Here is a 280,425-nt window from a genome sequence, read left to right on the forward strand (position 1 = left end):
AGCAGCTGCTGGGGCTGATGCCAGAGGGCACAGGGCAAGGGGACAGCTGGTAATCCTGGAAGGAGGGGACCGGTGCCTGAAGGCTTCCTCTGAGGTGTTGGGCTCAGGGATTTCCTCGATCTGGTGGGATGGCCCAGGAAGGAGTAGAGCTCGGAGAATGGGGTGGGCAAATGTGCTTTCCAGAAAAGAGCACCCTGGCAGCTGCGTGGAAGCCCCGAGGCAAGGAAGGCCAGTGGCTGGTGTCCCAGAGCTGTACGTGCGGGGTGGGCTCAGCGTGGGGCTGGGAGGGAGATGTCAGGGGTGGGACTGACCAGTGTTCTCTTTGAAAAACAGCGACTGGGTCTGTCATCGATATCCTTAGAGGGTTGTGACGACTCTGGTGCTTAAACTACTTATAAAGCATTGAAGAAATTGTTTTAATTAACCACACATATTACTTGGGTAACATTTCTGAAATTATTTTTAGAATGCAATTCAAGGGCGTTCTAAGTTGATACACAGAAAATCCTCCTGCAGAGCAACCCCTCCCCCACTGGATTTAATGGGATTATGAACACACCTCCCATCCCCCTCCCTCAGCAGGAACTAATTAGAACTAGGAAGAAACAGATCTCACTTCTCACCACCACCATGCTCCTCCTCCTCTGGGTCATGCCTCTGATGTTTGCCTTTTATTTGTCCAAGTTCTGTTTTCACCACAGCACTTTTCTTCCAGGTGCCACCACTGATGGTGGCTGAGGGCATTACCTCTCTCCCCTGAGCAGCCTGCAGTGGGCTGCTTGCTGGGGAGCTGTGCCCTTCCTTGTAGTAGGCATGGCACAATTTGGGGTGGGGGGAAGGAGCTTCTCTGAGCAGGCCCTGAGTTGCCCCTTGCCCCTGGAGGGTTTTGTCTTTTTAAGAATTTCCCAGTCTAGAATCACCCTATTTCCCTTTTGTCCCATTCATAAGTTTATTATTACTATTAAGATCTCTTGGCGTCCAAAATTTTAAAACTCCTGTGAACCGAACCCTATTTCAAATATGCCTGGGGAGGGGGGCTGTGAGGAGAGAGGGGCACAGCCAAGTCCTGGGTAGAATGAGGATCCTTTAAAAGTCCGAAGCACGTGATCATTTCTTTGTTTTGTTTACATAGGTTTCCAAGTCTGGGGTTGTCTTTAAGAGGCAGTGAAAGCTCCCATTTACTGAGGGCTTACCACGTGCCAGGTATTTTTATATTTTGTCTCTAATCCTCCGGGATCTTCCCCTGCCAAGAAATCTCTTCTCCACTCTCCTCTTTGGCTCCCCTCTCACCCCCAGGCCTCACTCTGCGCCCACATGTGCTGGGGCTCCGGGCAGGTCTGCAGAGAGTGTTGACCCTCCTCATTACAAAGGAGGAAACCGCAACTCGGGTTATGGGCTCCGCTTCATGACTCCTGTGTACACTGAATACGTACTTAGTTTATTTATTATGATTATTTATTTGGGGCTGTGCTGGGTCTTCATTGCTACAGGTGGGCTTTCCTCTAGTTGTAGAGAGCAGGGGGCTACTCTCTACGTGCGGGGCTCCGGCTCCTCATTGCAGTGGCTTCTCTTGTTGCGGAGCACGGGCTCTAGGTGCTCGGGCTTTAGTAATTGTGGCTCCCGGGCTTATTTGCGCCACAGCAGAGGGGTCTTCCCAACCAAGGGTCGAACCCATGCCCTCTGCACTGGCAGGTGGATTCTTAACCACTGAACCACTAGGGAAGCCTGATCCGTCCTTAATTTAAACAGAGCAGTTAAGGGAGGCCTGTCTGAGAAGGGGGCGCTTGAGCTGAAGGGTGGGAAGGAGCCACGGCAGAAGGAACAGAGGAGCTGCCAGGCACGGGCTGTCCTGAGGAGGCCCACTCTGCCAGCTTCGTACCCAGAAGCTTGTCCTCACTCTTTGATGATCTAAACACATTACTGACTAGTCTTTCTACTCCCTGAGCCTGAAAATATTTCACCTGTAGAAAAGGGTTCTTTTGATCACACGGCACCTCTCTGCCCTCCACTCCGCTGTGAACAGTCATGAGTGTCTGCTGGGAAGTGCCAGCTGCTCAGACCACAGTTTTGGCCACCTGTGATGTGACGTTCCACCGCCTCAGTGGAATGTAGAAATCTTTGCACCATATGGTTTTCTCTACTCTCCCCCAGTTGGGCCCCACTGGAGCTCAGAGAACAACTATTGATCCGACTATGAATGTGCTTTGCATTAAACCTCTTGAAGTGGAAGATGAATGGGTAGGACTTCTAGTTAGGCCTGGAGGCGAGAGCGTGTGCATTTATTTTCATCTCTTCCTGAACCCAAGTGAAATGACTGTACTAGGGGATTTTAAAAGTAAAACCCCACGAGGATGAAGATAATAGAAGAGGAAACAATGGCAGGTCAAAAGATGTCCAGGAATCTGGACTTGGAAACACCTAGCACCGAGGGGTGGGCTGGTGACGGTTTGGTGATCAAGTGAAAGCCTGGCTCTGAACAATGAGGAGCCTGGCGTTCGTTCCTCTTAGGTCTCAGAATATCGGCACTACTATCTAACCTAGGCAAGAGACAGGATTATTCATTTCCAGGGAAATTAATCATCTCAAGAGAAAGGACCTAATGAAACTGACAGTGAAAGCCTTCCAATGAAAGGTCCCAGTCCCCACTTCATCCTTCTACAGGAAGTCCTCCAATCACGAGCTCTTCCCACACAGCAGTTTCCTGGACTTGGCAGTGCTTTATCCTTAAATATAAACAGAAAGTCAAGGATAATCTCACAGGAAGTCTAACTCAAAAGTAGATACCACAATAAAACAAACAGGAGACAGGAGAGAGAAGAAAGTCCAGGCATCAGAAAAGAGAGAAAGAAATCCTATAATTAACAATATCTCAGAGAGATGAGAGGCAAATGCACTCTTGAAATCTTATTTAAAAATGAATATTCCAAAAAACCATAACCTCTGGGTAATTAAAAATAAAATGTGTGTGGGGGGATCAGTAGGTGAGTTGGAAGATAAACTTGAGGAAATTTCTCAGGAGCTAGAGCAAAAAGACAGACGAAAAATAGAAAAGAATGGTAGAACGAATCAGAAATTAAAAAACAAGAAACAGAGCCAAAAGAACTCCAGGGAGAACAGAGAAAAATGGAAGGGAGGAAAATGGCAAAGAAATAACACAGGAAAGTTTCCACCCCTGAAGCACAGGAGTTTCTAGATGGAACATCTGCTGTGTGCCCAGCACACAGTTGCTAAGAATAAGCAACACAGTGTAGTTGCTAAGACTCTTTAAGGAGTCAGAGATCTCAGGTTTGTCCAGGGATTTTCAGTGTGTTTGTTAATCAGAGGTTTCCACTATTAAGAGGCAGAAGAAAAGTAGTTTCTCTCTCCCTGAATAAATATTCCTCCTTCAAAAATTTCCCATTACAAACAAGAGTGAATCACTGGAAATCCTTTGAATCTTAGCATTATGCTGTGACGAACATCAAACACTCATCCTAAGCACCTTTATTCAACATCTCTTCTAGAAGCAGTGGGTTTATGTTCTTCCCTTCCCAAAAAACAGGATGCTAGCACTGTAGTTTAAAAGACTACACTGACTTCCAGATTCTTGGGGAAGCTCCACTGTGCACCAAATAAGCACTTGACTAAGTTGCTGATATTTAGTTGCCAAGTCGTGTCAGACTCTCTTGTGACCCCATAGACTGCAGCCCTCCAGGCTCCTGGGTCAGTGCTTTAAGATAATTCTCTCAGGATCAGCCAAGTAAATGCTTTCACAGGTGCACACAGTGATTGATCTCAATTGATTTGGTATGTGTAAATTCTATTGTTATTATCTACAAGGTAATTCATCACAATTAAACTGGTCTTTCGGGAATAAATTAATGCATGAAAACTGGGTATCTGATGTGCTTATTTACAACTTACCCTTTCTACCAAGATCACCCATTACAGAAACTGCTATGATTAAGTGTCTTCAGTTGGCTAACAGGTTTTGCTTCCAACAAACAGTGCGGCCCAATTTCTGATAATGGAGCTCCAGGTACATAACCCTCTAAATCTTCTTGCTAACCTCTCTGCTAATCCCTTGTACCACCTGATCACTCAGTACTATTATTGTCCGCTTATTATGTGTGTGTTCAGTCGTAAGTCATGTCCTACTCTTTGCAACCCCATGGACTGTAGCCCGCCAGGCTCCTCTGTCCATGGGATTTTCCAGGCAAGAATACTGGAGTGAGTTGCCATTTCCTTCTCCAGGGGATTTTCCCGTCCCAGGGATCGAACCTGAGTCTCCTGCATTGCAGGTAGATTATTCTTTACTGCTGAGCCACCAAGGGAAGCCCTTGTCTGCTATAAAAAGCCCTTAAAAAGTGGGTTACTGATCATTACATCTAAGGGGAGAATACTATTCAGATTCTAGAGTTAGTGCTTCAATGAAGGGAGAAAAAGTTGAGATTAAATCATCATAGAAACATTCTCGAAAAGCTTAATTTTATGTGATTATTTTCCGTGTTGAAAACAAAACAAAGTTTAAGGTCACTGCTTCCAGGGAATCTAAATTCTTGAGTTTTTCTTCTTTATAGAAACACCTTGAAAAAGTATGTAAACCTCTGCAGTTTTTCTTTAAGGCTGGCTGAAGGTGTCACAGGTAGAGAGTGCTAAGCTGCGATAAGCCTTTGTTAAACACACTATGTGGTCATTCCTTGGGCTTCTGTTTAGAGACGCTTTAGTGGTCGGTATGCAGAACTGAAAATGAGATTCGGGAGGCATCTTAATGCTGGTCCTGAATTTCAGCTCTCTGTGTGGTCCTCCTTCCCAGTTAAATCACGCCTGTTCATCTTCAGCTTCATGCTAAAGAAAACAATGACTAAATAACAATCACTCCGAGACACCTCTTACTTCCCAAGGGCATCATAATAACCCATGAACACCCATGTGGATAAAATGAGCTTATAGCTTTAGTAGACGCCTTTAAACACAAGGCTATTTCAGGATGTTCTATATAAAATAATGATGATACAGCTTTAGCTTCAGATTTATTTTTTAATTAACAACAAAGATGCCCCAATTATAATTTTTCAGAGTATTTAAAAATTGTTTCTTAAAGGACTCATCTAGCATCGGGACTTATTGAAAAGGAGAGTATGCACTCTTAAATAATAAGATGATGAAAAAGAATCTTCCCTTTTTCACCCACACCATTTGCAAACCCCCTTACAGGACTCACCTCCCCTGATTATAATAAAAATTGGGCAGCCCTGTGTGTACTTGACTTGCATGGACTCCATCTGCAGTCACAAAGGAAACCAAACTCCTTATTATTGGCCTTTTCTATATTTTGTTCATAAAAGAGTTACTGACCCCAGGTCATAGTCGAGCTCCCAAAATCCAAACAAGTAGAAAGTTTCTCAAAACCCAATACCTGGTGTTTGATTGAGGAAGGAAATTGGACCTGTTGGAATGGAACGCATGTGGACGGAGGTGCAGCTCTGAACCAGTCATGGAAGTGACAGTTCTAATCTGCTTTTCTTGTTAACACCCAGCCGGAGAGGGAAAGAGAGGAGGGAGGACAGGCTGTGACCAGATTCATGAAAGAGCCGGGGCCAAGGATGGACTGAATTTGTACTTGTGTAGGGGGAGTGGTGCCATCCTCTCTCAGCCTGAGTGGCAGGTGTCCCAGCAGAACTCGGCAGGCCAGCATCTGCAGAGAGGCTGCGTCTCTTAACATCACTCTTAGTCCTTCGCTTTCTTCAGCAATCGATATCTTTACTTAGAAAGCTGAGTGCCTCGAAGAGTCCACCACCAGATTGGAGACCGCTGGGAGGCCACAGGTAGGGAAAGAGGCTTCCTACAGCTCTGCCTGCTTGTCTCTGCCTGATTTTGGGGTCATGGTGTTCTCAGAGCAGCTGAGGACCCAGTGGGTGGAGGTCTTCCACTACCCAGCCCTTAGAGGTCAAGGGCCTGCCCTCTCTGTTGGGGTAGGGGTGGGCGCAGGTTTATGAGTGGCTATGGGAGGGGCCTGCATGGTCTTTCTCCCTGATTTCCTCTTCCCATCTCATCTCCCCAAGGGGCAGGAAAGTCCGAAATATTTCCTCTCTTCTCTTTCTCATCTTTGGCAGAAATTCTGTGCTTTGCAGGGCCTCCCCTTCATTTCACAAATCTTTACTGAGCTCCTTCCACGTGCCAGCCTCAGTCCAACTGCCCAAGATATGCTAGCAAATAGAGAAAGAGCTTCATCTGGTAGGACTTTGTCTCTCAGAGCAGCGGTCCCCAACCTTTTTGGCACCAGGGACTGGTTTCGTGGAAGATGATTTTATACAGACTAGGGGTGGGAAATGGTTTCGGGATGATTCAAGAGCATTACGTTTATTGCGCCCTTTATTTCTATTATTATCACATCAGCTCCACCTCGGATCATCAGGCATTAGATCCCAGAGGCTGGGGACCCCCGTCACAGAGGAAAATATGAGCAACAGGCACAGTACAGAAGTGCATCATTTAGTGGGTCGGGAGTGTTAAGTGCTAGGAAGGAACAAAGGAAAACCAGAGCACATAAGGGATGGCAGGAGAGCTGGGGGCAGAGGTGGAAGACGAGGGACAAGCTGGCACCTTCACTAAGGGCAGGGTGAGCCTCCTTGGGGAGAAGACATCTGAGAATATGGGAAAGCAGGGAGGGAGGAAGCTAGGTGGATAATTTCCATGGGGAAAGAGTATCAGGCAGAGGAAAAGTATCAGGCTTGTGCAAAGGCCCTGGGGGTGCCTGGTAGATTTCAGGAGCAGGTTGGAGGACTGGGGAGTAGTGAGGACTTGGAGCAGAGAGGTCTTGCTTTTCCTTGGAGCATTATGAGAGCCACTGAAGACCCTGAACAGGAGATGATGAGATTCAACTTTAATTTTAACATGGTCAATAGCCCTGCTGTTGAGTTGAGGAGTGGCAATAACAGGTTAAGGGCTGGAGCTGGGAGACCAATCAGAACCTTACAGGAGCTCAGACAGAGGTGGTGGGCGCAGTAGAGGTTGGGAGAAATGGTCAGGTTCTGGATGATATTTGAAGGTGGGACTGCCAGGAGCTGTAACTGAGAGGCTATGGGTGTGAAAGAGAGTGAAAGTCCAGGACGCCTGCAGTTTCCACTTGGGTCCCTGGAAGGTGATTGTTCTTAGCTGGGCTGGGAAGGCTGGGGAATGAAGCAGGATTTTGGAAAGATGAAAACTAAGGTTCACTTCTGGACATCCTGAGTTCTCACTTGAATGTTGGGAGCCTAATTTACTTTATTTTTGCTCCCCCTGCTCTAGAATTCTAAGTCTTTTCAAGACTGAATGGACCTCAGAGGAGATGCGCTGGGTAGAAAACAACAAGTGATATTTTAAGACCTCTGCTTACAGCCTGGGTCTTCCCCCTGGAAGCTGAAGATCCTGTCCTCAAAGTCTTTTAATTGCTTGACTGAAGACTGAACGCCTACCTTGTTTCACACCAAAGCCACTGCCTGGCAGAACATTCCAGGACACAGGCTCTTGCATTTTCCAGTCTGGAAGGTTCTGCTTTCACGGCCTGACAGAGTGAGCCAGACCAGGGCCATCATGTTCATGGTTCCAGCCCTACTAAGACTGGGCTCCAACAGCTGGGCCCTGCAGAGAGGACGATGGGAGAGAGACCCTAGCACAGGCCAGAAGAAGGCCCCTGGCTGTCACGGGGGCCACTGGCCTGGCCCTTGCACTTCCAAAGGAGCTGTTCTTGCCAAACTCCAAGCCCCCTCCCTAGGAGGCATGCTGGCAATAGTGGGCCATGGCTTACAGGTAAGGAGCTGAGGGACCAGACCTTGCCCAGGGACTCACATTGCTTTTAGATAAAGGAAATAACATTCTCCAAAAGTGGAATATATAGATGTTTTCCTGCAAGTCCTGCAAACATGTCTGACAGTGGACAGATTTAGACATTTCTAGTATCTTCTATATTCTCAGAAGTTCTAGTAGTGGATCAGATCTAACCCATGGAGTGCTAGGTTTTCTTTGTCTGAGTTCAGTAACCCAGTTCCATCACTTCCTGGTCATGGGACCTTGAACAAGCCACTTAATAGCTCTGGCCTCAGTTTTCTCATCTGTAAAGTGGGGCAATAATACATAGTAATGAGGTAATGCATGCAAAGGGCATCACCCAGGGCCCAGTGGGCAGTAAATGCTCAGTATGTGGTATTCACATTCCATCTCTACTATAGTTGGATCTCTTTCAAGTAGTTTAGAATTAGCTGAAGATTCTTTTATTTAAGGCATCTCAATTTGCCTGTGAGATAATTAGCCTTTGAAATTCTCACAATTCCATGCACACAGTAGATGCTGCGTGATACTTAGAGGAATTTGAGTACCATTGTGTGACCTGGTGATAGGATGCTGATTCTGCCCCATACTAGCTGAGTGACCTTGGACAAGTCACAAAACATCCCTTAAACCTCAGTTTTTGGACTCACTAAGGTGGGAATAATGGGCTATCCATCTCTCACTGGGTTGTCATGAGGATTAAAAAAAAATGGTAGGGTGAAGGAATTCAATAAAGGTTCACATTTTTAGTATTGTTGAACTGTCTTATGGAATTGAATTATGAAATGGAATTGCTGAATTATTGTTGAACTGTTTTACTGTTTATTGCTATTGCTGTTTGTTCTTGTTGCTGATAAAATGGCAGAGTCTGAGATGAGGGTTGATTTGTTTTGGGTGATTCTTGATTTGCTGCCCTGAATCACGTTAATTATTTACAAGTTCGTTATCTAGCTTGACTTGACTGATTGATTTCTTCACTCGATAAATATGTATTGAATGTTTGCTCAGTACCAGGGCCCATTCCAGGCCGTAAACAGGCTGACCCGATTCTCTGTCTTGGAGCTGGCATTATTGGTAAGGGGAGGCAGACAGGAAACAAGATGATTTCAGACATCGATAAGAACCATGATGAGAATAAGAGCAAGAGGGTGAGTGGTGGGGGGCTGGGGGTGGTCAGAGAAGGCCTCTTGGAGGAAGTGTCATCCTTAAGACCTAAGGATGGACAGAAACCAGTCTTGAGAGAAGGAGAAAGGGGAATGAAGTATGTGTGGAGTGGTGGATGGGGTGTCCCAGACAGGGGAACACCCAGAGGAAAGACCCTGAAATAGGGAAGCAGCTGGCTGGCCTGGTGACAGATCTGGGAGGTGGTGGCTGAAGAACAGAGGGCAGGACTTCCTTTGTGGTCTGGTGGTAAAGAATCTGCCTGCCAATGCAGGGGACAGGGGTTTGATCTCTGGTCTGGGAGGATTCCACATGCCATGGGGCAACTAAGCCCATGTACCACAACTATTGAGCCCATTCTGCACAACAAGAGGAGCCGCTGCAGTGCGAAGTCTGCAGAGTAGACGACGCTGTCTGCCACTAGAGAAAAGTCTGTGCACGGCAACAAAGATCCAGCACAGCCAAAAGTAAATAAATTTCTAAGGGGCTGGGGCTCTATTTTGGTGTAATAGGGAACCCTTGAAGGGTTGTAACTCTTCTCCCAGGTGTGGTACAGATGGCTCTCCCGCCTCCTTCTGGTCTCATATTCCCCTTTCAGTGAGGTTTCCCTGACCACCCTGTGTAAAATTGCAACCCTCTGTTTAAAGGACTGGAATGAATTCAGCCAGTCACCACACTCTATGTCCTCCCACCCCGTTGTTATTTTTTGTCCACAGCTCTAACATTCTCTAACACGCTCTATGTTCCCCTCTTTATTTTTGTCGGTTATCCTCTTCTTGATGAGGATGCAATGTCTAGCAAGGTTTAGAAAGTGCTAGAACAGTGCTGACCCAGAGTGAGTGTGCAGATGTTTGTTAAATACAAGACTGGATAAAGTGAATGCTGTAGGTTCTGCTTTTACTAGGTCCCTCTGACTGCCTCGTGGAGGGGGATATGGAGAGCCTGGTGAGATGGCATTCTTGGCCCCCAGACGAGGGTATGGGAGGTGGTTTGACATTGCCTTTCGTGTAGGGCCCACTGGACTTGCTAATGGCTGGAGTAGGGTTTGAAGAATGAAAGGACTCACTTTAGGATTTTGACTGGAGCAACTGGGGCCATTTACTGGGACAGGTAGCGGGGGGGGGGGGGCGGGGGGGGACAGGAAAGGAGAGGGGACAATTATTTGGAAGAGTCAACTTGAGAAGTCTGTTAGACAGCAGAGTGGCATTGTCAATGGCAAAAAGACGGTGATTAAAAAAATAGTGCTTAAAATAGTGGAGAAATTGTCAAACTGACCAATATGTGTTGCTCAAGTATTTTGGAATTTTAGATCCAGAAAAAAAAAAATCCAAAACCTAGATCTAAATTTGGGTAAATAAACCTGATGCTTTGATTACATTCAAGCACAAAGCATCAGATAATAATATTAGCCAGGAACTTCTCCGGCGGTCCAGTGGTTATAGGACTCCATGCTTCCACTGCAGGGGGCACCAGTTTGATCCCTGGTTAGGGACTGCAGGGGGCACCAGTTTGATCCCTGGTTAGGGAATTAAGATCCTACATGTTGTGAGTGCAGCCACTGATAGCAATAAAGATAATATTATTAGCCAAAATGCCTATACTTTAAGTCACAAGAAGTGCTTAAAAATAAATTTCAATGGAATTTAAAATGCAGTGAAGAGAATTACCATGGGGGAGGTCTCCAATATATATATAGGATTTCTATTTAGCCTTTCAATTTCAGAGACAATTAAAAATAATCTTTAACCAAGTCACCATTCCACCTAGAGTTTAATGCATCTCCTGCAGTGGTGCCTTTCTGTCGTTTGGTTTTCACACACAGAGATGCAAAACTTGTGGTCACTATAAGATGCAGGAGTGGGACTTCCCTGGAGGTCCAGTAGTTAAGACTCTGAGCTCCCAAAGCCAGGGACAGGAATTCAACCCCCCACCCCCACCCCTGGTTGAGAACTAAGATCCTGCATGCCGCAGAGTGGAGGCAAAAAAAAAAAAAAAAAATCAGGAGCGGTTCAGGAAGCCAACGTGACAATACAAAACCTGGGAAGAAATGGATTAAGCGAAGCTATGCTACGGTACAACCTTGATGGGCTTCTTGAAAGCATTTTGCTTTCTGAAAAATGGAAGCTCTAGCGCATAGCAATTTCAGCTGTTTCTTTCCTCTCGGGGAAATCATAAAAGCAGTATTTTCCACCCAAAGACTTTCCTGCCCCTGCCAAATGATGGGCTGACGGCTCATATTTTCCCACGTGGCGTGGTGCTTTCGGAGCACCGTCTTGTCTATGGGTACTTGGTAACAAACACGCATGAAGCTTCGCCTTTCAGAGAAATTGCTGCAGACAAGCTGGCGCAGGGCTGTAACCAGGTGGCTGCATCGGGACTCAGGGTGTGTTTAGTATTCTGTACGCGTCGGAGCTTCGAGGACCCAGCCAGGGCTGCCTCTAGGATTGCTGTGCCTCTTGCAAAGCACGGGAGTTCAGAATCTCAAGGCTGCTTGGAGGAGGTTTGTTGCTAAAACATAGGCTGTTCTTCCAGGTACCTCAGAGTTTAATTCCATCCTCGATCGCTGAGCTTGGGGATGCTGCCGCCCCCATCCCCACCCCCCATTTCTCTGTTCTTTGTCCTCTGGAGGCAGATTCGCTGGCCATGCATGGCTTAGTGCAGAAAACTACTGCTCTTTGAGAAAAGATGACCGCGCTCTGTGGGTGGATTTAAGTTGTGCTGTGCTGCCGCCTTGCCTCATTCTGCATCACCACCCCCCTTCCTACTTGACCCTGGTTCAGCAAGCCAGTATGGAATGGCCACCGAGAGTCAGTGGACCTGTGTGTGAGCCGGGCTCTGCCATGGCCGCTCTGAATGACCCTCAGCCTGAGCCCCGTTGTCCCATCTTGCAGTGATGAAGTTTGGGAACATCATCATCTCCACCGCTGTTACACAGTAATGATGCTGTGCGTGGTGTGGATACTCTGTGCACTGACTGTCCAAGACCCCCACTCCAGTGGCCTTAGCTGGGGGGCAGTACCCTTCCCCAGTTGTGAACACTGACAGTGGCAAATGGGCTCACCCTCCTCCTCATACATCCCTGAGCACACGTATCTGCCCACACCTGCCCAGAACAAATGCTGGGAAAATGAAAATGTCAATTAAACGGTTGCTATGGCAACCCGATCTCATGTTTGCAGCTACATTTGCAGCATTGTGATTATTTTTCTCCCATTGGGTTGATTGAATTCCTCAGTTGTTGCCTCTTTCCCCATCTCTGTCACCCTGTCAACACACCACACACTCATGCTCACACACTCACAAGTACTCACACACTGTTCACAATGGTTTGTAACAGAGCAGATGATGCATTTTAAAGGGCTGAGATAAAAGCCAGGAAAATTATCTTGGAGCAAGCGGGCACATTCCTGTGTTCTTTTTGTGACTTTTGGGGGTAGCTCAAAGAGATAGAATTTCCAGTCTGACACCAGAAAGACTCTCCTGTTAAAATTTCCTTTTTGACCTTGTATGAGCTCTTCAACTCCTTGACCAGGGGGTTTTAGCTCTTGATCAAGAGAACTTAATGCTCTTAGCCCTACGAGGGGAGGGGAGAGGAGGGCAGCCTCATAAAGACTAATAAGAAAATGCCTGCAACCTTTGTACTCCCCTGAAGAGTGACCTGCATGCTGGTCATGGCTCAGCTTCACTGTGGAGTCCGGCTCAGCCTGGAGGAGGAGCAAGGGCCTGGAGACAGATGCCTGGATTGGATCAAGTTTTATTAGCTACCAAACTCTGAGTTGGTTGCTTAATCCCTCTGTTAGTCTATGAAACGGGGCTGACAAAAGGAGTGCTACCTCATGGGGCTGTTCTGATAATTAAATGAAATGCCATAGAAATTGTTGGCATGGAGTAAGGACTCAATGGGCTTCCCTGGTGGCTCAGTGGTAAAGAATCTGCCTGCCAATGCAGGAGACATGGGTTTGATCCCTGGGTCCAGAATATCCCCTGGAGAAGAGAATGGCCACCCACTCCAGTATTCTTGCCTGGAGAATCCCGTGGACAGAGGATCCTGGTGGGTTACAGGCCAGGGGGTCGCAAAAGAGTCAGACATGACTGAGGGACTAAACAACCAACAAGGACCCGCTAAGTTATGCCCATATTCTATTCATGCCGGTCACTTCCAGAAATCCACAGAGGAAAAAGTGCACGGTCCAGTTGTCATCATTGGAAGATGTGTGCTTATAAACTTTCCATATGTGTGTCTTTGCTGTTTTTTAGAATACATTCCAGCTTCTTTCAGAGCCAGTTGGGATGCAGTAAGCATTCATTTTTTTTCTCCCTCTTGATAAATGATTTGATTTAGTAATTTTAAAATTTTGTTTTTGAAAGGTTTATTTTTTCTCTGATGCCAAAACTTCCTGATGATGAAATCTCCTGTCACCAACTCAAATATCTCAAGGGCTGAAGTGCCTTGTGGGGTATAGGCAGTCTTTCTCCCATGACCGTGCCTGGAAAAAAAGAGGGAATGAATCTCTGGTCTTACTCAGAGGGTGGAGAGGCCTGCAGGAATCCAGTCTTGGCAAAGAGGAAAGCCAAAGAAGAAAGTTTCTGGTGGTTGCTTTTTTTTTAACCTTCCTGAACTTCACTATCAGAGGCAGGTCTACCACCGTTTCCTAGATCTATTTCCTTGGGGAAGGACTGGGCTGCAGGGAGAGAGAAAGCTTGAGCATCGCTAATTAACTGCTGCTTCTGCCGAAGGGAGTAGAGACACCAAAAGATGCCATCGCAGGTATTTTTCTTTTACAGAAGTTTCAAAATTTGAACACTTAAAAGAAAAATATTCAAGGTGAATATTTTACTGAATAATAAATGAACTGTAGAATGTGTATAACCTTTGCAATGTTTTTTTCTTTTTAATTGCTTAAAAAATGAAAGGGAGCACAGTTTACTTGGGAACGAACTGATGTTCCCTAGGCCTGGAAGAGTTGAAATGAGGAGAGCTCCGCTAAGAAACAGCACTAAGATTATTTTAGCAGATGGTAACCTTTAGGGATTTTTAATCAATGTATTTGATCATGTGTGCCTAAACCACCATACGTGTATTACTTTAAAAGTAAAATGGTAAATGCTTTCCTAAATACTGAATATCATTAAACTAAGTATATGCAGTGGGTATGCACTGCTTTAAAACTTGTTATTGATGTGCTCTGGTGCTATTTCCAGGCTCCCCTGGGGAGCAGGGAGGTGGCCTCAAATTCCTTTTCAATGATGTTAAGGCCTCTTCTCCTCCCAGGTGTCATCATAGAGGTGAACTCAACCAAAGGTGGGGGCAGAGCCCCTGCCCATTGATGTTCTGGTCTCTGATGCTGACACCAGGGGTCTCCTGGTCTTTGGGTCCTAAAGAAGGTCCCTGGGGGCCATTTCCAGGTGGAACAAGCTTGGAGCCAGGAGCCCAGGACATTGCTGGAAGCTCCTCTTTGAGGCTAACCCTGCATGGTTGCCTCAGTGGTTGCTCAGTCCAGCACCCCAGTGCCAGGCTTGTCCCCACGGGTGAGAAAGGCCCAGGGTGCTTGGATCCTCATCCCCAGAGTGCCATGGCTAAGTGTCTATGTTCAAGAGTTAGGGGAGGGGGTCCTGGTGGAGCTGATGGGGAGGCTGACAACCCCCAAGCTTCCCTATTCCTGCTACCACATCTCACGAAAGATGGGAAGAGGGAGCCACAGTCCCCTCCCCTATCATGGGTCCTTGGGCTGATATTTTTATAAAAGAAAAAAGACAGTCCAAGGTGATTCTGCAAAAATCTTTTCTGTAAAGATAAGCAGGGGAGTTCTAAGCAGTGAGGAGTTAGGAGAAGGGGTCATGGCAGAGGATTCAGCTTTATTGGAGCCTTCTGTTTATAAAAGGAAAACATCATATGGCTGCAATTAGCTGTCCTTTAAAATCCCAGTGGCAAGAGAGCACAAGGTCTTGCTACCTGCCCGAAAATGTAGTGGTATGCTGGGAGAAAAGAAAATTAGTTTTTCACAAATTATGCTGCCACAGATGCTTACATTTAATTCATTTTGTACCCCATCCCCCCCATAAAGAAATTGTGAGGGATCTCACTTATGGTAATGCTACTGGCTCTTTGAATCCCAAGTTCTGGAGTGCGAACTGTGCAGGGCCCTGGTCTACCTGGTGAAGGGCAAGCCTCAGGTGTCAATGGGACCAGAGGAATGACTAGGTCCTCATCCTAGCAATTGCATCAGCATCACCTAGGAGCTTGTCAGAGATGCAGGATCTGAAGCCCCACAGAATCTTAATGGATGCATGTGTGTGTGCTCAGTCACGTTTCTTTGCCACCCCATGGACTGTTTGCCCGCCAGACTCCTCTGTCCAAGGGATTCTCCAGGCAAAAATACTGGAGTGGGTTGCCATGCCTTCCTCCAGGGGATCTTCCCAACCCAGGGATCGAACCTGCATCTCCTGCACCTCCTGGCAGATTTACTACTACTGAGCCACCACTGAGTCTTAAGCTGCATCTTAACATCCCAGGTGATTCATGTTTGAGAAGTACTGCTCTGTGGGAGGGGGCTGCCTCCTGCCAAGGGTTTCTGGAACCTTGAGAAACTCCGTGTTGGATTAGCAGGGTTCAGCCTCCCTGCCGTGAACAGCTGTGGTTCTAACTATAGCCCTGAGCCTCCGTGTAAGACAGGCTCACCTGCTAGGCAACAGCGCTGCTCACCTGGAGGGAACCCTGGGTCTGCTCATTACTCATGCCTCTGTTCTAATTTCACGGTTTCTGCCTGTGGTTGTGTAATCCTGGGCTTGCGAGGCTCAAATGTGGCGAAAGTCACCAGGCTGATGAATTTCCCACTCCGGTGACGCCTTCATTGGAGGTGACACTCCCCTTTCATGGGTCAGGTTATCGCCTCCCGTCTAAACTGGCCCCTCAGAAGACTCGGAGGGACGAGGAGGCTTACGGTGGTTTCGGCAGCTTATCCAAATTGATCCCATCTCGGGCAAGTGTACGGCACCGCAATTACCCAAGACCCCAGGGATGTTGGGATGAATTTTTTTTTTCTTTCCCAAACAAATGAGTATTCTCCTGTCTTTTACTAGTTGAAATGTCTATTTTTTTAATTTTTTTTTATTAGTTGGAGGCTAATTACTTCACAATATTGTAGTGCTTTTTGTCATACATTGACATGAATCAGCCATGGATATACATGTGTTCCCCATCCCAATCCCCCCTCCCACCTCCCTCTCCACCCGATCCCTCTATGTCTTCCCAGTGCACCAGGTCCGAGCACTTGTCTCATGCATCCAACCTGGGCTGGTGATCTGTTTCACCCTAGATAGTATACATGTTTTGATGCTGTTCTCTTGAAACATCCCACCCTTGCTTTCTCCCACAGAGTCCAAAAGTCTGTTCTATACATCTGTGTCTCTTTTTCTGTTTTGCATATAGGGTTATCGTTACCATCTTTCTATATTCCATATATATATATATATGTGTGTGTTAGTATACTGTAATGGTCTTTATCTTTCTGGCTTACTTCATTCTGTATAATGGGCTCCAGTTTCATCCATCTCATTAGAACTGATTCGAATGAATTCTTTTTAATGGCTGAGTAATATTCCATAGTGTATATGTACCACAGCTTCCTCATCCATTCATCTGCTGATGGGCATCTAGGTTGCTTCCATGTCCTGGCTATGATAAACAGTGCTGCGATGAACATTGGGGTGCACATGTCTCTTTCAGATCTGGTTTCCTCGGTGTGTATGCCCAGAAGTGGGATTGCTGGGTCATATGGCAGTTCTATTTCCAGTTTTTTAATGAATTTCCACACTGTTCTCCATAGTGGCTGTACTAGTTTGCGTTTCCACCAACAGTGTAAGAAATGTCTATTTAATAGAAAGCCTTTTATTTCCACCAATTCTCACAGCAATCCTATTGGAGGGGTATGTCCAGTGGAAGGGGTGTTGTTATTATTTCACTTTTAGGAAGGAAAAACAAAATCAGAGAAGTGAAGTAACTTTCTTAAGGTCACACAGTAAATTAAATGACAGACTGTGGACCCAAATCCAGGCATGGGTGACTCCACCAGACTTTCTGTCCACCTGGGCTATAGTGAGTCTATCAAACACAGAATCCCTACAGTCCAGGGTATCTATCTATCCTTTTCTTCAGGTGAGGAGGAAAGCTGGAGTGTTTCTCTGAATGATCTTTGTCACTCTTCTCCTGCTTCTCCCAGGCAGGCACCTCTAGGGGCTCACAGTTTCCCTTAGTTTCTCCCCATGAGTGACTCGGCCTCTGAAACATGACTGCGCTGCTCCAGTGGCTTCTTGGAGGCAGGAATAAAGCCCGGGTGTCCTGCACATCAGCAGTAGCGGCAGGTAGGGTAAGCACCATGGCTGAGTGGCTGTTCTGTTCTCAGGGACGGGGGCATACTGCAGTTCCTGGGAAGACCCTGGCGCTGTTCCTTTTTTTTTTTTTTTTTTGACTACACCAGGATCTTAATTCCCTGACCGGGGATCGAACCCCGGGCCCTGGCAGTGAAAGGGTCAGTCCTAACCATTGGACTGCCAGGGAATTCCTGGGCGGTGCTGTTCCTTTGACACCAGGGGAGAGGCCAGGCAGTTCTTTGACAGCTCTGACCTTCAGGGGGGATGGATCTAGGTTCAAGTTTCAGCATGACAAGTTTCAGAAGTCCTCTCAGCACTTTTGCCTTTGGGGAGCCCTTTCTCTTTTTCTTTAAAAAGAAAACTCTAAAAATATATTTACCACAATGTTGGCATTAAAGATAAATATTTTGTTATGTGTAAAACCATTTTCTTCATCCTGAATTTTTTTCCTTCTGCTTTTAAGTGATATTAAAATATTTTCATGGACCCTCCCCCACCAAATCCTATAGACCTTGGGCATTGCGTTTACTGTACCTATTGGCTTTTCTAAGCCTCAGTTTCCTCATCTGTAAAATGGGTGTAGTGACAGCATCTGCTCTGGTCCATAGCAATCAGCTTGTGTAGAGGTGGCCTCCAGCCCCTGGCATCTAGTTAGTGCTCAGCTGGAAAGGCTGCTGTCACTGCCCTCTGCTGGGGGGCGATGGGCTTGCTGTTAGGGGGGACTGAGTAGCTCCCCTGGGGGTGGGCTGCTTCCGAGGCACATATTCAAAGGCCCGTATGGGTGAGGGTTTATGCCATCAGCTCTGCTTCCCACTCCTGCCTCACAAAGCATCATGGCCAGAAGGGTGAGCAGAGCCCGCCCCCTGCCCAGGCCTGTGGAGAAGTTGGATCTGTCAGGGCAGAGATGGGATGAGAAACCCAGGCTCGGACCCCAGCCCAGAGCCATCAGGCCCCACGCCAGGCTGTCTCCTCAGGGAGACAATCACAAGCGCATCTAGGCAAAGACACAGACCAGACTTTGCTGCAAACATTGCTCCTGCCGCCCACGTTGCAAAGGCTTCACCCCCTGCCACCCCCCATCCCCCGCTGCCGCTCCATTTCCTCAAGGCCACATCCCCCATGTGGGCCGCAACATGCAGCGCCCAGTGAGGGCCTGACCTTTGACGGCCCAGCCTGGGGCCGAACCCCGGCTCTGCCACTGAGTGACTGGGCAGGTTGCTTCCCATCGGCTTGCTTACTTGAGAAAGGGATGTAAACACACGTCTTACCTCATGGGGCAATTGCAAAGGTGACACAGGTGACAGCGCACACACACACACACACGCACTCACGCGCGCGCACACACATGCTCACACACACTCACACACACTCACATACACTCACACACACTCACACTCACACTCACACACACATGCTCACACACACACTTACACTCACACATACACTCACACACACTCTCACACACACACACACACTCTCACACACACACACACACCTACACCCACACAGTCACACACACACACACTCGCTCACTCACACACACACACACACTCGCGCACACACACTCACACACTCACACACACACACACATTCACACACACCCACACCCACACCCTCACATGCACACACACACACTCACACAACACACACACACGGGGCTCCATCCTGAGGAGGAGGAGGGCCTGGAGCTGCTCTCTCCTCCCATCTCCTCAGGAAGCCGCCCAGGGAAAGCCCACGCCTGGGGGTGGGGTGCAGCCCGGGGTAGAGCCGCTTGGGCTACAGATCCAAGTGGAATAATCCTGGAATTCACATCAAGGGGCTGCTGGAGGGATAAAAGTGAACACATTTGAAAACGCTTACAATGCTACCTGGTCTGCAGTGACTGCTCAGTGGATGTTGGGTAATTTTTTTCTCAGTACACAAGCCACAGATGGCAATGGGCTTCCCAGGTGGCACAGTTGGTAAAGAAGCCACCTGCAATGCGGGAAACACAAGAGACATGGGTTCAATCCCTAGGTTGGGGAGATTCCTTGGAGAAGGAAATGGCAACTCATTCCAACTGGGAAATTCCATGGACAGATGAATGTGGCAAGCTACAGTCCACGGGGGTCACAAAAAATCAGACACTACTAAGCGTGCTCACACACCCACACACAAGCCACAGATGGCAAGGTGGCTATAGCTTCCAGGACAGAACCTGCTAGAACTTATGTGGGCTTCCAGAAGTGAGAGTCCTCGGTTCTTTCCTCTCCAAACTGCCCACTGGAAGGTTTGTCGCTCACTGAGTGTTGGGGAGTTTCCCCTAAATCCATGGCCTCTTGGTTGCTGAGACTCAAGAAGTTGACTTCTCGGCTTCAGGAAATGACCATGTGCCGGAGCCGGGGGTCGGGGGCTGTCACCCTGATAGTAACCGCAGTGGGTTGCGTGGGCAGCAGCAGGGTCTGGAGAGAGTTTGAGCTCCAGGAACTTTGAAGGAAAGGGAGAAGAAGGGGAGGGACAACAGGTCCTGAGTGCCTCCTCAGAGCCAGGTTCCAGGTGGCTCTCGGGCTCTGCTCTGGATTTGTGGAAACAGTCTTGCATGAAGCTCTGTCAGGGGAGTGGCCTAGGAGAGTCAGTCAAGGCCCTTGGCTCTGGCTTCAGCACTTGCTCTGTCCTCACTGTGGGCAGGGCTCTCAGTCTCAGGACCAGCTGGACACTGGAATATGGCCATATGGCCCAAGGGGAGCTCCTGGCTTCGGAGGGCCCCAGACTCAGACCCTGAACTCACTGGTGCCAGACTCTAACCAGCCACGGGCTGCTCCCAGCTCTGTTTCCTTTCAGCTTTTCTCTAGTGGATTCCCTTTCTTTTCTTTTTCTTTGTTATTGCTGTTGGCTGCATATCCCACCACGTGGGATCCTAGTTCCCTGACCAGGGATCAAACCTGCACCCTCTGCGGTGGAAGGATGGAGCCTTAGCCACTGGACCACCAGGGCAGCCCCTCTTTAGTCCAGCGTGAATCCTGACTGTGAGATGGCCAAGTCTGTACTCTCCCTGGACAGCGTTTTCCTGGAGAGGCTGTTGTTAACCCGAGTGCTCATTGTCTGCCGGAATAAAATATTAATACCTAAGTGAGTATGCGAGCTCTGGAGCCTTCCAGGGGCAGGGTCTGGTTTCACATCCCAAGGCGAGACGACAGCTGCAGGCAGGGTCTGAGGGGCCTGGAGGCCCTGCGCCTGCTGAGAGGCGCAGCCCTGGCCCAGCGCACCTGCTCCACGGCCAGGTTCCAGGGAGCCAAGGTCAAGAAGCACGACAGCCATGAGAGGTATGTACCCTGGTGAGCGAAGTGTGAGAAGGAATCTGACTCCTGGAATCTGAACTGAACTTTGCTGGCTGTTTCTGCGACTGTCAGTGCAACAAACTGGTTTCTTCCTATATCGCGGTGAAATCTATATACATAGACACACAGAGAAGTGATAGTCAGATGCAATTTTCTTACATATGTTCTGTTCCCCTATGCAATGACTTCTTAATATGGTATCTGTGAGTCTCCCTTCAGAAATCTGAATTTCTGTAAAATCATTGCCTAGCGTTTTTTTTTTTTTCTGGAGAGGAGGATTTTTTTTTTTTTATTTTGCAGTAGATTCTCAAAGGAGTTGGTGGTCCTTACCCCAAAATTAAAAATGATAATGCTAACCATTCTACTTTTTGGGACTATCTACAACTACTTATAAGTGACTGCAAAGATCCAGGCACTGAAACATTTCTGGAAGCATTGTTTGTGGTTGCAAAAGACTAGAAATAACTCAATTATCAGCCAACAGAGGTGGTTAATCATTTGGGTGTGTTTACCCTTTATACAACGGTAGGGGGCAAGTCTCTCTGTGTGATCTGGAGGGCTGTCTGGGAAGGTGAAGTAAGAAAAGAAGGTTCTGGACAGAGTGTTTGCTGAGCTGACACTCACCGGTGAGCCGGGCATTTCCTGTATGTGGGGACTATCTCTCAGAAGGATCCACCGGCCACTGGCCACAGTGATCGTCTCGGAGGAAGTGAATTCTGGGACAGAGTTCAGGCATGAGAGGGAGGCTTGCTTTCATCAGAGTCTGTACTGTTTGAACTCGTCTGGTGTCAAAACAGTCCAACCAGAGAACAACGCCACAGGGCAATGTGCCGACTTGACTTTCAAGAGGACCTGAGAGAAGAGGCCTGTGAATGGCGGAACTGGGGACTGAGCAAGGAGCGGCTAATTTGGGTGGGCAGCTGCTACTCTTCTAAATTAAGAAGGTGGCCAAGGTCAAAGGCTGACTCACAGCTGGCCCCACAGCGGCCAAGGGAGCTCAGTGGAGGGGCGCCCTCCTTGCAGGGGCTCTGACAGCCTGCCACATGCAAGCTGGTATCCTCGTCATATTCATGATACCTAGGGCTTTTGTGGGTGGGGCTCAAAGCACATATGTAAACCCCATTTACTCTCCTTGGAGCCCTTCGAGGCTTGGGGGGGCTATAGCACAGACCCTCGACGTCTGTTTGGGAGGGAGGGGACTGGGCCATGATTCATGACGTCCAGCAGGGGTGCCTTTGCTCCACCTCACCCAGGAAGGGAGTCCCCCCAGGAGGTCATGAGCAGCCTGGACTGCCCACAGGCCCGCCCCAGGTGGCTGCCAACCTGCCAGGCGGGCCAGGCTGTGTGAGCTGTAGGTCACATTCCTCGGCCATGAAGCACCGGGTGGACAGGGCCAGAGGCCGGGTGTCCATCCGTCCTTCACACAAACTTCCCGTCACAGAGCTGAGTAGGCCTCACATGGCGGTTAACTATTTGCCTGAGGCAGAGTGAGCAACTGGTCAAGAGGTGTCAGTGGGGTGGGACTGGCTTCACCAAGCTGCCTCATTCCACTCTTGGGGCCTCACAGCACAGAGCTTTGAAATCTTGTTCTCTGAGGAGAGCACTTCACTCGCCTGTCAATCTCTGGCTTGGCTCTTGTTGGGTGGGATGAGATGTCCAGCCTACACTCTGCCCACTCATGGCAAATCTGTCCCCCCACTGAAGAGACAACCCAGGGGGTCTCCACCAGGGCAGGGAGACTCACTGGACCCACAGAGGCCCACAGTATTCATCCTTACAGTTCCCCTGGAAGTGGGTGGCCCACTATTCCAGTTCACACAAGACTGAGGGATTTCCCAGGATGGGTGACTTTCAGCGCTAAAACCAGGACAGTCCCGAGCAAACCCAGATAGCTGATCACTGTCCCTGGAAGTCTGCCACCAGAGGGACATGCCAGGGCTCTCTGCATCCTTTCAAGGCCAGGGATTATGCATTCCTTTCTTTTTTTCCCTTCTATAATTACAGACTTTGGACTACCCTGGTCGTTCCATGGTAAAGAAACCACCTGCTAGGGTAGGAGACATGGGTTTGATCCCTGGGTCAGGAAGATCCCCTGGAGAAGGAAATGGCAACCCACTCCAATATTCTTGCCTGGGAAATCCCATGGACAAAAAAGTCTGGTGGGCTATATAGTCCAAGGGGTTGCAAAGAGTCAGACAGGAGTTAGCCACTAAACAACAATTTGCAACAGTGCCGGGGTCTGTTCTTTGTATTTCATGATGTTGATGTTTTTGAAGAGGACAGGCCAGGTATCTTGTAGATTTCAGGGCCCTCCAGCATGCCTGGTGTGTAACTGGCTGCGTATAACTGCTACCATGTTTTGAGTGCCCACCATGTACCAAGATCATCCCATGCGTTATCTCCTTCATCTCTTCAACCACCCTTGGAAGGACAAGTGATATGATTATGCTCATTGTGCACTCAAGGAAAATAGACTCAGGGAGGTTAAAGCTCTTCCCTGAAGTGGTTCAGCCAGAGAGAAGTAGGCCTGGATTTTAAACTCTGGAGTCAAACCTCCTAACTGCTGGGCCTTTGTGTCCTGGAGAGTTTTCTTGTTTTATCAGCAAGTGTTGTTTCTTTTAACTTCTGAAACTCTAACGTCAGCAAATTGTGGTCAAGGTCACCAGCCGTCCCCTACCCAGAACTGTTCCCTATATACTGATTGAGATAAGGTGGCTGACCTCTGGACTTTCCCTCGTAAGAAAAGAGGGGGCAATTAACCATGAGAGCCTTGAGGTTGTGAGCAGATGGGTGCAGAGGGTCATGGGGTGAAAGTTCGCCTCTGAGTCTAAAAACCCCTGCCTTCTGATCTGAGTCCCTATTCTTGGTTCTGATCTGAGTCCATGATATGAGTTCCTATTCTGGGTTCTGATCTGAGTCCCTGTTATGGGTTGGAACAGGATATGAACCAAGGAACCCTCTCTGGTCTGGTCTCTCTGGCTGTGGCTGGAGCTGAAGTGGCAAAGAGTCACCTGGCTCCACTTACTGCTTTTGCCTTTGCCCAGTGCTGCAGCCTGGGGTAGAGCATCTTCTCACAGGGTTGGGTCACCCTCCTCCAGGAAGTCTTCCAGGCTGAAGGCCCAGCAACCCCAGGTAACCCCTATGTCCTTTACTCTGATCCCATCCCTGACTCTGCCCCCTCCAGAACAGCCTTCCTCATTCACTGCACATGGTAAATATTCAGTACCTATGAATGAATGAATGGATGGATGTAGGATGCCTTGGGACCTACCTTTTGTTGTCACTCTGACAAATCACCCTTAAGTTCTCACTAGCCTTTCCACTGTTGCATGTGCCAGTTGGTTGGCATGAGTTCTGTCTGCACTGCTCTTAAGAAAACTACCTCTTTTCTGTGCGTTTCTGCCCTTGTTTGTGGCCAAGCTGGCCCCTGTGGCTCACACTTCTCTCTTTTCCCAGGATTTCCCCAGCAGCTTAGACTTGGGCCTTGCTCTTGGACTGCTCTTCTCATCCCATCACAACTGCCAGCCCAATCTGTTCCCAGGTCTTTCTCTGGGTGATCCATCTATGACTCCATATTTCTAGTGAATTTATTCATTCAACAAATATCCACTGGGCACCTACTATGGGTGAAGCACTGTACTAGGTGCTAAGGTCAGCAGGGAAAAGGATAAAGCCCTTGGCTTCATGGGAGTAAGATTAAAGGGCAAACAATCAACAAAGAGCAATTGCAGGATGTAGTATGTGCTAAGAAGGAAAGAAAACAGGGCAGTTACTTGGAGAATAATGGGGGGCTACTGACTCTGGACTGGCAACCACGGAAAACCACTCTGAAGAGGGGACAGCTGAGATGAGAATCTAAGGACGAGGAGCCAGCACGCAGGGTTCAGGGAACAGCATTCTAGGCAGAGGGAACAGCCAGTACTAAGGCCCAGTGTCATGCTTGGAAAACAAGAAGGAAGCCTGTGCAGCCACAGCAGGACTGAGCTGTGGGATGCCACGGGGTTAGGGTCATCAACCACAATAAGGAGTTTAGGTTCTGTTGTATGCTTCACAGGAAGCCACTGGTACTTTCATTTTTTTTTTTTTTTTTGATGTTGACCATTTTTAAAGTCTTTATTGACTTTGTTATAACATTGCTTCTGTTTTATGTTTTGGCTGTGAGGCACAGGGGATCTTAATTCCCTGATCAGGGATTGAACCTGTACCCCCTGCATTGGAAGGTGAAGTCTTAACCACTGGATCACCAGAGACGTCCCACCGATGGTGCTTTTAAAGTCAGAAGGTGATGTGGTCTCCTTTCCATGTTAAACCTCTCCGGCTATTGCAGCGGATCAGAGGGAGGTCCCTCAGGTTCCTACCCTCCTGCTTGTCCCTGTTTGCATCCCCTCACATCCTCTTTGCCCTGTTTGGCTCCAGAGCACACTGGCTTGCTAGGCATTCTGGTCCTCAGGCCTGGCCTCCCTCTCTCAAAACGCCCTCTGGCCCCACTCTGTCCCGTGCATGTTCTGAGGTGCTTCTATCACAGAGATCACTCTTACAGGCTCCAAGCCTCTGTGGATGTCCCTCCTCAGAGACCAAGACTGGGGCTCTGGACTCAAGCAGACCTGTGACCCAGTCCTGGCGTAGCCACTCCGCAGCAGAGAGTGCACTTCTTCCGAGCCTGTTTCCTCCTCTGGAAAAATAGGGGTACCAATGGCACCTACTTCATGGGTACTTGGCTTTCTAGGTGGTGCTAGTGACAGAGAATATGCCTGCCAATGCAGGAGACACAAGAGACGCAGCTTCAGTCCCTGGGTCGGGAAGATTCCCTGGAGGAGGGCATGGCAATCCACTCCAGTATTCTTGCCTGGAGAATTCCATGGATAGAGGAGTCTGGCGGGCTACAGTCCATAGGGTTGCACAGAGTTGGACACAACCGAAGCGACTTAGCATGCACATATGCATGGGTACTTGTGTGGTTTAGTGGAAGAAAGCTGGATGGTGCTTGGAGTCATGCCTGGCACTGGGTTAATGGGCCTGTGTCTGAGTCTTGCCCTTCTGGGCCAGGAGTGACTGGACAAATGGTACCTGTTGGATCTTTTGCTGCGGCTCAAATGTCAGCTGTGGGAGTCTCGTGGATTCTTGACCTGGTTTTTCTCTGCTTTGTAACCACTCAAACAGCTGGCCTTGCTGCTGGCAGAGAACAGTCCTGGACGACAGGCTGAAACCTGAGGAGGTGAATTTAAGCCGCAGATTTACAATACCTTCTATGAGCCTGGCAGGTGTAGCTGAAGTTGGTATTATCAGTAAACACAGCGCAGTCATTGATCACACTGGGGAAATAGCCTTGACTGACTTGACAAAGCCCTGAAGTGTTCCCATTAATTCCCCATTTGGAGTCTACATTGTGGACAGTGCTGGACCTCGGTTTGAGAGACTGCCACTTTTTTAGCTATGTGACCTTTGTGTTGCTATTTAGTCGTTAAGTCGTGTCTGACTGTTTGCGAACCCAAGGACTGTATCCCACCAGGCTCCTCTGTTCATGGGATTTCCCAGGCAAGAATACTGGAGTGGATTGCCATTTCCTTCACTCTTTCCAGATCAGGGATGGAACCTGCGTCTTCTGCATGGACAGGCGGATTTTTTACTGTTGAGCAACCAGGGAAACCTTGGCCAGGTTAATTAATGGAGTCTCTGTTTCCTTTGTAAACTGAAAACAGGGTTCTTTGAGGTTGTGATGGCAGGAAGATGTAACAATGGCCAGGAAAAGCCCTGTGAACATTGAACCATTGGGCCCCAGAGAAGGTGGTGATGAGCGTGATGCTTGGGATAACATAGTGTGGGTTCTAGAATCAGTAAAACAGGGTTCTGGTCTCCCAGCTGGGTGACCTCAGGCAAGTTGCTTAACCTCTCTGAACCTCAATTGTGTTATCTGTAAGATGGGGATAAGAGCAGTGCCAGGGTTGTTGGGAGGATTATATCTGATACAGTAGGTAGAATAGTGTCTCATACAGACTCATGTCCATTTGGCACCTGAGAGCATGACCTTGTTTGGAAATAGGGTCTTTGCAGAGGCGGTCAAGTTAAGATGAGGTCATCCTGGATTAGAATGGGCCCAAATCCAATACAACTGATGTCCTTACAAGAGGAGGAAACTTTGAATAGACACACAGAAAGGAAAGCATGATGTGGAGACAGAGACTGGAAGAATTTATCTACAAACCAAGGAACACCAAGGACTGCCAGCAACCACTAAAAGCTGGAAGAGGCAAAGGTTTCTTTCCTGGAGCCTGCAAAGGGAGTGTGGCTCTGTTGCACCTTGAATTCTGACCCCTAACCTCCAGAACTGGGTGACAGTAAACTTATGTTGTTTAAGCCAGGGAACCCCAACCCCCAGGTCACAGACTGGTACCCATCGCTCACACGACTGCCTGAGTTCCCCACCCCCACCCTATCCCCTGTCCACAGAAAAGTTGTCTTCCACGAAACCAGTCCCTGATGCCTAAAAGGTTGGGGACCACTGATTTAAGCTGTCCAGTCTGTGGTCATTTGTTACAACAGCCACAGGAAACTAATACATTTGAAGATCCAGAAAAAGTGCCCAGCGTGATCCCTGGCATGGCGTAAGTGCTTTGGAAAAGTTAGCCACTGTTATCATGCCTGTGTGTGCGTGCTCAGTCACTTCAATCGTGCCTGACTCTTTATGACCCTATGCACTGTAGGCTGCCAGGCTTCTCTGTCCATGGAATTTTCCAGGCAAGAGTACTGGAGTGGGTTACCATTTCCTTCTCCAGGGAATCTTTCCGACCCAGGGATTGAACCCACATCTCCTGCATCTCCTGCACTGCAGGCAGATTCTTCACCACTGAGCCACTGGAGAAGCCCATTATTCCTGGAATTATCTTTATTAATGATTCATGGTAGGTTGTCATGGCTACAGACTTGGTTGGAGGAAAGCCTTGTAGCCTTCCTACCTCAGGCCTTGCTGGGAGTGAGGTGGGGTGGGATGGCTGCCCCAGCTCTGGTCTCCATGAGCCCTGCCTGTCTCCATGAGCCCTGCCTGGACAGGGTGGCTGCCTCTGGGGGCGATGACTGGCCCCCATGGGTCTAGAGGGGTTCTATCCAGGTTTGCGGTGAGTCTCTAGGGACCCTTGTTGTGAGAAGGGTGGCAGCTGCCCCTGTGGCCTTGGCCTCCCAGGAGCCACCTGGCGTGGCAAAAGCCCAGGCCTGGTTTCTGGAGCCCGTCTTGGCAGACGCCTCGTCAACCTGTCTGGCAACAACATTCCTCCGACACTTGGGCAGCTGGCTGTCACTCTTCAGCTCGTTGTGGTTTTTTAACTTGTAGACGAGGAGCATCAGCTGCAATTCACTGGGCAGTTCCGAGCCCAGCATTTCCCCCGTGGCGCTCGGATCCCTCGCCTTCCGCCTGGCTTCTGTTCAGCCCCTGGAGGCAGGTCTTCCGAGGTCCTCCCTCGGCAGGCAGGCAGGGACGCGCGGGCTTCTGGAGTCCTTCCAACACCCCAGGACAGACTGACTTCATCTCTTGCCTCCTCAGGGGCCTGTCATGGCTTCCGGGTTTGGGGTAAGCAGTGTCAATGTGTGGGTTCCAGATAAGAGTGAGCAGTGGAGAGAAGTAGCCATGGAATGCCTGGTTCTGGCACTTTCCTTGGACAGGCCACTTGATCTTTTAGAACTTCCGTTTTCACTCCTGTAAATGGAGAAGTTGCAAGGGTTTGAGAAATAATCAGAAGAGGAGGTCCCCTCCCTCAAGCGGGTCCCACGGTGAATGACTGTGAGTAGCAAGTCGCATGGTGGGAGGGTTTGAATGTGGTGTTTCCTGCTTCTTGTTCAGTCACCTGGTTGTGTCCGACTCTTTGTGACCCCATGGACTGCAGCAAGCCAGGCCTCCTGGTACCTCACCATCTCCTGAAATTTGTCCAAGTTCATGTCCATTGCATCGATGATGCCATCCAACCATCTCACACTCTGACACCCTCTTCTCCTTCTGCTTATGTCCACAAGTTTATATTAAGGCCAAGGAGGCCTCAAGGGGAAAGGGGACAGGACTGCCCCAGCTGAAGGTCAAGGCTGTCAAAGCCTGTCTGTTGGGCAGAGGGCAGCCCAGCTGGGTCCATTGTATGAATGGATGCTGGGTCCCCTGGAGCAGAGCTTACCACAGAGGACAGACTTAATTGAGGCACCAAGGACTGCGTGTGTGTCCAGGTGGAGCAGTGACCAGGAGAGGAGTCTTGTGTCTTGGAGGTGCTGGTGGTGAGTTAGGAGGACTCTGTGATGCCACGAACCCAGTCATCTTTGCCATGGGATGAACATTAGTTAGTGTTAGTTGCTTGGTTGTGTCAGACTCTTTGCAATCCCATGGATTGTACCTCACTAGGCTCCTCTGTCCATGGGATTCTCCAGGCAAGAATACTGGAGTGGGTTGCTATTCCCTTTCTCAGGAGATCTTCCCAACGTAGGGACCTAACCTGCGTCTCTCACACTGTGGACAGATTCTTTACTGGCTGAGCCTAATCAAGACAGCAGATATTTCTCCCTGAGTGGAATGTTTCTCAGCAGTTTGCCCCTCACTTTCTCTGAGTCTATGTTTCCAGCACGAGATGCAGCCTCCTGGGTGCTGGGGGGTCAGGGATCCGCGTTGGTCGTGGAGAGCATCCTGGTTGCACAGCTAGGCCAGATGCTGATATGGTCCTTGATCAACCAGTGGGAGTGATGGGCAGAGACCTTGTAAGCAACCCTTGAGGCTTTCAGGAAATGTTTGGAGTCGGAAGAGGGGTCCTAGAAAACACTGCCGCATCTGGAGCTTGGAGCATGGACACACCGGGCCCTCTGCACCTTTGGCTTTGAGCTTGGCAAAGTCAACTCTGAAGCTATTCTAGTTATGAATATGCACAAATCCTACCCTCAGTCAACCACCCGGAACCCCCAGAGCCTCAGTCACCATTTACCTAGGAGGCTTGTTTGCTGTGGGGGGATGGGCGGGGGCTTCCTAGGTGGCTCAGTGGTAAAGAATCCACCTGCATTGCAAGACATGGCAGGTTTGATCCTGGGGTGGGGAAGATCCCCTGGAGAAGAAAATGACAACCCACTGCAGTATTCTTGCCTGGGAAATCCCATGGTCAGAGGAGCCTGGTGGGCTACAGTCCATGGGCTCACAAAGAGTTGGACACGACTTAGCAACTAAACAACAACAAAAATGCCCTGTTAACTGTGGGGCTCTGAGCACTGCAGCGCTGGTGTGGGCAGAGTCTGTTTCTATAGTAAAGCTAGGACTGATGGGAGAATCCAAAGTGGGCCACCCAGTCTCCACTGGGTCTCCATTGTCTGCCAGCATCAGGCTCCAGAGATGGTATCATTCCAGCCAGGACAAGGTTAGACCTCAACATTCTGGAGCGTGTGCACGGCCATGTTTCTGGAACTCTTTCCCTATCTGAGTCCCCTTCTATTTTTAACCACACTTGACTTTAACAAACAGGATTTGACTATCTGCTGCATGTTAAGCTTTGCGACAGAAGAAAGAATAGCAACTGTGATAAAGGCAGTCATCCTAACAGAAGTGATCTTTTCTTTATCTTTAACAAGGGATAATAATAACATCCACCTCCTAGGGTGCTGTGAGGATTCAGTGAGATCTTGCCCATAAGGTACTTAGCACATAGTAAGTGCACAGTAAATATTACCCATAAGAATAATAGCTATTATAATTAGGACAGCCATTTATGAGGGCATGGAGGCTCAGAGAGGTTGAGTGCCTTGCTCAAGATCACACAGCATAGGGGCCTGAATCAGGGAGCTCCAAGGTAATGGGAGAGGGTGATTAGTTCTCCAGAAGCTCCAATTCAGAGTCATGAGTGAGCTAAGGGAAGGGCAGATGGTCCTGGGGGCACTCTGACTAGGCAATACCAGGAAGGTCCCACGAGGAGGTGATATTTCTCTGGGGCCTCACTAGGTGAATGGGTGTCATCACGGAAAGAACAGCATGTGCGCATGCAGGGAGGCGCGGACACACAGTAAACTCAGAACAGGAGAGTGGCTTGGGTGTAGCTCTGAGAGAGAGCGCTGGGCAGGGAGGCTGCAGGCAGATGGCAAAGAACCTTGAATGCACGCAGAGGACGGACACGGGGCAACAAGGACCCCACCTACTGTACCCTGGAGAGGCTGTATGGTACAATGGTTTAAGACCAGGCCTCTGGCATTTTGCTGGTGATCCAGTGGCGAGGACTCTGTGCTCCCAATGCAGGAAGCTTGGGTTCAGTCTCTGGTCAGGGAACTAGATCCCACATACCACAACTATAGAGCCCGCATGCCACAATGAAGATCGGAGCTCCCATGTGCCACTACTAAGACCTAGTGCAGCCAAATAAATAAATAAGTGACTCCCTTGGTGGTCCAGTGGTTAAGAATCCACCTGCCGATGCAGGGGACACAGGTTTGATCCCTGATCTCGGAAGATCCCACATGCCTGTGTGCCACAACTCCTGAGCCCATGCACTGCAATGGAGACCCAGTGCAGCCATAAAAACAAAACAAAACAAAAAAGAACCTGGCCCCTGGAGCCAGTCTGCCTGGGGTCACCTCAACAGAACAGGGCCAATAGCAGCATGTGTACTCCAGGGCTGGAGGAATAAGCCAGGAGCCCCTAGCCTCGGGGTATGTCCCCTCAGCCTTTGCCAGCCTGGGTGCCAGGCACATGGGTTTGACCCCAGCGCTAAGACTCTCAGAGGCTGTTACAGTCTCCAAGATAGAGCTTCCTTTGTTCCCTTATGGCCGGACTGTCCACGGCCAGTTGCCTAAAGAGGTGGGTGCAAGAGGATGTGCCTTCGTGGACAGGGGAGGTTTGTCTGGGGGAAGGTGCTTTCTGGATCGTCTGCCCTTGGAAATCCAGACAGGAAAGCTGTGCCTCTAAGACCCTCCGGGAGTCTCCTCTTGCAGCAGTTAAGTTGCCCGAACAGCAGAAGTGGAATGAGTTCCTGACTCCTATTGGTCAATTTTGCCTTTATTTTGGGCCCCCCGCGCCTGCACAGCTGACTTGGGATCAAGTCTGGGTCCATGTTGCCTCTAGAGTGGCTGCATCTGTCCGGGACCCCACTAGTGCCAGACTGCACCAGTGTGAGGGGCCCTCAGCTGTAGAAGGTACTTTCTATGCTCACTGTCTGGGATGCCGCGATGTTTTCAGGCCACCGAGACAGACCCTGGCCAGCCCAGGCTCTCTGTTTCCTGGGCCTTCCCATCAGAGCCACACCTCTGTCGCTCAGGGTCTCCTCCTAGCCACTCGCCCTGCCTTGGCCTCCATCCGTCTTCCTGCCATCCCCGCCCCTCCCCCATCCCTCCAGGCCCACACCTGCTCTTTGATTCATGGGCTCCTTCTGCTTCCGAGGAGGTCAGAGGCTCCCATCACTACTGGTTGGAATCTGGAACCATCACCTGCCACTTGGGTGTCTTGGTACATACATTTCCCAGGCTGGGGGTGCTTGCAGGAGGGGGTGACTTGGGGGGAGCTGGGTGTGAGGGCCCCACTCCCAGGAGGCAAATCTCAGAGGGAGCTCTGGCCCAACCTCTGTGTGGTCTCCTTCCCTCCCTCTCCCTCCCTTCCTACCTTCTTTTCTTCTTTCCTTTCTCTCTTAAACAGCTTTATTGAAATGTAATTAACATAGCATAAAATTTAAAGTATACAATTCAGTGGTTTTTAGTATGTTTGCAGAACTATGGAACCATTCCCCATAACCTAATTTGAGAACATTTCATCACCCCCTCAAAGAAGCCCCATTAGCAGTCACTCCCCATTTTCCCCTCCCTTCCCAGCCCTTGGCAACCACTCATCTCCTTTCTTCTCCTGGCGTTCATTTGTCAAGCAACTGTCAACAGTGAGGCCAGAGCCCCAGGTTCGCAGCTGGAATTACCCCTCCCTCGGACCAGGCAGCAGTACCTCGGAATCACAGTCATCCTTTCCAAATTGCCTACTCACTCCCTTGTGGTTTTACTTCACCTGCTCATCCTCCTCATTTATCCAGGGAGGTGACAGGAGACCCAGAGAAGGGAAGAAACCTGCCCAGAGTCATGCAGAGGTTGGGAACACAACTCCTGGCCCGGAGTACCCCTCTTTCTCAGCTTTCGAGCTGCCTTCCCCCAGCTGCCCCCTACACATTCCTGGGCCCAACCACTCTTATAACATTGTACCCCAGTTTTTCCATCTGTAAAATGAGAATTATAATACCTACTGCACATATCATTGTGAGGATTAAATGAAATCTAAAGCAATCCTGTATGTAGAGTTTAGCCCAGCGCTTGGCACATAGCGATCCCTCGGCAGAAGCAAGCTAAATGGCATCAAAGTCCCACCCTAGCATTCCAGGCCCTGCACACTCTGGTTGTTTGGGATGGGTGGCGGTCCTCCCCCACCCCGTGAAGATGACGATGGGAGCCACTGAAACTGCCCAGATCCTAGTCACTGGTGATGTCGGCAGGCCTGGCGGAAGGTTGAGACTTGTCGTGATGACTAACAACCCAGAGCTGTGGGCGTCTGGTTAATCAGCAGCGTCAAAACTTCCCGTGGCTGTTTGCAAACAAGGGCCACCCCCAGAGGAGGAGGACCAGAGGCAGGGGAGAGGCCACGGGGCTGCTGAAGAAGCTGGGTGAGCCACGCTGGCAGCCCCAAGAGGCTGGCAGGTGGTCAGGGGCCGGGGTTGTGGTTGTCCGGAAAACATAGCTTCCCTCACCTGGCTGCTGCCTCTGTGTACCCACTCCTGCCCCCTGAGAAATGAAAAGCTGATTGCAGATACCAGCGTCTCTTGAGGGATTTACTTTCCAGGAGTGACGGATAGGTGCTTCCCAAGTGGCGCAGCGGTAAAGAATCTGCCTGCCAATGCAGGAGATGCAGGAGACGTGGGTTGGATCCCTGGGTTGGGAAGATCCCCTGAAGTAGGAAATGACAACCCATTCCAGTATCCTTGCCTGGGAAATCCCATGAACAGGGGAGCCTGGAGGGCTGCAGTCCACGGGGTCGCAAGAGAGTTGGACATGACTGAGCACATGAGTGGCTGATTTGGACTTCTTGCAAGAACACAGGATGCGGTTGCTAGCTGGTGTCAGAGCAGGGATAGTCTTAGTGATGCTGATGGCCACCTGAGCAGTCTTCCAAGGTTGTGGGATGTTCCAGGACCCACCTGGGAAGGTGTCTGGGGGCTTGAAGAGCAGATAAGGAGGGGGTGCGCTGACTCAGCTCTCTCGGCCGGGCCTGAGCCAGCCCAGCAGACAGAAACCCAGCAAAGGAACCAGACACTCCCCTCCCTGACAGCCATCGCTCAGACGTTTTATGTGCCTCATGCCTCACAGGGGAACTAGCCCAGGCGAGAATTCCAGATCCAAGAGAAAAACTGTAAATTAGTACAAAAAGTAGCTCTCGTCTAAAATGCTGCCAGCGACAGCGTAAAGTGTAAATTTGGTACAGCCCATCTGATGGCAATCTGGCAACATGTTTAGAAAGTGTAAAAAAAAAAATGATCAGACTCTTTATTCAGATTTTATGAAGTTAACAACCCCACTCCCGCTGCCTGTCTCCTACCCTGTCCTCAGGGAATGCACAGGCTGTGTGTAAGGAGATGTCACAGCAATGCTGTTTATAAATGTGTAAAAATGGGAGCCACTCACATATCTGATCCCATGGAATGGCCAGTTGAGTGGTGGCAGAGCCGTTCAGAGGTATATTATGCAGCCATTTAAAATGTATATTCTTTTTAGTCATTTTTACAGGGTGCTAGGTGTACCCCACGCCATGCAAGCCCAAGGCTGAATGGGCCCTGGGCCTCATCCTCCGTCTTGGTTCTGCAGTGCAGAAAAGGGCAGACCTTAGTAGGAAAAAGTCACTTGGAAAATCCCTTGTTCTATGATGTAACACGAGAAAAAGGCAGAGTAGAAAATTGTATCCACGGTCTGCCTCCCACTATAACCACAGCTGGTGCACCAGATGCCGGGCTCTGGGTGTAACGTGTTTGCTCTTATTTACTTCTCACACCAGCCCAATGAGTTAGTTACCTTGTCATAGGAGGAAACTGAGGCACCGACGGAGTGACAGAGCCAGGGTTCAGACCCCCGACCACCTGACCCTCAAACCTAGTTTTAACCGTTGCTCTCACTGTCTCTTTCCCCTTACTACAGAAATAATGTCTTTTGAAAGTTAACAGTGTTCTGAGCTTCCCTGGTGGCTCAGATGATTAAGAATCTACCTGCAATGTCGGAGACCCAGGTTCGACTCCTGGATCAGGAAGATCCCCTGGAGAAGGGAATGTCTACCCACTCCAGTATTCTTCTTGCCTGGATAGAAGAACCTGGAGGGCTATGGTCCACAGGGTCGTATAGAGTCAGACACGACTGAGTGTCTAACACTGTCACACTTTCACCAGAAAGAAAATCTGGGCCAATGACAATAAGTGAAGAGCGGTGGGAATTGGGGGCACAGGTGATTTGTCCTCTCTTGATTTCTACTACATTTGTGCAGGAAAAAATAAAAATTGACATTAAAAAACAACCCCCCACCCCAGCAATCTAGAATTTGCAGCAGATGGGGAAAAATGAATGGGGAAGTTGAAAAAAAGAGGGGATGATGTGAATAATGCATGTCTTGGCTTAGAAAAAGGAGAGAGAACGATTTAGGAGCAAGAAGAGAGCCAGGGAGGGAGCTTTTTGGGAGAGGAAGCCCAGGGCTTCTGGATGATCCCAGGGAAGGGCTGACTCAGAGGGAAGCCGTGGGGGCAGGGCTCATCTCCCTCTGTCATCCTTCCTCCATCTCTTTATTACCTGGTATACTTAAGTACATATCTCCTTAGTGTCTGCATTCCTCTCATTTTTTAGACTACAGGAAATGATAAGGGGAAAAAAACCCTCTGTTTTCTTTCTGCCCTGGAATGCTAGGAGGGGGCTATCTGCCAAATTCTTCCCCAAGGTCATCGAGAAGCTTCAGGTTCCCCTCACCTGAGAGCTGGGAAGCACCGCTGAGCCCAACTTCCCTGGCAAATGCAGCAGGTCAGTCACTGTCTAACTATTTTAGAGCAAGGTGGTCTGGGGGAAGGTTGCCTTGATTCCCAGCAGAGACCTTTGGAAGTGGGAGCAAGATTTTCCTCGTTAATACAGCTTTTGGAAAGAGGGAGGGCACAGAAGGAGCACGAAGGGGAGAGGGGAGAGGCTGGGACCATTTGTTCAAACACCTGATGGGCACTGAGGGCTCCCAGGAGCTGAACCTGTAACAGAGGAGAGTCAGGATTAACCATCCAGCCCCGGGGTCATCTAAGACCCCACCCCTTCACGTCCACTGAGAAGCGTGACTTCCTCAGAGCTGGGAGGTAGGAATCAAAGTCCAGCAGCCCCCGACCCCCCGCAAAGGGCCAGTCCCCAAGTATGCACAGAGATTGAAGGCTTGAGTCCTGCTGCTGGTGAGGAGTCGAACTTGTGCTTGCAGGGCTGGGTGCAGAGCCCTGCCCGCGCCCTCCCGGGATCCTCCAAGCTCTTTCTGCACTGTCCATGACAGGCTGTATCAGGGCTCCTGGAATGGCTTCAAAACAGCAGCTAATTGAGTCAGAATTACTAACTGTGTGACTCAGCTCCAGGAGGTACCCTCTGACTTCAAGAAGCTGTTTGTTACAGGAACATGTACCGACCTCACTTTTCACAGGGGCAGGGGGCTCCTAACCGACCACAATGGAATGATTCCCTAAGGATCCTTTCACTTGCTTCCTTTTTTCTTTAAACTTTTTCTCCTGTATTGGGGTATAGTCAATTAACAAGTAGTGTTGTGACAGTTTCAGGTGAACATGAAGGGACCCAGCCATACATATCCATTCTCCCCCAAACCCCTCTCTCATCCAGGCTGCCACATAACATTGAGCAGAGTTGCCTATGCTATACAGTAAGTCCTTGGTTGTTGTTGCTCAATCACCAAGTCATGTTCGACTCTTCAAGACCCCATGGACTGCAGCATGCCAGGTTCCCTGTCCGTCACCACCTCCTGGAGTCTGCTCAAACTGATGTCCATTGAATCGCTGATGCCATCCAACTATCTCATCCTCTATCATCCTTTTCTCCTTCTGCCTTCAATCTTTTGATCACTCTTGTTGGTTATCCACTTTTAATATAGCAGTGTACGTCTCATTAAGTCTTTTATGTTATTTACATGGGAAGAAAGTCTGTTCATACATGTTTAGTGCACCCTGTTCTTCCCCTCTGTGATCCCTGTGTGATCTAGTTCTTTATTTACCTGATGTGATGCCAGGCACCTACTGCCTGTTGGAGCAGAGTCTGTAGCAGAGGCCTTCCCTGTAATCAACTTAGGAAAGAGTCCTGAGCTCAAGGAGATGATGGTGTAGACAGGAGAGACCTTTACAATCCAGCATGGGGGTTGCCGCAGAGGAGAGAGCAGTCAGGGGACTGTGGTGCCTGGTAGGGTCAAGGAAGGTGACCTCTAAGCCTGAAGGAGAAACAGGAGCTGCCCAGGTGAAGGTGGGTGGAGGCTGGTAGGAATGAGGTGAGAAGAGAGGCCTCTAGAGAACAGCACTGCAAAGGCCTGAAGGTGATTGAGTCTCAACTTAAGTCATTAGAACTGGAAAATCGTGTAAATCTTAGGTGTGCTTTACTCTGATCACTACAAGAATCAGATCAAACAGAACTGGCTTATATCACCCCCTCTTTGCTGCCCTCTATGCAGAAGAACCCCTTTAAGCCCTTGACTACCTCTCAGATGGGTGCCTGAGAGTTAAGGGCTTTCAGACTCTTTGAACAACAATGGTGTTGGCCCCTCTTTCCTGGAGGATGGGACAATGTGGATATGAGCCTGCAGTGTTCCATTGTTCAGGCACTCAGTCGTGTCCAACTTTTTGTGACCCCAAGGACTGCAGCATGCCAGGCTTCCCTGTCCTTCACCGTCTCCTGGAGTTTGCTCAACCTCATGTCCCATTGAGTTGGTGATGCCATGCAACCATCTCATCCTCTGCTGCTCCCTTTTCCTTTTGCCTTAAATCATTCCCAGCATCAGGGTCTTTTCCAAAGAGTCGGCTCTTCGCATCAGGTGGCCAAAGTATCGGAGCTTCAGCTTCTGGCCACTGCATTCTTGTGGCTCTCCCAGGGACATCTATGCCTCTGCCAGGAGGCAGGTAGGCTGAACCCAAGAGTCCTCATTCATGGGCTCAGGACCTCAGCATCGGGGTGGCCAAGTTTCACTTTCCGTGTGGCTGGGGAGAATTGGCAGCCTCCATATCAAACCATCAGTGAAGTTTCTGATGGGATAAAATATACCCCGAAGTCACTGATATGCAGTTTCTGACATTGTGTAACCTTAAACTAAATTCCAGCAATCAGAAAGCAATTTGGCTTTGCATTTCAAGTCAGAGTTTTACTGGAATTTGGCAAATGCTTCCTCAACCATCTCAGTTTTCTTCTTCCTTCACTGGTGCTTTGAACTTAGTAGACTCCAGCACCTATATACATATAGTTGTACTATACATTTGTGTATATGTATATATACACAGGCTTTCCTGGTGGTTCAGTGGTAAAGAATCCACCTGCCAATGCAGGAGACATGGGTTCAATCCCTGGGTCAGGAAGATCTCCTGGAGAAGGAAATGGCAACCCACTCCAGTATTCTTGCCTGGAGAATCCCATGGACAGAGGACCCTGGAAGGCTGAAGTCCTTGGGGTTGCAAAGAGTGAAACACAGCTTGGCAACCGAACAACAACAACAAAACAACATGTACACACACACACACACACACACACACACACACACACACCTATTGGGCTCATATCTCCCCAGTAGCATACACCGGGTTTGTCAATGAACCTTAGGAGGCTCAGTTTCCCCTCCTGAAAATGGGGGCTATGATGGTACCTACCTCATAGGGTGTTTGGGGTTAAACGAGATCTTGTTTTTAAAGAGCTCAGCGCAGTGCCTGGCACAGTGATAACTGTGATAAATGGTAGCTATTATGTGCATAAAGGAAAAAAACTGTACTAAAATGTTGGCAGCACTTATCTCTAGTGGGTGGGATTATGGTTACAATGAACATCTATTACTTTTGTAATCAGAGGAAACGAACAATAAATGTTATTATTAATTTAAAAATCTGGCTTTGGCTTTGTCAGAAGGAACCTGCAGTTAATGTCAATGTGCCGGCTGTAAGTAAGACAAGGCCTCTGGTTCTGTATCAGGACTTGGAAAGACAGACACTCCCACCCCATCCCTCTCCCCAGTCAAACATTAGGGAAAGGAGATACTTGATCAAGGATCTAGAGAAAATTTGTCCTCATCTGACCTTACTGTCCCTCTGACCACTGTTGTCTGCGGGGCAGCCAGAGAGAAAGTGCCTCTCAAATTATGACCTGCTTTCCCATTGGGAGGGTTATCTGGGCTTCTTAGCTAGAAATCTAACTCTCTAGGAAACCATTCCAGAAGAGCGCCTCGGGACCTCCCTCGTGGTCCAGTGGTTAAGACTCTGCACTGCCAGTGCAGGGGAAGCAGGTTTGATCCTAGGTCTGGAAACTAGAATCCCCCATGCCTTGTGGCTTGGACAAAAATATAAAAACAAAGACCGGAAGAGTGACAGGCACCCTTTACTGGGCCTGCACTGGGACATCTCAGTGAGAAGATAAAACACATGAACCCATTTTCAGTAGGGGGGTTGTGAGTGTCCTGGTCTGGCATCCAGGACCATCTGAGGATCACGGCTCTGCCTCTGGTTGAGATTCTTGACCGCCAGCCCAGCGCCTGCTCAGCAACACGAGACAGAACCCACCTGGAGCTGCACGTCCCCCTCCAGTCGGGTCATCCTCCCTCCTGTTAAACAGGAAGAGGCAGAGCACCCACCCTCCTGGCATTATCTGCGGGAACCATCAGCCTGCACTGGGCTGGCTCCTGAATTTCTTTGCTCTCTCCTCCTTCCGCACCCTGGAGGGGGAATATTGCTGCTGACTCTGGAATAAAATGCCGCCTCTGTTTGGGAGACAAAGAACAGAGTGGCTCCTCCGGGTCAGCTGGCTCTCCTTGGCTGGCAGGCTCCCTGCCTCCCCCAGGCTCCTTCTGGGACATCCTTTGAGGAAGGCCGTCTGGGTCTACACCAGGACCTGCTGTCTGCTCTGAGCCGGCATTCTGAATGCGTTTTTACTGGGGATTAAAGGAGTATTTTACTTTAAAAAATCCCAAACAACTTCCCTGCTCTGCAAGATGTTTATCTCTCGAGGGGGGTATGAGAGGGGAACAGGGTCAGGGAAGCGCAGGGGGCCGCAGGTGGTGCCCTGGCTAGGGAGGCAACCTGGACTGTGTACTCCTACTAGAGCTGGGGAGAATGTATGTGTGAAAACGCGTGTGCTGATGTGTGACAGTGCATGCATGTGCACATGTGCTCACTAAAGCGTGTGTTGCTGATTCGTTGCTAAGTCAAGTCCAACTCTTCTGCAACCCCATGGAGTGTAGCCCGCCAGGCTCCTCTGTCCATGGGGTTTCCCAGGCAAGAATGCTGGAGTGGGTTGCCATTTCCTCCTCCAGGGGCTCTTCCTGGCCCAGGGATCGAACCCAAGTCTCCTGCATTGGCAGGTGGACTCTTCACCCACTGAGCCACCTGGGAAGCCCATGAAAGTCTGTACTGGGGTTAGCAAAATAGGAAGGTTGCTATGTGGAATGCGAGGAAGAGTTCAAGAGTATGTGGAGAGGCATGTGCAGCATTTGTGGGAAAGCAAGGGTGAAAGTGTGAACTCCATACAGGAATGTGAGTGCCCATTGGAAGTGTGTGAGAATGTGCAAGTGTGCGGCTAGAGTGTGTGTGTTAGAAAGTTAAAAGTGTGCTACAGTTTGTGAGAAACTGTGAAGGGTGGCAAGGGAGCATTTGTGAGAATTGTGTGTTAGTAGTAGTAACTAGTGCGTGCACAAGTTTTGTACTAGGGTTTGAGGAGGTGTGGATGAGAATGTCAGTTTAAGTGCAAAAGCATGCAAGTCGGAACGAACGTGGGGATGTGTGTGAGAACTGTAAATGTGTTCATGTGGACTCATTAGAGCGTGTGTGCAAACCTGTGAGAGCCGCGTGTATTATATGTGAGCACGTAGGACGGCGCGTGTGCGTCTGGGGTGAGCGCGCACGTGTGCACGGGCGTGTGCGGAGCGCCGGGAGACCCAGAAGAAAGGTCTGAGCGGAGCGGGCGGCCCCGCGTGAGAGTGAGTCTCTGTGTGTTTGCACGCGGGAGCGCGCGCGCGCGCGTGCCACCGCCCCCCGCCGGGGTCTGAGCCGGTTGCCATGGGAACGCGCCGCGGCCCGAGTTAATCATTTCCTGTGGAAAGTGTGCGGGAGGGGCCGGAGCGGGGCGGGCCAAGGAGGCGGTGGCGTGGAGCTGCCTCCCGCCGGCGGACCGGGCCGGGCCGAGCCCCAGGCGCTGCGGCGACGCCGGGATCCTGCCTCCGCCAGGCCGGTGAGTCCGGGGCTCGGGCGGGAAGAGAGAGGACTGGGCGCTCGGGTTCCGCCCAGCCCGTCGTTCGGGGTGTCGCGTCCGGGATCCCCCTGCCCAGTCCCGAGGTGGGGAGCGGGGAGGGCCGGGCCCGGGAGACCCAGCCCTGCGCTATCCCGCCCCCACTCCCGCCCCCCGCGCTGTCCAGCCGGAGCCGATCAGCGCATGGGGGCGACATGTCCCCTGGAATGCAAGCAGCCTCGGGACCCCCTTTCCGATTTCAGTGGTCCGGGAAAGCCGGAGATTGCCGGGGAACCGCGTGCCGGTCAGCGCCGCCCCCTCCCCGGGCCGAGGTCCCCGGGTCCGCAAGGCTCCCTTGAACGCTGCAGTTTCGTGCCCTCCCACCGCGTAGGTCCCCTGGGCAGTTGACTTTCCCCTTCGCAGGGCCGGGTTGGGGTGGGCTAGCCGCAGGTTAGGAAGGAGGGCCTGGGCCGGCGTCCCCCTTGGCAGTGGGGAAATTGAGCCTTTGACAGCTGCAGCCCGGTGGGGAGGGGTTCCCAGCTGGGAGGGCCAGCCCAAAGCCACCTCCGTCAGCCCCCTGTTGTGAGTTAGAGCGGAACTCTGGCGCAGTGAAGGGCCTGGTCCTGGCAGATTTTAAAGAGGAAGCTGTATTTAAATTCTCAAGTACCATTTGTCACCAGCACCCCCCCCCCCAACACACACACATTTGTCTCAAGGTTGGGGGTACTGGCCACACCTGGCCTTTCACCTTCTCTGACTTTCTGTCCGCCTGAGGCTGAGCGAGCAACTCTGCTGGCCCAGGCTGTTCCCCATGCCCTTGATAAAAGTAGCCGTCTCCTTGGCCAGAGAGTCATTTGCGAGGAATGCAGTCTGAGAATGGGGCCCTGTATTTGCAGTGACTGGACTTGAGGGATGTGGGGGTAATGAGTTCTGCTTTCCTTCTGGGCACCAAGGAACAGAGGCTTTGAAATCTGGGTTGACCTGTGAAACCCAGGATGTGTGACTGTGCGCAGGAGAGGTCCAGACCCTGTCCACCCTCCCAGACCTTCTGCCCCCTCTCCCAGGGAGACGGAGACTATGTTTCCTGGGCAGTGGTCTCTGGGCAGTTGTCAAGTCTGTCCCCCAGTCATTGCAGCAACCCTGGTCTGGGGGAAGGGGGCTGCACCTCTGCAACCCTGGCCTAAACCTGGAGAAGCTGATGGGGCTCCCCTGTAGCCCACCCCCTGCATTCACCCACTGCTGGATATAGGTCACTGAAAAATAAAATTTGGCAGGGGTAGGGGGGTAGGGTTCTTTGTATATGTCAGTATTGTTCTTAATGTTGTGCGTATGTATTGTCCAAACTTTACACCAACCCTATTAAGGTAGAGTTCTCCCATTTCAAAGATGGGAATACTGAGGCTTAGAGACAAAGTCATTCTCCCAGGGTTGCACATCTACTAGGTGGCGCAGCCAGGCTCTGAACTAGCTTTTGGTCATAACCACGCTGTGCCCCCATCACCCGGTCCTATGACCTAGGTTTTTGAGTCTCCAGTCTTGGGCTGTTTGAAAGTCCTTGATGCTTTTGACTCTCACATCCCACAGGCTGCTAAATTCAGCTACTTTTTCCTCTTCAGGATGTTGCACACACCCTTCCTCTTTCTTCCTGATATCTTCCTGCCTCCCAACTTCCCTTCCTGAAAGCCAGGAAATAATGTGTCCTTCTGTCCCTGCCCCGCAGGCTTAGCTGATCTCCTTAAAAGTCTTCTTGGGGCTTCCCTGATGGCTCAGCACATATAGAATCTGCCTGCAATGCAGGAGACACAGGAGACGCAGGTTCGATCCCTGGGTTGGAATGATCCGTGGGTAGGGATGATCCCCTGGAGAAGGAAATGGTTACCCACTCCAGTATTCTTGCCTGGACAATTCCCATGGACAGAGGAGCCTGGTGGGCTATAATCCAAAGGGTCACAAAGAGTGCAACACAGCTAAGCACAGAGGTGCATGAACGTCTTCTCCCTCAACCATGGAATCGACCTTCAGTGCCCTTTGCCATCTCATCTCCCAGCAGCTCAGCATGCAGGTGGAGCCCGTCTTGCTCCCTCCTTCTTTACCCATTGGGCAGCTGATCCTCAGGGCGGAATGTGTGCCCAGCTTTGTGCTGAGTAGCCTGGAGAAGGGGACATCTGGCTACATCTCCCAGTTCCCTCCACTCCCCACTGGACCATCTCCATTTCCTCAGCAGAGCTGCCCACAGGATTAACGTCCATTCTGCCCTTTGGCCCGCAGTCCTGACCCCTGCCAGGGAGAGGGCACCCAGGAGACTCCTCCTCCAAGGTGTCTTCCTTAATCAAGGAAGGCAGAGAGCAGGACTCCCTAGCCTGGCATTCTTCCAGGGCTCAGCTCTGCGAACCTCAGGCCACTCATCCTTGGGCTCTTCCTTCTCTTGCCTCTTGATGCTTCAGTCGTTTCTGTTCCTCTGTAGACCCAGCATGTGCAGATCTCTCCTGTTCTAAATTCCGCATCCTCACCTTCCCATCCTAGCCAACTCCTCCAAAGAGAAGGAAGTGGCAGCTTCCTCTAGCCACCCCCACCCCACCTTAGACCTTCCCAGGTCTGCCCTCTGCTCTGCTCCATTGAACTTCCTTCCAATTTGATCTCTCTGTGACCTGGTTCCCTGGTAATTGACCATCCTCTCCTTCTCACTCGCTCCCGGTCACCTCTGAGAACTCTGCACCTGTCTGTTGCTTCTGCCACCTCTGACCTTCCTTCTCCATCTTTCCTTCCCACTCGGAATCACCTCTGTCCTCCTTGGTTGCCTTTCATCTTGCACTACCTTTGACGACTGGATCCTCACCTGTGGCACAGTGACCCCCATCAGCCTCGCAATTCAGTGATTCCATCTCTAGCCCTGCTGTCTTCCAAGCTTCAGTTCAGGCTTTCGTGTGCATTCCTATCAAGGCGTTCACCCAAGCCTTCGCCAGTTGTTTGGTGTGGATGTAGCTGCTGCTCCAGGCTGGGTGTGTGGGACTCACCCTGGGGAACTGTAGAGGGTCAGGGGGGATGGACACTGTTTAAATAGTTTTACTGCCTGGTAGAAAGCAATCAGTGCAGTGAGGGGTGGGGAGAGTGGTTTCTAGCCAGGTGGCATCATTAGGAAATCCTTGGGTGCCTCCAACTCCATTTTAAACCCAAAGCAAATTCCACATTACCTCTCCGAGCTGACTTGGCTTCTTTCAAACATGGCATCACTTATTGTCTGAATCTGGGACTGTAGCTTGGTATCACCTTAAATGCCTTCAGAGTCGCTTTGCACGCAATAGGTGCTCCATAAAGACTTGTAAAGTAAATGAAGTCTGTCCTGTTCATTTGCTCAGTGCATAAGGGCCCTATGGGGCTTTCTACCCAGACCAGTGTTCCCCACCCCCACCCCCATTCTCCATACCACCTGGAGCCTCCTTCCCTCCTGTTCTGATTGTGGTTTGTTGAAGTGTTTGCCTCCCTCCTGACAGGGAGCTTTGAGGCCATGTCTCTGCTGATCAAAGAGGACCCCAGGCAGGTGCCTGGCACACCGCAGGTACAGGGTAGATAATTACTAAATGAAGAATGAATGAATCTTTGTATTTTCGAGTCCTGGCAGGGTGTCTGCCAGTTGTAGTACAGCGTGAGGGCTAGTTGAATACATGAATGAGCTGATTTAAAGAGAATCTTGATGCATATAAGCCTGACTTGTCAGGGCCACAGTCAGGGTGCCTTCGTAATAGATGCATGGAGATGCTGTTGCAGGCCCTGGTGGTGCCTCCGTGTGGGGCTGTGCCCGGTCTGTGTGCTGCCAGGCTCCGAGGGGAGGGGCTGCGATGTGGGGGTCTCCCCACTGTGCTGCAGATGCTCCTGGTGTGGGCTCCTTGCCCACCTCTGAGCCTCCCTTCTCCTTAATGAGAACCCTGAAATGGTGCTAGGCCCTGTTTCATCGCGTGAGCCCAGGGGGTCCTTGGGGGACATTGGAATTGGGGCTTTGGGTTAACAGGTGACCCAGCCCCTGGGCCCTTGCAGATGGCAGGCTCCCATCTGCTTGGGGTTGAGGCAGGGGGAAGGTGCCGGCCAGCGGGCTTCAATCTCGCTTTTCTTGCTCTCTCCGCAGGCTGCCCGGCGCCCGGAGGCTACTAAGCCCCGCCGGGCCATGGTCCCGTCTCGCAGGACGTGGAACCTGGGAGCCACGCCCTCGCTGCGCGGCCTGTGGCGAGTGGGCCGGGCCGGGGAGCCCGAGCCGGGGATGGCTCGCCCCGCCCCAGCCAGCCCGGCCGCCCGCCCTTTCCCACACACCGGCCCAGGGAGGTTGAGAACTGGTGAGTCCGCATTTTTAAAATGCCTCTTTATTTCCCTTCCTTCCTCCAGATACCAGCCATGAGACCGGGGTTTCTCGCAAGTTCCTAGACTCAGTCAGAGCTGTCAGGTAATTACAGGGTACCGGCAGCCCGCGAGCCGGGCGTGGAGTCGGGGCGTCAATTTCGCTGGGCGCTCCTGCCCCGCGCCCGCCCGTCTGTAAAGACCGGCCCGGGACGCCGAGTAGTTAAACGTTAACGCAGTTTGTAGCGCAGAGCGGGGAAGGCGGCGGACAGCCACGCGCTCCCCGGCCGGCCGGGTCGCTGTGGCTCTGTGATCCGCCCGTCCTCGGCCGAGCACTCGTGGTCTCGCCCCGGTTTCTGCCCGCGGCTGGTAAACAAGGTAGGTGCAGAGCTGCCCGGCGCCCTGCGCGGTGCCGACACTTGATCCCGCCGGGGCTCGCCGGCGGATGGCGCGGAGTGGACGAAAGGCTGCTCCGGAGCGTGGCCTGGCAGAGGGTGGGTGCCATGCGCTCCTTTTAGGTGCCATCCAAGGTGGCCCCGACAGCAGGTGGGTAGTGAGGGAGTCCCCGAGCCTGGGCCCTCCCTCCCCCTGAGGGAGCTGTCAACACCGGCTCTCCTTTCTGGGTCATGTCCCCTGGCGCTGCCAACATCAAGAAGTGGGCGGCTTCTGTGATTCCCGGTGGGGGCTAGATCATCAGGCCTGCCCCGTAGGTGTCTGCCAGCCTTGGCTTGGGCAGGTCGTCCTGGAAGCGTGGGGGCAGGGGGTGTGTCTTTAGGCAGGGGGCCTTCAGGAGTTTGCTGTCTGACTGCTCCTGACCTACTGGGAGAGGGCTGTAGAAGGCCACCCTGTCTGAGTTAGCAGAGCCCTTCTGGGACATAAGGCCAAGCCCCTCCATGTACAGAAGGGAGAACCGAGGCCCAGAGAGGGTACATAGCAAGCTCCAGTTCCCTCTCTCCCAGCTCACTTGTACCATCAGTGGCAGCCAAAGTGCTGCCCTCCACGGTCTCTTCTTCAGGGACAGTGAGGCTGGGGTTGACCCTGGAGTCCTTCTGGGAAAGCCTTCTCTTGAATCAGGTGGCCCCAGTTGTCTGGAAGGAGCTGAAGATGGTTTCTACCCTGCAAGATTGTCCAAAGGATTAAGACTGTGATATGAATGAATAGTATTGCTTTTCTGGTTTAACAAAAAGAAAGCAAGAATTGAAAAACAAAAACATGTTATTTTTGAAAACTTAAAAAAAAAAACAAACACAAAACCACAGAAAGGTATAAAAAAGAAGACTCACCTAGAAGCTTGTCACTAAACATTTTATATAGTTCCTTCCAGTCCTGCATGTGCATATTGCTCTCTTAAATTAGTATGATGAAGCCATACAGACTTTTATCCACTTTTAAAATTTAAGACAAAGGTCCAATGAAATCCTGTGTGTGAAATGCCAAGCATGGTGCCTGCCACTGGGTAGAGTTTCAGCCAGTATGGGTGTCCCTAGACCCCTCTACCCGCACCCCGCCCCCCACACTTACCGCCACTTTGAGAAGCAAAAGCAAGCAGAAGGTGGGTTAGCACACGGGATTGGAACACTGGCTTCATGTGACCCTGGGCATATTATTAACCCTTCTGGGCCTCCGGTTCACACCTCTCTGGGTTGTTGTAAGGAGCTATTGGTCTGCATTGGTGACTACCTTCTGTGTGAGCACTTTACATGTATCACCCCATTTAATCCTCATCGCATGACTGAAGTTGGTTAATGCCCATTGTATTGACAAGGAAACTGAGGATCAGGAAGGGAAGTAAGGCCTGGAGAGCACTTGGTCCAGTGCTGGCAGTCAGGATGTGATAGCTCCCCAGGGTGGGGGCTCTGCAGTTTACCCCTTGAGGCGAGTCCCCTCTCCCATCCCGTCCAGCCCCACAAACTGTACTGGAGGGCTGAAGATTAGCGGTGAATGGGGTATTGAAGCCACAGTCAGCCCTTTCCCGCCATCTGGTGAGGGAGGCGACATGTTAGACTCGAGAGGATGTGCTTTAACTGGTCCTGGATGCGCTTTTGAAGGCTGCGGGGACCAGGCCACCCAGTGTGGGGTTGGTCTTTATGAAGGCAGGGGAGAAATTGCCACCTAGAGGCGGCCTTGGTAATGAGGTCACGGCCCCGGGGTGCACCTCCTGTGAGGATTAGCACAGTCGGGGTGGCGTTGGCTTCCTTCTGCTGCCCTCCGTAGAGGGTTGCTTGTGGGCACGTGCCAACCCTAGGGCCACTGTGGAGGGAGGGGAAGCCCCCACCTCCGGGGGGGTTGGTCTTGGGCGACCTCCTGCAGAGGATCCCCAGGCGGTTTGTGGTGAAGAAAGAGCTCAGCCCCTGCTCAGCGCCAGGCCTTTTTTGTGCCGGGCAGGCATGTGAGGGCGTGTGAGTCCCTCCTGGCGGCTGAGCTGCCCTGAGTATGTGAAAGGAGAGCTAAGCCTCAGCCCTGGCCACTGATCCCTGGCCAGCAGCCTCCAACCAGCATCCGGCATCTCACCTGTCTCTTCTGTCCTGGGACAGGGCGTGGAAAAGACAGCTCGGCCGGCGGTGACGAGGACTCGGGCGCCCGAAGTGCAGCTCGCCCGGCCCTGGCTCAGTGCCGAGCCCTCAGCGTGGACTGGGCTGGCCCCGGGAGCCCCCACAGGCTCTACCTGACCCTGCAGGTAAGTCTGGGGGCTGTCAGAAACTCTGGGTGTCTAGCCGGGCAGGTGTGCCGTGGCCCTTTGAATACCGGCTGCTGGGCTCCTCCGGGGAAGGAGGCCGCAAAGGGGACGGGTCTCACGCCTCCTGCCAAGCTCCTTCATAGCACACCCACCCTGAGCCTGCCTGTGTGGGGCAATTTGCTTTATTAGGTTATCTGGCGGGAAATCTCACAGGAGATGACAGGAGCTTCTCAGCCACGCCCTGACTGAAGTGTTAAAGTGGGAAATGTGGGGCCTTCAGTGAGAAGCTATTAGGAAGATGGGCAGGCTTTTAGGGGAGCTGTTTATTCCCAGTGGGGCATATGAGTCCATGGGGGCAATACTTAAATTTCCTCATTTAAAGTGAGGACTTTACCAAAACTTGATTTCTTTTCTCTTGCAGTCATCACTGCAAGTCAGTTAGCATGGGACTTTCAAAAGACTGACTTTACATTTATATATATAGTATTTGGTTGTAGAATGAAGACATCCTGATAGCAATAATAATATTTACTGAACGCTGGCTTTATACCAGGCATTGTGGTATATGTTATATGTCTCACATCAGTCCAAGACACAGTTACTGTTTTATGGATGAAGTAAAGGAGGCTCAGAGAGGTTAAGTGACTTGCTACTGGTCACACAGCAAGCTGGGGTCTGAACATGATGAATTTTAAAAGTGGTATAAAGAACTCACACATGTGGCATGTAATATCTAGAAACTGAATATCTCCTGTGGTCCTGTGTCTTTGAGAAATCCACTATTAATTTATTTGTCTTTTCTATACAACTACTTGATTGCATTTATACAGTTTTTATTCTTTATTTTTGCCTTCTATTCTGTGACTAGCTCTTTCCCTCAACAGTAAGTCTTGGTGATTTCTTCTTGCCTGTCAATATATAGAGAACTACCTCATTCTTTTAAACTGCCGCATAATATTCTACTTCAGGGTTTAGCTCACTGATCTTCTGTATTGTTTCTGATTGCAAAGAGCTCCTTAAACAAATACCGATGCATTCATGCACCTAAAACTTTTAGCAATTTCAGGACAGCACAGGCTCTGCAGTTTTATTTTTGCTGCATCACACAGCATGTTGGATCTTAGTTCCCTGACCAGGGATTGAACCTGAGGCCTTTGCATTGGGAGTGCAGAGTCTTAACCACTGGACTGCCAGGGAAGCCCTTGTAATTTTTTAAATGGATGCAGCTGTTAACAGATATTTTTGCAAGCGCCTACTCTGTAAGAAGACTATGCTGGCACAGAGTCAAGAAGAGAAATAGACCTGGCAGTCTAGCAGAGAGGCCAGGATGGGCAAACATTGACATAATGGCTGAGGATGAAGGATCAGAGTTATCTGGAGGCGTTGCCAAGGCCCCTACCCATAAGAAAGATTGTGCGTGACAGGGGCTACCTTGAAGGGACCCAGGCAGATGGAGGGTAGGGTGGGTGCAGGAGATAGGTGCCATTTGAGTGTGTGGCTTCAAGTCCTGATCTGTACATGAACCCCTTGCTTGTTGCATCAGAGACAGTCTTGGGCTTCCTGGTTTTTCTCATCCCCTCTGGTGTGGTTCATCTGAAGATGGAACCGAATGGTCTTTTTTTTTTTTTTTTTTTAACCTATAAGTTCCTGCTAGAAATGCAGGTCTGGTGCAGGAACAGTTAAACAAAAAAATAGAGAACCATTTTTTTTTTTTTAAATCGGACTCAAGCCATTGGTATTTAAATCGGGAGGTGGTCAGAAATGGGCAGCCTTGAGTTGGGTGGAGGCTCTGTTCTTGAATTTTGATTATGGGCTGTTGGGTTGTGGTTGCTGCTGAGTCCTGGGGTCAGCAGATCTACTGAGGATGTGAGACGCTGCCGCCAGCCACCAGTTTCCACATACGTGTTCTTCTGAGCTGGTGAAGCTTTATTATGTTTATAGGAGCTTCGAGAAGGGGGTTGTGAGGCTCAAACAGGGACCCAGACCCAGTGAAGTGACCTGGTGGCCTGGTGATCTCCTCCACAAGCTTCTCAAGCAGTTAAAACCCGAGTCGCTCCCTTTGGAGGCTGCAGAAATTCCCAACCCCCAGGGGCCTGTCTGCCCTTCCTGTGGCTTGGCCAGCGGGCCAGAAATAGTGTAACCTTTGCTCTGGACGGCAGATGGAAACTTCCAGCTGCTGCCCTTGCCTCCGCCAGTGACAAGGCTGCTCATGCTGGTGTGGCAGTTGGTCAGAGGGTGGGGATAAAATTAAGTCGGCGGGAATTTTCCTAAATACGAGACATGCTCACCACTGTTCCTTCTGGAGTAGAAAGCAGAGTTTCTGTTTTAAGAATGGGACGATGAAGCTTCAGGGAGGGTTAAGTAACTTGCCCACGGTCACACAGCTTACCTGAGTCAGGCTTCACACCAAGGCCTTTCTGACTCTAGACTTGGAATATTTTTTAAACATTGCAGTTGTCTTTTTGTTTTGAATAAGGCTGGCACAAAGACACACCAAAAAGTGCCTGTAATCTTCCATTCTGGATAGCTTCTGTTATCAAAGATAACAAAGCAGAACACCACAGATGCTTACAAGGTTAAAAATGCAAAGGCCAGAAAGGTTCAGAATGAAACTTTATAAAGCCTTTCCTTTCTCCCCACTTTCTCTTGCAACAAGTTTCTTTTGATTTCCCCAAAGTTTGCATGTGTGCTCAGTTGCTCAGTCATATCTGACTCTTTGCTGCCAGGCTCCTCTCTCCACGGGATTCTCCAGGCAAGAATACTGGAGTGGGTTGCCATTTCCTCCTCCAGGGGATCTTCCTGACTCAGGGATTGAGCCCGCATCTCTTACATTAGCAGCTGGATTCTTTACCACTGAGCCGCCAAGAAAGCCCATCCCTCAAATTTAAATGATGCCCCGATACCATCACCAAACCTCCAGAGGAAACCAGTGTTTATTTTCCCCAGATTTGGGAGAGGGAGGGGAAGGCCTCTTTTATTTCCATTATCCTTAAATGGGATTGCACCTTACCTGTGGTTCTGCTGTTCACACCTTACCTGTCATCCTGTGTGAGTTGCATGTGATTTTCTCTGGTTGAAAGGCTCTTTCTGCCTCTCCCCTCATCTCCCCGCCAGTTCACTGATCTCTTCTCCTCCCGCCTTCTTTGCCTTGATTCCTCCTTAACCTGGAGACAAGGTCTCATGGTCCTGGATAGCCATGCGTACACGTGGACCATGGCCTTGCCCTGCCCGTGTGGACCCGTGTGCCTCCTCCTTGGCAGTTCCAGGCTGGGTGCCGTCTGAAGGGGGATGGAGGCAGCTGACGTCACGGGTGGGCGTTGTTGCCCTGAGACTGCCGTGTGCCTGGTGGGGCTGGACAGGCTTGTGAGTGGTGGGACGAGGGTGCACCTGAAGCAAGCAGGCCACTGCACTGGTGACTCAGGGCTCACAGGTCAGCCAGGTGAACTTCACCTGAGGATTTCTAGGTGCCCAGGAACCTTGTTTGCTGGTCCTGAGGGCCGGCTGCCGATGAGGGCCAGGAGAACGCCTGCTCCCTCTCGCTGTGAGATCTGGGCGCGTTTTCTTCCGGACTCTGGGCCTCCTTGTTCCCACCCACCCACACAGTGAGGGGTGGACCAGCAGGGTCTGGGGTCCTCACCAGCTCCAGGAGCATGCGCCATCCTCAGGCTCCACGGGGGTCCCCTCCCCACTGCGATCCCCCCTCTTCATGTGAGGATTCTGATTGTGTCTTGGCAGCAGGCCCTGCGGGACAAGGGGTGCGAGAGCAAGAGTCAGGGGACGAAAGAAGAGAAGGCCCTGAAGAGGCAGGCGCCGGCCCCCAGGAGGGACCGGGAGGCCCAGGAAGCTGGTGGCGCCATGAATGTAGAGAAAACAGGTAAAGGAAGTCTGCCCACTCACCTGGCACAGCCCTGGCTAACGCTGGTGTCGGAGGGGAGGCTCTTGTCCCCAGCCACTGTCCTTCTGGCCTGGAGTGGCCGCCTTGACATGGAACTCGGAGACCCCAGCCTGCCCATCCTGACTCCAGGGACGCCCTCCTCCTGGTGCCGCTGGGCACCAGCCGGTGATAAGCAGCTTTGGCCAGCACACACTGGGGTTGAATTTCCCTGCTTTTTTGTCTTTTCCCCAGCACCTGTCAAAAGCAGGACGAGGATGGCAGCCGCAAAGACGCCACCGCCTGCAGAGGCTTGATCCCCTCCACTTGTGTATCCGCGGGTCTGTCAGGGACCCAGAGGCCCTGGGACAGGGATTCGCTCTGCTGTGTCAAGGCTGGGAAAGAGGAGCTGGTGGCTCCCGTCTTTTCCGGCGAGGCTGACAGTTCTAGAAGATTCTGTGGGCCCTCTTTGTGGGGTTCCCCAGCAGGAACCCAGAGCCCAGCAGCTGTCGGGGAAGGGCATTCTCAAGAAACCTGAGGGGAAGAAACCCAAGAGTGAGTGGGGAAAGGAGCTGGCCTTTCTCTTGTTTGCCTCCTCCTGTCACCAGAGATTGTTTTGTGTCTGAACTTGAAAGGTGGAAGGAGCCACCCCTTCTCTGAGGTTGATCCAGGGCCTCCTTCACCTGTCTGGGCCCGGCACTCATTTGGGGCCAGGTGTTGGGGTCTGGCCGGGCTATGGAAGCGGGGGCATTGTCCAGCCATTCCGGAGGTCTGACTCTTGTTAGTGGGCCTGGGGCTGAGCTTCCCCGAGCCTGGCTGCCCTTGAGGGGCAGTGTCCAGGCAGGGTCTCAGAGAAGGAAACTGTCTTCTGAGAATGTGGACAGACAGCTGAGCTCCTATGATGATGCAGTGCTCCCTCATCCCCCTTTTAAGTTCTCCTTTAATCGCATCTCTCCCTCCTCTGCTGTTCTCTCTTAGCTTCCTCAAGGTCTTTTCCTCCATAGTAAATGTTCTCCAGGCCCCTTGTGGCTCCCCTGGCACGTGGGCCATGCCAAGGTTAAGATGAAGCCCCCCAGCTGTGGGCTGAGAGTGAGATAAGCCGCATCCCAGCAAGGAGGGCTATTCCAGTCCTGCTGGGCAACACACCTGTGCGCCCCTCATGGGTTCCAGGTGCCTGCCCAAGATTGCCTCTTTGGACAAGGACCATCGTCCCCGTTTCACAAGGGAAGCCCCAGTGGGATCCATCCATAGGGCTCTGAAGTGGCAGTGCCAGCTCTTGGACCTAGAGTCGAGAGCGTTTCCTGCCACCCCACGGCAGTCTGCAGAGGGCACAGGGCCGTGCTGGTCACATGCTGTCTATGGCAGCTCCGGGTGCTGGCCTGGAAGCATCCATCTGACCTCGCGCTCTCTAGAACAGAGAGCAGAAGCCTGGCCAGCTGTGTGTGACATGCATACAGTGTCACATGCAGGCCGCACGGCCAGAGCCCCCTGGCCAACCAGTGTGGCCCCTGTTCCAGCTCTCCAGAAGGCCTTGAGTTGGAGCCAACCCTTGGGGTTGGGAGGAAGGGAAAGGCAGTCTGTGTGTGCAGGGCCTGCTCCTTCGAGAGTGGATGGCTTCTCACTGTCCACCCCTCATGGGCCCAGTGCTGAGCTGTTCCGTCCAGCCTGGAACCAAGGCCATCTGTGCTGCACCTTCCCGCTTAGTCCAAGAGCTAGGCTGCCATTTCGGCTTCTCTGCCGTCTCATTGAACACACCTGTCACCTTCCTGTGGGTTTAAGATGGACTGTGTGACTTCAGGCGCAGATGGCTTTATTTCCAGAGTCTGGGGTCTCCCCCACCCACGCCATCCTGCCCACACAGGACTGCAGCTTCTGGGACCTGGCGTGGGGGATCCCAGATGCCCTGGTGCTCTGCCAGGGTGGAGGCTTGCAGCAACTCTTCACGCCTCACTCTTGGACACTTTGTCCTGCCTCACGGACTTTGGCCAGGACCTGGATTAGGCTGCCCAAGACGGGAGGCAGATCTCTGCCCTTCCAGCCTCTCCTCTGTCTGCTGCCCCACCCCCTTGCCAGCTCCCCACCTGCAGAGACAGTGGTCATTCTTGGTGCCATCAAAGCAGGCTGTGACGGGCATGCCAGACCCCATTAGCAGGTCCCAGGCCTTGATTCTGTGTCTCTGTCCTTCTGTCCATCTGTCTGTGTCTCTTCTGCTCCTGGTGACAGGATGGTGGAAGGCAGAGACCCCTGCCCACCCCAGGATTTCTCCCTCCCTTTTGCTTGTGTGGTCCCTGTATTCAGTCCCACAGGAGTCCGCCTGGGAGCATGCTTGGTGATGCTTCTGCTTGCGTGCTGCTGCATTTGTCCCGTGTCCTGGTCTGTCTGTCCCTTGTGCACGCACACCTCCGCTTGCTCTCTCTCTCTCTGCGGTGATCACTCCCTGTGGAGGGCAGGGGCCAGGCTGGTGAGCCCCCTGCTCTCTTCTCTACCCTGGAGAAGGTTTGGGGTGTAAAGAAATCACATTCCACCAAGGATAGTGTTTTCCAGGGAGACAACAGCGGTTGCCAGAGGCACGTCTTTCTCAACTGCAGGTCCCTGCAGGCTGGCCATGGAGAGGATGTTGCCCATCAAACCTAGAGCATGGGCTGTGGGGAAGTAATGAGTGGAAGTTGCTTTCCTGACTCCTGGCCCAGGCAGTTCTACCCACCAGAAGCTTCATGCTAAAGCGGCTTCCTCCAAGACAGGCTCTGGAGGCCCCCCCACTAACCCACCGGCACCCTCTCAAGCCTGCTGCTGCTCCAGCCCTTCTGCTTGCATCCACTCCCCGCCCCCGTGGTCCATCCTGCCATGACAGGCCCCCTGTCCTCGGCCAGGCTGGGGCCTCTGCTGCCCCGCTGATCGGCCGCTACTTTGCTCATAGGTGGGCGGCCCTTTGGCAGCGGGAGGTGCTCGAGCCTGTCGGGGTCGCCCGGTGCCGCCCCCGTGGTACATAGGATGGTGGAGGCCATGTCCCAGCTGCGGGAGGAGAAAGCCCAGCTGCAGGAGGAGCTGGTGGCCCTGCGGGAGAGGCTGGCTGTCCGCGACAGTGAGCAGCAAGCCACGTCCACGCAGCTGCAGAACCAGGTATCTGGGGAGGGTGGGACGGGCTGAGGCCACTGCCCACTGTGGAACAGGTCAGAGGACGTTGCCCAGGGTACCTGGGACCCTCCAGACCACCTGCATAATGGACAGATGGAGTCTCCTCCCCTGGCTTGGGAACACATGGAGGCCTGGGCCTCCCATCCTGGTCCTCCACGTGCCATTCCTCGAGGTTACCAGGGGGCCAGATCTGCCTCTCCACGAGTGACAGGCAGTATGTGTAGACATGGGCGGAGCAGGAAGGCACAGGGATGTTCCTGCTCTGAGGCTGGTGCTGAGTCCTCTCCATCTTCCGAGGTGCTCTGGCTCGGGGAGCCACATGGACCAAACTCATCGCAGAGGTTGCCCCATGGAAAACTGGCAGGAGATGAGAGACTGGGAGTGTGTACCAGGGAGAGAAGGGAGCTCTCAAACCTCTGGGAGCCAGAGAAGGTGAAGGTTCATGCTGGCCAGTGTTGTCTCCTGCATTAGCTGGCCAGGAGGATGCTGGGGATGCCACAGGCCCTGTGGGCTGACCCCTGGCCTTCCCTCAAGTGCCTGGTTAATTCACCCCTTCCCACCATCATGTGGGCCCCGAGGCCCCTTTCCTGGGGCTCAGCTCCCCACTCTTATCATCAGTGTCTATCTCTCAGGCCTGAGTCTGACCTTTCCCACTTCCCCAAGGTCCCCATCCCTATCTGCACACCATCTCCATGTTGGAGCCTGTGCCTGTGCTCCTGGGCCTGGCTCTCTGTAGAACGCCCTGCCTTCAGGTGGACCAGCTTCTTTCTCTATGATTGCCCAGCCTGTGGATCTTCTGTTCCTCATTACTGGATGCTGTGACTTGTTCTCAGTTCCGGGGGCAGCAGATTATTTTCATGCACTTTTATTTATTTTTTTATTTTCGGCTGCGCTAGGTCTTCGTTGCTGCATGTGGGCTTTCTCTAGTTGTGGCCAATGGGGGCTGTTCTTCGTTGCGTGTGCAGGCTTCTCATTGCAGTGGTTTCTCTCACGGCGGAGCACAGGCTGTAGGTATGCTGGGGTTCAGTAGTTGGGGCCCACAGTCTTAGTCACTCCGCAGCATTATGGGATCTTTCCCAGGCCAGGGATCGAACCCATGTCCCCTGCATTGGCAGGTGGATTCTTACCCACCTTGCCACCAGGGAAGTCCTCATGCACTTTTCAGATGCAGCGTTTTTCAGCTTACAAGTGAGTCCTCAGGCTCTCTCTGTCCTGACCACCCATCCTTTGCTGAGTTGGGTGGGCCTCCCTGGTGCCCAGTCTGTCTGTCTCCTCGTACATTGACCCCCACTGTTTGCTGCCCCTGGTCTGGTCTGTCCCAGTCGTGGGAGCTCTTCACGGCAGGTGTAACACACCAACTTTGTATCACTGTTGCCTCCTGCTTTCCTGCCTCAGATGGCTGCTGAGTGCCTGGTCTGTAGGGGCACCCAGCTGAGCAGTGGGGGTGCCCAGGTGGACAGGCACGCCCTGGCCTGTGACAGCTGCAGTCTAGGGGAGGACAGACATTTGTCACTTGCATTTATGTACAATTGGGAGAGTAACAAAGTCTCTGCTGGCGGGCGCAGAGGGCATGAGGGCTTCTACCAGATGCCTTTGTCAGGGAGATCAGGACCTGCAGTGGGGAGAGCTCTTCCTTCCCCGACATCCCTTGGTTTAGTTTGTCCAGGCACTTCACTTTTGAAACAAATTTTGTTTTGTTTTTTTTAAAGAAGTTTACTGAGATAGAATTCACATTCCATAGAACTCATCCATTTAAGGTATACAATGTATGGTCTTTAGTATATTAAGGTGATGATGCAGCCGTCACCACTGTCTAACTTTAGAACATTTTTGTCACCCTTCAAAGACCTATTAAGTCACTCCCCATGTCCCCTTTCCCCCAACCCCTGGCAACCACTGCCCAGCTTTCTGGGTTTTTAAAAAAATCTTTTGGCCTCACCGCATGGCTTGTGGGATCTTAGTTCTCTGACCAGGGATCAAACCTGTCCCCTGCATTGGCAACATGGAACCTTAACCACTGGACCATCAGAGAAGTCCTGTGCCCTGCTCTCTGTTTATATGGATTTATCTTTTCTGAACATTTCATATAAATGAAATAATATGTGGCCTATTGTGACTTTAAACAAATGTTTGTGTGCGTGCATGCTAGTCTTTCTGTTGTGTCTGATTCTTTGTGACCCCCATGGACTGTAACCCATCAGACTCCTCTGTCCTTGAAATTCTCCAGGCAAGAATACTAGAATGGGTTGCCGTGCCCTTCTCCAGGAGATCTTCCCAACCCCCATCTCCTGTGGCTCCTGCATTGCAAGCAGATTCTTTACCACTGAGCTACCAGGGAAGCCCCTAAACAAATGTTTAAGAAACATTTTTTTTTTCCTTGAATTAGCAAAATTGACTTACTTTTTAGACGGGAAGTTGAGGGTCAAGCATCTCAGTCTTTTTGGTCTTTGAGCCGCAGCTCTCCAGGCAGTCCTGACCCCTTCTCTCATCCCAACCCTCACTCCTCTGGATGATCTGGAGAATTCCGAATGGTTCCCAGTCCTGGCTCATGCTTATTCCTGCAAACTCTTGTCTGAAAAAGTATATCAGGAGATGCACCTGAAAGTCCAGGTCTCTGAACCACTCTTGGGAGGCTCTGACCCTGTGGAGCTGAGGGCCTGGAGCCCCATCCACATCCCGACTGGCACTACTCATCAGCTGTGTGACCTTGGGTTAATTACCACTCTGCACCTCAGTTTCGTCATCTGTAAAATGGACATAATAACAGTATCTGGTGAGATGACCAGTATTATTGGTGTCACCGCCATCACCACCCTCATCGTTACTGGGAGGAGTGTTGGAGTTGGAATCACATGCGCAGGGTTTGAGCACTTTCTGTGCCGCTGTAGTAAGTCACTTCCTCTGAGCCTTCATTTACCCATCTCTAAACTGGGTCTAATAGATGTTGCTTCACGGTTCCTGAGCAGCTCAGTTATGAAACTGGACAGAAAAGTGGATCATAAACTGGAAAATGTTGTGCCTTGTGAGGTATCACGTCTGTGTGCTCTGGTTTCCTGTCAGCCTCACTGTGGTTTGACACAGATTGACCTTCTTGGTTTTTCTATATGTTGCTTCTCTAAGAAGAGCCCACCATGGGGTACCCTCCACCTTGTTCTCAGGAGGCCTCCTGGTTCCCATTCTTGTCCAGACTTATCTTTGAACTCAACTGGCTTTGTCATGTTGCTCTTCCTGAAAAGCCACATGGCCTAGTGGTTAAGACTGAAGGCTCTGCAGGGGTTCCAATTCTAGTGCCAGCAGTTAATACTCAAGTGACCTTGAGCAAGATTAACCAAGGCTTAATCTCTTGGGACCTCAGTTTTTCCTAGTGTAAAATGGAGATAATAATAGCATGTACCTCACAGGATTGGGGGGTTCACAGTAATGATCGAATCAAGAAATCATTGCCAAATCTAATGTCATGAAGCTTTTCCCTTGTTTTCTTCTAAGAGTTTTATATATAGTTTTAGCTTTTGTATTTAGATCTTTGATCCATTTTGAGTCCATTTTTGTATATGGTGTTAGTAAGTGTCCAACTTCATTCTTTTGCATGTGGATATCATTTTCCCAGCACTACTTGTTCAAAAGACTATCCTTTCCTCATTAAAAATCTTAGCACCCTTGTCAAAAATCAGTTGACCAGATACATGAAGTTTTATTTCTAGGCTATCCTACTCCGTTGGTCTATATATCTGTCTTTATGCCAATTCCACACTTTTTGGTTTACTGGAGCTTCGTTGTAAGTTTTGAAATTAAGAAGTATGGGTCCTCCAACCTTACACTTCTTCAAAATTGTTTTGGCTATTTGGGATCTTCTGAGATTTCATGTGAATTTTGGGATGGACTTTTCTATTTCTGCAAAAAATGTCATTGGGATTTAAATAGAGATTGCATTGAATCTATAGATTGCTCTGGGTAGTGTTGACGTGTTAGCAATATTGTTTCCAAACTATGAATGCAGGATATGTTTCCATTACCATTATCATCTTTAATTTCTTCCAGCAATATTTTATAGTTTTTAGTGAACAAGGTTTTGCCTCCATAGTTGCTCTATTCCTACATATTTTATTCTTTCTGATGTTATTGTAAATGAAATTGCTTTCTTAATTTCCTTTTTTATTGTCCAGTATTAGTGCATAGAAACACAACTGATTTTTAGTGTGTTGTATCCTGTAACTTGGCTGAATTTATTAGTTCCAGTTGGCCTGAGTTTTTAATGCTCGTTAGTTGCCACCATTTAAATCTTAGTTAAGTTCATATAAAAATCTCAGCTTCTATTTTTTGTCATAAAATATTGGAAGATGTGGCACCTCTGGGCTGACATTCCCACTGCCTGGAGCCCAGTAGCCACTGCTGCCTTTGGTGGAAGGGAGCATCCTGCAGTGAGCCCCAGCCCGCACCACGTTTGCTGCCTCATGACCTGCCTTACAGCTCACTCACTCAGGCGTTCAACACTCTTTCTGTATGTGTTTACTGAGCACCTACTATATACCAGGTGCCATTCTAGACACTTGGAGTACAGCGCTGACACAATAGACAGATATTTCTGCCTATCTGAACTTTCATTCTATTAATAGAACTCCTTACGGTGCTGGGCACTGTCCTAAGCACTTTGCATATGTTATCTCTTGTAATCTCACTTAATCCTCCAGACCTCCTCAGTAAGGTAGCCTCAGTAAGGTATCCTACAGCTAAGGATATGGAGAAAGGCATGGTGGACCTGAGACACGTCCAAGGTTGTCCGGCACATAGGGCAATGTCTGTATTGCTGGGCAAGTCCGGCCTGAGAGTCCGTGATCCCAGTGACCCTTGGTGGCAGAGAACTCACATGTGAAAACCCAGCAGTAGAGTCAGGGTGGACGGACGCAGCCAGACAGGTCTGGTCATTGGTCACATATGTAGGCAGCCCGGAGTCAGGTCTCCTGGGATGGGGAGTGTGTTGGGGGCAAGACAGAGTGCTTCCCAGGGCTGTCCCTTGGGCCTCTAGACTATGTTTCCTTTGGGCCGTCTGGATCCCAGGCCCTCTCATTTTCCCAGTTCAGGAGCCCCTTGATCTCGCCACTGGGACAGCCCTTCGTTCCTCAGAAGACAGCTGATGATGGAGGGCCAGGCTTGGTGGGAGGTCGAGGGTGGGTAATCAGTAGGTTGTCTGCATTGAGAGAAGCAGACAACTGGGAAAACGCAGACCAGCCCGGGCAGCCCCACCCTCTGCTGAGCCTGCTTCTGCTGGGAGATGTAACTATGGGTTGGTGTCAGGTCAGCAGACAGGCCCCATCTCCCAGGTCTCCCCCGAGGCTGCCCTGCACCAGGCCTGTGACTCAGTTTCTCTCCGATGACAAGGAGTCTGAGCTCAGGGAGTGCGTGTATGTTAAGTTGCTTCAATCGTGTTCGACTCTGCTACTCACGGACTGTAGCCTACCAGGTTCCTCTGGGATTCTCCAGGCACGAATACCGGAATGGGTTGCCATACCCTCCTCCAGGGGATCTTCCCAACCCAGGGATCAAACCTGTGTCTTTTATGTCTCCTGCATTGGCAGGCAGGTTCTTTACCACTGGTGCTACCTGGGAAGCCCCAGGGAAAGTGTTGCACAAACTCAGCCTGGTCGCTTCTCAGCGCTGGGGTTGACCGCGTTTGAACCCTCTTGGTGTACAGATGCAGGTATGGTCGCTGACTCAGAGCTGTGCTGGGTGTGCAAAGGGGGTGCCTGTGGGGCCCCCCTCCCCCCGAAAGCTCTGCCCTCTGGTCAGGTTCACCCTCAGCTCCCCGTCTCTATGCTGAGCCTGCCCCCCGTCGTGGTTCTGTCTCTGTCTCCGTTGCCCACTGTTTTCCCTGACCCCGAGGGACTCACCTGTTCCCCTCCCAGGCTGGGAGAAAGCTACCATCTTCCCCGCGGCCCCCCGAAGCTGAGCCCTTTGTGTGGGGGGCAGATGTCCTGCGCCTGGGCAGCGCGTGTTCTTCCTTCCCAGCCCCTAATGGAGCTGGCCGGCCGGGGCATAGCCACCGCACACCACGGGGTGGTTTGTGCCTGAGCAGCCGTCCTGCGGTGCTAGTGTGTCCCCCCACTGCCCGAGACAAGCCGGGAGAGAACGAGGGTCTGACATCTCTGACAAGAGGGGTCTTTTACAGCCTCTTCCTCATGCCCCACCTCACCCCTAGCCTGCCCCCCAGGGCAGCCTCTGCCTTTTGGGGTGCCCCTCTGAAATTCCAGACAGAGGCTTGGCACTCCCACAGTTCCGATTGTGATGTAAGAAGAGAGTAGGAACTGGGCTGCAGGCAGGTGGCAGGTAAGCATCCTGACTACCTCCCCCCCCAGATAAACACTGGAAACCCCATTTTCACTGCATTGGATCTGAGTGCCACTGGTGCTGGGGCCACACAAGGTCTGAGTACCCCCAGCCTGGTGCTGAGGAAGCAGTCTGTCGGGGCACTGACTCCGTGCAAGTGGATCTTACTGGGTGGTTTCTGAGGAAGGGTAGGGAGGTGGGGGCCCCCAACCTTTCAAAACGAGGTGGACTCCACCTGTTTCAGGGTGGAAGGAGTGCAAGAGAAATATATATTCTTTGAGACTTAAAAATTACTGCAAAGTGTTAAACATTTGTCAAACATAATCCTGCTATCCAGCGCCCTCTACGTTTTTGTATTGCAAATACAATTTTGATTTTGGATTTTTCTTTTACTTAATACATTGAGGAGCGATTCCCTACATCATTTAAAATTCACGATAAGCATATAAGTAACAGTTACACAGTAGTGTATTAGTGCATTTACCGTGACCTACCTAACCATTCCCCTAATGCTGGGCACTCAGGTTATTGCCCGTTTCATGACTAAGGAATGAAAGGCTGCTTTATTCAAACTCCCCTCTAGGGCAAAGGGACTGAGCACTCTGTGTCCGGCTCTTAACAGAAGGGGGTGTTGGAGTGGGCAGAGAAGTAGCATAGGCTTTGCTGCCTGCCTTGGTCCATGTACAGTGCATTGCTAGGAAGGAATGTGCTGGTGGAGCAGGTGACAGAGGTGACCTTCTCGGGTGCCCGCCCTTAAGTCACCTGCTTGTCCACCAGCAGGCTTTGGGCAGCCAGGTTGGTCCTCCCAGCCCCTCTCTTGGTCTTGTGTCTTGTACTCCACCTCCTCAACTATGAGTGCGCAGCTCGCTGGTATCACTGGTCTTTTCCTCAGAGGTGGGGTCACGCCTGTGACCCAGTTCCTCCCCCAACCTGCTCAGAGAAGCAGAGGCTCACTTGTGGTTCAGCCGCTTTCTCCAGCCCCAGGAGATGGTTGGTTCTGAGCTCATGCTCAACTGATTGTTGATGACATTTCAGCTATATGTAGTGGGGAGATTTAATATGCACAACCTGAAAATCTCAATGTCTGGCTCGCTCGAAAGGTCAGAAGTTTGGCAACGCTGGGCCTGTATCCCCCCTGCCCCCCCCCCTTTCTTCAGGTGGATCTTGGGCATCTAGTCCTGCACTGCCTTCCACCTGCCTTACCTGGCTGGTGGACTCTGTAGGCAGTAGGCTTTGTCTCCTGGTGTCTAGTAATAGCCAGCCCAAGGCTTTGTGGCCTGCTTGTGTAAACTGCACCTCCTTATCTCCGTGGAGGGAGCCTTACTCTCTCGTGGTACCTTTCCCAAGGTTCCCTGTGGTCATCACAGAATGTTCTGCAGGGAAATCCCTAAACATGCCCTGATGAATGCTGGTGCCAAAGTCTTCATCTGCATTTTGGGTTATTTCCGAGGGGAGAGTTCCTGAGGGGGGGCTGCCAGGGTCTAGGCCTACGTGGAGAGCAGGCGGCCCCCCGGGATTCTGCTCTCTGGGGGCTGGTTTCTCCTCCTTGGGCTCTGGCTGAGTCAGGTCATCCTCGCCTCCTGATTGGAGTGCACACCCCATGGATCTCTGGCAAGGCAGACTGGAAGCCAGGATGATCTCAGATCCTATAGATGTGCTGGTCACTGGCCGGCTGGTGTCTCCACAGACAGACTCCCCAGGAACCACTCAGGGTGGAAAATTCTAGGGGCAAGTCAAGGACCAATCCACGTTTTGTAGTGCCTGGAGTTTATACAATTTGAAGGCCTATTAAGAAAAAAGGATAGAGAGTTACAATTACAAAAGTAGGTACAGGCCTGGGAAGGGGTCTAGGCAAGGCAGGTGTCCTGAGGGTGAGCCCCTTGAGTCCCCCATCGAGCTGTCCCTGGAGTGGGCCCAGGGGTCCCCTCTCCATTTTCGCTTCCTGGACTCTCCTGAGAGCCCAGGCTGGCCGGTCCTGTGATGGGAGAAGGTGCTGAGAGCTGTCAGGATCAGGTCAGGTGCATCGCACCTGGATTTTAGGTGTGGTCTGATGTATGAACACAGGGAGGGCTGGGGCCATGGGGTTGGGCGAGAGGCCTGGGAGTGAGGAACCAGGCTTACCACCCCGGCTTTCTACTGGCAGGTGGAACATCTGAAGGAGAAACTCATAAGCCAAGCCCAGGAAGTGAGCCACCTTCGATCTGAGCTGGTGAGATCCTAACGCCATCCTAACGGGGCTGAGGGGTGGGGAGAAGCTTCCAGGGTACTTATCACCATGAGGTTGCGTGACCCATAATGGGAGGGAGGTTAATTCTTGTTTGCTGATGTAAAGCAGGAGTGTGATCTCTGTGTATATAAATACGACTTTCCTTGTTACTTTCACAGTCAGGAAAATAGAATGAGAGGGCTGGGGTGCAGCCGGGAGCCATTCCTATCTCACCACCCTCCTCAATCTCTCCTCTCCTCTGACCTCATCTTTGTCTTTATCTTCTCTGGAGCCCCTTCTCTCTTCTCTCCATCCATCACCGGCCTTTCTTTCTCTTTTCTCCTTCTCTCTTCCTCCCCATCTTGGCCCTCTGCCCACCCCACCCTGTACTGTCTCTGCCTCCCCACCGCCCCGTCCTTCTCCCCACCTGCCCTGACCACATGCCCCCTCTCGACTCTGCAGGGAGGCACTGACTTGGAGAAGCACCGGGACCTGCTGATGGTGGAGAATGAGCGACTGAGGCAGGAGATGCGGCGCTGCGAGGCGGAGCTGCAGGAGCTGAGGGCCAAGCCGGCAGCCCCCTGTACGGGCTGCGAGCACAGCCAGGTGGGCCCAGGACCAGTGTGGTCCCATGGTCGGGGGAGCCAGGGGCTCGATTCCCGGCAGTCACCCCAGCTCCTCACGCTGACTCTTGCCTGCTGGTCTCACACCTGACCCGTCCCCACCTCCCGTGCCTCTGTGGCTGTCCATCTGCAGGAGAGCGCCCAGCTCCGTGACAGGCTGTCCCAGCTGCAGCTGGAGGTGGCGGAGAACAAAGGCCTGCTGTCAGAGCTGAACCTGGAGGTGCAGCAGAAGACCGACCGGCTGGCCGAGGTGGAGCTGCGGCTCAAGGACTGCCTGGCCGAGAAGGCGCAGGAGGAGGAGAGGCTCAGCCGGCGCCTGCGAGACAGCCACGAGACTATCGCCAGTCTGCGCGCCCAGTCACCGCCCATCAAGGTGAGCCGGGGCCAGGTGGCTGCCTGCTGTATGCACCTGGACTGTGCCTCGGCCCTAGTCCCTGGAGCCCAGGACAGGCCGGATGTAGAAAAGGCTTGTCTTGGTGAATAAGTAGGTGCAAGGAGTTGAAGGAATCCTTCCAGGTATGCACTCAGCCTGGTCCCTTTCCCCTCCTGCTGTCCAGGGTCAGGCCATGTAGGCATCCAGCAACCGAGGTTTGGGGTGCCTGCTGTGAGCCAGGCATGGTTGCGATGCTTCACTACATTCTGCCCTCATCTTTGCCCTCCTTGTCTGTTCTGTGTCCAGTCTTGGGCCATAGCCAGGCTCCTCTGGGGCTCATTTTCACGAGCCCAGGAGGCCCCTGCAGCATTCTGGAAAGCCAAGACCTCAGGGCGCCTCTCGTTTTTTTCTGCGGGCTGTGAGTGGGATGCTCCTGAGGGGTCCCCTCAGGGTCCCAGGGTGAGGGCAAGGCACCCACACGCCTCTGTGTTGCCCACCCCTCCGCCCCGCCCTTGCAGTATGTCATCAAGACCGTGGAGGTGGAGTCGTCCAAGACCAAGCAGGCCCTCAGCGAGTCGCAGGCCCGGAACCAGCACCTGCAGGAGCAGGTGGCCATGCAGAGGCAGGTGCTGAAAGAGATGGAGCAGCAGCTGCAGAGTTCGCACCAGCTGACGGCACAGCTCCGGGCGCAGGTGCGCGGGTCAGCACGTGGCTGTCGGGGCGGCGTGTGCATGCCGGGGTCGCCCTGTGGCACAGGGCAGAGGCGGAGCACTGGGGGTCCCACAGACCCGTGTTCCGGTCCCCCTCTCCCTGCTGGCCGTCATGACCAAGGGCAAGTTTCTGCTCATCTGTAACATGGTCTGATCGCAGAACCCAGCTCCCAATGGGGCTTGACCTCATCGCAAGATTGACTCAGGGCCCGTCACACACGCTCTTGGAAGGGTACCCTGGTCTGTATCATAACTGACAAGAGATCCTCTCCCCTGCTTCCCAGGGCCTATGGGACCCTGGATGGTGCTGGGCTGATGCTGGGAAGTAGCTGCACGGAGCTGGCAGCCCTCTCGGGGAGAGAGATGGCCATCCTATCCCTCCCTTGTGCATGTGTGTGTGTGAGGAGTGGGGCATCTTGCCTTACCATGGGGCGTTGCACTGAGCTCCTGACCCTGGCTTCAGATCGCCATGTACGAGTCGGAGCTGGAGAGGGCCCACGGGCAGATGCTGGAAGAGATGCAGTCCCTGGAGGAGGACAAGAACCGGGCCATCGAGGAGGCCTTCGCCAGAGCCCAGGTGGAAATGAAGGCGGTACACGAGAACCTGGCAGGTGAGCCGGCCGGCTGAGCCCTAGCCTGTTCCCCACACCATGGCCCTTCACCCCGTCTGCCTCTCACCCCTTTGTGTCCCCACAGGCGTCCGGACCAACCTGCTGACGCTGCAGCCAGCACTGCGGACCCTGACCAACGACTACAATGGGCTCAAGCGTCAGGTGCGCGGCTTCCCGCTGCTGCTGCAGGAGGCCCTCAAGAGCGTCAAGGCCGAGGTGAGTGCAGGCCCTGGGTGGAGGGGCTGGGAGAGGCTCTGGAGCCCCTGGGTGGACACAGCATCCCCCACCACGCCCTTCCCAAACTCAGACAAACCCCCAGACGTCAGCTCTCTTCCCTACCACACACATGGCTGTCCTCAGACCGTTGGAAAAACAGTCTGATCAGGGGTAGGTATTTGGATATTTGTCTTGTTATGAGTCTGTAAAGCAAACACGTCACATATATCTTTATATCCCATATGGGCTACGCATATCTTTATATCTCAAACATGCTGCACATATCTTTACATCTGTTGGGTTTAATTTAATTTTTTCAAGCTGTACTTGGGCAGTATGAGAATAACCAACGTCTGTAAAGTGCCTCCTACATGCCAAGCCTTTTATAGCCGTCGGCTCCTTGAGTCTGTGTGACAGCTCTGCAGGATAGACATATATTTGGGAAATCGAAAATAGTTCTTCTCCTTTAATAAAAAAAATCATGTCAATAATACGTGGACATGTTGAAAGTACACACTTCACAGATGGGCATCAGATGAAAAAGAAAGGCCTCTCTCTGCCACCCAGCCTGCTCCCCAAAAGAAACCTCTCCCAGCATGTCCCCTAAAGGGTGTCCTGAGCATGTTGAAAACTATTGACATGTATGTGCATGTACACCTACTTCCCTTTCTCCCAACAAAGGAGAACAGGTGTGAGTGTGGCCTGCATCTTGTTTCTTTTCCCTATGAATGGAATTTGAAATCTTTATCACCAGCTCCTATGAATTCCCATTTTACAGATGAGGAAATTGAGGCTCAAAGACATCAAGCCAGTTGCTTCTGGTCTCCCAGCTCCTCAGAATAGAGCTGAGATTTGGGTCCAGCTGAATCCTGTAGTCATGGGCTGAGTCCCAGCTCTTTGCTCATCAGCAGGGCAACGTTGAGATTGGCTTGGCCTCTCTGGGGCTCAGTTTCTTGCTCTGTAAAATGGGTCTGGTCACAATACCTACCCAGAGGGTTATTGGGAAAATCTGACGTGTGACAGCTCAGCTCAGGTGCCCAGTCCAGGGCAGGCAGCGATGAGCAGGCTGTCAGTGGGGGGAGCAGTAGCCAGGCATGTGAGGTGGGTGGAACTGGCTCACTGACAGCGCTGCCCTTCTCCCACCAGATCGGCCAGGCCATCGAAGAGGTCAACAGCAACAACCAGGAGCTGCTGCGCAAGTACCGGCGGGAGCTGCAGCTGCGTAAAAAGTGCCACAACGAGCTCGTGAGGCTGAAAGGTGACTGCTGGGTGGGTTGGGGGGTGCCCAGCAGACGAGGCCCTGACCTGCCTCGGGGGTGCTCCTGCCCTTCCCTTTGGCCCCAGTTCCAGTCCTTGGAGCTGTACCCTGTCATTTTGAGGCACTGTTGTGATCCCCTCTTTGTAAATAAGGGTATGGAGGCACAGAAATGTCACAGGAAATTTGCTCAAAACTGCATGGTGTGTAAATGAACGGTCCACCTTGGATCTGTCCAACTCTGAAGCCTTTCCTAGTGCCCATGGCAGCCTATCAGGTGTTGGAGGAGCGGGGCATTGAAGTACTGGGTGGTGGGTGGCTAGAATATCACTTATTCTGATGTAGGGCTTGGTCAAGCTTGAGAGACCACTTGTTCACTGCCCAGTAGTCCAGAGAGCACCTGCTCTGAGGTGCTGAGGATGTCTGTGGACCCCACAGAACCCGTCCTTGCCCTCATGGTGCTTCCTTCAGTGGCAGTAGGGGGGAGCAGACAGTGATCATTAATCACCCTGAGAACTCCATCAGTGCCCCTTTACCTGGGCTGGGGAGGGGTTCTCAGAGCTCCTAAATATCTGACAGTTGAAGGTGTCAGGGGGCTTCTTGAAGGAGGTGGAACCAGGGCTGAGACCTGGACTATGAGCTGGAGTGGACAGGTGAAGGGAGGTGGGGCCATGCTACATGTGATGGCGAGTTTTCTCTTCATTCTCTTCATTCAAGCCTCTGGGATCCCCTCTAAGGGCTTGAAGCAAGGGGGGTGGCATGATCGAATCTATGCCCCAGTCAACCCTGGGGCTGCCCTGTTGCCCATGCCTATCTTCTGCCTGGTCCCGTCAGCCCATCTGATTCCCAGACTCTGTCCTGTTCATAGTACCCTTCTAGAATGAGAGAACAAGCTCCTTGGCTTAGTGGGACCCAAGCCCCTCATTGTGTGTGGGAGGAAACTGAAGTCCAGATGTGTCACGAGTTGTCCATTTTGGTATCCCACCCAAACTGGGTGCAAGGTGCAAAGTCTGAACTCTGAAATCTGACCTTTCCTCTATGTCCCCAAGGTGAGGCTGCCACCCTCAGTTGGTTTGCTTAGCAAAAAAGGTATTGATACAGGAATTTATAGTATAGTGTGAATGACTAAGAACAGCTTTGTGGGCCACCTTGCCTTTGGGGGCCTTACTAAGAAGGTAGGGACCCCTTGAGCTACTGGCCTGCTCCGGACACCAGTGTGGAGTAGTCTGGTCTTGACCTGGCCTGTACCCGTCTCTCCTGCCCCATCCAATCTAGGGAACATCCGGGTGATTGCCCGTGTCCGGCCAGTCACCAAAGAGGATGGGGAAGGACCGGAGGCGACCAATGCTGTGACCTTTGATCCAGACGACGACTCCATCATCCACTTGCAGCACAAAGGAAAACCTGTCTCCTTCGAGCTGGACAAGGTCTTCTCCTCACAGGCCTCACAGCAGGACGTGAGTGTGGCCCCTGCCGGGAGAGGGACAGAGAGACACACTCACCTCACATGAAGGGGGAGAGATGGGTGAGGGCTGGACAGAAATAAACCTAAGGGAGGGGAGACAGGATGGAGAAGCCCAGCGCTACATGGTCCCTCTCTTTACCTCTGGAGGAGAGGAGGGTGGGAAGGCAAAAAAGGACTTCGGAAGGGCAGATCCATGCATAAGCTAGGGCAAAACCCCCCGTGGCTCCGCCCATCTCAGCCACACCCACTCTTAGGCCCACCCTACTCCGTGATTCCCTCCTATCCTTATAGCCACACCCATCCTCATAGCCCCTCCCACCCACACCGTCCCCTCCCATAATCAACCACACCCTCCCACTCACATGGCCCCTCCCACTCACATGGCCCCGCCCACCCGCTGGACCCCGGCTTGTGTGGAGGCAGGCCTCTCCATCCAGGAGCACGATCTTTATGGGCTCCACGGGCCTTTCTAGGGACTCCCATGCTGCTCGCGCAGACCTCAGGGAGGAGCCTGCAGCCTGTGTGAGCCAGGTGTTTTCAGCATCTGCTCTTCCCTCATTTCTGCCAGGGCTAACCTGAGAGGCCTGTTTTGCTTGTGCCCAGGCTAGGCTTTTGTCTTTGCCCCTGTCCTTTGTCAATGGCTGGCAGGCAAGCCAGTGGAGGTGCCAGGCACATGCTGTCTCTGCCTTGAGAGAGGGAAAAGGCTGGGCAGCTCCTGGCCCAGGCTGCCCCTTCCTCAGGTGCCAGTGGGCAGTAATTACTACCCTGACTTCCTTTCAGTCTTTTGGCAATGAGGTTGCCCACTGACGCCTCGTGTAAATGACTCATTAGTCACAAATTCCTCCGCAGTGAGCTGGTTGCCCAGGATAACATGTGCCATATTGTTGCTGAAGGAGGGGAGAGGTCAGGAGGAGGTGGCTGGGGTGGGGGGCTGCCAGCAGCCTTGGCAGCTCCACATCCTCCAGCCTGTGTCTTCTCTGCAGGTGTTCCAGGAGGTGCAGGCCCTCATCACCTCCTGCATTGATGGCTTCAATGTCTGCATCTTCGCCTATGGCCAGACGGGTGCTGGCAAGACATACACAATGGAGGTGGGTACACACTGGATGGAGCAGGGGTTCAGAGTGAAGACTGCCCCCTTGCTGCCATTGATGGGGGTGCCTCTCATTGGTCTCAAGGTTCTATGTGAAGCATGTTTTGCCTCACTCGGTCTTCACAGTCTTAGAGCCGAGCCCATAATTATTTGCATTAACCCTAAGGCACCAGGCCTGAAGAGGGGGTGCCCTGCCCAAGCACACCTGTGTGGTCCCAGTAGGTACGGGGAGGGGAAGGTGTGCTGACAACAGCCTCTGGCCCCAAAGGGGTCTCAGCCTGGGCTAAGAGTCCAGGGCAGATTGCTGTGACGTATCTCAGGATTGCCCTCATTTCAACCACACACATGTATTGGGCTTCTGTTGTATGGCTGCTCATGCTGGGCCCTGGGGGTTTGGGATGAATGAGGGGGTATCTAGGCCCTCAAGGAGATCCTTGGGTAGCGGGAGAGACTGGCCAGTGGAGGCTGTCATGGGGTACCCAGCTCTTACTTGCAGCTCTCAGGCCTCATCTCCTTGCCTGTGCCACCCTCCCCCCACCCCACGTCCCACACCTCCATGGGCAGTGGCCTGGAATAGGGTTGTTGAGAGGAGGAAGAATCTTGACTGTAGACAAAAATGGAAAGCTGGTCCCAGGGCATATCTTTGGTTTGTTAGCATTTCCCTGGCTCTTGAGGGTTGCTGCAGGATTTTCCAGGTAGGTGAGGAGGGCAGGTGACTTGGTGTCCCAACAAGGGTCGTGAGAGGGCCCTGCTGGCCCAGGCTGTTAGATACCCTTTGGAAAGGCTCCCGTGGTGGGCCTTTCTTCCCCAACCTGGACCTTCTTTTCCCTCAAGAAGGGATTGATTAGACTGTTTAGTGAGAGGCAGGCCAAAGGAAGATGGGAAGGGGAAGGGGGTGGTTGGGGGGAGTGTGTGCAACACCACCCAGGCTCCCAGCTCTGTCTGGGGTGCCCAGAGTTGAGGTGACACCAGGGGCACCCATCCTCCAACTCAACCAGTTGAGGCTCCATGTGCGTCTGGAACCCTGCCTAGGGCTCAGCCATGACCAGAGTGCCTGCCCCGCGGAGCTGGCCCACCCGTGGGGAGATGGCAGTGCTTGCGGCAAGTCATCATGTGTCCTTTGGTCAGGTGCTAGGGAGGAAAATTCAGCCAGGAACGAGGAATCAACAGTGAGGGAGGGATCCGGCGTTTGGAGGGAAAGGAAGCTTCCCTGAGGAGGTGACATTGGTGCAGACATCGGAGCCAGTCACAGAGAGGAGTGTGGGGCAGAGGGGACAGTGGGGCAGAGGCCATGGGGCTGGAGGGTGTGGGAGGATACTGAGGCCCCAGTGGCAGAAGTGGAAGTGGAGGTGGAAGGTGCCATCCAAAGGGAGGCCCAGGTGAGGACTCCAGATTTGTTTCTAGAAAGGCTAGCCAGCCCATCCGGCCCCAGTTCACTCGCCAGCTCTCCCGCAGAACCTGGCTCACCACGGCCCACCTAACATTGAGCCCGCAGAGTGGGACCTCTGGGCAGCAGCAGGGAAGTCACACATTCCCAGTGGCTCCTCCCAGGGGGCCCAGCACGGTCAGGTATCCATCAGCAGCCCCTGTGTGCATGCCCCGGGCCAAGTTCCACCTGGTGCTCTGCTTTAAGTCTCAGGCCCAATCCTGGCAGGGCTGTTTTAAAGGTGAGAAAACTGAGGCCCAAGGAGGTGGAGCGGCTTGTAGCTGGTGGAGGGTGTTTCGGGGGCAGGCCGGCATGTGGGAGCTTAAGTTGGGGAGGCTGGCCTGGGAGGGGTAGCCAGAGCAGGTGGGGAGCATCTGCACAGGTCAGCCTTTGTGGGGAGAGGGGAGAGGCCTGGCTCACTGGGGCCTTGATTTTACCCCCAGGGGACCCCTGAGAACCCAGGCATCAACCAGCGGGCCCTGCGGCTGCTCTTCTCTGAGGTGCAGGAGAAAGCGTCCGACTGGGAGTACACCATCACCGTCAGTGCCGCGGAGATCTACAATGAGGTCCTCAGGTGAGTGGCCCTCAGGTGAAGGGCCCTCAGATGGGGGCCTCAGGTGGGAGTTGAATGTCGTGACTAGGCCCAGAGGATTCACTGTGTCCAGGCGCCTCCCCTGCCCTAGCAGGTGGGAGGGAGGAGGGCCCACTGAGCCCAGCTGGGACACCCAGACCAAGGCCCTCCTTTCCCTCTCAGAGTGCGCTCACCCTGCCTGCAGGCTGCACTGGGTGGTGAAAAGTGAGAGTGGGGTCTTGGGGAACCCTGCCTCCAGGGGTTCAGTGCAGCATGGCTGGAGTCAACACCACCCCAGGACTTTTGGGGAACATTCCTGCCTCTGCCATTTAGCAAACTGAGTGCCCAAGAGGAGCTGGGGCTGCGAAGGGAGAGGGTCTGAGCACCTTCGTGTCCAGGAAGGCATCCTGAAGTGTGATGGGGGAACGTTCCAGGCTGGGGGCGGGTGCAACTGTAAGCAGAATGCAGACTGGGAGGAGGGCGTGACTGTCCTTCCTGCCCTCAGGGACCTGCTGGGACAGGAGCCCCAGGAGAAACTGGAAATCCGGCTGTGCCCAGACGGCAGCGGGCAGCTATACGTGCCGGGGCTGACCGAATTCCAGGTGCAGAGCGTGGAGGACATCAACAAGGTGAGGAGCTGGGCGGGCCAACGCGGGGCGGCTCCGCCCACAGCGGGGGCGGGCCAACGCGGGGCGGCTCCGCCCACAGCGGGGGCGGCTCCGCCCACAGCGGGGCGGCTCCGCCGGGAGGGATGTGGCTCGGGGTCCGGCTTTGCCTGGTTTGCAGGCCTCTGGGAACCTGCTTCCTCCCCCGGAGGAGGTAGCGGGTGACGCCCCCTCATAGGGGTGCTCCAGGACTGGGGATTCCGAAGACCCCACTCCAAAGCCGGTGCGTCGGCCTTCCCGCCTCCAGGTGTTCGAGTTCGGCCACACCAACCGCACCACGGAGTTCACCAACCTGAACGAGCACAGCTCGCGCTCGCACGCCCTGCTCATCGTGACGGTGCGCGGCGTGGACTGCAGCACCGGCCTCCGCACCACGGGTGAGCCAGGGCCCCCAGCGCCCGGCCCGAGCACCCCACCTCTGCCCCTCCTGGGGCGGCCCTGACCCGCCCGCGCCCTCCCCGCAGGGAAGCTGAACCTGGTGGACCTGGCCGGCTCGGAGCGCGTGGGCAAGTCGGGGGCGGAGGGCAGCCGCCTGCGGGAGGCGCAGCACATCAACAAGTCGCTGTCGGCCCTGGGCGACGTCATCGCGGCCCTGCGCTCGCGTCAGGGCCACGTGCCCTTCCGCAACTCCAAGCTCACCTACCTGCTGCAGGACTCGCTCAGCGGGGACAGCAAGACCCTCATGGTGGTGCAGGTGAGGGTCTCAGGTTGGCCTGACAGGGTGGCCATCAGCGTGTATGGACTTGGCCAGTTCCAAGAACAGGGGTTCCCACCCACCTCCTTCCCCTGCAGCCCGGATACCCCACAGGCTGTGCAGAGAACAGCGTCTTGTCTTCAGCAGCTTTGGAGTCAGTGACATGTGCCCCCCACCCCGATCCCATAGCCTTCCCAACAGACCTGGCTTTGCTTGCAGCTTTCTCCACTTCAGGCACCTTGGTGAAGTTGCCCACTACGTCCGCCCCCCAATCCCAGCTCCCTTCCCTCTTCTCCAGGGAGCCTTCTAGAACCCCCTGGTTGTGAGCTCCCTCTGATGCCCCTTCCAGTTCTGTGAGGACAGCCGGCCAGCCAGGTGGAGAGTGAGCTCTTGTGTGCCCCGTAGGTGTCCCCTGTGGAGAAGAACACCAGTGAGACGCTCTACTCCCTCAAGTTTGCTGAGAGGGTGCGCTCTGTGGAGCTGGGCCCTGGGTCCCGCAGGACAGAGCTCGGGTCGTGGTCCAGCCAGGAGCACCTAGAGGTACTGGGACCCCCACAGGCCTGCGTCCGGCCAGCGCTGGATCAAAGATTCCAGTCATGGGCAGGAGGGAGGGTGTGGCGGGGAGGACGGCCTGGAGTGGGGAAGAGAGGAAGACACCAGAGGGGTTGGAGCCAGAACTTGAACCCAAACCCATTAAGTCTCTTCAGTCCAGGTGTTTTTGTGGACCTCAGAGGTACCTAGGGGTCATCAGCTGGTTGGAGGTTGGGCAGGGAGGTGCAGGCTGGCACACAGATGCTCAGTGGTAACTAGTTTGCTTCTTTATTAATTCCCACCTTCTTTCCATGGTTATTGTACATCATGATGTCCATCTTGCAGATGAAACAGTTTCAGGTGGCTGGGGAGGGGAAACATGTGGGCGGGGGTAGACCCAGGGCAGCAGACCCCGCTCACCTGCCCTTCTCTGCCCACAGTGGGAGCCAGCTTGCCAGACGCCACAGCCCTCAGCGCGAGCCCATTCGGCCCCTGGCTCTGGGACCACTAGCCGCCCAGGCTCCATCAGGAGGAAGCTGCAGCCCTCAGGTGAGTCTTCAGGGAGGGAGCCAGGGTGGGAAGCCTCCCCCATTGGCTGATCACAGCTATGGGCTGCCCTTATCAGAGTGGGCTTTAAATTTATGGAACTTCTCCAGACCAGTTTCAGTTTCACAACCTTCCTTGGCCCTGGGAAGTAGTCAGGGCAGACAGTGCTGGGTCCATTTTACTGATGGGAAACTGAAGGCCCCTTGGAGATGGAGTGTCAGGAGGCGGCCAGCCCTCCTGACTCCTAGCTGGGCCACTGATGTGAGGCCCAGGACGCAATTCTCTGAGGCTTTCATGAAAGACATGCCTTCCCAAGTAGGCCATGGATGGGTGATTAGAATCCTGGGCTCCAGCCCCCAGCTTGGCCCACTCACAGAAGGGCCTGGCAAATGTTTGAGTCTAAAGGGGCTGTGGGCAGCAGGGTCCTGGGGGGTGGGTCCCAGCCCAAGGCCAAGACTACCAGTGAGACACCTGTTGCTTTGATTTCAGCCTGACGGCTGGGGCTGCAGAGTCTCCAGGTGAGTGTGGGGGCCAGCAGCCCAGGGCTGCCCGCCCACCCGCCTGCCTGGCCGCCTCGGGTTGCAGGGCTGTGCCGGGAAGTTGGCTGGGTCTGGGGCTCGCTGCCTGCTATCTGTGTGCTTCTGCCCGGGTGCCTCCTGCTCTGGGACAGAGGCTGACTGTCCTGGTGCTGACAAAACCTACCCCCTCCCATAGGGAAGTCCAGGCCGTTGCCCATGTGATGGACATGCCCACCCTGCCGGACCAGGGACCAGTGACTGGGTCTCCATGCATGGCTGACCTGCCCCTGCTGCAGCATCTGGAGCCCACGAAGCAGAGGCCAGAGTGGAGGCGCCTCTTTGACCCCATCTCCCCTGAGAAACATGTTCAGAAGGAAACCCTGTCTCTTGGCTGTGGCTCTGGGTGCAGGTGGCACAGGCTGGAAGGGTGGGCCCAGGCCATCAGTGTGGGCCCTTGTGGGGAGGGCAAGTGTGTTGTGTGGGAGGGTGGGCCCTCGCCCGGGCTGGCCCAACCCTCCCCAGCCCGCAGGGCCCCTCCAGAAGGTACAGGAACTGTGGGAGCTGGGCGGTTGGTGGGCAGCCCTGTCCTGCTCTTCTCTGGGAGTAGAGCATCTCGCCAGGTGTGTATATAGTGTTCCTAGGTGTACACAGGAGGCCTGCTCCTGCCGCGGGTCGGGCTTTATTTATGGCTGGCAGGAGGCCAGTGAGTGGGGATCTTGCTGCTCCCCTCTTCTGCCTGGCACCAGGCTGTCTCCCTGCTCACTAGCCTCTTGACATTTTCCTCCCTCTGAAATCCTATTTAAGAACTTTTGGAAGCTTAGCCATTTTTACTTATTAAAATAACCTTTTTACACAAGCACTGTCTGGAAGAGTTGGTCTTGTGAGCCCCTGATCAGACGCAGGGAGCAGGGTGTTGGCATGTTGTGGGTGGTTCCCCAGTGCTGGCTTGTCACCCACTAAGTCAGGATCAAGTGACCTCCTACCCTCATCCTTACCATGACTGACCCATGCAAGTACTGGCACCTTCACCTAATAAATGGGAAACTCAAGCTCTCCAAAGCCTTGCCAAAAACCTAGCCACAGTGGTCCCTACTCCACTTCTGCCCTCTGCCCTGGCCTCGCCCCCTTACATGAATGGCCATAGGTAAGTGCCACCCCCCCTCCTCCCTCTGCCCAAAGCGCCCCAACCATGGGTGCCATGCCCACCAGGCTCCCCACCATGGAAGTGGTGCTGGCCTGCACTTGGTTCCAGCCTTGGGGAAACGTGTGCAGGGCTCTGTGGGGTCCTCCCACCAAATGGGCTGAAGCTGCCTCAGGAGGAGAAGCGGGGTGACCTCTGGGTCAGGGGAGCTGTTCTGGCCAGCCAGCACTGGGGGCTCCTGCAGGGAGGAGCAGCTGTTCAGAGCATGGGGTGGCTGCCTTTCCGATCCCATCCCTGGAGGCCTCCGGGGGTGGGGGGAGGGGGGTGAGCTCTGGATCAGCCACTGCAGTAAGTGGCCCCACTGCAAGGCTGGGGTCCCAGCCCCCTGCAGGGTACAGCTGCCAACTGGCCTCAGAGGCATCCACTGGACAGGTGGGAGTGTGGCTGAGACAGAGGGGCTGGGCTGGAGAGCCTGAGCCCACCCCTCACCTGTTTCTTCTAGCCATGAAAGGGGGAGTTGCTGGGCCCGCTTTCCCCCAGAATAAGTCTGAACTTACCCTTTCCGGCCGGCCCATCACTCTGCTGCTCCCTGCTGGCCACCCAGCGTGGAGCACCACCTCTAGGTCTTGGAGAAGAAGTGGTCTCCTCTCTGAAGAGGCCATCAGGGACCCAGGAGAGCCTTGTGACCCAGAGGATGCAACTCCCAGCAAGGAAAGCAAGGAATAGTTACAAATTTAATAAAATTCACCTTATAAATTACAGCAGCAGCCCCAGGGTTCAGTTCACTGCCCCAGGAAGCAGGAGTTGGGCAAAGCTGGGCAGCTGTTGCTGCAGAGAAGTTGTCAGAGGTCAGGGCTGAGGAGTGGCCAGTGGGCCAGCGCTGCCGCCTCCAGGATGGCCACAGGGCAGCAGTGGGGGCCGGGCAGAGGCTCATGGGCTGGTGGGCGCACAGGGAACAGGCGTGGGGGCCGAGGCCAGGCCTGAAGGTGCCCCCACTCTCTGGGCTCCTCAGTCCAAGCTGGCCATAAGCAGGTGCAGCTCGCGGAAGGCACTGCCGTGGCGGCCGCTCAAGCCTGACTTGCTCTTGACGAGGCTGCTGATGCTCTTGAGCTGCTTGTAGCAGAGCCGGCACTTGTGCAGCCTGTGGGCAGAGGGTCAGCACTGGAGGTGGCCAGCCGGCACAGTCCCGTGACTCCTGCCCAAACGCAGGGCCTTTCCTGTACTGACCACACCGGCCCTCCTCCCAGGGGAAGGCTGAGACCCAAAGAGCAGGGCCCAGGCCAGAGCCAGGCCATGGAGGAACCCAGGCTCTGGTAACCCCACCCCGTGCCCTGCGCCACTGTCCCAGGCACAGTGACCACCTCTATTGGCTGTTTGACCAGGGCCATCAACAAGCAGGCCTATGTGCTCTTGCCTGACATGGCACGCGCGCACACACACACACACACACACAGACACACACAAACACAGACAAGCACACCACACACCCCCCACCACAGCCCGGGTTCCTCACCTCTCCTCCCGGCTGATGTCCACACCCACTGAAGGCGGGGCCGCCAGGATGTCTGTGATGAGGGGCAGAAACCGCTGCAGGATCAGCTTCAGAGAGGTGCAGCCTGTCTGGACATAGCTGCAAGGGCAGAGGGATGGATAGAATCACTAAACAGAGTGCACGGCTCACGGAGACAAAGCGGGGCAGAGACGGGGCCAGAGGCAGCATGGACTTGTGGTCACTCTGGCCTTCTAACTTCGAAGAGGATAGCAGTGTGGTGCAGCCACCCCACAAGTGCACCAGCCCTGGGGGTCTTTCCCGCGGTCCACCCCCACCCCGCCCTGCTGTGAGGCAGGTGTGGCTTCCCCATGAGTACCTCTCATACTTGCTCTGCAGAAGCTTCTCGATCTGCGGCAGAACCGTGGTGCACAGATCCAGCTTCCACAGGGAGCTGGGGAGAGGGCCAGGGATACGTGCCCTCAGCACCTGGCCCTGCCCACGGCCCCCCACCTCCCATCCCCTGTCACAGCCACTCACGCCTTCTGGTTGACAATGTTAAGGAGGTCTACGACCACAGACAGGTCATTGATGGCCACGGCCGAGTCCACCGACGTCTGTGCAAACAGAGCACCCGTCAGTGGGGACCAGGGACACAGTGGCCCTGCCTGGGTCTGATGTGATCACAGGCTTTATTGGGGGGGTACATAAAACTGCAAGGTGTGGTGATTGGAGCTGCCTACCACCCCTTCAACTCCACCCCAGGAAGCTCTATTCTCAGCTCAGCTCTAAACACAGGCAGGGGTGGCACTTGCCTTGATATCACCTGTGGTCCACACACCCCGCACAGTGTCCAGGTTCTTGTGGCGGCTGGTGAGCACGACGCACATGGTGTCATGGCCTTTGCGGATCTGGGACATGGCATCCTCGTCGACCAGCTCTGCCTGCTGGGGGATCTTCACAGCCTGCGTGGAATGGGTGCCTGGATGCTGGCAGCCAAGTTCTGCCCTTGCCCCATGGGCCTCCACCCGCTCTCAGCCTGGGCCCCCCACTCACGGGCAGGAAGTTGGAGGCCTTCAGTCCGATGGGCTCATTGCGGGTGGCAGGAAAGATGGCAGGCTCGGCCTTGGGTGCAGGGGTGGAAGTGATGACCGGGGGCCGGGACAGGACCTCAAGCTGGAAGGGTCTGGAGTTAGCAGGCAGCCAGCCCAAAGCTTCCCCCTCTGCCCCTCTCTCTGGCAAGGGTCACCCCAGCCCTGATTCAGGGCACCAGGCCCTCTCCAAGCCTCGTACCGTGCCTGCTCCACCTGGACATACGTTTGGCACCGAGAACTGTGCGTCTGTGGCTGGGCTGGGCTTTGCTGCCTCCTTGGCTGTGGCCATGTCTGGTGATAGAAGGGAAAGATCCCTGGGTCAGGTCAGGTCGGGAGATGGGACAGGCGGGAAGGCAGGGCTCGGGCTGGGACTCTGGGTGGCGCCTTGCCTCTTACAGGGGAGGCCTGGTGAAGAGGGCGGGGCCTGTCCCCTCCCTTTCCACCTACTCAACCACAGGTCTGGCAGAAAGCAGGAACTGAGCACCACATGTGGATGGGACCCAGGGAGTGGTGGCCCCAACACCTCACTAGGAATGGAGTGTGTTTTTCACGGGGGGGTTGGTGCCGAGCGGATGGTGAATAGGAGTGTAGGAGACAGAGGTGCTTCAGGAACCCAGCTTTAGGGGCACAGGAAGATGGCCCCTTGAGGAGAAAGCTGGTGGTGGGGAGAGGTGGGGAGGCGGAGGTTGGGCTGGAAGATGAGGGTGCCCCATCCCACCTTTTCCAATCATAAAGCAGATCAGATTTTTCTCCCTTCTTAAATTCTTCAGCAGCAAAATCAAACAGCAAAAACCAGCAGCAAAAATCCTCCAGCAGCAAAACCCAACCCCCAGGGCCTGGGGACCTGGCCCCCCCAAACCCCTGCCCTCCTCTTAGCTTCCTCTCACCTGAGGCTATTCCCTCCCCATATCCTCACCTGGCCCCCAGGCCTGCCTGATGCACCGCCTCTGCAGAGCCTCACAGCCCCCATGTACACAGGCCCCAGTGCCTCTTACCACCCGGGCTCCTCCTCCCACGTGGCTGCCTACCATCCGCCTTCCTCACTGGGTGTGGGCACCTGCCTGCTTTGTCATGCTCAGTTAGCAGGGCCGAGTCCCACGCCTGGCACACAGTAGGTGCTTTTTGGGCGAATGGTGGGAAAAGACCCAGGGGGAGAGAGGCTGGGAACTGTCCTGTGGTGGGGGGGGGGGCAGCCTGGAAGAGGAAGACTGGGGAGCCTGGGAGGCCAGGCTCTGCCCCCTGACTCACCATCTTCTGGGGGTGCAGGGAAGGGTTCACTTCTTCGGGGTGGCGTCCGACCTGCAGAGGTGAAGGGGGCTGGGGACTCACATGGGCCAGCCCAGGGCTGCTGTCAGAGCCCTCAGGGCCTAGTCAGCCAGGACCCCAGGGCCCCACAGGATGCAGGAGATGGGTAAGTGGTTCCAGGGTGCACATACTGTTGTAGACCGTGATCCCTAGGGCCTGAACCCTCAGGCTTGCCACTACTCATGCCCTTGCCCCTGGCAGGCCAAGCACTGAGGGGCTGCTGGGCTTCTGCTGGGGCCTAGAGGACCTGGGGACAGAGTCGGGCCCAGATGTAGGTGAGGAATTAGGCTAAGGGGGCGCAGCAACATGGACACCATCCTGGAAAGGACCATCTGCCTTTGCGTCCCAGAGTGGGATGGTGGGGCTAGGCAGGGATGGGAAGGGAGGGGAGGGGAGGGCCTCACTGATGCTGTTCTTGGGCTGGAAGATCTCATTGTAGTCCTCCGCGTTCTGGATCTCGGCCCGAGACTCCCGCTCGTCCCGGTCGTCCTCACTGCTGGGGCTGCGGCGCTCGCTCTCCGAGTTCTGCTTCACCCTGGGGGGCCGGCCGAGCAAAGGGAGGTGGGGGGGGTGCAGGTGGTGAGGCCGGGGGGCCCACCTCCTGCACCCCCCAGTGCCCTCTGAGGCCCCGAGCACCCCACCTCTGAGGCTTGCTGCAGGCGGTGCTGGGCCGCTCGTAGATGCGGCGAAGGGGGGCGCTGGGGTGGGGCGGCTGCTGCGCCGGAGGCCGGCTGTCCTGCACTGGGTCCCGGGCCACCGTGCCTGTCCTGGTGACCCGCGTCAGGTCCACCACGTAAGAGGAGACGTTGCTCTGAGAGAAGGCCACGCCTATCTGCAGGAAATGGAGGAGCTGGGGCGGGACCCTTCGTGGGGCCCTGAGGGTAGGGTCCCCACAGGGCCAGGAGGGAGTTGGGGGCCTGCGGGGAAGGAGGCCGGCAGCCTGGCGCAAAGGTGCAAGGTGGGCGGTGGCTCTCTCACCAGCTGGTCGTTGCAGATGGCCAGGTCGGCCACCTTGCCCCAGTGGACGAGGACCACATCAAAACAGCGCTCTGGCTCCCAGCCGTAGACACGCAGCGAGTCCTGGCAGCCACTGTACAGGCAGCAGCCATCGGGGTTGAAGAGGATGCTCCTGGGCCAGGTGAGAGGAGGCCGTGGGTCAGAAGCCTCCGGAGAGGCTGCGGCAAGTCCAGGACCAGAGCGGAAGTGGAGACGAAAGGGCCACCGTGGCCACGCCCCATGGCCCGGAGGAGGCCCCGCCCAACGCCCTGCAGCCGCCTACCTGACAGGCCCCGGCTCCCCTTCGATACAGCTCACCACCTGGAATTTCTCCAGATCCCAGAAACGGATGGTCCTGCAGAGAGTCAGGCCCCATGCCTGGTTTCTACGCAGGCCAGTGGCTGGGAAGACGCGCTTTTTTGCAGACACTTGCCCACCCACCCCCAGGTCAGGGCTACTCTTGAGCACATGGGAGGTGGACACTGGCCTTGGATCCAGACAAGCCAGGAAGGCCCAGGACACTGGGGCCGGGGAACTGGAGTCAGGAGAGAGATGTGACCTGGGTGCCAGGCTGGCTTGGCTGGCAGTCAGTTCAGTCCAGATAGAATGTGACACCCCGGGACCGAGAGGCAGACTGGGGCAGATACACACCCAGAGCACAGAGGTGTGGCAGTCACAGGTCATGGGCCCTGTTCCTCCTCCTCACCTGTCAGAGCTGCCGGAAGCCAGGAGGTACTCGTTGGGGTGGAACTCCACCACGTTGACAGGCCCCGTGTGGCCAGGGAACTCGGACATCATCTTGCCAGCAGTCAGATCCCAGAGCTGAGGCAGGGTGGGCTGGAGGTCAGGACCAGCCTGGCCCTCAGCCTCCGGATGACCCTCTCATCCAGTCCGCGCTCTTTATCCACAAACCGCCTCCCACTCTGGACAGTCTTGGGGCGGGCGAGCCGGATGGGGAGGGAGATAAGGACCCAACCTGGGTGTGATCGGCAGACCCCAGTCCCCAGCCCTGGGCCCACGCCTGGCCGCGAGCTACCTTCACCGTATGGTCATCTGCGGCAGATGCCAACCACTTCCCGTCAGGGCTGAACCGGAGACACCGCACGGCCTGGCTGTGCCCCTGAGGACAAGACAGGGCACGCATGCTGGAGGGGCCCGGCCCTGTGGGCTCCCCTCCCCACCCCTACTCTCCCTGCCCTCCACAAGCAGTGCTTCCTGGGAGCCGGCAGAGAGGTGACAAACCGCCAGCTGCGGGGGAATGCCACAGAGGAACGCCTCCCCATGGGTGTTCAGGGATCCCTAGTCCTGCGGGACACTCCAGATCAAGACCTCGTGGTCTTACAGGTTGAGGGGCAATACGTGCTGTGCCTCTTTTTGGAGAGTTAAATGCCTCCTCTTACGTCAAAGGGTCGAACGACTTCGAAAAATAATTATTAAACTCAGTGCTTCCAAACTCATATGAACAGGAACCCCCTTCACTTAATAACACATGTTATCAGCCTACAAACTGTGGAGGACAGTTTGCTGAACATGGTTCTGTGGGGAGCATGGAAAGCTGGGGGTCCAGGTGGACCACCCACTGCACCCCTGCTCTGCTCCAGATGCACATTTCTCATCTGGACTTTTTGTTTCTCACGGTCTCACCCAGGCTGGATGAGCAGCTCCTCCAGCCCCTCCCAGGGTCTGGGCACCGCCCCAGGCTCAATGCCCTCAAGGTGCTTGTGGAATGATGGAGAGAGGGGCCTCACTTACCCTGTATCGGAAGACACAGCCTTTCCTCCTGATGTCCCAGAGCTGTGAAGCGGGGAGCAGAGAGGGGCCGGGGTCAGAACAGGTCACAACCAAGGTGGGCTGTGCTAGGGAGGCCTAGCCAAGCTCAGTCCTGGAGCTTGGGTCAGAGGGCAGTAGATGGCCATGAGCAGAGAGGGGCTCTGAGCACCTCCAGGTCATTACACCCCAAAATGACAGGGGTCTGGAAACTGCTCTTATAAAGCTGGGCATTCCGAGTACAAATGTCTGGCCAGTGCTCCCACATCTCCCTGCCTGGGGCGGGGGAGGGGGGCCATGGATTCTGCAGCACCTCGGGGAGGGGCCCCTGCAGAGCCAAAGCCCACCCCCTCGGGTGGGACTCACCATCCTGGTTCCACTGCCGGCCCAGTCCCGGGAGAGCCAGGGTGCTGAGTGGTGTCTCACCTTGATGTTTGTGTCCTGGGAACCCGAGGCTACAAACTCGCCATATGGGTGGAAATCCAGGCTGCAGATGTTGGCTTTGTGTCCCATAAGTGTGCGAAGGACTAACAGGGGAGAGAGTAGACAGTGGTGTGAGAGGTGAACAGGACGGCGAGCAGAGAAATGGCTTCAGTGTTCGTTTCTGTGTGTGCTTTCGTACTGACGGCACAGGAAAACACAACAGTAACACAGACGTTCAAGATGAAGAGGAAAGTCAACCAGAGTCCTACCACTCTAACAACTAGCTTTTCTTATTTTCCTCCTGAGAGATGCCAGCCATTTCTGCCATTACATGAGCCCCCAGAAAACTCCCCGCAAGCGCCATGCGGCTTGTGCCAATGTGTTCTCACAAGAGTGAAGCCCCGGAGTCGGCAGAGTCGAGCAGCTGCTGCATTTGGTTTACATCCTGTGGACATGGAGCTTATGACCTGCCAGGCATCCCATCACACCCAAGACAGCACGAGGAGAGGGACGCAGGAGCGGTCCAAGGTGGGGGAGAAGCTGCTAGGTTGAAAGAGAAGTCCAGGGGGGCTTTTTGGAGGAGGTGGTATTCGAGCAGGATGTCAATGGGTAGTGGATGAGGGAGGCTTGTGTTTCTGTATCATTCTGTATCAGAGTATTCTCTGGTACCACTCAAATTTGCCTCTTTTCTCTGGCCTCATATGCCTTGCTTTTTAGAAAATTTATAATTCTGCTGTTTGAATGAAACTGATCATGCCAAGGGTGCTGGACAAAGAAGTGTGGCAGTCCAGGGATCCTCAGGTTTGAGCCAAGGTGAAACAGGCTGCCTTGTGAGGTAGTGAGCTCTCCGTTGGAGCAGGTGTTCAAGCAGACTGCACACATAATGCTTTAAGGACAAAATTCAAAGACACTAAGATCTGAGCAGCTGTCCTCCCCACACTGTAGTTGTTACATGCCATCGGGGGCTCAGCACTGCCTTTCTGGCCAAGGGGGCTTCGGGCACATGCAGCCCAGTCCAGGCCCTGAAGGGTGCACACTCCCCTTGCACATGCTCCAGTCCATGCCGCCCCTGCCAGCCCACCTGCTTTGCATCCCAGAGCCAGGCTTCCAAAATCCTGCCCCACCCCAGAGGATGCAGCAGGTCCCACCCCTGCGTAGGCCGGCTTTGTGAAGCCCAGACTGCCTTCCTGTGGGATCCCGGGCTGACCCGCCCTCGCCCTCTGGCTCTCCATGGAAAGCAGGCAGGACCACATTCTTCTGGTGTGATTTCTGCCCTTGCTGTTCTGTCCTGGGAGGGCTCTCAGTCCCTCCTGATGCCCTACTTGGTCACGGGATCCAGGATCTGCAGAGAAGAGGGGTGTCCAGGGCCTGTCTACCCAACATGGGAACTTCCAAACCCTCCAGCTGAGCAGCTGGACCTTCCAGTGATGGGCAAGTGAAGCCATAGTCAGGCAGCCCTTTAACAACCTCTTTTTGCACGTGAGGTGCCAGTTTGCCTCTGTATCATTTCCACCCACGCTGTGGTGGGTAGGGGTGGAGGTGGGCCTGAGGTCTTACTTAGGTCTTCCTGCCGAGAATGCTGAGGGCGAGTTTCTCTTTTGTCACTGAAACCCACCCACCCCTGCCAAATGGCAGGGCAGACAGCGCTGGGATGGGAGTCCTGACACCAGGATTCGAGGTCAGACACCCCAGCCATGGAGTCTTTACCAAGTTCAGGGCCCTCCTTGGGTCTCTTTGCCCATCTGTCAAAAAAGGAGACAGTGCCAACCTGGTTTTGCATCAGAACCAGCTAGAAGCTTATGACAGCCAGATCCTGGGCCCATCCCTCTCCTGAGTCAGTTTCTCTGGGAGTGGAGTCTGGGATGTGTCACAAGTAGCTTGTAGAACAGCCAGCCCTGGGAGCCCAGGGCTCAGAAATTCCAGACGTCTTTAGTTTCCATTCTTTGCCTACCTCAAGAAATCTCTCAAATTCCCTTGTGCATGAAAATCATGGCTGCGAAATCACAACTTTTGGCTTCTCTTTATGTCTTGCTCCTCTGTGAATGGCAAATGGCTGGTACCCTCCACTGGGATCTGGGTCTAGGCAGAGGCTTCCCAGAGTTGAACCGCCTGCTGCCTGAGGCTTTTTGTTTTCTTGGCTGGAGCCCAGCCAGCCTGGACATGCTTCCTCCCTGGCCCCTTATCCAGTGATGCCCCCGCCTTGTGGGTCCTATGTGTGGCCAGGCAGTGGGACTGCGTGCTGAGATGCTAAGCTCGCAGCCCCTGTTTTATTATCTAAGAGGTCCTGGGGCTCTGTCTTTCTGAAACAGTCTGCCACTAGGTGGGTAAGCATCACCCAAGAGGCTCAAGTGAGGTCCTAACTTGAGGACCACCTACACGAAAGCAGGATGAACCTGGCCACTGGGCATGTGTGGCCAATGGCCACCATCCTGCAGCAGAGCATCCTGCAGGCACCAGAGGAGAGGCCAGAATGACCTTTAAGGTGAAGAGGGCAACGTTTTGGGGAGAGGCAGACTCGGCAAAAACCCATGCCACCCCTTCCTCTCCCATCCTTCAGGGAGCAGATGGCATGCTGCAAGGTCCAGACTGGAGGCTGGCAAAAAGCAGTGAGCAAACAGGTTTTACTTAGACCTCTGAGTGTCAGCCTGCACAGTGTTCTGAAAAGTATGAGTTAGCTGTCAACCTTTAGAAATGGGTGGATTCCACATAAATGCCCAGATTCCCAGCTTCTCTTAAAAAATCTGTAGAGCTGGCAAGACTGTGCCCACATTCTGATGTGGCAACAGCCGGTGAGGCTGAGAGGCAGCCCCATTCTAGGGAAAGTGAGACTCCCTATTTGGCTCAGAACTGAGGGCATGAGTCTCCAGACCAAGACCCCAGTGAGGACCCAGTACAAGGATGAGAACGTGCACACCAACGCCCTTCACTGTGAAACCTGAGGACACTGGGGGGAAGGTCCTACAAGCCTGGAGAGGGGGGAGGGGGGAGGGAGAGGGGAGGAGGGGGAGACGGAGAGAGGGGGAGGCAGGGGAGGAGAAAAGCAGGTCCCACGAGAGGATCTGGGATGACCTCCCAAAGCAACCCTGGAACCTAAAACACACCGTCGGGTGAGTGAACCAGGAGAGAAGCACCTAACCTAGTTAGAACAGGCTTCCTGGAGAAAGTGGCTGGATGGGAAAGCTGGGGACAAGCACAACTGCAGGCATGCGTGGGGGGGAAGCAAGTGTGGACACCTACTTTTGGCAGCTTCCAGGTCCCAGACGCGGATGGAGCCCGACTGGGAGCCGGCCACGATGAGCTCCTCGGGGGTGTTGAGACGGACGCTCTCCACAGGGGACGTGTGACCCGTCAGGCTCTGAGGAGAGAAGGTAGCAGCTTTGGTGCGCTGTGTCAACAGACCCCCAGCTGCTGCCCCCAATCCTGGATCCCCGGGAAGCTCATCAAGCAGGGATCCTGTGGCCCCCCCAGGCCTCTCGGCTCCCAGGGCTGAAAGTGGGCCAGACCCCAGCCACACGCCATCACCCGCTGTGCTCCCAACAGGAACGTCACCTGCAGGAGTGGCCCTCCAGGGGGGCAGCTGACCCTTCAGTCCTAAGTCCAAAGCAATGTCCTCCTGGACTGTGCTCCCATCTCTACTCTGCCTGGCCCAGCCCTCCAGAGGGGAAATCATGGCAGAACTGAGGTCTGACCCGTCAGTGGCCTCTGGAGCCCCCAGGTCCCCAGGGGCTGACCCCCACCAGAGGACCTGGGAGTGATTCTGCTGGAAACACAGACACTCTCCCCAATTCAGACCAGCCTCTGTTGATTCTTTTTCAATTGGGGTGTGTTACTCTGGCATTTCAGGGAGCAGGAAACGCACCTGATCCCCCAAAACAAAGTGATGCAAAACAATTTCAATTCTCTTCTTAACCCAATCTCAGTTCTGACCTTAACCTTGGCCATGGTTTGGGTCAGATCTCAGCTGTCCATTGGATCTCACAAGAGCACTGAGTTGATCACGTTTCTACTGATAAACCTCACCTCCTTTTTATCTTTACTCAGTTAAGAGTAAAAAGAACACTGTCCTGTGTGGCAAGATTGGAGGAGGAGAGGGCAAGCTTCAGTGCCACCGATGAGAATGTAAATTGACTTCTGGAGGGCAGTTTGGCAATATGTTTTGAAAGCTTTATAAAAAGTACACACCCACAGATTCAATCTTATGATTGCAGATCGGTCTGAAGATTTAGGGAGATGAGGATGTGCCCCACTGTGGCTAGGCTGAGCCAAAAACCTGGCTGTGACTTCCACACTGGGAGCCAGGCTCACCCCTACAATGGGATACCATGAAGCTATTAAAACTCGTGTTGTAAAAGGATATTTGCTGACACAGGAAAACACTCTCAATGTTGCTATATTTTAAAAAGCCAGGCTACAAAAGAGTAAGACAGTGTACTGGAAACATATTGTTATGTATTTCTGTGTGTGTACACGTGGGCATGTTTACATGTGTACACATAGGCACAAGTCTGCACACACATGCACGCATATGTGTCTGTATCAGCCCCTAGAAGCACACAGACCAAAGTGCCAGGTGTAATGGTCCTTGGACAATCAAACTGCACAGAACTCATTTCTGTATTTTTTTCCCCTCCTGTGTGATTTCGTTTTGGAAAACGGTTTTTGGCATTGAATACAGTTGTGTAACCAGGGGGACAGTGCTAATGAAATTGAGCAGAACCCTACAGGGCCTTCCCAGGACAGACGCCACCCACCTCCATGTCCTCTGCCTGCCTTTTATCTGGAGAAAAACTTTTGTCAGAGAACAAATTCAATCAGAGGAGTAAGGAAAATGCAGAAGAAGCAAAGGCAAGCAGCCAAACAAGACCAAATAATAAGAGTTTAGTCATTAAACAAAGTCAAGGAGCTTTGGTTCCTTCTCAAGGGCTGTGGATCCTGACCTGAACCCTATCTTGTCAAGCTGTCTTGTAGATATCGAAACTCCCACCAGATGGAAGAAGCTGACTACATGACGACCACACTGTCACCATGACGTAAGATGCCACAGTTCTGAGAACTGGCCTCAAAGAAACGGGAACAGACAGACCATGAAGCTGGACACGATGCTGGGTGGACCGCCGCACAACCGACTTCCGGTGACGTCAGAGCTGGCTGTGCCGCTCTGCACGTGGCTCCCTTGCATCAGCTACACACCTCTGAAACTCCCCTTTAAAAGTTCTTGCCCTCTGATCAATAGCGGGGAACTGGCCCTTGGACACAAGACCACCTCCCCACCAGCCAGCCTCCTGAATAAAGCAAACTTTCCTTTCAACCGACACTTGTATTAGCTCCCAAGCCAAGCAGAGTTGAGTTCATTAACACTATTAAAGAACCAGTCCTCTAACCAGCTCCAACCAGGGGCATTCAAATCCCTTTTGTGGAATGAGGTGGGCAATGAATCAAAATAACCCTGCATATAACTAACAGGCAAGTGTACAGGCCCATGGGCAAGGGAGGCTCAGATTCGGGCCTGTAGGCTTATTTTAGCCTTTTCATACAGGCTCCCCAGAATTCCTTCCCACGACCAGGTGACCGCCCCCGCTCCCCATTCCTGAGGACTGGCTGCTGTCCCAGCCATCTGGGTCGTTCTGGACTTCCCTGAGCAGACAACTTGGGGGGAGCACTGATGTGCTGGGTTTCTGCAAAGCTGCCCACTCCCAGCACCCATCCCTGGCCTGCCCATCTGCCCCACCCTGCCCACCGGCCGAACCTCACCATGATGCAGTTGGGCTTGTTGATGGACCACAGGTTGACGCGGCAGTCATCCCCGCCCGTGGCCAGCAGCCGGCCCGAGGCTTTGCCCAGCACCAGTGAGGACACATTGCTGGCGTGGGCCACGATCTCCTCTATACAGGGAAGAGCAGAGGGAGAAGACAGTCAGGGGCCTGACAGGCCACGTGGAGGCAGGCTGGGCCTTATCCTGCTCGGCCCCCATCCCTGGCTCCGGAAGCCCGGAAGGAGGGCCTTCCTCCCTGCGGCTCCCTTTGGTGCCCAGACACACGCCATGAGCAGTGAGACAGTGCAGGGCTTGGGCCTGAGACAGAAACAACAATTTCTCAACTTTACTCACTCCCATCCTACCCTTAAGCCTCATGAATTTTTTTCCTTTTTCTGCATATCAATGGGTATTATTATTCAGTTACTATGATCAGTTTTAAAAACTGACATGCTATTTTTATTTAGCTTTGTCATTTAAGCAATAACACACATGAAAATTACAAGCTTAATATGTTCACTACATTTTTTCTATAATACAAAAAGAAAAATGAAAGCAATGATTAAAATAAAAAATATTGACCCATGTACCACCTAAGGGCCTCTCAACTGCCCTGGTGTTCCCGCTTGGGGAAACCCACTTTCAGAACCATACAGGTCAACGGCAGACAAGCTGTCCCCAGGTGAGCTCAGCCAGGGCTGCAGCATCATGGACTGGGCTCTGGTCCGAGCTCTGCTATTGCAGGCTGTGTGGCCTTGGACAAGTTGCTCACCCTCTCTGAGTGCTGCACTCCTCGGATAAATGGGGATAATAATAGTGCGTGGCTCGCTGGACTGCTGAGGATTCACTGAGGACATTCCTGTGACCTTCTGTGAGGGGCTGAATACTCATGGCTGCCAGGCAGGCTACAGATCAGACATCATGGAGAGTGGGCACTGCGGCCCGGGAGAAATCCAGGAGGTGGGCTGCGTGAGGAGGGAGCAGGAGGCAGCCAAACTGAGGGGTTGGGTGTGAGAGTCGAATGGACAGAGGAGGAGGTAAGGTCACTGTGGGTGGCCCCGAGGGCCCATGGCCTGGACTTGGGGGGGAGGCGGGGTTGCAGCAGACACTAAGTCTCAGAGGGCATCGCCAGAGAAGGAACAGGCAAGGAACCAAGAGGCAGCCCAGGTCTCCGAGCCAGGGCCTGAGTAGTCTCTCCTGAGAAGGGGGAGGAAAGAAACAGAGTCCCCACACAGACAAGGGAAACATGCTGATGCGCTGAGGCAGCTGGGAGGCTGGCCTGGGCCACGCTGAGGGAGAGGGCGGTGCAGCTGCTCTGCAGAGGCCCGTCCTGGGCGCCTGCTCCAGCCTCCAGCCTCCGCCTTGCCTGGGGGTCTCTGTGGTGTTGGCCTCAGACTGCAGGGAGGCTGGGAAGTTGGGCTGGGAAAGGATGCTGGCCAGGCGGCATGCCTCACAGGGGCTTTCAGAACTGCCTGGGGGACTAGGCCCCAGGCTCAACCTCACAGACGACACCCCACCTCAAGGGGTGGCGGGGCCAGCCCCAGCCAGGTGAGAGCTCCCGGCAGGCTCAAACGTGAGCCGGGGCCTGGGGGGCCCTGCCCCTGGAGTCGAGGAAGCTGGGCCTCTCTCTGGTCCACACCTCGGCCAAGCAGCTTTCTGTCCCCTAGACACTGTAGCACAGATGCGTGGGTGCCCTGGGGCTCTGGTCACAGAGAGTTATCTGTTCATGAGCTTCTGTTGGGCCGGACTGACTGCCCAATTTAGCTAGAGGCCAAACCGTCTTCCCCTGAGCACTGCGATCCCCCAGCCCGGGGCCCCTCCTGTTCTCTGAAGACACACCCTACATGTGATGCCCTCCATGCGTGACCCACCAGGAGGCCTAGCTGCCCACCCTGCCTCTCAGCCTTCCCAGGGAAATTTCGGGCTGGGCCCCACCGCACTGGGTCTCCTGGGCCCACTGCCACCCTTCTCTGCATCTCAGGACCACTGCCTGCAGAGACAGCCATTAACACATAGTATGAATGTTTCCTGGGTGTCTGCGAGAGGCCCTGCGCTGAGAGACGGTGGGGAGTGACAGTGATAAGGTTCTCGTCTCCACGCTCCAGCCTGGTCAGATGGCTCCAGGGACAGGACATCCAGCCCAAGGAACTGCAGACTTTAGGGCAAGCAGAATTTGAAGACTGGGCCCTTCTAGAAGGGCTCAGACTACTCCCCTGCAAGAAGCCTGACCAGGGGATTGGCTGGAACCCCTGGAGGGACCAGCGGGTGGGGTGGGGAGAGCGGGGGCACACCTCAGGCATCAGGCAGAGAAGGGCTCGGCACAGGGCACTAGCCTAAGAGCTCCCAGTCTGGCCTGAAGGATGGTACCCTGCAGTGGCCCAGGCCTGGGTACTGAATTTAAATGCAAACAAACAGAAGTCCTCACAGCTGGCCAGGCCAATGGCTGCTGCTCTACTGTGGGGCCCAGGCTCATGCTGGTTTCCCAAGCTCAGGGGGCACAGTCTGGACCCCACATCCCAGCCAGAGCTAGGGGGACACTGTGTTCTGGTCAGAAGCGCTAAGCACCTGCATGCCAATAGAAGGTGCAAAGAACTGGGCTTCAGCAAGCACTTTCTGATCCTCCTCAGACTCTGGAACCATAAGGAGCCAGAAGTCATTTGGCCTTTGAGCTCTTTAGACAATTTATACTCATGGAAACTGCTGTGCACATGAAATTGTCAGCAGATGCCCAACACGCCTGATCACGTCACTTCCCACCTGAATGCTCTGATGGCTTGGCCTCGCCTTTCAGATAAAGTCAAAGCCTCAGAAGGGCTGGGTAAGGTCCCAGAAGACCTTACCAACCTATGTAGCACCACATTCTTCCCACAGCATGCTGTAGCCCATGGCCTCCTCTGAGACCTTGAAACCCACCAAGTTTCCTGCCTCAGGGCCTTTGCACATGCTGTTTAGACAGCCCACCACACTCCTCTACTCCTACCCCCTCTATCATGTAGTTAACTGATTTAAAGCACACATTCCAGCTTGAAATCAGAGAAGGAGAGACAGGTGAGTGTGATTACCTGATTCCCACGTGCTGTGCTCCCCAGACTCTAAGCCCCACTGTTACCTTGCCCTTGCCTGTCTCAGCAGGGCCTGGTTCTTTCCTGGTTTCTCAGGAAAAACCAGCTGTTGAAGGTATATATACATAACCCCAATAAATATAGAGCCATTCTGTCCAAAGTGCACCTTCTTGGGAGCCCATAACATGATTCTCCCTAAACTCTGGAACTGAGGAGCAATTTGAACATGGCCCAATCTTCTCATTTACAAATGAGGGCACTGAGACCCAGCAGAGAGTTTTGCTCAGGTTCTCACAGTTAAAAAGTGGAGGACCCCGGCCCTGCTTCTGAAAACAGCCCAGGGACAGCTCATAGCAAAGGATGACCAGTTTGGACACATCAGATCTATGCCAGCCAGTTATTACTAGAGGAGTATGGCCCACAGAGGCACCAGATGCAAAGCAACAGGTCTCAAAATATGATCCAGGGAAACCTGGGACCCTCAAGATCCTTTCAGGGGATCCAAGAGAACAAAACTACTTTTATCATAATACTAAGATGGAGTCTGACTTTTATACTCTCATCTCCTCACAAGAATATGGTGGCATTTTCCAGAGGATACATGACATGTGATGACATCATCATTAACAGTATGTTTGTGCGTTGTTTTCAAATGTCTCAATGTTCACTTCTGAAGTGGTAAATGTGGGTAGATATGAGTCCCATAAACAAAAACTCTTTGTGATCCTCAGTAAGTTTTAAGAATATCAAAGCGACCTAAGATCAAAGAGTTTAGAGGTGTCAGTTTACAGTAATGGTGGCGGTGGGTGGTACCTGGATTCAGATACATTGCAGAGGCTATTAGCAGCCCCCTGCCTACCCTCTCACTTCCGACCCAGTCCCAAGATGTTGTCATCTGATGAGGGAGTTTGACTGGTGAGACGTCTGAAAACACCAAGGACATCTTTGAGGGGCACCATCCCATTTGCTTGCCTAACTGGAAATCCTGCTAAGTGCTTTATTATGTTCATTTTCTCACTTGAATCTCACAGCAGTTCTAGCATGGAAGCGTGATTATCTCATCGTAAAGACAGGAAACTAAACCTCTGAGAGGTTAAGTCACTTAGGCAGTCTCACTCACTGCCAAAGTCATGATTTGCATGTTGGTCTATTTTATGCCAAAGAATGGGAGTCTCCCCTTGTGCCAAGAGTGGAAGACAAAGTTGAGGGTCCGGGCCACCCACCAACAAACAGCTACCGGGGTAAATGGGGTAAGAAAGCAAGCCACTCACGCAACTTCCAGGCCGTCTTGGTGACCACAGGGGTGGCCATCCTTCAGCTGGCTGGCACCTGAAGGTCCACCCACAATAGACTGTGCTTTCCTTGTGGGGTGGGGGTGGATCCCCCCCAGATCCACCAATCAAGTTGGCAGGGAGTTTCCACACATGCAGGCAGAGGGAATGCCTCTCTCCAGACCACCTCGTGGTTTTAAATCATCCACAGCAGCAGCCCGTGCGTGCCTTTTGGGATCCTGGGTGATGGAATGTCAAGCTTGAGCCATCTCAGCTCAACACTGGGCTGGAATACAAACAGAGGTGATGGCTTGTTAGCAAACACTCAGGGGGAGCTCAGGGGGTCCCTGGGTTTACAGAACTGCAGCTGCAGCTCCCTCGATGGCCAAGGTCACTTGATAAAAACAGACACCCACCAAAGGCACCAGAGACAAGAGCTCCACTGCAAGCTGGGTTTGAGAATCTGCAGAGGGGTATCTCAGGCAGGGTGGCTGAAGCACAGAGAAAAAGAAGGTTCTCTCAGTGGCCAGGATGATGGGAGGAGGTTCTGTTCCAGGAGGTTGGCTGCCTGAAATGCAGCTGAAATGCAGCAGCTGCAGTGGGGCGGGGAAGAAAGACCACATGTCTGCAGTTCCCATAGATCTGAGAGTCAGTTTTGTCTGACGTATGGGAAGGGGGCGGAGTCAGAGACTAAGTTTAGGGGGCCACGAGAGGCACCCGAGAGATAGAGACTGAAGTTTTCTCTAGGTAGAGTCTTGAAATGGGCCCTGGGAGTCCAGTATGAATCAAGGGAACTACTCCAGGTCCCTGCCATTTCCAAGGACAGTGCTGGGAACTAGGCCTCCAGACTGGGCATGAGTCGGTATGACTCTTCAGCATTAAAAGGCGACCTCATGGAGCCTTCTATCCGCTCCTCCAAGCCTCTTTCTCCTGGATTCCCCAGGTCTGCCTCTCTAGTTCTCCATTCTCTCCTCCTTCTCCCTGCCGCCTGTGTGTGCACATCCGGTCTCCAGGGCTCCCTAACTTGGCCCCTGCCTCGCCAGACCCTCTTAAGTCCCCCCTTTTCTCTCTGCTATCCCCATTCATTCACTCTCCTGCTTCAAGTGTCCCCATTCATCCCCCCTCCTCCCGCAGACCCCCGGCTCTCCTTCCGGCCTCCCAGGAGTTTCCCCTCGGGCCTCCACACCGGTCCCGCCCCTCCCGAAGCTGGGGCTGGTCCCTCGGCCCTGCCTAACCCTCCCACTCCTCTCAGCACTGGCTCCAGCCTCCCTCCGCCCAGAGCCTTCTCCGTCGCATCCCAGCCTGGCCCCGCCTGGCTCGCCCCAGCCCAAGGCTCAACCTCCCCTCGCCGCCTCGCCCCTTCGCCCCTTCGCCCCCTCGCCCACTCCACCTGCAGCTGCGGCTCGGAAGGCCGAGGCTCCGCTCCAGGCGCGACCCCCACTTGCCTCCATCCCCTGGCCTGATTGGTCGCTGCTTGACAACCGACCCTCACAACAAAACCTCCGCTCAGAGCCCCTCCTTCCTCATTCCCAGCACCAATCAACCGTCGCGAGCACTCCACCTCCCTTCGGGTATGACCAATAGAAGCAGGCGCTTCTGCCGCCCTCTCCTAAGTGCCCGCCCTCTTTTCCTGAATTGGACTAATCATGAGGAAGGAGAGTTCAAGAGCCGCCCCTAGGCCTCTAGTGAACCAATGCGAGCTGCCGTTTCCTTGGTTCCGCCTCCGCCTCAAGTTTTCCCTTTCCATCTCTTTCACTAAAACTAGTTTGCACTTAAAATTTTTTTTTCGAAACGCCCACCAAGGGCGGCTGCACCAATCGCTTTAGCAACCGTCACAAATTGACCAATCAACAACCGTATTATTGGAAAACCAATTTCAGGATAGCCAATAGGAAGGGGACATCAGGAGCAGCGTGAAGCCACCGACCTTCCATCTTGGATTGGGGTAAAACGGGGGAAGAGGCCTTAGTCAGCACTTTGCCGAGACTACTGTTTCTTCTTTTTCCTCGGGTTCGGTGCTCGCGTGCTCTGAGAACTTTGTCTCTCTTCTCTGGCTCGGACCCCGGCTTGAATTCCACGCAGGAGGCTTAGAGGGAATAGGAGTCTGACTCCGGGTCCGAGTCAGTCTTGGAGCCCGGGAGTGCTACCCCCACGGCCTCGATGAATGGATGAGTGCGCTGCAGCTTGAGGGGGGCCACCAGTTTGGATTTGGAACCCGATAAAGGCCGACTTCATTTGGGACTCGGGTGGGGTGGGCTTTGGGAAGGGCCGCTACCCACAGAAGTCAGAGGAGCAGGGGTCACACACATGTCTTGGGAGAAAGCCACTGGAATCTTGCTTAAAGGGATATAATGCTTAAGAAGTCAGAGTCGGGGTTAAGGTTGAGACAGCCATGTAGCTCTGGATACGGTACATTTCAGAGCTTCCAGTTTCTTTTCTGCAAAATGAGGGTCTTGCACCCCCACCAAGCATGGCTGGAGTGGCCCAGCTCATAAAGTGGGAATGGCAAGCCCAAGGTGTGTGCCCCAGAACTTGGGTTCTTGACGCTAGACTGCAAGAGACTGAATTCCAGCACCTCTTATCAGCCACTAATTAGCCATGTGTGAAATGGGGATGGAGTTGCTGTGTTAAATAAGATAAGGCTGCAAAGGTGGTCCCAGGCCACAGATAAAGAAGGGAAGGAGAAAAAGGCTGCTGCTGGAGTCTGTGAAACATGAGGTACACGTGGCAAATGGCAAGTGTTTATTTACAGGCAAATTAGGAAAAGCGGGAAGGTAATGTGCCTGAGTGGATGGTCATTAGCTGGGCATAGGGAACACGAGGGCCAGGCTTTGGGGGAGGTTTCTTTCTCTGGCAGCTTTGCTGAGGTCTCAGGAGGGACTCAAAGGACCACAAGTGTAGGGGGTGAAGAGCATCAAACGAAGACTTTAAGTAACTCCACCAGGCGTGGGTCCTTGTAGAGTTTTTCCTCCAGAGCCAAGTACTTCAGTGGGGCCAGCTCCTTGTGTCTGAAATCAGAGCGAGGGGTTACAAAGCTGGTACTGGGAGACTTCCCTGGTGGTCCAGTGGTTAAGAATCCTTCCATTGCAGGGGACATGGGTTTGATCTCTGGTCGGGGAACTGAGATCCCACATGCTGCAGGGCAATTAAACCTGCGTGCCACAACCAGAGAAGCCTATGCACCTCAATGAGGACCCAGCACAGCCAAAAATACAAAAGCTGGTGCTCCAACATCCTTGTGGGTCCTCTCAGCTCCCCCCACCCCTGCCTCCTCACCGACTGAGCCGCTGCTCGAGGATACGGATACGGAACATGGCCTGAGAGCAGTAACTCAGGTATAAGTCTTCATCCTCAGGCGTCAGGGTCACCTGATTCTCCTGATACCACTGTTGCTTCTTCTGCAGCTCTTGAGTCTCCTGTGAGCATGGGGAAGGAGAGCAGAAGAGCTGACCCAGACTGCAGGCTGATCCCGCCCCCTGCACTGGGCATCAGACAGCCCCACAAGGTCAGCCCCATCACTCCTCATAGAAGCCAGAGAAGCAGAGGCAAGAAACCCTTGTTTAAGGGATACATGTCCACGAGGACTTCCCAGGTGGCTCAGTGGTAAAGAATCAGCCTGCTAATAGAGGAGACGAGGGTTCAATCCCTGACTGGGGAAGATCCCCTGGAGAAGGAAATGACAACCCACTCTAGTATTCTTGCCTGGGAAATCCCATGGACAGAGGACCCTGGTGGGCTATAGTCCATGGGATCAGAAAGAGTCAGACATAACTTAGCGACTAAACAACAACAACATGTCCACGAGGTTAGAACAGGAGTCAGGACTGAGAGCCACGTGACTCTGGTCAAAGTATATTTTCAGAGCTTCCAATCTGTCATCTGCAAAATGAGGGTCATTGCATACACCCCCACCCCCACCACCATAGAGCTGTTTGTGAAGATTAAATAAGATAATGCAGGGGAACTACATGATGTGTACCTGACCAACAGAAATGGGTCAAAAACTATAGGAGTTGTTATAATGCTCCATCCATCCATCCACCCTTCCATCCCTCTGTTCACTCATCCACCCCTCCATCCACCCTTCCACCCAATAAACAAGGATGAGGAAGGACAACTTGGTCCTTTGGACACACCAAACACTGATCTCCTCCCCCTCTGCCCATTAGTCCCTCACAAGTCTATGAGATGGTGAGCCAACAGCCCTGGGCCGGTTTTCCGGTAGAGGATGCCGAGGTCCCCACCCCTGCCAGGGCCCTGGCTGCACCTTTTCAAACCGGGCCTGGATGAGGTTGGCTTTGTCGATGAGCCGCTGCTTGAAGTCATTGAGGCACTCATCCTTGAGGCGTACGGCCTGCCAGCGCGTTAGCTTCTCCCCGGGCGGGAGCTGTGCCAGGAACGGGGCCAGGTAGTCCAGCTGGGCCTCCACCTGCCGCCGGTGCTCCTCGTGTAACACACGCTCCTGTAAGAGGGGGCCAGGGGGTCAGCTGGACCAGCAGGGGCTGCAGACATCCCCCAGCCAGCTCTATCAAGATGTGACCACACAGAACCAGGCCTCAAACCCTCTATGCTTGAGGCCTCAGAGGGCTCTTCGCTGTCTCCTGAGATCACAGCCAACTCCTGTGTCTGTGAGTTTACACGTCTCCACTTGAGCATCAGTACATACCTATCACTCGGCAAATGCTCGCTCGATAAATGGTAATAAAGCATGGTTGTTAATGATGTTAAAAACTGCTGGTGAGTCCCTTTTTTCCCTTCCACCCTGGGGCCTTCTTTATGTCCTGTGTTGGCCGCCAGGGCCAGTGAAGCTGGAGATGTGGGGGCGGACATCCCCACCTCTGGGGGTCTGAGAACCAGACCTCAGGTGCCCAGTCCTGTCTTGCCAACCTCATCTATTTTCTTTTTAGGCATCTCCACTTGATTGGTGAAGGGGATTTAGAAGCTGGCCTCAAAAAACCAAGCTCGGCAACCAGGGTGGGTAATGTGAAGGCCCTGAGTGCAGGGGCCAGAGAACTCAAGCCCGTGGCCAGGTCACAACCTCCAGGGAAGCCCCCAAGTGTACGTCTTGGCTTGGCCATAGCTCCTGGAGGTGGTGTGGGGGGACCTGGCCTGTATCCTGAGCACGTGTTGAAGAGTGATCCAGGGAAATGGTGAGCTCACAGCAAAGATGACCACTGTAGTGTCAATAACTTCATTGCCTCTAAAAGGCTTCCCCGCAGAATCTCTATCAACCTCAGCACCCTGGAGATGAGGGAGGGGTGGGGGGTGAGGGGCCCGGGGAAGCCAGGGAGCAGGGCTCACCATGGCCTCCCGGTACTCCTTGCTCTTCTCGTTGCGCTTGGTGTCGTAGATGGAGATGGTCAGCGTGTGTGCCTCCTCCTCCTCCTCCCGAAGCTTCAGGATCTCCAGCACCTGAGTTGGGAAGTAGGGGCAGACATGGTTAAAACACCCCCACCCCTGCTACCTGCCACCTGCCCACTCTCCCACGGAACACCCGACCTCCAGCTCCGACTCCCAGGCCTGATGTCTGGACAACTTCTCCTCGTTCTTCAGCTTCATCATGGCCTCGTACTGGTAGAGAAGCTTCTTGGTGTGCTCCATCGGCTCCACCTGGAACAACCACCAGTGACTCAGAGAAGCAGCAGCGAGGGCTGGGGTTGTGGGCAGATTCTGGAGCCAGATCTCTTGGGTTCAAATCTTCCCCTGCCATTTTCTAGCTGTGTGACCTCCAGCCAGTTGCTTCACTTCTCTGGATCTGTTGCATCTCTAAAAACACAACTAGCAACAGAAGAGAAACTGGAGACAGGGGGTCTAAGGGATGTGCCAGCCAAGTCAGAATTGGAACTAGGAAAGCCAGCCCGTGGAGGTGTTGAGATCTGTCACAGCCTTGGTCGCAGGATGGAAAAGGGGACGATTTTCAGAGGCGCTCAAAGAGTATTATTCCCAGATGGGAGGTCTTGATTTTTCCCAGGGGTGAAGATGAATTTCCAGGCTAGGTACCAGAGTCTTCCACCCCAGTTCTCCTAGGTTGCCGAGACAGCATGGAGGGCCCCAGGGCTCTCTCTTCACTCCACCCCATCCTGCCCCTTCCCGCCAGACTCCCGAGCCCACCTCGAAGCTGATACACATGTCGGCAGTCATGATGATCTTGTTGCCCTTGCTGTCCACCTCCATGCGCCGCAGGAACTCGCGCTTGTTGGCCGTGATGTGGTCCGAGCGGCAGTGGTAGCGCAGCTGAATGCGCTCCTCCGCGATCAGAAACACTCGCTCGGCCACGTCCTCGTCCGCAGGCTTCGCAGGGTTGCGGAAGAATCGTTCTGTGATTTTCTGGGAGACCAGAACATGCGGAGGAGGCGGGGTGGAAAAGGGGGACTTCTGTGCCTGCTCTGAGGACAGGCGCAAAGGACCCTCAGGGACGCTGGGGTCTGGGATCATTTGGGGGACAGGGGTTCGTGTAGAACAGCCCCTCCCAGCTGGACAGTGGCTCTCAAGGCCCCAGGGGTTCGCAGTGCTCGGCCGCTCCAGCCCTGTGTGGTGCGCCATTTCTTCTCTAGCTCCTTCCGCCAGACTCTGCTTGCTCACCTCCAGAGATGGGGAGCTCACCACCTCTCCAGGCAGCCTGCTCTATCACCTGACAATGCTTACTGCTAGTAAGAGCTTCTTTGGTGTGCAGAGGTTAAATACAGGTGCAAAATAACTTGTGATGATATGGAGGAAAAAGCCGCACAATTTAATGTGAAGAGGATGATACAAGAATTATGTGTGCATGCGCATACACACACACACACACATCTTTGAAAAGACTCTCAAAATCCAATATATTAATATGTGATAATAGCTGAAGATGGCATTCTGAGATTTTTTTTTACTTTTTATAATTTTACATATTTTTTAAGTGTTTAGTCAAGAGTGCGTATACACACATAAGGACATAATACTTCCGTGGCCCAGTGGCTGATGTCTGGTATCAGACAGACCCGAGATGGTGTGTTTGGTAAAACAGGAAAGGTCGCTCAGTAAAGAAGGTTCCCCGGAGTTGGGGCTCCTCCCGTTCAGGGTAACCTTGGCCCACCAGAGTAAGCAGGCACCCCATCCCCATGCCCAGCAAGTACTTACCACCATGGGCCGGGGGTTTGACTCTGCGCTGTTCAAAGCCAGCTTCTTCACGCGGGGCCCGAAATTGACATGGCGGTAGGAGAGGAAGTCCGGCCGTCCTTGGTAGTACTCTGTCATCGTCTTGGGCGTCTCCTCCCGCTTGATCAGGCCGTCCAAGCGGGCCGTTTCATAAAACTCCATGACACGGTCCATCTCAGGTTGCATAGACTTGTACGAGTGCACTGCAGGGGAGGTGGGGGCCGGGCGACGCCTAGGTGAGCACCAGAGCCCCTGGCTTCATAACCCGACCCCAGGCCTTGGGGAGAAGCCTCATGTATGATGGCACCAATGCCCTAGAGCTCGGTGTTTAGGCTGCTTCCAGCTTTTTTTGTTGTTATGATCAATACCATGATGAACATGTGTTTTATGTATGTTTTCTTCTTGCCTGCTATTTGTGCAACAGAACTGCTGGTCAGAAAACATACATAATTGAAAGCTATCATTGATTATTTTGCCCAACTGCTCCCCAGAAAAGTTGTGCCAATTTGCTGTCCTACCAGGAATGACGGGGAGTCACTTGCTTACCCATGGTAGGGACATTTTTTCATTTTTGCCAACTGAAGGGCTGTAGGTTGGTCCCTTATTGATTTTCTTTCTTTCCCCTTCCCTTCCCTCCCCTCCCCTTCTTCCTGTCTCAACCAAGTGAGATTGGTCATGTTTTTAGATGTATATTGACCCTATGTTTTTCTTCTGTGAATTCTTGGATTGGGTTGTTAATTCTCTCCCAGGATATGTCCTTCCCTGCTTCCCAGCCTCCTGGCCTTGCGGCCACATCCGCACTGCCATACTTCTGCCCCCTGCATCGCCCTTGTGGGGGTGCTTGTTGGTTTTCTTGTCAGCATCCTAACCCCTGTAAACGTGGCCCCAGTGGGAACCTGATCCCAACCACAGCATGGACTGCGGCCCTGCTTTCCCTTTCCTGGAGGAACACTTGCCACATTTCCTTAGATTTTCTGTGCCTCCTCTGACCTCCCACACATCTGCTTTGCTTGGGGAGGCAGGGGCTATTTCTGTTGCTTGCCACCCAAGAACCCTGGCAATAAGGATGCTGGTTCCTCCCACCACACACCAGCTGCAGTGCAGGCTGCTCTAAGGAGGACATGAGGCCCCCACCCTGGGCTCCTAGCTGGCCTAGTGACGGGGGCCCACGCACTGCGCAGCGCCTGGGGGTGGCCCGGCTTGAAGTAGTCGGCATTCAAGCCCGTGATCTTGTTTATGTGCTTCAGCTCCAGCATGTCCTCCCTGTGCTGGTACCACTCCTTCACCTCCAAAGTCTTGGTACCTGTGGGGCCCAGTCGGTACCTGAAGCAGCCAGGCCGGGTGCCCCAGCCACCGTCCCACCACTCCCAGCACACAGCCACCAGCAGGGCCCGCACTCACACGGATACGGGTGGTGACATGACCCAGGTCACGTCACCTGTCGGGGACCCAGCTCTCCTGCCCCCTCCCCGCCCCCCGCAGCTAGGGCTGCCCCCTTACACTCCAGGTCCTCGTAGGTGGTGAGGCGGCACACGAGGCCGTTGTTGTTGAGGTACGGGGCCCACTTCTCCAGCTTCGCCCTCTTGTACTGTATCACCTTCTTCCCGTTTGGGCAGCGGGTCTCGAATGCTGAGGACGCAGAGTGGGCTGGGGTCCTTCCTCCCCAGACTGGGGAGCCTCACCAGCCACTCTCCAGCCTCTGCTCACTGTGCTGTTTGCTCAGCTCCTCCAGCCCCCAAGCCCACTCCAGGGAGGCAGAGGGGATGAGTCACCGACCCGGCTCCTGCCCTGGAGCACATCTCAGCTTGAGCCTGACCACACCACACTCTTACTTCCAGACCTCGGCTAGAAATGCCATCCCCTCCAGCCCTTACTGTGCTGATTTCTTCTGATCTTAAAACTTAGCTTAGATGAGCCTTCCTCCCAGAAGCCCTTCCTGCCCACCCACTCCCCAGCCTCCAACCCCCGGGCTCCCATGACCCCCTCTCCAGCCCTTCCCGCCCTGATGGGACAGCCTAGGTCCTCCCCGTGGGTCTAGGCACTCCCAGATGGAAATCTCAGCAATCAGCAGAGGTTGGCACGGGGCAAAAGCATGCCCTGACCCCCTGCTTTCCCTGCCTGCCCCTTTTTGGTCCTGAGACCCCTGCCCGCCCTGGGTTCTGTGCATAGTCTCCTCCTGGCAGAGTGGGGTGAGGGAGGGGAACAGCTGTGTCCTGGTCCCCAGTCCTCCAGCACCTGCCAGACTCCATCACCCTGGGTCTGGTAACTGAGCCCTGGCCTGTGTGCCAGACTAGGGTCAGGCCCCTGGCTGCAGAGTTTCCTATGGTGGGAAGGAAGAAATGAAGAGGGTGCAACAGGAAACATGCGGCTGGGGTTTGGAAATGAGGGGCCAAGGCAGCCTCTGCAGGCATCCCACTACCACAGACGTCCCCAAAGGACCAGAGATGCTGTACCTTCGGGGGAGATCTCAATCGGCTCCACCCACGAGGGCGGCATGTCGAAGCTCTTATCCTCATCCTCCTTGCCCTGTTGGGAGAGGTGGGGGTGGGGTGGGTAGTTCTGATCAGGACTGGGTCTTCTGATCAGGGCTGACTTACGGCAGGTCTCTCACCCTCCAGGGCCAAGCCCCCCAAGGTGGCTTGTCAGCTCTCCCAGGGGTGCTAGAGATCTGACCTGGTGTGACCTGAGATGGGAGGAGGAGGAGCAGCAGCTCCACCCCTCTACCCACCTGGCGCCTGGCGAGGACAGCCACGCCCTGTCCCGTGTGACCCCCTCCCACTTCCGCAGAGGCAGGAGACAGACATAGGCCTTTTAAGAGGGGCTTCTGGAGTCGGGTGGGCCCAAACCCCACCCTCCATCCAACACAAGCTCAGGTAAAGTCCCTGTTTTCTAACTGCTTTGGAGGATTGACTGATAAATGCACATAAGGGTTTGGGACACTGCCTGATTGCCCTTATTGTTTTTCTTTCTCTTTGAGCCTAGTTTCCCCATCTGGCAAATAAGGCCTAGTCTAGGCAAATGAACTCTCTGATGATACCGAAGGCCGTAGCTAGCAGGAAAAGATTTCCCATGTTCACTGCACTCACACAGCCTATCCCCACTGTGAACTCTCTGATGACAAAGAAGGCTCGAACTGCCAATAAAACATTCTCTACAGTCACTGCACTTATAAGGCCTTTCTTCAGTGTGAACTCTCTGATGATTGAGAAGGCTCATCCTAGCAATAAAAGATTTCCCACATTCACTGCACTCATAAAGCCTTTCTCCACTGTGAATTCTCTGATGATACCAAAGGCCAGAGTTAGCAGTAAAAGATTTCCCACACTCACTGCACTCATAAGACTTTTCTCCAGTGTGAATTTTCCTACAGGAACTGAGGAGGTGCATTTGATTGAAGGATGTCCCATAGTCACTGCCCTTATATGGCACTTCCCCACTGTGAACTTTCTCTTGATAAGGGATGCCAGCCAGAGTTATACAAGATTTTCCATATATATTACAGGCTTAAGGCCTTTCTCCTGTGTGAATTCTCTGATGTTTATGGAAATTGGAGTTGTTAATAAAAGATTTCCTGCATTCATTGCACGTGGAAGGCCTGTCTCCAGTTGAATTCTCCGATGTACACAGAAAGAGGATTTATGGTAAAACATTTTTCCCATTGAATGCATTCACTTATAAGGCCTTTCTTCAGTATGAATTCTCTGATGTTCAATTTAAAAAGAATACAAATGAATACATATGCAAAACAGAAATAAATTCAGGTTTAAGGGCTTCACTGGTGGCTCACTGATAAAGAACCTGCCTGCCAATGCAGGCGATGTGGGTTCAATCCTGGGTCAGGATGATGCCCGGGAGGAGGAAATGGCAACCCATTCCAGTATTCTTGCCTGGAGAATCCCATGGACAGGGGAGCCTGGTGGGCTACAGTCAATGGGGTCGCAAAGAGTCAAACACGACTTAGCAACTACACTGGTCAAATGATCTTCAGGTTAGGTAACCACAGAAACTTGCACAAGATTTTCTCAGTTTGAAACTTCTCCATGAATGCATACATGTAAATGCATAGCTGAGTCCCTTCGCTGTCCACCTGGAACTATCACAACATTGTTAATCGGCTATACTCCAATATAAAATAAAAAATTAAAACAAAAAAACAAAAAACAACTCTTGCCGAATTGCTCAGATCTCTGATACCTGCTTGGCCTGTCTGTTCTCATTTTGAGGCCAGCAGGGGGCGCCAGTGGTCCAGGATTTACTGCACAGGAGAGGAGGCCTTCTGGTCTCCAAAGACACTGAGAACACTCAACACCATTTCCAGGTGAGTCTACACGTCTGTCCAAGCACATCACACCGGTGGTCTCACTTGTCCTCATGCAGCCCCAGGAGGCTGAACAGAACTGCCTTTGAGAACCCAGACTTGGGAGCTGGACTGTTAAATCCCAAGCCAAATCCTGGCTCTGTCACTTATTGGCTGTTTAACTTTGGGTCAGTTATTTCACCCCTCTGTGTGTAAGCCTTCCTGTCAGTAAAATGGGGCAATAATAATCATGGATGACAATACTAGTACCCATCACCCCGGGTAGCTGTCAAGATATTGGCAAGTTAAATACCTACTGGCACTTAGAAGGGCTTCCCTGGTGGCTTAGATGTTAAAGAATCTGCCTGCGATGCAGGAGACCCAGGTTCGATCTCTGGGTCGGGATGATCCCAGCCCACTCCAGTATTCTTGCCTGGAAAATCCCATGGACAGAGAAGCCTGGCGGGCTACAGTCCATGGGGTGGCAAAGAGTCAGGCACAACTGAGCCACTAACACTATCACTTTCACAGCACTGAGAAAGGGCCATATGAGTGTTACCTATGTGCTGAATTGTATCCCCCCAAAACTCATATGTCCTAGTACCCAGAACCCCAGCATGTGACTATATTTGGAGACAGGATCTTTAAAGAGGTATCTAAGTTAAACTGAGGTCATTAGGTTGAGCCCAATCCAATTCGACTGGTGTCCTTATAGGAAGAGATTAGGACACAGACCCACACAGAGGAAAGAGTGTGAGGACCTGGGAGTGGGCACCCCTACAAGCTAAGGGGAATCCAACCCCGCTGACAGCTCGACTTCCAGTCTCCAGGGCTGTGAGAAAAGAAATTTCTACTGTGTAAGCCACCCAATCTGTGTTATGGCAACTTTAGCAAATGAATACCCCAGTTATTACCGCTGTGATGTAACTGACCCCATTCACCCATTTTACATGCAGACGATGAAACTGAAGTTTCCAACAGTTAGGAAGTTTGCCCAAGATGTCGGAACCAGTAGTGAAGGCATCTGGGCGTCTGACTTCCACTAACAGGGCCTCATGCAGACCTGCCTGGATTGCCCATGAGTAGGAGATCAGAGATGACCAGGCCAATGACCTTCAGAAGGGCCGATAGGAGGGACGAGAAAGGTGTGGAAGTGTGTGTGTGGAGGATCGTGATGACTATGCAGGAGAGGCCTGGATGTGAGAGATGGGTTCTGGGGCTCCCCAGGCTTCTGGAGAGGGTCTTGTTGCCCTACTCCAAAGGGCAGGGCAACCCCTGAACAGGGTGTGGACTGTGTGTGTATCTACAGGGAGGGAGTGAAGGGTGGGCAGGAGTCCTGAATGCAAATCCCAGCCTTTCCCTGCACCATTTGGGGGCCCCGGGCAGGTCACTGGACCTGTCTGGGCCTCAGTCAGCCCATCTGTAAAATGAGAGCATGGTCCAGGCCCTTCTGCTTCAAGGAATCTATAAGTGGTCTATCTGAACGCCCCCCACCGACCCTAGACACATCCCTGTGGGGGGAGGTGTGTCAGGCTGGCCTGAAGCAAGACAGGGTGTCAAGTCCCCCCACTCCACGGAGACTCACCAGTTTTTCCACGTCGTCATCATCATTCATCCCCTCGTCCTCCTCCTCAGTCAGGGACAGGAAAGGCTTGTCGGTCCCCACGAGCAGGTACTCCCACCTCACGGGGTCTCCCAGGTCAAAGACCAACTCCTGATGGAGAAGGGGGTCGCTGAGCACGTCCCACAGCCAGTGGCCCCCCCTCCTGCTCCACAGGGGCAGGGAGGGGGTGGGGAACTGCCAAGCCCAGGGTGAGAAGAGACCCGGCTGGGTCTCAGAGGGGCCAGAATGTGGCTCCAGGCTGCCTCTGAGAGTCCTCACCCGCCCTCCTCATCCCCACAGGGAGACGGAGGCCCTGAGGGGGCTGGGACTCCCTTCCCGTGTTGGTCTCTGGGTGAGAGACTCGGAAACTCTCTGGCCTGGGATAGGCCTGGATGTGGAGCTCATTCGGCATTGTCCTTACAGGAAGAGATGAGGTGTCACTGTATGGCAAAAACCGGTTCAAGAAAGAACATTATCCACACTCCCAGAAAGTCCCCTGGTATCCAGTTACCACCTCCCTCCAAACGTGTGCACATATTTTTTAACGTCTTTAAATGGCACTGAGGTTTTGTTTTTTGTTTTGGCTGCACTGGGGCTTCGTTGCCCCAAGGCATATGGGATCTTAGTTCCCCCACCAGAAATCGACCCCGCATCCCTTGCATTGGAAAGGGATTCTCAACCACAGGACCACCAGGGAAGTCCTGGCACTGTGTTCTTATACATAAATATGTATGGAAGTTCATTGAGCTGAACGTTTAGGATAAATGCATTTTTCTGCATGTATATTGCACTTCAATACAATGTTTTCAAAAAGTCAATTGAACTAACAATCCACATTTTATAAGGATACAGAAACTAAGAGAGTGACAATAATCATACTAGAATGATTATGTATGGGCAAAGCAGTAGGCCCTGGGTACTCCAGGAAAAGTCCAAAGCCCTCTTGGCTGGTGGCCAGCTCTCCCCACTGGTCACACCCACCTTCCCCCACTGTGCCTGCCACACCCGCCCAGGCCCCGCCCAGCACCTTGCAGCAGTTCCAACAATCCTGCATGTTGACCCAGTAGTTCTTGTGGTTCCAAAGGCTCTCAATTCCCAGGAAGTGATCGTCCTGAGTGCTGTAGCTGTGTGCAGTGAATGGGTCAATGAAAAAGCTCTCAGGCACCTCGCGTTTCCCCGACAACACCAGGACCCAGGAATGCACACGGAGGCCATGCAGGGGATCAGTCTTTGCATTCTCCTGCTCCTGCACAGGAAAGGTGGGTGACCTTGAAGCAAATGGATGGGAAGGGGATCATCAGGGGTCCAAACATCTCCCTGGGGCTGAGGAACTGGCAAAAGAACCGAATTTTGATCCACACTGCATCTCTGGCTGACTTCGTGACCTTGAGGACATCACCTCACCTCTGAACCCATTTTCTTATTGGTAAAATGGGAGGATCTAGCTCAATCTGTGGTTTATAAACTTGACCTTTTGGAGCTCTAGGGTATCTGGGATTTATTGGCTTTCTGTGTTGTGATTCTGGGTGAGATTTCATCCAAAGAAAGATAGAGGGCCACAATATGGCTTCCTTGTCTGCACCCCTCTGGGAAAAGGGTCACTGTGCCATGTTCATTATTGCATCCCCAGGGTCTACTGCATCCCACAGTAGACCCTCAATAAATACTATATGGAAGGAAAGACAAGAAAGGAGGTAGGCAAAGAGGATGAGAGGCATGATGAGAGTGTGGGGGGATGGGAGGATGGGTAAGAGGATGGTGGGAGGATGGATGGGAAGGTGGATGGGAGGGTGGTGGGAGGATGAATGGGAGGGTGCATGGGAGGATGAATGAGAGGATGGTGAGAGGATGGATGGGAAGGTGGATGGGAGGATGGTGGGAGGATGGATGGGAAGGTGGATGGGAGGATGGTGGGAGGATGGATGGGAAGGTGGATGGGAGGATGGTGAGAGGATGGATGGGAAGGTGGATGGGAGGATGGTGGGAGGATGGTGGGAGGATGGATGGGAAGGTGGATGGGAGGGTGGTGGGAGGATGGTGGGAGGATGGATGGGAAGGTGGATGGGAGGGTGGTGGGAGGATGGTGGGAGGATGGATGGGAAGGTGGGTGGGAGGGTGGTGGGAGGATGGTGGGAGGATTGTGGAAAGGTGGTGGGAAGGTGGGTGGGAGGATGAATGGGAGGGTGCATGGGAGGATGAATGAGAGGATGGTGAGAGGATGGATGGGAGGGTGTATGGGAGGGTAGATGGGAGGGTGAATTGGAGGATGGATGAGATGATGGTGGGAGGATTATGGGAGGATGGTGGGAAGGTGGATGGGACGATGGGTGTAGAGTGTATGCAGGTAAATCTTCAGTGAGCTCCTGGTCTGGAACAGGGACACCAGAACTGCACAGCACACAATGAATTGGCCCAGGCAGCAAAACTCTGTAGTGTTAGCATCTGGCTGACCACCACTGGGATTCCTGTATGGCCTGGTGGAGGTGGGGTTGGTTGGAAGGGGAAGGAGGGGATTTGAACCTGGGGTCCATAAACACATCCCTTCGTGACCTGTATCTGTTTCCCCATTCCTAGCAGCCCCTTCTCTGGAGCCGAGTTCATGGCTTGAGGGCTGAGGATGGTGGACCCACCAAGAGGCGTGCCTCCTCCTGCTTCCGCCGATTCTCCTCCTCAGCCTTGATCGCCTCCTGCCTCTTCGCCTCCTGTTCCTGCTCAAACCTGCTGGTCAGGTCCCTGGGCGGTTTGATGGCATACTTCTTAGGGGGTGCCTTTTCCTCCTCCTTGACTGTCTGTCACGAGACAAGAGGAAAAGGATCAGCAGCCACCCACACTGTTGCTCCTGGAGGCTGTGGGCTTTCTGACCCCAAACACAGAAAGAGCCTCAGCTCCAGACCCGTGACTGTGGGCATGTCCTCCCAGTTCCCTAACCGCAGGATCTTCTGCAAAATTCAGTGAGAACATTTTCCCCAGGCTTGATCTGCCGAATGAAGACAGGACAATGCCTGTATGAGTTGCCCATCCAGGCTGGAGCTCAGGAGGTGTGACTTCCGTTCTTCATCCCCCACGGCCTAGACTAGCTGTGATCTGGATCTGATTTAAAAAATGGGGCAAATTGTCAGGAGTCAGATTTTCCAGGTTTTGCTACTGCAAGGCTTCATATGTTGACTTGAAGTGAGAGTTTCCTGGGCTCGGAAGAACAAAGCGTCTATGTGTGTGTGTGCATGAGCGTGTGTACCCAAATGTGTGCTAGGTGGCCAGAAAAATGTCCAGGGAAGGACACCACAGAAGCTGCAGAATGGGGACCTGGTATGAGGGAGAAATAGCAAATCTCCACCATTCATAGTCAGACAGACTGGGCCTCAACCCCGAGGGACCCATTTACCAGCTGTGTGACTTTGGTCACAAAAACTATGTCATCTCAACACACTCACATGTAAAACACAAGAGCAGTCATTTCTACCACGCAGTGCTCTTGCGAGGAGCGACCAAGTCAAGAAACGTGTAAGTGGTTTATAGACCGGAATGTTCTCAGCACCCATTAGCTATTGATATCAATTTCATAATTAAAATTTTGGCTGAGCTAAGAGGCCCCTATGTGAGTTCATAGGCCTTTGGAGCCAAAAGCAGCGATGGAGCTTTTTTTGTTCCATCTTTCCTGGGGAGCTGGGCCTGAGAGAGCAGGCTGGGCTCTCACCAGGTACCTCCCTCCCCTTCTCCACCAGAGAACAGCCCCGGGGGCCCTAGTTGCTCACACACATATAACACAGGTGCATCATGCTGGTTGCCTCAGGTCCCTGGACCCCCTGCCCCAAGCTGCAGATACCCATGGGGCCTTGACCCTGGATCACAAAGTCCTGGAATCAATCCAGTTCTTGAAAAGCATTATCTGCCTGTGCATGCATGCTAAGTCGCTTCAATTGTGTCTGACTCTTTGTGACCCTATGGACTGTAGCCTGCCAGGATCCTCTGTCCGTGGCATTCTCCAGGCAAGAATACGGAGTGGGTTGCCATGCCCTCCTCCAGGGGATCTTTCTAACCCAGGGATTGAACCCACATCTCTTACAGCTCTTGCATTGGCAGGCGGGTTCTTGCTAGAACCATCTGGGAAGTCCTTTCTGCCTGTAGTGTGGCTATTTTCCAAATGCACAGGGATGCTTTAATGATTCCTACAATTAAATTCACTTAGAAGTGTTTTGAGTGTTCACAGCCGCCTCGGGTCATTATGGTGTGCTCAGCCAGCATATATAAAAGCACAGCCACTGCCTGCTGTGGTTTGCTGAAATTTTGTGCTGTTAGAAAGGGATCTTTTTACATGATGGGGGAAAAAAAGAAAGAACTACATGTCTGTTCATTTGTCTGCTTTTTCCTTATATGAAAATGACTGGATGGATTTTTATTGCAATCACAGGATAAATTTGGAAGAATTTGGCTGAAGATAGCCGCCATGTGGCATTCACTAATGTGGGGAACACAGTAGCTGCAACTGAGTGACAACAAGTGGAGAGGAGCAGCCAGTTTGGAGGAATGGGCTGTGGGCATGAAGATGCCAAGGGGAGAGAGCTCATCAGTGGTTTGATTTCAGTGGGCACAGGTGTCCCAGTTGTAGAGCTCAGCAACAGGGACAGGCTGCCGTAAGGATGGCGTGTCTCGCGTGATGCTGAGGGCAGCAGGGGCCCGGCCGTACCTCCTTGGGCTTTAAGGTGAGTGGGCACACCTCCCGAGTTAGGTCCATGTGGCACAGGTCCTGCAAGCCATAGCCGTTGACACAGTAGGCATCGTAGCCAGCGCCGATGAGCATGGAGCAGAGCAGCGTGCTGAAGTCGAAGCAGTTCCCCTTCTGGTACTTGAGCACGGTGGTTGAGGAGTACAGGTACAAGGGCTGGGCACAGCAGGCTGCTCAGTACAGCCCCCTGCCCCTCGTCAGCCTCCCCAGGGCTGGGCACCAGGGCCAGTGTGCAGGCTCGACCCCGGTGAAGCTCCTCCCCTTTGCTGGGTTAGGGAGCCTGCTAAGAATGGGGTGAAAACCACAGCCCCCGTGTCCAGAAAGTGCAATCCACAATTGCCTGTAATGTGGGGCTGTGGACTTCTTCCTGATGGGAAAGACTGTCTGGGATGTTGAGGCTTCTGGTATGAGGATCTTTGATTGGATGTTTTATGGTTTTATTCCAAAGTTACCCTTACCTTCTACCTCTGTCTCTCTCTTCTCTTTCTCCACTGTGTATGTATCCCCTTCTCGCGCCCTCCTTCCCACCCTCCATTCTTAAAGAGATTAAGCTGGTCAGAACCCCAAAAATGTGGCCTTGAAACGTGGGTAGCAGGTCCCCCTCTCTCCTTTTCCACCTCCTAAAGTCCTGAAAAGAAGACTCTGAAAGCCGAAGGAGGCAAAGGAGGCAAAGAGGTGGGAGTCCAGAGATCAAGCATGCTGCATGACCTCAGGCAAGTGGCTGTCTCTTTCTGGGCCTGTTCCCATCCTCCCTCCCAGCCAGGGGGTCGGTGAGGGGTTCGGCCCAGACAGACTCATAGACTGTGGCCCGAGGTTGGCCAAGCCTCCTTCTCCCAACCTGCCTGGTTTCCCATCTCTGGCTTCGTGGCTTCAGGATGCAGCCCCAATTGGTACTTACAGGTTTGAGGGGGTCGGGCAAGGGGACCATGGACAGGAAGTCGGAGACGAACTGGGCGCAGGTGTCCCAGTTGTAGAGCTCAGGGTAGGGCATCAGTGTGGGCCGGATGGTTGTGCTCACGAACTTCTGCAAACGGAGAGACCACAGGCCCTGGGGCAGCGTGCCACTTGGGAAGAAACCATGGTGCTCCGAGGAAGCTGGAGACCTCGGGATGGGGTTGGAGGTGGCTCCCTAAGCCTCTCTGGGCCTTGGGTTCCTACTCAGGGCCTTGGGAGTTGGAGGAAGGGATTCCCTCAAGGCCCTTCTTGCCCAGCTCTAGAATAATCCTGTGCTAGTGATGTGACCGCTACCGCGCCATCACCACCACCCCGTTCAGTGCTGCCAGACCCACATCACCTCCCTGACCCCCAGCAACTCTGTGAGGTGGGTCCCGCTGACAGGCAAGGAAGCCGAGGCTCGAGAGGTGAGCTGACTTGTTCAGGTTCACAGTCAGTGGCAGAGTCAGGTCTGTCTGGCTCTAGACTGCGACCCAACATGGGGAACCTCGTGCTTCTGTGGCCTTTGAGGGGTTGCTCTGCTGCCCTGGGGCCAGGGGCCAGGCCTCTGGGGTCTCCCTGTGAATTCGAGGAAGGTTCCACCAGCACCAGATCACACATGGCCCCACCTAAGGGGCAGCCCCTGCTGATGGCTGTAGCAGAAACGCAGGTCTGGGGTTACCAGATCCAGGAAAGAGGGGACTAGGGATCTGGTTGGAATGGTTGAGTTCCAAGTGCTGGCAGCTAACATAAGGGTTACATCACCTGGTGGGCCAGATCAAATGGTCCGCAAGCCCCAGTCAGCCTATGGATGGGCTGCGGCATTGTAACTTCGCACTCATCTCCTGCCATTCCATCTACAGGTGGGGAAACTGAGGCCCAGAGAGACTCAGGGATGTGCCCTGGGCCCCAGGGTGGGAAGGAAGGAGGCCAGCACTCGGGTCCTGGCCTGTTTTGTCTTATATCTCTGCCTTTTTCTGCACAGGGCTGGCCTCAGGGGCTGGAGACCGCACTGGGTGTCCGACTGCCCCTTAGGCGGGGCACGGGGGCTCCAAGCCACCACAGACCCCAGGGATGCCGCACACCGGGCCTGCTGGGGCCTGTGGGCATTTGAGTTTATATGCTGCCCCCCCCCCCCATCCCCCTGAGAGGTCTGTGCCACGGCCCTGCCCTCCACCACCCGGTCTTACAGGCACTTCACACTCGTTCAGTGGGTGCAGGAAGAGGGGCACGCGGTCCGGGCACAGGTGGCTGTACTGGCAGGAGAAGTTGTCTGCCACCTGCAGCAGGTGTTCCTCCTTGAGCGTGTTGCTTTGGTAGGAAAGGGGCAGCTTGGAGGTGTCAATAGTGTCCTTGGTGAAGGTCCTGTGTCCACAAGAGGGTGGTATCAGCCTGCGTGGGGTTGGGCCTGGCACACAGGGAGCCCTCCATCGGCCTTAGCTGCCACCGCCTCTACTGCACCCTCCTTTAATCCTCACAACTACTTAGGAGGGAAGTGTCCTTCTTATCAGCTGCTCTTTTATTTTTTAATCTATTTTTACTTGGAGGATAATCGCTTTACTTTGATTTCTACTGTACAACAACCATAAGGATACATATGTCCCCTCCCTCTTGAACCTCCCGCCCCTCTCCATCATCTCACCCCTCTAGGTTGTCACAGAGCACTGGGTTGATCAGCTGTCCCTTTAAACAGATGAGGGAAATGATGCACAGAGGGGCTGAGTGGCTTGCGCAAGGTCACACAGCTAGGGAGGGGCAGAGTGGAGACTTGGACCAGACAGCCTGAAAGCATGGTCCTCACTCTTAACCGCCTCCTTCTACGTCCCCATGCTGCCTCCCAGCCCAGGCATCACCATTCTGACCTGCTCTCTCTCTGCCCAGCCCTGATCTGACCCCCGCCAGGGTGGCTGGGCCAAAGCCTCCTCCCTCCCCACCCCTGACACTCACAAGAGCTTCTCCGGGACAGAGACCTCGATCTCTGACAGCTTCCTCTCCAGGTCTCTGAGCATCTCCTGCGTCAGGGTGGTCTCCTCCCTCCGCACCTCCATCGGCCTCTTGGTTTTCTCGCCCCTCTCGGCCCGCTCAGCTGCCTCTTCTCGCTCCGCCGCCTCTTCCTCCTCCACCTTCTCCTTCAGGACCTCCATTCTAGTGTGTCTCTGACTGTCTAGAGAGGAGGTCACTGCAGGAGGATTAAATGCACTCAGAATGGCCGATTTCAGGCCAGAATGGAGTCAACAACACCACCTGTGTCCCTGGGCGGTGCTTTGATGTGCTTTAGAATTCAGGGGTCCCCAGCCTCTGGGATCTAATGTCTGATGATCTGAGGTGGAGCTGATGTCATAATAATAGAAATAAATTGCACAATAAGTGTCATGTGCTTGAATCATCCTGAAACCACCTCCCTCCACCCCTGGTCTGTGAAAAAATTGTCTTCCATGAAACTGGTCCCTGGTGCCAGAAAGGTTGGGGACCGTTGGTTTAGATCACAAAGTGAGGAGGCAAGACCCTCTTAAACATCCTTTCCATCAGAGGGAAAGTCTCCATGTGGTGTGAGCACGCCTGTAACACCTTTCTGACACTTGCAAATTTCCCTTAAAGCAGAGATGACATAGGTCACACGTTGAGACTATTGTCAGGGCAGGAGCAGGTAGCTGAGACTTATTAACCTTACTTTGCTTTTTGTATATTTATTCCGCCAGTTACTTTCTCCTTCTGGCAGGTGATGTTGATGCTGTATGATTAGTATTATGAAGTTTCCTATTAAATATATTTATGAAGTCCAGTAAGTCTAAATTCAAAGAAACGTATTCATACTTATCTTTTAGACCTCTTAGACATGACACCTATATGCTCGGTCACTAAGTTGCTAACAGGGCTGGTTCCCAGTGCCTCACGAGACTGGGTGGCACCATGGTTGGCGACGCTGGAGACAAGCAGTTGTGGTTTAGTCACTCAGTCGTGTCTGACTCTTTGTGGCCCCACGGCCCACCAGGCTCCTCTGCCCATGGAGTTTTCCAAGCAAGAATAGTGGAGTAGGGTGCCATAACGTACCCCAGGGGTTTTCCCAGCCAAGGTATTGAACCTACGTCTCCTATGTCTCCTACATTAGCACCTCTGGTGCCACCGGGGAAGCCCATTCATAATAGCAAGGAAGAAAAAACAAAGGGGTAACCTCACCAAACTTGGAACACAGAGAGGGCAAGAATGGGGCTGCCACTAAGGCACCTGAATAAGGGGCGGGTGGCAGTGACACAGCCTGCACTCTTCTGGCCAAGCCCTTGCGTCATCTCTCAGGATGGAGGACCTTTGGGTCGGGGGGTGGTGGATGGACACCCTGACATGCCATATATGCTCATGTGCCCTAGGGAAGGCCTTGTCTGCAGACAGAGAGCCCAGCCTCACTAAAGTGCACCAAAGATCCAGTCCCCTTATAATTTCCGAAGTGATAATAACACCAGGCACATCTTCTGTTTTTCTGTTTCAGCAAGGCTGGGTGACCCCCTGGATGACTCCCTGACGGGGACCAGTCACCAGAAAGACCAAGCCATGACTAGAAGCTTGGAATTTCCAGCCCCTCCTCCATTCTCCAGAGATGAGAGAAGAGTAGAAATGGAGTCAATAATTGATCAAGCCTATGTGAGGAAGCCTCCCTAAGACTCTCAATAGTAGGATATTCAGAGAGCCTCCAGATTGGAAAGGCAATGTCCTTTTTGGGGACAGAAGCTCCTGCACTCAGGACCTTCCCAGACCTCACATTACATATCCCTTCATCTTCCTGGCCATGTGTGTCCTCTCCCATGTCCTTTAATAAACTGGTAAATGTAATGAGGTGTTTCCCTGAGTTCTCTGTGCCTCTCTAGCAAATAAATAGAACCCGAGGAGGGGGTCGTGGGAACCCCCAAATGGTAGCCGCATTGGACAGAAGTTGTGGGTAACCCGGGGACCGACTACTTACTTGCTATTGGCATCTGAAGTGAGTGGGAAGAGTTCGTGGGACTGAGCCCTTAACCTGTGGGATCTGATGCCATCTCCAAGTAGGTAGTGTCAGAACTGAGTTGAATTGACACCACCAAGTGGTGTCATGGAGAATTTCTTGGGACTTCCCTAGTGGTCCAGTGGTTAAGAATCCTCCTTGTAATGCGAGGGACATTGGTTTGATCCCTGGTAAGGGAACTAAGATCCCACATGCAGTGGAGCAACTGAGCCCATTCCTCAAAACGACTGAGCCCACGCGCCATGACTAGGGAGTCCGTACACTGCAAAGAAATATCCCACGTGATGCAATAAAGATCTGTGTGTGGTGCAACTAAGAACTGATGCAACCAAATAAATAAATGAATATTAAAAAAAAGAATTACTCAGTGAGGGGAAAACCCACACATTTGGTAACCAGAAGTGTCAGAAGCAAAGGGTTTTGTCTGAGTAGTCAAGGAGATACACAGAAGGTGGAAGACTGAGTTTTTCCATTACAGACCCTATGAGGCAGATACTATTATGATACCCACTTTTCAGAGGAGAACATTGAGGCCTAGAGAGGTTAAGTGCTTGGCCTAAAGTCACAGAGCTAGTAAGGAGCAGAAATATACACAAACCTGTATATTTCTGACTCTGAAATCCATGCATTTAAGGGCCTAATGAGATGTAAAAATCCTAGAAGGGATGGATGGTTTAGTGGAGGCGGAGTGAGTAAGGAAAGACATAGGAGGGGTGGAAGCCAAGGTGTCAGCCGGCAGCCACCAAAATGGGCTCTGAGCCAAGGTCACAGAACACGTCATCAGAGGTGGAGCTGAGTCAGAACTTGCAATGCTTATTCCCTGCATCAGCCTGCCCCTTCAGCTAAAGCACAATTTGGGGAAGGCAGTCCTGCCTTATAGTTCCCCCAACTCTACGCCCAGCAGTGCTCCTCACCCCACAAGCCCTTCCCTGTGTCTTTCTCCCCAGCAGCAACCTCCTCTTCACTATCGCACACACACACACACACACACACACACACACACACACACTCTGAAAACTTCCCCAGAAAGTTTGGGGTTGAAAGCCCCCAGGCAGAAGAATCCCCCTTACCACCAGCGCCCTTGCCCTCCCCCTGTCAGGTGTGGTTCAGTCACCCCACACCCCTGCTCCCATCTCACCCTTGAGGACAGCCTGTACCATCTGTTAGCCTGTCTCCATGGTAACAGCTTTCCAGGCCGAGGGCAGGTCCTGGGAGAGGAGGCTTCTGGGAAATGTAGTCTTTTTGTCACTAACCAGGTCTGGGTCCAGGAGACCCACTGCAGTGTGTCCCTCAGCCAGTGGTGGGCTGGAACCAGCTTGTGTGCCAGTTTGCAAGAGCTGATGGTTAAAGCTTTAGGAATGTTTGTGAACCCATTGATGAACACAGTCATTAGTAAAATTTAAATTATAAAAACATGTAAGTAAATAGACTATATCAAAAGCAGAGGTAAGAAATACTCAAAACTCATCACTTCCTAATTATCTTATTGCATTTTATTGTTATCTAAGCTCCAGAGGTTATTTATCCTTATTGTATCTGTACAACGAAATTATTATGTAAGGGTAAGCTACTCTGCATCTTTTTCCAACTCTGTTCAGTGATGTCACATAGGTAGCTTAAAATTGTCCATGAGATTATTTATACCACAGAAATTGGCAAATGCTGCAGACAAGGACTTTTTCTCTCATTGTGTGTGCTAAGTTGCTTCAGTCATGTCTGATTCTTTGTGACCCTGTGGACTGTAGCCTGCTAGGCTCCTCTGCCCATGGGATTCTCCAGGCAAGAATATTAGAGATTTCTCTCATCAATGATGTTAAACATTTACCAGGACAGCACTGCTTCTGCTTGCATGGTCAGTATGGCCTTCATCAAAACAGATAGAAACCAATGTGGGTCCTGGCATGGCCGTCTGTCGTGGTGGTCAGAGTCAGGCTGCCCGAGTCCTGGTTCTAGTCCAGGCTGGACCACTGATTTAGTATAAAACTCATGGCACAGAGAAAAATTACTTGTTAGGTTAGTGGCCCATGAAAATGCTTACTTTAATTTCTTTTAAATTCCAAAGAAAAAATGAATAGACCGATAATGCACATTATGAGTTCGCCTGGGATTATATTTGTCTTGGTACCAGCGTAGTCGCAAAAGATAACTTCTGTTTTGTTTTTGAAGGAAAGGGCCCACAGAACTTGTGATGCCGCCTTGTGGGGGGAAGTGGGGTCCAGAGAAATCTTGCAGATGTCTGGACGAGATTGTATAGTTGCTGCTATTGGTGAAAATGTAGGAATCACCTCAATTCTTGATAATAAAGAATAATTTTTTTTTCTTCTGGCTGGAACATTATGCAGTCATGTAAAATAAAGTGAGAAGGATAAATTAGCTGGAGGGGAAGTTCCTGAGATGGCGTGTGGACTTCAGTCCTGGAGTTTACCCTGGGATTACCTCTCTGGGGAATTCACCTGGGAGGCAGCCAGGAAGGGAAGAGGAAAAGGAAAATGTGATATGCGCCACTGGTGGGATGGAACATAGGTCTCCTTTTTCCTTTTGTCTCATGCAACACCTAATTTCCTCCACATAGTTGTTTATTCCCCTTTACCCATTCCCAACCCACATAGGTATCATTCTGACGCTCCCCAACTCCCCACCAAATGAGCATTCTTTTACATGCTGTCAGCATTTTTACTTGGTGTTAATGATATTGTATTAATATTTTTCTGTTTCTTAGATACTTGCTAAGAACTGTGTTTTTAAGATCAACCCACTGGACTTCCTTGGTGATCCAGTGGTTAAGAGTCTGAGGTCCCAAAACAGGGGGCCTGGGTTCGATCCCTGGTCAGGGAACTAGATCCTGCATGCTGCAACTAAGACCTGGCATAGCCAAATGAATAAAGAAAATAAATAAATGTTAAACAAACAAACAAAAACCGCACCAGAATTTATTTAAAAAAAAAATCCACCCACATTAATTAACTCTTTACTCTCCCAGCCATGACACCCCACTTTGCCATCAACTCCCATTATTCACAGATAATGCCACACATGTCATTGGTGGAGTCCCTTCTAGACCTGCAAGTGTATCTTTGGGATAAAGAACCAAAAGCAAGACTGCTGGCTCAGCAGCAACACTGCACTTGTTTTCAGGTGGTGAAACCTACACTCTCTCCACCTCCCACAATGCCTGAGGGAGCCTGGTATTCTTGCCCCCACCAGCAGTTGATATTCACTCCCTTCCTGATGTTTGCTAGTTTCGTAGGGGTACAGCAAGATCTTATTGTCATTTGACTATGTGCCTCTCTGATTATGAAAGATTTTATTTTATTTTTTTTACGAAAGATTTTAAATCTGTCTTCATGCGCTAATGTGTTAGCTTCAAGGGTTTCTTCTTCTGAAACTGTCTTTTAAAAACTCAACCCATTTTTCTTTATTGCAGAATTATCTTGTTTGGATTTGCAGGACTTCCAGGTGTTAATCTCTGGTTCCAGATGCTGCAAAGGCCTCCCTCCATTCTGTCACAGGTCCACTAACCTTGCCTGCAGTGCCCTTCATTGAACAGAAAACTTAAATTTTGATGTATTTGAATCTATCAGGTTTTGGTCTGATGTTTTGCACTTACGAATTTTTGTTTAAGAAATCCTTTCTTGCACTTAAGTCACAAAAATGCTTTCCCCTCTGTGATGACCTAGTGGGGTGGGGTGGGGGATGGGAGGGAGGCGCGACAGAGAGGGGATGTATGTATACAGCTGATTCACATCATTGTACAGCAGAACGTAACACAGCATTGTAGAGCAATTATACTGCAATAAAAAATATTTTCCTATGTTAGCTTTATAATTTTGCCATGCCATTTAGACCTTTACTCGGCCGGAAGTCCACCTCTGTATGAGGAGTTAAGTAGGGATTTTGTTTTATGTTTCCCCTTACAATGAGTTAATTTTCCAACACCATCATCAGATCATTTGTCCCTTCCTCGTGATGTCACTCTTGTCATACATTAAGTCCCCCAGGTGTACATGTGTCTGCCACTGAGCCTTCTGTTCTATTCCACTGGTCTCCATGTCTGTCCCTGCACAGACTCCATGTTGAATTGACCACTACGGCCTTGTACACTCTTTATATCTACAGGTCAATTCTTTCTTCTATGCCTTCTTTCATTAAGGATGACTGAGCTATTTGAGGCCCATATGCCTTAGTATAAATTTTATTTTATTTAGTTTTTAAAATTTTTATTTATTTACTTCCTTTTAGTTGTGCTAGGTCTTCATTGCTGTGCATGGGCTTTTTCTAGTTGCAGTCCATGGGCTTCTCATTGCGGTGGCTTCTCTCGTTTCAGAGCACGTGCTCTAGGGTGCATGGGCTCAGAAGTTGTGGCCCACAGGCTTTGTTGCCCCGCGGCATGTAGATCAGGAGGCAAATGATGTTCCTGGACCAGGAATCGAACCCACATCCCCTGCATTGCCAGGCAGATTCTTAACCACCGGACCACCAGGGAAATCCTTTCACATAAATTTTAGAATAAGTTTCAGAAAGCCTAAAAAAATCACTTAGAATCTTTATTGGAATTACATTGTATTCATAGATCAATTTGCAAAGAGTTTTTATCTTTTGATATTAAATTGCTTCTCTGAAAGCATGAAGCAAGTAGGTCTTCTTACTTCCTACCTATTTGTTACATTGTAATGAAAAAGTATTAGGAAAGAAGAAGTTGGGACAGACAGAGAGAACCTGGCAGGGAACCACAATGAGAGGACACCCTTCCTGCAGCACATAGATGACCACTGCTGCCTACGGCTTGATAAGGTGTCAGCCAAAGCCGGGTTCCGGCTTAGTCACAGTCACACTGTGTTGGGTGGGCAGCCCTCTTAGCCATTATCTCATGTAATCATCAGCCTTGTCGGGCAGCTGCCGTCATCCCTGCTTTACAGATTCAGTAGGTGAGGAACTGGTCCAAGGCAAAGAACTTGGACCAGGCAGGCTGACCTCTGAGTTTGTGCTTTTGACCATCGGGCTGTCCACCTCCTAGGTTGTCCTTCAGATGTGTCAGTGACAGAAGAACTTCGTCTGTCTGGGTGGACCTTTGGGTGTTTTTTTGCCATAGCCCTCCCTGGCTTAGCATGTGCTCAACTTGGTGCTTGGAGCCACTTTTGCAGTGACTTCAAGCAATGAGGGACCCCAGCCCTTCTGCCGCTGCCTGTCCCTGGGGTGGAGAGCCAGGCAGCAAATAGGACATCTCTGCTGTTAGCTACGCACCCCATCGGCTCTCCCCAACTGCACCTGGAAACCCTGCCCATCCAGGGCTTGTGGTTCTATCAGTCCCTCATCCCACTGAGCATGTCTAAATGAGAAAGCAAGGAGAAAGCAAGAAAAAAGCCACTTCCCAGGATTTCCCTTGAGACTCTGAGGTCAGGGACAAGGTAATAACTCTAAACCCAGGGCGCCCCCAGCTCTAGCATCGGCCCAGCTCGCAAGGTGGTCTTGGGCGGGGTTGCTGGGTCTCTCTGGGCTCAATTTCCTCCTCCCCACCCAGGGCTGGACCACTTGGCAGAGCTGTGCAAGGAATCTGGAAGAGAGCTTTTAAAAAAAAATGTTTTTATTTTCAATTGAAGGATAATTGCTTTACAATATTGGATTGGTTTCTGTCAAACATCAACATGAATCAGCCATAGGTATATGTATGTCCCCTCCCTTTGATAGAAGGGAGCTTTGAACTTCACACCCTCCTAGTTAACAAACAGGTTGCAGAAGCTCATGGTTTGCTTTATACCCAGGTTTTCTTTAGGCCAAGTGGTTTCTCATGGAGCAAACTAACTCCAGCTGACTTAATGTCGGGCACTTTACTTTGATCACCTCACTTAAGACTCAATGGGCTTCCCAGGTGGCTCAGTGGTAAAGAATTCACCTGCCAAAATAGGAGACCCAGGTTCGATCCCTGGGTTGGGAAGATCCCCTGGCGTAGGAAATGGCAACCCACTCCAGTATTCTTGCCCGGAAAATCCCATGGACCAAGAAGCCTGGCAGGCTGTAGTCCATGGTGTCACAAAGAGGTGTGAGAAATTGATGTCTGTGAAGATAAGCCCTGAAACCCACCAAGTTTGTCCCCAAAAACTGATAGCGTGGCTCAACAGTTGCAGTGTCCACACTCTTAAGATTTCCCTTCTAGGGACACAGTGATTTGCAGAAAGCCAGGGTCCTGGGCTTCCTTTCTTTCATCAGTTTGCTGAGTGGGAGGAGGGAGAAGGGGAATCCAAGTCCAGGGCATTTGTGGGGAGGAGGCAGACTGGCAGCCAGGGGTTGTGGTGAGGCTCTAATTGTAATAACTTCTCACCTGTGGAAGGTGCTAGACTTTCTGCAAAGCACACTGAGGAGGTAGGGGGTTGAAGGGTGAGGCTGAACAGTAAGTTGGGTGAGGTGCAGGGTCGGGCAGAGAGAGGGGTGGACACCAGCGCCCTGCCCTCCTGGTTGGGCCAGCCCGGCGGGCGAGTATGTCCCTGCATTTGTCTCTCTCCTTTTGCTTTCTTTCTTTGGGTCAGTTATCTGTTCATCTTTCTATCAGTCTAATCAGTCTATCTTTCTATCTCTCTCTATCTCTCTATCTCTGTGTCTATCTCTACTGTCTCTGCCTCTTGTTTGTTTCCTACTGAGGAAACCAGTGGTTTCAAAGCCAAGCCCAGCCACTGAGAGTGACAAACCCAGCTGGGTCTGGCCTGAGGACTCCCCTGGCACTATGGGAGCTTCGATGCTCCCTCTCCCTGTTCACAACCCCCTCCCCCTGCACTGGCTCCTCAGCCCTCCTGTGTGCTGAGCCCTGAACCTCACGCCCTCCACCCCCACCAAGACAGCAGGTCAGAGGTCAGTCCACCTGAGACCAGCTGGGACCTGGGATCTTCTGCTGCAGTGCTTGCCACCTGGGCAAACCTCTCCTCAAGCAACAAAATGCAGAGAAGCTATATGGGACTAAAAGTAACTGCGTGCATGTGTAGTTGAAGCCAATGTTGGGCAAAAGAAACAAAACTAAGCTAAAAAAGTCCCTAATGCCACTTCTGAAGAGCCAGAAATAAAAACAGGGTGTCGGGGGGAAAAAAGCTGGGTACTGCGCATGCCCCCTGTACTCAGCACCACCAGAAGGCTGGGCAAACCACCTAAACCAGGCTTCCAGCCCAACCCCTGGACATACCCCTACCCTCACCCCATGAAGGGAATTAGCTTCACCACCCCTGCCCTCAGGGAGCGAGCAAGCAAGGCAACCTGTTGTTGGTTCTCACTTTCCCCTGCTGCAGCAGGGGACCCCATAAAGCTTTGCCTGAATTGCTCCTCTGGCCTCCCGGCAATGTCTGTTGGTCGAGAATGGCCAAGGACCCTGGTCGGTATCAGGGAACCGCGAGGCAGTCCAGAGGAGGGCCTGGGGGACTCCTTGAGGTAGCTCACCTACTGAGTAAGTGGCACTCCTTGATATTCAGTGTCCCAGCACCTGAGAGGCTGCCGGCGCCCCTGAACGGCAGGGGGACCTCTGTGAGGACGGGCCCTGGAGAGAGTGGCTGAGACCCGTGAGGCCAGAGGAGGACCAGCCCCTCGCCCCCTCAGAACAAACCTCCAGTCCACAGCAGCCCCCCACGCCTGAGCGGGCGGCCCTGACTGTCCCCTCAGGCACAGGCGGCCCAAGGGCGGAGCTGTGGGAGGGCAGCGATGAGGGGAAGGGGGGAAGGGGAGCGGCTGGGGACTCCTTCGCGAGGCCGAGGACCGACTGCCTTCTCGGAACTCAGGTTTTCTCAGACTAGAAGGCCGTTTTGCTCTGAGGGCAGGGGGTGGGCTTGGGGGCGGGGTGAGGGTGTCGCTCTGTGCCGGCAGGGGTCTCAGGATTACAGGGCCTTGAGACTCCTGCCGTCCTGGATCTGTGAACTCTCAGAGCCATAGGTGTATCTGAATAAGACCCTTGAGACAACATGGCCCAACGTGTTTCCCATCCCCTGGCCCCCCAGTCACGTGGTACAGAGAAGGGTGCTGAGGCCCAGAAGGAGGCAGGGACCCCCTTCCCCCCACCCCCGGGTCACACAGCAGATTAGAGCTGGGTCCAGAGCGCAGGGCGGGCCCGGCCTGGCCACACGGCCGTCCTCTACTCATGAGACACGGTGTGGGCGTGGTCAACCCGGGCAGTGCCAGATGAGGTCACGGCGCTCTGGCGTGGCCAGTAGAGGACAACGAACCAGCAGAAGATGAAGACGCCTGTCGGGGGGAGAGAGCCTCAGTGAGCCCCGGCCAGGGCGGGGCTGGCGGGGCGGGGCCTGGAGGGGCCAGGGCGGGGCCAGGGCGGGGCAGGGCGGGCCCAGGGCGGGGCAGGGCGGGGCTGGCGGCTGCCCAGAGGGAAGCCGCTCCGCTGCACAGGTTCCAGAATGCACAGACACATCAGCCCCCAAGATGAAATCTGCTCCTGAAAAAGGACCTAATCAACATCTTGGGACTGAAAACCAGTCCTTGAAATAAAATCTATATACATGTCTATCACGTAAAACAAAGGCCGAAATGAAGAGATTTTTCAACCATACGAAACAACGACCACTGCCCCTCTTATAAAGGATTATTCCAGGATGTGCTTCAGCAAGAAGAGGGAAGGTGTGAGGTATGAAAACTGTAGTAAGTATAGACATTGAGGGAGAAGTAAAAATCTTTTTGTGTCTTTAAAAGAAATTTAGAACTAAAACCCTAGACCACAATAAAAGTATTGAGGGGACTTCCCTGGTGGTCCATTGGTAAAGAACCTGCTTTCCAATGCAGGGACACAGGTTTCTTGGTCAGGGAATTACGATCCCGCATGCCACCAGGAAACAAATCCTGTGTGCCACAACTAAAAAACTTCACACACCACAACAAAGAGATTGTGTGCGGCAATGAAGACCCAGCACAGGCAAAAATATAACAAGTAAACGTTTAAAAAAATATTGAAAAGACTTCAAGGGCAGTTAAAGTGGGGCTGAAGGCTCTGTTTGTGAGAAAGAGAGAAATACTGAGTTACTCAGAGTCGAAAACCTCAGTGCGGTGAAGTGTTCAGACTTAGCTATGATGGGTAACCTCAGAAAGAATGACAGTTCACAGTTTCAAGACGTGCCCCCAAACCTTAACCCCTGAGACTTTTCAGATGTGGACTCATGAATCTTCATCTAGGGCCAGTCTCTGATGGCCTAATAGTAATGACTTCTGTTGTTAACATAGTTCCCACATATTGAAGGCTTACTGTGACCCACACACACATTATCTCAGTTATTCATCATGAGATCTGGTGAGAAAAGTACTGGGATTATCCCAACTGTACAGATGACAAGGATCCGAGGAGTTGAATGAGTTGTTGGGGTGGTGAGTGGAGGCAGGATTTGAACCTAGGTCTGCCTCTCCCCGGGTTTCCCAGGTGGCTCAGTGGTAAAGAATCCGCCTGCCAATGCAGGAGACGTAGGTTTGATCCCTGGGTCAGGAAGATCCCCTGGAGAAGGTAATGGCAACCCACTCCAGTATTCTTGCCTGAGAAATCCCATGGACAGAGGAGCCTGGCAAGTTACTGTCCACGGGGTTGGGAAAGAGTTGGACATGACTTAGCAACTAAACAAGAAGTACTGCTTGTACCCAGTGCTGCCAACCATGTTGCCATGCAGTCTTGTGAGGCACCGGGAGCCAGCCCTGCTCCTGTGGGCTTGCACCTGCTGGATCTAGACCCCCTGCGCCCCTAGTGAGTGCTCTGGACAGGATGAGACTGTGAGTCAAAGCCACACTTGCCATTCCTCTCCGGGCTGTTTTCCCTCACCGTCAGGCTGTGATATACTTCTTTCAGTTGCGTGTATGAAACAGGGATATGAGGAGGAAAGGGGACACGTGCAGGCAGGGAAACCTTGCCCCACGTGCACCCTGAGTGCCTGGCCCTTTGCTGGGTATCGGAGGAAAATCCCTGTGGGGGCAGGGAGCAAGCTTATCTACCATTTCCTCCACTAATCATTTCCTTCCCGCCTCCACAGACCCTTCAAGACTCTGTTCATGTTACGTAGCCATCACATCACATGATCTTGCTCTCCTGGCCACAGATGGCTGGACCAGAGATGGATGTCTGATGGCCCAGTCAGATCCTTGACTCTCCTAAGAACATAGAAGAGACTGAACCAGACCACGGTCAGCAGACTAGGAAGATGACATAGGGATGAGGTGGTCATCTTGGGCAGCCAGTTGGAGGACATGGGTAAGAATGGGCCAGTGGAGGGGAAAAGTTACTGCAGAGAGAAGGGGAGAGACTTCTTGTGACTCCAGAGAAAAAGATGGAGCAAGTATCTGCTTTGGTTTTGGTGGCTTTTCCTGACCCTGCTACCAGCTCCCATGAAGTCAGCCAGTCTTCCTGCCCTGGGGTCCTTGGGAGAGCCTTGGAAATTTAAAATCAGTACCCTTGAGAATCACCGGGCTTCCCCGGTGACTCAGTGGTAAAGAATCCACCTGCCAATGCAGGAAATGTAGGTTCAATCCCTGGGTCAGGAAGATCCCCTGGAGAAGGAACTGGCAACCCACTCCAGTATACTTGCCTGGGAAATTCTATGGACAGAGGAGCCTGGAGGGCAACAATCCATGGGGTTGCAAAAGAATCGGACTTGACTTAACGACTAAACAACAACACTGATTTGAGCGAGCCTGAGTAGAATCGTGTTTCTTGCTATCTACACCCTCCTCCAAAGCCCCCCAACACCCTCTGGTGCAGGAAGGCAGCCCGTCTCCTCCCTAGCCCAGGAGCCTCACCTTGCAGAGAGGTGAACAGTGCAAAGACATAGGCGGTGAATGGGCCCAGGGACGTGAGGAGGGCCAGCCCCCACGGCATGCCCACCAGGCACGAGAGGCCCAGCAGGGTGAGCACGCCCTTCCAGTGCTGCGCCTTCTCCTTGCCCGCCGTGGCACTCGACAGAGTGAAGATCTTCCAGGACACCAGGCTCAGGATCACAGCGCTGAAGAGGAAAACGATGAGGAAATAGCCGTGCACAACGACATAGAGGGCAGTGTTCTCACGGAACCAGCACCTGGAGGAGAGGGGTGGCCGTTGGGGCCAGAGGAGGTCCCCTGAGAGCAAGCCCCGGGCAGTCTCCCCAGCCTGTTCTTCTCTGACCAAGAAGATGCACCGCCCCCATATCCACCCATCCTTCCCCTGCTCTCCCAGGGAAGAGACTCCAGGATGTCATGAGCCTCCAGGTAGCTATCTATCCCTTTAGACCAGTGGGTACAAAAGGCCGATTTGGTCCCAAAGGCATGTTGTGTTCACCCCACCTTATATTGGGGGGAGAAAAAAGGAACACCCTTTTAAAAGTGAAAGGTTTGGCATATACATCCAGATTCCACTCGGCTTATGGGATCTTGGGCTTTGCTGGAGCCTCAGACAGTAAAGAATCAGCCTGCAATGCAGGAGACCTGGGTTCGATCCTAGTTCCCCCTCCAGGGATTGAACCCAGGCACTGGCAGTGAAAGCACCAAGTCCTAACCACTGGACCACCTGGGAATTCCCTAAATATGCCAATTTCTGCTTCTCTTATGAAACCATACAACTGACAGCTCTGTGGACACCCTCCGGAGGGACAGTAATCAGCTGCCAATTAGGCTGGTGTGTGATTGCCAGTCTGCGGCCGTGCCCACCTAAGCCACGGCATGCATATATGTTACCTGTCTGGCCCCTGGGACTCTACATTTGAGGCCCTGGGCACAGCACCAAGGCCTCACCAACTCTTCTTAGCACAGAGTCTCGGGTCTCAGTCGCGGGCCCCTGGGAAAGGCCCCAAAGCGAGTGTGGATCATCCTCCATTGTTGACCCACAGGAGGATACCCAGGCTCTGAGAGAGGCTGAGCTTGCCCACGGTCACACAGCAACTCAGAGGCAGAGTCTACATAGAACCAGGGCTGCTGCAAGCACTGGACAGTTATGCCCTGCATAAGGGGACCTGGCTGGGGGGGCAGGTGGAGGCTGAAATCCAGCTCACCCTGCACTCACCAGGCTGGCATCTGGCATGGTAGGTCAGAGGGGTAGAGGGGGTACCTTTTAAAATTTTCCCAACGGTGCTGTAGAGGCTGATGGTGCCGCAGGCTGGAGCAGGGCGTCCTGCCTCCTGGTCCAGTCCTCTCTCCTTCTCAGCCCCCTCTCTCCTTGTCCTTCCTCTCTCCATCCTCAGTTTTCCCCTCCAGGCCATGAGCTAGCTGGATCTGAGGATCCTTGGCTTTGACTTACACGTCTCTCTTCCCAGGATTCTCCCCTCTCCCCACCTCTTTATGGCCCTAATTTGTGCTCCCAGGGCCCTGAGGTCACCCCAACTCCCACAGCCACCACTCACAGCTCCAGTATGGTGACGTTCTTCTCATCACGGATGGAGTAGGGGCCGTAGCTGTTGGCGATCCCAGTACCGATGACTATTAGGGCAGGCAGGACTGGGGGCAAGGAGGGGAGGATGGCATAGCTGAGGCTCCCTTGGCACGTCCTCCTTCACATCCCCCTCCCGCGGTCCATCTCTCGAGCTCTGAGCCAATCAGAGTCGGAGCTGCCCCTGCCCGTGGCCCTCCCCAAGGCTGCTCCCCTTCTGGCCTCATCCAGACAGAGCCAGCCAACCCTCTGCCTGGCCAGGAGACACCTACCCCAGCCCACGAGGCTCAGCTTCAGGAAGTAGTGGCCGAAGTAGGTGTTAAAGACCTTGATGACGAGCAGGTAGAGGTGGAAGGCTTCCAGGCTCATCCAAGTGAAGGCACAGAGCAGGAAGTAGTGGAAGACAGCCCCCCGGGCCCAGCAGGCAGCTTTGGACCCCTTAAGGCGTTGCCCCACATTGATGAAGAAGGCCAGATTCAGGAGAAACAAGCTGATGCTCAGCGCCACATGGATCTTGGGGGCGTCTTCAGACTTGAACCTCTGCCGGGAGAACCTGGGGCAAGAAGGGCCAGTGAAGAAAGACCTCTCCGTCTGACCACCTCTGTTCTATCTCTGCCAGTATGAGCACCCTCTGGTTCAAGTCCAGGGGCTCTCTCATGACCTGCAGGACCCTGTGGGTTCTGGATCTTTCTGGCTTCATTCCTTGACTCCATGCTAGAGCCAAACTGCATAACTTGCAACTCTCTGAATGCCTTCTGCTCCTCCACAACTCTCAGACTTTGCCCATGCTCTTCCTTCTGCTCTCAGGTGCCTTTCCCTGCTCCACCTTCAAAACCCTCCTTGGATGTTCCTCCTGCAAAGGCTGTCTCTGGAGGCCACTTATCCCAGGCTTAGGTGGAAGTCTCCCAGAAGCGAGTGCGGTGTAACTCTCCTGCCCCTTATTTCCGTCTCTCCCCAGGCTGTGACCGTGGGCCTAGCTCAATAAGCAGGAGGAGGCCCTGCATTGGTTGAGTGACTGGACGGATGGCGCATGGATGCCCGAGGCCTAGAAATTGTAAGGAGGTGAGGCTCAGAGATGGACAGGGACTCAGAGTCACAGCGCAGGACAGGGGCCCCAGGCTCCCAGCCCAGGGCTCCCCGCCTGCTCGGGGGAGCTCACGGCAGCTTCCTAGCCAATCAGCTCCCGCAGGACTCTCACTGGAGGGATGCGCCCTCAGGACTGTGCCTGGAGGGGGCCGGAGGGATGATGTCCACCTCACCTGAGAAGCCAGGCCCCACCCTTGGGAAATACTGACACTTCCTCCTGGCGCTCCAAGCACTTCCCACAGGGTCCAGCAGGGCAACCAGCTGGCAAGTCACGCTCAGCTTGTTGTCGTGTCCTGGGCCAGGGCTTGGGGATGGGGGCAGGGCTGGCACCACTCACACTCACCATTTGGTCTGAGATGGGGTGGGGGGTGGAGCTGGTGGGGGCCCCAGCCCCCCCAGAAAAACAGCACCAGCATGTGGAGGAGGGCAATGGGAGGACCCAGACTGGGAGTCGGGAGACCGAGGGCTGCTCCAAGCCGGTCATGGGTCAGAAGGCCAGGCATGGGGCTGCTCCCACGGGTTCCTTCAGCAGAAGTTCATGTGGGTCCCTCAGCCATGGCCAGGGCCCGGGAGAGCCTGGGACCGGCTGCAGCGGCTTCTGTTGTACCTGCTCCTCCTTCTTCCAGGAACAGCCCTCAGTTTCCCCAAGGAGTACACTGCCCCACTCTCAGCCGTGAACCTCAAACCCAAGAGCAGGCACGTGATCTGGCCTGACCAATCAGAGTCATCCATCCTTTCACCACAGTGGGCCTGTTCAGTCATGGGCACATGGTCTAAGTCACACCAGTGAGACTCAACTCTGCGGAACAGGGACAAAACTGAATGCATGCACACACACAGGGCAAGCACAGGCTCAGCTTCTTGGGGTGTGACCTCTGCAGGCCCTGCACTCAGAAGGGCTCTATGCTTGTTTTAAAGCTCTCTTGTCACCATCTTGAAATTCTTAATGATTTTTGAATGAGGGGCTACATGTTTTCGTTTTGGACTGGGCCCTGCAAATGATTTAGCCAGTCCCATGTGCATGTGTAAACATGCTCACACACACACATACATACACACACACAATTGAATGCATGTGGAAAATGGTGAAAACTGAGTGAGCTCTGTATTCTCATTAGCAGTGCTGAGAGTGTGTGTGTGTGTGTGTGTGTGTGTGTTTGTGAGCATTGTATGTGTGTTAGTTGCTCATTCACATCCGAACTCTGCAACCCCATGGATGGTAGCCCACCTGGGCTCCTCTGTCCATGGAGTTTTCCAGGCGAGAATACTGGCGTGGGTTGCCATTTCCTTCTCTGAAGAGCAGTGCTGAACCAATATCAATTTCCTGGTTTTATGCTGTACTACAGTTACAGAAAATGCCATCACTGCGGAAAGCTGGATGAAGGAACCCTGGGACTCTAGGTACTATTTTTGCAACTTCCTGTTAGTCTATAATGATTTCAAAATAAAGTTTTTTTTAGAGACTTCAATTCTGAGGCTTAGTTCAGAAGATTAGCTGTTTAGGCAGCTAAGAAGCTATGATGCAAGCCTGGGGCTCCCCAAGGCCCCTGAATATGGAGAAGTTGCCTGACATGACTGGCAAAGGAGAAAGCAAAGTGGTGAGAATCAGAGGGACACGGAGTCCCAGGGACATCTTTTGAGCACCTGGATCCAGCATCACCTGAACTGAGATCACCTTGGGTTTTTCAACCCTGTGAACCATGCGTTATCTATTTTAAGTCAATTTGAGTTGAGTTTCTGCCACCTGTAACTGAAATAGCCAGACACTTTTCAGCCTCCAATTCTGTTCTATAGATGATGAACTTGAGGTTTGGAGAAAATATGAGTATAACACAGGATTAACACTACTCTGCTGGTTTCTACCCTGCCCTGCTACTGTCCTGGAGGGTGGGAAGGAGATGTGGGGGGGGGGGGACTGGGATGGGGTGACTCACCTCAGGACAGCGTAGAGGATGATGGTGAAGGCCAGGAAGATCATGGAGGTTCCACAGCCAGCCTGGGAAATGTGTATGAGGGCCTGCACCATGGCCTCATCCAAGATCGGCCTCTGTGGGTGGTTCCCCCAATGAGAATCCTATCAATTGGAGGCCAGGCCCGCACACCCCAAAGGCCTAGCCCCTGCCCACAGCCACCCAGATACCGGGGCCAGGAGCCTCGGCATTTCTGGAATTGCTGGGATGGTCGGGGAGGGGCACTGTTACCAGCAGCAGGGCGAAGAAGGTCAGGTGGTCACAGCGGCAGACCGTCCTGCGGACTCCGACCTCTGTGGAGCAGCCCTTGGAAGACCAGTCTCCTGATGACCCAGGGGAGAAGGAGAGGGAGCACAGCAGAGGGGAGGGCAGGAAAAGGGAAGAGAGAGTTCCGGAGAGGAAAGGAAGAGGGGACGGCCCTGCTGTTGGAGTCCTGTCCCCTGAGGACAGGACTTACCCTTACCCTCCCCTTACCCGGGGAAGGTCCTCCAGGCCCTACCTTTAGTTGCATCCCAGAATTCACAGCTGAGGCTCATGTTCTAAAACCAGAGAGTGTGAGTCAGGGGTGAGGCAGGGGTGATTGGGCACGGGGAGAGGAAGTTTGGGGGAGCGGGGCATGCTCCGTATCTCAGCACATGCCTGCATTAGGTGGAAGCAAGGCTCAGCCTGTAGTTACACAGGAACCACATTTGAAGCATTTGATGTATCCCAGGTCAGCATGTGGGGTGTGGACTGGTGTGGGTGGGAGGGGCGTATGTCTGGGGGCTCCTTTAGGGAAGTGCACATGTGAGCAGATGTGCAAAGCTGTGTGTGCATGTGTGGGTTTGCCAGATCCACTGGGTCCCTCTGGGAGCACGTGAGTGGAGCATGTTGGGAGGCACGTGGACATGTGTGCATAGGCTGAACATGTGTCCATGGGCACAATTATGTGTCTGGTTCTAATGGCTTCTCCCAGGTGGATGTGGGAGGGTAGGGGGGTGCAGAGTCCCCTGCATGTCTGTCTATATGCCTGGGGATGCCCACCTGCCCATGTGCCCCTCAGGAACTGCCAGGCCAGGGTGGGGGACTCACAGAGGGCTGGTACTGGTGGGAGAAGGTGATCTCCAAAGGCTCGGCCAGTTTGATGACATTTATGTGACCCAGAGTCAAGCCCACCATGCGATTGTTCAACACGCTGCTGCCGTCCTCCCGGCTGAGCAGGGAGCCCTGTGGAGGGATGCGGGGGAAGCCGGGTTACACAAGGGGCTCCCCCGACCCAACCCTGGTAGGGGATCCTAGGACCCTCTAGGGCTTGTGCACCTTGCCTGGAGGGAAAAGTCTGGAGCCAGAGGTCCAGGGGATAGGGGGTCATGGGCGACCTTCTTCCTGCTGCTCTCCGAAGTCTGCACCAGCTGTGCCAGGACAGACCCTACACTCTAGGCCGAATGGCCACTACGCTATGTATTTGATAGCTGTCCATTTCTGGTGCCCAGGCCTCCTCTGCCCTCTTAACTGGAGCACATGGTAAGAAGGAAGATCAGCTGAGAGGTGGAGGACAGTGGATGCCTCCAGGTGGGGAGCCCCTGGCCAGCAGCATTCAGGGGTGCACAAGCCCCCATGTGACTGCAGACACACCTCTGGGGACATACCTGGTGCACATTTGCAAGGGAATGCATATGCTCGCTTGAGTGAACATGGTCACACCAGCACATACATGATTATGTGTGCAATCAGGAATAAGAAAAGGGATGCATGTTTGTGCATGGACAAGGGTGCACACAGGACATGAACTCACTTGGGATACAGATACAAGCCCAGGGACACCGGTTGGTGGGGGCAGGGCGGTGCGTGCAGTCTACCAAATGGGAATAACCAGCATGAGCCTGAGGTCCAGACTCTAAGGACAGGGGTCTAGATGACCTTGGCTGCTTGAGGAACATTCTGCAGATGTTCAGCACTTCCTTTGTCCCCATTGGGTCCTTCAGCAAAGACTCCAGAGGAGGCAAGCATGTCCCAGTGAACCCAGTATTGAATCTCAGCCAGCCTGTATCTCTCCTCACCTTGAAGACATTCCCCGGACCGACGTCCAGGATGATTATGCCCAACCGGACCATCGGCCTGCCGCTCTTAAGGGGTCCGAAAAGGCTCTTGGGTAGCCGGACTCTGTCAGGGTGCTGGTGATCATCCTTGGTCACCTGCTTCGGAATCTGCAACCACAGACCCAGCCACTTCTGTCTTTCCTGGAGGAGCCCAGCCCCAACACAGCTCCTGCCCCTCCCCCAACTGGAAGGAGAAACTGAGGCACGCTAGGTGGTGGGACAGCACCAGGGTCTGAGGACAGCTCTGAGAGGCAGGACACCTGGGACACAGTCCAAGCTCTGCTCTGATCAGGCTGTGAGCCCCTGGCCAAGTCACAGCCCTTGTGGAGCCTCGGTTTTCCCAATATGGAGAATGGAGCCAGCAAGGTGGTCATGTGGCCACGGTCAGGCAGGCTGAAAGTGGGCTATGAAGGGGCAACACCTGGACAGGTCAGTTTGCAGGCGTGAGGAAGGGTCAGTGGTAGTGCTTTTGGCCAGGATCCTGACCCCTGCTGTGCTGGCATAGGGCTACAGTGACCGTGTCTGGTTTCTGACTCAGGGATAATCGGAAAGCATAACGCCGTCGGGAAGGGAGACAGTGAGGACAAAGAGGAAGAATACAAGAATTCATGTTAAATGTGATATCCGTCCCCACCCAACAACACATTTTGTAACAGCTAAGAATGTTCAAAATATTAAAATAAATTTTCACGGGTAGTTGCCAAGCGTGTTTCGTCCATTCTGTGACCTCACAGGGAACACCTCTGGGGCCGCAGCCTGGTCCCACCTGATCCTGCCTCAAAAGCACCCATGGGCATGGGGAAAGGGGGAGCTAAGTGTTGTAGCTAAGAGCTCAACTTTCTGCTTCCTAGCACAGAACCTTGTCAAAAGGACAAGTGGGTGATTTCAGAGGCCGGTGCCTACCCCACACAGAGGGCTCAGCTGCTAGGGTGATGTGATAAAGGGTTGAGAAAGGCCCCTCCATCTTCCATCTCTCCTTCTCTAGGCTGACCTAAAAGTCCCTCAGTGACAGACCACTTCCCTGCTGCCCAAACTTCCACGCTCCGCTTTATGCCTTGAGGGAGGCTGTGCCCTCACTGCACCAAACATTCCGTGTAAGATATTGCATTTGCTCTCTCTGATAACCTTGGAAGTGGGCAATACCATCCCCATTTTACAGATGGGGAAACCGAGGCTCAGAAAAGTTCAGTACTTTGCCCAAGATCACAGTAACGAGTGAGGGGCAGAATCCAGACCAGTGCAAACCCGGAGTCTGCCTGTTAACCCTTTGCAGTACCTCTATCAGTGCCTTTACCTGGTTTCTAATGTGTTCCCTGATAGATGTTCTCATGGGAATGTCAGATTTTGGAGGAGCTTTCAAGCTCATTTTATCGATGAGGATTCAGGGACCCAGAGAGGGGAGGGGATTTCCTGGGGGACACTTTGTCAGGTGGGGGGAAGTCCAGGACTAGAACCCTGACTCTCAATTTGGCGATTTTCTGAAGGTCTCATGCTAGCACCCTGGATAACCTGTTACCAGGATCCACTCATCCAGTTAACTCACCAGCACGCACTAGCCAGGTGGCAGAGAACTACCCAGCATGACATGGGAAAGACAACTGTTGGTGGATCCCAAGCACAGACCATGATTCTCTCAGAAAAATATGCCTGAGGAAAGTAGGGCCAGAACCCACCAAAGGGGATGGGGGAGTCTTCACCTGAGAGGGGGTCAGAGAGAAGTACAGGTCTTCTGAGACACTGGTGTTGATGCTCTTGATGAGCGCTGTCAAAAAAGACGTATTCAATGTGTCCGTCTGACTCTTCTCCACCAGATAGGTCTCGAAGTTCAGCCAATATCTACAAGGGAAAATAGGGTCTTGCAGGTTGAGTCACTCACTCACCTGGTCCACTCACCTGGATGACAGGAGGAGGAATACCATGGACAGCAATCATCAGGTTCTTGGTGTAGGAGGGGTGACCCAGGATATCAAAAGGAGGACCATGATGCTGTAGGAGAAGAGGGGTGCGTGGGAGTGATTCTGCTGGTTCTGAGAAATTCTAGTCAGAGGCCCCTCTGAGTACATGTTTCTCTTTTTTGGTAACAAAACACATTACAATGCAAAGTTTGTCATGTTAACTGTTTTAAAGTGTGCAATCCAGTGGCATTTAAGACATGCACAATATATGAAATCATCTTTGCTATCTAGCTCCAGAAATGTCCATCACCCTAAAAGGAAACCCTGAGCCCATTAAGCAGTTACTCTTCCCCTAGGCTCTGGAAACCACTAATCTATGAGTTTGCTTATTCTGGATATTTCATATAGATGGAGTTATGTGCTATTGGGTCTGTTGGCTTCTTCCACTTAGTATGTTTTCAACCTTTACCTATGTTGTAGCATGTGTAAGTATTTAATTCATTTTTATGGATGAAGGATACACATTCGTATGTATATACTGCCTTTTGCTTATACATGTTTCCATAGACAGGCATTTGGATTATTTCCACTTTTTGACTGTTGTGAGCAGAGCTGCTTGCATGCACATAAAAGCTTTTGTTTGAAGAGGTGTTTTTTTTTTTTTAAGTCTTTATTTTATTTGAAACAATGCTTTTTCTGTCTTATGTTATTGTTTCTTGGCCAGGAGACATGTGTGACCTTAGCTCTCCGACCAGGGATTGAACTCACACCCGCTGCATTGGAAGGTGAAGTCTTAACCACTGGACCACCAAGGAAGCCCCTGAAGACTTGCTTTTAATTCTTTTGGGTGGATACCTAGGAGCAGAATTGCTGGTAATTCTATGTTTAACTTCTTGAGGAATTATTCAACTGTTTTCCATATTAGCTGCATCATTTTACAGTCCCATCACCAGTGAATGAGGGTTTTGATTTTTCCAGATTCTTGCCAACACTTGCCAACATTTTCCACTTTGTTTTGTTTCATTTTCAATTATAGCCATACTAGGGAGTGTGAAGTGGTATCTCACTGTGGTCTTAATTTGCATTTCTCTACTGACTAATGATGCTGAGCACATTTTCATGTGCTTATTGGTCTGTGTAAATCTTCTTTGGAGAAATTCTTCTGAGTAGTCGGAACTGTGGGATGATCAGTGTGTGGCCTGAGGGCTGTGCTCTGCTGTGCTGTGTTTAGTCTCTCTGTCGTGTCTGACTCTTTGTGACACGGACTGCAGCCCACCAGGCTCCTCAGTCCATGGGATTCACCAGGCAAGAATACTGGAGTGGGGTGCCTTGCCCTCCTCCAGGGGATCTTCCCAACCCAGGGATCGAACCCAGGTCTCTCACATTGCAGGTGGATTCTTTACCATCTGAGCTACCAGGGAAGCCCAAGAATACTGGAGCAGGTAGTCTATCCCTTCTCCAGGGGAATCTTCCTGACCCAGGAATCAAACTGGGGTCTCCTGCATTGCAGGCAGATTCTTTACCAGCTGAGCTACCAGGGAAGCCCTGCTGTGAGAGCTCAGTCACATTTATTACCAAGTGCTAAGTGAATACAGGGAATTCAGCCTTTGAAGACTTAGCTCTATGGACACTGACTTATGGGAACTGAGCTGGCATTGGGAATACATGGAACACAAATTTCATTGTCATTTATTTCACTGTAGCCCTCTTGCCATGGGCTAGACCAGGGGCCCCCAGTCCCCGGAGCCACAGAGGGGTGGGTATCAGTCCGTGCACCACTAGGAACTGGGTCGCACAGCAGGATGTGAGGCCTTGTCTTCCTCAAAACTGTCCCTGGTGCCAAAAACTTTGGGGACCACTGGGCTAGAAATTTGCGGTGAGGCAAGTCCCCCCCCAACCCTGTCCTTGCCCTGATGCTCTCCATGGTGCTGAAACGTCTCTGGCCAGAGCTCCTTTTCCTAAGCACGGGGTCCTAAGATGTGTTGCCCGTGTTTTAAAAGCAATTTTAAACAGGTGAAGGCTGAAGTAGAAATGGGAGAGAAGTGGAATAAAAGCAGACAGAGCCAGATCAAGTCTATTGGGAAGGAGTAGCTATGGAGGGCTTGCAAGGGAGACAAAAGGGAGAATTTTATTTCAACATCACTTTTTGAATAGTCACAGTTACCCAGGTGGTGCTAGTGGTAAAGAACACATCTGCCAATGCAGGAGACATAAGAGATTCTGGTTCGATCCCTGGGTCAGGAAGATCCCCTGGAGAAGGAAATGACAACCCACTCTAGTATTCTTGCCTGGAGAATCCCATGGGCAGAGGAGTCTGGTGGGCTATGGTCCATAGGGTCACAAAGAGTCAGACACGACTGAAGTGACTTAGCACAGCACCAAGGAATAAAACTCCAGGGAAACCACATGACAAAAATATTGTAAAATACAATCCATGAAAACATGTGCAAATGAGATTGGATGGATCAAGCAGCTAGAACATCCAGCCTGAAACAGTGGGATGAGACTGTCCAAATCCATTGACTGATATACACCAATTGATGCTATTTTTTAGCTTTCAAAAATCTAAACAGAGTTTTGTGATTCTTATTGTTACCAAATAAAATAGAGAATTGTATTTCACAATACATATAGTTCACCCCATGCATTCCAAACATTCCTTTCTCTTACAAAACAGCCCGTGAATTTACTTTATTGAGGGAAGATTTTCTGATCTGGTTTTCAGAGCACTTAAAAAAAACTGTTTTAGTTGTGAAAGTAACATATATTCAGAAATTCTAAAGCATAGATGAAAGTGAAAAGAAAGTGTTAGTCGCTCAGTTCTGTCCAACTCTATGTGGTCTCATGGATTGTCTCCTCTGCCCATGGACTTCTCCAGGCAAGAATACTGGAGTGGGTTACCATACCCTTCTCCATAGATGTATAACTGAATTTTTAATTATAAAGTTGACACCCATTTAAGGGTCATCTTCTTTGTCTGATAATGATTTAACTATTGAGATATCTTTTTGTTTGTGCTTGTTTGCATGATACATTTTTTTTCATTGTAAGTGGTGTGAAGTTCAACAACTTGTCTTTTACCTTGGAGGGGACATCTTGATATTCTCTAGTCCTCTGAATGTCCAGGAGATTCACTGAGGTGATGGGACCCTGAATTCTTATGGAGTGTGTCTCCTATCTTCTGGTTCACATGTGTCTTCCTACAGCATCTTCACTACTTGCCACTTTCTGCTCATCAGATCAAATTAGCAATGTTGTCAATATGATGAACTTTGTAGAATGTCAAGATTAGTGAGGTCTCTGTGAATTATCCTATGACAGTGAAGAGACTTGATGTAGCCCTGAGGAAACACTGTGGCTATATACTGTTAGCTCTGCCAAGTAAAAGCAAACTACTTCAGGGACCTCTCTGGTGGTCCAGTGGTTAAAATCCACCTTCCAATGCAGGGGACTCAGGTTCAACGGTCTTCCCTCATAGCTCAGTTGGTAAAGAATCCTCCTGCAATGCAGGAGACCCCGGGTTGATTTCTGGGTTGGGAAGAGCCGCTGGAGAAGGGATAGGCTATCCACTCTAGTATTCTTGGGCTTCCCTTGTGGCTCAGCTGGTAAAGAATCTGCCTGCAATACAGCAGACCTGGGTTCAATTCCTGGGTTTGAAAGATCCCCTGGAGAAGGGAAAGGCTACCCACTCCAGTATTCTGGCCTGGAGAATTCCATGGACTGTATAGTCCATGGGGTCACAAAGAGTCAAACATGACTGAGCAACTTTCACTTTCACTATTCTCACGTTCAGTTCCTGGTTGGGGAACTGAAACCCCACATGCCTTGGGGCCACTAAATCCCCCTCACTGCTACTAGAGTCCATGTGCTGCAACTACTGAGCCCAAGCACTCTAGACCCCATGCTCCACAACAGAAGAAGTCCACATATCACAACGCGAAGCCTTTGCACCACAACTAGCGAAAAGTCCATATGCTGCAATGAAGACCTAGCACAGCCAACATTTTTTTCAAAAGCTTTTTCAAAAAGCAAACTACTTTTAGAAGTACTTGAAAAATGGTTTGGAGGAAAAAAACCATTAGCCATGTAATAGCCGCATAGCAATAGCAAGGGGCTGTGTTGATTTCTTTGTGTAAAAATACTCATCAGGGACAGTAGCTGCAATTAGATTCACTACCTGATTAAGTTTATGACAGTCCAAGTCATTCTCCAAGTCCCACCTGACTGATGGTGTGTTAAATGGAGTTATGGCAGGTATTACCACTTCTGCTTCTTTCAAGTCTTTCATGGCTGCATTAATCTCTACATTTGCCCCCATCAATGTTGTTTCATTTCTGGTTTACTATCTCAGTGGAAAGAAGACATTCCAGAAGCTAGTATTTAGCTATTCAATGAAATGCCCTCCCCAGTGCAATTCAATGGAGAAAGCATGATCTCTTTAATAAATAGTGCCAAAATCAGACTTCCCTGGTGATCCAGAGGTTACGAATCCACCTACTAGTGCCAGAGACATGGGCTCAATCGATCCCTGGTCCGGGAAGATTCCACATGCCTCGGGGCAACTAGGCCAGTGAGCTGCAACTACTGAAGCCTGAACACCCAGAGCCTGTGCTCCACACAAGAGAAGCCACCAAAATGGGAAGCCCGTGCGGTGCAGTGAAGAAAAGCCACCACTCACCTTGCAGCAGCAAAGATCCAGAGAGGCTATGAATCAATTAATTAATTAAAAGTTAAAAAAGGAAAGATAGTGCCAAAACCATTAGCTATTAAAATGCAAAATGACAGCGATAATATAAAGCTAGACATTTATCTCACACTGTGCACAAAAAATGAACCTCAAAATGGCTCAAAAATGCTAATTGAGCCTAATTATAAGACTTCAAACAATACACTTAGAGCAGAAAACTTAGAAGAAAAATTTTATATCCTTGCTAGATGAACATTTCTTTGATATGTTTTAAATTTAAGTTAGAATTTATCAAAATTAAATGCTTTTGATCTTCAATGAAAAAACAAAACATATACTGGGAGAGAATACATATTTGTAAATCATACATCTGATATAGGACTTGTATCCAGAATTCTTAAAACTCAGTAGTAAGAAGACAACCCAGTTTTTCAGAAGAGAGGAAGATTTGAATAATCATTTCACCAAAGAAAACACATAAGCACATAAAAAGTTACTCAACATCGTTAGTCATTTGTTAAATGCAAATAAAATCATAGTGAAATACCATCCACACTCAGTGAAATGGCTATAACCCAAAATATCAACAGTATTGTAAAAATATATTGAAACTACAACCCTTTTATACTGCTTATGGGAAAGCAAATGATATAGCCACTTTGAGAAACAGTTTGGCAGTTTTTTATAAAGTTAAATATTTACTTACTGTATATCCCACCAATTCCATTCCCAAAGAAATGAAAACATATGTCTATAAAGAACTTGAATTCAAATGTTTATGGAAAAGGCCCAGATTCCTGCTCCAGCTCAGAGGGCCGTTTACCTCTGCAAGTTTCCCAGATGACAGAATTCCTTCTGCGACTGTGTACACTTTGAGAAGCAACCAGCAGTTCTGTTAAGGTCGAAGTCTTCATAGTGGTTCATATCAGGCAAGCCCTGGCAGACATTTCTTGGCTTCTCCTGTTTGAGCGTGGAATCTCCCTTACCTAACAGAGGGATGCAAGATGTGAATGTTCTGCCTGAGGAGGGGCCACAGGGCAGAGTGTAGAGGAGTTCAGGGCCCAGAGTTTAGTGGTGTGGATTAGAACCCCAGCTCCATCTATCTACACCAACTGTGTGAACTTGAGATGGATCCATACCCTCCCTGGACCTCAGTATCAAGGTGAAGGAGATAATATCCTGCCCTTGCCGCTCCCCCCCCACCCCCACCCCGCCACCCTCCTTCTCACAGGGCCAGTGGGCTGCTTTGGGGAAAGTGCAAACAAAAGGCTTGGCATGTGACTCTATAGATAAAGGTTCATGTTAGTGCAAGTAACCTTTCCTGCCTCCTCCAGGGAGTCTGCCTAGCTTTTTTGCATTTGTTCCACATCAGACTTTCCAAAGACTACACAAGTGGGATGCGTGGTGTAACTCTTAACATGATCTGTTTTGGTTTGCCTCATTCTCCCACATTCCCAGCACAACCCTCATGGCTACCTCCTGGTATGGGTGGAAAATATAGCAGAGTGAGGCTCCCTGAAGCAGAATGACTGAGCAAGGTCACCAGCTAGTTGGAGGCTCCAGGACCAAAGGTAAGCTTTCACCTGGTATGGGATGGAGTGCAAGCTTCGGGTCACTAGCTGTGTGACCTCAGATAAATTACTTAAACTCTCTGATACTCAGTCCCATTGGCCAAATGAGGCTGATGATACTTTCCTTCCTAGTTGTGGGGAGGATTAGAGATCATATGCATTAAGCACATAGCTCACTGGAGGGGTACAAAGAGTCAGTATTATTTATTCCAGGAGGTGAGAAAGGCATTGTAAAACTATTTGCATATTTATGTATTTACATTGGATGGAAGGATGTGTCTACATATTTACCTATCTCTCAACGAAAATAATATATGAACAGAGTTTTTAAAAACAAACTGTACACAAAGACATAAAATGAAAAGTAAAAGTCCCTGCAACTTCCAGGTCACACTCTAGAGTTCACTACCTGTAAAAGTTTATTGTACAACTTTCCAGGGAATGACTATGCATATGCAAGTATTTTATGTGAATTTACAAATTTAGATGAATGGGATCATTTAGCATTATATCTAAAAGAGCTTTCTGCATCAGCATATACTGATCCATCTCATTCATCATATTTACATACTATTTCAGTATACGGGTATTGCAATGCTTCTTCAGTTGGTCCTCTCTTGGTGAACATTTAGGGGGTTTTTGTTTTATTTTGTTTACTATTTTGAATAATGCTACTTACATCTTTGTCAGTGTATGTTATGAATTCATAGAAAACATTCCTATCCTCGACATTTATATATCAAAATGTACGCACTTTGGAAAATTGCTAGATATTATCAAATTTCCTTCTTTTTTAAAAAGAGATGTATGCAATTTTATTTACTTATTTGGTTGCACTGGGTCTTCACTGCTGCAGGGAGGCTTTCTCTACTTACAGTGCGCTGGCTGTGGGCAGTCAGGCTTCAGTGATTGTGGCAAACAGACCAGTTTGTTCTGTGGGCTTAGTTGTCTGGAGGCATGTGGAGTCTTCCTGGATCAGGGATTGAACCTATGACCCTTGCACTGGCAAGCAGATTCTTAACCACTGTGCCACCAGGGAAGTCCTCAAAGTCCTCAGAATTCCTTCTTAAAAGGGCTATAGCTCTTTATACTTGCACCCAAATGGGCAAGAGTGACTGCTTATTTACACACTCACCAAACTTCCAAATCTGTGCTAGACTGGGGGGTAAAATTAGATTTCATTTTAATTTTAGGAGTTTGAGCATCTATTTGTATGTCTTTTTCCATGAACTGCTTTATTGTTTCCTTTACAGGGGTGAGACTGGATCTTGACAATCTGTGCCTTTAAGTTCTAACTGGCCCACCAGGAGCTGAGGGTGAGGTGGGCAAGGAGACATTTACTTTTCATTTTTTCACACCTTTCTCCAGTGTTTGATTTTTTTTATTTTTTTTTTTAAATATGTACTGTAAAAATAAATAAATAAATAAATAAAATAAAATATGTACTGTATTACTTTCACATTACATGAAATCAGTTAAATTTTAAGACAAAAAATGAAATACATGGTAAAGACAACAGCACACCAAAGTTAGGGTAAATGTAGGGTAAAATAGTAACATTTTCAAGTGGATTTTATAATAATTAGGGCTATATGTGACAATGTTTTAAGTAGCTTATAAAGGAATTTTAGTTTTCTGTTAGATTGTAAAGATATTCATAATATGTTGTTTAATGGGAAAAAAGCAGAGGATGGGTGAGAATATGTAGCGTAAGATCCACGTTTGCTTTTTAAGCAAAGGAGGAAGAGAGGGGCTTCGCCAGTGGCTCAGAGGTAAAGAATCCCCCTGCCATTGCAGGAGATATGGGTTTGATCCTTGGTTGGAAAGACCCCGCAAGCAGCAGAGCGACTAAGCCTGCGAGCCGCTACTATCGAGCCTGTGCTCCGGGGGCTGGGAGCCGCAAGTACGGAAGCCTGCGCTCCCTAGAGCCCACGCTGGGAGACAAACAAGCCACCGTAATGAGAAGCCCACGCACCAGAACTAGAGAGGAGCCCCTGCTCACCACAACTAGAGAAAAGCCCAGGCAGCAGTGAAGACCTGGCCCAGCCAAAAAGAAACAATTTTTAAAAAGGAGGAAGAGAGAGAAAACAGGGAAAGAGGGAGACACGAGAAAGAAGGAAGAAGAGCAGAGAGGAAGAGGAGGGGAGCCGAGGAAAGTGACGTGTCAGCTCCAGGGCAGGTAACCGTGTCTTTTAATGGCAGCCCTCTGCGTCTGAGGGTTACTCTTGGGTGCTGGGTCCAGGGGGCACCTCGGCAGGTGTAAACAGCCTCCCTCCTGGCCTGCCGTGAGATTTCAGGGCCTTCAGACTTATGAAGCTCTTGGCAAGCTCCTGGGGCAGAGAAGATTACAAAACATCTTTTTTTGCATTTAGTTTTGGAAGACATTATCAGAAGCATTTAGTGCAGACAGGGAGAGTCAGACCCAGGCCTTTGTGCCGGAGGTCCCTCCAAACCCACCCTACTCTTCTCCATCCTGCTCTGACCCAGAGGTTGGTCTCCAAGAACCACCTCAACCCGGGCTCATATGGGGAGTAGGGGATGGGCAAGGAGGTCGGAGGGCAGGACGGTACCTGCCCCTCCCTAGCTTCCCCATCACTGGCTTGCTTCTCTTTGCCGACAGCCACGGACTCTTGCCCCTGACCTGTCCTTAGTAAAGTATCCCCACCACCTTTTTTAAAGATTTTTTTTAATGTGAATTTTTTTGAAGTCTTTATTGAATTTGTTACAATGTTGCTTTGCTAGGTAGTTAGAATAGGAAAAAGAAATCCAGAATGGGTTGGCTAAAAGACAAAGACAGAGAAGGGAAAAGCCCCTGAAAATAGAACAAAGGAAGATTCCAGGACCAGAGTGAGAACCTCAGGTAAAACAAACAGCCCTCCTGGCTAGCCCAATTTACAAAGGGCAGGCTCAGGGAGAGGAGAAAAAAACATATAAAAAGAGGAGTCAAAATTGGCCCAGGGGCTTCTCTTCACGTCTTTTCGGTCGGACCGCCCTCACCCCTCGAGAGTATATTTTCCCTTGCTTTCTAAATAAAAAATGTAAACTAGTACAGCCACTATGGAGAATAGTGTGGAGATTCCTTAAAAAACTGGAAATAGAACTGCCATATGACCCAGCAATCCCACTGCTGGGCATCCACACCGAGGAAACCAGATCTAAAAGAGACATGTGTACCCCAGTGTTCATCGCAGCACTGTTTACAATAGCCAGGACATGGAAGCAACCTAGATGTCCATTAGCAGACGAACAGATAAGAAAGCTAAGGTACATATACACAGTGGACTATTACTCAGCTATTAAAAAGACTGCATTTGAATCAGTTCTAATGAAGTGGATGAAACTGGAGCCTATTATACAAAGTGAAGTAAGTCAGAAAGAAAAACACCAATACAGTATATTAACACATATATATGGAATTTAGAAAGATGGTAATGATGACCCTATATGTGACACAGCAAAAGAGACACAGATGTAGAGAACAGACTTTTGGACTCTGTGGGAGAAGGTGAGGGTGGGATGATCTGAGAGAATAGCATTGAAACATGTACATTATCATATGTGAAACAGATCGCCAGTCCAGGTTCGATGCATGAGACAGGGTGCTCAGGGCTGGTGCTCTGGGATGACGCTGAGGGATGGGATGGGGAGGGAGGTGGGAGGGGGGTTCAGGATGGGGAACACAAGTACACCCATGGCTGATTCATGTCAATGTATGGCAAAAACCACTACAATATTGTAAAGTAATTAGCCTCCAATTAAAATAAAGAGAAAAAAAACCGAGCTCTACTATAACACTGGTCCATCTGAGGAGATCACATGGGGCTGTAACACTGGCCCATCCGAGGATTGTAACACTGGTCTGTCCATCACTTCAAATTTTTGTTGTGATGAGACAGAACCGAGGAAATTACAAACTCCCCAACGCTTCTGTTTTATGTTTTTGATTTTTGGCCACAAGGCATGTGGGATCTTAACTCCCCAACCAGGGATTAAATCTGTATCCCCTGCACTGGGAGGTGAAGTCTTAACCACTGGGCCACCAGGGAAGTCCCAGGAAAGTAACCCTTTATTAAAGAGACCGTCTGCTTCCCTCTAGATACCTCCCAAGTGGCAGGTGAAGAATCCAGTCAATGCAGGAGATGCAAGAGGGTTCGACCCCGGGTCGGGAAGATACCCTGGAGTTGGAAATGGCAACCCACTCCAGTATTCTTGCCTGGAAAACCCATGGACAGAGGAGTCTGGCAGGCTACAGTCCATGAGGTCTCAAGCGTGCTGGACACGACTGAGCGACTGTGCACGCACACACTTCTCCCTCTGGGTCCCTGCTCCTCTGAAGCACCTGTGTCACTCTGCTGGAATGTGAGTCCCCTGAGAGCAGGGACCACATGGGATATGAGCACAGGGCTGATACTGTGTCAAGCGCTCCTTTCATTTTGAGATGAATGAATGAAAAGAGCAAGTGAACACCTGGCAACTGCCCAAAAACACCCACAAAGGAAGGAGCTTCCCTCGAGATATAAATCTCTCAGGGCTCCTTACACTGTTTAAACAGCTGAACCAGAGCACCTATGTCACCACAGGGGAAATTCCATCACTCCGAGGGGACTTCAAGGCCCAGTCAGAAAATTACAACTTCTGTGAGGGGCCCAGGGTCCTTATGAGACCAAGCAGGAGCCACTATTGGTTATGAAGTGAATTAATCCTTTCAGTATTGCTGCCACACCTCTGGTACAACACTGCCATTTTTCACACTTTTTGGATCCATGTCCATGTGTGTTAGTTGCTCAGTCATGTCTGACTCTTTGCGACCCCACAGGCTCTTTTGTCCACAAAATTCTCTAGGCAAGAATACTGGAGTGGGTTGCCATTCCCTTCTCCAGGGAGTCTTCCTGACCCAGGGATTGAACCCATGTCTCCTGCGTTGCAGGCAGTTTCTTTACCATCTGAGCCACCAGGGAAGCCCTATTTTGTGCCATAGACTGAATTTTGCATTTCCCTGAATTTCTCAAATTTTGAAGAGAAGAGGGTTACTTGAAGCCCTCAGAGGTCGATCCAAAGCCATGTGACCCCATGCTGGACACACACAGGGGTGGGGATGAGGGACAGGCATGCAGGCCACTCACTAAATCAAGAATGAAACAGGAGGAGCAGGCGAGGCTTGGAAACAGACAGCCCATGGGGAGGGTGCATCTTCCTCTGCCCCAGGGGGTCACTGCAGATGGCCCAGAGCAGCCAGGAGAGCTGGCCAGGTGGGCCAGGGGTGGGGGCCCACCTTCCCAGGAAAGAGGACAGCAAGGGCACAGCCTGGCACCCACAGGCTGCCTCTGGACAGCCACTCTGCGGGTGTGTGCCAGACCAGGAGTGAGGGCTTCCCTGGCGGACCAGTGGTTAAGACTTCGCCTTCCAGTGTGGGGGGTGTGGGTTTGATCCCTGGTTGGGGACTAAGATCCTCCACATCTCGAGGTCAAATAAGCAAAACATAAAAAACAAGCAATATGGTAACAAACTCAACAAAGACTTTTAAAATGGCCCACATTAAAAAAAAATCTTTGTTAAAAAAAAAAGGCCAAGAGTGAAGGGATGGAAAGTCTAATTCTCAGATTGGGTGACTGGGTACCGTGGAGCTATTGTGGGGTCAAGGAAGGGGAGCCAGTGTGGCTGGGGGAAGGGGTTGGGGGTGGTGGTGAGAGGGCAGTGCAGGCCGTGTCTGGCCTCAGCCTCCAGAGGGTCCCAGACTCCTTTCCCAGGAACTCAGAGGCAGTGGAGAAGGGCTTGTCCCAACCCCTCACCCCATGTCCTGGAGCCATGACTGTCAGAGAGCACAGCCTGAGGTGTAGGGGTGGGGAGCACCCTCCACGGCCCCCTCCCATCTCCAGGGCGCTGTGGGGAGAAGCCAAGGGGACCCAAGACGAAGGCTGACCCAAGTTTATCAGGACAGTAAAACTGACCCAGAGGTCAGAGGAGGTGAGGCAGCCGTCAGGGTGGGCTCCCAGAGGACACGCTCTGGACATGCCCCCTCCCCACCCCTCCCCATCCCCGACCCTGGCTCTCCCAGGCTTGGCAGGAGGGAGTGAGGAGCCCACTGCTCACCTGGGGCCAGATGCAGGAGTAGCAGGACCCCCAGGGCCCTGGGCGCCACCATCCTGGGCCAGCCTCGTCCACGCTGGCCAGAGCCCTGCAGCTGTGTGTCCTTCTGGTCCCAGGCTCTGCTGAGCCGGCCCTCCCTGGCCCCCATCCCGCAGCGTCACCACTTCCTGTGGCCTCTTTCTCACCCTTCCTGTGCCATGGCACCGTCGGTTAAGTTGTGAAAGGTGAGTGTGGGGAACTGGGCAGTGTTCCTAGCCTCACCCCACCCCATGACCACCTGCAGAGGGGCCAAGACTCCCTGAGAGCTGCTGAACCCACCCCAGGGACACTGCTCCTGGGGTCTTATCTGGGTGGGTGTGGGCATCCAGGGCCACAGAAGCTCTGAGCAGGCTCTTGGGGAGTGATGATGAGCCTGGGCTTTGGAACCAAGAATTCTTTTCTCAGATCCTCCTTTCACAAACGAGGGGCCTCTCTGAGCCTCAATACCCCCACTTTGTAAAACAGACACCAGGTGGCCCAGTGGGTAAAGAATTCGCCTGCATTGTAGGAGATGGCCTGCAGCTCAGGAGACCAGGGTTCGATCCCTGGGTTGGGAAGATCTCCTGGAGGAGGAAATGGAAACCCAGTCCAGTATTCTTGCCTGGAAAATCCCACAGACAGAGGAGCCTGGTGGGCTACAGTCCATGGGGTCGCAAGAGTCAGGCACGACTGAGCGACTAAACCACCAAGACAGACACGGCAACGCAGCAATGCCTCCTAGGGTGTCGGGTGTGTGAGGAGACACGTCACACGCCAGGCACGCAACCCGGCTGTAGGGACGAAGATGAAGATGGGGAGAGCGTTCGCTCTCCCTCCTCCGAACAAGACCAAGGCTCAAGCCCCGGCCTGCTAGCGTCCTGGGAGGAGAGGAGGAGCCAGGCCTGGAGGCCTCTGGGACCACTCCCCTCCCCTTCCCAGCAGATGGAATAACAGGAGAGACGTGAGCGAGGGCCCTGGGGCTTGGTCAGAGCCGGGCTGACGTCTGTCCTGGCCACTTCCGGCTGCCTGAGCTTGCGTGAGCTAACCTCTGTTTCTTACGAGGCACGGGGAGGACTAGAGAGATGGGTAGGCCCGCCCAGCCCTGGCTGGCCTCTCTTTCCTCTTCCTCCCACACAGTGTCCAGACAGGACTCAGCCTCCTGCTAGGCCCTCTGGGCCCTGGGAGGGTCGGGGCCACACAGCAGGCAGGTGGGAATCTGGCAGGACCGCAGGTGCTTCCTCTGCAGGGAAGGCTGGGAGGGTGAATGGGGGCCACTGGCCTGCCCCTCCGCCCACCTCCACCTGGCTGGCCGCCTCCTCCCTCCCAGCCGCAGGTCAGGGCAAGGGCTCTGTGAACCATGACCGCTAGGTTCCACCCCTGGAGACCCGCCTGGCACCTGGGGCTCCCAGAGGGACTCCCGGGTGCCTTTTTGTAAAGGAGAGCCTGAGACCTGCAGACCGGAACCCAGAGTGTGCTGCCCATCTGGGAAGACAGGACCGGGGACTGGCCAAGTGACGAGCGAGGGTCCGGCAGAGCCAGAGCAGCGGCCACCTCTCCTAGGCCCCACGGGGCTGGAGCTCAGCCTGGAGACACTTAGAGCCCTGGGGAGTCCCAGGAAAACCTCCCCCTCCAGCCATCTCCCACGCTCAACTTGCCCAAATGGCTCCAGGTTTGGAGGCTCCCAGTCCATCTCCCACGCCAAGGGGGAGACAAGCCTGGTGGGACCAGTGGTCCCACTGTCCACAGTCCCACCGCCCGGAGACGTGCGTGATAAGAACCGTGTGGGTTGAGGAGCACCACGGAGCTGTCGGATGGCCCGTTCAGGGCTGTCAGGAGAGGATGAGACCCGACCAGAAACCTGGTCCCCACTACCTGAGCTGGCCCCGGAGACAGACATTAGGTGCTAAGAGAGTCTTTGAAGTGGGAAAACTTGCTTGAGGGGAGTGCTACCAGCCTGGAGGAAGGGGCTGGGTCCGCCTTCCTGCCCTCCGTGAGGATGGCTGGAGGTGTTTCCTAAGGTCTAGTCAAGTAACGGAAGTCTGAGAGACCCCCAGAGAGTCCTTGAGGGGAGACGGCCCTGATCTCTTTGCATCCCATCCAGATGCGCAATCGGGACTATGGAGTGGGCGAGGAGGTCTGTCCTCTGCCTTCAGGGGCTGGGGCACAAGAGGAGCCCACCACTTGGAGAAAGGCAGAGGCAGGGGCTGATGGAAGCGGGTCTGGGCAGGTCCCCAAAGATTCCACATTCAAGCCTGTCACATCACTGCCGGCCCATCCCTGGCTGCCAAGGCACTTCACCCCCTTCCTGTCCGTCTCTGGAGGTCGTGCCTCTTTCCCAAGTCCGTGTTCCTCCTGGAGCAGCCAGGACAGGAAGGAGGAGATCGTGGGGACGGAAAGCTCAGATGCGGGCCGAGGCTGGAGCTACATTGGGCTTTTAGACACAAAGAGCCATGATTAAACAAGACTCCTTCCGGTAACTGAAGGGGGATAAGAAGCTATTTGACCTGCCTCACCTGTGTCACTGGACAGAGAGGGAAGACTTGACAGGACAAGGTAGAAGGCAGTGATGGGAAAGAGGTTCAATCAGCTTATTCCTGCAGCCCACCCACTGCACACCGGTCAGTAAACTGGTTGCATATGTCCAGTGACCAGCCAAGGGCTGCATTCAGCCCTCAAATGTGATTTCTTTGACCAGCGAATATTGTGGATTAGCCAAGGGTTTTTTTCATATTTATTATTTTTATTTAACTATGTGGCTGCTCCAGGTCTTAGTTGCTGCACGCGGGTTGAGAGATCTTTGATCATTGTGGCAAGTGACATCTTCAGTAGCAGCATGTGGGATTTTTTTTTGGTTGAGGCACGTGGGGTCTAGTTTCCTGACCAGGGATCAAACCCGGGCCCCCTACACTGGGAGTGTGGGGTCTTAGCCACTGGACCACCAGGGAAGTCCCTAGTCAAGTTTTTTAAATCAGGGGATTTTACACCAGCACAATCTGGATTTCTCCTTGTAAAAGGCAGGTGGGGTCTGACTACACAGGCCCTCATTCCTGCAAGATGGTGATCGGCTTGAGCTGAGGAGCAACTGCACCCTCAGCGTGAGGCTTGCGACCTTCAGTCCCCCACGGACCCCACCACTTGCCACTGCCTCCCCAATGCTGACACCCAGTTGCCATTTCTCCTGCCCCTTGCCCTGATAACATTCCCAGTAGATTTCTTTTATACATGGCCGTCTTCTCTTGTTCGTCTTTCTCCGTTGTGCCCCCTGCCCCACCCCCATTGGTGACTCTTAACAGAAGCACAGAGCAAAGTTCAGGAGGAAACGCCCCCCCCCCAAATGTTTGCATTTGTTGGTTAGGTGAAAACAACTTTTATTTTGTTCTGTGTACCCTTCTACAGCTTCCAAATTCTCTACGATGAACACAAACTTCTTTTTAATATCAAAAGACAAATGCACTGGTAATTACGAAGGAAATCCTCCCCATCTTTAAGTCTGAGAGCCAGATCAAATGTTGCTCTCCTGCAGGAAGTCTTCCTGGAATCCCAGCTAGGAGTGATGGTTCCCCCAACCCTGTGCCTGCAGCTCTAAGAGTTCTCGTGGTTGTGCATGGTTTCCACACTAGACTGAGAACTCGCAGAGGGGAACGACCAGGTCTGGCCGTTCGTGTCCAACAGAATTAACTGTGACTGGCTGTGGTGTGATAAAAACTGCCTGCAGGGGGCGCTAAGGGGCACGTCAGGCTCTACCAGCAATATCAGGGGAGGCGAGTCTCAGTCTTTGCAGGGCTGCAGTGGAAACGATTTTGGACTGCGATGTCCCATAGTTGTGAAGCAAGAGGGCTTCTGGAGAAGCTGTGGGCCCCTGTGAGGTGTGGGCTTGGCAGTGGTGAGCAAGGGTGATGCAGCATTGGAGAGGCCCAGGTGGAAAGATGGACCTAGCCCAGCCCAGAAATGTTTCTATTAAGCCTGAGTCAGGGGCAGTCAAAGGCCCACACAGTAAATAAAGGTTTACAGCAGGCACCAGGCGGCTCTTGGGAACCACTGCCCAAAGTCCAGGGTTGGAATCAGGGACCCTGGGGCTGTGAGTGGAAGGCTAGGGAGGTCCTAGGAGAGGAAGGGAGGAGCAGGAAAGGGAGAGGGAAGGCTGGGGAGGCTGACAAAGGGGGAGGGCCCTGGGCTCAGAGGTAGGAAGCTGTGCTCCTCCAGGGGTCTGGCTCAAAGCTCTGCCTCAACCCATTTTCCCTGCCTGCCATTCTTAGGTTAAAATAATCGGGGCTACAGAGTACCCTTGTGGTGATCACCAGAGACAGAGCAGCCACGGCACATTTCTGTCCTGGGCGGGAGCCCAGGACCAAGGGTGCCGCCAGCCTCCAAGGTTCAAGTCCTGCAGACTCCCAACCCCCAGCTACAAGGGCTGGTCCAGTGGTGGTGCATTAAGACCAGCCTTCAGTTCCACTCCTGGGCCCCCTGAGATGGACCCAAGAGGCAAATAGTCAGAAGGCCCAGCCTGGGAATTTCTGGCTGCCATGGCAACAGCCCCATCCCTCCATGGTCCTCGGGCCTTCTCAAGTCTTCAGCTGGCCCACCCAGGGCCGGGCCGGGCTGCAGGGGCCGCAGGCAGCAGTGAAGAGAGACAGATGACTCTGCTTCTTCACACCGGCGGGGGGCGCTGCCGGCCTAGATGCGGCTGGACGAGGTGCTGCCCGAGCTGATGGGGAGCCTGGCGCTGTCCGAGTTGCTCTTCAGAGGGGAAGGCCCACTCCGGGCCTGCAGGCGCATGGACCAGTACCAGAGGAAAATGAGGAAGCCTGTGGGCGGCAAGGGGGTACAGGGCTCAGAGGCTGGGGGCAGCCCCCCCAACACCACTCCCTTCCATTTTGACCCATGTTTGCCCACACCCCCCTCACAGGCTCCCCACACTGACTCGATCCCAGGGGTACCAACTCTGCGCCAGGCACTGGACAACGTTCTATGTATCATCTCACTTTATTCTCTCCAGGTCCCTTGAGACCAGGCCTCATTATTATCATTCTGTTTTACAAACAGGGAGACTGAGGCCCAGGGGAGATAAGGGGCTTGGCTGAGCCAGGAGTCCAGCAGTAGTGGTCAGGCTCTGGAGCCACCTTGCTTTCCCTGTTTTCCTGCCCAAGCCTTCCTCCCTACCCAACATGGTGAAAAACAAAGGTGTGTGTGTGTGTGTGTGTGTGATGTTGGGGGTGTGGGGGAAGCAGGGTGCAGGTAGATCAGGAACAGACCCTCATGGCATCAAGCCAGGCCCCCACGATCCAGCCCCTCTGCTCCTCCCCCCTCACCTCCTCCCCGTCTCCCCCCAAGCTCACTACCCCTTACACAGCTCCTCCTCCGGGTTCCTCCAACACACACCCTACTTCTAGCCTCAGGACCTTTGCTCACGCTTCTCCCTCTGCCTGGAGCACTCCAGTCCTAGACCAGGTCTCCTCAGCCTGTAAGGTGCACCTGGGCATCTGTAACAAGGAGGACTCTGACTCGGCAGGTCTGGGGCGGCCTAGAGGCGGTGTCTGCAATAAGTTCCTGGTGCTGCTGGTCCAAGAAACACCCTTGGAGTAATGGGACCCTTGATCTCTCCATGGGTAGAGAGATCCACCTTTGTTTCTCACCATGCTGGGTAGGAGGACTTGGGCAGGATAACAGGGAAGGCGAGGCCTCCATGGGGTCCCCGTGCAACGGGGGTGGGGCATGAGGGAGGCGAAGTGGAGGGCACCCTGGATCCATGGCTGGATCCTTCTGTCGTCTTTGGATGTCTCCTAAACGGAGGGCCCTCCGTTTCCTGAGTGTCCCCCAGCAGGCTCAGACTGTCTATCACCTTGCCCACTATTGCTTCCTTCCTCTCCCAGATGCCCTTTGATGCCTGTGGCCCTTGGTCTTCAGGGCCACACTTGGTCTTCCCCACTAGAGATGAGCTCTGCAAAGCAAGGCTCTTGCCTGGCTAGTTCACAACTGGAGCACCAGGGCTTAACACAGAATCTACACAGAGTAGGTACTTGTCAGTACCTATTGTACAAACAGAGACTTATCCACTGTGGCCCAGAGGCCCCCACTTTATGAACGGGAAGGTTGAGGCCCAGAGAGGGGGAGGCTTCAGGTCGTCTGGGTCATCTCATCCGTGGCCTGTTCTCCAGGCCTGGGCACCCTTCCTGGGCCAGGGTCTGGGGTCTTCTCCACACCTACCTTGGAAGGAGGTGATGATGCTGAAGAAGTAGAGGACAACAAGCTGGAAGGTGCCAGAAGCAAAGGAGAAGAAGACCACAGCCCAGGGCAGGCCAAGGACCAGACTGAGGCCCAGCAGGGTCAGCACGTGGGGCCACTTCTGGGCGTGTGGGCGCAGCCGCAGGATCTGCACCACCATGGTGCCCAGCATGGCTGTGTTGAACAGAAACACCAGGCTGAATAGGCCCAAGTTGGTGACATGGCTGATCAAGGAGTCCCGGATCCAGCACCTGTGAGCAAGCGTACAAAGGCTCAGGGCAAAGCTGGGCTCACATGGTGCTTCCTGAGCCGTGGGCAAGCACCATGGTGAGCCCGTTACAGGGCAGTTACTTTAGACACCACTGATCCAAGGGCCAAAAAGTCACTCTTCTTTCAACTATCCTATATTCCTTCTCTATAGTCAAGAGCAAGGCTCAGTTTGGTGCCAATACGTTTTTAACACTTTTAACACTTGCTAGTCTCCCTTTTCAAAAAGTGCCAGACTTAGGCTCACTGCTTTCATCAAGAATTTAGTAGCAGGGTTTTCTTGTTCCTGGGTTTGCTTTCATGACTATCCACTGTTTATGACAAGTAATGCTTATTTCCCATTTATGTGTAATATGACTTAAAAAAAATACATTTAACAAGCCAGAAGATTTAAAGAAAAAAATTAAGCAATAAATAATACAGATGATACAAAGTAAGGCAAAAATCACAAGATTATGGTGCAAAAAACTGAAATTTTTAAAACACTGAAGGAATGGAAAGGATTCCTTCCTAGCCTAGGGCTCAGGAGCTCTGGATTCTACTCTAGGTTCAGAGAGACTCACAAGCCAGGCCACCACCAGCCTGGGTGAATTAGCTGAATGTAGGACTGGATTTCAGCCCCATTTATCTCCTGGTTGGGTACCTTTGAGCAGGGTGGTGTGGATCCCTGCCTTCTCTGGGACTCAGTCTATCTTTCCATGGGGAGGGAGATAGAAGTGTGCAGCAAAGGAACATGCTAAAGGTTCATCTGCTCCAGCCCAGACTCCTACACACACATGGGGAAATTGAGGCCCAGAGAAGGGCTAGGACCTGTGCAAGGTTATCTGGCAAGTGAGTGGCAGATCCAGGCCTGTTCTCACCCTCCCTGAGAGAAGCATCACCCTTAGCCCAGAGCTCCAGCCAAGGCCAGGCCAGTACCTCCAGCACCCGGCACCCAAGAGTCTCCTGGTAAGTGTGACCTGGGCCCAGGCTGCTCTAACTTCTGCACCAGGAGGCCCACACTCCTGCCTCCACTGCACAGGCCACTCACATGGAAGGGTAGATGACACTCTCAGGGGTCTTGTGCACCGCAAGGATGATGTGACCATAGTTGTTCACGTCCACCAGTGCCACCAGCATCACCAGGAAAATGGGGAAGCCTGTGGGCAGTAAAGCAGGGAGCTCCGTCTCCCACCTTCCCAGGTCTGCCCTCCCCTTCCCTCTGGTGAGCCCGCCTCCTCTCACGTTCCCTCCAGGACCCGTGCTCCCAGAGCCCAGCCAGCTCCACCTGGGGCAAGTCCTCCAAGCTCGGACCCTCCCTTCTCTATTCCAGTTCTGGCTTCCCAAGTCGTGTCCAACTCTTGCGACCCCATGGACTGTAGCCCACTAGGCTCCTCTGTCTATGGGATTCTCTAGGCAAGGATACTGGAGTGGATTGCCATTTCCTTCTCCAGGGGATCTTCCTGGCCCAGGGATTGAACCTGGGTCTTCTGCATTGCAGGCAGATTTTTTACCAACTGAGCCTATGAAGGAAGCTCCTGGTTTCCCAAAGGGGGGCCTATCTCCCCTAACGTAACCCCTGCCCCCTCAGCATCCTGGGAGGCCCTGGGTAAGAGCCAGCAGGTCCCTGCTGGGGGGCTGGATGTCACAGGAGAAATGGGAGAAGCAGACATTGGTGGGGTGGAGGACAGTTCAGTGGGGGACATCTAGAGTTATGCCCCAAAGGGATGTCTGTTCTGGGCCTTGACTCTGTCCATGAGGTGGAGACTGAGAGCTCCCTGGAAGGGGTTGCCCACCATTAAACACCTGGATTTTGACAAACAGCCAATTCTGAGGGAATTTCATATAAATCAATGATATGAACCAAGAAGGAACCAAATGAAAAATATGGGAGCAGCAGCAAGTTGGGATCAGGGTCATGTGGAGGTTGATGGGCCCACGCAGTGATCGAAAGGACTTGTGGTGTGTGCCCTTAGGCCTCAGGTCTGACAAAAGAGAGGTCAGGCCATAGGTGACTTGGGTTGCTATTGGCTAAGATCAAATGCCAGAGCCATTGGGAATCTCTTATCTGAGGTTCATCAGGGTCCACAGACTGGGCCACCACCAGCCTAGGCGAATTATGTGAGGACTGGATTATAGCCCCACGCATTCACAACTGGGTGCCTTTGAGCAGTGCACAACCTGCACATCTGTACATGGTGGCTCTGTCTGCAAACCCCACTTGTAAAACAGAGATGAAGAGAATATGTAAGCTTTTATTGGAGATAGGGCTTATCACCTCATCCTCCTAAAGAGGACCTTGATCCAGCCAAGGTAAAGAACCCCTGAGGATGGGTGAGTGAAGGAAAGCAGTGAGGGAATAATCAGAAGGGTAGGTGGAGAAGTAGACTGAAGTGCCCACCTTTTGTCAAAAGCCAAGAGGAAGAGGCAGGTCTGGGGGGAACTCACAACCCGCCTCCCCACTAACTTACCCCAGCCCACGACGCTTAGCTTGAGCAGGTAGCCTGGAACATAGGTGCCGAAGACCTCGACCACAAGTCGGTAGAGGTTGTAGCCCTCGAGGCCCATCCAGGAGAGGCAGGCGAGCAGAGAGAAGTGCAGGAAGATGGCGCTGGCACGGCAGGCAGCCTCGGAGCCTGACAAGGCCACTGGCTCGCTAAGCAGGAAGCTCACGTCCAGCAGGAAGATGGCCAGCAGCAGGTTCATGTGAACCTTGATGGTGTAATCCCTAGATTTCCTCCTGCACAGGTCGGGGGTGGGCAGACAGGGTCACTCTGGCAGCCAGTGTGAGAAGGCAGGGAGGTGGGAGGGAGGTGGGAGGGAGGCCCCACACACCCCTCCTCCTCCAGGCAGTCTTCCCAGACTACATACACACACACACACACACACACTCTTCCTATCCTACTCTTGTGGCTGCAGCCAGGCTCTTGCCCACCTGTCCCTCTGCATCTACCCTGTACACAGCACCCACAGGCTTGGGCACCGTGTGTGCATTTAACAGCAGTCTCAGCTAGGCACAGATGCTCCAATCAACACAGACACAACCATCAACCAGATGCTCCCAAAGTCAGAAGGGAAAGACTGGAATTTTTGCTGTTTTGGAGAACCCATGCCACCCATGTTCCATGTCTGTGTCTGTCTGCACAACTGTACATCTGTGAGCACAGGCTGTGTGTGCCAGGGTCCTTGAGTCTGCAAGCCTGTGTGTACATGCCCTGCCCCCATCCCAAGATACTATGTGGTCCACGGCACCATCAGCCTTTCCGCCCCCAGTGTACCCTGCCTGGCACCATCCACTGCCTGTCCCAGAGGGAGCAGAAGAACATCTGCCATCCTGGATTTCCATGCCTGCCCTGCCCCTAACACAAGGCACCACTATTGGCTGGCCCCACCCCCCTCACCCCCAGTTTACTCATCTGTGAAGTGGGAGAACTGGCCCCCCTCAAGGGTGGGGTGAGGGTTACACTGATATAAAGCACCCGGCACAGATAAGATGCTCAGTCCCGAAGGGTTCCCATCTCTGTGTCCTGGGGCACTTTTGTGATCAGTGGGCTGGGGGGTTTGTGCCCCGACTCCTGGCCCTCCACTAAGCCTGCCAGCCGTCTCTCTCCGTCACCGACTGCAGCCCACCACGTGTGCGTCTGTGATGGTCCTGCACAAGGCTCCTCCTCCCCTCCTCCCCACGAGGACAGTGAGCACGCTCCAAGTGTCACTCCAGAGCTAAGGCTGTTTCCCGTCTGCCACAGTGGCTCCAGGCCCCAGCTGCAGGTAGATTCAGTTTAGGCAAAGCCCAGTGCTGACAATCCAGGCCCCACACACAAGCCTGTCTGAGGGTGGGGGTGACATTCTTCACTCTGCCAAAGGTGACCTCTTCTCAGGCACCCAAATGACTAGGGAGACAGGTTCATGGAGCTAGGAGGCCGGGCCTCAAAACAGACGCCAGGGGATGGGGGCTGGGGAGAACGCTGGAGGCTCTGCCTGTCCACAGAGGCCACTGCCAGAGAGCTCAGTAACTGGGGCCTGTGGGCCGGGAGCCTGCCTGCTTCCGTTCAAGCCTGCTTCCGCCACTTCCATGCTGTGTGATCTCGGTCAGGTCTCTTACCCTCTCTGAGCACTCTTTCATAGGACCCTTGTGAGGATGAACCCAGTTCACGTCTATAAAGCACTTAGAACAGGGTGTGCCCATGGCTGGTTCATGTCAATGTATGGCAAAACCCACTACAATACTGTAAAGTAATTAGCCTCCAATTAAAATAAATAAATTTTCTTTAAAAAAGAAAAAATTGCACTAAAAAAAATTGCAAATCTTTGAGTAGCCTTTAAGCAAATAAAGTATTGAAATGCATTTAAAATAGAGGAAAACAATGGGATGTTTAAAATAAAGGAATGTATTCTATATGCTAAAAAAAAAAAGAACAGGGTGTGGCATGTGGGAAGCTTGATGTAATTGTTCACCATTATGATCACCAGCATCATCATATTACTATATGCCCCCAGTGGAATCATATCTGGTTCTTCAAAGACAGGAATCTAGATTCTTATGTCAACTCGCCCAATTTTAAATATTGGCAGCTAATATAAACTGTCAGTGCGATGTTATCCAAACATCACAGATCTGAGGAGAAAGGTCTGCTGACCGAACCTCCCAGGGCTCCCACAAACCACACACACACACATGTCAGGGTCAGTCAGGCCAGCCTCCAGGGTGGGTCTTCCTGATTGTGGGGTCCTAGCTCAGGGCCGGGCATGGAGGCTGTCCCCTCCCCTTTCCCTCCCAGCCCCAGGCCCTACCTGGAGCAGAGGTAGGCAGCCATGGTGAGGACGCAGGCCAGGGCGGAGATGACGCAGCCCACGTAGGAGAGGAGGGTCAGATAGTACTTGTGGACGGTGTCCACCTCCACGGAGGCGACCTGGGGCCACAGGGCAGGTCGGGGTTGGCCTCCGTGCTGAGGGTTTGCCCAGAGGGAGGGCTAACCCGTGGTCCCTGGAGGACCTTGGGCATCTATGAGCCACTCTTGCCCCCCAGCGGAGCAAAGTGTGGTCCCATGAGTACATTTTTTCACCACATTCTCATATGGATCCCTGTCCCCACCAAGGCCCAGTGGCCTCCACCAAAGAACCCCTTTTCTGCCCTGACACTAAATGTTTCTAGAACACTCAACCCAGAAATAAGTCTCCTGGGAGCGAGTGAGCTCCCAATACCCAGAGAGCACCAGAGGATCACTCTGGTCCCTCGGATGCTGGTTCCTAAAATTCTGGGAGAATGAATGTAGGACACAGAGAGATCTTGGGGAGGGGGGCACCGAAGTCTACCGCAAGGGCCTCTGCATTAGGCCTCAGCATCCCCTGGAAGGTTCTATAGAAACACAGTCCTGCCCCCACCCCAGCCCTTTAGAATCAGAATTCTAGGTTAGGACCTGGAACCTGCGTTTGTATCAGGCACCCAAATTTGGGGATAAAGAGCAAGGACTTCAAAGACCTTTTACTTACTACTAGCTGTGTGACCTTGGGTAAATTGCCTAACCTCTCTGAGCCTCAGTTTCCTTATCGATAAAACAGGACAACAACAGGAGTCATCTTGAGGCTTGTTGTGAGGAATGAACGACATATATATGAGAAGTGGCGGCAGTGGGGCAGGAGGGGGTCACGTACCATCAGCACTGCAAAGTAGGTCAGGTGGTTGCAGTGGCAGGATGTCTGTGTCTCTTTCCTGATGGTCTCACACCCCACATCACTCCAGCTCCCTGGACTGCTCGCTGAGGAAAGGCCAGCATGAGGCTCTGAGATCAAGCTCAGCACCCCCACTGTCACCCCCCAGTACCCCACAAATGCATGACTGCATCCCCCTTCTGAGTTTTTGCTTCCCTCATCAGGTCCCTAACTTGCCATCACTCCCTCTTCAAAGCCACCTTCCTCCAGGAAGCCCTCTTTGATTAACTCCATCTACCCCACCCTCTAGGACCCCAACTACCTGCCTCCAGGTACCTGCCCAGCTCAGAGCCCCCTCCACACTCACATGTCAGGTCTTCAACCCAGAATACACATTGCAGAGTCACGTTCTTCTGTAGGGACAAGAAAGAAGGGGTGAGCCCTGTGACAGTCTACTCCTTTCCAGCCAGGCCCAGGGAGCCTGTGCCAGGGCCCCACCCTATTTTGACCTGACTGGCCAATGCCCTCAGCCAGTCAACCAGTTTGCTAAAGGCGAGTAGTTCAGAAAAGAGGAGGGACAGGAGGACATGGGCAAACAGGGACCCTTTTTCCCTGGGTTGCTTGGCTCACACTCACCGGCTGTGGCTGGTGCTGGAAGGTGAGCACCACGGGCTTCGAGAGGTTGGCTACTTTGGTGTTCTGCACAACAATACCCAAGACCTTCTCTCCCAAGACTTGGCTGGAGTTCTTGTCCTAGATAAGTGGGGTATGGAGGAGGTGGGGAGAGGGGGCTCAGGACTGAGAAGAAGAGTACACTCTTGTCTCTGCCCAGTACATTGCTCCCAGATTTTGAGTCTCCCTCTGGAAACAGGTCTTGCATAGGTAGTCATTTACACCATAGTAAGAATGACAGCATTTAGGCCTTTCCCAGCTCTAAAGCTCATGCACGTTGCCATCTGATTTCTGACTTTACATGGACTCTTGGAGGAGAGGGCTACCTTCCATGCCTACCTTCCCTCTCTCTGTCAGACAGAAGCTGCTTTCCCCAAGGGAGGCCACAAGGACCACCACCCCTACCTGGAACAGAGCTTGGCTGCTGAAGTCCACCAAGAGGAGTCTCTTCTCGGCCTCCTGCCTCCTGCCCTTGCTCTTCTGGAAGAGCACGCCAGGCAGCAGCACCGAGTACTCCAGGATCCCGCTCTGCTCCTCCTGCAGACCAGAGGACCCACTGAGGCTCAGCAAGAAGTGGGCTTCCAGGACCCTGCCATGTCCCCCAAGCACACGCCTTCCTGCATGCTGCCACCTCTAAGCCCACCTCCTTCACGAAGTCAGACTCACAACAACCCCGCTCACTCCTCCTTTCCTTGGCAACCGGGGCTGGCTGGGGAGCCTTATCCCCCTCCCAGGGGATAAGAGCCTGGGAGAATCATGTGGTATTCTGGTGTCTGGGTGTCAGACACTGACCCTGCCTATGGCCCCGTGGTGTGCTGGGGGGATATGGAGGGTGGGGGGGGGGGTGGCCGTCCCTCCCCGCAACCAGGCCCATCAAGGCACAGGCCTTTTGGCACCGGTTGTCGGTCCACAGGGATGTGTCCCAGGAGCCCCTGGGGCGGGGCCCAGGTCCCTGCCTGTTCTGTCCCCACTGCTGTGACCTGAAGGGTCCTCAATGCTACTGGTCTGGGCCTGACTCTCTGGGCCTGAGGCCTTCCTCATCAGCACACATCTGGCTCCCAGAGGCCAGGGGTGGGGGTGGGGGTGGGCCATGTGAGGGGTGGGGGGAAGGAGCGCTCACAGCCTGCACATCTGCTTCCTGCCCTGGCTACCGATCCTGACCCCTGACCTCCCGCGGGGAGTGGATGTGCAGGTCCTGTGGACTGAAGTCAGGCTGGAGCTTCCACACTGTGGCGTTGACCCACTCCTCCTCGAAGGACACGGCGTCCCCTGTGAAGTTCACAGAGGCCAGCTTCGACTCCAGGCTCTGCAGCTGCCTGGAAGCAGGGGGGAGAGAGGAGGGGATGACTTGCTGGGAGTGAAGGGGGGATCCAGGTAGGCCAGCCGGCAGGAAGACAGAGTGAGCAGAGAGGCAACTCAGGCTGATACACAGGAAAGAGTGTGGGGCCCGACAGAATGACCTGCGGGGGTGATGCGGAGGAAACCGGGGCCTCAGTGCAAACAGGAAAGGAGTGGGCCTCAGACTCAGCCACCAGGTTCTGGGCCCAGTTCTGCCTGGACCGACCTACTTTGCACCGCCGGGCAGCCCTACCCATCTCTGGGCCTCAGTCTGCTGAGCTGTAAAATGGGTCAATCCTTTTCCCTTATTGGTGGAGAGGAGGGCTTGGGTGCTAATAAGAGAGACTTTTTTTTTTTTTTTTCTGATACAGGCAGGTGAGGGGTCTTGGCCTGTGGGACTGAATCGAGATGGAGACCAAGGGGAGGTCTCCATGGTCTCTCACTCCAAATCCCTGCCAGGCCCGGGTCTGGGGGAGCCTCCTCCTCAGCCCTCACATGCTGCGGACCCACACTTACTGGCCCATGGGGGTGAAGGGGGGCCTCCTTGAGGTCTTCCTGGGATGCTTCAAGAACTGGCTGAGCCGCTGGAGGTCCCTTTTCAGCTCACATATGTTCACCGAGGCATTGTGGGAGGCCTTGTGAGGGGGATCTGGGGAGAGGGGTGGACAGACCCACCAAAGGCTGTGGAATGGGGTTCCACTCATTCAACTCAGGCCACACTCATCACACTCTCAATTACTCCCCCTGTGACTCTGACAGCTTCTGTCCCCATTTTACAGAACAGGAAACTGAGGCTCCAAGTAGTGGGGTAGACTCCCCCAGGTCACTCAGAGATGTAGCCAGCCAGATGGGGCTCTGTCATACAGTGCCCGCAGCAACTCCAGCCCCAGCAGGGTGGGCTAGACCACCCCTACCCCTACCCCAGGCATCCTTCTGACCACACAGAGGCAGCTGGGAGGGCCAGTTCCTCAGGACCAGCCAGGCCTCCTTCAGGAGGAGCTGGGGGGTGGGGGGTTTCTGTGGTGGCTCCAGGGCCTTCCCTGGGCTACCCTGCACCCAAGGGCCACAGACTCAGGCATCTCCAGGGGTTAGATGGAAATCTGATGAAGCAGGCAGATGGAAATAGGGATATGGGGGAGGGAGCAGGCCCTATGCCATCAAATAAGGCAGGCCCTGTGGTCAATCTGAATTTTTAAGGCAGAAAGCCTGATTTTTCAGTCATTTGAAAACCCTGGCTCATGTTTTCCAAAAACTCTCTACAGACCAAGTAAGACCAGGCCAGATCTCCTCTTCAGGAGGTTAGTTTGCAGCTGTTCCTGACTTTGCCCTAAACCCTCCCAGGTTGGGGCAGAATCCGGGCCTGGGGACAGGGATCCCCATCTACCTGCCCCAGCTCTGCCCCTTCCATCCCTCTCCCCACCTCCCCCCCACCCCGTAGCATTTCCATGGGCCTGGAGATGCTAACATATTCAAAGCCCTGTGCCCCCTCCCTCGGGAGCCTTGCCCCAAACTGGAGCTGCCTGAAAGGAACCAGAATCAGGGAAATCCTGGACCCGAAGTAAAGCCTCTGGCTCCTTCTGGCCAGCCCCTGCTCCCTGCCTCCATCCCGCACTGAATAGAAGGCAGTGGCCAGGCCACAGCTGTCACATCTCAGCCAGAAGACTCAGTCTGCAGACCTCAGTGTCGGCCTCCAGCCTTGCCGCTTCCTGACCTTTGACCTCTCTTCCTGTCCTGCGGCCCCATGCCAATCTAACTCCCTCTCTTACTCGTTACTCTTGCAACTTTGGGCCTCTCTGAGCCTCAGTTTCTCCTCTGTGAAATGGGGATAAGCAGTCTAGATGAGGCTGATTAAGCAGAATGTTTCCTCCGGCTCCAGACCTCTAGCCCCATCTCTCCATTCTCTCTGCTCCCACCCTGTTCATCTCTCGTCTTGCTTTATCTGGACCTACGCTGCAGCCGCGGGACGGGACTTCAGCCTCCTCCCTCACCCCTGTCTTCCCACAAACACACCTTGCCTGACACTCCTTCCTCTCGTCAGACACCTTCCCTGAGTCCCCACTGCCTGTGAACAGAGCCCCCCAACTCCATGACCTGACATGCAGCCCAGACCACTTTAAGCCCCCCTTCCCAGCCCCCGTGCATTTTGCCCTCCCCATTTCCAGGCCTTGGGCCAAGCCCTTCCTTCTGCCTGGAAGTCGCCTTACTGTGGAAGGAGAAGATGAAGCTGGCCGCGCTGGGCAGACTCGTGTTCTGGGGGCTCCACCAGGAGCTGACAGAGGTGGCAAACAGTGGGGGCCCCGGGGCCAGGGTCTCCTCCTGATGCCGGAAGCACAGGAGGTCAGGGGCTTGGTCACTCAGCACGAAGTCTTTCTTGCCGTAGCGAAGATGCAGTTTCCCCGCGTGGCGGTTCCAGTAGAGGCAGAAATGGTAGAGGCCCCTGGGCGGAGGGAACGGCCAAGAAGCCGGGTGGACTCCAGGGAAGGGGGCATGGATGATGAGGGCCTCCTCAGAGTTCCTGATGGAGATGTGGAGCTGGGACACCTGCTTATAATGGAGGCTGCTGTTATGCGTCTGGTTCCGCTGGCCGCAGAAGCGGAAGTCTTCCCGGGGGCCCCCGCCATGGGCACCTGAGGGGGCAGAGACTGCAGATGGGACTCTGGGCTGGAGGCAGGCCCTGGGCCCAGAACACAGGGGCCCAGTGCCTGGGACCCACTCACATTCCAAGGACCTATACTTCAAAGGGTCTCCAAAAATATGAATCCACCCTGCTCCAAGATGGTTGGCTTCAAAATTGGAAAAGAACAAACTCAAAATCAGAAGAAAAAAAAAGAAAGAAAGAAAAAAATTTCAAAGGCAAAATAATATTTTAAATAGCAATAAAATACTTCACAAGGCCATGCCTGCTACAGACAGTGGTGCAGGCTGTGCACTGCACAAGGGTTCTCTGGCTGCAGAGATGAGTGGGGCCAAAATGCACCCCAAGCTGTGTACTGGGGGGCTGCATTTGACAGAAAGAAGAGGAGCCTTAATCTTTTCTCCAAGGTACCGTCTACTTGCTAAGCTGTATTTGCAGGCCTGTGTCTGCCCAAAGCCGTTAGTGGATGTGCTGGTCTTTAACACAGGATGACATTTTAACAGAAGTCCCAGGGCACCTCCAGGAAAACCTACCTGGAAGCAGCAGGATACCTAGCAGGAACAGCGGCATCTGCAGCAGCACTTGGGCAGTCATCTTCCTCCCACAAGGCACTCGAGACATCACCGCCTGAAAGAAGCCAGGAGTGTTAGCTGAGGTCCTGACCCCCAGGGTGACTACCAGTCCCACAGAGGGACAAACCAGGGTAGCATGGTCATGGGATGAGAGGCAGGGAGGCACGTTGGCAACAGCCTGTGGACCTCCCCCAGAGCTGCCAGGAGTGGAGAATCAGGAGGCAGTGGCCGAAAGAAGACATGCAGATGACATGCAGATGAATAGGCATGTGAAAAGATGTTCTGCATTACTAATTACTAGAGAAATGGAAATCAAAACTACAATGAGGTATCATCTCACACTGGTCAGAATGGCCATCATTAAGAAGCCTACAAAGAGCAAATGCTGGAGAAGGGGTGAAGAAAAGGGAACCCTCCTACACTGTTGGTGGCAATGTAAAATGGTGCAGCCACTATGAAGAACAGCGTGGAAATTCCTCAGAAAATTAAAAATAGAGTTGTCATCTTATCCAGTAATCCCATTCCTGGGCATATACCTGGACAAAACTATAATTCAAAAAGATACACGCACCCATAGGTTCATAGCAGCACTGTTCACAATAGCCAAAACATGGAAACAACCAACATGTCCATCAACAGAAGAATGAATAAAGATGTGTACACATATGCAATGAAATCCTACTTGGCCATAAAAAAGGATGAAATAATGCTACTTGCAGCAACATGAATGGACCTAAAGATTACCACACTACGTGAAGCAAGTCACGGAAAGTCAAATATAGTATATGTTATATGTGAAAGCTAAAATATGACACCAATGAACACATCTAGAAGACAGAAACAGACTCACAGACATAGAGAACAGACTTGTGATGGCCAAGAGGTAGGGGGGTGGGGGAGGGATAGATTGGGAGTTTGGGGTTAGAAGATACAAACTATTGCATACAGAATAGATAAAAAACAAGGTCCTAGTGTATAGCATGGGGAACTATATTCAATATCCTGTGATCAACCATAATGGAAAAGAACATGAAAAAGAATATATATGTATTATATAACTGAATCATTTTGCTATAAGCAGTATTAACACAATGTTGTAAATCAACTATTCTTCAATAAAATAAATTTTAAAATGAAATTTTTTTTAATTAAAAAAAAAAGGCAGTGACTGAATTCAAGTCCCAGCTCCAACTCTCGCTTGCTGCATAACCCTGTGTAAGTCAGGGAAAACAGGACTAATAATAGTACCTCTCTTCCAACCCAGCAGTGATGGGGTAATCAGGGTAGAATTTGTGGGGGGAAGCTCCATAGCATCACCAGGAATCACCCCACCCTGCCCCCTCCAGGCCTTCAGAAGACACAAGAAAAAGGATGCTCTCAGGGTTCTCCTCCAGGAATCTCACCATGATCATCCCTAAGACCCGGCTCAGAGGACATCTCCTTACTGAAATCTTCCTCAACGCCCTCTACCGTCAGTCCTGGACTCCTTTGGATCCCGCCTCCAGCCAGGGTCTCCTGTTAGCCAGCTCTGGGAGTTACAGGACGGTGCATCCCTCCTCCACACGGAGCTCCTGATCCATCGCTGTGCACAGGCCCTGGTGTTCACAGAGGTTACTGGGCCGCCGGGCCGCAGGGGGAATTGGAGTGAAGGCTCAGTGCGGTCACAGCGCCCTCTACAGGGGCTGGAGGAGAAAGGCACTTCCTGGTGTGGCCACCAGGGGGAGCCAGTTCCCAAGGCAACTGGAAAGGCAGAGGGACGTCCCAGTCTGGCAGAGAGAAACAGTATGGTCCAAGCTGTGGAGGATCCAGCTCCCCTCAGCCCTCTCCTGGAGTAGAATGGGTCACTCCTCCAGCCTCTGTTAGCTGAGTACCCACTATCTGCCAGCCTGTGCGAACCCAGCTTCCTCACCCCTACCCCTATGCTAATCTTCATTCCAACCCTGTGAAATAGGCCCTACCATTTGACCCATTTCACAGATAGGGAACCTGAGATCCAAGGAATTAAATGACTTGCCCATTTAATTGTTCCAGAGGCCAAGGGCTTTCCCTGCCTGATCAGCACTGTAGTGCCTGGCAGGGAACCTGCGTGCCTGGTACTTACAGAGAGAGGCCGGGTGGCTTGGCCCACCCCACGGCCATCTGGCCCAGTGACTGAGCTGGGTGCTGGGAATCACGAACAGACACCCTCATCCTGTGGGCAGCTGCATATGTCTGTGGTGACAGATGCAGTCATTTGCCACAAGCCAGACAAAAGGAAGCCTGGCATCCATGGGACATGTGAGGAGTTTGATTTGGGGGAACCCAGGAGGGCTTCCAGGAGGAAGTGACTTTTGGATGGACTATTTGAGGGCAGCATTAAATGAAGGGGTGGCCCAGGCAGGAATTCACTGAACAAACCTGGCCCCCTCAAGCCAGTCTCCAGTATCCCAACATATATAACAGAACCCTAATTTCTTGGGTCTGGTCGGTCTAATCATTGGTCAACTGGGTTCATCACCCTGCCCTGGTGACATCACAAGACCCCAGAGAAGAAAGAAGTGAAAGTCTTTGGGGGAATGGCTACTATTTCCTAAATTGTGATCTTTAAGGTTTCACTCTACATCCTCTCTGAGCATTTTGGTTCATTTTGGGTTTTGGTGTTTTCGTTTTTATTTTTAGGGGGAATGAAGGATTTATTACTTGAAGTAAGGAGAATGCTGAGGATCTTTCTAAAGCAGTGTCTCCCGTTTTGGCTCCTTTTGAAACTGTCACCCTAGAACAGTAGAAGGAAACCCAGCATCTGAGGACAGAAGTATGTCTCCTGGACCCCTTCTCTTTCCTTTTCCTTTCTGCCAGTCCCTGTCACTGTCTATACCTGATCCCCAGTACAAATGACATCTCCTCCAGGCAACTCCTCAACCCCTATTTTGACTTCTGCTTTATACTTGTGAACTCAGAGTTCACAGATCACTTTGCAAATATGGCCCCAGTTCTTCATTATGGCATTTGCATTCAAGGCCCAGAGTGGCCAGTGATTCCCTGACCTCACACAGCAAGCAAGGATGGAGCTGACCAGAATCCAAGTATCTCTCTGGCCCACTGACTTTCAAAGTGAGTTACCACTATCAGTAAACAGTGCCCAGGACAGGGAAGAGTCATCTGTTTTCATTTATCTTCCTGGACTGATCTCTTTGAGAACGAAAAAGCAGAAAGAGGGAATGAGCTTCCCATCACCAGAAGGATACAAGTGAGGCTGCACTTGTGAAATGCCATGATTCCAACAGATAGGGATCAATGGCATGCTCTGACATTCCTGAGTCATCCCCACTCTACCCTGGCTGCTTGAATAGCCACTCCAAGGTGAACAACTCTAGCCTCATAGACTTTCTTGGAATTTGAGGGGGAGGGGCTTCCTGGTTTCTTTTAACCCATCCTTAGTAGAGTTGACTCTGGAGCCAGGCTGTCTGGGTTTAAATCTCAGTTCCTCTACTCAATGGCTGTGTGTCTCTGGACTAGTTACTCACCTTCTCTGGGCCCCACTTTTGTCATCTGTCAATAGGAATAAAAATGAAGACTGCCGCAAGGGTCATTGTGAAATTAAATGAATTGATATCCATGGAGGATTTAGAGCAGGAGCATGCACACGGCAGGTGCCATCGCTGTCGGCCAAATACCTCTGCATCCTTCCCGGCCAGCTCACGCCTGCCCCTCACCCAACCCCCTGGGCCCATCACAGGTCCCGACTCCTACACCTTCCCTCCCACCCTCCACATCACCCCCTCGGGGCCCCCACAGCCAGCTCAACTTCCAAAGCGCCTTGACCGGAAATTCTTCGAGCATGAAATTTCCTTTCTGGGAAGCCTGAAACCCCACCCAGAAAACTTCCCACCTCACAGCACGGACCTGAGCCTGTCCCCAGAAGCCTCTGAGAGACAGGAGGGCTGGACAGGGGCACCATCCACGCTCTCATGAAATCCTCAGAGCCATCCTGTGAGGCTGGTCCTGCTGCTTTGCCATTTTACAGATGAGAAAACAGAGACTAGGGCAGGGCTATCTGTCCTAAGATTCCCCACTGGTGGAGCTAAGACATGGACCTCAGTGTTATTCTAGAGAACTCCTTGGAGAGCTGGAGCCAATAGTTTCCAGAGATGCTTGCTCCTCTGGTTTGGGGAGACCCCCAAACAAAAGGAGAGAGAAATGGTGGGTGAGTGACAGCCAAGACCACAAGCTGTGCAGGCAACTCCAGCCTTAGAGAGAGAGAATTTAGGGGGCCAAGCCCCCAAGAGAGGCCCCTACACCCCCCACCCTGTTCCTTCTAGAGCAGCTGCCCTTGACCTCAGGCCTTCCGTAAACACACTTAGAGAACAAAACAATCCGGCCCAGTTTGACACAATGGGGGCCACTATCACAGAGTCCCCAAGGATCCAGGCAGAGCCGGGGAGGGGGGTGGTGGAGGGGGCAGGTCTCATCTAAGCTAAGACTCCCGGCTACCCATCCCCCAGGATGGCTGGGCCCAGGAGGAGATAACCCCAGTTCCAGTGTGGGCCCAGCCCTGCCCATCCTCATGGTGGGGGAGAGGGTAACGGGCAGGGGACCAGGACCACTTTCTCCCTCGAGGCCTGACTCACTTCCTCTGCCATCCATATAGGGCCACGAGTCACCGCTGGCCCAGTCCAAGCCCCTGGAAAACCCATTTCCTCAGAGGACGGAGGTGGAAGTTGAGTGGACAGGACCTGAGTGGCTCTGGGGTTAACCCTTCCCGGGCAGGCGCCTCCCCAGGAAGATGACCTAGGCTCCCAAGCCTTCTCCTGCCAGTAACATACACTGTGGGCTGCAGACTTATCCATCCCCTGACCAGCCTCTTTGCCTGGAATGCCTCCCTCTTTCCATGACCCAACTCAGCTTTCGAAACTCAGTGAAGATACGCCCTCCCCTTGAAGCTTTCCCTAACTGCCATCAGAATTAACTTCTGCATTCCTGGTGTGGTGGGGAAGGGGGCAGTCCACAGCCTACACTCAACCCTATATGCCCACCTTTGCCACAAGTTCATATCAGAGGTGCCCAAACCCACGATGGGTCAGAACCACCCCAAGAAGTTCACTGAAATGCATTATCACAGATCCCTCCACACTGACATTCAGTATCTCTGAAAATAGCACAAAAGATTTTTTTCTTCATTCAGCAAATCAGAAGTAGGGGGAAAATTTTACCCAGTAGCTGCTATGAGTCTGATGGGTTTTTTTCCATTTTTTTTCCTTTTTTTTTTTTTGCCAGGAGAGTAGTAATATTAGGATGAAAACACTTGCACACATACGTACAAGGTACTGTCAGGGATACATAAACGTTTTGTGATAGAATGTGCGTGAGAGGCTTAGCAGTAAAGAATCCACCTGCCATGCAGAAGGTGTGACAGGAGCCTCGGGTTGGATCCCTGAGTTGGGAAGACTCCCTGGAGAAGGAAATGGCAGCCCACTCCAGTATTCTTCCCTGGGAAATCCAATAGACAGAGGAGCTTAATGGGCCACAGTCCATGGGGTCGCAAAAGACTTGGGCTGAGTGACTAAACAATAATAACGTGTGGGGGAAGATACTCCAGGTCTGGTGCGGGGCTCGGGAGTCCAGCTTGACCAGGCATCCCGTTGACCAACACTCCGCGGGCATCGAACCACTGGCTTACAAGGCTGGGATGACACCAGGAGCCCTGTCTTACGGAGTCAGAGGTGGGTGGGGCCCGGCCCCATATCACTTGGGTGGTAAATGGTTAGCTCTGGACAGGAGCCAGGGCAGCCTGCCTCCCCCGCAGTGTCTCGTCTCCACCTCAGTGGTGGTGAAGATGAATCACAGTCCTGGGTGGCTCACCTAGCATTTAGCAGGGTGCCTGGAACATGGAAGGGGCCTCCCCAAGCACAGCTGGGAGCAGGGGGGCGTGGGGCGGGGAGCCCCTGCCCCAGCGCGTCTCCAGGTATGAGCCTGGTCTTGCCCTCCTGTGGGGAGGGCCAGCAGTGGGAGGACCCAGTCCAGCTTCCCAGCTCCAGCTTCATCTTCAGCTACTGGTCAGTGTGGGGGGCAGTGGGGGCAACGGAGGGGGGACAACATGGAGATGCTGGCTCCCCACTCCCAGCCCTGGACAGAGGGCCTTAGGGGAGAAGGATTTGGCCAAGAGAGGGGTGGGTGAGCGTGAAGTCCTTGAGGGTAGAACACATGCACATGAGGTGTGCATGCACGTGTGTGTGCTCATGTGTGCGGTGTGTAGGGGAGTGAGGAGGAACGTTGGAACACACGCACATGAGGTGTGCATGCACATGTGTGTGCTCATGTGTGCGGTGTGTAGGGGAGTGAGGAGGAACGTTGGAACACACGCACATGAGGTGTGCATGCACGTGTGTGCGCTCATGTGTGCGGTGTGTAGGGGAGTGAGGAGGAACGTTGGAACACATGCACATGAGGTGTGCATGCACGTGTGTGCGCGCTCATGTGTGCGGTGTGTAGGGGAGTGAGGAGGAACGTTGGAACACACGCACATGAGGTGTGCACGCACGTGTGCGCTCATGTGTGCGGGTGTGTAGGGGAGTGAGGAGGAACGTTAGAACACACACACATGAGGTGTGCATGCACGTGTGCACTCATGTGTGCGGTGTGTAGGGGAGTGAGGAGGAACGTTGGAACACACGCACATGAGGTGTGCACGCACGTGTGCGCTCATGTGTGCGGGTGTGTAGGGGAGTGAGGAGGAACGTTAGAACACACACACATGAGGTGTGCATGCACGTGTGCACTCATGTGTGCGGTGTGTAGGGGAGTGAGGAGGAACGTTGGAACACACGCACATGAGGTGTGCATGCACGTGTGTGCGCTCATGTGTGCGGTGTGTAGGGGAGTGAGGAGGAACGTTGGAACACACGCACATGAGGTGTGCATGCACGTGTGCGCGCTCACGTGTGGGTGTGCAGGGGAGTGAGGAGGAACGTTGGAACACACGCATATGAGGTGTGCATGCACGTGTGTGCTCATGTGTGCGGTGTGCAGGGGAGTGAGGAGGAACGTTGGAACACATGCACATGAGGTGTGCGTGCACGTGTGTGCGCTCATGTGTGCGGGTGTGCAGGGGAGTGAGGAGGAACGCTGGAACACACGCACATGAGGTGTGCATGCATGTGTGTGCTCATGTGTGCGGTGTGTCGGGGAGTGAGGAGGAACGCTGGAACACACGCACATGAGGTGTGCATGCATGTGTGTGCTCATGTGTGCGGTGTGTAGGGGAGTGAGGAGGAACGTTGGAACACACGCACATGAGGTGTGCATGCACGTGTGTGCGCTCATGTGTGCGGTGTGCAGGGGAGTGAGGAGGAACGTTGGAACACACGCACATGAGGTGTGCGTGCACGTGTGTGCGCTCATGTGTGCGGGTGTGTCGGGGAGTGAGGAGGAACGCTGGAACACACGCACATGAGGTGTGCGTGCACGTGTGTGCTCATGTGTGCGGTGTGTAGGGGAGTGAGGAGGAACGTTGGAACACACGCACATGAGGTGTGCATGCACGTGTGCGCGCTCGTGTGTGCGGTGTGCAAGGGAGTGAGGAGGGACGTTGGAACACACGCACATGAGGTGTGCATGCACGTGTGTGCGCTCATGTGTGCGGTGTGTCGGGGAGTGAGGAGGGACGTTGGAACACACGCACATGAGGTGTGCATGCACGTGTGCGCGCTCATGTGTGCGGTGTGTAGGGGAGTGAGGAGGGACGTTGGAACACACGCACATGAGGTGTGCATGCACGTGTGCGCGCTCATGTGTGGGTGTGCAGGGGAGTGAGGAGGGACGTTGGAACACACGCACATGAGGTGTGCATGCACGTGTGCGCTCATGTGTGCGGGTGTGCATGGGAGTGAGGAGGGACGTTGGAACACACGCACATGAGGTGTGCATGCACGTGTGCGCTCATGTGTGCGGGTGTGCAGGGGAGTGAGGAGGAACATTGGAACACACGCACATGAGGTGTGCATGCACGTGTGTGCACTCATGTGTGCGGGTGTGTCGGGGAGTGAGGAGGGACGTTGGAACACACGCACATGAGGTGTGCATGCACGTGTGTGCGCGCTCATGTGTGCGGGTGTGTCGGGGAGTGAGGAGGGACGTTGGAACACACGCACATGAGGTGTGCATGCATGTGTGTGTGCGCTCATGTGTGCGGGTGTGTCGGGGAGTGAGGAGGGACGTTGGAACAGAGCGGAGGCTCTGCAGCAGGTGTTTCCCCCAGGGGGGTGGGGTGGGGAGCTGAGAGGACCCTCCACCAGCCATTTCCAAACTCTCATAAAAGCAGTCTAACCTAGAAACTCCATGTACCCAACAAACAAAGGCGGTGCTCCCACCAGGCCCCGGTGGGACCCCCAACCGCACTTCACGCTCAGCCGGGCCCCCAGCCCCTCAGCAGAGCCCGGGGCTCCAGGGGACACTCCTTACATACATGGAGTCCGTCTCTCCCCCCCACCCCCACCAGTCACAGGCCGGGTGACTGAGGCCCAAGCTAGGTGACCACACAGAACTCCCCCCAGGAAGGGTGTTCTGGCCCGGCCGGGGAAAACAGAGTGACTTCAGGTTCCAGGAATTTTTCTACAATTAAAGAGAATAAAAATTAAGCTAGCTGCCTGCCTCCCAGAGGCCAGCGGGTGCCAAGGCCTTGCCGGCTCACTGCCCAGGATGAGTCCCACATTCCGGAGCGCTGCCCCGCCAGCGTGGGCCCCGCCGCCCCTCGGCTTCCATCCAGCAGGTCCCCGGGCCACAGCTCCCTCCACGTGCTCAGACGGGCCCGGCCCTGTGGGGAGACCTATGAAGGGGAGGAGAGGGGCACCTGCCCAGGTGAAGGACGCCGGGTTCCCCCGAGAGCCAGTTGTCCAGAGCCGCCCACCCTGCCACCTGCTTTATCTGCAACCACAGTGTTTGCTCAGAGAGGCCAACACACCATCACCAGTGATAAGCCTGGGCTTGAGTGTGCCCTCCTCCAAACCTCTGCACACACCGGTCCTCCCCACTGGATGCCAGCCTTGTGACATATCTGTAAAGGTCTAACTTAGAAACACCATGTACCCAACAAACAAACGAGGTACCCCCACCAGACCCCAGTGGGGTCCCGGACCAGACACTGGCCTTCAGCCTCCACATCCTCCCCCAACTGCCCTGCACTCCAGCCTCGTAGTGCCTGGCAGAACAGCAGACGGTGGGAATAAACAGAGGTCTAGCTGGCACAGCAAAAAGGAGCTGGAATCCAAGAAGGGGAGTGGGTGGTGACAGTTTCCATTCAGCGAGCACTCACTTGGTGCCCAAAACCGTGCAAGGCACTTTTCACAAATGATTGTTCAATCATCACCTTAACTCTATAAAGCAAATGCTACTACTGCCCCCAATGTAAAAATTAAATGGAAATCCAAAGAGGCTAAGTGATGCCCAGGCAAGTAAGTAGCCAAGCCAGGATTCAGACTTTAGTCTACCAAACCTCAAAGCCCATGATTTCAGCCATTACGGTCACCAGAGCCCCTTCCTTCCCTTCTCTGGAACTATCTCCCTGACTTTACCATGAGGTAGCTTTGCCAAGCACTTCCTAAGAAGCTGTGTGCTTAGTCACTTAGTCATGTCCGACTCTTTGCAAGCCCATGGACTGTAGCCACCAGGCTCCTCTGTCCGAGGGATTTTTCAGGCAAGAACACTGGATTGGGTTGCCATTCCTTTCTCCAGAGGATCTTCCTGACTCAGGGATCGAACCCAGGTCTCCTGTGTTGCAAGCGATTCTTTACTGTATGAGCAACAGGGAAATTCCTCCCTAAGAAGCACTAGTTCCCAAGCTAGAGAAATACTGCAGGTCCTACTTGGTCGTATGAATTGGACATATCAAAGGCTCTGATAAGTTCTGCAGAAAGAAAATCCACAGAGCTTGGTTGGGCTTAGTTTCCGAGCCCAATATGATGGTGCATGCTTTTTTTTTTTTTTTTTTACAGAATACCTGTTACCAATGTGAAAAAAAGGAGGTCTCAGAAATCTTGACAACATGCAGATAAGAAGACTGTCAGCATTCCCCCTCCCAGCCTCCAGCCAGCTCCCCTCCCCTCCCCTCTGAGCTGTCCCAAAGGCCATTAACTAGCGGGAGATGGGCTACAGGAGCCATTCAGGCTGTGATGTTCCCCAGAGCAACTCACCACCATCTTTGACACTTCCAGGCCAGAGGTCCTGGGGGAACCTAGGGTAAAGACAGCCCCATCCCACCTCCCTTTGGCCAGCAGCACCAGCTCCTTGGGAAAGGGACAGTACCAGCCGTGTTTCTGGATTGGCTGTGCCATTAAAGTCAACCGCAGTCATCTCAAGCAGCAGAGACACTTAGATTGCTAGGACTGAACGGGAACAAGTGGAAGCAGAGAGAGAGAGAAAGTGATGGGGAGGCAAGAGCTTTTAGAAGCTGAGAATCACAACCGTTTTAGAATCTGAGTATGAATGGAAAAGATCTTGAACCTCAGGGAAGGGGAGGGATTAGGAAGGTCTGGGTCTGGCCCAGTTTGGGGGTGGTGTTCAGACAGCAGGACCTGTCATGAGCAGTCCTGGGACAGTGGCGCCAGCCCTGCCCAGCTCCATGGCCCTGGGGCACCCTGCAGCCCACAGCCAGGGTTCCCCACAGCCCTCCCCACAAAGAGCAGCTGAAGCTGGGCCTCAGGGCCCTCACCAGTCAGCACCTGCCCAGGGAATGCACACTCCCAGAGCAGGGGTGGCAGGAGTTAGACACATGTGTGTTAATCGCTCAGTCATATCCCACTCTTGGGGACACCATGGACTGTAGCCCACCTGGCTCCTCTGTCCAAGGGATTTCCTAGGCAAGAATACTGGAGTGGGTTGCCATTCCCTTCTCCAGGGGATCTTCCTAACCCAGGGATTGAACCTGGGTATCCTGCATTGCAGGCAGATTCTTTACCACCTGAGACATCAGGGAAGCCCATAGGGTCCTAAAGCACCTAACTGGTCCTAGTACCTTTGTAGCAGCCAGTCCCGTCTTTGGGCCTCAGCTTCCTCCTCTACTGAGGAGATGACAAGATCCCTGTCCCCTTGTCTGCCTTCTCCATAGCCCAGAGCCCCAGGTTGCTTCTAGGGAAGGGAAGGGCTTACCTCCCGGCTGACAGCGAGTGGGGAGGAAAAAGGTGCTGGCCATCTCATCCTCCTGGCCAGCCTGTCTTCCCTTTCAAACCACAGACGGACCTCAGCCGTCTGGCTGCAGTTTCCCTTCTGCATCTGTGTTCCCAAACTGGTCAAGGCCAGGCATACAAGGTCAGCCCAGTTACCTCCCTGTTCATTTTTTTGGGGGCTGCATTTCAGCTCCCCGGGGCTTTGGCAGAATGCCCGCCTTTGGAGCATAGGACCCCTTAGCATTCCCAAGGTCAGCCACCAGCCCTCCCTTTCTTTTCTCCTCCTCCGGTTCCCAGATCCCTGCCCCTGGCTGAGGGGCAGACCAGACACACAGCCAGGCATTCTCCCCTACAGGGGCTGGGGGCCAGGGTGAGCCTGAGGTTCCAGCTCCCTGCGGGGAAGGTCGGCGGAGGCACAGACTAGGGTCCCATCCCAGATCACTGAGCGCTCAGCACCGCCTCACCTGGTCCTCCACTACTGCTTGCATACCCCCACGGGCAGGGTGCTCACCACCTCCAGCCACACAGCTAGCATTAAATGAAGCTCTCTGAAGATGCAAGACTTGATTCTAAGCTCTCTACCCAAGGGAACACATTTAATCCTCCCCCAAATCTTCCGAGACAAATACCATTCTGCCCATTTAACAAATAAGGAAACAGAGGCCCTAGAAGATCAGGTTGGCTGCTGGAGATCACGCGGCCTGAGGTGCAGCCTGCGGGCCTGGCTCCAGGACACAGGCTCTCGATTTTGCAGTCCATTCCTGCTTGACATTACCTGTTAGAAAGGACTTCTCTTTAAAATTCCCAGGAAAAGATGCTTCCAGAAATGTGTTTCCTTGGGATTAGTTGATTCCCTTCCTCTGAAGAAACCCTGGTCCTGGGGGCTGTCAGGACCCCCTCCCAGCAACACTCCTGCTCTCTATCTTCTGTAGGCTCTGGACACCCACTCCCAGCACTGGCAGAGGCTTGTCTTCAATGACGGGGGTACAGCCCGTAAACTGAAATTGAATTTTTGCTGAAGTGTGGCTGAGGGAAGGAGTGTGGGGTATGAGGCCCTTACCCCCAACCACTTCCTCGTCACTTTGGGCTGCTGTCTGATTCAGTGACCAGTTCCCTTCGGAGTTGCCTCTGAGCTCCTAGTGTCAGCCAGCCAGCCCCAACCCCACCCTACCCCTCAGCTAAGCTTTCAGTTTAGGGAGGAAGGTCGGTTGGGGGAATGGAAGGGAGAGGCAGAGGGAGTAGAAGGTGATACAGGGGGAGAGGGATGGAGGGGAAGGTGGACAAGGAAAAGGGGAGAGGGGATGAGAAGTGGGGGTGGGGTTTGGGGAGTGGGAGTCAGAGGGATGGACAGAGAGGGCAAGAATCATACCTGGATTCCTCCTTCGTGCCGTCAACTGGATTATCAATACATAAAGCGTGTGAATAAGTGGGCTAAGGGCTCGCCTTGTTTGCAGGCTGCAGCCTGCTGGGACGGTGGGTCAGCTTCTCCCTAGTCCAAGAGGCCAGAGGGGCACTTTGAAACTGAACTACCCCAGCCCCGGCTCCTGCCCCCTCACCAGAGCCTCAAACAAAGCGGCAGCCCGGGAAGATGGGCGGCAAGCCCCAGCCGCCAGCCCGGGAAAAGGGGCGCAGGTGACAGCAACCCCTGGCAACCGTTGCCCTGGCAACCGTTGGCAGCTGCAGTGACTACTACGTCACCACCCAGCTCCAACCCAGCACAGCGCATTTCCCCTGACTTGTCCTATGCCCATGTCCCCTTACTCAGATGCTGGCCAGGCATGGAGCTGGCAGGAGGAAGGGCAGAGTTTAGTACACTAAGTTATGGGAAACACCTGCCTAAGTTTGTCAAGATTTACTTTAAATCCAAATCTTTTTAGAACACTAGTGAGGTCTACCCTTGTGACAAAAATGTCTGCTATCAGCTACATTTGCCCATGAGGCTGCCAGCCTGTGGCCTAGGGCTTGATCCCACTGGATACCCATCTAATCCCCACCACTGGGTTAAAAGAACACAGCATGTGCCCAATACTTTCCTGGAAATGTCTTAGAGGAGTGCCTCCTCCAGGAAGCCTTCCCAGATAGCCACAGCCCAGCAGGAATCTTTCTCCTGAATTAGCCCCGGGGTCAGAGGTTCACCCTGGCTTTCCTCCAGAGCTCCCTAGGGGCCAAGAGTGGGTCCTTTCTGTACCCTAGAGTAAGTACCAGTCTGGGGAGGGAGGAGAACAGAGGCAAAGCTTCTGAAAGCCTGCATGTGTGCCAGGCACTCCACTGGGCATTTTGGAAACCATTTCCACCATTCTAAAGGTTAGCCCTGTTGAACCCATCTTACAGATGGAATGACAGAGGCTCAGGCACATTATGTGACCTGTTCAAGGCCACCTAACTGGTAAGTGAGGTGTATGGAATTCAAACCATGATCTCCTCTGAGGCATGAAGACATCAAGACCCAATGTCCATCTGGTGCTTGACTAATCCCACTCCCATCCAATGTACATCCAGACTTTATTTGATTATGTCCATTGACAGGGGGCTCACTTCATTTCAAGAGGACACATCTCTTTGACCTCTGAAAAGTCTTTTGTGGCCATTGAGTCAAAGGGAAAAGGGCATCAATGCCATGGGATGGCCTCTGTGTGCCATACAGAGCCCAGAAGAGGACCAGGGCCGTGGGCGCCCCCACCCGGGCCTTCGGCTCCAGACCAGCAGCTAGCTGATCAAGAGCCAGGATGGGGCTGCTCAGAGGACCGAGGAGCCCAGGGTTTCAGAACCCTTTCCCAGAATAAGCAAGGATCCCCTCGGCAATCACACTCCAAGGGGCTCTGGGATGGTTTCTGGCCGAGGCCATGGGAAAGGCAGCAGGGGCTGGGGTCCCTGGGATGGTGTGCCCCTGCATTCCCATCGTCCCCTCCCCCACTGATGGACCAGAGCCAGGAGGCGGCTATTGTCTCACTGGCGGCCCAGAGCTGTGTCCTATTCAGGCACTATTTTTGGCGCCCAGAGGAAAAGGAAAAGAAAGCAAAGAAAGGAGTTGCTGTTCTTGGTGGAACCTTCGCCCGGAAAGGATTCCAGGGCCTGCTGGGCCAGAGAAGGCAGTCGCTGTGGATCAAAAGATCCTAGGCTTGAAAGGAGCTGGCGGGGGGCTGTGGTTCAGGGGAGCCAGAGCGGGGGCCACAGATGGGGCACCCCTGGCCTTGTACACACACTTGGTGCTCACTAACTGCAGCCACATGCAGAGGAGGAGGCCCAGGATGCCGGGTCCCACCCATAGTACTAAGCACTTGTAATAAGAACAACAAAAAAAAACAACACCTACAGTAGCGCATAGCTGGCCATAACCAAGTCTCCGCCGGAAAGATTCTCACTTAACACCCACAACACTCCCGACCAGGGTGGAGGTCGGGGGCAAAGTGATAAGCCTCATAAATCAGATAACTGATGCTCTGAGAGCAGCATGACTGCCAAAATAACAAGCTAGTGACCCCGCTCCATTTCCTCCACCTTGTGTCTCCCCCACCTTCCTTGGTTACACCAACTCCATGCGCTAGTCTTCTTTCTATCCCCAGACACACATCAGGGCCTTTGCACATGCTTTCCCCGCAGCGTAGGACATTCTTTCTGGGTTCTTTCCCTGACTGGTTCCATCTCAAGACTTTTTTATTTTTCTTTTAATACTTATTTATTTAACTGTGCCCAGTCTTAGCTGCGGCATGTGGGATCTTTAGCTGTGGTATGCAAACTCTTAGTTGCAGCATGTGAGATCTAGTTCCCCAGCCAGGGATTGAACCCAGGCCCCCTGCATTGGGAGCATGGAGTCTTAGCCACTGGACTATCAGGAAGTCCCCCTTCTCAAGTCTTAATCCAAGTCTCCCCTCTCCTAAAAAGCCTTCCATGACCACCCAACCAAAATTAACCTCCCCATTCATCTCCTCTCCCATGGCACCTTATGTAATAAACTTGAAAGCATTTAACATTGTCTGAGATGACCCTGTAATTTGCTTGTCATCCATTTCTCTGTGTTTGCTCTTTCTTGTCTATCTTGCTCATCACTTGTATCTCTAGTACCTAGTCCTACAGAGCTTGGTCCACAGTAGATGCTCAGTGACAGCTAGTTAATAAATGGGTGAGTGAATGAGACAGAGCTGGGACTCTGACCAGGCCAGGCTGGCTCCAAGCCTGTTTCCAATAGGAGCCAGATTCTGATGCTTAGGGCAGGGGGATTCCAGCACTGAGCCGCCCCCGCTCCCCAGTTTCTATCTGAGTTAGGGGCATACACACTGCTGCCAGGTGCTTGGCCAGAGAGGGGCTTCCAAGACTGTGCACAGCCTGCGAGCCAGGACAGGACCTGAAACTTCACCTCCCATCCAGAGCCACCTGATAAAGGCTTTTAAGAAGTCCTGTAGTGCACAATGTCAGTGGTAGACTTTATTTTGGGGGGCTCCAAAATCACTGCAGATGGTGATTGCAGCCATGAAATTAAAAGATGCTTGCTCCTTGGAAGGAAAGTTATGACCAACCTAGACAGCATTTTAAAAAGCAGAGACATTGTTTTGCCAACAAAGGTCTGTCTAGGCTATGGTTTTTCCAATAGCCATGTATGGATGTGAGAGTTGGACTATAAAGCAAGCTGAGCACCGAATAATTGATGTTTTTGAACTGTGGTGTTGGAGAAGACTCTTGAGAATCCCTTGGACTGCAAGAAGATCCAACCACTCCATCCTAAAGGAGATAAGTCCTGAGTGTTCATTGGAAGGACTGATGTTAAAGCTGAAACGCCAATACTTTGGCCATCTGATGTGAAGAACTGAGTCATTTGAAAAGACCCCGATGCTGGGAAAGATTGAAGATGGGAGGAGATGGAGATGACAGAGGATGAGACAGTTGGATGGCATCACTGACTCAATGGACATGAGTTTCAGTAAACTCCGGGAGTTGGTGATGGACAGGGAGGCCTAGTGTGCTGCAGTCCATAGGATCACAAAGAGTTGGACACAACTGAACAAGTGAACTGAACTGAACTGTAGTGCACAAGCCCGGAAGCCCAAGGCTTTCCTAGACCAGTGGGACCACAGACATACTTTCCCAGGTGCCAGATTATTTGATATTTGAGATCCTGTCTGAACTGTGTTCAAAATTCGAGTTTTCTCTCTACATGGAGGCAAAGTAAACACTGCCACACCTTCCACCACCTGTTCCCATGGCCCCGGGATAGAGGGGGCCCAGACATGGGATTTATCAACGAAGGTGGGTCATGCACCCACTGCTGCAAATGCCAGATCTCCCATCTGGACTCCCCATGGGCTCCCCAAAGTGAAGCAAAGAGGGGAAGTGGTATATGCCCATGGCTGGGGAGGATCCTGGGGTCTAGGAACCTGGAAGCAGATGTATCTCCAGAACCAGTCGCCAGACTCGTGATTGGAGCGGGGGCAGAGACAGGAACCATGAGGGAGCATGAACTACCCAATGTGCACCTGACCTTCCGCAACGTACACAGATGCTCTGAGAGGAGTAGGTATTATTAAGCCCATTTTACAACTGGGAAAACTGAGGCTCAGAGAGGAGAAGCTTCTTTCCTGGGGTCACATGGCTGCTAAAACTGAACCCACAGGTAGTTCTATGCACTTCTTCACCTGTGATGCCCCCACTGTCCCACCCCCAGCCCTGGAATCTCCAGGACATGGAGAGGAGTTGCCAGCCACTCCAGGGAAGTGGACATGGGGCCCAAGAGGCTGCATGATGGGTCCAAAGCATTCCAGGCCGGAAGCCAGACCCTCAGCCATAGGTTCATGCGGTTTGCAAGCACTCCCATCCTTCCAGGTCATTAGTTACTGCAGCTCCCAACTCTGGTTCCCTAACCTGGGGGGTGGGGGAGGGGCCAGACTCCCAGATGCACTGACACCCGCTGCAGGGTCTCCCTGGGGAGACACTGACTGTCCTTTCCACCACAAATGGCAATGTGCACTGCCCCCAGACCCGGCCCAGGTACTGGGACTGCTCTGGGCTTCTAGCCAAGGAGCCGAATAATAGACTCTGCCCATTTGGTCTGGGGTGTGTACCTAGGTGGCAGAGCCCCAGGCAGGTGTGGCAGACGTGATCATGGACAAAGGATAAGTACAGCTTTGAGGAAATCACATGAGGATTCCTTCCGGCCTTGCCCACTGCCCGCAGCTCTCACTGGGTGATGTCACATGCAGGGGTTGAGGTAGGGGAGTGCCACGAGGCCAGGCACACACCCACCAGGCACAGGCCTGCTGGATGAGGGAGAGCAAGGGGTACCTGATAATTTAGGAGGTGGGTGTCCACCCTTCCCAACTCCTCCATCAGCCCTTCCTTCCTCATGCCCGTCCTGTTCCCCTGAGGCCCTCTTGCCCTCTGTGCCTCCCATCCAGCTCACTGAGATGTTAACACACTGAAGAATTGATGCTTTTGAACTGTGGTGTTGGAGAAGACTCTTGAGAGTCCCTTGGAAAGCAAGGAGATACAACCAGTCCATCCTAAAGGAGATCAGTCCTGAATATTCATTGAAAGGACTGATGCTGAAACTCCAATACTTTGGCCACCTGATGCGAAGATTTGAAAAGACCCTGATGCTGGGAATGATTGAAGGCAGGAGGAGAAGGGAACGACAGAGGATGAGATGGTTGGATGGCATCACCGACTCATTGGACATGAGTTTGACTAAGCTCCAGGAGTTGGTGACGGACAGGGAGGGAAGCCTGGCGTACTGCAGTCCATGGGGTCTCAAAGAGTTGGACATGACTGAGCAACTGAACTGAACTGAACTGAGGAGCCTCTGAAGACATAATGGATGGTTCTAATGGTGGGTGTAGTGGCAAGACTATGGAGGGGGCTTTTATATGGAGGTGCCACCTGCCCACCAACATCGCCTGATGCCAGAATGGGCAGAGTCGGAAAAGCTCAGGACTAGAAAGAGCCGTGAAGAACCCCACATGGTACCTGAGTTCCCTCTAACTTCCCTGTCAGACTTAAATACCAGCAGGGGCGGGGAACTCACTACCTCAGTTGGGAACATCGTCTGCAGGGCCACGGGCAAAGATCCAGGTTTGGAGTCAGGAGACTACCTCTGACCGGCCAGGGGACCTTGGCCTGCTTCCTCGTCTGTGAAATGTACAGATTCAAAACTCCAAGGGCAACTGCACCCATGACTGAATGAAGGTCTTTGTAGGCGGTGGAGCTGTACGCACCAGGGGTGGGGGTTGGTCAGGAGTTGCCCAGGGGGGTTGATACACACTCAACTGGTGACAAAGCAGTGGAGCAGTGGGCAGAGGGCACCAGGCCAAGCATGACTCAGCTGCCCCCAGGGTTCACCCCTCACATTTGTCACCATTAAGGCAGGTGGGTCTGGGCAGTTGTGCCCCTGCCATAGGGTCAGAAACCAGGATGCCAGCCACAGAGTCACAGTCCTGAGGGCCAGACTCAGCCAGGGACCCCCGCCCTCACTGCCCAGGGGCCAAGGGGACTCAGCTATCCCAGGAGACCAGCCCAGCTCAAACCCAGGTCTCCCCTGCAAGTCTGGGACAGTGGTCAAGCCAGGCAGGCCTTGGGTCTCCAGGGACAGGAGGGACCCTCATTATGGGACAGCTCCTCAGGCCAGCAGATCAAGAGACCATTGGATGAGACTTTCCAGGGTGGGAGTGGCTCTCTGGGGCCTGGGTCCTTTCCCAGTGACGTCACGGGAAGACAGGGCTAATGCCTGTCTCAGCTCACTGGGGCTCCCTCAGACAAGGGCTTGGTGATGGCCCAGAAGAGTGACGATGACATCGCTCATGGTGTGCCAGGCTCTATACCCAGTGCTTGAGATTTCTTGGCTCACTTAACCCTCTCAAGGTGCCATTGCTGTTATTTATTGTTGTTGAATCATTAAGTGGTGTCTGACTCTTTTGCAACTCTATGGACTATAGCCTACCAGGCTCCTCCGTCCATGGGATTTCCCAGGCAAGAGTACTGCAGTGGGTTGCCATGCCTTCTCCAGGGGATCTCTCCAACCCAGGGATCGAACCTGCATCTCCTGCATTGGCAGGTGCATTCTTTACCACTGAATCACTAGGAGCCCCAAGGTGCCAGTACTAGCCTCATTTTGAAGATGTCAAAAATAGGCACAGAGAGGCTAATACACCTGTCCAAGTTCACACAGCTGGCCCAGAACGGGGCAACCCCAGAGCCACCCATCTTGTGCTGCCTCCCCCAGGGGGACAGCTGAGCTGGGCGATGGGGAAGCAAAGGTCCAGGACAGCTGGGAATGGGGGTCTACTGTTCAAGGGCCCATACAGCTCGGGACTGATTCAGATGATTCCCACAGGGTCTCACTTAGGGATTCAGGTATCCCTCTTCCCGTTTGACAGCCTAAGGAACGAAGCTTAGAGAAGTTAAGCCACCTGGTCAAGGGCAATTGGAACTCAGTTCTAACTGAACTACTGTGTGACCGAACCTGAAGCCCAAACTCTCAGCAGAGGTTTAGGGAAGACCCATCAAAGCTGCCCACTGTGTCGAGTACATGCTTTGCAGGCATCTCCCCCAAATTACAGCAACAACCCTGCGGAGGTGGGGGTGGTGTCACCTCCATGCACAGGTGTGAACACTGAGGTCTGGGGAGGTTGTGACCTTAGGCAGCAGGATACGAGCCTGAAAGTCCTCTGCGCTCACCTGTGGGCCCAGAGAGCTAAGGGCAGGGCTTCTGGGAGGAGGAAGGCAGAGACCCGGGGACTGGAGGGAAGTCAGAGGTGGCCCTGATCTCTCACTACTGCTCATCTTGGAGGTAGTGTGAGTGGCCCTGAGCCCCGGGAGCCAGGCTGGAGCCATCAGCTGTCTAACTGCCAGCCTTTCAGGGGACCAGAGCTGGGCTGGCTCCCGGACAGAGAGGCCCCCACCCCCAGGCCATCTCTAATGCAGAAGCCTGTCCACTGGTGCCCGGAAGACCTGCCAGCTCCTCCAGGGCTCAGCTTTTATCTCAGCCTGCCTGGAACTGCCAAGTGCGCCACAAACTGCCTGAGCCTGAGCCAGCACCAGCCCAAGAGCCCAACTCCCACCACCCTGGCCTCCCCACAAAAACACAAGTCAGGCTGTGGTGGGGGGGTCGGGGATGGGTTCCTGCTGATGCCCAGGTATTTCTCGGTCTCTTGCGGGCTGGGAGGCAGGAAGACATCCCCCCTCAAGCTATTACATGTATCTTTGGGCCTCTGTGCACCCATCTGCCCAAGGGAAAGATCATAATAGTAAAGGCCAACATGTGGGACAAGCGCTGGTGTCAGCACTTCACTGCATTAGTCCTTCAGGCTCAAAACAGCCCCTGAAGTAGATACTGTTGTGTTTTATCTACTTTTTCCAGATAAGGAAAATGAGGCGCAGACACCCAAGTTCACACAACCCGAGAGGAACAAAGCTTTTCCCAGATAAGTGGCCTTGCCTTCTCCATGGGTTCTGTTGCCCTAAAAGCACATGGGCTTAACAGTGGCAAGGATGGGGTTCAGGACAAGGACACATGGCCTCTGGCCCCCAGCAGGGAGTCCGGCCTGGCTGAGGAGTCCCCTTCCCATGGAGAGGGGCAGAAGAGCACCGTGGACAAGAGCCCAGACTCTGGAGCCCCCAAGATAAGAGGTCAGCCCTGGAGGAGCCTCCTGTGCCTCAGTGCTCTCATCTCTAAAATGGGCACACCAGGAGCTTGTAGAGTGGGAATAAAGGTGTCTTCGAAACACTGAGCCTAGGGCCTGGCAGAGTCTGAGGGCAGTGAGGATCCAGGACTGTTCTAGTCCAGCTAAGCCCCCAGGGAACCAGAGAGAGTTTGGGGCTTGAGGGGCCTGCAGGGGGTGGGGGTGTCTCAGCCCACCTGTGCCAGAGCAGGCACCCAGCAGGGGTCAGAAAATATGTATCTTGTGCTCCTTCCTCCAGTAGCTCCAACCTGACCCCCAAATCTTCAGGGCTCCCTAGGGACCCCAAGAAACTCCTCATGGGTGAGAGGACCAGACTGGCAGAGGGCAAGCCTGGGGAGGCTGGGGCCCAGCCAGGACCCCACCCCATTCGAGAGGCCCCTCGGTACCAGCCCTGCCCTGCCCTACCCCCACTTGCCATCTGCCTGATCCCTGGGGTCCTGGTCCCCCCAGCTGCTGGGTTTGCTCACGTGATGCCCCAGCTGCTGTGAGTCAGAACACAGAGTCACAGGGCTGCCCTGGGATCAGGCTTGGGGGTGCTGAACCTGCTCTGGTTCCAGGTGGGGCAGCAGCAGTGAGATTTGGGGCTGTGTGGTCACATTTCCCCCACCCCCCAACAGCCCTGCCCCTGACTCTTCACTCCAGCCCCCGCCACCCACCATGGTCTTGCTGAGGATGAAGTGACCTGGGGCTGGACTCAACCAGAGCACTGTCCACGTACGTGGCCTCCTTCATGGCAGATTCTGCCCTGCCCATCTTGCATCTGTCATGCTGGACCTTGCTAGGAAGCCCACCCCCCACTGCACACGGACCTGGCCACAGCTTTGCCACCTCTTTTACCTGTCCTTCTCCTGGACTGGGCGACCACCATCCCCCTCTGTCCCCTCAGCCATGAAGCTGCTCCCTCCAAGCAGGAGCCTTGGGCCTGGGGTAGCCAGACCCTCCCCTCCCCCCTTAACAACCCTGCCCTCCTCATCCAGCTTGGGTGGCAGCTCCCTTCCCCTGCGAGCAGACTGCAACCTGCCGGCCTGGCTACCAAAATGACACATGCCAGCTCTCCAGTACCATCACTGCCCCAGTCCCCCCAGTTCTCATCATTCCCAAGCCTTTTCCCACTGCAGTTTCTCAGCCAGGAATGCCACCCCCGCCACCCCATCAGCCCTCCCCCTCTCCCCACTAGCCTCCAAGGCCAGCCTCTATGCCCTCTGCGGAGCCTCCCATTCTCCCAGGTCAGGAAATTCTCTCCTCCTCCGTCAGCAAGCTTATCTCCTTCCTCGGGCCTCAGATCCTAATTGTCTTGTTTGTTTGTGTCCCTGACAAGTTGAGGGTGTCCTGCCCAGTGGCCCAGGGAACCACTGAGGCTGGCAACCACGGAGCAGGCTGTCTAGCAGAGCCTCTGCCTCCCTCAGAGCCACGCCCGCCCGGAGTGGTGTCCTTCACAACCCCACCCTCTCAGAGCCAAGCCCAGGATGGGAGGCAGGGCAGCTACTACCCCCCACCCCAACACACACTCCCACTTATCAGCAGGGCCACTGTGCCCAGAGAGAGAGAGGCAAGGCAAGGTGGCCGCGGTGGTGCTAAGACCAAGGTGGGGATGCATCTCAGGCCCCTGGGGTCCCTGCAGCCAAAGGGCTCAGGTCTGGTCCCAAGAACAAGTCCTGCCCTGGTCATTGGCAGGGAAGACCCGCGGGACCCCTGTCCTGGGATCTGGGGGACCAACTCAGCCCCTGATGGTTCTCACTGACTCCAGACCCTTCTCCCCTACTCAGTCCCGAGGAATCAACACTCTGCCCTCAGTGTATCCCCACTGGGGGTGGCGTGGGGTGGGTAGGGCAGGGGCTTGGCTCTGGACCGCCCACATCCCATTTGTCTCATTCAAATGCATCCCCACCCCCAGAACAGTACCAGGCACACAGTAGGCACTCAATTATTATTTATATAATTAACTTCTCGGGCCCTCTATAGCCACAAAGGCTATTCTTCCCCACCCCACTTCGCCCAGGCCAGAGCTGCTCCAAGCAGGATGGTAGTGGTGGCGGTGTGGTGAGGGGTCCCCTGCCTCAAGTCATGCCCCCCCAACCCTCCTCAGTAAAATGAGCACCAGCCACCTCTGTGGGGGCCATGGGAGACCCCAACTCCCATGAAACGGCACCACAGGAAGGAGGCCGGTTGGGAAGGAGGTGGGGAGAGGACCCAGCCGTCCCCCAGGTGGGGAGGCCCTATCAGCTCTTAGCAGATGGGGGCCTGGGGCCTGGCGGTTAGCAAGCGGGGAGCACTTCCCCATCGTCGGCCACTGGTTCCCAGGACGTTCTGTCTCATCCCGGGTCCCCCGTGTTCAGACCCCCCTGCCTGGTTCATCTCCTCTCAAAGGCAGGGCCTGGGCCATGAAGAGCTGCGGTACCCCTGGCTCCATAGGCGGCGGGGATCCCCGGGACACAGACCCAGGGCAGCTGCAGGCCAGGCTGCCCCTCAAGGGCCCGTGCCCAGACACCTTGCACTATCCTCTCCTCCCCGAGGCCAGAGGCTGGCTTTCCCTCCCCAGACTTGTTCTGTCACCTCTCACAACCTTGCTTCTCCCATCTGAACGGTGGGGGCAGGAGACAACAGTGCCTTCCCATCCACGGAGCAGCCCCAGGCTTGCCGGACTCAGGGACCCTACCACTTCCAGCCTCAGTTTCCCCGGCTAACAAATGGCTCTGAGAGGTTCCACCCTCTCCGGCTCCACCCCCTTCCACGGAGTCTGGCTGTCCATCCACCCGCAACTCTCCAGCCCGGGGCACAGCCCTGCTCATGTGTGGGCTAGAGACTTCAGAGCCCCGCTCCACCGCCACCCCACCCTCAGCCGCACACACCCCCGTCCCGCCTCCCTCCTGCCGTCGAGCCCTTGATCTGGTACCTGGTGATGAGCAGGAGAAGGTCCCGCGTGGGGCTAAGCAGTGGAACAAGCTTTCAAGATCCACCTCTGAGGCTGAACCTGCCAGCCGTGGTCCCGCAGTGGCCGCGGGAGCTGGCGCGCGTGGAGACTCCCTCTCCTGAGGCAGGGCAAGGCAGGCAGCCAGTGTGGAGCCGGGGGGAGGCGCCGCGGTGTGTTTGTGGGGGGTGGGGGGGACACCCCCTCCTGCCCCAGCTGGGCTCCTCCCTCCTCCAAGCTCGGCCGGGGATGACGGGACCATACGTGAGTCACACGGATTTCTCAGAGGGAGGCTGGGAGGGGGCAGGGCCGAGAGCACCGAGGCGGGGACATTGGGGGATGCCCATGACTCAGCGCTGGGCAAGGGGGCACCTCGGCCTCACCTCCCCCCCGCCCCCCCATCCAGGTGCCAGGCTTTGTGGGCGGATGCTGGTCAGAGATAACTGCCTCCTCGCCCTCCATCTGTTACTTCCCCAGGGCTGTTCTCCCCAAGTTCCCGCAGAGAGGCCAGGGTTACTATGGCAACAGTCTGCCCCGATGCCGCCCCCTCCACCCAGGGCCCGGCAACAACTGCCCCTTCCTGAAAGAAAGGCCGGCCTCCTTGGCAGCAGGCAGGAGCCGGTGAGCTGGTGCTGACCAGCAGAGCGGAAGGGACTCTGGGGAAGGGGTGGGGTGGGGGGCGGGGTGCCAAGCCGCCTGGCATGCGGCCAGCCAGGCCACACACAACTGGCCACTTGACCTCGACTCTTCCCTGAGCCTCAGTTCTCCTCCCAGCAAAGGGAACCACCTCATGCTCCCCAAGCACTCATAACATGCAGCAGACTCACGTCCTGGACTCTGAGACCCCAAGGGCTTCTTGAAATGGCCTTAAAGTTTGTCTGCTGGGTCAAAGGGGGAAACTGAGGCCCAGGGAGGAACCCTTCCTGGTGGCTCCCAAAGCTCAGAAAGAGAAATTTGGAAATGGGCTGACACCCCCTTTCCCTTTCTGGCCACTGGCCTCTGTCAGCAGTTTCCTCTCACTGTTAACCTTCACGGCCACCCTGGGAGTCAGGAAACTTCAGATGGCCCATGCTCCCCCACTGTGGAGGGCAGGGAATCCCTCATCTTCCCTCATCCCTCCAATGTGAACCGATGATTTCCAAGTCACAGATGCTGGAAGGATTTCATAGCCTAATGAGGGCAAGTGATGACAGCAACAATAACAACAGTAATAATAATAATTAATAATAAGAATTATATGTACTGACCATTTACTACATTCCAGACTCTTCCCTGGCGCCATAGCCATGGCACCATGGGAAAACTCGTTGCTCAGACCAGTGCCTGACACTTGATGGGCCCTCAGTCAGTATTTGCCATGAATATGCTGAATCAGAAGGAAGAGCTAAGAAGCCCAGAGAAGGGAATTAACTTGCGCAAGATCACATAGCTGGGAAGTGGCAGAGGTGGGACAGGACCCCAGAGAGTCTGGCTCCACAGTCGGCTGTCCTAACTGCGCATGAACATAGACTCCCCAGGCCTCTGGAGCAGGCCCTGGACACAACGGATGCCCAGGGCCCTAAGGTCCCTTCTCTCTCGAGGGGATCTGCAGAAGGGCCTGGAAAAGTCACCTGCTGCAGCATGAATGGAAGCTTTTCAGGCAGCCCAGGAGGCCAGGGGCTGCTGCTGGTGAAGTCCATCCCTCAGCTGCTCATATAAATCAAGCTGCAGGGAAGAGGAAGGGAATAAAGCTACATAGCGGGGTACAAGGAAGCCCCCAGGCCTGAGCTTCTGGAAAGCAGTGCTGTGCTCTCCAAGCGGTCAGACCGCTGATCAGGCTGTGCCCCTGCCCGGGAGAGGTGGGCACTAGGTCTACGTCCAGCCAGCTGCTCCCTCCCAGGGCTGCAGTGAGCACTGCCTCATGGCCAGGGCAGGAGGGGCCGGTCCACATTGGAGACCAAGAAACAAGGGGTGAAGATGTTCTTCCTCATCAGAAAAACAACAGGGAGGCAAGGACCCAGGAAAAGGATCAAGGATTCCTTAAATTCATGTCTTTGGGCAAATCGTCACTGCTAAGGTTCAGTTCCCCCAAGGTCTGTCCTTCAGGGCCAGGCCAGATGATCACTGGAGCAGCCTCGGCTGTTCTCCGGGATCCAGGCCAGCCAGGCAGCAACCAGACACACACACACACACGCACGCGCGCCACAGAGGGTCCTGGCTAGCAGGGCACAGATGAAGGGTCAGCGGCGCCACTCTGCAGTTGGCTGGGACTTGCTGAGCTGGATGTCCAAGCAAGGGACGCAGAAGCCTGGAGCTAAGTGCCACCCTGGCCACATAGGAAAGGCCCTAGACGGTGGCCTGGCCGGGCAGGGGCTGCTCACCAGGCTCTGCCTGCCCTCTCACACCAGCCTGCTCAGGGACCTACTATGTGCTGGGCACTATGCCAGGCTCCAGTTGTTGGGGGACAAGCCTGGCTCACATTGTAGCAACACTGGGGAGTCAGTCATCAGCCACAGAGCCCCAGGGGGCTCTGGGAGTCGGAGAAGAGAAACCAAATAATTATTAATCACAGCACTACCTCTTACTGGGCTTCCCAGGTGGCGCTAGCAGGAAAGAACCTGCCTGCCAATGCAGGAGACATAAGAGACACAGGTTCAATCCCTGGGAAGGGAAGATCCCCTGGAGGAGGAAACGGCAGCCCACTCCAGTATTCTTGTCTGGAAAATCCCTATGAGAGGAACCTGGCGGGCTACAGTCTATAGGGTCGCAAATAGTCAGACACGACTAAGGCGACTTAGCATGCATGCTACCTCTTATAAGTACTACTATCGGGACTAACTACCAAGGCTGTGTCCATAGGCTCTGTGTAAAATGCTCAGCTCTGTCTGAGTTCTTGTTGTATCCTCCACCCTGTGGGCTGGTCGTGCTGGTATTTCAGAGACACAAATGGTCTGTGTCTAGGTCTCCAGACCCACAGGCTCCAACCAAGCACCTGCCAGGCACCAGGCTCCTGCTAGGTTCATCACATTCAGCATCTCCCTTGCGTCTCAGGACAGTTGTTATCCTGCTCCACTGAAGAGGCACAAGGCTCAGAGAGGGTGGGGGTCACAGCCAGGGTTTGAACCAGGTTTGTTGGCCCTTGAGACCATCTGGGTCTCGAAGAATCAGTTTCAATGAACAGAGACCAGCAGGAAGGAGTTTCTAGGCAGAGGGGATAGAATCTACAGAGAGAGGAGAAGCAAGACATGGGAGGAATCGTTGGAAAGAAGTAGGATCTAATTAGTGGGTGAGGGCAGATTCTGGAAGATTCTGAAAGCACGGAGTTTGCTTCTGAAGGGGTTTCATCAAAGGCGCTGAGAAGCCAGGGAAGGAATTTCTTGTGACCAGCACTCAAAAGGCAATCCACAGACCTATAGCATGACCAGAGAAGATGTCAGAAATCCAGCATCTCAGGTGTGCCCCAGATCTGCCGAATCAGAATATGTATTTGAACAAAATCCCAGGTGGTTCCAGCATTTATTCAACCAGGAGAAACCTTGGTCTGCTCTAGGAGCTGCATCAGCAGTGAGGGGATGGGATATGGAAGGGAGGCCAGAGCTCCGCTGGGGCTTTAGAGATGGAAGCGGGTGGGAGGCTAGGGGAGGCTAGGGACTTTGGTCCAAGAAATGAGAAGCAGAGGCTGGGACCCCCACTCCACATGTGAGAGGGGATATGATGCCATAGGCTGTCGTGAAATGCAGGGGGCATGGGACAGACTGCAGATCTGGGTGACAGGGATGAGGCTGCCTATGGGCACAGCAGAATGGGGGTATCCTTGTGATATAGTGGGGGAACCTTCCAAAAGGTCATTGGAAACACATAGCTAGGGTTCAGGGGTGAAAGGCTGAGGTCTCCCAGGGCCAGGGAAGGTCATGAACATTACTGGCTGGTGATAGCAGCCAGAGATGGGGTGGAGAGTGCAGAAAGTTGCAGAAAAAGGCTTCATTTGAAGGGACGGAGGAGAGGTGGTAATGCTACTGTCGAGAGGCTGGACTCAGACTCTGGGCTCAGACCAACGGGCTTCTGCTCTCGGCTCTGGCAACCTAGGGACTCAGGCAGCATCTCTCTAGTCATCCGCCATTGTGCGGATAGTAACAGCACCACCAATAGTAATAAATGAGGCCACATATGTCAAGCTCCTGGCCCAGCCTGGCACAAATGCATACTCTGATATATTTGCAAGGGCTTTGCTGTTCAGAGGAGCCTGCACGGGAGACAGAGGTGGGGCTGTCAGGGTGGTGGGAGGATGTGTGGTCCCCAGTACAAGAGGGAGGACGGGACATTCATGGTGGTCACAGTGGCAGAGGCTTGGGCAAGTAGGAGGGTACAGCGGGGCTTCTGCCTGGAGGCCTCATCCTTTCCCGACGCTAACCCTTCAGCCTGGGCAGCCTTGCAACAGTGGAGCACTATGCCCACCGTCAGGAAGGTCACCACTGCCTGTGTATGGGTGGGTTCTTATTGGACAAGAATTGTTCAAGTTCAGGCTTCTCCCCCTTGCAAGTTGAGTGTCCTTGAAAATAACTGAGCACCATGCCTGGCACACAGTAGGTGCTTGACAAATGTTGGCCAATGTCATGATTATCATCAAGTTAACGCAAATGCCACAGGCCCACACTCCACCATTCGCAAAGCCCTTTCATGTCCAGTGTCTCTACAAACAGTGATGACTGTTCCCACTTAACAGAGATGAAGACTGAGGCTCGGAGAGAGACTTCTCCCAAAGACTCACAGAGCATCCGCATGAGAGACAGGATTCGAACCCTGATCCTGACTCAGACTACATACTTGGTGACTGATGCTCCCAGCCACCTCCCTGTTCATTCCCGTGGGAAAGCTTCCTGGCCACAGGCGTGGGGGCAGCCACAGTCCCATGATAAACCATCACAGCCACCAGGGCGCAGGGGGTTGGCACAGGCCATGTGACTCAGCCGCCCTCACAAAGGGAGCTGTGTGCCTCGTGCTTTAGGCCTGCCTCCGCCACCCATCCCCCAGCCAGAGAAGGAGCAGGGAGCCTGACAAATCCAAGATGCAGGAGAGCTAGAGGCACCTTCAGCCAATGGGACAAGTTTAATGGAGATTCAAGTCCAGACTTGGGGTGCAAGAGGCTGGTGCCAGCTCCAGCGGTGGAATGAAGGGCAGAGGCCACCCAGGTCCAAGCTGGCTTTCTGAGGCCTTATTTGGAGGGCCAAGGACAGACTCGATCCCATTGGCTCCTCCTGGGGCACCAGGCAGGTGCCCCACCCATGTTTACCTGCATCAGGTTTCAAAAGCACCAGGGCTTGTGCTCTGGGGAAAAAGACAATCCCTGGATACCAGCTGCTGGGCTCCTGTGTCCACAGCTATGTCCCCAGCACTGACCTCTCACCACCCCTTTCCCCCTGAAGGCTTCAGACTCAGAGCCCATGTGCCCCTATTGAGCTCTCCCTGTGTACCAAGCAAGGGCCTTGTGTTTTTTCCCACAGTCCTGCCAAGAAGTCTTGCCCCTTTTGCTGAAGGGAGAGATGGAGGCTCAGAGAGGGAGGGCACCCAGCCCAAGGTCACATAGGATCCAACTTCAAGGCCGGCGTCTTCCCTCAATACCCTCTTCCTGTTTCCAGTGGCATCTTGACCATATGCCAACAAGAAGTGTCCTTGGACCTGCCCCAGACAGACAAACAGACAGATACCACCACCCCTCTCCCCCACCCGCCACCTCCCACAGTTGCCCTATTCCTTCCTAGACACATTATGCAGGGCCTTAGACAAAGTTCAGGTTGGCTGGGCCTCCCCGGACCACCCTGCTGACCTTCCCCAGAGGCAGGCATGCCTGGGTGACCAGCTACCTAAGACGGAAGGTAGACAGGGCGGCCACCCCGTCTCCCTGGGCATGACGGAATGTCTGACCTCAGCCCAGCCCCCCAAGTACACGTGGCAGGAAGGTTGGATCCGGCCAGAGCAGGCCTGGAAGGCCATTCTGACCACGCTCCTGCCTCCAGAAGCCCCTGAACCCAGGGCAAGGGCAGGCCCAGCAAACGGGGGCTGCAAGCCCTCTCCACCATCCCACTCCCAGGCCACCAGCCTGAACTACGTTTGCTGCAGGAAGTAGGTGCAGGGCGGGGCACCCAGGGGCCTGGGGTCCGCAGGTGAGACCCTACGCTGTCTTTACGTATCAGGCACCCTTTTACAGCCCAGGGTTTTGGAGCTGGTGAGCTGGGTGCAGCCTTCCTCTGGGGTTGGCGGGGCTGACATCTGGGAGAACTGCTCTTCCCAAGGGGACCTCTGGTGCTCTGCTCTGAGGCAGGCTTGCCTGGGGGAGACCCGGTGGTTGCTGCTGTTCAGTCCCTAAGTCGTGTCTGATTCTTTGCAACCCCACGGACTGCAGGATGCCAGGCTCCCCTGTCCTCCACTATATCCCAGAGTTTGTTCAGATTCGTGTCCATTGAGTCAGTGATACCATTCAGCCATCTCATCCTCTGCCACCGCTTTCTCCATTTTCCTTCAATCTTCCCCATCATCAGGGTCTTTTCCAACAAGTGGACTCTTTACCTGGTGATTAGGAGGCTCCCTACTGCCCCTCTCCCACCTAGATTCCTCCCAGCACTGCTCCCAAAGTCCTCCAATCAGCACAACCTGGGACCTGGCATCCAACTGTCCAGATTCGAGCTTCTGAGCCTCAGTGTTCACAGGTGTAAAATGGGTCTGCGCAGGCTTGTCTGAGGCCAGGGCTTCCAGGGAGCGCAGTCACAGTTGCTCTCACTATCCCAGGCTCTCTTTTCAAGGAAAATTTGCCCCTTAGGAGGAGCAAAAGAGGCTTCTCCCTCCTCCACAGGAGCCTCCCTTCCTGGACAAGAGACCCAGGCCAGCCACCCTAGCTGCCACTGATGTCTCGATGGTTGTGCTCCTTTGATCAGTGCTCACCCCCAGCCCTGGCCTGGGAGGTTTGGGTGGCAGCTGCTCAGACACCCAAGACTTGGGCCAGGTGTCTCTGGTCAGGGATGAGGCCTTGCCACTCCCGAGTCACAGGAGGCAAATAAGGCCCAGAGAGGTTGAGCGACTACCTGCCAGGTGGCACAGCAGCGGGCAAAGACAGCAGATCTTGCTTCATCGTGGGGTAACAAGGTGTCATCTTGCTTGACTGCCACAGGCTCCCCAGGGCTCAGGCTCTCAACTTTGATCTCCCTGTGCAGCCAGTTCCACACCGCCGGCAAGACGCACACACGCACGCACACACACATGCACACGCACCAGCATAGGCTTCCCAGGTGGCGCTAGTGGTAAAGAATCTGCTTTCCAATGCAGGAGACCCAGAAATCACAGGTTGGCTCCCTGGGTCAGGAAGATCCCCTGAGGTAGGAAACAGCAACCCACTCCAGTATTCTTGTCTGGAAAAACCCACGGAGAGAGGAGTCTGGTGGGCTGGAGTCCATGGGGACACAAAGAGTCGGACACAACTGAGTGCGCACGCACAGACCCACACACAGCTGTGTGGAAGGTGCTGGCTGCAGGAGACGCACCTGGGAGCCATAAAGAGGGTGCCTCAGAGTCCTTACCTGGACCCCGGGGCTACTGTCACTCCTCTTTTGATAAAAAGAGGCAGGTGTACTTTGCGGAAAGGCCATCCTCACCCTGGGAGAGGCCCCCAGCACCTCCCAGAAGCACCACTTCCCGCCTGCGCCTCTGCCCTGGCAGCCAGGACGCCCCCAGGGCCTCCCCATAAGTGCTGGGGCGCAGATGGTTCAGGAGGCGTAATGGGGCGATGATGACAGATTCTCAATAGCAGGGGTGGCCTAATTAACAGAGGGAACATGGGGAGCCCCTTCTGCTTCCCACACATCCCAGGGAGCCAAGCTCGTGGGGGGAGAGCTGGCTGGGCGCCGGGCCCCCTCCTGGCTCCAGCCCCCCACCTCCGTCTGGCTGCCGAGTGGGGCCAGAAGACTCGGTGTGTGTGGGTGGAGGTGCGGCTGGAGACGTCTGCTCCCGTCTTTGTTTTCAGATCTCTGCTCCTGCCACCTCCCTAGAGGTAGATAGGGAACCAGCCCAGAGATGGCAGGCTGCCATAGTTTCCACAGGAGGCACTGGTGGGACCAGCCCTTTGCTCCAGGCTGGCTCCCCCATCCTGGGCCACTGTCTAGGGGCTCATCACAGGGGCCTGGGCCAGGGTAGGTCCAAGGCCATTTGGGGAACATTTTGCCTTTCACCTCCTGTCTCTGACAGCCAAGGTGGGACGGGACACGCTGTCAGGTGAGGGGTCTGGGGAGCGGCAGGAAGGACCCTGTGCTGGCCAGAGGGGCAGGCACCCCGCCCCCTCCAGGCCTGCACCCTGTCCTGTCTCACCCAGGGAGACTGCCTTCCCCTGCCTTGTGAAAAGTCAGACAACCTGGGCCAACCAGCTCCCAAACCGGTTTCCCGTGAGATCCCTGGTGGAAGTAGGCTCTGGGTGCTGGGTGCCTGCCTCCTGCCTCCCCATCCAAGCACTGAGGTTTGCAGCCTCCCCTTAGCCCCCCACCTTCCGCAATCTCCCCAGCTGAGCCCAGGAAGCACACCGCGCCTGCCAGCTTCCCCGATGACCAGCATGTGAGCACGGCCAAACCCCCTTCAGAGCCCCGAGGGGCGACCCTGGGACCGCCAGGACTTTCACGTCAGCCTGGAATCCTGAGTCCTTGTCGGGCCGTGCACCTGCCTTCAGGCGTGGAACTAGACCTGGAGTCGGCCAAGGTCAAGTGAGCCAGGCTGAAAGCCATGCTCCCCCAGCCCCTCCGCCCCAAGCAGCCGCTTCTTACCTCAGGTCTGGGTAGGCCCCTGGCCGGACTCTGTGCAACTTCCTCCCGTCCACCTTCTCCCAGGGCGCCCAGGCACCCAGCCGGAGCTTGTCTGGGCAGGCGGGCCCAGGTATGGCTCCGCCCGCGTGCATGTCTCTTCCCATTTCCGGTGGCCCCACGGCTCCTGCCTCCCTCTCTCATTCCTGGGTTTCCCTGCAGGGGCTGACTTGGACTCTTGGGTGCTGAAGGCTCCCCAGCCCTCACTTCAGCCCTTAATGGGCTTTCAGCACCTCTTTTTGGGGCCTCCTGAGTTGTGGCCCTCCAGGGGTCCCTGAATGTCTCTGAGTCTCAGCGCCCCCTTCCCCAGGGCTGGTGGGCATCACTGCCCCCATCACTATATGTAATGATCAGCTCTGCAAGCTCTTGCTTGCCTCCTCTCCGAGCTCAGACCCCACCTGAAGCCTGGGCCCAGACTCACCTGCCTGCAATAGGAACAAGCCAACAGCCTGCAGCTGGCTGGAGACAGGAGGCGAGGGTGGGGCTCTGGGGCATGGGGACTCGGGGTGTGGTCCCTGCCGTCGGAATGTTCAGCCTCACGTGGGGCACAAAGGGGAGCTGACACAGAGGAAGGATGGGGGGCAAGAATGGGAGGGATTGTGTGCAGCTGCTCCAGCTTTCCCGGGGTACAGTGGGGAGTGGTCCAGGCAGGCTCTGCTCTGTCCATCCGTGAGGTCCCCACAGAGGCCTGGGCCTCTGTGGACCATTCGTGCCCACTCCTGCCTCCCCTGCCCAGCGCTACCTGCCTGGCCCCTGCATCACCCTTGAGGCTTTGCCTGAGGCCAGCAGTTCTCCTGGCCCCACTTCCCCAGGTGGCTTGTTTCCCTGCCCCGCCCTACCCCAGTGTCCATAGTATTGAGAACTGAACCACCACTTTTTCCAAGAAGCCATCCAGGCAGTTAATTCATTTGGCAAAGTCTATTCCAGGAGCCACTGTGGACTCGGCCCCAGGTGAGGCACTGAGCCACATAAATACACCTTAACGCCTTCCCTCACCTCCCCCTGCCACCACCACCCCAACACAGTGTCTCCCACAGCCCCTGGGTTCCCCTCACCTGGGGCCTATCCCCCAGGGTCAGAGTCTTTCCTTTCCTTGTCTGTGAACCCTGCCAGATGACCAAACCCGCACCCCAGCACAGGTGTGGAGAAATTCTGGGTGACTGGTGGGTGAAGGAGAAAATATGGGGAGAAGCAGTGGATGGTGGATGGACAGAAGGATGGGCAGGTGGATAGACTCAGCCACGTATTTAATGAGCGCTTCTTGAGGGTCTACAGTGTACCAGATACTGTTCTAGGCACTGGGGATACAGCAGCAAACAAAATATAAAAATCTCTGCCCAGAATTCCCTGGTGGTCCAGTGGCTGGGAGTCCACCTACCTATGCAGGAGAAACAGATTTGATCCCTGCTCCGGGAAGATTCCGCATGCCACGGGGCAACTAACCCATGCATCATGACTACTGAAGCCCCTGCCCTAGAACCTGTACTCCAGCCTGTACTCCACAACAAGAGAAGCTGCTGCAATGAGAAGCCCATGCACTGCAACTTGAGAGTAAACCCCTGCTCACTGCCACTAGAGAATGCCCACGTGCAGCCACGAAGACCCAGCACAGCCAGAAAACCTCTGCCTTCCTAGAGCTGAGACAGATAATAAATGGATTAGGAAATTAATATGAAATATATCCAGTGATTAGAACTATGGAGCAAAATAAAGCAAGGGAGGCAGAGAAGGATGGAGGAGGAAGGGTTGGTTATAATTTTCTCTAAGAATATGACATGACAGACTGAATGTGATGAGGGAGGTAGAATTTGCGATGTCTGGAGCAAGAGCATTCTGGGGGCAGGAACAGCACGTGCAAAGGCCCTGTGGTGAGTGGCTGCTTGGTGCACTTAAGGAATAAGGAGGAGCTGGGCTTTGCTGAATAAAGGGGTCGAAGTAGAGATGAGCCCAGAGAGATGAAGGAAGAATGGGTGGACAGATGGACAAATGGGAACAAGGGAGACATGCGAGTCTGGTGAAGTGTGGGAGAGATCCAACTCCCTGAGGGAGGGTCTGCCTCTTGGCCACAGCTCAGCCCCTTTCCTGGAGGCTAGCCCATACCCCACTGAGGTTTGTGGTCCCCAGATCACCTTCCCATCTTCACCCCAGGGAAATTTCTAACTGCTGATATGACCGCTGCTCTGCCCATGAGCCTGGGTGGCTGCTCTGCTCAGCAGCAAGATGTGCCCACAGTTGAGCACAGATGGGGGCACAAGGAGAACGGTGGGGTGTCAGGGAGAAACAGGCCTGCAGGAAGACAGCCTGACCCCTAAAACCACGGAGTTTCCCTGGGGCTCTGAGAGCGGCACCCATGGTCCCAGAGATGCCACCCACCCCGATAAGGACACCAGGGGAGTCCCTGTGACTTCCTGCATACCTGCGGTGACTCCCCCACTGCTGAACCACATTCTGAAAGGTTGTTGCTGAACCACGAAAAGACGTCAGGATTCTTGGCCTCCAGAGGAGAATTCATTCTGGGGCCAGAGAGGACGCATGAGAATTCCAGACCCTCTTTCCTTGGGGACCCCTAGACTTCTTATCAACCTGCCTAGGAAATGACTCTCTCAATTCCACCCCCCACGCTGCCCCGCTGTGCCCTCAGGGCCCTGGCTGGTGACGTCATCTGCAGGTTTTCCAGGTGACCGGGAGGGGCTGGAGCCCTCATTCGCTGGGTGCACCTGGGGGAGGTTGCCTAACGCCGGTGCCTCGGGCCATCTGTGGAATGAAAGCACATGCCTTCGCCCTGCCTCTCTTCCAGTGGCAAAAGGAGGAGGAGAGGGGATGGATGGGAAAGTGCCCTGTCAGAGCAGGTGTCTGAGAAGCACTTGTGGGGCTGGGGGCTGGGTCACTAGGAACCCCCATCTAGGACCTGCAGATTATCCCCTCAACTCCCCGCTACACCCGCTTTTTCATGTGGGTTTTACAGATACAGGTGGGGTTGGGTGGGGGGAGTGTTAAGTAACACATCTGAGGTCATACCCAGGCAGTCTGACTCAGGACTGGGGCCCTTTATCTGACCCTAGGTGAACCCCGCCTCCCTCTGCTCAACCCCACCCCCACTCAGAGGGGAGTCTCAGGAAATGCAGACCCCTTCATTTTTGGGGTAAGTGGGAAGTGGAGGGGTGTAAAGGGTCCCCAGCTGTGACATCGAACACTCTAGCAGGACCTCAGGCTCAGTCTTCAAGCTCCCTCTGAGAGCTAGTGCTACCCACAGTCAGGGAGTGAGCTCCCCATACCCAGGGGAAACCAAGGAGTGCTCAGCTGAAGTGTTGCAGAAAAGACACTTGCCACATCTGTGAGGAGGACTCAATGGTCTCTACTGTTTTTTTGGCCATGCCATGTGGCATCTTAGTTCCCCAGCTGGGGATCAAACCTGTGTCCCCTATAATGGAAGCACAGAGTCTTAACCACTGGACTGTGAAGGAATTCTCCTCAATGATCTCTAAAATAATTTTCTAATCACAGGTTAATTCACATGGGTCATTTTTCACTATTCATTTATTCATTCACTAAACTGATACTGGGTGCCAGGACCTTTCTTACGGTTTCAAAAGCAAACTGCCCTCAGGGCAGGCAGCAGCCCTGTGATGTGTGGGGCTCTAGAGCAGACTGCCTGGGTGGAACATCCCAGTGCCTCTTGCCAGTCAGTTTGCCTCCCTTAGCCTTGGTTTGCTTATCTGCAAAATGGGAGTGATATCAGTAGCAATCTATGAGAATTAAATGAAAAAATGCTAAGTGCTTCCAACAGTGGCTGGCATGTGGTAAGGGCTCAGTCAGTATTTGCCATACCCACATGCAGAGGGAAAATGAAATTATGGACCTTGTAAAGACTGTATAGTCCATGGGGTCGCAAAGAGTCAGACAAGACTGAGTGACTTTCACTTTCAAAGCCCGTCATAGTCTTTACTGCTGTCTCCGTATTGAACAGAGCTGGCCTCTTCCTCCTTTTTGGCCACATTTGGAAGAAAGTGACCTCCCCGGCCAGATGTGGGTGTACAAACCCACAGCTCTCACTGTGCTGGGATGGGCAGAGAGATAGCCAAGGGAATTACCCTGCTTCCCACGAGGAGTTCATTCCCCACTTTCTGCATCCTTGGACACACGTGTTCCAGGTTCTATCTGTACTTGCTCCTTCGTCTGCACCCGGTCTGAGGATCAGGAGAAACTGGTTCCAGTCCTGGGTCTGCCGCTCACTGGCTCTGTGATGCTGAAGAGGTCAGGGCCCTCCTCTGAGCCTCAGCGTTCCCATTTGTGAAATGGGGATAATAAGATGACCCATGCTACAGTGTTTTCAAATGAATCACAGGAGGAGACTTGGGGCAGGGAACCACTCTGAAACCACTCTGCCAACCAAAAAACTCATTTCCCCATCCCAACAACTCTGTCGGGTGCCTGTCCCCAAGTGTCTGAGACCGAGGGCAACCCAGAGAGAAAACCTTGCTCATCGCCTATGTGTGTTGGTGGCAGCAGGCCACATCCCTGGCGTTTTGTGATGCTGCAGAGGCTGTCCTTGTGTAGTCCCGGGGTCCTCTATTGAGTTCACTGTGTTCTAGAACAACTGAGTCACATTTTCTGCTAGGTCCCCCCCATGTCTCCTTAAAGTCTGCACTCCCCCGGTAGCAACTAAACACAGGAAATGGGTTACAAACCAGCTGTCAAGACTGTGGGGGCAGGAGCTGTGGGCCTAGAACAGGGCAGCTCTTGCCGGGGCTATGTCTGGGAAAAGCTTAGAGAACCTCTCATCACAGTCCCAGCGTGGCCCTGACCTGCCCACGGGTCTCTTGTTGTGACAAGCGTCCCTCACCCCTCCTGATCTCCCATCCTTGTCTGCCCAGACAAATCCCACCCTCCGCCCTTATAGCCTGATTCAATTGTCCCCTCTTCCAAATAGTCCTCTTGGAGTTATCCCATTCTTCCCTAGGGGAAGTCAGACTCTGAACCTCTGTTGGAAAGGGGGACATCTCACCCCTACTTCACTTGAGTTCTTGTGGCTGGACTAATAATCAGATTGACACAAGACAGATTAATAGGAGATAAAGAAACAAATTTTAATTCGTGTGCAAGGAGATCTCAGAACTGGGACCCAAGGGACTTCCCTGGTCCAGGAGTTAGGACTGCGTGCTTCCACTGTAAGGAGCACAGGTTCGATCCCTGGTTAGGGAACTAAGATCCCACAGGCTGTGCAGTGCAGCCAAGAAAGAAAAGAAAAGAAAAGAAAAATGGAACCCAAGAAGTGGCCCAAGCTGGCAGCTTTTATGCTTTTTAGACAGAGAAACAATAACTTTGTGAGGAATTAACAAGACAAAGAAACTTATTACTTAATTAGTGAAGAATCTAAGCAGAGTTTGGGGGGCTTCCCTGGTGGCTCTGTGGTAAAGAATCCACCTGTCTATGCAGGAGACACAGTTTCCATCCTTGATCCAGAAAGATATCACAGGCTATGGAGCTTTTTGAGCCTGTGCGCTAGAGCTTGCGAACTGCAACTACTGAAGCCCACGCACCCTAGAGCCTGTGCTCTGTAACAAGAGATGTCACCTCAATGAGAAGCCCCCACTCACCGCAGCTAGAGAAAGCCCACACAGCAACGAAGACCCAGCACAGCCAGAAATAAAACAAGAGTTTGGACTTGGGGCGGTCAATAAGGAAAGAACTAACAAGGTTTGTTTATGCAGTTTCTCAGCCCAAATTCCTGCTCTCTGGCGATAAGGGTGTCCTTCCTCCTCCATACACAGGAAGGGCAACTTTCACATCAGAGAATTGCTTCCTGCTTTTCAAGGAGACAGAGGAGGGTCAGAGCTTCCTTCTTGCATTGGCTGCTCCTTGAATAACTTCAATTTAAAATAATCAATACACCAATGTGGCCTACTGAGGGCAGCCTGCCCTGAGTCCCACCATCTCAAAAGTCCTCAGCACTTTACCTACAAGAATACTACCATGCAACTCTTCTGGGCATCTCTATGCCAGGCCCTTTCCTTTATAAAGCTTTAAAATGTATGTTAGTCCCTTAGTCACGTCCGACTCTTTGCAACCCCATGGACTCCTCTGTCCATGGGATTCTCTAGGCAAGAATACTGGAATGGGTAGCCATTCCCTTCTCCAGGAGATCTTCCCAACCCAGGGATCAAACCTGGGTCTCCTGAATTACAGGCAGTTTCTTTACTATCTGAGCTACCAGAGAAGCCTAAACTCTGCATGGACAGTTTCATTTAATCCCCATAACAGTCCTATTGAAAGATCAAAAGTGAAAGTTGCCCAGTCATGTTTGACTCTTTGCAACCCCATGGATTAGAGTGTCCATGGAATTCTCCAGGCCAGAATACTGGAGTGGGTAGCCTTTCCCTTCTCCAGGGGATTTTCCAATCCAGGGATTGAACCCAGGTCTCCTGCACTGCAGGCAGATTCTTTACCAGCTGAGCCACCAGGGGAGCTATGGCGGTATGCTCCATGGGATGCTCCACAGGAAACAGTCCTATGGAAGGATGCTATTATTATAGGTGAGGCGATGGAGCCCCCCAAAAATTGAGTCACTTACCCCAGAACACATCACCTATGAGTGCCCAAGCTAGCATTTGAACCCATATCTGTGTTGGACCATAACTTGTCTCTTTTACGTAGCTTCTCAGTAAATGTATTTCATTCGTTCATTCAACAAACATTTTTACAAGGGCCCACTAAATGCCAGACCTCACCCTTGGGCTCTGTGGACATGAGACAGACATCACCTCTGCCCTCATGGAATTTATAGCCAGATGGGCTGAAGGATTAAAAAAGATTCAGTGAAGTAATTCATAAATCAAGTAATTCAATAAGTAAAAATAATTCTATATAATGTAAGGGCAATGCAGAAGGCAAAAAAAGGGGAAAAAAAAAAAATAAGGGCAGAGATGACATGCAACAGGGAACCTGCTTTTAGCCAGGTAAGCGCGGAAGGATGCTTGGTGAAGGTGACACTTGTAATAAAGTCCTGGGGGGCGAGGAAGAGCCAGTCTTGGAAAGAATGAACCTAGGGCACAGAGAACCAGGCAGAAGGAACAGCTTGTGCACACAGGCTCAGAGTGGGAGAAGAACTCAGAGCGTTGGGGAAACAGGCAGCCAGTAAACGTGCCTGAAGCACAGGGGCAAGAGAGATGAGGCCAGAGGGGAGGGCCGTGGAGACAGGGAGGGAGGTGCAATCTTGATCCCAGAGCAGGAGGAAGCGTGGGTGGACTTAGGCAAGGAGTGAGGGCATCCATTTACATTTTAAGGAGAGCGGCTGAAGAGCTAGTCTCTGCCCTGACTAGGTCAAGGCTGTTGATCAAGGCTGGATCAAGGATCAAGGGTCCTTCGGTCAAGCAGGAACTGTGCAGAAGTCCCCCAGGGCAGAGGGCAGGGCAGCCTCCCACCCCATCCAGGAGGGAACACTGAGGCTGGCCCATCCACAGTAGCTAGTTCCCCCAGAGCTGGAAGGCCGGCACCTGTTCATCCATCAGGCAGTCTCTCTGTCTATCTGCCCAACAGCAGTCTTGGGTCCAGGGCTGACCTCCCCTGACCCTCACCAACAGTGAGCAGCTAAACAGTAACACCTGGCTCTCTGTGGATTGTTCAGACATAATCGGTGATATTTTCTTTTTTTCTTCTTTATTTTTTGCCACACTGTGTGGCATGCAGGATTTTAGTTCCCTGACCAGGGATCAAACCTGTGGCTCCTGAAGTGGAAGTTCAGAGTCTTAACCACTGAACTGCCCGGGAAGTCCCAAACACTGAGATTTTAGTTTGCATCAACATCTAAGACAAGAGTGAAATGACAAAGACGTGTTGGAACTTTCCTTGTTCATCAGTGACATGAGCGGTTTTTTTTTTTTTTTACTGAATTGGATCACAGTCCTCAAAGCCTGGAATTCTTGTTGACTCGGATAATAGCTTTTGAATACACTGCTGAATGGGATAACAGTTTTCTGTTGTTTTGTGCTATTCACGACATAACGGCCACAGACTTGACACACTCACTGAATGTGCCCCATTACCATTTTCTCCACCACTTCCTTAAGTCTAGTGAGACGATCAACAAAGCGAGAAATCAAGGCCTGATCCGTACTGCAGCATACGTAGATGTCTATGGCATAAATGTTCCCACCACGGACGATTTCAAGGTATTGGACTGACCAAAAAGTTCTTCCAGGCGTTTTTCCATAAGATGTATCACGCCTTGAATGTGGAATTGGAGGAAAGCTGTGCCACGGCTCACTGTTCTATAACATTTCTATCGCACCAGTGCAATGGATGTCAAAAACCACAAGCACATAGATGACTCGTTTGCTAAAGCTGCCGTGACTAAGTACCACAGGCTGAACAGCTGAGATGACAGAAACGGGTTGTCTCACGATTCTGGAAGCTGGGAGTCCAAGATCAAGGTGTCCACAGGGCTGGTCCCTTCTGCTGGCTGTGAGAAAGGGCCCATTCTACACCTCTGTCCTCGCTCTGGTGGTTCACTGGCTATCTTTGGCATTTCTTGGTCTGTCGAAGCATCACCCTGATTTCTGCCTTCATCTTTTTATGACTTTCTCTCTGTGTGTGTCTGCATCCAAATGTCTCCCCTTTTATAAAAACACCAGTCATATTGGGTTAGGGCCCACTCTAACGACCTCATATTAACTTGTTTCCCTCCCTAAAGACCCCCATCTATAAATAAGGTCACATCTGAAGTACCGAAGGTGAGGAATCCCACATATGGATCCAGGGGAAGGATACAATTCAGCCCATAACCATAGATAATAGCAAAATGTGGCATAATAACTAGAAAGTAGTGTATTTTGAGGATTTATTACCATTTTGGTTATAGTTTAATTGTAAGTTTATGTGATTTAATGCTTAACAAGGACTGTTTCATAACCAACAACTGGCTGCTGCAGGCCAGTGTGAACAGGCTCCAACACATCGGAGGCCCTCACCTCTCTCAGCCCTGCCCCAAGTCCCAGACTGACCTCCCTGCAGGCTCAGATGAGGGACAGGTCAGAAAAGCTGGGGGTAAGTCCTGAATGTCTCCTGTGAGGAACCCTGAGAGCCCAGCCTCTTCTTACCAGGAAAGGGTCCTGAGGGAAGGATGCTCCAGTGACAAGCTGTGGTCACAGGGCTTCCCGACCTGACCAGCCAAGAGCTGGAAACAGTCCAAGTGCTCAGCGCCAGGAAGTGGCTCAGAAAGCGCGGCCCAGCTTGCCCCACTAGGGTGACCAACCATCTCTATTTGCCCCGGACTGTCCCTGCTCTCAGCCCTGAATGTTCTGGGTTCCAGGAAATGCCTGAGTACTGGGCAAATCGGGACAGCTGGCCATCCCCACTTTATGGTCAACCTCCCCAAAACTGCTTATAAATACTCAATTCAGTGAAAATAGGGCTTCCCTATTTTCCAGTGGTGGAGAGTCTGCCTGCTAATGCAGGGGACACAGGTTTGATCCCTGGTCCAGGAGGATCCCGCATGCCACAGGACAGCTGGACCCATTCGTCACAACTACTGAGCATGCACCCTAGAGCCAGTGAGTCACAACGAGAGGCCAACCACAATAGGAAAATCGTGCACTGCAACTAGAAGAAAGAAAGAAAGTAACCTTGCTCAGTCATGTCCGACTCTTTGTGACCCTGTGGACTGTCGTCTACCAGGCTCTTCAGTCCATGGAATTCTCCAGGCAAGAGTACTGGAGTGGGTTGCCGCTCCCTTCTGCAGAGGATCTTCCCGACCCAGGGATCGAACCCAGGTCTCCGGCATTGCAGGCAGACGCTTTACCATTTGAGCCACCAGGGAAGCCCATGCACCACAACTAGGGAGTAGCCTAAGCGCAGCAACAAAAGTGTAGCCAAAAATAATTTTTTTTTTAAATAAAATAAATTCAGTGAAAATAAGCAGAAAACAAATGTGGCATCTCTACCCATCCCAAGGAGGACCTGTTTGTCTGCTCTGAGGTGAGGCTGATAACCAGTCTACTCAGAAATGCTCTGCAAAGTTGGTGGTGTCACATCGGTGTCTCTGGGTCTGGCTTCCAATAGGAGAGATGTGGGGAAAGGAGACCCAACCCTGAGGGGTGGCTAAGTGTGGGACCCTGGAGCCCATTCCATCCCAGCTCTATCACACACTTGCTGGGTGACCTTGGGGAGGTGACCTGACGGTTCTGTGCCTCAGTGTCTCCATCTGTAAATTGTTCCTACCACCTTGGGTGGTTGTGCAGCTTCAGTGAGATCAATCACAGAAAGCGTAGTGCCTGGCATGCAGCCGGCACTTAAACAATGCTGTGTGTATGGTAGTTGCTCAGTCGTGTCCGACTCTGCAATCCCACGGACTGTAGTCCACCAGGCTCCTCTGTCCATGGGATTCTCCAGGCCAGAATACTGGAGTGGATTGCCATTCCTTTCTCCAGGGAATCTTCCCAACCCAGGGATCAAACCCTGGTCTCCTGCATTGCAGGCGGATTCTTTACCGTCTGAGCTACCAGGGAAGCTCGAAACAATGCTTCCAGGAAGCAAAGCCAGTTGGAAGGATTGCGGGTGTTTCTTTCCATTTTAAAATTATTTTCATTATGGCTGTTCTAAAATTGCTTTGCGCAACACAGTCAAAGTAGAACAAAAACCGGAGGTATCTATGTACCTGGGTGGATATAAATAGAGCCTGAAACCAAATGTTACACTGTGGTGAGGGAATATGATGGGCGGCTGCTCCCCGGACACCGCGGCTGGCCCCAAAGCGTGCCGTTCCTGGAGGTGTATCTTTAGAACAGCTGAGATGCAGCTGGCTGGTTTCTCTCTGAGGTTATGCTAACCCATGCCAGGGCGAAAAACCTGAGCAGACTGAGGAAATCGGAGGCGGGCAGGCGCAGCTCCTGAGTCAGAGAGGGTGTCTGTTGTTGCTGGGAAAGCCCAGCACAGGCGCATCTCGGGCCCACCTCCACAGCTGACACAGATTCCATTCCCCTCAGCACCCACCGCGCCTTGCAGAGAGCAGCCTCGGCAACCTGGGGAGCCGGCCTGGCCACCCAGGCAGGAAAGTCTGCCCTCCACCCTCACCCCATTCATAGAAGGGGCAGCTATCTCTCCTCCCAATCTTCTTTCTCCCTCGTCTCTGAGCTCCTGTCCTAATATTAGATTTGCTAGTGCAAGGTGGGACAGGGAGGAGGGGTAGGAAGGGGCAGTTTGGGTACAAAATGTAAAGAGGTGCTCACTGCCAGGAGCCCCGGACTCTGCACCTCACTCGAATCTGCCTCGGACTCTGCGAGGCAGGCTCTCTTATTATCTCATCTCAAAGTCAAAACAAAATAAAAAGCACAAGCCACAGACAGCACAAGGTGAATCACCCCGGAAAGTAGCAGGGTCAAGATCTGAACCTAAGCTTGCCAGGCTCCGGTGTCCACTGGCTTAACCACTGAGCCATTCTCCCCGCTCCCTCCACCCGCACCCCAAACCTCCCCTGGCATGCGGACACCTGCCTGAACCTCAGGCATGGCAGAAACAAGTCCAAGCTGAGTTTGCAGGCTGGAGCTGGGGGCGCGACTCTGCCCAGGCCCACCCAGCGACCCTTGATGGAGTCCCTTCATTTCTCTGTGTCTCAGCTGCACTGTCCGCAGAAGTTACTGGAGCAGGAGGTACAAACTGCAGAAGCCGCCAAGGGCTGCGCAGGCAAAGCTGACAAGCCGCCAAGGGCCGCGCAGGCAAAGCTGACGAGAGCAGGAGGGAGAGGAGAATGGGTGGGGGAGCCAGGCTGAACTGGAGAGTAGGGGCCATCTTGGGGAGCGCTGCCCAGCTCCAGCCAAATGTCACTTGAAAGGGTCGGGGCCCCGTGTGGCCTGATCCTTCAGCTCTTTTGAGAAAAGCTAGAACTTTTAGTTCGGACTTTGCCTTCCAGTGCCGAGGGTGCAGGTTCGATCCCTGGTCTGGGAGATGAGATTCACATGCCTCACAGCCAAAACACCAAAGTATAAAAAAGCAGAAGCAGTACTGTAGCAAATTCAATAAAGACTTTAAAACCGGTCCACATTTTAAAAAATTCTTTAAAAAAAGGTTGAGATTGATTTCAAATGAATTTAAAGCCCTTTGAGAGTCAAAGCCTACACACATGGCCAGACACCGCCATGGGCCTCTCACTGCAGCCTTTAGACCCCATGTCAGAGCCTTGGGTGCTCCCCGACGTCCATGTGCCCCTTTAGTGGAATGGAACCTCACACTTTTAGCAGGGCTCACAGCTCTCCAGAATAGACATCACTTCCGAGTTTCCCTGGCAGTTAAACGTGGCCACGTGACCGAGTACACCCATCTGCCCCACCGGGAGATCACAAAGGCTAACACTGATATGGGCCGTGTGCGGTTGTCAACATGTTCTACGTTAACCCCTTCATGCTCACAGCAGCCCCACAGCAGACACTATTTTATCCACTTTTTCCAGGAAAAAGGAAACTTGAGGAAACTTGAGGTGCAGACGCCCAAGGTCACACAACCCAAGAGGAACAAAGCCAGGATTCTCCCCAGACAAGCAGCCTTGCTATCCCTGTGGGTCTTGTCGCCCCAGAAGAGTGTAGGCATGGCAGTGGCAGGGATGGGGTTCAAGACAAGGGCACATGTCCTCTGGCTCCCAGCATGGAGTCTGGCCTGGCTGAGGGGTCCCCTCTCCATGGAGGGGAGCAGAAGTCCACTTGGAGCCCTCACGATGAGGTCACTCCTGGATGAGCCTCCTGTGTCTCAGTGTCCACATCTCTAAAATGGGCACATCCGGAGCTTATGACTGGTGGGAATAAAGGTACATGCAAAGCGCTGAGCCCAGGGCCCCGCAGTCTGAGGACAGTGAGGATCCAGGACTGTTCTAATCCAGCTAAGCCCCCAGGGAACCAGAGAGAGTTTGGGGCTTGAGGGGCCTGCAGGGGGTGCGGATATCTCAGCCCACCTGTGCCAGAGCAGGCACCGGGAAGGGATCAGAAAATGTGTATCTCAGGCTCCTTCCTCCAGCAGCCCCAACCTGACCCCCAAATCTGCAGGGCTCCCCGGGGGCCCCAAGGAACTCCTGATGGGTGAGAGGACCAAACTGGCAAAGGGTAAGCCTGGGGAGGCTGAGGCCCAGCCAGGACCCCACCCCACTCAAGAGGCCCCTCAGTACCAGCCCTGCCCTGCCCTACCCCCACTTGCCATCTGCCTGGCCCCTGGGTTCTGGGCCCCCCCCCCCCCCCCAGCTGCTGGGTTTGCTCACGTGATGCCCCAGCTGCTGTGAGTCAGAACACAGAGTCACAGGGCCACCCCAGAGTCAGGGTCAGGGGTGCTGACCCTACAGTTCAAGAGGAGGAGGAGGCACTGGGGTTTGGGACTGGGGGGCCACATTTCTCCCATCCCCCAAGCTGCACCCCGAAAATTCCACTGCCTCCTCCGTGTTCTCTCTCAGAGCCCCGCCGTGTAGAGAAGCCCAGCGGCATCCCTGAGAGGGGTGCAGCCCCACCGCCCCCCATCCGCACGCAGCTCCTGCTGGGGATGAGGTGACCCGGGGCTCGGTTCGGCGGGATCGCCGTCCATGGAGCCCCGTCATGGCTGTCCCTGCTGCCTCTCCCGTCTCTGTCATGCCGGGCCTGGCTAGGAAGGCCACCCACGTGCACACAGACCCAGCTGTCGTGGCAGTCGGAACAGAGTATCGCGGAAAAGAGTGAGTTTATTAAGAACAAAGAGCGAAGATAATGTGGACACTGCGGGCATAGCGGGCCGACATACTGACAAACCAGGGAAAGTCAGCTGGACACTGTTAGGACAGCAGGCCGACTCGAGGGAGGGTTGAGGCTTTCTGTGGGTTAGTAGCCAATTTTTATATCCTCAGGAGAAAGAAAATTGCTGCTGGAAGGGTGGCATTAGGTGATTGGTTGGGGCGCTATAGGCTGAGCACCTGGGTGGGCATTTTTGCCTAATTTGGGGTCAGGGAGCTGGCCTGTAAGGACCAGGGGCTTTTGGCAATGGTTACAAAGGGGCTTCTCAGGTGGTGCTAATGGTAAAGAACTCACTGGCCAGTGCAGGAGACACAAGAGATGCAGGTTCGATCCCCAGGAAGATCCCCTGGAGGGTCACAGAGTCAGACAGGACTGAGCAACTGAATGCACACCCACATACGAAGGGATTCAGTTCCGGAGGTGACCTTGGTTCTGGGACTCCGCTTCTGTGGCCTTGGGGCAGGACTCCACACCGGCCACAGCCCTGCCCGCTCTTTCACCTGCCCTTCCGGGTGGCCACCTCCCCCTCTGTCCCAGCCCTGCATTTCCTCAGTGGCCCCACTCAGCCAGCTTCTCTCCAGGCTGAAGCGTCCTTCAAGACTGGACTCCTATGTACTCATCCCGCAGCAGCTGTGTGGCCTCTGGCCAATCACTGCCCTCTCTGGGCTCCTGTCCATCCAGACTCAAGGCCTCCTGCTACAGATTCTGAATTATTTGATTTTGGACAACGCCTGTGCATGCTAAATTGCTTCGGTCATGTCCGACTCTTTGCGACCCTATGGACTGCAGCCCTCCACGCCCTTCAGTCCGTGGGATTCTCCAGGCAAGAATGCTGGAGTGGGTTGCCATTTCCTCCTTCAGGCGACCTTCCTGACCCAGGGATCGAAACTGCATCGCCTGTGACTCCTGCATTGCAGACATATTCTTTACTACTGAGCCACTGGGCAAGCCCTGGATAATGCCCAACATTAGTCATTTATTTTCAACCCTCTCCTACCGAGTGACTTCATGTCAGCTAAGGGGGAGGATGGTGTTTTCTTCCTGAGAGTATTGGGTATCAGGTTACCATTTCTCACTGGCTCGGCCTTTCCCCGGGAGATATAGGGTATATGGGGATAAGGATCTGAAAGGTAGAGGCCACAGAAGGTCAAAGTCTGCGCCTGTCAGAAGTAGAGAATGAAACCCTTGCTGGCCAAACACCCAGAGGCTGCACCTGCTGCTCCACAAACACGCCTCCGAGCAGCAGGAGGCCTGAGGCCAGCCTCCCGCGGGCACATGGCCAGGGCCACCCTACCCAAGCTGTCTGAGCCTCTACCAGAGCAAAAGGGGCTGCTACGGGCCAGAAATACACTACAGTCACCCATGGGGTGGGCCACAGGACGTTACAGAAACAGCCCAGTCCTGGAGACATGAAGACCAGGGGTCCTGTCCCCCGCCATCACTGACTCACACTGACTTTGGGCACGGCCCTTTCAACTCTGAGCCTCAGTGGGCCTAATCCTAGCAACAATACAGTAAATGAAGTGCCCAGCCCAGGATCCAGCCTAGAGTTAGAGCAGAAAACCGCACCATAACAGGAAGAGGGGGAAAAAGAGATAAACTGAATTTTCTTTTTTCCAGTGCTTATGGAAGTCAATAAAAAAAGTCCAAGGTCAATAAATCAAAAAACAGCAGTAGAAGCATGCTATTTATTGCCCTGGAGGTAACCACGACATAAATTAAAACTGTTAAGTGGTGGACTCTAAGGAGGGGGTTGGCAGGAAATCAGGCCTTTTGATAAGTACTATTTACCAGTTCATGTTTGAAAATACCTATCTCTTAAAAGTATTTGTCAAAAAGGGACTCAGCCCTTCCAGTGTTGTTTTGGGAGGTCATAACTCTTTAACAGATGGCTCAGTGGTAAAGAATCCCCATGCCAATGCAGGAGATGCAGGAGACCTGGGTTCGATCCCTGGATGGGGAAGATCTCCTGGAGGAGAAAATGGCTACTCGCTCCAGTTTTCTTGCCTGAAGAATCCCATGGACAGAGGACCCTGGCAGGCTACAGTCCGCAGGGATTGCAAAGAGCTGGACACGATTGAGCGACTGAGCACACACACACAAACTACTCTTAACAAAAGCATTGGGGGCCGATGAAGCCAAAATAATGTCAAGTATTCAAGTTATGGAATCAGGTTGCTAAGATTCAAATCCTCGCTTTGCAACTGGCTAGCTGTGCCACTTTGGGCAAGTTATTTAACCACTCGGTACCTCACTTTCCTCATCTACTGAATAGGAATAATAATAATTCCATGCTGCTGGCATATAATTGTGAGTCTTTATTATTATTAAAGTAGGCAGAGAGCCGAAGAATTGATGCTTTTGAACTGTGGTGCTGGAGAAGACTCTTGAGAGTCCATTGGACAGCAAGATCAAACCAGTCAATCTTAAAAGAAATCAATCCTGAAAACTCATTGGAAGGACTGATGCTGAAGTTGAAGCTGCAATACTTTGATCACCTGATGCAAAGAGTTGACTTATTAGAAAAGACCCTAAAGCTGGGAAAGATTGAAGGCAGGAGGAGAAGGAGATGACAGAGGATGAGATGGTTGGATGGTATCACCGATTCAATGGACATGAGTTTGAGCAAACTCCGGGAATTGGTGATAGACAGGGAAGACTGGTGTGCTGCAGTCCATGGGATCGCAAAGAGTCAGACATGACTTGGTGAATGAACAACATCATCTATGATTCATAAATGCAATTGGTTTATAAAAATAGGGTTATTATGCTACACATAGTTTTTTGTAACTTGTTTTCTTTTCTCTTGCCAAGATATAAGGGACATTATTCCAGACCAGTACCTACAGTTCTATTTCATTCTTTCTGATGCAAGAATTCTATTGCATACAATATAAAATGTATTTAGCCATAAATCCCTCTTGAAGGAAGTTTAGGCAGTTTCCAAGTTTTAGTATAATATGCTTAGTAGCAATGAACATATATTTTGGGCACATGTGTGGCTATTTCTGAAGAATAGATTCCTAAGAGGGGAATCGCTAGGTCAGAGTTTGTGCAGTTAAAACTTTTCTAGATACTGCTAAATTGCTCTCCTTAAAAAGTAGTACCAATTTAGATTTCCAGAACTCTGTGAAACTGTCCATTTTCCCATACTCTTACCATTTTTTTTATGCCAGTCTGGAGGGGGCTGATGCCATTGGGTTTGCAGGGAGAGGGTTTGTTTGTTTAATTTTATTTATTTTTTGGCTGCACTGGTTCTTCATTGCTGTGAGCAGGCTTTCTCTAGTTGTGGAGCACAGACTCTAGGGCTTGTGGGCCTCAGTTGTTGTGGCACATGAGCTTATTTGCTCTGTGGCATGTGGAATCTTTCTGGGCCGGGGATTGAACTCATGTCTCCTGCATTGACAGGGGATTCTTAAGCACTGAACCACCAGGGAAGTCCTAGATGCCATTGTTTTAATGTGCCTATCTATAATTGTGAAGGAGTCTGAACATCTTTTCATAACTTCATTTTTCATTTTTATTTCTTCTTATGTGAAGCAAATGCATATATCCTTCACCCATTTTCAATGGGGTTTTTTTGCCACTAATTTATTTTCTTACTAATTTACAGGACCCCTTTCATGCTAGAATTTTAATCCTGTAATACATATGAGGCAATATTTTCCTGTGGTCTACTGCATGCCTTCTCCAGTACTCTTGCCTGGAAAATCCCATGGACGGAGGAGCCTGGTAGGCTACGTCCATGGGGTCACGAAGAGTCGAAGAGTCGGACAGGACTGAGTGACTTCACTTTCACTTTCACTGCATGCCTTTTAGCTAAATTCTCAGTATCCTTGGTCACAGGATGTTTTACATTATTATACAGTCAAACATGGGGCTTCCCTGGTTGCTCAGCCATAAAGAATCTGCCTGCAATGCAGGTGACTCAGGAGATGTGGATTTGATCCCTGGGTTGGGAAGATCCCCCAGAGGAGAAAATGGCAACCCACTCCAGCATTCTTGCCTGGAAAATCCCGAGGACAGAGGAGCCTGGTGGGCTACAGTCCATAGCGTCACAAAGAGTCAGACATGACTGAAGCCACTGAACATGTAGTCAAACATAATGTCCTTTTATGAATTTTGGCCCTCATGTCTTAGCTCCTACTGGCTGGACCTTATTAAAAAACATTCTTCTAGGGCTTCCCAGGTGGCTCAGTGAGTGGTAAAGAATCCACCTGCCAATGCAGAAGACATGGGTTTGATCCCTGATCTGGGAAGATCCCACATGCTGCGGAGCAACTAAGCCCGAAGCACCACAGCTAGAGAGTAGCTCCCGCTCACCACAACTTGAAAAAAGCCCATGCAGCAAGCAACAAAGACTCAGCACAGCCAAAAATAAATAAAACTATTTTTTAAAAATCTAGATTTTATCTTAATACTTCTATAGTTTTTAAATAACATTTAATCCTTTCATCTTTAATCTATCTGGAGTGTTTGCATGTGTGCATATGGTGTGAGGTAGGGATCTAATTTTATTTCCTTCTAAATGGAGAGCCAATTGTCCCAACAATCACTTGTGATGTCCCTTTGCCAAATGTAACTCTCTGAGTGTCTAAATACCCTTGTTGTGATCAGCACATGGCAGAACTCTGTCAATGCTAATTTTGGGAGAGCAACCAAAATAACAGCTAAATGAGACCAGCATATTCTATCATGTAGCAAAGCACAGGTCTCAGAATTTAGAACTAGCAGTGAATACAAGGAGCTCCCAATATAAGTGAATACTCGTGGCTTTGGTTTTTACTGTTTTCAAATAGGCTTTATCTCCCTGCAAAAAATCTCCACATTTTAAGTGTACAAATCAATTACTTGACAAGCGTGCCCACTTGTGTAGCAAACACCTCAATCAAGATACAGAGCATTTTCATCTTTCTAGAAACTTTCTTCGTGCTCCTTTGCAGTCAACCTCCCCGCCACTTCCACCCCAGGCAACCATGATGCTAAACTGAGTGTGTGTGTAGTACATTGATAACATTTTCAGAGAAATAAATAACCTCGCTGCAGCGCCAGTCTGTTGGCTGAGGAAGAAGGCCAACTTCCTCTCCGGGAAAGGACTACCCTCTTGAAACTGACAAACACCTCCCTGGACCTGTTTGGTTAAGAAGGGGGCAGGGGTAACCCGGGCTAGGTATCCCCAACTCAGGAAGGCAAGTTTGTTCTCACAGTTTTTTCCAAGTCCAGAAATTAAATCTGCCAAATTTTTACTTAATATTTTAGATCTATGGATCTTTTTAAACTTAATTCAAATGATTGCTTTAAAAAAAAAAAACACAATATCCTGTGTTAAATGACCAGGGTCACATGCCATAATTAATGAAAAGCTATTCATTCAACTAATATTAAAAATTAATTTCACTTGGGACTTTCCTGGTGGTTCCGTTAAGAATTATCCTGCCAATGCAAGGGTTTGATCCCTAATCAGGGAGGATCCCATGTGCCATAAGGCAACTAAACCTTGTGCCCCAACTACTGAACTTGTGCTCTAGAACATGCAAGCTACAACTACTGATCCCACACACCACAACTACCAAAGCCTCATGCCTAGAACCTGTGATCCACGAGAGAAGCCACTGCCGAGAGAAGCCCATGTACCGCAGTGAAGAGGAGCCCCCATTCACCATACTAGAGAAAGCCCACGTGAATTGGAATCAGACAGACTGGGGTCCATTTGTACTTATTAATAGTTAGCGTGTCCTTGGAGAAGAGAATCATCTTTCAGAGCCTCAATTTTCCCACCTGTAAAATGGGCATAATAATAGTACCTTATTCAGGTGGCACTAGTGGTAAAGAACCCACCCGCCAATGCAGAAGATATGAGACACAGGTTCGATTCCTGAGCCAGGAAGATCCCCTGGAGGAAGGCACAGCAACCCACTTCAGTATTCTTGCCTAGAGAATCCTAAAGACAGAGGGGCCTGGCAGGCTATAGTCCATGATGTCACAAAGAGTCAGACACGACTGAACAACTAACACTTTCATACTGTAATGACCGAATCTGGTGGGATTTGCAAAGCACACCGCTTGGCACAGAGCAGGCTCTCTACAAATGAGAAGCAGTTATTCTATATCCCCCTCCCCCCAAGGATCTTGGAAGATGCAAACCACTGATATCATCAGCCTTTGCCTGAGTGATGAAGTGGTTAATGAAATCAGTCCTTCCTGAAAGAAGCTGCTCTGGGAGTCACCAGCTTTATTAATGAATTGCTCACTAAAGTTCTTCCTGTTTTGCTGACAGGCGCAATTAACTGCCTGCGGGCTGGTGGCCCTAACTAAATGATAACCAATTTGGAGGTTGGCCTGGAGGCAGGATATGGGTGTAGGGGTGCCCAGGCCTCAGGAGTGGCGGTTGTAGCACCTGCTTCGAAATCACCACAGCCAAGACCTCTTCCCAGGTCTGGCTCCCCCTGGGCGTGGAAGTCTGCAAGGGCTGGGGAGCTGCCTCTAGCCCCTGAGGCCCGGCGGGAGGGGATGTCGGTGAGTGGGAATTACTTTTTGCAGTGAGAGCTGTATTAGGCCCTGGGCGATTGTCTCAGGGAATCCTCCCAGCCCTGTCCTGTTGGTGTTGCCATTCTCCTCGTGCACCGCTGAGGAGCCCCGAGGCTCAGAGAGGTCAGACAGCAGGCGGTCAGGGCACGCAGCGCTGCCTTTCCCCTGTGGTGGGGCCAGGGGGAGGTCCTAGCGTCCACACACTAGGAGGGACAAGTCTAACCTCAAGGACCTTTGCCTGATGCCAGGTCCCGTGGGGCTTGGAGACTTATCTGTGCTGGCTCTGGCCCCATTTCACTGATGAGGGACTGAGCCCCAGAGAGGGACAGGGACTGGCTGGGACCAGAGTCAGAAGCCAGAGCCTAGCTGTCCTACCCCAGCTCAGGGAAGACAAGACTGAGTAGGCCTCTGTGCCTGAGTAGGCCTCTGTGCCCCCCAGCCAGAGAACTGCTGTGAATTCTCACCGCTCACTGCTGTCCGTCCCTTCCCCCACGGCCCTCTCCCCCACCCCCACCCCCTGACCCATGGGAAGCTACTTACCCAAGTTAGCATCTGGGTAACACCTTCCTAAGTGCTATAAGTGGTAGATGCGGCTGCTTTGAGGCTGCAAGTTCTCAGGCTTCTGGGTTCCTGGAAGGCAGCTCTCATGACCCATTGCACATCCTCCCAGCCCGCTTAGATACTTGAATCACCTCGGCAATTGCAACCCCCCCCAAATCTCCCAGAACAAACCATGGGGCTTGGTCAGAACACCTTTCACTGGTCAGATGGAGCTGGAGGCAGAGAGATGACTGGCCTTTCCTCCTGGTTCACCAAGGGGGAAACCGAAGCCCAGAGAGGGGACAGACCAGGCCACAGTCTCACAGCCAGTCCGAGGTGGCAGAGGTGTGGCTGCGACCCTGAGTGGCCCTCCCTAACGGAGATGGTGGCCTGCTGAGCTGCTTTGTGGAATCCCTGCCCTCTCTGGGTCTCGGTTTCTCACCTCTAAACTGAAGGGTGTCAAGAGAGTAAAAGAGCAAATGCGACAGTAATATTGTGTTTATTATTACAGTTGACCTGGAGAGGTGCATGAGACCTCATCCCATTTTAAAAAGACTTTATAGAGCCTACTATGTTGTAGGCACTCTCTCAAGGGCATTGCAATTATTGGCTAATTAACTCTCTTATCAACTCAAAGCTGGTTGCTATTATGACCATCCCATATTGCAGATCTGTCAACACAGGCCAGGAGAGGTTAGGTAGCTTCCTGGGTTGTATAACTCGTATGGGAGGGAGCTGCGACTTCTGCAGTCAGTAGTGACATCGGCCACAGCGCTGCGCTCATTTCACCAACCATCCATGGAGGAGGCAGCAGGAGGTCCTTACAGTGGCAGTCTGGGGAGGAGTGGACAGACATGAGGTCACTGAGAGATGTGCCAGGAATTGAGGAGTCAGGCTCCACTTTCCTGCCTCCGTGAGGCATCTGACCTTTCTCTGAGTTCTGCCGGCTGTATCTGACTCACTTCTGCTCACTCCAACTCAGAGGATGCCAGCACCCTGGCAATGGCATACTACAGTGCAGACAAGCTGTAGGCTGGATGTGTGCAGACACTGGCATTATTATAAAGAGAAGATTTTCTTTGATGCGACCCAATACAAAACATCCCCTCAGACCCTCCAACACAGTAGATCTAAAACTGATCTTGAGATTTTTGTTTTCAGCGACGGCAGACTTCCTTTTACCTCTGAACACAGCTTAAAATGCTGAGTTTAAAAAAATTTAATTGAAGAGCTAGAAAGATCATGGGGAAGCAGCAGGTTAAATGTGAGGAGAAAATATCACCCCACAGATGTAACCAGCATGACAGAAACACCAAAGCCACTTCCGTACGAAGGGTATTGGCAGGTGCCACCCACTTGGGCTTCAGTCTGGGGGCCTTCGGAGCAAGCAGGACAGAAGCCAAGTCCAAAGACCAGTCCAGGGAGGAAAGATGTAAAACAGACCCATCCCATGTAGGCTGGGACCCCCGCCTCGAGAAAAAGGTAAACAAGAACTAAATCATGCCCCTCCCCTTGGCCCCAGAAAGCAATCTGGGATTGAGAAGAGCAGAAGGAAGGGAAGAGGCCCACTGAGAACTACAGCTGTAGGCTGGGGCGCATGCACTTTGCCACCCCAGGTATGGACAGGGGCAGACAGGGGGCCTCAAGCTGTGAACTTGTCTACATTTTTCCGTCTGTAAGTGTCCCAGCTGCCTATCAGAGACAAATACAAGAAGGGGAAGGTGGTTGGGAAGGGATGGAGTGGGAGGTTGGGGTTAGCAGGTGTAAGCTATTAAATGTAGAATGGAAAAACAACACGGTCCTACTGTATAGTGCAGAGGACTGTATTCAAGACCCTATGATAAACCATAATGGAAAAGAATTTTTAAAAAGGATGTATACATATGTATAACTGGATCACTTTGCCATACAGCAGAAATTAATGCAACGTAAATCAACTATGACAGGGCCCACATGGGGCCTCGCTGATAAGATGGCTCATTATGTCAACCTCGCAGAGAGTAAAACCACAGTGATCTGCTTGACTGACCAAACTGCCCAAATGGCATGCTGTTTTCTCACTGGTGCCTGTCTTCTCAAAGCTGCAAGATCACCAGATTCCAGACCTCCGGCTCCATGACCATCCCTTCAGAGAATTTTTCATTGGTGGGGTATAAGAAGGACTCACCCCGTCAGAAAGGGAGGATGTTGGGTCTCCTTAAGAGCCAGTCACCCTCTCTTTTTCCTCTAATAAATTTCCCTTTTCTTGCCTGACTTCCCAGCTCTCTCTCTTTGTCCCTGCACTCCCCTTACAAACTATAATTCAAGTTTTAAAAATATTAATAATTTAAAAATTATTAATAATTAAAATTAGTAATTATTTAATTAATAATTAAAAATAATTAAAAATACAAGGCTGGAGGGGAACACATCCATTCCTTGGGGGAAGTCCCACAATAATTTTTCAAAGCCAATGGCCATAAGCAAGTCAAAGATGACAAACTACACAAAGACAAGAGAGAATGTAAGTCAGAATCAGCAGAAATAGATCCATGGTTACTGTAGATATTGTAATGATCGGATAAAGAAGATTAAACAATTATTCTTACTATATTCTACAAAAATGAACAAGCTGAAAATAGCTTCAGGGGATAGTAAACTATAGTAAGTGGCATAGCACATTTTTTAAAGAGCCAAAGGAAACTCCTAGAAACTTGAAGATGGATCAGAAGAAATTATTGAGAATATACTGCTAAAGACAAAAAGATTCAGGATAATGATAAGAGGATAAGACACATGGAGGATATAGTGAGAGAATCTAACGTATATTTCTTCAGAATTCCAAGGAGAGAGGAGAAAATATTTAAAGAGATGGTGGTTGAATATTTTGAGTATTTTTTCAGAATTAATGCAAGGTACAAGTGGCCCAGCCACAGATACAAGTGGCCCAGAAAATCTCAAACAGGACAAATACAAAAAATTGATATTTAACATAAATAGAAAAATAAGGAGAAAATATTAAAACCTAGCCAGAGAGAAAAGACCGTTTACTTTCAAAGCAACAGCCATTAGACTTACAAATCATTCTCAACAGCAATGATGGAAGCCATAGAAAAGTGGAATGAATGAAATCCTTAATGTAATGAAGCAGAATAACTGCCAACCTAGACTCTATACTCAGCTAAAATATCTTTCAACAATGAAGGCCAAATAAAGATATTTTCTTTCAAACAAAAACTGAGATTCATCACCAGGAAACCCTCACTAAAGAAAAATTTAAAACATGCATTTGAGGCAGAAGGAAAATTATCTAGATGGGAGGGTAGGGGATATAAAAAAAGAATAGGGACTAAAGAAAGTGGGTAAAAGAACACAGACAAAGGACATCCCTCGTGGTCCGGTGGTTGACAGGCTGGCTGCCAATGCTAGGATCATGGGTTCGACCCCTGGTCCAGGAAGATCCCACATGCTGCAGGGCAACTAACGCCATGCACCACAACTACTGAAGCCCATGTGCCCCAGAGCCGGTGCCCCGCAACAAGAGAAGCCGCGGCAACGAGAATCCCGCACACCACAACCAGAGAGTAGCCCCACTCGCCTCACCTAGAGAAAGCCCACACAGCTACCAAGGCCCAGAGCGGCCATAAGCAAATAAATAAAATACGGACAAATGTATAAAACGTTGTATGGAATGGTAGTCATAAAGTCTAATGGAATTTAAAATGAAAGTACCAAACAACCTAACATAAATTGGGAGTGGGAAACAAATAGTATCAAAATATAGTATCAATGGGGTATTCAGGTGAATGATAAAGGCTTGATTAATTTCAGGCTTTAATAAATGAAGTGTGCATGTTACAATATCTAAGGTAAACACTAAAACAAGGGTCGGGATACTGTTCCATGGATCAGATCCAGCTTGCTTTTGGTATGACCTGCCAAGTAAGAATGGTTTCCACATATGAAAAGGGCTATAAAAATCCAATCAAAGAAGAATCTATGACAGACTATCAGTGGCACGCAAAGCCTAAAATATTTACCATCGGGCTTTTTACAGAAAAAAGTTACCAGCTCCTGCACTAAAGGAATATAAAAAGAGTATATCATTTCAAACTTATTAACAGAGCAAATGATATGAGTTAAATGATAAAACATACAACAGACAATTCTTTCAAGGCCAGAAAGAAAAGAAAAAAATAGGAAGAGTAAGATAAGTACCACAAAATAAGATAGATTTAATTTTAAATGTTTACAGTAGATGTACATTACATTTACATTTACCTATACACAGTCATTAATTATAAATGGACTAAATGCTCCAGTTAAAAGGCAAAAATTTCAGACTGGATGCGGAGGAATTTATGTTGTTTAAAAATGAACGAACACATCTAAAACATAAGAATAGAGAACATTTTAAGGCAATTAAATAAAAATACTAGGTTTCAAAAAGCTAGTATAACTTTATTTGTAAAAGACAAAGTAGACTTTAAGGCAAAATGCATTACTAGTGGTAAAGATAATAATAAAACTTAATTTCACTGACTCAATGAACAGGAGTTTGAGCAACGTCCGGGAAATAGTGAAGGACAGGAAAGCTTGGCATGCTGCAGGACATGACTTAGCGACTGAATAACAGCAAAAGTTCTAATGATCATTGCAAAGTATGAAAAAGAGATGATTGACAACATTCAATATCCATTCATGGTTTAAAAAAAAAATCTTAGTAAACTAGAAATATAAGGAGCTTCCTAAATCTGATAAAGGGTACATACGGAAAAAAACCTTACAGCAAATATTATACTTCAGAGTGAAACTGTCAAAAACTTTCCTTTTGTGTTTGGTAGCAAGATAAGGAAGCTTGCTATTACTATACCAGTTCTGTATTGTTCTGTGAAGACCTAGCCTGTGCAATAAGAAAAGGAAGTGAGATAAGACAGACAAACATCGAAAAGAAAACAAACCTCACCATTCATAGATGTGATGATGAGTATACTTTTAAAAATTGAAAAACTATTTAAAAAAATCGACAGTCTATTAGAATTAACAAGAGAGTTCAGTAAGTTTGCAGGATACAAAAACAGTGTTAAAACATCATTGTGTAATACTATATAGTAGCCACAATTAGAAAACAAAATTTTTAAAAGGTCACAGTAACAGGTTCTATTCATTATATGATGGTCCAAAATGATTCTGGCTTCCTGCTAGTCATGCCTCTATGTAATCCCCTCCTCTTGTGTGGGCTGCACCTAGTAACCTCAGTTTAGTTGCTCAGTTGTGTCCGACTCTTGGTGACCCCATGGACTACAGCATGCCAGGCTCCCCTGTCCTTCACCATCTCCTGGAATTTGCTCAGAATTATGTCCATTGAGTCAGTGGTGCCATCCAACCATCTCATCATCTGTCATCCCCTTCTCCTCCTGCCTTCAATTTTTCCCAACATCAGGATCTTTTCCAGTGAGTCAGCTCTTTGCATCAGATGGCCAAAGTATTAGAGCTTCAGCTTCAGCATCAGTCCTTCCAATGAGTATTCAGGGTTGATTTTTTTTTTTTTAAGATTGACTGGCTGGATCTCCTTGCTGTCCAAGGGACTCTCAAGAGTTTTCTCCAACACCACAGTTCAAAAGCATCAATTCTTCAGTGCTCATCTGTTTTTATGATCTATATTCTAATGAATAGAACATAGCAGAAATCATGACATGTCGTTTCTGATGTTAGGTTATTAAAAGGCTGCGGCTCCCATCTTGGGTGTTCCCTCTCCCTCTCAAATTACTTCCCTCCTGGGGAAGCCAGCTGTCATGTCATGAAGCCGCCCTACGGGTCCCCTTCACAAGTCAAGCCGAGGTAGGAGGTAGATTGGCAGCTGCAGCTGGTCTCCTGCTGACATTTCAAAATGGGACACCAGTGGGAGTATTGGGTCTTGATTGGATGCATTCTTGTGGATTTCCCAGCCTGACGCATGCACAGAGAAGGCCTTCAGTCTAGGGGAAGGATGAAAGGATGAAGAAGACACCTGCTGGAATCCATCCGGCTGAGAGATGCATGCCCACATCAGGACCAAGTATGGAGATGATTGACCAGGAAAACAAAGCAAAACGAACAGAAACTGCCTCTATATAAGCAACCTAAGCTGCCTCTACTGGGCTACTCACCTCGAGGTTACCTCTGTAACTTTGCACACGTGTATTGTTTTTTCCACACATACTTCTTTCACACAAACAATGCTTTTAACTTTTTCACAATATTGGTCTCTTTGCTGAATTCTTTCTCCAAAGAAGGCAAGAACCGAGCCTCTTCTACCAGCTTTTCCCCATGGGAATCAAAGCCTTTAGATAAGACCACAGCCCTAGTACATGGAGCTATAATATGACTTTGCAATTTCAATCCTAGGTATACACTCAAAAGAACTGAAAATGTATATTCACACAAAAACTTGCACATAGCAGCATTATTAAAAATGTGGAAGAAAAGCAAAATATTTACCAACAGATTGAAGAATACATAAAAGTGTGGCATGTCCAAACAATGACACATTATTCATCAATAAAAAGGAATACATGCTACAACATGGAAAAACCTTGAAAATGTACTAGGTGAAAGAAACCAGTTATAAGGCCACATATTGCATAATTCCATTTCTATGAAATGTACTGAATAGGCAAATTGGTACAGACAGAAAGTAGATTAATGGCTGCTTAATTCTGGAAGCTTGGGTGAAATGGAAGTGAGGTAATGGGTATGAGGTTTCTTTTTTGGGGTAATAAACATATTCTAAAATTGACTATGGTGACGGCTGCACAGTTCTGCAAAACCAGATCTTATGGAAAAAATCTAAATGAACTTTTGGGTCAACGCAATACTAGAAACTATTGAAATTGTACACTTAAAAAAGTAAGACCACAGCCCTAGCCATCAGCGTGACTGCAACCTCATAAAAGATCAAAGGCAGAGCCACCAGCTAGGTGCATAACCCGGAAAAACTGGAGTTGATAAATGTTTGAGGTTTTGCCACCAAGTTTAGGGATAATTTGTTACATCTTAATAGAAAACTAATATAACCACCACCATTTACAACACTTCAGAAATAGATCAAGTGCCTAGAAATAAATCTAACCAGAAATGCACACAATTCAGATAAAGTTCTAAAATTTAATTGGACATGCAGAAATAGACCGGAGTTCCACACGTATGTGGCTGCCTGATTTACAACAAAGCTGGTGTTTCTGAGCATCGAGGAAAGGCTGGAGTTTATATGAATGGTGTTCAGACAGTTGGGTATTCATATGGGGGGAAAACAAAAAGAAAATTCAACCCTAACACATACAAGCCACAAAAATCAATTGCAGGTAAATTTAAAGACCTGACAGTGAAAAGCTACAAAACTTCCTGGCAATGATATAGAAAGATATCTTCCTGACTTTGAGTCAGGGAAGAATTTAACATGAAAAGCACTGGCCATCAGGGAAATATTTCATCACCTAGAACATAATAAACTGAAGAATTTCTGTTCATAAAAAGATGATGGGGAGGGGGAGGCTCCACTGGTGGCTTAGTGATAAGCAATCCACCTGCCAATGCAGGAAACACAGGTTTGATCCCTGATCCCACAAGCCACGGAGAAACCAAGCCTATGTGCCACAACTACTGAGTCCAAGCTCCAGAGCCCAGGAGCAAGGGAAGTCACCACCACGAGACCCCTGTGCCCCACAAGAGAGCGCCTCACTCTCCGCAACTCGAGAAAAGCCCAGGCAGCAATCAAGACCAGCACAGCCACAAATAACTATTTTTTTAAAAAGACTGTAGGGGAGAAAAGTGAGTAAGATCACCGAGTGGGAGAATATAATTGCAATAATATAACCGACAATGAAGTCATATCCAGAATATATAAATATCCCCTAAAAATCAATAAGAACAAGAGAAGAAGGGAGACTGAGACAAGGGCTTGGGTGTCTAGAAGATGATGCTCAAAGCAGGAGTGAGGGTAGAGAGAGTGAGACAGGGCAGGTAGACACCCCAATACCAGGACGTTATCAAGGTCACTGCTGTAGCCGATGGGACCTCCAGGGCCTCTGAGGCACTCTAGAGCTATCTCCGTGAAGGTCAGGAGCTGGGGCACCCGTCCATCAGCTATCATGCCCCCATTCCAGTCTTTTCCCCAGTGTTGGAAAAGACCCTGGATAGAACATTGACAGACTGCCTCTCTGGCAGTGGGATGTTTGTACCCTGCACAGTGGCCAAAATTAGAGTGATGTGGCACCAGGGGCATATGTTACAAACAACCTAATAGAAAATAGGCAAAAAATTTAAACAGATGCTTTTAAGGAAGGAAGGAAGGAAGGAAGGAATCCAACCAGCCAATAAATATATGAAGAGATGCTCTACCTCATCAAATTGCCCTGGAAATGCAACTTATAGTAACAATGAGATACCACTACACACTCAGCAGATTAAGCAAGGGCTTCCCAGGTGGTTCCAGTGGTAAAAAAAAAAAAAAAAACCACTTGCCAATGCAAGAGACTTAAGAGATGCAGGTTCAATCCCTGGATCAGGAAGATCCCCTGGAAGAGGGCGTGGCAACCCACTCCAGCTTTCATGCCTGGAGAATCCCATGGACAGAGGAGCCTGGTGGGCTAGAATCCACAGATAGGATCACAAAGAGTCGGACACAACTGAAGTGACTTAGCATGCACGCATGTGCAGCACCAGAGAGCCACAGGAATACTCATCTGAGCAGAGTAGAACTGAAAATTGGTTCAACCACTTCAGAAAAATGGCATAGTCTAGTCGAAGACTAAAGTTGAAGACGCATATGACCTGTAGCCCAGAAATTCTACTCCGAGATACCTAGCTTGGAGCAACACAAACATAAATACGCACTTCTGTGTACATACAAGAACACTCATCACTTACAATACCTCAACCTGCAAACATCCCAAACATCCGTCCACAGGAGAAAGGGTTCAGAGCTGTAGTATTGTCCCGTGCGGGAATAGCATATAGCAATGAAATTGAATAAAACGTATTTACATACAACAACACAGATGAATCCCACAAATTTAATGGTAAGTTGAAGAAATGTGGATTTTGTTTATATAAACTTCCAAAATAAGAAAAACCAAAACTATGTTGTTCAGAGATGCAGATACAGGTGGTAAAACTGTCAGTGCAAGTAAGGAAGTGATGCCTCTAGACATCAGGATGTTTTCCTGCCCCGTGCAGGAAGGTGTGGGGTGGAGAAAGGATAGAGGTTTTGGGAGGGCGGAGGGGCAAAATGATATGGCAATTTGCTCTATAATTTTGGCTAAATTGTGTGTATATCCTGTGAACTCTCTATAGTTCACAATTTATTAATGTTCACCATAAAGGATTACATCAGCAAAACTGATGCACACACACCGCCTGTTCTCCCTTTGTGAGTTCCCCACTGCAGTTACAGACAGGCCACCCCACCGTTCAGGACCCAACTATCAGACTTGATGACTCCCACCCACCTGGTGGCCAGTCAAGCTTTCCATCCTATGGGTTCCCCCTCCCGATGCCCCACTGAGCCTCGCCCCTCCCTCCATTCCTGCTGTCAGCACAACTCTGGATGTATTTCAGGTCCACCCAAGGACAACCAGAGACGGCTATGCCCCCCTGGATGTCCTTCCAACCTGTCTCCACCCACTGCCAGTGAACCTTTGGAAACACCACTCAGATGGGGAACTCACCTGGTCAAAGAGCTTCAATGCCTCCCTACTGTCCAAGTTCCATGATGGGGCCCCTTCAGATCCCTCTGATTTCTCTCTTGCCTCTCCTATCTTCCCCCACAAGCCTACGTGTCTGCACTCTCTCTCTTTCATTTACCCCCAATCTCTCCCTCCCCCCTCCGCTGTCCCACTCTGTTCAGCTAGAAGCCCTCTCCCATGAGAAACCTTTCTGCTTGACTTCTCTGGCGGTCCAGTGCTTAAGAATCCACCTGCCAATGCAAGGGACATGGGTTTGGTTTCTGTTCTGGGAAGATTCCACACGTTGCAGAGTAACTAAGCCCATGGGCCACAACTACTGAAGCCCGTGCGCCTAGAGCCTGCTCACTGCAACTAGCGAAAGCCCACATACAGCAACAAAGACCCAGGGCAACCAAAAATAAAAATAAATTATATAAAAAAAGAAAGCTTCCTGCCACCCTGGGTTACACTCCTCAGCCTCCCCTAACACCCCACCAAAGGAAGCAGCCAAGCCCACAGACTCCAGGCTTTGGGTTGCTTTGTGTTCCTGCAGCCTGCGTTCCTGGGGTGATAGAGCGAAGCCAGGACCCGCCTGAGATCAGAGGCTCCCATTGCTGGAGAGGAAGGTCTGGGATGTCTTTCGACAGGTAACTTCTCATCAAAGCATCCCAGCAAACCCTGGGGAGGAGCAGGGAGCCAGCTGACTAAGAGACCCCATGGACTCCAATACGAGGACATCAAAGTAGTGACTATGAGGCTGAAGTTTGAACCAGAGGCCCTTTCCCCATTTTCCTTTCAGGAGCAACATAAGCCTATCATTTTTGTTTAATTCATAGGTCTTCTCCACCAATGTCAATCCCCATGCCAAAGGTGGGAAAACCTTGGAGTCTAATGTGATATAAAAATTAATAATGAAATGTGACATTTTTGCTACCCCAATTTTGTCCATACACATCATGTTATGTTATCATTGCCTGGTATATCCCTGGTCCCAGCAGATGGTGAGCCTGGGGGAGAGGGGTGGTGGGAGCAGCACCTGGGCCTCCTCCCTTCATGGGGAACCCCAGGCTGAGCAAGTCTGCCTCAACATAATCTCTGCGCATGTGGGATTGATAGAGGGCAGATAGACAGAGGTTGGGTATTGGGTGGATGGAAGGATGAATGGATGGATGGTCAGGTGGATGGCTAGATAAAAGGACAGATAAGTGTATTCATGAACAAATGAAATGGAAAATAAAGGAATAATGAGCAGATGAACAGACAGAAGAATGAACGGATGGACAGATGAATGAATGAACAGAGACAGATGGGTGGATAAAAGAACAACAGACATTCCCACAGGAGGATGGGAAAATCTACCAGGTTTCTTCTTTAACAGAGGTGGGAAAGCCAGGTCAGGGCCTCAGATGCACTCTTGCTGGAAATGTTCCCACCTTGCAGTTGGCAGGAATGTCAGGGTCCCCCAGGTCCTCTGCAGGGTGCCTCTGGGCTCTGGGACCAGAGAGAAAGGCAGGAGTGGTCAACCGTGACCCCTGGTGGTCATGAAAGGAACGACCTCCCCAGGACCTGGCTTGGCAGCTCTGGCCATCCTGGCCAGCTAAGGAGCCTACCTTCACCCTAATTCCAGGCGCTGACCTTCTGACCCATAGGCTGAAGTTCCCATCTAAATGTCCTTGGACAGCTCACAGCACCAATGGTGTGCGAGGCGGTGGACCAGGTGTTCACTCACACTCTGAAGGGCCTACTCCTGACCAAGTCTCGCTTATCTCTCTCTGATCCCTCAGAGCAGCCTCGGAAATAGCAACTAGGACGGCCCCCATTTTACAGGTGAGAAACCTAAGTCTCAGAGGGGCCTCGAGAGGCTTGCCAGGGTCTATGGTGAGTGAGTTGCAGAGCCAGGATTTGAACTCAGACTGTCTCAGATTCTCTCGTAGGCTAGCTCCCTGCCTCCCTGACAGATCCTGCTGGGATGACAATTGTGGCTGACTTTCTGAGCATCCCCGGTGGGTCCACAGTGCAAATACACATGCCCCCTGGCTCCACGGAACTCACCGTCTGGTGGGCTTGTGCCCAGCCCCTCACGGTTCTGATAAGGAGTCAGAGGCTGATGTGAACCTCAGCTCCGGCATTGAGTAGCTGTGTGACCTTGGGCAAGTCACTTAAACTTTCTGTGCACCAGTCTCCTCATGGGTGGAATGAGTCTGATAACAATCAAACTTACGTCACAGGGTTGTGGGGAAAATTAAATGAGCTAATATATGTAGGAAGTATCGGGTACATAGTAAGGGTTCCCTCTCACCATTATGAGCGAGAGAATGGGGCTCAGAGGAAGAAAAGTCTGAAAACTCCCAGGTGTAGCAATGCCACACTCACTTTCATTGTTTTTCAGAAGCAAATGGAGACGAGGCTGGACAGCAGAATGGGGAAGGTGGTGGCTGTGGGTTCTGTGGTGATGATGGCGGTGGAGGACGTCTTCCAGAAGCCTTTCTGCTTTTGCCTACAGAGCCCCGGGGACCGCAGACCTGGGAGGGGACATCGACTTCCCGCCGGCTCACGCCCACGGCGCAGGGCCTGGTGCCCACAAGGTGGTCAAATCTCAGCCAGATGTGTCCCCAGTCAGAGACCACAGTGCAAGACTTCAGCCAGTCAGCAAGTGGTGAGCCTTGGACTGCAAGGCTATCTTGGATTTCCTTTTATCCCACACCCCTTCTTCTCAGGTTACCAGTGGCACTGCATAAAGCACTGCCTTTAAGCCAGCGGTCCCCAACCTATTTGGCACCAGGGACTGGTTTCATGGAGGACAAATTTTCCGCAGACCGGGGTGGGGAGGTATGGTTTGGAGATGATTCAAGTAGCGAAAAACTGAAAGTGTTAGTAACTCAGTCGTGTCCAACTCTTTGTGACCCCATGGGCTATAGCCCACCAGGTTCCTCTGTCCATGGACTTCTCCAAGCCAGAATAGTGGAGTATTCCCTTCTTCAGGGGATCATCCCAACCCAGGAATCGAACCCAGGTCTCCTGCATTGCAGGCAGATTCTTTACCACTGAGCCACCAGGGTATATTACATTTATTGTGTACATTATTTCAATTATTATTACATCAGCAGCCCCGCCTCCCCAAGATCATCAGATGTTAGATCCCAGAGGTTGGGGACCCCTAATTAAGTTATATTCCCAGAAGCCTAATGTATGTAACCTGGACAAACATATGACTAAGGAAGAGACCCAAGATATGTGGGAACATAGCAAAGAGTTTCTAAGATATAAAGAAGTGAGTAAATGGAGATCTCAAAGTTTATTAGAGAAAATGCATTAAGTGACCCTAGTCTACCATTACTTAATGACCTGACTTTGACCTGACTTTCCTTTCAGAGTAAGTGACCGCTGCCTATGTATTTCAGGGTTTTTGAGATGAAGCCATGGCATGTTATCTGGCCAGAGCTCTTTCAATTTCTTGGAAATGCCAGTTCATAGTTTTTGCTCATTTTTCTCCTAAGTTGTTTATCTCCTCTTACTGATCCATAGGGGATCTTGATACCAACTCTGTGCTTCATCTTTTCCCAAATATGGCTTGTCTTTTCACTTCCTTTCAGGTATATTTTGGGAAATAGAATTTTTTTTATTGGAGTATAGTTGATTTAAAATGTTGTGCTAAACAAAGGAAACTATAAGCAAGGTGAAAAGACAGCCCTCAGATTGGGAGAAAATAATAGCAAACGAAGCAATAGACAAAGGATTAATCTCAAAAATATACAAGCAACTCCTCCAGCTCAACTCCAGAAAAATAAATGACCCAATCAAAAAATGGGCCAAAAAACTAAACAGACATTTCTCCAAGGAAGACATACAGATGGCAAAAAAACACATGAAAAGATGCTCAACATCACTCATTATCAGAGAAATGCAAATCAAAACCACAATGAGGTACCATTACAGGCCAGTCAAGATGGCTGCTATCCAAAAGTCTACAAGCAATAAATGCTGGAGAGGGTGTGGAGAAAAGGGAACCCTCTTACACTGTTGGTGGGAATGCAAAACAGTGTGGAGATTTCTTAAAAAGCTGGAAATAGAACTGCCATATGACCCAGCAATCCCACTTCTGGGCATACACACCAAGGAAACCAGATCTGAAAGAGACACGTGCACCCCAATGTTCATCGCAGCACTGTTTATAATAGCCAGGACATGGAAGCAACCTAGATGCCCATCAGCAGACGAATGGATGAGGAAGCTGTGGTACATATACACCATAGAATATTACCCAGCCATTAAAAAGAATTCATTTGAATCAGTTCTAATGAGATGGGTGAAACTGGAGCCCATTATACAGAGCGAAGTAAGCCAGAAAGATAAAGACCATTACAGTATACTAACACATATATACGGAATTTAGAAAGATGGTAACGATAACCCTATATGCAAAACAGAAAAAGAGACTCAGATGTATAGAACAGACTTGTGGACTCTGTGGGAGAAGGCGAGGGTGGGATGTTTCAAGAGAACAGCATCGAAACATGTATATTATCTAGGGTGAAACAGATCACCAGCCCAGGTTGGATGCATGAGACAAGTGCTTGGGCCTGGTGCACTGGGAAGACCCAGAGGGATCGGGTGGAGAGGGAGGTGGGAGGGGGGACCGGGATGGGGAATACATGTAAATCCATGGCTAATTCATTTCAATGTATGACAAAAACCACTGCAATGTTGTAAAGTAATTAGCCTCCAACTAATAAAAATAAATGGAAAAAAAATAAAATAAAATATTGTGCTAATTTCTGCTGTACACCAAAGTGATCAGGTGTACATATACATACATGTGCATGCTCAGTCACTTCAGTCATGCCGGACTCTTTGAGACCCAATGGACTGTATCCTGCCAAGCTCCTCTGTCCATGGGGAATCTCCAGGCAAGAATGCTGCCATGTCCTCTTCCAGGGGATCTTCCCGACCCAGGGATTGAACCCAAGTTTCTTGTGTCTCCTGCATTGGCAGGTGGATTCTTTACCACTAGCACGACCTGGGAAGCCCACATATACATACACCCACTCCTTTTTTAGATTCTTTCCCCATATAGGTCATTACAGAATATTGAGAAGAGTTCCCTGTGCTTTACAGGAGATCCTTATTGGTTATATTTAATCTAAATATGTGTATGTCAACCCAGTCTCCCAATTTATCCCTCCCCTGCCTCCCCCCTGGTAACCATGTTTGTTTTCTATATCTGTGACACCGTCTCAAACACAAATTAGCATGTGGTCAATTGCATCCATCTTTTCATCATGGTTAACACTTTTTTGATGTTTTCTTTAAGGGTTCTTTTCCCCACCTTGAAGTCAGAAAGATGTTAATCTATATTTTCTTCTAACAGTATTGAAGTTGTGCTTTTGACATGTAAACACTTAATTCATCTAGAGCTGATTCTTGTTTTTAGGGTTTTTTAGGGTTTTTTTTTGTTTGTTTGTTTGTTTGTTTGTTTTTCAGATTTTTGGCCACTCCGCAAGGCATGTGGGATCTTAGTTCCCCAATCGGAGACTGAACCTGCGTCCCCTGCAGTGGAATCCCAAGTTTTAACCATTGGACCACCAGGGAAGTCCCTAGAGCTGATTCTCGAGTCCACTGTAAGGCAGAGATTCAGTGGACTTCTCACATGTGTCACCTGCTCCACACGGTCCCTCCCCTTCCCTGGTCTGCCAGCTTCCACTGTCACATACCAGAGTCCCACATATGCCTTCTCCTGTTTCCAGACTCTCTTTCCCATTCCTTTGGTCAGTTTGTTTATCCCACTGACAAATCTCCAAACACGTGGGGATTTTTAAACTACATTTTTTGTTATTACTAGCTTCACTTCATCAAGTTCAAAGAATAGGGTCTAATAGCAATTCTTTGCAAATTTTTTTTTTTTTGAAGCTTGCTTTCTAATCTAGTCTACTGTCAGTTTTTAAAAATAGCCCTTAAGTGCTTAAGGAGAATCTGATTATGGGAGACAAAATTCAATTAATGTCCATTACATCAAATCTGTTTCTTATATATTCAGATCTGCTGTTTCTTGGCTAGTTTGTTCAGCTTTGCCATCTGCAATTAAGAGAAGCATCTGAGGGACTTCCCTGATGGTCCAGTGGCTAAGACTCCGTATTCCCAATGCCGGGGATCCCAGTTCGATCCCTGGTTAGGGAATTAGATCCCACATGCTCCAACTAAGACCCAACACAGCCAAATAAAATAATAATTTTTTTTTTAATAAAAGAGAGAGAGAAGCATTTGAAACATCCCATGTTGCTGGAGGATTCGTCAGCTTCTCCCTAGTTAATCAATTTTTAAAAGTCAGATTGGTTGAAGTAAACTTGCAGATGATAAAATTCACTTTTTACATGATATGGATATCCACAACTACTGTCATGAGGGAAGGGCAAAGGCTGTGGAGCCGAGAGAAGGCCCCATCCTAGCTTTTGAGGAAGGCGATAGATGGGGCCCCTGGGCTGGACAGCTGGTGTTTGTCAAGTGGAGTAAAACTGAAGCTTTGTTCTCACCCAGACACTCCAAGGACAAAGCTAGTTGCAAAAGCTGAGCTCTGCTAAAGTAAAGAGATAAGCTGCCTGCTCCTGAGGTCAGGAAAACCTTCCTATCTGCACACGTGCATGTATGTAATGTCCAGGATGGACATAGGGGAGCAAGGAGCAGGAAGGCTCCTTGGGGGTCAAAAAGGGAAGGGGCACCCTCCATAATAAGCATGGAATGCACCCACAGGCCTCTGCTGTAGGATCCATCTTAGCAAATAGTTGCACATGCATCTTGGGGAGGGTGCTAGAACCAGTCAGGTATAAAGAAAAAATGAGATAACTGGCCAAATGTAAACAAAAACCCAGAGGGACTGTCCTATAGAAGTGATCTGAATCACCTCTTTACCACGCCCCATTCAGGACGCCAGCACTCCTCTCCAGGTATGTATCTCTGCCTGGCTTCTGTCTTAAATAAACAAACTGCTTCTGTGTGCATTCCCACACCTTATGCTGTGTCTTGAATAATAAACTTTATACCTGTTTTTACAGTTTTTGTCTCCTTGAAACATTCTTGCTTTCAAATGGGAGGAAAGAGCCAGGTCACTTTGCTTCTCACCTCCACCCCTGGGGACTAGGATTCCTGGTTTTCATCCAGGGTTACCCAGGTTCGATTCCTGGACAGGAAACTAAGATCTCTCTTCAGGACCGCTCACTGCTATCTCTCCAAAATCAGCTTTACCGGTCAAGAGCAGCTTCCTGGTCCAGACAGAGAAATCAGGAGAGGCTTCCAGACTGAGGTCATTAGGGTGTGTTGTCATCTTTCTGCAAATGAAAGACCTGAGGGACAGTGTTGCTGGAAGCTTGTACAAGGCCTGGAGGTGAGAAAGGACCTGTTCAGAGAATGTGAAGTGGTTGAGTATGGCAGGAACAAGGAGGACAAGGAAGAAGTGGTGGAAGAAGGGTGGGAGATGTGAGCGTAAGTCAGACCCCCAGGGCCTTTCGAGCTCCAATGGGAAGTTTGACTACGAGGAGGGGAAGGGTATGGAGGGGTGTCAGCAGAGAACATGGGCAGCTTACAGGATGAAAAAATTCCCTCTGCTTCGGAGTAAAGCTCAGACTGGGAGTGGGAAGAAGGGAGGGCTGTGGAGAGGAGGATGGAGGCCAGGTCTGGACCACGGTTGATGGGAGGGGCACCAGAAGGCAGAGCCCTTGAGCATCCTGGTGGCAACCTTGATTGACAAGGGGAGCCCGGGGAGAGAAGCCCTGAGTGGAGGTCAGGACTCACCCAGGGGGCACACAGTGGATCGATGTGAAGGGTAAAGACTGCACGCCCCAGACCCCCGCGCCAATGCTCCTTCCTAACAACATAAACTAAGCCTGTGTGCCCCACTGCTGAGTCCCCATCCAACAACTAACTACTGAAGCCCAAGAGCTCTAGAGCCCGTGCTCCGCAGCAAAGGTCACCACAGTGAGAAGCCCACGCACCACAACTAGCACTAGTGCATTGCAAATAGTGTGCACAGTAATGAAGATCCAGAGCAGCCAAAAAGTATATTAAAAAAAAAAAAGTGTGTTGCCAGGCTTAGCAAAAGAACTAAAGAAAAAATAAGCAGATGGAGATCAATAGGATGAAATTTGAATTTCAGATAAACAGTGAACTTTTTTTGTATCTGTCCCCCAAATCAAGCATCTTGTGTTTTATTGGGCAACCCTCATTCACCACTCCTCCCCGCATACACACTATGCCTTTCTGAAAAACAGCAGCAAAGCATCACAGAAACTGTTAGTCTGTGGCCTTCCTGGCATCGACTTGGCATCCCTCACTAGGTGCCTCCTCAGAGTCTCTGGCCCTGGGCAGTGGCCCTGCCCAGACACCACCCACTCCATCTTCCTAAATCTGGAAGCCCCTGAGAGCTGGGCCTGGTGTGGAGTCCGGGCAAGGCCAGGACCCTGCTGGGAGTGAGAGGCGGACACAGAGGCTCCCTCATCCCTGCCCCCACACCCAGCTGGGGCATTTCCGGGAAGTGGTCCCTACCCAGAGCCTGAACCCCAACCGGGCTCAGGGCCACATGCCTGGGGCTGTTTCCTAGAATTACTAGCCCCATTCTGTGTCACTGTGGCCACATCCTCCGCTGGGCAGCCCAGGCTTGGTAGGATCTAACAGGCCAGGTCCGGGCTGGGGTGGGGATGGGGGAGGGAGCTCCCAGGCAAGGCCCTGCTTTACTGGTCTGAGGAGTCAGCCTGGGACACCGCTCCCTGGAGCTGCCCAAGAGAGGGGCCAGAGATTCCCATGATCCTCGGCACCCTCATTGGAATGGGGGCCCATCCCAAGGCCTGGGGAGCCTGGTACAAGCCAGGGCTGGCCAAACCAGGGGAGCTCGGATGGGGGCTCACATCACCCTGACAGAGGTAGGGGGACACTCTGCCTGGAGTCAGAGTGGGAAAGAGATCTTCTCTGTGGGAAAACTGGAGAGATTTCATGGGAGACACGATAACTGAGCCGCTGAGAATTCACCAGATCAGAGAATTGGGGAACGGAGGGGTAGGGTGATCGGTGGCGATGGCCTGGAGGCTGTACCACATGAAGAATGCTCCTAAAATGACCAAAGGCCAGCAAGGCTGGGGCAGAGGCAGCTCTGGGGAAAGTGGCAAAGCCAAGGGACACAGAATGTGCCCAGAGAGGAGCTGGACCTATGAGGACGAGCACACCTGGACCTTAGGTGGATCGGCCTCTGAAACTCAGGTGGCACTGCTAACAATAATAACAAAATATGAATGATGGCAGTAAGCATTTACTGAGCACTTACTTACCCTCTGCTAAGCCTCTTTATATGGGTTATTTTATTTAACCTTCTAAGTAGGTGTTACTATTACCCCTATCTTACAGAAGGGAAAACTCGGGCACAGACAGATGGAATGGTTTGTCCATGGTCACACAGCCAACAAATGACAGGCCTGGCACTTGAGCCCAGGCCGTCTAGCCCTGGAATTAAACCACTCGCCACCTCATGAAAGGCTATTCATATAAGAAATGAACAGAGGGCAGAGGGTCCCCCTGGGAGAAAAGGGATCTGGCTCCAATTCCCGCCCTGTGATGTTCAAAGTCATCAAAATCTGTCTGATGGCCTGGAGCCAGTCCCTGAGAACTATCCCAGCCCACTGCTCTAGTGCAAGATGCCCAGAGCACAAGACACCGAGAGCCAGAGTGGGCGGCTGTGTTGGGAAAGAGAAATGGCCATGTAGGCAGGGTGGCATTCCCCCTGCTGGTCACTCAGCACGCACAGTCCTGGAGGCAGGGCCTCTCCATCTGGTTTGTCCTGTCCACAGACAAGCGACCACAGCATCTTCAGACGTGGTTTTGGACCCAATGGCTTTCGATGTGGGCCAACATCGCCCCCTGGTGGGAAGTCTGGGAAATGCGCTGGCTTCAGGAGTGGTCTACTCACTCGATCTGCTAGGACAGGTCAAGGGCAATGGTGATTCTCTACAACAGTGATGGCTAACATAGCAAATAAGAAGAAAACAAGAATGTGCAGCATGACAAAAGACTTTCAGAATTTATACCAATTTATAAATACTGTAGGTGCCTCCCAGCTCCAAGAGAACAGACCAACAAATCTGAGATTTAGAACACACATCCTCACACCTTATCAGGGGAAATTCAAACCCGCCCAGTCATCAAAATGCCTGGCCACTGGAGCTCAGATGGAGGAGAATGAGGCACTCCCCTCCCACCTCCAGGAAGTCCTATGGCCTCAGTCACTAGTCTAAATGGCCTATAGGGGTCTGGGGAGCCCTGGAGGAGGAGCCTCTGGGAAGGACAGGATTTTCTGATCTTTGGGAAAGGTGGGCTTGGAGTTAGTCCTCATAATCTGGGAGCAAAAGGAAAAGAAACTTTGGACACAGGCTGATGAGGTCTCAGACACTAGGTGGGTCTCTAAGCACTGGGTTGGGGACCCCCGGCCTGGGATGACCCTCTCCCCAAGGAAGGAAGCAGGGCCCAGCAGGCCTTTCCAGGACAGGCTGGTCAAGACCCTGCCCCCAGCTGCCCTCGGCCAGCTGCCCCCTCCCACTATGACCTCTTCTTCCCTGGTCTCATTCAATCTGCAGAGAGCTCTGGGATAGGGCAAGACCAGAGCCATCTGTCCCAATGTCACAGATGGTCAGTGAGGGATGGTCAGTGAGGGTCAGTGAGAAATGACAGGTCCAAGGTCAGACAGTGAGACTCAGAGCCAGAAGCTGAAACATGACCTTTTGACTCCACAACCAGTGCTCTGGTCACAGGCTTGGCCAGCTGGGCCCAGGCACCAGGGATGAGTTGGCTGCCCCCAGGTGGGGTTGACCTGGCATTCGGAGCATAATGCCAGAGGAGGTAGAGCAACATCCTGCCCTCTGGGCCTGGGGAAGCCATGGAGGTGGAAAAGGCCCCCAGAAGGTGACAGTGGCCTCTGGCCTCCAGCAGCTGCCTGCCATCTTCTCTTCTGCAGGCACCCAGAGAGGCTGGGAGCTCCAGGCCAGAAAGTCCAGGTAGTCCAGATTACTGCACCATCTGGGAGGAGGTGAACACCTCCATCTCTGCCTCGGCCTCTGCCTCTGAGCGGCACCTCTGAGAGCAGAACCACAGGAAGAGGAAGAAACCTGCAAGCAAAAAACTGATCAGTGGGAGCGTCACGGAGCAACATGGGGCCTCCCCCCAAATCCAGGCACCTTCTGGGTCGGGGTGAGTTGGGCCTTCCTGAGGCCCAGGAGTAATTCTCAGAAGCCTCACTGTAGGAAGTCAAAAGGGATGGAGTGTAGGAGCTGGAGGACCAGCCTGCACAAGCCCATAGGTTGCCTTTGTGCAAATTACAAGGTGGCGCCCCCTTCCTGTGGGCTGGTGTAGCCCCAAACCAGACTGTCAGGGGCCAAATTTCAGCCCCCTTGACCTGGAGCCCTTGAGCAGTAGACAGTACCTGCTGTCCACGATCCACCACCCCCCCAAGGGTTTCCTCCACGCCATCCACAGGCCCTACCGTAGAGCGAGTTGAAGATGGTGAAGAGGAAGAGCTGGGGCAGCAGGAAGACGCTGAAGGAGAAGAAGGCCAAGGCCCAGGTGGTGCCCAGCAGCACCGTGAGGCCCAGCACGGTGACGGTGTCCCGGCAGGCCCGGGCGCCCGGCGCCTTCTCCTGCGCCCGCAGCTTGTTGAGGACCCTCAGCGCCCAGGCCAGCACCACCAGGTTGAAAAGGGACGTGAGGCCACCATAGCCCATGACCAGGACACGGTGCACCCAGGAGTTCTGCACCCAGCATCTGCAGAGGAGGGGTAAGCGCCGGGATGGGTATGGCTCCCAAGGCCCGAGGCAGGAAGCCACGGTCTCCTAGGCCTCGGGACTGTCTCCTGAATCCTGTCCCCATCATTTCTTGCCTGACCGCACACATGGCAAAATCCTGAACCTGGCTTTCCAGCCAGGCTACAGGGGGTGGGGGTGGGGGACTGGGTAAAAAATGGGTGAAGTGGGTCAAAGGTACAAACTTCCATTTATAAAATAAATAAGTCTTGGGGATCTAATGTACAGTATGATGACTACCATTAATAATACTGCATTGCAGGGGAATTCCCTGGCGGTCCAGCCATTAAGGGTCTTTCTTGGAAAAGACCCTGATGCTAGGAAAGATTGAGGGCAGAAGGAGAAGGGGGTGACAGAGGATGAGACGGTTGAGTGGCATCATTGACTCAATGGACATGAGTCTGAGCAAACTCCCAGAGATAGTGAAGGACAGGGAAGCCTGGCATGCCACAGTCCATGGGGTCACAAAGAGTCGGACATGACTGAGCAACTGAACAACAATAACCACCAGAGGTTAAGACGCCATGCTTCCACTGCAGGGAGCACAGGTTCAATCCCTGGTCCATGAACTAAGATCCTACGTGCTGTGAAGTGCGGCCAAAAAGTTTAAAATAAAATAAAATTAAAATAAATAATAATACTGCATTGCATATTTGAAAGTTGCTAAGAGAGTAGAGTTCTCACCACAAGAAAAATAAATTCTATAACTATGTATGGTGATGGATGTTAACTACACGTATTGCAATGGTCATTTTGCAATATATATATATAAATATCAAATCATTATGCTGTGTACCTGTAATTAATATAGTGTTATATGTCAAGTGTTATCTGGGCTTCCCTGATAGCTCAGTTGGTAAAGAATCTGCCTGCAATGCAGGAGACTCCGGTTCGATTCCTGGGTCAGGAAGATCCACTGGAGAAGGGATAGGCTACCTACTCCAGTATTCTTGGGCTTCCCTTGTAGTTCAGCTGGTAAAGAATCCACCCGCATGCGGGAGACCTGGGTTTGATCCCTGGGTTGGGAAGATCCCCTGGCGAAGGGAAAGACTAACCACTCCAGTATTCTGGCCTGGAGAATTACATGGACTTTATAGTTCATGGTTGTAGCAGAGTTGGACACAACTGAGTGACTTTCACTTTCACTATATGTCAATCATACTTCAACTTAAAAAATAAAACATGTAAAAAGATTTTGTAAAGAATACATACATATGTAGTAAGGGTTTTTTAAAGGCAAGTGAATGAAAGTCACAGAATCCAGGGTGAGAGGAGATAGGGAGAGGTGAGGAAGACTCAGGAGAAGCCAGTTCTTAGTGGGCTGGGAGGTGGGGTGCTCACTAACACCTCTGCATGGACCCACTTCCTGTCCTTGGAAGTGTCACTTCAGTTATTTCACCCGTGTCAGCAAATTATATGATAAAAACATACATTCAAAGAGTCCTAAGTCACACTTCCTCAGAGAAACCACCCGACCCTCACAGTGAGAAGAATTAACCTCAACTCAGCCCCACTCTCAAAAGTCATCTCCAACACCACAGTTCAAAAGCATCAATTCTTCGGCGCTCAGCTTTCTTTTTTTTGAACTGTGGTGTTGGAGAAGACTCTTGAGAGTCCCTTGGACTGCAAGGAGATCCAACCAGTCTATCCTAAAGGAAATCAGTCCTGAATATTCATTGGAAGGACTGATGCTGAAGCTCCAATACTTTGGCCACCTGATGTGAAGAACTGACTCATTGGAAAAGACCCCGAAGCTGTGAACAAATGAAGGCAGGAGAAGGGACAACAGAAGATGAGACGGTTGGATGGCAGCACCGACACGATGGACATGAGTTTGAGTCCACTCCAGGAGTTGGTGATGGACAGGGAGGCCTGGCGTGCTGCAGTCCATGGGACCACAAAGAGTCGGACACGACTGAGCGACTGAACTGAATTGAACAGCTCCACCCAGTGCCCAGAACCCTCACTTCCCACAGGCCGGGGTGGGCAGAGGTTGGGAACTAGGGAGTTAGCCTGCCTGTGACCAAGTCCCACCTCTGCCTGCCCCCACTGGGTCTCCTTGGGCAGGGCTCCTCAGCGGCCTGTGCCTCGGTTTCCCTGACAGTGAACAAGGGCTGACAATAGGACCCGCTCCCGTTGTGAGGATCAGTCAGCCCTCAGCAGGCCTGAGCTGATCTCAGTCAGGAGAGGGGAAAAGGCCACACGGCCATCTGCTGGTAATGGGTCTACAGGGGGTTATTAAGCTGTTCCTTCTATGTCGCCTGTTAGAAACATTTCATCACAAGGGAAAGATTAATGTCCTAGGGCAAAGGAAGGAGGGGCAGAGTCTGTCCCTCAGAGCCCCCCAGAGACCCCCTCCCCCCGCACACACACGCTGTGCCCGGCCCCTGGGGTGTTCCAACCCCCACAACACTCTCTTCTCGGGCCAGGAGCGTTTGGGGGCTGGCAGTGCCATCCTACGCACAGGTCGGGGGTGGGGGGCGAGCCAAAAGAGTGAGCGAAGCAAGGTGATGAGGAGAAAGGAGAGTCGGGCACTAGCTGGGCTCCACCGCAGAGCCTGGGAGCTGGAGCAGGTCTGGCCGACAGCTGCCAGGAGGCAGGTGCTTCCTAAAGTTAGCCGGCGGCGCGGCGATGTAACAACTCATCCAGCGGGAGACCTTGGGGATCCAGCGGAAGGGCGTGGCAAAGCCCCCTGGAAACCACGCCCTCTGGAAGCCGCAGCCCCCTCCCGACCCGCCGCCAGCGCCCCGCCCACAGGACGCCCCATCTAGAGCTCCAGGACCTAGTGACCCCGCTGCCAGCGCCGGGGAGCCTGCCGCAGCCTTGGGCACACTCACATGGACGTGTTCTTGAAGATCGTGCTGTTTCCCTGGCTGTCGGAGAGTTGGATCTTGCAGGGTCCGTAAACAGAGCTCTTGACGGCAAGGAGGAGCAGCACTAGGAAGACCGGGACCCCTGGGGAGTGGGACAGAGGCTCAGAGTCTTGTCAGGAGATCCCAGAGATGAGCTGCTGCAACAGTTCTACTGGGCAAGTAGTGAGGAAGGAAAGAGACTACTCTGAGCCCCCAGGGGCTGTCAGTGTGGTCCAGACTCAGAGGAATTAGCCAGCCTAGTGGTCTTAGAGAAGGCTATCTTCCCAGGTAGTGCAGTGGTTAAGAATCTGTCTGCCAATGCAAGTGACATGGGTTCGATCCCCGGGTCGGGAGGATCCCATCGAGAAGCAAATGGCAACCCACTCTAGTATCCTTGCCTGGGAAATCCCAAGGACAGAGGAGCCTGGTGGGCTATAGGACGTGGAGTCGCTAAAGAGTCGGACACAACTGAGCACCCATGCTCGCAAGCACGCTTAGAGAAGGCTGATATGAGTGAGGGCTCTAGGGTGGGATTATAGCTGTAGCGGCAGTGGTCCTGCTGGGAGGCTGCGGCTGGGAGGTAATCGGAGAGAGGATTTGGGAACTGGTGAGGAAACATAATAGAGAGGCTAGGGATGCTGATGACAGTGGTACCAGAGATGGTGGTGACCACAAGGATGAGGATGGTGGTCATGATGGAGGTGGAGGCAACAGTGGAGGTGACTGATGATGGTGCGGGAGATGGTAATGAGAATCTTTTCTGGAGGTGGAAGTGGTGATAAGAATAGTCATGTAGGAAGTGGTGGTGGGTGTTGGCAGGGATGGTGTCCATGGTGACCATGGTCATGGCAATGGAGGAAAAAGAAAAGCACAGAGGGGACAGACACCCAAGACCTGCGGGAAGCCTCAGGAAGCAAGAGGGCAGGGAGACCGTGCTTACCCCAGCCCACGGCACAGAGCTTGAGCACGTATCGGCGGATGTAGATGTTGTAGACGCGCACGAGTAAGAGGTAGAGGTTGAAGCCTTCAATGGACATCCAGGTGAGGCAGCTGAGCAGCGCGAAGTGCAGGGTAGCGGCCAGCATCACGCATGCTGCCCCGGGCACTGGGGGCGTGGCCAGCACAGGGCTCAGCAGGAAGGCGATGTTGAGGAGCAGCACGGAGGCGTGCAGGTTCATGTGGATGAGTGTTACGGAGTCACTCTGCTTCCTGCGGGTGGGAGCATGGACTTCCGCGACCTGGATGTCACCAGGCAGCGCTGCCCCGTGGGCTCATAGACACAAAATCACCGGGACACAGGTCAAGAGGGGCAGGAACCCAACAGCAGCCACACACAACGAGGCTGGTCTCCTGCCTCCACCCCTCCCCCACCCCGCCTTCTGCCTTCCGGGAAAGCCCACCTGACTCTCGCGGGGCCAAGTAGAAAAGAAGGAGGCATTCTGGGCAGCAGTGGGTGGGCAGGCCCAACATGAGGGCAGGGGAATACCTGGCCTGGAGGTGCAACAAGACAGTGAGCAGCGAGGCCACGATGGAGATGCTGCAACCCACCAGGGAGATGTAGGTGAGAGGCGCCAGCAACTCTGCAGGGATAGGGGCCTGGGAGAGTTGCTGTGGGGGAAAAGGCAGGGGCAGAAGCATGGAAATGCCCTCCCTTGCCTGAATCAAAGACCTGCCAAGATCTCAGCTCCAAGCCCCCGGCCCCTACAATGCCCATCAGCAATCCTGACCTGAAAACAGCCATGGCAGACACAGTGGCTTTTCTGTCTCTCAACTCCCATCTCTCCTTCCTCCCCACCTTCACTCTCTTAGGCACTGGGGTGGAGCCTCCCCTGTTCCTGCTGTGTGCAGTCGGCGCACCAGGCCTGGCCTATCGGAGCCCTCCCTCCTTCTGCCCACAGTGATTGGTTAAGGGATGGACATGTGACACACTCTAGGCCTATGGGACTCAGTCCCAAGATTTTGGCCGGCAGAATTTGTAAGAAACCTGAAGCCTAGTAGGACGTACAACAGGAAACACTAGCAGCCATATTATTATTCCGTGGGGAGAGCCTATCTGAGAACTAAGCTAGCACAAAGCAAGCACAGCGGAGAGACTGAGATAGGGACATGTCTCGATAATATTGAGTCCCTGGATCAAGCCATGCCTGAAGCCTAATCCAACCTTTTAGGAACATGAACTCATAAGTTTCTTTTTTCTTACCCCCCCTTAAGTCCCTTTGAGTTGGATTTCTGTCCCTTGCACCAACTTTTACCTTTCTGCTCTGTCCTAGGTATGGGGCCCTCTGCAGCTCTGACCACCCTCATCCAGACTGGACGCATACATACCATAAGAACAGCAAAGTAGGTGAGGTGGTTGCAGCGACAGAGCACCTGGGAAGGTGAGGGCCGCTGTGTGTGACAGCCCTCCGGGCTCCAGGCCCCCCAGTAGCTCTCATTGGCGCTCTCCTTCCAGAAGACACAGGTCACTGTGTAGCCTTCCTAAGGGGAAATGCTGGAGTTGGGTGCATCCAGGGGGTGGAGGGGAAGGCCATGGATCAGGGTCTGGAAATTGTGGGAGCCAAACATGACTCAGCTGCACCCTTGTCAACATTTTACCAGGCACCAGCTGTGCTTTGGCATCAGACAGACCCAGATTCCAGCCCCACTTCCACCATGGACTCTGAGAGAGACCTGGGAAAATCACAGAGGGTCTCTGAGCCTCAGTTTATTCATCTGCAAAATGGAACCATTTATACTCAAGATATGGGCTTCCCAGGTGGTGTTAGTGGCTAATGCAGGAGACATAAAAGATGCAGGTTCAAACCCTGGGTCAGGAAGATCCCCTAGAAGTGAGCATGGCAATCCACTCCAGTATTCTTGCCTGGAAAATCCCACGGACAGAGGAACTTGGCAGGCTACAGTCCATAGAGTCACAAAGAGTCGGACGTGACTGACGCAACTTAGCATGCATACTCAAGTTACGTGGATGGTGGAGTCATCGAAGATGATGAGGAATCTTGAGTACCCAACTCTGGCCAATACAGCAGGTGCTCTTGTGAAATGTGAAACCCAAACGACTCCATTTTAGGATAGCACCACCATTTTGAGTAAAACCCCCTCCCGAGGAGAGAAAACGAAATTTAAAGAGAAAGAAACTCAACGAGCCAATCAGGGGAGGACAGGAAAGTCCCTCACCGCCCCCCCCTTACTCTAACCCACCAATCAGTAGCTAACAAGACACCCTTAGTTGAATTAACCAATCCCCTTAAGCTTCCCTTCCCGCGTCCCCTGCTATGCAGTATAAAAATGATTCCCCGCTTTCTCTGGGGGCTCCTTCGACGTTGTGTGAAGAGAGTCCCTGCTCGAGCTTGTAATAAAGTTCCTCACTGTTTTTGCATCGATCCGCAGCTCCTGTGGTGTTTGGTGGGATTCCGCGATCCCGGTACAACAATCTATGATCAACTGTCCCATTTCCCCTCCCCATGGGGAACAATGATGGTCCAGACCCATCCCAGTGAGGGAGAGAGTCATCTACAGACAACCCTGATGCCAAGCTGTGTGGTTGGAGAGGTGAGGGAAATGAAACAGGCATGCCATGGAAAGCCGCAGAGAGAGGGGTGGCGGAGTCCTGAGAAGGGAAGGGACACTGGGGGACTGAGGACACATCAGGTTTTCTCTAAGTGGAGCAAGGACATACCAGGTGGAGGGAACTGCAGGGGCTAAAGCTCAAAGAATGAAATGAAATGATGATGATGAAATGAAATGATGATGGAGAAATTGAGAGTGCAGAGCAGTTCTGATGAGACTGAGTGAAGATAGGGCCAGAGTGTAGAAGCTCTGGGCTTTTCAAGAATGCCATCAGGGCTTGCGCCCACCCAGCAGCCTGTGTTCCTTCTTTTGGCATCAACATCTGTACTTTCCTTGAGGACCCAACTCTCTCCCAATGACAGGTCATATAAATCCAGCCCAGTCCCTGGGCCATGTGACCACAGCCTGGCCAGTCCACATGTTCCATCCCCCTGGGAACAGTGATGGTTCAGGGATGGACACATGATCCAACTGGACCTTTAGGATCTGTTATGGGATCCTGATTTGCACTGGCAAGAAAGAGCCCAATGAGAAGAGAGGAAGGAGGTCCATCACTTCAGCTGCCATCTTGCCACAGGATGGAAAGCCAAGGCAGGAAACCACTGCTGAGAAATGGAGACTGAGCCATTATGGCATCGTATCAGCCCCTGGATCCAGCTGTGCCTGAAGCAGTCCTGGACATTTCATGTACAGGAGGCAATAAATTCCCTTTTCTGTTCAAGCTGGCTTGAACTGGTTTTCTATCATTTGCGATTCAAAGAATCCTGACCAATGCAGTGACTAAAAAGCTGCTTTCTCATTTCTTTGGCAGGAATTTTCAAAACACTTCAAAATTTAAAGCAGTTTGTTTCTAAGATAGTTCCACAAGGCTGGGTTTGCTCAAACCAATATTCAACAGGATAGCTACAAGAGGGTAGGGATGGGGTGGAAATGGGGGTGCCCCTCAACAATACCAGGCTTTGGTTGTGCCAGAAGCTGATGTTCACTGGTTCACTGAGGTTTCTCACATGTCCATGGCTCAGCTGGGCCCCCAGAACATAGTTATTGAGCAGAGATGAGTTGATGTCTTTCTGGAAGGGCAAGAGAAGAAGGGCTGACTGGAGAGAACACAAGGAGACCCTGGATGAGGTCCAAGAGCCCCCTTCTCCATCCCCTCCTCCCTGGATGAGAACAAGCAGCATGGCTTTCATGGGCACAGCTGTGCCAACCTCCTAGGCTTTGCACATGCTGCCCCTTCCAGCTGGAGCCCTGTCTCCTCATCACCTCCACCCTCACCTCCCATTTGTTAAATGGATTCCAGCCTTGTACCCTCCACCTCACCCTACCCCAACTCACTTTCAAAGTCAAGTTTAAAAGGCACCTCCTCTGCAAGCCCTCCTGGATTGCTCTTTGGGAACCATCCTGACCCCAGCCTGACTCATTCATCCCTTTGAATCTCTATGATTATACTTAGCCTTGAGCTAAAATTGTCTAATTGTTGAAATGGTGAGTTCTCTGAGGACAAAGATCTTGTGACCTTGTCTGCCTCCCGTTTAGGGACAGGAGCACACACAGCAGATTTCTTAAGTCTCGTTTGCACATTATAATGGTGGCTGCCTACTATTCTGCTCAAACGGAGGTCCAGAGAGGGGCGCTGACTGGCTGAGGTTGCACAGCAGGCCAGGAGGAGACATGGATGCCTGCAATGCCCCCAGGAAGAGGCCAGCGCCCACCCTGCATGGCCCACCAGCAGGGGCTGACCTGGAAAAAACTGCTGCTGGAGAAGTAGATACAAATGAGACGAAGCTCCCCAGAGCGGGTCCTGCAGGCATTCCGGGTCAGCTCGGCCGGGAACTGCATGGCGTGTTGAGGCTTGGCCTGCAGAAGGCCAGAGACAGGCTGGGCCCCGTGTCCACAGTCCTCCAGACCCACCACAACACTTCACCATTCCCCACTCCCCTGGGAGCCCTCCCAGCCTTGCCCCCAAGCACTTCCTATCTTGGAGCCTCCACCCACAGAACCCTCTCCTGACAGGCTGCACCTCCACCCAAACTTCCCAAGATCCTAGGCCTTCAACATCAGCACCCAACAGCCAGGCATTAAGCAGGAATCACACCAGGGCCCTCAAAGGGGTCCAGTGCCCCTGGCCTCTCCCGGGGCTACCTCACCCCTCCTGCTGCTGCTGCTGCTGCTGCTAAGTCGCTTCAGTTGTGTCCGACTCTGTGCAACCCCATAGAAGGCAGCCCACCAGGCTCCCCCGTCCCTGGGATTCTCCAGGCGAGAATACTGGAGTGGGTTGCCATTTCCTTCTCCAGTGCATGAAAGTGAGAAGTGAAAGTGAAGTCACTCAGTCGTGTCCGACTCTTAACGACCTCATGGACTGCAGCCTACTAGGCTCCTCCGTCCATGGGATTTTCCAGGCAAGAGTACTGGAGTGGGGTGCCATTGCCTTCTCCGAGTACCTCACCCCAGGAACCTGCAAAAGCAGGAAATCAACCCTGAATATTCATTGGAAGGACTGATGCTGAAGCTGAAGCTCCAGTACTCTCGCCACCTGGTGTGAAGAACTGATTCATTGGAAAAGACCCTGATGCTGGGAAAGCTTGAAGGCAGGAAGAGAAGGGGACGACAGAGGACGAGCTGGTTGGATGGCATCACTGACTCAGGGGACATGAGTTTGAGCAAACTCCGGGAGACAGTGAAGGACAGGAAAGCCTGGCGTCCTGCAGTCCACGGGGTCACAAAGAGTTGGACACGACTGGACGACTGAAAAACAACTCACAGCTATTAAGGCAGAGTCCAGAGCCCAGACTGGTGGGAAGGCGGGTGATGGACCCTGGGGAAATCCAGACCTTCAACCCCTGGAGCATTTCCGGGGTAGAGTTTCTGGGTACCCTCAATCCCTGGGCATCTCTGACCTGGGGGACCTTCTCCAGAATGGCACTGCTGAGAGAGAGGCCAGCGAAGTTGCAGTTCAGCTTGAAGGCCAGTGCCTGGATGGTGTGCGTCTGCAAGGTGAGGTTGTGGCCAGTGAAGCTGGCATTGAGCAGCTTCGACTCTAGGCCGTGAACGAGGCTGAAGGTGAGAGAGACAGCCAGAGCCCCAGGATAAGGATGGAGGCAGGAGGAACCCTCCACAGCCTCCCCAATCCCACACCCCTGTCACTCCCACCTCCAAACGTCTGCACACACAGTGTTCCTGGCACACCCTTACCTCCCCACCCCACCCATCTCCTTCTCCCATTAACTCTTGCTTGGGTCCCAGTTTATTGGCACCTCCTCCAGGAAGTCTTGCCTGGCTGCTCCCCACTGGCTAAAGTGCCCCCCAGTCCCTACACTTCTCTGTTAAGTCATCAGCATTGGCCTGTCACTCTGAGCATCTAGGGTTTTTAGCCCGAGACCTGGGAGAGCCCAGACCACTCTTGGAGCCCCTTCCCAGAAAAATGCACAGAGACCCATGATTCTGCACTGGTTTCATGGCACCCACGGCTAAGGGCCCCCAACCAGACAGCAAACTCAATGAGAACAGGGGTGCGTCCATCCCACATCTCCAGAGCGTGGTGCCGGGCACACGATAGGCACTCAGTAAATGAGTGTTGAATAAATGAATGAGCAGTCTACACTGGAGAGACCCTGGGCCACCAAGTCAAAATACAGGCTGGGGGTGGAGGCACAGCAGACTCTGGGCAGGCGAGGAGGGCCGCCCGACTCACTCAGCATGAGATGCGCTGCTCCTGCCCCTGGTTACCGCCTCCATTCTCTCCATCCAGTTCAGGGTCGTCCGGGACGCCTCTGCGAGGAGCGAATCCAACAACCACCTCAGCCTCTGTCCGCAGCTGTCCCCTGCACCTTCCCCCACCCCCTGGCCATCCCATGGCCTCGGGCTCTTCTGCCCCAGGCTGCTGCCCCAGGGCGGAAGGGCCCTCTTTTCAACCTCCCTTGGTTTGAGGCCACCCCCGCTTCACATCAAAGTCAGGGGTCCGGGCTGGGATGGCTCTTGCAGCTCAGGGAAGCCCTCTTACCTGCCGTCCTGCTCTGAGACGCCAAGACGCACAGGCAGAGGAAAGCGGCCCAGCAGCAATCCATGTCGTGTATCAATTCTCCTCCAGGAACTGGCTCCCACCCTGGAAAATGTGCATGCCTCTGGGAAGGCATCTGGCCTGTCCCTAGATTAATAGGGCAGCATCTTACCTGATCCTCACACTCCTGCATTCCACAGACGCGGAAACCACAGCTCACAGAGCAAGGGGCTTGCTTCGAATGAGGCTGCCTGAAGCCAGATCTCCCTGAAACCCGAATCCTGGACCATTTTTACCAAACCCTGCCATTTGCAGCTCTGTCTGAGTCACTCCCTCCTCCCCAAAAATGGTCTCTCTGGGGGCCTCCCCAGAATTCTGACCTCACCAATGGGAAAGTTGGGAGTTGCTTGTCATTAACCCTGTCCAGCCCTGTCATTCACCCACCGTGTGACTTTGAGCAAGAATCTGTCCCTCTCTGATGAAACTGCCAGCAGCAGCTGCTGTGGGGAATTGGAAAGTTAGAAGGGAAAAAACAAGAATGAATAGTTTTGGGAGAAGGATAGTTTTGATGATAATCCTGGATGGTCAGAGGCCACCAAGAACCATGACAGCTAGAAGACAACAGGAAAACCACTGCCTTTGTCCACAAAGAATTCCCCCAATGCCCATTTTAAAGTAGAATGTGATTCAAACATATTGTTAAGTACTATAGTCAACATTTGCTTTGAAACCTCATCTTCTTTTCACCTATTTTTGTGACTGCCAGAAACCACAGCAGCTGCTGGTTATGAATTAAGATGTCAGGCTCAAATTTGTGAAAATAAATCCAATGATTTGTTTTTTTTTAAAAGGATCCTGCCCCTTTCTGCTGTAAGCTCCCTTGGTTTTAAAATGAACGGACCAATTTCTGCTTAAACATAGCAAATTTATGTCTCCCCCTGAAACTCCACTAAAAAGAGACTGAATGGGACATCCCTGGTGGTCCAGTGGTTGAGACTCTGTGCTTCCAATGCAGGGGACATGAGTTCAATCCCTGGTTGGGAATTAAGATCCCACATGTTGTATAGTGAGGTCAAACATTTTTTTTAAATTAAGAAAAAAGAAATTTCTAAAAACTAAAAAAATAAAATGAGAATGAATGAATAAAACAGACACAAAGCCACAAAAGACAGAACAATGGGAAAGAAGACAACAGCAGATGAGAAATATCAGTAAAACTTGGGTGGTTTCAAAGCAGGTGGCCACCTGGTTTTAAAAAAATAAAAGCAGACCATGACATGTTGAACCCGAGTGCTTGCGTCAGGGAGAAGTGAGTACAGGGGGTGTGGGATCAGTGAGGGGCAGGGAGAAGGCAGAGAGGTCAAGCCTTACAACCATGGGGGCACTTAGGAACTAGAGGCTTTGGAACCTCTGAAGGCAGGATGGAAGGTGAGGCTGAAAATGGGGGGCGGTGGGTTTGTTGTTGTGGATCTTTAAAATGACCGGCTGAGTCTCCATACCTCCTCTGAGACCAGAAACACCCAAGAGCCTTCCTCACCACCCTCCCCTCCCCAACCCTGTCACAGCTCAAAGTCCATTCCGGGGAGACAGTGCACCAGAGAGAAGCGGGAGGGTCCCATCTGTGGGTGCCATTCTGGTACAGCAAAGTGAAGCCATGTCCCCTCTCCACCGCCTCCTCCAGTCAGCTTCCGGAAGACTGCAGCAGCCAGGCAATGGTGCTCCAAGGCAGGAGAAAACTTTTCTCTGAAGAACCAATCATGCCAAGAAAATTATCCTCTAGTTACTGACATTTTGGTGCTCCTTAATAAAGTGGCCAAGACCAAACTTAAGGTGAAGCTTCACCAGTCACCAAGCCCTACCAGGCAATTAAGTTTTTCATGCTCAACCAAGGATCCCTAGGTATTTTTAAATATACACCTTTCTCAGGAAGCTGCTGGAGGATGTGCTCCAACAAAATGAGAGAGTAAATCATGAAAGAACATATAGGGTACTGGAAAACCACCAGAAGAGACGTGAAGCTACTCCCCAGAAAATGCATGAAGAGAAGGCCCAGGCTGATGGCTGGACAGCTGGCCTAGGGCACATCCTGTCCAGAAGGAAGCAGAAGACAGTAAGTTTCCAGGAGGGAGGTCTCAATGTGTAAAAGAAAGAGGCGAATATACAGATTGTCTGACAGGTCTGAATACATAGGAAAATTATTTTGAGAAATGTCTTACAGAAAGCTTGCAAATGAAAAATAAAAAAGAAGCAATTAACTTCAGGAAAACCAAGTTGTACAGGAAAGGAAACGTAATCTTGCTACACAAATTGACATAAAGTATAAGATGTTTAAAGCATTATAAAAACATTTTTTTTCTTTTTTTGGCTGTGTCACTCTGCATGCCGGATCTTAGTTCCCTGACCAGGGATTGAACCCCAGGCCCTGGCAGGGAAAATGCCAAGTCTTAAACACTGAACTGCCAGGGAATTCCCTATATTTTTAAAATTGTGTAAAAACCATATAAAAAATGATTTTGACATCCATTTATGATGTAGAGAGCCACAAGAGAACATCACTCCCAACTTGACAGTGGAAAAAGCCAAATGATGTACAAAACTGGTTTTTTGAGCCTGTTAGAGAACTGAAGTTACAAAACAATCAGATAAACTGGTTTCCAATGGTTGATAAGCCCTTCAAGGATGAGGTGTGGTTGCCAAAAAAGCAGATGAGAACAACTGATACCGTAATGGTTTCTTTTTAAGCTTTTTACTTTACATTGGAGTATCGCCAATAACAGTGTTGTGATAGATTCAGGTGGACAGCAAAGGGACTTAGCTATACACATACATGTATCCATTCTCCCCTAAACTTCCCTCCCATCCAGGCTGCCACATAACACTGTATAGTGTTATGTGCTATACAGTAGGTCCTTACTGGCTATCCATTTTACTTTTTTAATCACTCAGAAACATTGTTTAATAATATTCTTATCAAAATAAAACTTACAGAAAAGTTCACAAACCATGCATCTTGGTGAATTGTCACTTGGGTTTCCTGGTGGCTCAGGCAGTAAAGAATCTGCCTGCAATGCAGGAAACCTAGGCTCGGTCTTTGGGTCAGGAAGATCCTCTGGAGAAGGGAAGGGCGACCCACTCCAGTATTCTCGCCTAGAGAATTTCATGGACAGAGGAGGAGCCTGGCGGGCTACAGTCCATGGGGTTGCAAAAAGTTGGACACGATTGAGCAGTTAACACACTTTATCCATTTCAAATACAGCAGTGTGTACGTGTCCATCTCAAACTCCCTAACTAGCCCTTCGCCCCTTCCTTCCCCCCTGGTAACCACAAGTTTGTTCCCTAACCTGTGAGTCTGTTTCTGGTTTGTAAGTTCATTTGTATAATTTCTTTTTAGATTCTGAATATAAGGGATATCATGTGATCTTAGTGGATTGTTAAAGGCTGAGAATGAATGAGAATGAGAGTTTAAAACCCCTGAGAGCCCCAGACACAAGGGGAGTCTGTATCCACTTGACCATTTCTCCCCAGTCCTCTGCTGGTGCTCATGAGAATGGCTGGGGGTGGGGCAGGGATCTGAGAGACCCCCTGTGGTGACACGGGCATGCTGAGGTCTGAGGGTGAAGCCCGGATGAGCTCCAGGCCATGTGGGAATACGCGATGGTGACTGGCTGCTGCGAGAGACCGACATCTGCGCCCTGGCCTTGCCGTGATGAGACCTTCATCCGTAGGTCCCTGACTTGTTATAAGGAAAAGATCTACTGCCTCTAACGGAGCAGTGAAAAAAAAAAAAAAACCAACAAGAGACTTCTCTGGTGGTTCAGTGGTTAAGACTCCACACTTTCAATGCAGGGGGCACAAGTTTGACCCCTGGTCAGGAAACTAAGATTCCACATGCAGCACGGTGTAGCCAAATAAAACCCACCTACCCCAGACCCTGCACTGACGCTAAGCGAAAGCTACCTGCTGCTGGCGTGGAGGGGCCAAACCCACTAGAGCCCAGGATTTTGCACTGTTATAAAACAAGGGACTGCTGCTGCTGCGAGAAAGGCAGGAATTTCATTCACACCTAAGACCCCTCCACCAATACATGGCAGGGTTTGGGCTCCATGAGGGTGAAGGAGAAGTCAGTAAGAGGCAGAAGTTGCCAGTCACTGAACAAGAAACAGGAAAGCTAAGAAAGCCCCAGTCATGGGGCTCAGGCACAAGGCTACCTAAGACTGAAACTCAGAGCAAGAGAACCAGAAATCTACTGCTTCCATCAAAAAGTTTGCACCAAGTAATCAGCAACAGCTGTCTACAGAACACAAAGAAAGATTCCCTCTGTGTTGCATGCATGCAAGGATGAGAGTAGGATTACTGAGAAAATCCACGTGGGACTCAAGGGCTCACACTAAGCACAGAGTAATGTCCGTCCATCACTGGAGAAATGTGATGCTTGTGCTGCAGAGAAGGTACCTGCAACAACAAAACTGTAGCCCAAGTCGACCACAGACTAGACTGACTCAATTAATGCCCTCTCCTTAAGCCATGACATAAGAAAGACGCCCACTTCTAGGCATCAGTATCACTACTGTGCTTTCACACAATGCCTTGGTATTCAGTCAAAGCTTACAACACACACATAAAATCAAGAAAAAAGAAAATACTTTTGTCAAAAGATAAAAGAGACAAGAGAAGTAGAGTCAGAGATGACCAAAATGTTAAAACTATCAGATAGGGACTTAAAGATACATGAGTATGGGAAAGCAGGTGGTGGAAAGGTATGCTCCTAAGGACAGACAGGATATTTCAGGAGAGCAATGGAAACTATTAAGGAGAGTCAGGTAGAAATAAATACTCAATATCATTGATAAAGAATTTCTTCAATTGTGGAGTGAAAAAAAGTGTAAGTGTTAGTTGCTCAGTTGTGTCCAACTCTTTGTGACCTCATGGACTGTAGCCTGCCAGGCTCCTCTGTCCATGGAATTCTCCAGGCAAGAATTCTGGAGTGGACTTCCATTCCCTTTTGTAGGGGGTCTTCCCGAGCCAGGGATGGAACCCAGGTCTCCTGCATTACAGGAAGATTCTTCAATGGCATCTGAGCCATTGAAGGCCTATTTATCAGCAAACCAGACACAGCAAAGTAATCAGTGAATTTGAAGATAGGACAATATAAATAATCGGAATTGAAACACAAAGAGTAAGAAAAGTCAAAATAAAACTCAAAATGGTAAGGCAAGAGCAGATGGTCTAATAAACATGTGATTTGAGTCCCAAAAGGAAGAGAAAGAACATAGAAGAAATATTTGAAGAGATAATGGCTGAATTTTTTTCCAAAATTAGTGAAAGACAACACACTACAGATTTAAAAAGCTCTATAAAACTGAGCAGAATAAATATAAAGAAACCACACCTAGACACATCATAGTCAAACTGATGCAAAACCCAAGATGAAAAAAATCTTGAAGGCAGAGAGAAAAAGAAACAATAGATATGGGAGATAAGAAATAAGAACTACAAGAGACTTCTCTCAATTATACAAACCAGAAGATAACACAACTAGATATTTCAAGAAAAATGTGTCAACCTAGAATTTGATGTCCAGTGGAAATATCTTTCAAAAATGAAGACCAAATAAAGACTATTTCAGATGAGCAATGGCTTAAAAAATTTATTTCCAGTGGCCGTGCTATGCTTAGTCGCTCAGTCGTGTCCGACTCTTTGCAACCCCATGGACTGTAGCCCAGCAGCCTCCTCTGTCCATGGGAATTCTCCAGGCAAGAGTACTGGACTGGAATGCCACGCCCTCCTCCAGTGGATGCCCAACCCACGGATCAAATTCAGGTCTCCTGCATGGCGGGTGGATTCTTTATCATCTGAGCCACAAGGGAAGCTCAGGAAACTGGAGTTGGTAGCCTCTCCCTTCTCCAGGGGATCTTCCCAACCCAGGAATTGAACCGGAGTCTCCTGCATTGCAGGTGAATTCTTAACCAGATGAACTACCAAAAAGCCCCATTTCCAGCAGACCTGCACTAAAAGAAATATTAAAGGAAATTCTTTTGGCAGAAGAAAATTTACACCAGATGAAAACACGGACCTACACAAAGAAATGGAGAGTGTTGAAACTGATAAAAATATGTCAAATACAGAATGAATTTTCTCAATTTTAACATCTGTCTAATGTAAAAATGGCGACACTATATTGTGAGGCCTCATAATACATGCAGAAATTAACACAAAAAATAGCACTATGGGCAGAAACAACACCAAAAAATCACCTATATAAGGAAAAAGAGGATAGCTTGAATTTCATAAAAAAATTAAAACTCCTAATCTTTGAAGATCATTGCTGAGAGAGTGAGAATACAAATATTGACTGAGAGGAAATATTTGAAAACACAAATTTGAAAAAAAAAAAGTGCATCTGGACTATATTGAGAATTCAAAAACTAAACAAGAAGACAAATAACCCAATAAAAAAATGGCAAAAGATTTAAACAGTCACTCAGCCAAAGACGATACATAGATGGCAAACAAGCACATGAAAAGATATTCAGTATCACTAGTCATTAGGGAAACGCAAATAAAACCACAAAGATAAGTCACTACACACCTTCTGGTGTAGCTAAAATCAAAATGACTGGTAATATCTTGTGTTACTGAGAATATACAAACAGCTGAGTTCTCATGCATTGATGGAAGGAATGTAGAATGGGACCAGTGCTTTGAAAAAGGGCTTCCCTGGTGGCTCAGCAGTAAAGAAGGCCTGCAATGTAGGAGTCTCAGCAAACATGGGTTCAGTCCCTGGGTTGGGAAGATCCCCTGGAGGAAGGCATGGCAATCCACTCCAGTATTCTTGCTAGAAAATCCCATGGATAGAGGAGCTTGGCAGGCTACAGTCCATGGGGCCACAAAGGGTTGGACATGACTGAAGCAACTTAGCATGCAGGTAGGCAGGCACTTTGAAAAATCTGAAAACAATACCAACTTCCATCAAGAGAATTCCCTGGTGGTCCAGTGGTTAGGACTCAGTGCTTTCACAGTCAAGGGCATGGGTTCAATCCTGGTTGGGAAACTAAGATCCTACAAGCTTCACAGCACAGCCAAAAAATTTACATCCAATGGTGATAACTGTGATATATCCATGTTGTTGAATAAAAAAGAATTAGCTGCTGACATAGGCAACAACTGGCTGAGTCTCAAAATAATTATGATAAGTGAAAGAAGCCAGACAAAAAGGATTATGTATTTTATGATTCCACTTATATGATCTTCCAGAAAAGTAAAAACTTGGTGTTAGAGAACACAGCCATAGTTTCCATGGGGTGGGGAAAAGGTAACTGACTATAAAAGGAGCCGAAGCACCTTTTCAGGGGGATGTGCTCTACTCAACGGCTCAGTCGTGTCCAACTCTTTGTGACCCCATGGACTATAACCCACCAGGCTCTCTGTCTCTGGAATTCTCTAGGCAAAAATACTGGAGTGGGCATCCATTCTCTTCTCCACAGGATCTTCCCGACCCAGGGATTGAACCCAAGTCTCCTGTGTCTCCTGCCTTGGCAAGCAGATTCTTTACCACTGAGCTGCCTAAAAAGTGGGGATGGAAATACTCTATATCTGGATTGGGATAGACATGTATGTGGGACTCTATGTATTTGTCAAAACTCATCAAACTACTCTCCAAAAGTATGAGTTTAATAAATAAAATAAATCAGCTAAATAAATAGAAAACTGTAGTAGGTGAAGCATCTGTCTATAAACCAAATTTTGGAAAGTCAAGCCAAAAATATAGTGAGAATATAGGGAAGAGGAAGTGGAAAGGCGTGGAGAGAATGAGAAAGCTAACCTTCCTCCTTCATGGAGGGAGAAAGTCGCCAGAAAAGCCCCACAAGAGTTCCAGGAAGGGAGAACCACAGAATTCAAACACCTGTTTGATGGTAACGGCAGAGAGAAGTAGTTAAGAGCATGACCTTTAATTTTGTTTTCTTTCTTTTCTTTAATCTTTTGGCCATACCACTTGGCCTGTGGGATCCCAGCTCCCCAGGGATCAAACCTGTGCACCCTGCTGGAAGTGCAGTCTTAACCACTGGGCTGCCACGGATGTCCCCGTGACCTTTCAATTTTCCACCATTGGATTTGCAAATATGGTATCATCCAGTGAAAGATAAACACACCCCACTCCCCATGAGAGTGTCAAGAGTTCAGCCTTTTCAAGAGAATAATTTGACAACACACACTTTTCATTCTGAATAGCCTCTGATCCAGGAAACTCGTTTTTATGAATTTATCCTATGGAAATAAGAGGGCAAGCCAGGTAAAATACATAGAAAAGTATTTATAATACCACTGTTAATCATAAAAAAGCAAAAACTATGTAAATATTATTCCTCAATAGAGGAATAGTTCAATGCCACTCTGGAAAAGTTTGGTAATATCTTATAAAACTAAACATGCACCATATGACCCAGCAATGGCACTGTTGGGCATTTAACCCAGAGAAATTAAAACTCATGTTCGCACCAAAACCTGCATAGGAGGCCTTATTCACCATAGCCTCAAACTGAAAGCAATCCCAATGTGCCTTCAATGAGTGAATGGTTAAACAAGCTCAGGGACATCTGTACCATGAACCACAACTCAGCAATTAGAAAAATATATTGACACACAACTTGGATGGGTCTCTAGGGAATCATGCTGGGGCAGGGGTCGGGGGCGGGGGGGTGGGGGGAAGCCAGTCTAAAAATGCTGCATATTCTATGATTTGATTTATTTGACATCCTTGAAATAAAAAAATTACAGAGATGGAGAACAGATTAGTAGTTGCCAGTTGTTTAGGGACTGGTGATATTTCTGTAAAGAGTGAGCGCAAGAAGCCTTGTGGTAATGGGAAGTTTTGTATCTTCCTTGTTATACAAGAATCTACACTTTATAAAATTGCATAGAATTAAACACACATGTACATATACACACCCATGTCAGTGTATAAAAACTGATGAAATCTGAATAAAGGTGGTGAATTGTACCAAAAACAATTTCCTCGCTCTGATGTTGTACCTTAGGTATGAATGATGTCACCATTGAATACAACTGGGTGAAATGTACACAAAAATTAGCTAATTTTTCTAATTTTTCAACTTCTTGCTAATGTATCACTTTTTCAAAATTAAAAGTTAAATATAGTACTACAGATTGCCATTTCATTACTAAGAATTATGACGTAAGCAGCCACATAGAAGAGAAGCATGGAATATCATTGAGTGGAATGCCATGCCTGCTGCTCAGTTGTATTTGACTCATTTGCAATCCCATGAACCGTAGCCCACCAGGCTCCTCTGTCCATGGAATTCCCCAGGCAAGAATACTGGAGAGGGTTACCATTTCCTTCTCCTGGGGATCTTCCCAACCCAAGGATCGAATACCCAACTCCTGTGTCTCCTGCATTGGCAGGCAGATTCTTTACCACTGCGCCACCTGGGAAGCCCATTGAATGGAAAGAGCAGGTTAAAAATAACTCGTGTAACATAATCACTGTGGTATTTGAACTGTGGTGTTGGAGAAGACTTTTGAGAGTCCCTTGGATCTCCCTGTCCAAAGGGAGATCCAACCAGTCCATCCTAAAGGAAATCAGTCCTGAATATTCATTGGAAGGACTGATGCTGACGCTGAAACTCCAATACTTTGGCCACCTGTTGTGAAGAACTGACTCATTTGAAAAGACCCTGATGCTGGGAAAGCTTGAAGGCGAGAGGAGAAGGGGACGACAGAGGATGAGATGGTTGGATGGCATCACCAACTCAATGGATGTGAATCTGAGTCAACTCCGGGAGTTGGTGATGGACAGGGAAGCCTAGTGTGCTGCAATCCATGGGGTCGCAGAAAGTCAGACACGACTGAGCAACTGAAATGACCTGAACTGAACATAATCACATTTATGGAAAATTATCTTTATGTGCATGTTTAAATCTATGAGGGTATCTAGAAGAATGGTCACCAAAATGTTAATAAAGTTCTGGGAGGGTTTTTTTTCTTTTTTCATGTTTTCAGTATTATTTGAATTTTCTACAACAAACATGTATTACAGAAGAGCAAATATTTCAATGCTTATGATTTTTCAAATACTCCAAATGACTATTTACCATTATAGAAAAAATAATAGTGACATATGGTTTATGAGAAACAAAACACGTTGTAAAACAATATAATACAATTCTTATAAAAATTATACTTTTTATATATGCCAAGTCTGGAGGAAGCACATCAAGGTCACTTCTGGGAGGTAAGATGCTGGCCTATTTGTTTTGTTCATCTGTGTTTCATAAAGTTACCCTGTTTATTCTAGCTATTCATTTCTGAATTTTTATTCACTCTTTCAATGGTTTAGAAACTTATATCTTTCAAACATAAACAATAAATCAATACAAAATGATGTAAAAGGCAAAGAATTCTTGATTCTTGGGTCACTTAACCATTCAGTTCCCATTCACCTCAGTTCACCACTGCTATTAGTGTTTTCTGGGTCTTTCCCAATTTCTTCATACAAATATAAGTAAATATGAGTTCCCTCATTAAAAGAAAAGAGTGGCACACTCTCTATACGGTTTTGCCAGTTTTTTTTCATGTGAAAATATATCTTGGAGAGCTTTCCCTAACAGTACCTACAGCCTCCACTTTCTCTTTCACATCTGCACAGTCTCATGTTAGGGACAAACCATAATTTACGTAACCAGCCCTGTTTTGTGAGTTTGTTTTTGATTGCGCTGGGTCTTCATTACAGGATGGGCGGGCTTTGTTGCCCTGTGGCCCATGGGATCTTAGTTCCCAGACCAGGGGTGGAACCCATGTCCCCTGCATAGGAAGGCGGATTCTTAACCACTGGACCACCAGCCCCCTGTTAAGAGCTATTTGTGTTGGTCCCAGTCTTTGGCTCTTACAAACAGCGCGGCTGTGTTTGTTATCAACGCCTGCCTTGTTTGCGGCAAGTGCAACTTCATTATCTGCCCATTTTTGTATTGGGTTAGACTTTTCCTTATCAGCTTCTAGAAACTCTTTACATAATAGGAAAATTAGCTCTTTGTCTATTACATGAGTTGCAAATATCTTTCCTCATTCATCATTTGCCTTTTGACATTATATATGGTCTTTTTTTTGCCAGGTAGCCTTCTTTATTTAATACAAAAATTTTCTATAATAAAAATTACCAATATTTTCTCTTTGGGTTTCTGGATTTTGAGTTTCAGGTAGAAAGACCTTCCCCAATCCAACATTATAAAGGAGTTCTCCTAAGATTCTTCTAATACTTTTAAGGTTTCATTTTTTTATATTGGAATCTCCAGTCCATTTGTGTTGATCCTAGAGTATGCAATATGGATTCAAACGTTTTACTGGTGGTTACCCATTTGTCTTAACATTATTTTTTTGGCTGTACCACATGACTTGACTTGCATGATCTTAATTCCCCAACCTATGCCCCTGCAGTGGAAGCACAGAGTCCTAACCACTGGGCCCCTGGGGAATTCCCATAATGCTATATATTAATATGTGGGTTTATTTTTATTTTAAAAGAGAATAAAGACTATGGAGTCAGAGTGTTGGGTTCTTATTTGTTTGGCTATTAGGTTAATATTTGAGTTTTAGGTAGAAAGACCTTCCCCATTCCAACATTATAAAGGAATTCTCCTAAGTTCCTTCTAATACTAATATTTTTAATGTTTCATTTTTTTATTTTCATTTGGGCAATTCACTTACCCTCTCAGAGCCGCAGAGATTGAAAGAAATCATTTAGGGGGACAAAGGAAACCACTGAATAAGGCCATCTGGAATATTTCTGTTGAGAAAACTGAGAACCCAAGAATGCAGAAAAGACTCCCTTGGGGTACAGACGGGAAGACTGAGGCTCAGCCAGTGGTGTGGACTTGTCCTCCAGGGTTTGGACCCTAAGACTGGGTCCCCAGGCCCTTGGCCATGCTGCTGCCAGACAGATACAGGGCAAAGAAGAGCTTAATACCCCCACCCAGCTGGGGAAATTAAGGCCAAAGCAGAAGTGATCCCTCCCCCAAGCACCCAAATAGAAGCTGTGGTTTCCATCCCCTTTCCCAGGAGCAAACCACAATCTTCACTTCTGCTTGCAACCTTCAACATCCCCCTCCCCATCCTTTCAGAGAGACCACCACTCACCATTACCCTCAGCCATCTCCTTCTCATTCACCCATCTCAAATAGTGCAATTCACTATTCGAGGCCTTATAGGAAATAGGAGAGGGCTTCCCAGGTGGTGCTATTGGTAAAGAACCCACCTCCCAATGTAGGAGACTCAGGTTCGATCCCTGGGAACGGAAGATACCCTAGAGGAAGGCATGGCAACCCACTCCAGTATCCTTACCTGGAGAATCCCGTGGACAGAGGAGCCTGCTGGGCTACAGTCTATAAGGTCGCACAGAGTTTAACATGACTGAAGTGACTTAGCACACAGCACAGGAAACAGGAATCCCTTACCTGACTCCCAAGAAGGTTCCACTTAACCGTGGCAAAACTGAATACCACACAAGAATTTGCCTGGCGTTCTTCAGCAGGCCAGTGGGCAAGCTGAAACACAAAGCCAGACTCCAAGTCAAGTGCTCTCCCCCAAGATATGCTGCAGCTTCCGAAAGGTGGCTGGGGGGCTGAGTTGCTACAGGGAAGAACAAAACCCTAATCAGGTCAACAGAACATGAGAGGACAAGTGTCACGCAGAGCAGAGCCTTTGGGAGATGTAAATTCTATAACTAGTTCCAGTATTCAGCGCCTGAGCTGTGAAGTCAGGCAAGGAAACTTCACCTTTCGCTGCTGCATTTTCTCAACTGTAAAATGAGGCCAAGGTCATCTATTTCCTAGGGCGTGTGTGTGTGCAAAGTTGCTTCCGTCCTGTCTGACTCTTTGAGACCCTGTGGACTGTAGCCTGCCAGGTTCCTCTGTCCATGGGATTCTCCAGGCAAGAATATCGGAGTGGATTGCCTATGCCTTCCTCCAGGGGATCTTCCCAACCCAGGGATTGAACCCACGTCTCTTACGTCTCCTGCATTGACAGGCAAGTTTTTCACTTCTGGCACCACATGAGAAGCACATTTCCCAGGAAGACAGACTCAAACAACCATATCCATGATCCACACTCCTGGGAATCTGAGACTCTGACCCAGAGTCCCAGCCAGGAATACACTGAGTCAGAGAACCCCTGCCTTCCTCTCCCTCTCCAGAGCCGGCTGTGTACCCCAAAGCCCACCCTCTCCCCAACAGCACCAGAGCCCACCAAGCCAGGTTGCTCCTGGGTAGGCCCCACATGCCCCTCCCAACAGCTGCTCCTGCCAACCACAGGCTGGAGTTCCAACCTCCACCTCCCCGTGGCCTGGGTGAAAGTGAACCTGTGATCTCTGCAGGGAAGTCCTGACAGGTGCTATTATTTCCCAACAGGAGGTCCCACAAGGGCCCAACAGGGGGGTCTACGACCCAATCAGATCCAGAGCCTTTGCCTAGGACACGCTGTCCCCAGGCTCCAGTCCAGGGCACTCAGAGGAACCGCACCTGCTCTGATCTGCCCAACATCAACTCTGTGCCAGCCCCTCACCCTTGTCACCTGAGGTGCAGGCTACTGGACTAGCTCCATTTTACAGATGAGGAAACTGAGGTCGAGAAAAGCAAAGTTCAATAACTTGCTCCAGGCCACCAAGTGGGTAAGAGAAGTAAAGGTTTGAACCCAGAGCCTAACTACTCCTTAATTGAAACATCTTTTTTCAAAAACATAGATCTCAACAACAGGATACTCATGTATAACACAGGAAACTATATTCAAAATCCTGTGATAAACCATCTTGGGGACTTCCCTGACGGTCCACTGGTTGAGAATCTGCCTGCCAATGCAGGGGACACAGATTTGATTCCTGGCCCAGCAAGATCCCACATGCCTCGGGATCAACTAAGCTGGCGTATCGCAACTACTGAAGCCTGTGCGTCCTAGAGCCCGTGCTCTCCGACAAGGGAAGCCACGGCGATGAGAAACCCGTATACCACAACTAGAGAGGAGCCCCTGCTCACGTCAACTATAGCAAGCCCACGTGCAGCCAAAAACTAATTAATTCATTCATTAACTTTTAAAAACCATAATAGAAAAGAATATTTGAAAAAGAATGCATATATACCTGTAATGGAATCACTTTGCTGTACCACAGAAGTTAACACGACATTGTAAATCAACTAGCCTTCAAGTTAAAAAAAAATAAAGAAATATGTCCCCCCACCACCGGAAAACAAAAGAAAATCAAAAACATAGATCACTACAGTCCTGAGATTAGGAGTTGCCATCAGAGGCCCAGGAACTGGTGAAGGGAAGGCAGGTGAGCCCCACCTTGCTGCTCCTGGGATGTCACCAGCCCAACAATCACCCAGGCAGGGGTGCGCCCAGTGCCCGCTGGGTCAGGACAGAGTCTGGGGGAGCGGGGCATGGACAGAGGAGCTGACCTGTGTGGCTGCTGCTGTCTCGCTGCCCGCCCGCTGCCTTCTGCAGGAAGAAGGGGAAGTTGGGAACCTCTGTGCTGTGGGCAGGCAGCCTCTGCTCGTTCACCTCACACCGGCACAGCACAGGCTCCCTGCACTTCTTCTTTCACTAGAAGCCCATTTGTTTCATCCGAGCTGATAGCCACGCCCAGCTCACTCTTTGAGAGCAAACTCCCCAGAGCATGCAGCACTTCCTGGAGGCAGCTTCACATTTGCAGAGGTGCTGGGCATCAGTGGAGAGAGAGGGAGGAGGCCAATGTTGGGGGCACCCATCAGGTTTCAAGACCCACTCGGCTCTGAACCCTTGATGATGAGGGCTCTCTCAGCCTCAGTTTCCCCAGGAGTAGGAAAAGGAGAATGATCCCTGCTTGAGCCAAGGATCGATGAGGCAGATGATGGTAAAGACCTCAGGCAGGCTTGGGGTCATGATGCCTGGGTTCCAACCCCAGGCCCACCATTTCCTGGCTGGGTAACTTGGCGCAAGTGATGGAAACTCTCTGAGCCTCATTTTCCCCTCTGCACAATGGAGACAGTGATAGTACCGCTTCGTGGGGTCATGTGGGGCTTATCAAGGGTAGTGCTGCAGAGTCCCTGGAAGTGTTCGTGAAGCCCTCTGGTTTCACATAGGAGGGGTGCCTGGGGCCTGGGGGTGCGGGGGGAAGACAAAGGCCTGACCCAGAGTTTCCCAGTCCAGAGCCCTCTGGAGTAAGGCCTCACTGAGAGTACAGCTCAGAAGACGTGGCCAGAACTGGGGGGCTGGAAAGGTGGCCAGCTGCTCCTTGAGCCAGGGGTCTGGACAAGCCTGTCCGACATCTGCCGCTTCCTCCTCAGCCCTGAGCAACAGGAGGAAGTGTCGGTGTGTGTCAGAGGGAAGACAGGGTGCTCTCTCTTGCCAGGGGTCCAGCCGGACTCCCTGGGAAAATTCTGACTCAGGAATGAGCTTTTCTACCCTCGGGGTAAGATAGGGATGCAGCAACAGAGAGAAACAGGCAGGTCCCAACATGGTCTCCCTTCTCCCTGCCCCCACGCGGGGGCCCCTGCAGCCTCTGCCAAGCACAGCACACGGGTACTTCAGGTGGCCTTGGTGAGAGGAAGGAAGGGAGCTGCTCCTTGCAGGACGGAAGGGAGATGCTCCTTGCAGGACGGAAGGGAGATGCTCCTTGCAGGACGGAAGGGAGCTGCTCCTTGCAGGACAGGGAGACTTCAGGGAGGGGCAGGCCCACGTGTGCAGGCTCCCACCCCAGCTGCAGTGCAGAGACTTTGCAGGGACACCTATATGCTTGACACCTTGCCACATTCCTGCTGGGTGCCTCGGACAAATTCTTGCCCTCCTCCGCACTTTGGTTTTCTGTGGCCATGACCCAGCCCTTGACCTCTAGGCTCTTCCTTCCTTTCTGAGGTCTCCTGGCCACCTCTAGGGTTGCATCACCAGCAGCTGCTCTCAGGGCCCAGGAGGAAGCCCTGGTCACCCCAAAAGCCCCTCTAATTTTCATCCTGGATCTGGGCCTGCCTCACTACGCCCTGCCTTTTGGGGGTTCTGGTTACATAGCCCTGCACTCCAGATTCTGGAACTCACGGCCAAGACTCACCCCCAGCTCAAGGAACCAGCAGTGGCTCCCATTGCCTTCATGGTCTAGCCCCGTCCAGTCACTACTTCCGCCCAGTTCGGGATGTGATTGCCATTGTTGTTGTTTAGTCGCTCAGTCGTGTCCAACTCTTTGCAACCCCATGGACTGCAGCACACCAGGTTTCCCCATCCTTGCCATCTCCCGGAGTTGGCTCGAACTCGTGTCCATTGAGTCAGTGATGGTATCCAACCATCTCATCCTCTGCTGCCCGCTTCTTCTCCTGCTCTCAATCTTTCCCAGCATCAGGGTCTTTTCCAATGAGTTGGCTCTACGCATCAGGTGGCCAAAGTATTGGAGCTTCAGCTCATTCATCCCCGTCTCCCTGCTCTTATCCTGCTATGACACACACATACCTGGGCACACCAGCTCCTCTCCATCCATTAGGGCCCATCTCAAGTCCTGCCTACTCTAGGAAGCCTTCCCTGCTTCCAGTTCCCCTATGGAACATTCCAGATGCTTCTACTTTGGGAGGCATGCCTGGCCCTTGTTCAGTCTCCCAGGCAGGGAGGAAGGCAAGCCACCTCCCACTCCCCACCCCGAGAGAGCCATCCCCAGCCCTTGCAATGTGTCTCTCACCATGGGGGCTACTCCCCCTGGTGATCTGCAAGAGGGCAGTAAGTGGCACCCCTGACAGGACATTAGATAAACTGAGTCACACCAGGAAAAACTAATTTACTTTTCAGTCTTTCTCAATCCCAGTGACATGCAGAAGTGTCTGTTTAGAACTAAATTATCTCTAACCCCTTTCTACCACCGCCTTCTGTCCTTTTGATTTTCATTCTTCAAACTTTTATTGGACATAGAAAACAGGATATCTGATTTTTAGTGATTCTTTTATTGTGGCAAAAATATACATGAAGTTCACCATATTAGCCATTTTTAAGTGTACAGTTCAGTGGCATTAAGTACATTCATATTGTTACTATCACCACCCTCAAAGCTTTTAGGTCTCTGGAAACTGTAACTTTGTACCATTAAACACTAATTCCCCATTCCCCACCCCTACAGCCCGGAGTAACCACCAGTCTACTTTCAGTCTCTGTTTGACTGCTCTAGGAACCGCCTATCAGTGGAATCAAGCAATATTTTCTGTTTTGTGCGTAGCTTGTTTACCTAACATGATGTCTTTATGGTCAATCTATGCTGTTAAACATATGTCAGAATTTCCTTTAGCCTCCTCTCAAGGCTGAATAATATTCTTTTGAATGTATAGACCACATTGTTTATCCATTCATCCACCAACAGACACTTAGGTTGCTTCTATCTTTTGGGTATTGTGAATATGCTGCTACGAACGTGGGTGTACAAGTTGTATTCCTTTCTTAATAAAGTGAGGGTTCCTAGCTTGATTGAGGATGTTGCTTGTTTACATGACATTTATTTTTATGACTTTCTTCTATTTATAGCAACTGATAACATTTCCTATTTAGCCTAAAATATACATCTGTCCTTAAAAAAGTGAAATGGTTTAAAGAAAAATGCCAAGTAAATAATAGCACAAGAGTTATGTGTTGATGGCAAAAAGTGGTGGCAGAGACACGGGACAGAGGACTGCTGAAGTGTGGGAAATACTAACACAAGCCTCAGTGGAAAACCCTACTGTGCTAAATTGGGGAAAGAAACCCCTAGTGGGGGCACTGGGAAACTAACACCAGATTAGCACTGCATCCAATAGGCTGCCAGGAGGTGCGGTTTTAGCAACAGGAATGAAATGGTAAAGTTGAAAGTCAGATCTGGGCTTTAAGATCTCCCAGCATGTGACTGGAGTCTGTCACTTGGCTTCTGATCCCCACTTTTCTCACTGTGAGATGACGGTAACACCACCAGCTCACAGGATGGCTATGTGTGCATGCTCGCTCAGTCAGCCATGTCCTACTCTTTGCAACCCCGTGGACTGTAGCCTATCAGGCTCCCCTGTCCATGGTGTTTTCCAGGCAAGAATACTGGAGTTGGTTGCCACTTCCTACTCTAGGTGATCTTCCCCACCCAGGGATCGAACCCACATCTCTTGCCTCTCCTGCATTGGCAGGTGAATGCTTTACCACTAGCACCACCTGGGAAGCCCAGGATGGCTATAACACTGAGCTAATTCATGTGAACTCCCAAGTCTATGGTCAGCACATGGCTTGGTTCTATGAATGGGTGACTCTCCCTCCCCCAACCCCTGCAACAGACACGCCTGGGACAATATTTTTGGTTCTTCTCTTTGAGACAGATAGCTCTATTGTGATGATTTTATAACTGGAGCTTAGGGGACTTCTCTGGTGGTCCAGTGGTTAAGATTCCAGGCTCCCAAATGCAGGGGAAATGGGTTCAGTCCCTTGTTGGGGTACTGAGATCCTGTATACCAGTGATGTGGCAAATAATAATAATAATATAATAAGCTGTAAAAAAAACAATTGGAGTTTAGGTTCACCATCAACTCAGTCTCCTCCATCTTCTTAATCCATATCCCCACCTCCAGAAACTCTAGGAAAGAACTCTGGGATCTTGGTCCACAACTGTCCTTACTGGTTGTGAAACTCTGGGTAAGTCTCAGCCAAGAGCCTCAGTGAGCATTTCTCCAAGTTTAAAATGGGGGGTGTTCCAGCTCTCTGAGTACTCAATATCTGAATCTCACAGGTCCAAAGTACACAGTAAGCAAAGGTCAGCCACTGCAATATTCACAGGTTAGTTCCCTCTCAAACCCCACATATTGCCAGCAAAATCTGTCCTGAGCTGACTCTCAGATGCTATCAACATTCAACCATGCCAAGACAAAGCACATGGTTATGAGTGAAACTACAAATCCTGCAAAAAAGCGTGGGATTTCACGAAGTTGGTGTAAGTGTTCTGTGGAAAAGGAGCAGCCACTGACCACAGAGGAAGAGAGCTTCTGTAAAAGAAAGGACCAAGAACTTGCAGAGAGAACTGTTTGTCACAGGATTCAGAGTGAACCCTGGTGTGAAGCTCTCAAATACATTTGCAAAAATGATCCTCTTGCTGCAACGAGCCAATTCTTCATTGATGCTACTGCATGAATGATAACAACCATAATATAAATACAGGTTCTTTACCATCTTTACCATCTGAGCCACCAGGGAAGCCCCCAAGTACAGGCATACCTCGAAGATATTTCCAGTTCAGTTCCAAGCCACCACAGTAAACCAAAACTCACAATGTATTGAGTTACATGAATATTTTTGGTTTCCCAGTGCAGGTAAAGGTTATGTTTACACTACATTAGTACAGTAAGTGTGCCAACAGCATTATGTCTTTTAAGAAGTACATAAACCTTAATTTAAAAATCTTTATTGCTAAAAAGGGGCTTCCCAGGTAGTGCTAGAGGTAAAGAACCTGCCTGCCAATGCAGGAGACAGGAAGAGATGTGGGTTGGGGCAGAAGAGATGGGGTTTGATCCCTGGATGGGGAAGATACCCTGGAAGAGGGCATGGCAACCCACTTCAGTATCTTTGCCTGGAGAATCCCATGGACAGAGGAGCCTGGCAGGCTACAGTCTATTGGGTCCCAAAGAGTCAGACATGACTGAAGTGACTTAACACGCATGCACATTGCTAAAAAAATGCTATCACTTGCACCTTCAGCAACTGGTAATCTTTTTGCTAGTGGAAGGTCTGAAATATGTTTAGGGTTATCAAAATGTGACACTGAGACACAAAGTGAGCAAATGCTGTTGGTGCCAATAGACTTGCTTTCTAAGTAGTTGCACAAACCTTCAATTTTACAAAACAGAAACACAGCATATTGCGAAGGGCAATAAAAAGACATATGCCTCTATTGTTAATTATCAATTCAAACTAATTTATCTTCTTTATTTTTAGTTTCTTCTTCCATGTAAAGTCTCAATACAGCACGGTTCCCTCCACCACAATTCTGAACTTCTGGTCCTCCTTTAACACCTCATCGGGCCTTCCAGGGGACAGGATGTGGTAAGAAGAAGGCTGTCCGGCGACCGCTTCCCCCTCTCGAAGTAACCGCAGACACTCACTGTCAAGGGAGGAAGCTCCAAAGTGCCAGGGCGCACGCAAGTACCCCTCAAGGTAACTGCCCGGACCGCCCCCCCCCCCCCCCGCCTCCCCCCCCCTCCCCCCCCTCAGCCAGCTGAGGTCGGCTCTGCGCGGGAAGCAGCCTGGTACATCCGGGAAAACCTCCACCCCGCTCCACCACGCTTCTCAACATGCGCGAGGCTACTGTGGTCCATCCTTCTGCTGTATAAAGGGGAAACTGAGGCCCGTTGAGGTGCAGGGATTTGCTGCTCCGCATCCACTCGCCTGGCAGAGCTAGCACTGGGAAGAGTGTAGGTAACAAAGGTATACAAGCTGCCCGTGCTGAGCCCGGGACAGACGGTGCCCACTTCTGCTGCTGGGCGCCGAGTACGTCACTGCCGCTCAGGGAAACTTGAGGCGGGAAAGCCGAGCCCGCGGGGCCCCCAGACCCGGCCTTCCTTCCCCCTCCTCTAGGCCCGATGCCGGGGTGGGGCCTCTGTCGGGGTCCGGCCCGTTCGGTGGCGATTCCGCCAACTCGGCCCGCGCCCCTCTCCCCAAAGTTAGGCGCGAGTCCCCCACCCACCCAACTCTGCGGGCCAGGGTCAGAGTGGGGCCGCAACTCGCCCGGGCCCCACCGCCCCCGCCCCGCCGACTCCTCTCTCTCCCCTCCCCCGCGGAGGGAGGAGGAGACTCCGCGGCCCTCCCTCGGCCCTCCCGGCGGCGGCCGCAGCAAGCCCCGTGCCCGCTCCGCCCAGCCGCGGCGGATCGGACGTCCGGAGCCCGCTGGTCGCCAGCCGAGGTGAGCGGGGGCGGCAGTGCAGGGGGCCGAAAGCCACCGCGTCCCGGGAACTCCCTCCAGGCCGCGAACCTTCAGCGGGAGGGAAGGGGTTAAGTTGGGGGGCGTGCTGGAAGAGGAGCAGCGGGAGCTCCCGCGTCCGCAGCAACCCCCAAACTCCGAGCAGAACTTCCTAGCCCCCTCCGCGGGCTCCCCTACCTCCCGGAGTCCCAGCCTCAGGAGTGAAGGGGCTTCGGGAGTTGGGGGAGGGGGGAGGGCAGAGGGCAGGGCCGCCCTTGAAAAGCTGCGGGCTGGGGCCAGACCCGAGGGGGGCGGCGGCTGCGGGCGGGGGCGGAATTTGGACCTCTCCCGGGGGACCCAACGTGGTCACCATGGCGAATGCGGGACGGACGGGCGGCGCGGGCCAATCGGAGCACGGCGCCCCTGGTGGCTGCCAATGGGGGGCCGCGCGGCGGGGTGGGAGGGACCGCGTCTCGCTGGGTCGGGAGACCCTCCTCCCTCATCCCGCCGCCGCTGTGCTGGGGAGGGGGAGAGGAAGTGAGGATTTAGGCGACTCGTGGTCGTGGGAGGGCAGAAAGGGAATTTCTGGAAGGAGTTGGGACAGGTGGAGCGACGGCTCAGTGTCAGGAGAAGGGAGTGGGCCTCCGTTGTCCCACTATTATGATTGTGAGAACGGGCGATGTCCTGCAAGCCTCCTTCCCCACACGGGGCTTCAGTTTGTCTGTCTTAAGTGTGGGTTATGTAGGGCTGTTGGGGAAGTAGGATTACTTCGTGTCGGCACAGATTCTGCCCACTGGTTAGCCAGAGCTTTTAGATATTAGTGCCTGTCCCCATCTTACAAGTAAGAAAACAGCATCAGAGAGGGCATGGCCTTGCTGGTATCAAACAACGTCACAGAGGTAGAGATGGGGCTCCTGGGAAGTCCGCTGTACTAGAGTGAATAGTTGAAGGAGTTGCTCAGAGGCTCGGGGCTGGGGTCCACCCCATCCTCTCCCAGCAGTGCTTGGCCTAATGACTGAGGACCCCATAGTGTAGGTGGTCCCAGGGGCACCTTGCCCCCTCAGGTGATCAGGACCCAGGAGGGGAGGCATCCAATCCAAGCATTCCAGCCCCCCCCCCCCACCACCACCACCACACACCCAATTTTGCTGCTGGTCCTTGATGTGGACCAATAGCTGTACCTCTGGATCTCAGGCGGCCCATTTGTAAAAAAAGGAGTTCTGGAGTTCTGATTAGTGGTCCAGGATGTCTTTGGCTTCTCTGTCCAAGATGGAGGTACCTGGGATCAGATTAGAGGTGCCTACCCCCCAGGGCTCAGGTTCAGCCTGTAGGCTCAGCTTGCCTCCCTCTCCTCTCCTGGAGGTCTAGTGATGGGAGCATGGGTGACAGGTCAGAGGGACAAGCGCCCACAGTTTGTGGGCTGACCAGCCTTGGGCCCTGCACTTATCCAATCAGGCTGTCCTCTGTGGTTTCCTGCTGGGCTCTGCTCCCTGCCCACAGCCAGGCCTGTGGCCACAGGCCAGCCCCACAGCCCCACCTGAAAGGTTCTGGGAGGTTATAGGGGGTTTCTGAGCTGGAGGGAGGAGTTGGGCCATTCCACCCCAGCATCCCACCCCTCTAAGCTGGGCCCCATCTGGGCCTCAGCACTGCCTACTCTTCTCACTAGATACGAGCCATCAAAACACGGTTAAGGACAAAATAAACTTGTCCCCCTGCGAGTCAGATAGATCCCCTTAGGTAAGAGGCCCGATCCTTGACCTGGCCATAAGATGACCTCTGACTTTGACCTTGGCCACAGGCTCTGACACCTACCTGAGCCTGACACCTCTCAGAGCCTGACCCTAAAGTGACTCCTGATCCTTAGGATGGTGCAACTCTCCCTGATTACAGGGAACCCCTGGCTATTCATCTTCCACCCATCAGCCTGGGAAGCATTAATGCAGCATCTGCTGTATGCTGGGCCCTGTGCTGACAGCCAGTGAGTCCAGGATGCCCTTGTGGTTTCTCAGCGTGGCCACTGCTGAAGAACAAGGAGGTGTCATGTTGGGAGCACTAACATACTCTGTGTATGAGGTTGGGGAAGGTTACCCAGGGGATTGTTACCCAGAGGTAGGTCCTAAAGGATGTGTAGGAGGCACTGCTGGAGAAAGGAGAAAGAACATTCCAAACAGGTCCACTAGCAGCAGGAGCCCCCGGTCACTTTGTCTAGACAGGGCTGATGAATGCCTTGCCTGAGGCAAATATCCAATCAAAACATTCTTCCGTCCTGGCCAGCAGCTGCCTGGAGCAGTGAGGATGACTGTGGGGCTGGGGTTCAGGAGCTCTTGAGTCCCATGTGGACCTGTGCGTGCTTGCTAAGTCACTTCAGTGGTGTCCTACTCTTTGCAACCCTATGGGCTGTACATAGCCCACCACTCTCCTCTGTCCATGGGATTCTCCAGGCATGAATACTGGAGTGAGTTGCCATGCCCTCCTCCAGGGGATCTTCCCAAGCCAGAGATCAAGCCCACCTCTTTGGCATCTCCTGCATTGGCAGGTGGGTTCTTTACCACTAGTGCCACACGGGAAGCCCTCCTAGGTGGCTCTGCTACCCAGTTAAGGGGATGTGAAGCCACAGTTCTGCCTTCTGCTCTCCACCCCACCAGCCAACTTTGAGCACATCCTGCGTGCAGGCCCTTTGCTAGTGGCTCCGGGTGGCACAAGTGTCCTGCCTGGGTTGGGGGAGGCCTGAACTGCAAGAGGAGAGAGGGCAGCTGGCCAGGTCTGGCTCTGGAAGGTTGTGGGGATACACTGGCAGAGTGGGGCTGGGGAGACCAAGGCATTTCCGGGAGGTGGTGGAATTGAGCCTGAAGGATGGGTGGGGTTTCAGAGTCTGAGGGGGGCATCCCAAGTGGGGGATCAGACTGAGCAGAGATCCTGAGGGTTTGAGCAAGAATAGACCCGTCTGGCTGGTGCTGGGGGAGGGGGTGGGTACAGGAGAGGGGAGGGTGAGTGGGAAGGACTTTCTGGGCCTGTGGAGGCTGGTCCCTCTTCCACCTGCTCTGTGGGGAGTGGTGACACCCAGCAGGAATCAGGAGGCCACCCCACACACATTACAACCCAGCGGAGGAAGACGCTGAGCCTGGTGGGGAAGGGCAGGCGGGGTAGGCAGCGGGAGCCAGTCTCTACAACTGCCAGCTGAACCTCTGTGTGGCGTCTCTCTCGGTGAGTGTGTACGTTACCAGGGTTTGGTGTGTGTGTCTGTCCCCAAGGCTGTGTTGTGTCCATGGGGTGGGGGTAGGGGTGAGGGGAAGCATTGCTAGGCAGAGCCAAGCTGCCCTTGAGTGTGTAGGCAGGGTCCTGGTGTGTCCAGGGCTGGGCTTCTCTAGGAAACCTAACTTGGGCCCCCCCACCCTCATCCCTTTAGACACATGTGCACACACACCCTTCAGGGGACCTGGGCCTGCAGGAAGAAAGGCAGGAGGCCCGTCCAGAGCCCCTCTGACCCCCCTCCTCCCCCAGTGCCCCCCACCCCTCCCTTGAGCGTGGGTGCCTGGAAGCCATTAGGGGCCTGGGTGGCGCCCGCCCTGGCCCTGCACGACAGGCTTAGGATTCCTGGAAGGAGCGGGCCACCCCTCCCTGCCAAGCCCCATTCAGGCCTGGCAGCTCCCAGAGGCAGAGAGGATGTGGCAGCGGCCCCCTCCCTGCCACCCTATCGGTTTAAGGGCTGCAGGAAGGGCCCAGCAGACAGGGGTCTGGCCCCAATGACCCCTGCCTCACCACCCCCCATTCCCAGCACAGCTCTGGCCTCTGGCGAGGCCACTGGCCTGGCACTCAGATTTCCTGCCCCCTTCCCCTCCTCCACAGGCTCTCACATTGTTTTTCTTTTCCAAGAGCTTCTCCATGTGGAGCTGGGCCAGGAAACTGGGGAGAGGAGGACTGCGAGTGTCTGTGTATGTGTTCGTGTGTGTGTATATATGCCTGTGTGCATTTGCCTGTCTCAGGGGATGAGTATGTATCTTTGCGTGTCTGTGTGTATCTGTGTGGGCACATGTGTGTCTTCAGGTGTGTCTGTGACTCTGTATCTACAAGGAAGCATGTCTCTGAACACATATATAGTTGTGTATGCCTATGTATGTGTGTGCCTGCCCATGTCTTTATCTATATTTACATGTATGGGATTGGTTGTGTGTCTGGGTGTGCCTGTGAATGCACGTGGGATCTGGGCCAGTCACCTCATTGCACAGGTGGAAAGACAAAGTCACAGTGGGTACTCAGTCTTCCAGGGATCCCTTGGGGAGTTGGGTATACAGGGAACTGGGACCTAAGTCCGGAGGGCTGTGTCTGGGGGCGTAACTTAGTCTGTGTAGGTGTTACTGCGGTTGAGATATACATGTTTGTATGAATGGAACTATGGGTGGTGACATGGCATCACCAATTACTCAAAATATCCCACACTTGGATGGTTAAAATGCAAATCCCCAGTCCCACACTTACTGAACATGACTCTCTGAGGAGTGAGGTCCAGGAACTGCATTTTAAGCAAATGTCCAGGTGAATCTGAAGGACTTCTTGCTCTAGAAGCACTGGCCTCCCTCACCCCTCACTCCATTTCTACCAGGGGAGAAACTGAGGCCCAGTATGGGGCAGTGGTTTACATGAGGTTGATGACAGAGCAGGGACTAGAGCTGGTGCCTGGTGAGGGAAGACAAACAATAAACTAAGGGCAAACACACCAGAGAAATATATTGGAATGGCCAAAAGTTTCGTTCTGGTTTTTCCATAATATCTTAGGGGAAAAAACTGAAATAAACTTTTTGGCCAGTCCAATAGTAGGATCACTGAGCTGTCCTAAGGAACTGTGACTGTAATAGTCATGAATTTAAATGAACACTGGTCCACAGTGTTCACTGGTGTAAAACCTCTGATGTCTGGTGTTACGGGTGAAGGCACGAGCAGGCAGAGCAGTGGAAGCAACCAGAGATGGCACTGCCTGGAGAGAAAAGAACAAGTGAGGGAGCTGGAACACTGAGGGCATTTGGGTGGGTGAGGCTGGGACCGTGGCATGTAGCAAGGAGAGAAGGGACAGGGTGGGCAGTGGGGACAGTGAACAAGTGGGGGAACCGACACGTTTTTGGTGTTGGAGCCTTTGAGAGAGTGAGTTTGGAATTGACTGTAGAGAGGGGAGGGGTCACAGCTACTGGTAATGACAAAGTTGGTGGCCACTGGCATGATCCAGTGTCTGTTTTTAAAACTCACTCTGGCTGCTGCTCTTGAGGATGGATTTCAAGGAGGCATAAGGGGACAGGGGGGTGGGACAGGGACAGTGGTGGCTGCAGTCTCCCCAATGGGAAATGATGGTGGTGGCCTTGATGGTTAGTGGTTGAGGACGACAAAGGTAGGTGGATCCCCGTGATGTGTGGCAGACAGACTGACAGGACTTGGAGGTGGAGAGAAAGCCAGTTCCAGGATAGTGCCCACAATGTGAAGAAATAAAGAAGCACTCTTCTCCCAGAGAGGGCATCCAGGAGGAGGCTCCAGTTGGGGCAATGGAGACAGGGAATCCCATTCGACCAAGCTGCATCTGAGTTGTCTGAGGGACATGTGGGTGGTTCTGGAGAGCAGCCCAGGCTGGGGGAGAGACTGGGGGTTACTGAGGATGTGGAGAGATGGCTCAGGCAGGGGCAGCCAGAAAGGAGAAGGCGGCCAGGACTGGGGCGACTCCAGCACTGCAGGGATGAGCCTAGGTTGCCAACCAGGGAGGCTGATGGGGGACCGCTGGAGAATAGGAGGAAACCCCAGAGAACATCCTGGGAAGGAGAGGTGCAAGAAAGGAGGGCTAGAAGGTGCCCAGAGCTAGAGTGGGCATATCTGCGAGAGTTGAGACATGCCCAGAAGGTAGGGCAGGGGGGTTGGAGGCCAGGCTGGTAATGCTTGATGAGAGAGGGCGAGGAAGGTGCACAGGATGGAGACAGCAAGTGTGGACCACTCTGGATGGGCCTGGAAAGGGAGGAGACAGAGAAGGGAGGTGAAAGTGCCAGGAGAGACTTCAGCAGGGAGCAGGCTCCTTGGAGAGGGATCATTGGTCAGGGTGGGAGAAGCTGGATGGGGGGGGCCTTTGAGCCAGGGAGGGAGAGCCCCTGTCCTCTTCACGGCAGAGAGGAGGGGGCTGTGGGGCTAAGGGCAGGACAAGGAGGGAGCACCATCCTGACAGCTCCTCTTTTCACCACAAACTGTGACATTAGATATGCTGCCAAGAGTAGGGGGCTTAGAGGCTGGAAAAGGGTGATGAAGGGACACAGCCAGACAGTATTGGGACACTCTTCCAGGATGCTGAGAGTCCCACCAGCAATGCCCTGATGGGTCACCCAGAAAAGGAAGGAATAATGATCAGGGCAGGTCTTAGGGGCTGCAGTGAGGCCCTGAGGGTCAAGCCGAGCTGAATGGGGAAGGAAGTACGAGATAGCCCAAGGAGCTGTCAGTGGTCAGCATGAAGCCACTCTGAGGGAGAGTGTGGCAGGCTGGGGACAGAGCGGGGCATGTGTCTCACTTTTTTAAAAAGGGATGTGGCCAACGAACAGCAGAGCTTAGTGGTTGGCATGGGGGGACACCTCACCACACTGCATGGCCCCCCCATCTAGACCCCAGCTTACTTCCATCATACCACCAGTGTGTGCCTGTATTCACCAAACCCACACCAGGGTTTGGACTTCTGGATGGTGTATCTGGATCAACTCCAGGGCTTACTTTTGCTGAGTCTCCCTTTCCTCTTCAGTAAATGTCTATAGTTGCCCTCGAGTCTGTTGAGAGGATAGCTCACATAGGCATGGTGCCTGGCCTGTAGTTGGCCCTCCATAAATGTCACTGTTATTGTCATCATGTGCTGGGACAAAGACCAAGAGCCAGCCATCCCCTGCCCTCAGCAAACTCACAGCCTGGGGTGAAGCTGGGGTGCTCACAGGGACACAGAAAAACAGTACAGTGAGGCTGGCTGGTGGAGACATGGGCAGGGGCTGACCACCTGGCCTGAAGGGGTCCTGGAAAATCTCCTGGAGAAGACGCTATTTCAGGTAGGTTTTAAGGATGGGAAGAGTCAGCCCAGCGCAGGAAGAGGCTGGGAGGGGACTCCTGGCATCAGGGCCAGCATGGAAGCACGTGGCATTCCGGGTGGAGAGCAGTATAAGCCATTCAATGTGTGAGATGGGACCTGAAGGTCAGGGACAGCTTCTCAAGGTTTCAGATCAGCGGTGGCTGCTCCAGGGTGAAGGGACTCAAGGGGGTGATTTGGAGGCCAGTGAGGAAGCGGCTGCAGGCCCTTGCTCACCATTCCAGCCTCACTGGGGCTCCTGGAGGTGACCCGTTTCACTCCTTCTACCTTTGCTCATGCTGTTCCTTCTACCGGTCGTGCTGTTCCCTTCGCTTCCCATGCCTGAGCTTAAGGATATGGACAGTTGGTGGCCACCTCCAAATAATGATTGTGTTCTCCCACAGGTCGGAGGAGCGTCCCCCTCCCCGTGGCCCGGAGAGCAGCTGGTGGCAGTGTCCATCATGCACAGTGGTATCGCGTCTGCCACGCGTCTCCTGCGCCGCCTCTGAGTCCAGGACTTCCAGCCCAGCGCCCACGAGCCCGCCCGCCCCCGCGGCCACACCATGAGCCACGGGCCGAGCCCCCGGCTGGCCGAGTCCCCGCAGTTGTCCAAGGGCAGCCTCCTGACCATCCTGGGCAGCCCGTCGCCCGAGCGCATGGGGCCCGCGGACTCGCTTCCGCCCACGCCTCCCAGCGGCACGCCCTCCCCGGGGCCGCCGCCAGCGCTACCGCTGCCGCCGGCGCCCGCTCTGCTGGCCGACGGGGACTGGGAGAGCCGCGAGGAGCTGCGGCTGCGGGAGCTGGAGGAGGCGCGCGCGCGGGCGGCGCAGATGGAGAAGACCATGCGCTGGTGGTCGGACTGCACCGCCAACTGGCGCGAGAAGTGGAGCAAGGTGCGCGCCGAGCGCAACCGCGCGCGCGAGGAGGTGCGCCAGCTGCGCCAGCGCCTCGACGCGCTCACCAAGGAGCTGGCGGGCGCTCGGCGCGAGCGCCAAGAAGCGCAGGGCGAGTGCGAGGCGCGGGGCCGCGAGCTGGCGCGGCTGCGGGGCGCCCGGGGGACCGCGGACAGGACGCCCGATGGGCCGGAGACGGAGCCAGAAAGGGAACAGGAGCCTGTGCCGGTGCGCGACGTCGGGTCCGGATGCGAGAGGCCGCAAGGCAGCCAGGTACGCGGCGTGGGGCGGGGCTTCTGGGCGGGGCCTTCGCGCTGGGGTCCGGAAGTGGGAGGGGCTGCCTGACCCGCGCAGTAGCATTGCCTGTAGGGCTCAGAAAGGGAAGTAAGGGCCTGGCAGGGGCGTGGGTATCCCACCTCCTGGGATTCAGGCTCTGCCGTGCAGAGCCCCAGGTTACCTTCCTCCCACAGACCCCAAGGGCAGAGTGTCCCTGATTCTGGTGGTCCGGCCGCTCCCATACCTGAGTAATCAACAAAACCAACAAATCATCCTCTCTGAGCAGGAGCAGGTTTTAAGAACTTACCTGAAAGGCATCCATTAGTCGCAGAGCTGAATCCTTTCATTTTTTCAATTTAGAGGAAGGAGTAAACATTTTAACAGGTGTCTATCAAAGCTGAGGGGTGGGGGGGTTGTCCGGGCAATGGGAGCCCGAAGGAGGTCCGTGAGCCAGGCTCTGAGGAGGGAGCTTCACAGAAGCTTTTCTAGAAGCGGTCCCATTTAAGCTGAGTTAGGAGAAATTGATGGAGAAAAGTGCAGGAATGCATTACAGGTGATGGAAATTCTGTGCAAGTAACGAGAGGCTGAGAGTGCTTGGTAAATCTGGGAAAGGCCTCCGTCATTCCATGGGCACCCTTACAGAGTGCTAGGCTCTGCATACACACTATCTAGTTAATTCTCAGGGCAACCAAGGAAATACTGGCTTTACAAATGAATACACTGAGGCGCTGAGAGGTTAATTACCAGTGGCTCCCAACTGGTGACTGGAGTCGCTGGGAGTTGACCCCAGATGAACTTCTGAGCCCATGGTGATAATAATTAGGCTATCTGGAACATTAATGATATGTGTGGAGGGCAGCCTCCTCTGAACAAGCAAGACTCACGTGAAGGCCATCTAGGGACAGAGTCCAGGCTCAGGTTGCTCCCAGCTCCATCCGCAGTCAGGCCAGCTCCTAAGATTCTTAGCTGCCCTCTCCCCTCTCCTGCCTGTGGGCTAGAGAGGTCACTGCTGCCTCCTGGTGGCTGAAGCCCCCTTCCCGGGGGCCTGCCTGGTGCTTGCAGGTAACAGTCCTTGTTCTTC

General features: G+C 52.1%; 7 protein-coding genes, 2 long non-coding RNA genes and 1 other non-coding gene across 36 annotated transcripts in view; 3 read left to right on the top strand and 7 right to left on the bottom strand.

Annotated features, from left to right (window-relative positions):
• Positions 1-8,663, top strand: part of LOC110122617 (uncharacterized) — a 9,477-nt gene extending 814 nt beyond the window's left edge. The window contains exon 2 of the long non-coding RNA XR_011482366.1: positions 7,270-8,663. This is a non-coding gene — a long non-coding RNA (uncharacterized lncRNA). The remainder of the gene's footprint in view (positions 1-7,269) is intronic.
• Positions 8,664-40,817: 32,154 nt separating this feature from the next.
• KIFC3 (kinesin family member C3) lies at positions 40,818-75,755 on the top strand. 5 transcript variants are annotated; one of them, XM_070451241.1, is made up of 22 exons: positions 40,990-41,072; positions 45,190-45,394; positions 47,930-48,072; positions 51,808-51,946; positions 54,861-55,063; positions 63,543-63,608; positions 64,068-64,211; positions 64,362-64,601; positions 65,120-65,293; positions 65,775-65,922; positions 66,008-66,138; positions 67,285-67,396; positions 68,669-68,850; positions 69,842-69,946; positions 71,818-71,948; positions 72,451-72,574; positions 72,858-72,987; positions 73,075-73,304; positions 73,710-73,844; positions 74,276-74,384; positions 74,871-74,899; positions 75,096-75,755. In XM_070451241.1, the coding sequence occupies exons 2-21, from the start codon at positions 45,229-45,231 to the stop codon at positions 74,873-74,875; spliced, it is 2,817 nt and encodes a 938-aa protein (XP_070307342.1). In that variant the 5' UTR covers positions 40,990-41,072; positions 45,190-45,228; the 3' UTR covers positions 74,876-74,899; positions 75,096-75,755. The 5 variants fall into 5 exon arrangements, with proteins under 5 accessions (XP_070307343.1, XP_070307342.1, XP_020759491.2 ...); XM_070451242.1 differs by lacking the exon at positions 74,871-74,899 and having other exon boundaries at positions 40,818-41,072; XM_020903832.2 differs by lacking the exons at positions 51,808-51,946; positions 54,861-55,063; positions 74,871-74,899.
• On the bottom strand, positions 45,400-61,326 carry LOC110144025 (uncharacterized). Of its 6 annotated transcripts, XR_011482203.1 has the most exons (7): positions 60,964-61,326; positions 57,479-57,650; positions 51,710-51,813; positions 51,109-51,236; positions 50,462-50,602; positions 46,360-50,371; positions 45,400-46,137 (listed from the first exon to the last, which is right to left on the bottom strand). It is a non-coding gene; the product is annotated as an uncharacterized lncRNA (long non-coding RNA). The 6 variants fall into 6 exon arrangements; XR_002315776.2 differs by lacking the exon at positions 50,462-50,602 and having other exon boundaries at positions 46,360-46,511; XR_011482204.1 differs by having other exon boundaries at positions 46,360-50,549.
• TRNAG-CCC (transfer RNA glycine (anticodon CCC)) lies at positions 49,197-49,269 on the bottom strand. The gene has a single exon. It is a non-coding gene; the product is annotated as a tRNA-Gly (tRNA).
• Positions 75,756-76,761: 1,006 nt separating the features above from the next.
• KATNB1 (katanin regulatory subunit B1) lies at positions 76,762-94,714 on the bottom strand. Of its 3 annotated transcripts, XM_070451244.1 has the most exons (21): positions 94,590-94,701; positions 93,616-93,792; positions 93,200-93,485; positions 88,866-88,996; positions 86,352-86,469; positions 83,118-83,218; positions 82,677-82,718; positions 81,961-82,044; positions 81,631-81,746; positions 81,208-81,279; positions 80,907-81,057; positions 80,570-80,760; positions 80,333-80,463; positions 79,872-79,922; positions 78,823-78,914; positions 78,586-78,705; positions 78,345-78,494; positions 78,070-78,146; positions 77,909-77,983; positions 77,554-77,670; positions 76,762-77,181 (listed from the first exon to the last, which is right to left on the bottom strand). In XM_070451244.1, exons 3-21 carry the CDS (start codon positions 93,237-93,239, stop codon positions 77,049-77,051), a joined length of 1,992 nt encoding a protein of 663 aa, XP_070307345.1. In that variant the 5' UTR covers positions 93,240-93,485; positions 93,616-93,792; positions 94,590-94,701; the 3' UTR covers positions 76,762-77,048. The 3 variants fall into 3 exon arrangements, with proteins under 3 accessions (XP_070307345.1, XP_070307346.1, XP_020759488.1); XM_070451245.1 differs by lacking the exon at positions 93,616-93,792 and having other exon boundaries at positions 94,645-94,714; XM_020903829.2 differs by lacking the exon at positions 93,616-93,792.
• A 1,214-nt stretch (positions 94,715-95,928) lies between these two features.
• Positions 95,929-117,088, bottom strand: DRC7 (dynein regulatory complex subunit 7). 2 transcript variants are annotated; one of them, XM_020903828.2, is made up of 18 exons: positions 117,022-117,088; positions 113,837-114,068; positions 113,080-113,254; positions 111,855-111,980; positions 110,918-111,076; positions 108,864-109,022; positions 107,261-107,479; positions 106,216-106,344; positions 102,787-102,859; positions 101,834-101,962; positions 101,508-101,636; positions 100,316-100,536; positions 99,311-99,526; positions 98,699-98,809; positions 98,501-98,611; positions 97,467-97,661; positions 96,476-96,615; positions 95,929-96,207 (listed from the first exon to the last, which is right to left on the bottom strand). In XM_020903828.2, the coding sequence occupies exons 1-18, from the start codon at positions 117,041-117,043 to the stop codon at positions 96,114-96,116; spliced, it is 2,640 nt and encodes an 879-aa protein (XP_020759487.1). In that variant the 5' UTR covers positions 117,044-117,088; the 3' UTR covers positions 95,929-96,113. The 2 variants fall into 2 exon arrangements, with proteins under 2 accessions (XP_020759487.1, XP_020759486.1); XM_020903827.2 differs by having other exon boundaries at positions 110,918-111,112.
• A 3,863-nt stretch (positions 117,089-120,951) lies between these two features.
• Positions 120,952-147,683, bottom strand: ADGRG3 (adhesion G protein-coupled receptor G3). Its single transcript, XM_020903782.2, has 12 exons — positions 147,607-147,683; positions 140,769-140,931; positions 135,061-135,199; positions 133,325-133,471; positions 132,357-132,491; positions 131,782-131,824; positions 131,517-131,614; positions 131,250-131,362; positions 128,502-128,782; positions 128,204-128,297; positions 126,633-126,907; positions 120,952-124,094 (listed from the first exon to the last, which is right to left on the bottom strand). The coding sequence occupies exons 1-12, from the start codon at positions 147,656-147,658 to the stop codon at positions 123,985-123,987; spliced, it is 1,650 nt and encodes a 549-aa protein (XP_020759441.2). The 5' UTR covers positions 147,659-147,683; the 3' UTR covers positions 120,952-123,984.
• Positions 147,684-150,964: 3,281 nt separating this feature from the next.
• On the bottom strand, positions 150,965-197,503 carry ADGRG1 (adhesion G protein-coupled receptor G1). 5 transcript variants are annotated; one of them, XM_070451247.1, is made up of 15 exons: positions 188,649-189,177; positions 177,460-177,579; positions 164,917-165,010; positions 163,953-164,375; positions 162,265-162,397; positions 161,579-161,726; positions 160,816-160,947; positions 160,375-160,491; positions 160,106-160,151; positions 159,742-159,845; positions 158,881-158,999; positions 156,561-156,829; positions 155,141-155,249; positions 153,826-154,094; positions 150,965-152,426 (listed from the first exon to the last, which is right to left on the bottom strand). In XM_070451247.1, exons 3-15 carry the CDS (start codon positions 165,002-165,004, stop codon positions 152,296-152,298), a joined length of 2,088 nt encoding a protein of 695 aa, XP_070307348.1. In that variant the 5' UTR covers positions 165,005-165,010; positions 177,460-177,579; positions 188,649-189,177; the 3' UTR covers positions 150,965-152,295. The 5 variants fall into 5 exon arrangements, with proteins under 5 accessions (XP_070307348.1, XP_020759485.2, XP_020759482.2 ...); XM_020903826.2 differs by lacking the exons at positions 177,460-177,579; positions 188,649-189,177 and adding an exon at positions 197,441-197,503; XM_020903823.2 differs by lacking the exon at positions 177,460-177,579 and having other exon boundaries at positions 188,649-189,176.
• Positions 197,504-237,988: 40,485 nt separating this feature from the next.
• Positions 237,989-264,801, bottom strand: ADGRG5 (adhesion G protein-coupled receptor G5). 9 transcript variants are annotated; one of them, XM_070451250.1, is made up of 13 exons: positions 264,664-264,801; positions 262,669-262,758; positions 250,205-250,698; positions 249,896-249,974; positions 249,102-249,258; positions 247,945-248,061; positions 247,158-247,274; positions 244,963-245,115; positions 244,124-244,245; positions 243,578-243,846; positions 242,623-242,740; positions 239,470-239,747; positions 237,989-239,095 (listed from the first exon to the last, which is right to left on the bottom strand). In XM_070451250.1, the coding sequence occupies exons 3-13, from the start codon at positions 250,392-250,394 to the stop codon at positions 238,995-238,997; spliced, it is 1,701 nt and encodes a 566-aa protein (XP_070307351.1). In that variant the 5' UTR covers positions 250,395-250,698; positions 262,669-262,758; positions 264,664-264,801; the 3' UTR covers positions 237,989-238,994. The 9 variants fall into 9 exon arrangements, with proteins under 9 accessions (XP_070307351.1, XP_070307350.1, XP_020759479.2 ...); XM_070451249.1 differs by having other exon boundaries at positions 262,669-262,843; XM_020903820.2 differs by lacking the exon at positions 262,669-262,758 and having other exon boundaries at positions 250,205-250,306.
• Positions 264,802-270,281: 5,480 nt separating this feature from the next.
• Positions 270,282-280,425, top strand: part of CCDC102A (coiled-coil domain containing 102A) — a 21,910-nt gene continuing 11,766 nt past the window's right edge. Inside the window, exons 1-2 of one of the 3 annotated variants that reach the window (XM_070451255.1) lie at positions 270,282-270,367; positions 278,580-279,341. In XM_070451255.1, the coding sequence (XP_070307356.1) occupies positions 278,739-279,341 (603 nt within the window). In that variant the 5' untranslated portion in view covers positions 270,282-270,367; positions 278,580-278,738. Of the gene's footprint in view, positions 270,368-271,032; positions 271,113-277,266; positions 278,159-278,579; positions 279,342-280,425 lie in introns of those variants that run through there. The other 2 variants (XM_020903818.2, XM_070451256.1) reach the window with 2 other exon arrangements.

Source organism: Odocoileus virginianus, chromosome 20 (genome assembly GCF_023699985.2).
Source record: "Odocoileus virginianus isolate 20LAN1187 ecotype Illinois chromosome 20, Ovbor_1.2, whole genome shotgun sequence".
In the NCBI taxonomy this organism is placed as follows: domain Eukaryota; kingdom Metazoa; phylum Chordata; class Mammalia; order Artiodactyla; family Cervidae; genus Odocoileus; species Odocoileus virginianus.

What these genes read in the sequence shown, in the direction of transcription:
- KIFC3 (XM_070451242.1), top strand. Translation starts at nt 45,229, where the DNA reads ATGGTCCCGTCTCGCAGGACGTGGAACCTGGGAGCCACGCCCTCGCTG. An exon ending in CCCAGTCACCGCCCATCAAG is followed by an intron (nt 64,602 to 65,119) that starts GTGAGCCGGGGC and finishes CCGCCCTTGCAG; the next exon opens with TATGTCATCAAGACCGTGGA. An exon ending in GGTACACGAGAACCTGGCAG is followed by an intron (nt 65,923 to 66,007) that starts GTGAGCCGGCCG and finishes GTGTCCCCACAG; the next exon opens with GCGTCCGGACCAACCTGCTG.
- KATNB1 (XM_070451245.1), bottom strand. Translation starts at nt 93,239, where the DNA reads ATGGCCACCCCTGTGGTCACCAAGACGGCCTGGAAGTTGC. An exon ending in GCTGTGTCTTCCGATACAGG is followed by an intron (nt 82,045 to 82,676) that starts GTAAGTGAGGCC and finishes TCTTGTCCTCAG; the next exon opens with GGGCACAGCCAGGCCGTGCG. An exon ending in CTGCAGAGCAAGTATGAGAG is followed by an intron (nt 77,671 to 77,908) that starts GTACTCATGGGG and finishes CTGCCCTTGCAG; the next exon opens with CTATGTCCAGACAGGCTGCA.
- DRC7 (XM_020903827.2), bottom strand. Translation starts at nt 117,043, where the DNA reads ATGGTACAGGCTGTCCTCAAGG. An exon ending in CCACCCCCAGGCGCTGCGCA is followed by an intron (nt 100,537 to 101,507) that starts GTGCGTGGGCCC and finishes CCTCCCCTGCAG; the next exon opens with TGCACTCGTACAAGTCTATG. An exon ending in CTCGAGCAGCGGCTCAGTCG is followed by an intron (nt 96,208 to 96,475) that starts GTGAGGAGGCAG and finishes CTCTGATTTCAG; the next exon opens with ACACAAGGAGCTGGCCCCAC.
- ADGRG3 (XM_020903782.2), bottom strand. Translation starts at nt 147,658, where the DNA reads ATGGTGGCGCCCAGGGCCCTGGGGGTCCTGCTACTCCTGCATCTGGCC. An exon ending in TCTCTCTGACCCCCTCTCAG is followed by an intron (nt 133,472 to 135,060) that starts GTGAAGACTCCC and finishes CTGTGGTTGCAG; the next exon opens with ATTCCGAAGCAGGTGACCAA. An exon ending in CCTTCTTCGCCCTGCTGCTG is followed by an intron (nt 131,363 to 131,516) that starts GTAACAGTGCCC and finishes AACCACCCACAG; the next exon opens with AGGCCGATCTTGGATGAGGC.
- ADGRG1 (XM_020903822.2), bottom strand. An exon ending in CTTCATCTTCTCCTTCCACA is followed by an intron (nt 162,398 to 163,952) that starts GTAAGGCGACTT and finishes CCCTCTCCCCAG; the next exon opens with ATCCCCCTCACAAGGCCTCC. An exon ending in GCAGCCAAGCTCTGTTCCAG is followed by an intron (nt 160,492 to 160,815) that starts GTAGGGGTGGTG and finishes CCACTTATCTAG; the next exon opens with GACAAGAACTCCAGCCAAGT.
- ADGRG5 (XM_070451251.1), bottom strand. Translation starts at nt 250,394, where the DNA reads ATGCAGGAGTGTGAGGATCAGGTAAGATGCTGCCCTATTAATCTAGGG. An exon ending in CCAGCAGCAGTTTTTTCCAG is followed by an intron (nt 247,275 to 247,944) that starts GTCAGCCCCTGC and finishes TTGCCCTTCCAG; the next exon opens with AAAGACATCAACTCATCTCT. An exon ending in CCTACTTTGCTGTTCTTATG is followed by an intron (nt 244,246 to 244,962) that starts GTATGTATGCGT and finishes TTTCCCCCACAG; the next exon opens with CAACTCTCCCAGGCCCCTAT.